Here is a 258445-nt window from a genome sequence, read left to right on the forward strand (position 1 = left end):
TAGCTACTCAGGAGGTTGAGATCTTAGAATCCTAGGACAAAGCCAGCCCAGGCAGAAAAGCCTGAAATTCTAATTTTTGATTAACTAGCAAAGAGCCAGAAGCAGAGCTGTGACTCAAGTGGTAGGATACTAGCCTTGGAATAAAAAGGGTAAAGGAGGGCCGGGAGTGCTTGCCCAGCATGGACAAAGACCCAGGTTCAATTTCTCGATACCACATACATAGAAAAAAGCCAGAAGTGGTGCTGAGCCTCAAGTGGTAGAGCTCTAGCATTGAGAAAGTCCAAGGACAGTGCTCAGGCCTTGAGTTCAAGCCCAGGACTGGCAAAAAAAGGGATGGGGGTAAAAGACAACATCAGGCTTTGAATTTAAGCTCCAATAATGGCACAAGAAAAGAAGAAAGAAATACATAACTGGTATGAAAACAATTTTTAGTAATAATTCTTTTTCAAGCATCATATTCATTGCTGAATGCTTCTCTTTGTTCAAGTGTAACCAAAGAAAGTGAAAATGAAGTATTTTGTCTGCTACAAATCCACACTCAGGATTTGAATTCAAATTCGTAAGATTTAAGCTATGTGGTTTCCTTCATAGACTAATCTGTCCTAGAGAAAAGCAATTTATGTTAGTATCTGCTTCAAAGTACATTCATGGGCCGAGATTTTGGCCTAGTGGTAGAGTGCTTGCCTAGCGTGCGCGAAGACCTGGGTTCAATTCCTTGGTACCACATACATAGAAAAAAGCTAGAAGTGGTGCTGAGGCTCAAGTGGTAGAGCTCTGGCCTTGAGAAAGTCCAAGGACAGTGCTCAGGCCCTGAGCTCAAGCCCATGACTGGCAAAAAAAAAAAAGTACATTCATAATCCATATTATTTAAACAAATGATGTGATGAATGAAACTTTTATTGAAGTAGCAGTCTATACAACTATTCTATTATAACTGTCATGTTTGCTCCTTTTAAGAACTTTTTCTTGCTAAGTAACAGATGAGAACAAGCAGAGGCTATCTATGTAGAACTTACAATAGTAAGTGAGAGAGCCTGTAAGGGAAAGCCTTACAGGGGAAAAATAGCCAGGTACTGTGGCTCATGTCTATAATTCTAGCTACTCCAGAGAATAGTACAGCAGGAAGATCACAGATATCAAGTGAAACCTCATTCTAATAAATAAACCAGCAAATGATGGTATATACTTCTAATTCCAGCTACATGGAAGCTATAGGAAGGAGGACTGAGGTTTAGGATAGCCTCAGGAAAAAAATGTGAGACTATCCAATAAATAAAGCAAAAAGGACTGGGCATAATGGCTCCAGTGGTAGAGTGCCTGCTTAGCAAACATTCATGTCCCAAGTTCAAAACTTAGTACTTACTACCAGAAAAGAAAAGAAAGAAAAAGAAAAAATTGGGAAGGGGAAGAGGGCAGGAAAGAATTAACAAAAGAAAAAGAAATCTGCAGGTATGCTCTGATTGGAGGTAAAATCACTAGAAACAAGGTACTTTATATGAATGATTTGGGTTGTATTCTGTCTTTCACTGGCTGGTCCCAAATTAGAACCTGACAGTCCCTTAGTGAGCAAGAGCTCCTTCTTATTTTCATTATTTTATTGTTTTATTTTATTATCATTAAGTAGTTGAATTGAAGCATATCGGTTCAATTCAACATATCAGTTTATGAGTACAGTACGTCTTGATAAATGTCATCTACCATTTTCCCTCATCTCTTCCATCAAGTCTTTGTTCCTTCTTTTCTTTAAATTGTTGGCATAATGTATAGAGGAGTTACAGTTACATTCGTCAGGTAGTAAGTGCATTACTTCTCACACATTGATACCCCCTCTCGTGTTTTTGTCCCCATTTCCCTCCACCCACCCCATTCCAATCATCTTGTTTTCACCCCTTCCCTTTCCTATGTCAAATAAACAAATAAATGTATACACAATATACCAGGTAACAAAGTCAGATACAGTAACATAAGGGCAAAAAAAGAGAAAAGAAATAACTTTGTTCCTTCTTATACAATTATTGCAGACACTGTGAATCAGTATCGGCTAGTCTTGCCTTGTCCAGCCATTGTCTGTATGTAGATTTAGTTTTTCAACATATATAGCAGCTAAGTTTTTGTTTTTGTTTTGCCAGTTTTGGGATTTGAACTCGGGGCCTGGGCACTGTCCTTGGGCTTTCTCAAGACTAGTACTCTACCACTTGAGCCACAGAACCACTGTTTTTTTCTGTGCATGTGGTACTCAGGGCTTCGTGCATGCTAGGTAAGCACTCTAGCATTAGGCCATGCTCCTAGCCCGCAGCTAGGTTTTTTTTCCATATATTTTTTTCATATATTTTTTATTGTAATTAATAGAAGGGTTACATTATATTCACCAGATAGAAGGTGCAGTACTTCACAAACATTGATACCCTTTCTCATGTCTTGGTCCCCATTTCCTTCTCCCCACTCTCGCCCCTCATCTTGTTTTCCCCCCTTCCCTCTCCTATTTCAAACAACCACATAAGCATATATACAATATATCAGATAACAAGGTAAAATATTGTAACAATATGAGATAACCAAGGGACAGCAGAAGAGATGAGAGATAACATAGTACATTAAGGACAACAATCACTCATTATATGACTTTTATTTCAATATCCTGGAGGTCTTTTCATTTAGCGTCATACTATATGGCCTTATGTATCTAGGTTTTGTTCTATTGTAAATCTCTGCTAGAAGAGCCCAAGGTTTCTACTGATTATGACAAATGAGGGAAACCATTGAGCCTATGTTCCTTTGAGTCTGGCTTACTTCACTTAATATGACTTTTTCTAAGTCTTTCCATTTCCTTACAGATGGGACAATGTCGTTCTTTCTGACGGCAGCACAGAATTCCACTGTGCATAAATACCACATCTTGTTGATCCACTCATCGACTGAGGGACATCTGGGTTAGTTCCATATCTTTGCTGTGGGAAATAGTGCTGCAATGCACATCGTTGTGCTAGTGGATTTAGTATGTCCTTGTTTGGGTAAATGCCAAGTAGTGGAATTGCTGGGTCATAGGGGAGCTCTGTTTAGTCTTTTGAGGAACTGCCATACTGCTTTCCATAGTGGTTGAACGAGTTTACACTCCCACCAACAGTGTAGTAGTGATCCCTCCTGGCCACATCCTCTCCAGCATCTGTTGTTATTAGATTTCTTGATCACAGCCATCCTAACTGGAGTAAGGTGGAATCTTAGAGTTGTTTTGATTTGCATTTCTTTTATGGCCAGAGATGTCAAGCATTTCTTCATGTATCTATAGGCCATTCCTATTTCTTCTTCAGAGAAGATTCTCTTTGGCCCATCTTTTAATGGGATGGTCATTTCTTTGGAGATTAGTTTTGGAGTGATTCAATTTTTTGAGCTGTTGATATATTTTAGATATGAAGCGTTTGTCTGTTATATGGTTAGTGAAGATCTTCTCCCACTCTGTAGCCTTTCTACTTAATTTGCTAGCTATGTCCTTTGCCATACTGAAGCTCTGCAGTCTAATGCAGTCCCACTTATTCAGACTCTCTGATTTGTTGTGTTTCTTGGTCCTTATTAAGAAGGTTTCGACCTGTGCCAAGGAGGCCTAGTGTATCTCCTATTCCTTCTTGTAAAGTTTTTCAGTGTATATACTTTTACCTCGAGGTCTTTGATCCATTTGGAGTTAATCCTGTTGCAGGGTGACAAGGAAGGATCCAACTTTAGTTTTCTGCAGGTGCTTAACCACTTCTGCCAGCACCACTTGTTGAAGAGGCTGTCTTTCTTCCATTCTATTTTTTTTGGCTCCCTTATCAAAGATTAGGTGGCCCTAGGTCTGTGGGTTAATATCTGGGTCCTCAGTTCTATTCCATTGGTCTTCAGGCCTGTTCTTGTGCCAGTACCAAGCTGTTTTGATCACTATAGCTCTGTAATAGAGTCTAAAGTTTGGTATTGAAATTCCTCCTGTGCTGTTCTTTCTTTAAAGAATTGTTTTTGCTATATGGGGTCTTTTATTATTCCATATTAAATTTTGGATTGCCTCTTCTATTTCTTTAAAGAATGGCATTGGGATATTAATGGGTATTGCGTTGAATTTGTAGATATCCCTTGGCAAGATTGCCATTTTCACGGTTAATTCTTCCAGGAGCATGGGAGGTTTTTCCATTTCCTCAGTTCTGCTTTAATTTCCTTTTTCAGGGTTTTAAAGTTTTCATCAAAAAGGTCCTTTACATTCTTAGTTAATTCCTAGATACTTTGTTTTCTTTGAGGCTATTGCAAAAGGAGTTGCTTTCCTGATTGTTGCCTCATTCCTCTCACTGTTGGCACAGAGGAAGGCAGTTGATTTTTGAGGGTTAATTTTATACCCTGCTACCTTGCCAAAGTTTTGAATCAGCTCAAGGAGCTTGGGAGTGGAGTCTATAGGATTCTTTAAATACAGAATCACATCATCTGCAAAGAGGGAAAGTTTCACTTCCTCTTTCCCTCTTTGGATCCCTATTATGCTTGCTTCTTGCCTTATTGCTCTGGGTAGGAATTCTAATACTATGTTAAAGAGGAATGGAGAGAGTGGGTATCCTTGTCTCATTCTTGATTTTAGAGGGAATGGCTTTAGCTTTTTGCCATTAAGTATGATGCTAGCTGTGGGTTTGTCATACACAGCCTTTATTACATTGAGGAATGTTCCATGGATTCCTAGTTTCTCCAGAGCTTTTAACCTAAAGGGGTGTTGGATCTTGTCAAATGCCTTTTTTGCATCTATTGAGACAATCATGTGATTCTTGTTCTTGCTCCTGTTGATGTGTTGAATTATATTAATTGACTTGCATATGTTGAACCAGCTTTACCTCCCTGTGATGAAACCTGTTTGATCATAGTGTATAATTTTTTTGATGAGCCCGCAGTTTTTTGAATGACTTTTTTTCCAAGCCCTTTGGCATTTCTGAGGGCGAAGTGATTTCTCAATTTATTAAACCTACTATTAGAGAATGTGATGACTGGCGAAGAACGGGAATAGGGAATAATTTTTTTTTTTGCCATTCCTGGGCCTTGAACTCAGGGCCTGGGCCTTGGGCTTTCTCAAGGCTAGAGCTCTACCACCACAGCACCATTTCTGGCTTTTTGATGTGTATGGGATAATGAGGAATGGAACCTAGGTCTTCATGCATGCTAGGTAAGCACTCTACCACCAGGTCAAACTTCCGGCCATAGGGAAATAAATTTTATTGGTAATTACACTTCTAAGCTTTGACAGTTGTATTTTTAAACAATAGATGGGTGTTAGTTCCCCTCCCTTTGGTTCTGGGAATGGAACCCAAGGCCTCATGCATGCTAGGCAAGTGCTTTATCACTGAACTATTCCTTCAGCCCAAATCACATGATTTTTAAATTAGTGAATTTGTTTTATGTATATACTCTGAGAAGCATCCGAGTACAAACTGAAGCATTAATGATGAATGCCAATAACAGTGATTTTTACTTGGAGTGCTTTTTTATTTCTTTTTGGAATTTGACATTTTTTTCTTTCAATCTTCTATTTGCTTCTAAGAATTTTAGGGACTCACTGATTTAGGAAGGTTCTAAAAATGCTTTAAAAAGTATTTAAAGGCTGAACCATATTCAGTCCTTTTGGAGAAAACATGACAGATTTCAAGAGAAAGTCAAAGGGAAGGGCGCTTTCTTCCAGCTGGTTCATTCTGCAGGAGAAATGACCTTAGCCACAACAGCATAAGCAGTGTGTAGCACCTCCTTCCTCCCTCCTTCTCCAACTCCCTCCTTCTTGCCCTCTCCTTCCTTCCTTACTATTCCTCTCTCATTCTGGAGAGAATCTTTAGGTTCTTTTAGCTGTTTCTTCTAGTATTTACTTCTATATTTCTAAATAGTGTGGATGACCAGTCTTTTTGTTCAGCAACTGATACAACCAAATAACTTTCTATTATATTATGTGAAGCTTTTGCTATAGTAACTGCCATTGTCCAATAATCAATGCACTCCTTTCTATTAGGAAATCAGTATTTGTTACTATATTATGTATCTATTGTCAATGAAACTGGAGTTTCAGACTCCAGGCCTAAATGTCTGGGCTTTTAAGTGTCTAATCTGGCCATTCACCCCTCTACTCGAATAGACATGGTAAGTAAGGGGCAGTCACAGGAAGACAACATTTTATCCCATCTTCAGCCAGTTTCAGGATCCGGACAGGGGTTATAGGTTTAAATAGACAAAGAACTGGGGATGTGGGGAGAGAGATATGCAGAGTTAGGCAGTCATAGTCCCAGATATGATCTAGGGGTCAGAGGTAGCAAGCAGGAGATCTGACAATCCTTAGTAAGGCCTAATTAATCACTGATGTTTGGAAGGTAGTCTAGTTCTTTCTGGATTCCAAGATGGAGTCAAAATGACCTCAGAGAGAATAACTCAGGACAAAGGACACAGATGCAATGTGGAAGCTGGAATGCCTGGTTATTATTTCAGTACATTTATGGGCCCAAGAAAGTAGTCAATGCTTTTCAGCAAAAGCAGCTTTTGAGAACCTGTTAAAGCTACATAAACCAAAACAAAAGCTTATATTTGGGGATAAATAGTATATGGTAACCATACTTTTTAATTTTTCTGGAGTTAACCCTACAACAACTCTGAAAATCTTCTCCATAAAATTATTCATATAATCAAACCTGTTAAAGTGGTTTACTTGGTCTCTCTCTCTCTCAGCTACATTGCCCCTGGAATCCTTCAACCATCTTATCCAAACTACTTTCTCTCAAAGTCCTGTTAGCCGACTAGAATCCTGAAATCGTCTGAATTCAATATCCTGGGAACTCCCTTCATCTATTCCATGTTTGATTTTCTGTTCCTTAGATTCTGTGTTCTCTTTCCTGGTTTATGCTTGATTTGCTAAAGCATTTTAATCCAGAAGCATCTTAAACATGAATTCACCTTTTCAGACACTGGTATTTCAAAAGAATTAATGTGCTTGTTACTCTAGTTCGATATATAGCCCTGGGGAAAATAATTTCTCTTTAGAATTTTCATGAATTTCTCTCCCTGTCCCCTTTTGTAAAGTTTATTGAAATATATCTTTCAACCTTCCAAATCCTCTATTGAGGGGTTTTTTGTGAGGTAGGGCAGTCCTAGGGCTTGAACTCAGGGCTTGGGCACTGTCCTTGGGCTTTCTCAAGACAGCACTCTACCACTTGGGCACCACTTCCAGCTTTTTCTGTGTATGTGCTACCAAGGAATCAAACCCAGGGCTTCATGAATGCTAGCCAAGCACTCTACCACTAGGCCTCACTGCCGGGCCCGCTATTGAGATTTTTTTGTTTTATTTTCCATTACAAAGGACTTATCCTTTCTTTTTGTTTATAGTCTCCTACTCTTCCTTCATGGATGCAATATCTTATCTCAGTATATTAATCTTTGCATAATTTGTATAATCAATATTAAAAAATGTCTACTTATAGTTTCACAATAGTGATTTCCCAGACATTTTGTGAATTTTTATTGGCATTTCCTGCTGAAAGTTGAGCTGATTAGAAACTCTGTATGCATAAAAGAAAGTCATCAACTGTTTGGCATTCTTGAAAGTAAGGTGAACATTTAAAATATATAATTTTATTATTATTATTAATGTGTTATACAAAGAGGTTATGATTTCATAAGTTAGGTAATGAACATATTTCTTTTTTGGACAATGTCACCCCTTCTTTTTCTTTCTCCCTTCCTGTCTCTGCCCAGAAGTTGCATTTAATACATAGTGTATATTGAATGCTATAACTATGTTTACCCTTCCTCCTTCCCTTTCTACAGCCCCTCCCCTTCCCTCCCAAAGGAAAAACACAAAGCAAAAATAAACAACACCACTCCCATCACCATGACCAACAACATCAACACAAAAATATATCTATTTCCTAGAATTTGTTTCTATACATAGTATTTGAAATAGTCAGAGGAGTTATACCTTTGGGTTCATCCTAGTATATGAATGCCTAGAGTCTTTTTATAGGTTATCATGTCCAGTTTAATTTTGGATCTAACTTCCATATGTGAGACAAAACATGCACCATTTGTTTCTCTGAGCTTGGCTTAGCTCACTTAACATGATTTGTTCTAGGTCCATCCATTTCCTTGCAAATAACATAATATTATTCTTTCTAATTGATATGTAAAATTCCATTGTGTGTATGTATCACATTTTTTAATTTATTCATCTATTATAGTGGGCTATTTCCTAATTTGGCTACTGTGAATAATGCAGCAATGAAATGTCTTTGCGGTATCCTGACTTACACTGTTCTGAGTAGAGGCCCAAGAGTAATATCACCTTGACACTTTTTTAAGCAACAGTCTTATTGAGATATAATCTACATGTCTTTCAATACATTAAAGTATGTCAATAACTTTTCAGCATATTCATAGATTGTGTGTCACAATTATTCATCAGAAAACCCCATTACTCCTAAGCCCTGCTCTCCACCTTCTTTAGGTCCCTCAGCTCTAGACAATGACTAATCTTATTTCTACTTCTAGATTTGTCTATATTGGGCACTTCATGTAAATGAGTTATACAATATTTGGTCTTTTGTAACTGACTTCTTTTTACATCAGATAATGTTTTCAAGGTTCATTGGTGTTGTCACATGTGTCAATATTTTAGTTCTTTGAATTGCTGAATAATATTAAATTGTATGGCCAGACCACATTCTATTATTTCTACTGACTGAAAAATACTACTATGAACATTTGTGTCCAGGTTTTCAATTCTCTTTGGTGTATCATATGATAACTGTGAGTTTAACTGAGAACTTCTTTGTTTTTCCAAAGTGAGTGCACACTTCACATCGCTACCAGCAGTGTACCAGAGTTTTGATTTCTTCACTCCTGGTTATAATAACCCATTTGTATGGTAATGACATGTATCTTCTTGCTTACAGCCATCCTAGTGGGTGTGAATTCATATCTCTTTTATGACAGACAGTTCAACTTAACTTTTGTTTGGAACTTCCCAATTACAGTATGCAGTATGTATTCACCCTTTTTTTTTTTAAGAGGATTGCATTTTTCTGTCTGAAGGATATCTGCCCAATTCCAGGTAGAGGCATTACTTCTGTTTAATGAGCAGACGTGTGTGTGTGTGTGTGTGTGTGTGTGTGTGTGTGTGTGTGTGTGTGTCTGTGTGTGTGTGTCTGTGTCTGTGTGTCTGTGTCTGTGTCTATGTCTGTGTCTGTGTCTGTGTGTCTGTGTGTGTGTACCAGCACTGGGGCTTAAACTCAGGGCCTGGAATCTGTTAGCTTTTTTACACTCAAGGATGGCACTCTACCACTTGAGCCACATCTCTATTTCTGGCTTTTTGCTACTTTGCTGCCCATTCTAAACCTTGATTCTCAAATCTCAGCCTTCTGAGTGGCTAGAGTATCATGTGTGAGTCTCCAATGTCCAGCTACTATGCTTTTTTTTTTTTTTGATGATGATGGTCTAGGGACTTGAACTTAGCTCTCTACCACATGAACCACTGCTCCACTTCCAGCTTGTGTGTGTGTGTGTGTGTGTGTGTGTGTGTGTGTGTGTGTGTGCTTAATTGGAGATAAGAGTCTCATGGACTTTGCTGCTCAGACTGGCTTTGAACTGTGATCCTCAGATCTCAGTCTTCTGAGTAGCTAGGATTGCCACTAGTGCCTGGATAATACATCATTTTTGAACATGTTTATAGTACTATAATTTACCACCACTTTTCACTGTGTTGGGTAGTTCTCAAATGTAAAGACTCTTTTGTCCTTCAGTAAATATCATTTTTGTCTTTTGGGGGAATAAGAAAAGATATCACCAGAATTTGGTGTGAACCTGAGCAACTAGCTTCTCCATACACAGGCATTTAACCATCTCCTTGTTTCAGCTTCCACTGAACCTTTCTTTGTCATACCCAATTTTCAATGGATCTAGAGCTTTATTTTGTTTAGCGTCAAGACAATCAAATGTATACTTTTAGGTTTGAACATTTAATTAAAAATATTTCAAATATAAAAGTACACAGAATAAACATAGCAGACTACTTTTTAAAACAGAGGCACCATTTCCTTTTTAGAATTTTGAGCCATAGTTGGCTGAATGCTTGATGGGGAACCTATAAATATGGAAGGTGGAATGTGCTTGCTTCAAGGAAAACAATCCTAATGTTTGTGGAATTTTCTGATGTTAGAAAACTAGGAAATGGGAGAATACATTTAGCATACTGGGTAGCCTATGTGTAGTTGTAATTGACATTCTAATTATTTAAATAGAGATTTTTAAAAAATCAGATTGGACATACTGTAAGTAGAAGATCTCTTTCCCTAAGATAGAAGGCAGAAAAACATCTCTGGAAGATATCACTAAACTGGTAGGTGAGTTTTCTCCAGATTTTGAGGATTTCTCTCATACATGCATAATTCCTCAAGGCTCCGGCCATTTTCTGATGTCATGGTCTTCCTGTTGTTTTTTTCTTTTTCTCTGTAGGTCAGCAAGTTTTTCTTTGCTCTTAGATATAAACTGAAAGATGCTTTTACTTTTTCATCAACCCACTAAATACAAGACAACATCTCAGGATTGTACAAGGAGTTGTGAAGGTATTCAAATAAGTCTCAGCTTCTTACTGCCTTTCCTCCCTATTGGCAGGAAAACAACAGATGGCACCAATTGGTTTTAAATATTTCCTTCAAAATGTAAGTCAGCAGTACTGTTTACGACAGTTTTCCAATCCCGGGAAAGCACCTCTGTAAGTGATATTGTAGGTAAACCAGAGTAGTTGGAGATCCCCAGTTGTGTGTCAATATGTCAAGCATTCTCAAATGCATGACCCAGCTTGTCTTGCTCAACACAAATCATGCTTCACTAATAAGTAGATGATCCTTAGGAATGAAAGTTAGTCCCTGACATACATGAGACCCTGAGTTTGCTCATCAACACTAACCACCATAGTTGAGTCCCTATTTGTGCCTTTCCCTGATAGACTTGTACTTCAACCTCCAGAGCAGACATATTTATATGCATCACATAATTAACATGTTGACTTGTATGTTACATATCCAACTTAAGATGGCTTGAGTCATGATTTTCCCATTTTATGATGATGTACCTTAAATGTTGAATTTTGACCTTTCCCTAGGCTAGTGATATACCCTACAAACACTTTCTTGAGATGCTGTAAAAGCTCTAAATCTACCATTCTGTCAAAAAGAATGAACTACATTACATTGTGTTGCTAACATTTCTTTGGATATAGGTATTCAGAAAAGTATGTAACATAGACTAGGCTAAGCTATGATGTTCAGTAGGTTAAATGTATAGGATGTACTTTGGGACAGTTTTGATACACAAAGGATTTACCATGATATAACCCTATCATAAGGCAAGAAAACTCCCTCCCCTCCCCTTCCGTTTGTGTGTGTGTGTGTGTGTGTAATTCTCCCCTACTTACAGTTTGTATTTCACCATTCTCCATCTGCTTTCTATCTTGTTGGGGTTTATTAAAGATTTTTTGCTAGTCCTGGGGCTAGAACTCAGGGCCTGAACATTATCCTTTGGCTTTCTCAAGGATAGTGCTCTACCACTTGAGCCACAGCACCACTTTCGGCTTTTACTGTGTATGTACCAAGGAATTGAACCTGGGGCTTTGTGCATGCTAGGCAAGCTCTCTACCACTAGGCCATACTCCCATTGCAAAATTCTTATTTTTATTGATGGAGGAATGCATTTGTTCTTCTAATATTTTGAAAGTGATTTTTCTGGGAGGAAAAAAAAAGAATAGCTACAGCTTTATTCTGCTTCGACTAAACTTGTTATATCAGTATTTCATATTAAATGTTTGCTTCTCTCATTTTCTAATTTCTGTATTCACCTGTATAAGCAATTGGCAACACCCTTTTTTAATTGTTGATTTGTAGTTATTTCTCCACTCTCTTCAGAGTTAACTTTATTCATGGAGTAATTTGCAATTTGAAGTAATACCCAACTTCTGGATATTTTCAGTTTTTGAAAGCACATTTGAATTGGGTGGAAAAAAAATTGTGGGCCATGGGCCTTGAATTCTGGGCCTGGTCTCTGTTCCTGAGCTCTTCAGCTCAAGGATAGCGCTCGACCACTTGAGTTCACAGCACCACTTCTGGTTTTCTGCTTGTTTACTTGGAGATAGGAGTATCACAGACTTCTGTGTATGAACTGGCTTTGCACAGCCATCCTCAGATCTCAGTCTCCAGAGTAGCTAGGCTTGCAGGTGTGAGCCACCAGCACCCTGCTTGAATTGGAGAGATTTTTTTAAAGTATTATTTTGAAAGTTATTTGGAAAAGTTTCTTCAGCTATAGTCAAACCTGTTGATAAAAGGTAAGATATTTTAAGTATGACTATTTAATCCCAGTTGATAAAATTATCTTGGGAAGAAATTAATTGAGTCCAAAGGAAATGTAAATAAAGAGTAAGATTTCAATGATTTTTTTGTCTTTCTTGTTTTTGCTGTGAATGTAAAATAAACAAGAAAAACAAGGTTACACACTACAAGGAACAGGAAAATTATAGCTCTAGTGTCACTTCCCCAAATGAAAAGACAAAGGTCTGTTTTTTGAAAGGCTATGGCAGATTCATATCCTGAAAGTAATTGGTCACTTGACTCAATCCACGTCCAATTACTATACATCTCTTAACTTCTTCTTTGCTTAGAAGAATTCTGTGAGGCCAAATCTCAGAAATGGAATACCGATTTCTTAAAATCCTAATAGCACCTTTTCAAATTCCAATTCAGTTATCCACTTAGAAAAGGAGCATCTTAATACCTGGGGCCTTCTTTGAACAGATGCTGGTAATCCTCCTGGCAGGAGGTGGTAGTGAGGAGCCTTTACTGTAATCCTCAAGACTTCAATATGAGACGCTGTGATTTGGTCAATACCATGAGTTCTTCAAAAGCAAAAAGACAATCTTGATTACATGTTCCTTTAGTAAAATTACTAATTCTCCCTCCCCTTACACTACTCTCTGTAAGAAAATGGATTATTGCCAAAGTATGAAATAATTTTCCACTGTCTGGGATAATGCTTTCAATTGTGTGCTGACACCATCTGGGAATTCTATCCATCAAATAAGGAGATGGCACTCTATGGTGTCTAGTCTGTATCTCATGCATCTTTAAAACTTCTCATTCATACTCAAGACTGATTGGTAGGGTAAAGAAAGGAGAGAAGGAAGTTTTGGGGTGCTTTTTATTTCATTCTATTCTTTTAGCTTACATTTAGTTACACAGAGATGAATTTCGTTGTAATATCTCCATACATGTTCATACTGCCTGCCAATCTCATCCCTACAGGATGTTTTAAATACACCCTGTGGTTGGAGGGAACTCAAAACAATAACAAAGAAAACCAGGTGACCTCGTTATAACATAAAACCAGGATATGGATATTTATTTGGGGGGCAGGGCAAATTCTGATTTCCATCATCGTCTCCACTGTCATAGGTATTCAAATAAATGATAAATACAGAAACTAGCCCTTTTCTTGTGCATTACTTTGTCTGAATCTCTCTTCTCTCAGTCTTTCTCTAGGTCTTGTACACCCCTGCCTTTATATACACACATACACACATTTTTATTTATTATTATTATTTTTTTTAGTTTTGGTGTCTTGCACTATTATTTCTTTCTTCCTTAGTGTCTACCTCTAAGAAGCTGAAAATTATCCTCAGTTTATTCATAGGTTCCTTACTACTAAAATGAATTAAATTTGTATTTAAACATTATGCAAAAGGCGATACAAGTAGAAGTAGGGTATACAAGTTTATATGGAAGGCAGTTATTCATCCAACATCAGCTTAGGAATTCACCATTATAGCATAGAAATGTGGTGATCCTCCACTAAAAAGCATGTGTTCAATACCTACTTGGTAATAATAGAGATGGGCAACTGCCCATATGAATTAGTTTCGACCTGTCATTTACTCTGATAAGAATTATGCATGAGAAAGAAGTCAGTGTTGGTATCACCTAAACTGGGTAAACTGGATTCTTGATGTAGAGAAATGATACTAACAGCAGGGACTATTTGGCATAATGTTCTTAGATCTACCATTCTTCAACAAGGAAGCCCTTAGGGCTTCAATCAACTTCTTCCTGATAAGAAACTCCCAGCACCTTTGGGAATTTTTGAGACTTCTGACAAATTATGTTAAGGAAGAACTTCCTGCATGTCTATAATTTTCATCCACTGGTGGTAATTCTGTTCCCTGAATAGACAAAGTGAGCCTTCTTTGAAGATTAAAGCCAAACTCCCAGGAGTTTTCTCTTCCCTGCAAAAATGGTCCTGGAGTCTAGGATGTTTCATATAGTTGACTGCTCCAATTATTCTCTTCTTTCCAGATCTTAGTGTGTCTAGATCACTTTTAAAATGTTCTGCCAGGAACATGATTTTCATCATTTTTGACTGTTTTCATCATTTTTGACTGTTTCTCTTCTTGCGGTCTAAACTGGCATAACCTTTCTCTTTATTATGTGTGCATACAGGTACTGGGGCTTGAACTCAGGACCTTGCATTCTTACTTGGCTTTTTCCACTCACAGCTGGCATCATTTATCACTTGAGCCATATTCCCACTTCCACTTTTTAGTTACAGATAAGAGTCTCATAGATTGGCATAGCTTTTTATTATTATTATTACATCCTTCCTTTTTAAGGATTCTGCTTGACTAAGAGTTCAAGATTCAGTACAGTCTGATAGGATCTGGACATCTTAACAGTTGACCAGCCAAGAGCCCAGGAGGACATACGGGAAAAGACAATGGCAGAAATGTGAAGCTACAGGGGCAGCTTGGATAACTTTGAAAGTTGGTTGGGAAGTCTGAAACTATGAGACAATATTGAGATCAGATCTTTGGCATCTCAATCAAAGAATGGGAGATTTGAGACTTTTCCCTGTGATTCTAAAGCCTGGATTTGCAAAGTTGTGTGAATAACTTTAACTACTAGTATCTTCTTGTAGAAGTAGCTTCTATTCGAATGTGTGTATGTATGTATGCAACGACACATTTATATATATATATGTGTATATATATATATATTTTTTTTTTTTTGTCAGTGGTGGGGCTTGAACCTGGGTGCTGGAGTCTGGGTGCTGTCCCTGAGCTCTTTAGTTTACAGCTAGTGCTCTACCACTTGAGCCACAGCGCTATTTCCAGTTTTCTGGTGTTTAATTAGAGATAAGAATCTCACAGACTTTTTGTGCCTGGGCTGGCTTTGAATCATGATCCTCAGATCTCAGCCTCATGAGTAGCCAAGATTATAGGCATGAGCCACCAGCACTTGGCTTGTTAGCCACTGATACTTTTTGCAGAGGTTGGTAAGGTAATCAGATCTTGTATTGGGTCCTATTACATTTGGCTACATAAAATTATAAGACTTTCAGAAAATAAAGTTATTTGAAAAAAATACAAATTTCATTGCTTGTATGTTATGAAATGGTAGTCATCCAAGATGGTCCTCAATGATTTTTACCTTCTCTTATTCACATCCTTGAATACTCTCCTATGGGAGATGTTTAGGTCAGGAGAGTAGAGCCCTTGTAAGCGCAATTGTTGCCCTTATAAAAGAGGCCTAAAGGGCTGGGAGTTTGGCCTAGTGATAGAGTGCTTGCCTAGCATGCACAAAGACCCAGGTTCAATTCCTTGGTACCACATACACAGAAAATGCCACAAGGGGTGCTGTGGTTCAAGTGGTAGAGCTCTAGTCTTGAGATAATCCAAGGACAGTGCTTAGGCCCTGAGCCCAGAACTAGGACTGCCAAAAAAAAAAAAAAAGGCCTAAAGTGGGAGAAAAATGAGGAAGGGCAAAACAATGTTCGACAAGAAATGTACTCATTACCTTACATATGTAACTATAATCCCTCTGTACAACACTTGGACAGTAAAATTTAAATGATAAAGAGGACAAAAGAAAATTCTTTTCCTGTATGAAGATGCAAGAAAATTACCATTTATAAGGACCAGGGCTCTTACTACATAGGAAATTTGCTGGTTTGACTTTCTAAACTTCTAAACTGTGAGCAATAAGCCTCTTCTTTAAAAAAAATTTTTTTTGCCAGTCCTGGCTTGAACTCAGGGCCTGAGCACTGTCCTTGGGCTTTCTCAAGGTTAGAGCTCTACCACTTTAGCCACAGAACCACATCCAGCTTTTTTTCTATATATGTGGTACTGAGGAATCAAACCAGGGTCTTCACGCATGCTAGGCAAGCACTTTACCACTAGGCTAAACTCAGACCTCCAATAAGTCTCTTCTTTTATAGTAACTGAAATGAACCAAGATATTGTATTACTTCTGAGACTAGGTCATGAAAGATATCATGTTCTCCTTGCCCTCTTGGATCACTTGCTCTGGGGGAAAGACACTCAGCCTTACAGAGGGTCTTCCTGGTGAGAAACTGAGATCACTCATCAATATCAAGCACTGGTTTACTATTCAGGGGATAAGCCATATTGAATGTGCCTCCCATCATCCTACATAAGCTTTCTGAAGACTGTAACCCTCATAGACAGCTTAGCCGTAACTTCATAAGATCCCGAGAGGCACACAACTACTCTACTTCTGATTTCATGGTCCATAGAAAAATGTTTTTTAAGTCACTCAGCCGCTATGTTTTAAGCTCCTAAGCTTTGAGGAATTTCTCATGCACCTACAAATAACTAATGCCGATGGACAGAAATGGAGAACAAATAGAAAATCCTTTCATACTATGCTTGGAACCAGTCCTGGCTATTGAAGGCAGAATACTGGGTTCAATCCTGTTTTGACATTACTGGCAACTAAATAGGGTTTTCACAGTGGCTAAAAGGGCACATATCTTCCTTTTTTCTCCTTTTGTTTTTTTCTTTAGGGGACAATTAAGACAACACTGGTAATTCCTGGGAAAAGCTCATTGGTTTTAATCTATAAGCTATGATACCTTGGGTACTGAGAGAGAGCAGAGCTTGGATCTTATTTATTTCTATCCCAGTTGCCTAACAAGTGACTTCAAGGGAAAGGCTTCCCCACTCCAGAGTTCTAAAGCTTTTTTGGCTGGGAGTAGGGCCTAGTGGCAGAGTGTCTTGCATGCAGGAGGCCCTGGGTTCAATTCCTCCGTATCACACACACACACAGAAAAAGCCGGAAGTGGCACTGTGGTTCAAGTGGTAGAGTACTACCCTTGAGAATGCCCAAGGACAGTGTGCGGCCTGAGTTCAAGCCCCAGGACTGGCAATTAAAGACTCATCTTTGGAACCATTCCATTGGCAGTTCACCCATTAAGTCCGGAAAATAATATAATGAATGAATACTATCAGACATTATCACTATTAATAATCCCCATCCCTTTATTAAAGACCTTTTAGGAGTATATCCCATTGGACTCTCCTGTCCATTTCCTCTATGAAATGTTGCTTTAACTGTTGCTCAAGATACTAGCACGTTTGACCTCGCAAAGTAAAAAAAAAAAAAAAAAAAATACCTGCTGCCAGTATCCCAGAACACCAGTATCAGGTTGTACAAAAACATCGTGGAAGGAGCCCGGGGCTGGAGCTTAAGGAGAGGCGTGGGCTACTCTGTCTAGCTTATATGGCCTTGGGGAAGTTCTTTTCCCTTAATGGACCTCAGTTTCTTCCAACTAAGTATGGGTCTACGTGAGCTCTTAAATTTGGGGATTTGTGAAATGTAATCCAAAAGTGAAACCCAGCAGTCAGCTTAACTTAAAAAAGTAATGTACAGAGGGGTTACAGTTGCATTACTTCTCGCACGTGGAAACCCCTTCTCGTGTTTTTGTTCAGCTTAACTCGTGAGTGGCTGTCCCGGTACCGCGCGGGGCTCCTCCTCCCCCTCTTCATTCCCCCCGGACCTGTGGGCACTGAAAGGCTGCCGGGTGTATCAGAAGGTCTGGACAAATGCTAACCCGGGTTTCCGGTTGGGTCACTACCTCGGGGTGACCTTTGGGCCAACTTTTCTCCAGGATCTCACAGCAGGGAAGGGAAGTCCTCGCCCGTGAGACGTGGGAAGAGCTGGGCAGTGATCTGGGTGGCTTTCCGAGAGTCCCCTCCGGCAGGCACAGTGCAGAACCAGTCACGGCCAACCGGTCAGGCTGAGCTGCCAGACTTTTCCGCCCGCCCGCCCGGCGCGGAGCGGGCCGAAAGCCGCTCGGTGTCCACGGGGCGGCCACAGGTGAGCTCTTCAAGGGGCCGGCAGACGGGGGTAAGCCCCGAGAAGATGGACAAATGAAACCACAGACCCTGTCTCCCCGCCCTTGACCGCACTCATATTTGGTATTAACCACTAAGACCTAAAAATAAAGTCCCCTGAAATCTTCACACTGTTATCCGATTCGTCTCCGTGTTTTACAGCCCCTCGCTTAAGGAAACCTTTCGCTGAGAGGTGAAGGGCAACGACGAAAAGTCAGAACAAAGTAGAAGGCAACGTAGATCCCCCCCCTCCCCGCCCCCCCAAAGTCCCGCCCTCCTCCGCCCCCGAACGTGGGTGGTGCAGTTAATGCTGCAAGTCCGCTTTTCCCCTTTGGGGGCCTGTCCCCGGGGACGCGGGACGGCCGTGCCTGCCTGGAAGTTGGAGCCGGCACGTGGTCAGCGGGGCAGAGAGTCGGAGCGCTGGTAGGTGAGACCGCGTCTCTCTTCCCACACTCCGCCCCGGCGGGGCCTCCCGGCCGCAGCCACTCCGGACCACCTGTAGAGTCCGTCAACTCCTTTGTTTGCAGAGCCACCGGGGAGGCCGCGCCTGTAAGACAGGCGCTTCCCCGAAGATCCCCGGCCAGTGCCCCGCGCAGCTCCCCGGCACTGCTCGCGTCCCCCACCCCGGTACAGCCCAAAGGTAGCTGTGCCGCGAGCCCCGGCCTCGGTGCGAGCCGCCTCCTCACTTCTGATTGGCTGGGAGCGCGGGGAAGGCGGTCACGTGGGAGCGCGGCAACCCAGCTCGGGGCCGCCATCTTGGCGGAAAGTTTGGGGGGGGGAGAGCGGCCGGGGGGCGCGGAAAGAGGCGAGGTTCCGGGGGTGGGGCGGCCCAGAGGCGAGTGGGCGAGCGGGCGAGCGCGTTTACGGGCCGCGCGTCCCGAGGTGCCGGGAGCGGCCGTGGGGGTGCGGCCGCCGAGGACAGCTCCTCCCCTCCCATCCCCTCACCCCCTCCGCCGAGCTCCTCCGGCCCGGGGCGGGGCGGGGTACGTGGAACTGGGCCGGGCGGGGGAGCTGCTCCGAGTCCGGCCGGAGAGCACCCCGGCGCCGGCCGCTCGCGGGAACTTGGTGGCGGCGCCGCAGGTGTGGGGGCCCGCGAAGGTGTGCATGTGGGGCGCGAGGGCGTCGCGGAGAGCGGCCGCTGTCCTGTCCGGTGCCCGCTGGCTGAGCCGAGCTCCGAGAAAGGCAAGCGAGGGGAGGGGGCCGGAGCGGAGCGGGGCGGGGCGGGGGCACCAGCCGGGCGATCCCCGCCGCGCGCCCCGCCGCCGCCTCGGGGACGGGGGTCCGAGTGCCCGCGCTCTCCCCGGAGTGGGCGGGGGTGTGGTGGCCCCGCTCCCCGGCTCGTGTGTGCCGTCCGGGGAAGGGGAAGCCTTCGACGGCGGGGACTGTGTGCTCCGGGAGGAGGGACCCCACCTCGGGGGAGCTGGGTGGGATTCGGGGTGGGCTGACATGGCCGAGGGGTGAAGGCTGTTCCTGTACTTAGGAAAACTTGGGAACGTGGGCATCTCTGTTCCACTCTTAGAAAATGAATCTTGATCTTTTGCTGTGTGTGTTTCTGTGTTTTGTTTGTTTGTTTGTTTTTTAAAGGTGTGTGCTCGCTTCCTGATTCTGGAGAAAAATGCCGGTCCGGAAGCAAGGTGAGAATTTATTTCGGAACTCTCTTGGGAATGTCACTTGCTTTCCCCATGACAGTTTTGTGATTGCTTCTTAAGAAAAAAAAAAGTGTCACTTTAAAGAAACAGCAGTGTTCTACCTTTATTGCTTTAGGGACTCAGCCTCACATTTGGGAAGATGGGAACACCAAAATGTTTGTTAAACTTACTTTATGTGGTCCCTTTCATGATTAGAAAAGGTGTGAAGCTACCCCACCATGTCTTTTTAAAAACAACGAATTGGTGTTTTAGTATTTCGTTTTTAAATTTTATTGTCAAGGTGGTATACAGAGGGGCTGTATTTACGTACATAAATAGTACATTTCTTGTCGAACACTGTTACCCCTCCCTCATTTTTCTCCCACTTTTTTAGTACTTCATTTTATCACTCTTACTAAACCCTACTGTGTGGGTGACTGTGAGATACTGAGAAGTAATGTTTTGAAACTCTGAAAATTTAGATTATATTGACAAATTGTAAATGATCCGCTTTTGTTGTCTATCAAGTAGTCTGAAACAAAGTTTCAAATTCTTTGATTAAGGACACTTTGACCATTGTACAGTGTTAGTGTACATTATTACAAACTGCTGACATTCTTGATTGTTGCTTTTCTGGTGGGATAAATGTTTAAAACTTTTCTTGGTCATTTTAGGGAATTTGTTTACATCAATTGTTCACTTAGAGGATTTGAGGAACTGTTTACATGTCTTGTTGGAAATATTTATGTGTATGTTTGTCTGTAATAACATTGAACTTTTCTTTTCAGATACCCAGAGAGCCTTGCACCTGTTGGAAGAATATCGCTCCAAACTAAGTCAAACTGAAGATAGACAGCTCAGAAGTTCCATTGAACGGGTTATTAACATATTTCAGAGCAACCTCTTTCAGGCTTTAATAGGTAGGAATCACAACTTTATGGCCACTGTATGTTAACTAGGCTTAGCTTCTCTGAATTCAGTGATGTATGAGTGAACATCTTCAGACAATGAGTTGTGGTTTTCATAGTACCTTTCTGAAAATAGCCAAAAAAAAAAAAGTAAGTAGGATTATTTCAGTGTTTTTTGGGGATGGGGTGGGGTGGGGAGTCAGTCGTGTGGCCAGAACTGTGAATCTGGGTGCTGACCCTGAACTCTTCAGCTCTAGGCTAGCATTCAACTACTTAAGCTACAGCACCACTTCCGCTTTTCTGTGGTTAATCGAAGATAAGAGTGTTATGGATTTTAGTGCCCAAGCTGGTTTTGAACCCTGTTCCTCAGAACTCAGCCTCCTGAGTAGCTAGGATTACAGGTGTGATTCACTGGTGCATGGCTTATTTCAGTGTTTTTTAAGGGCGGTGTTTCATATATTAGAATTAACTACTAAAACATGGGGAAGTTCCAGAAATATTTCAGGACCAGAAAGGTAATAACTAAATTATTGTTGTCTTATTTCTGTATTTGACTAGAGTCCTTGAAACTGTAGGGTTCTACTGTATTTAAGAACACTCATTCTTTATTATAGACCTCTGTTAAATTGGGTATTTGTGGAACTTGTGAACTTTAGACTTGAAAATTAAGTGTAGTATTGTTTATTAACATTATTTTGCAAAAAGTAAGCTTTAAACAGTGTTACTTGTAACTTACATTTGAGGAGGTGAGTTCATTTAAAAGGAGAGTTGGACAGTGAATGATCATCTTTCCTGAATTCAGTTTTTAACCATGTCAAATAATTTTAGGTCATTATGTTAACTATATAATGGGAGAGTGAAATGAAATAATAGGTTTTTAAGCCTTTTCCCCACCAGATAGTTAAAGTAGTAAAGTAAAATCTTGTCTGTTTTGTACATAATCCCCAATATATAATGCAAGGTGATTTATCTGTCTGTCTCACATACTTCTCAGAAGATTTCTTCTTTGTGTGTGTGTGTGTGTGTGTGTGTGTGTGTGTGTGTGTGTGTTTTTGTTTTTTTTTGTTTTTTTTTTTTGCCAGTCCTGGGCTTAAGCTCAGGGCCAGAGGACTGTCCTTGGATTTTTCTCAGGGCTAGAACTCTACCACTTGAGCCTCAGCACCACTTCTGGCTTTTTCTAAGTATGTGGTACCAAGGAATCGAATCTGGGTCTTTGTGCATGCTAGGCAAGCACTCTACCACCAGGCCAAACTCCAGGCCTTCTTCTTTGTGTTTTGAGATAGCCTCATTCTTCAGTATTTTGTCCATAATCCCCAATGTATAATGCAAGGTAACTTGTCTCTGGTCTCTCACATATCAAAGTTTTTTCTTTGTGTTTCAAAACAGCCTCATTTTATAGGGTAGGCTGCTCTCTTCCTGCTTTGACATCTCAAATGTTGGTATTACAGGTAGGTGCCACCACATGTGGCTAAGATCTTTCTCTCCTTTGCCTTGTTTCTGAAATAGCATTACAGTGTACTTTAAGCCCATAAATTAAGTTAGAAACCAGTCCATGTGTCTAATATATACTGAAAAGTGCTGGATTTGGGCCAGGAGTGTGGACTAGTGGTAGAGTGCTTGCCTAGCATTCATGAAACCTTGGGTTCGAGTCCTTGGTACCATATACACATAAAAAGCTGGAAGTGGTGCTATGGCTCAAGTGGTACAGTGCTAGCCTTGAGAAAGCCCAAAGACAATGCTCAGGCCCTGAATTCAAGCAAAAAAGTAAATTAAAAATAAATTAAAAAATCATGGATTTGGGGCCGGAGTTTGGCCTAGTAGAAGAGTGCTTGCCTAGCATGCATGAAAACCCAGTTCGTTTCCTCAGTACCACATACATAGAAAAAAGCTGGAAGTGGTGCTGTGGCTCAAGTGGTAGAGCGCCAGCCTTGAGGAAAAACCCAAGGACAGTGCTGAGGCCCTGAGTTCAATCCTCAGGACTGGCCCCCCCCAAAATCCAAAAAACATGAATTTGTCAAACCGATGAGACTTTACTGTGCTGGAACTTTTGACTACTAGATTAAAACATCTTAATTTCATTATTTGAAAGGTGATTAAGTTATTGACTTCTAAACTTTAGAAATCATTTGTTTAAGTTAAATTAATTTGTTACTTGTAACGTGTAGTATTTTTGTACCTGTGTCAGCATTGCTTATTTATTGATTTTTTTAAAAATTGAATTTGTATTGACTATTTTCATGTGTTTGGAAAAATAGTTTATGTGGGTTTGTTCATGTTTTTGTGTTATAGAAATACTGATTCTACCTCTGGGCTCTAGTTGATATGTTATATAGATTAGATTTCTGCTATCTTGGGTTTTATTCAGAGGGACAAACATGTAAATATATCTGTTCTAGTGTACGAATTTTTTATTGTAATTAATAGAAGGGTTACATTATATTCACCAGATAGAAGGTACATTTTTAAACAGTCATTGCTACCCCTTCTCATGTTTTTGTCCCCATTTCCCTCCTCCACGCCCTCCCCTCATCTTGTTTTTCCCCCCTTCCCTAGCCCATTTCAAATAAATAAACATATGTACAATATATCAGATAACAAGGTAAGATGAGAAATAACATAGTACATGAAGAACAACAGTTACACCTTATATGGCTCATGTATCTATATCTTGGAGGGCGTTTCCTTTAGCCTCATCCTATATGGCCTTATATATCTAGGTTTTGCCCTATTGTAAACCTCTGCTAGGAGAGTCCAAGATTTATACTAATTATGACAAATGAGGGAAACCATTGAGCCTGTGTTCCTTTGAGTCTGGCTTACTTCACTTAATATGACTTTTTCTAAGTCTTTCCATTTCCTTATAGATGGGACAATGTTGTTCTTTCTGACGGCAGCACAGAATTCCGTTGTGTATAAATACCACATCTTGTTGATCCAATCATCAACTGGGGGGCATCTGGGTTAGTTCCATATCTTTGCTATGGGAAATAGTGCTGCAATGAACATGATTGTGCTAGTGGATTTAGTATGTCCTTGTTTGGGTAAATGCCAAGTAGTGGAATTGCTGGGTCATAGGGGAGCTCTATGTTTAGTCTTTTGAGGAATTGTCATACAGCTTTCCATAGTGGTTGAACAAATTTACACTCCCACCAACAATGTAGTAGTGATCCCTCCTGGCCACATCCCCTCCAGCATCTGTTGTTATTAGATTTCTTGATCATGGCCATTCTAACTGGGGTGAGGTGGAATCTCAGAGTTGTTTTGCATTTTTTTTTTTATGGCCAGAGATGTTGAGCATTTCTTCATGTGTCTATAAGCCATTCTTATTTCCTCTTCAGAGAAGACTCTTTAAGTCCTGGGCTTGAACTCAGGGCCTGAGCACCGTCCTTGGACTTTCTCAAGGCTAGAGCTCTACCACTTGAGCCTCAGCACCACTTCCACCATTTTTCTATGTATGTGGTACTGAAGAATCGAACCCAGGTCTTTGTACATGCTAGGCAAGCATTCTACCACTAGGCCAAACTCCTGACCCCTGATATATAATTTTTAAACATTTTAATGTGTCTAAATTTGAGGGGCATCTTTTTTTTTTTTTACAGTTTTTTTCTTGCCAGTCATGGAGCTTGGACTCAGGGCCTGACCTCTGTCCTTGAGCTTTCTCAAAGCTAGAGCTCTACCACTTGAGCCACAGAACCACTTCTGGCTTTTTCTATGTATGTGGTACTGAGGAATCAAACCCAGGTTTTCGTGCATGCTAGCCAAGCACTCTACCAGTAGGCCAAACTCCTGGCCTTGAGAGGCATCTTGTAAGTGGAAGATACACTGTGTGTGTGTGTGTGTGTGTGTGTGTGTCTGTGTGTCTGTGTGTGTGTGGTGTGTGTGTGTGTGTGTGTGTGTGTGTGTGTGTGTGTGTTTCTCTGTGCCAGTACTGGCTTGAACTCAAGGCCACTTGCTCTAGCTCAGCTTTCTTCCTCACAACTGGTGCTTTACCATTTGAGCAACACCTCTAGTCTAGCATTTTGCTATTTAAGTGGAGATGGAGTCTTGAGGACTTTGTTGCCCAGGGTGGCCTTCATCCTCCATGTCTCAGTAGCTAAAATTTATAGATAAAAGCTAACACCACCCCTGACACTCTAGCACACCAGCATCTTTTGTAGCTAGGATTTATAGACATGAGCCACCAGCACCTCTGGCATATTTTTCTTTTTTTGGCTGAACATTTTTTTATTAGCTTATATTAGTTGTAAAAAAAGAGGCTATGTTGAGCATATTTATCTGTATTTTGATCAGACATACCCATCTCTCACCTTTCATTCCCCTGACCCTCCTGTGCCTTACTGTTCAATTTTTTAAATTTAATTTTATATTTTTTTAAGACAGTCTCACCATTTAGTCCATGCTGGCCACAAATCCAAGATTCTTCGGCTCCAGTTTTCCAAGTGCTAAGAATACAGCCAAGAGCTATCATGTCTGATGGATGTATCATTTTGAATTGCTTGTGCTTTTTTGAACACCAGGAAACATGAAATAATGATGCAATTTATAATTGGTAATCCTTTTTGGTTTAGGAAAATACAGAAATTATTCTAGTTCTGATACTTAGTAGTATCCTTGAATACTGTCTCAGATTTAAAATTTATTGAAAGTACTATAGCTTTTTTCTTCTTTTTGTTTTGAATTTCAGCCAAGGTGTTTCTTTAAAGCTGAATATATATAGTTATGTTTTAAAAATTTATGAGCTTCACATTTGTTTATTCCCAAAGTATATCTAGTAATTATTTTTTAAATGAAAGAGATAAATCTTTGTTTTTATTCTCTGAGTTTAATATGAGTAGTTTGGCAGCTTTTGATTTCATATTCCCAATTTCTGTACTTACGTTTGAACATTTGGTGAATAAGGTAGATTGCATATGATTTGATTCTAGCCAGAGCCCAGGTGTTCTGATCCACAATAGTTTTAAGTCATTTCCTGATTTTAAAGGTGTCTAGGATTCAGAGTGACCTTGAATCCTTAGAGATTTCATACAAATTTGTACCCCTGCAGTTATTTCTTGTAGAATCAGAAAACACACCTGTTTTTCTTGTGTACAGGATTCTGTGAAGGTATCTTTATTAGGTGATGATTTCATCTCTTAGATATACACATTTTTGCTTCTTGTTATTTGAAGTGCCTCAATCCTAGTTTTTCTATTTTAATTTATCAAGCATCCTGCTAACTTGTACCCAGCTTATACAACTGGAGAATCAAATATTCATGTTAGTAACTATTGTCGGATTAAGGACAAAATTATCAGAATAATACTCATTAAAATGGCTATCATCAAACAGAAAACTGAAAACAGCAAGTATTAACAAGGATCTAGAGAAGAAATTAGAGCCCTAATACACTACTGGTAAAAGTAATTTGAACAAGGAAAAGATACCAGAACGTGGATTAGACTTATAGCTAAAACTTTGCAATTGAAAAAAGTTTATTAACTTCCCACTTGTGGTTTTGATTTAATTAGATTGAATTATTAACTTACTAATAGTTTAGCTTACTATATCTCTGCAAGTGTTTGGATTATGCTGGCTCTGGCTGAATTCTCTAAGAACTGAGAATTCGCTGTAAAAATATTTCTTCTAAGTCATTTTATCTGTGCAGGGCAAAAGATTTCCTCAGCATATTCTTGCTTTGTCTTTTATGACATTAACTATTTTGAAATACAGTTCACAGTTGTGATTTAGTATGAAATCTTCTGTTTCAAGTTTGTCAGATATTTGCTTATGGTTAGTTTAGGTTTTGTAGCATGGTTTAAATTGAGTAGGTCACTTACCTAGCCAGTGCTAGGTCCTGGGTTCAAACCCTAGATCCACAAAACAGATTTTGTATTCTAGGTTTAGGCATTTATATATCCAGATGTACATAATGTTATCTTCCATGGTGATGTTAATTTTTTTTTTTTCTGGTCAGTTGTGGGGCTTAATCTTTAGGTCTGGGCATTTGTCCCTGAGCTCTTCAGCTCAAGGCTAACACTCTAACACTTGAGCCACAGCACTACTTCCAGTTTTTTGGTGGTTTAATTGGAGATAAGAGTCTCATGGGCTTTTATGCTCTAGTTGGCTTTGAACCACGATCCTCAGATATCAGTGTCCTGAGTAGCTAGAATTACAGGAGTGACCCACCAGTGCCTTGTGGTAATGCTAATTTTGATTTTGATTATCCAGTGTGTGTGTGTGTGTGTGTGTGTGTGTGTGTGTGTGTGTGTATTGCTTTTCACCTTTGAATCTTACAGACAAATCTGGGGGAGACATTTTAACACCATATATATTATATCTATATATACACACACACATACACACACACACATATATTTAACAAATTTTCACTTTACCCAGCATCTATTGATGATTCTTGCTTGAAGCAGTGAAGCAGGTTTTTATTAATTTATGTAATTGTTGGTCTTGAGGCTTGAACTCAGGTCCTGGCTACTATCCATGAGCTTTATTTGCTTAGATCTAGTTCTCTACCACCCAAGCCACAGTTTCCCTTCTGGCTTTTTGGTAGTTAATTGGAGATAAGAGTTTCATAGGCTTTCCTGCTTGAGCTGGCTTGAACTGAGATCCTCAGCTCTCAGCTTCCTGAGTAGCTAGAATTGAAGTGTGAGCTATTCATGCCTGGCTTAAAGCAATTCTTACTGGGATTGTTGAAGTCAGAGTTTGCTAACAACACCATTCTTGCCCATTTCTCATTTGGTATTTTACTGTGATTAAGCCTTCTGTCTGTCAGAAATTGAAAGATTTTTTAAAAAATGGTTTATCATTTTTTTTCTTAAACCATTCTAATGATTCTGGTACTTGGATTGTTTCAGATTTAGCCAGTGGAGATCCTCTGAACATTTCATTACATCTTGACTTAACAAGATGTTCCAGGTTTACTTTGTTCTTATTCTGCCCAAGCCCATTCTCAGACACATTCTGGTTCTTTCATGTACATACATTGTTTTAAAGAGTGTTAATGGGAGTACTATGTGACTAGTGAGTCAGAGTGTGTCTGGAGTGTTTAAATAACTTATTTTTGCACACAGTTTTGATATCTTCCCTGTTTATAGTTTATGAAATACAGATTGCAATACTTCAATTTTGTAGGCTATTCTTTTTAGGAATCAAAAATGGCTTTAAAATATATATTGGTTTAGAAGGAAGCTAAATACCTGTGCTTGAGTATATTTAAATGTTAGGATGTATTTTGGTGCATACAGTCATTGTATTTCCTTGTAATCCATGAAGTGATATAGTTGTTTTTCCCTCAGAAACAGCAGGGTTATGCTTGAGAACTGATGTTCAGAATCAGTGTGTAAGGTGAAAAATCATAGCTGATTAAAAGTTTTCCTGGAAAATCTGGATTGTGTATGTGCGTGCGTGTGTGTGTGTGTGTGTGCATACATGTGTGTGTGTGTGTGTGCATACATGTGCTTGTGTGTGCCACATAGATCTGGGACTTGAAATTAAGGCTTGGACACTATCCCTGAGCTTTTTTTTTTTTTTTGGTCAGTTGTGGGGACCTGGGTGCTATCCCTGAGCTCTTCAGCTTAAGGCTACCACCTTACCCCTTGAGCCATAGCATCACTTCCAGTTTTCTGGTGATTAATTGGAAATAAGAGTCTTGTGGACTTTTTAGTGCCCGGGCTGGCTTTGAACCTCAATCCTCAGATCTCAGCCTCCTGAGTAGTTAGGATTATAAGCATGAGCCACTGCGCCCGGCTGTCCCTGAGCTTTTTTGCTGAAGGCTAGTGCCACTTGACCCACAGTTCCACTTCCAGCGGTGTATGTGTGTGTTTAATTGGAGATGAGTGTCTCATGGACTTGCTGGCTGTGAACTGCAATCCTCAGATCTCACCTTCCTAAGTAGCTAGGACCTGAAGGTTTTTTTGTTTGTTTTTGTTTTCCCAATGGAAAGGAATAATAATTCCTTCGCTTTCTTCATTGAGCAGTAGAAAAAGTATAGTTACCTTGTGTTTAAGTGACCTCTTGTGCTAAAACATACAAGCAAAGAATCATATTTTGCATAGTGAGATACAGTAAGAAATTCACATGCTAAGAAGTACATGTAAACCAAGACTGCTCGAGGGAATAGTCTTTATCTCATTTATGACATTTATTAAGTAGACTTGCAGATACAGGTGCCCTTTTTATGAAGGGCAAGTATAGCAGGTGAAATTTTGTAAATGTGTACAGTGTGACTTTTCTGTTTCATATATGACATTTATTAGTAGATTTTTTCTATACAACAGATATTTAAATAACCTTATCTTAGGAGATGTTTCTGTTATTTTATTAATGACAGAATTATTAAGTTTGTGGTTTTTCTTAACTATAAACATTATACTTATATATTTATTCTTTAGTCTCATATTCTTCATTAAATCCCAAGGACGCATTTCCAGAATGAATTACTTCATCAAAGGAGTTAAAATACATTTTGAAGCTTTTGATATTATTGGTTAAATATACCTAGGAATGTCTTAGCAATCAGTTTTTTAAGAAGTAATTTGCTGTACTTTAAAAGAGTATTTGTAACATTTTTCCTTTGATAAATCTTCAGTTATTTTGTTGGTTGATTTCTCTGTTTGTTTTGATTGGTCATGAGGCTTGAACTCTGGCCCTGGGCGCGCTGTTCCTGAACTCTTTAGCTCAAGGTTAGCACTGCCTTTTGAGCCATGGCACCACTTTGGGTTTTCTGGTGCTTAATTGGAGGTAAGAGTCTCACGGACTTTGTTGCCTGGGCTGGCTTTGAACACAATCTTCAGCTATTAGGAATACCTAGGATTAGGGGGGAAAACCAAGGCGGGTGGGGAGTGTGGGGGGGAGGGTAATGGGTACCAAGACATTTGAAAGGGTATCAATGTGTGTGAATTAATGCACCTTCTATCTGACAAATATCATGTAACCCTTTTACTAATTACAATAAAAAAAAAAAAAGGAATACCTAGGATTGCAGGAGTGAACCACTGACCCCCAGCTAAAAAAGTTGTAAGTAATTTCTCTTGTTTGCCATTTTTTTTTCAACTTCGATTTTTTTTTATTGTAATCACATTTATATTTAAATTTACCAGGGTTTTTCCTTTGGTATCATGCTTGGCAAGGCCATACCCAGTATTACAGTCCACAAAGTTATTATACTCTAGCCCAAGACTATAGAAACATCACCTATTTAAAATCATTTCAAGACTTTCTTTTTTTTTTTGCCAGTCCTGGGCTTGAGCTTAGGGCCTGAGCACTGTCCTTGGACTTTCTCAAGGCTAGAGCTCTACCACTTGAGCCTCAGCACCACTTCCGGCTTTTTTCTATATGTGGTACCGAGGAATCGAATCCGGGTCTTCATGCATGCTAGGCAAGCACTTTAACCACTAGGCCAAACTCCCGGCCCTCAAGACTTCTTAAGCATTTTATTTTTAATGTTCGGGAGATATTTTGATAATGCATGAAATTCCTAGTTTTTGATGCATAAATTTGTTACTGTGGTACCCTTTTCTTGGGGTTCATTTCAATAAATATTACTTTGTATGATCAGATGCACATAGGGATTTTGCCTTTCTATTTCCACCTATTCATTTTTAAATATGAATTGACATTTTTCCAATCATTTGGGGTTTACAGAAAAATTGTAAAGTACATTTGCCATATTCTCATGCCTTATCTCTCCTGTTAATATATTAATGAGGTACATTTGTTAAAAAAATGACAAGTCATTAATTTCATTGTCAATGCCTTAAGATTCTGAGTTTACAGGTTCAGATTTGACATTGGATTTATTTTGTGGACATACACATTTGTTTCAATGCATGGATTTATTGTGATATACAGAATAGTTTCATTGCCTTATAAATCATCTGTATGTATTCTATCTGTTCACACTGATCTTTTTGCTGCCTTTACTAAAAGATCAGACTTTTTCTAAAACATCTTATAGTGGAAATCATAAATATGTTTCCTTTTAGATTGGCTTCTTTCACTTGGTGATGTACATTTAGGTTCTATGTATTTTCATGCCTTGATAGCTCATCTTTTTATTGCTGATTAGTATAAATGTATAAATGTGTTGTGGTTTTTTGTTTTTTTTTTGTCTGCCAGGCCTGGCCTTGAGCTCAGGGCCTGAGCACTGTTCTTGGGTTTTCTCAAGGCTAGAGTTCTACCACTTGAGCCACAGCACCACTTCCAACTTTTTCTATGTATGTGGTACTGAGGAATTGAATCCTGGTCTTTGTGCATGCTAGGCAAGCACTCTACCACTAGGCCAAATTCCCAGTCTTTGTTGTATTGATTTTTTTTAATCTGCTTTATCTATCATATAACAGCTTGATTAGATCCAAGCTTTATCCATCATATAAATCTGTAAACCTTTTTGTACAGGTTTGCTTGTAGCTGTAAGTTTTAGCTCATTTTGGTAAATACCAGGGAGCATAATTGTTGGACAATTGCTATACATTTATGTTTTTTTGTTTTTTGTTGTCAGTCTTGGGGTTTCAGCTCAGAGCCTGAGCACTGTCCCAGGCTCGTTTGCTCAAAGCTAGAACTTTCCCACTTGAGACACAACTCCAATTTTAGCCTTTTTGGTATTTAGAGATGAGTCTCATGCCCAAGCTGACTTCAGACCACCATCCTCAGATCTTAGCTTCCTGAGTAGCTAAGATTATAGACATGAATGCTTTGCCTTTTAAGAAACTTCCTAAATTCTTCCAAAGTCTTGATGTCCATCAGTGATGTTCCACATTTTCACCAGCATTTGGTGGCATCAGTGCTTTGGATATGAAATACCTTAACAGATGTTTGGTGCTATATACTTTGCTCTCCTCTCTTCTGTCTTCTCTACAGTTTTTGATGAATAGTATGAGAGATGTGAGATGTTAGGTATTGTTTTGCTATAGTAGTTAGTTTGTTTTTCACTGTATATATATATAGATATATAGATAGATAGATTTAGATAATCCTTGTAATTGAGACACATAAATTGTTTGTGCAAACCAATGTAGAGAAAAAAATTGTCTCTCAAAGAGATAGTTAATTTCCTTTTTTTCCCCTTGATGGCATAATTCTCTCCCATTCAGACACCTCCAGATGAACCCTGTCTTTTTCCACTGTAATATTTTTCAAATTTTTGTTCACATTTAAAGAGATCTAAAATGAATACATACTTAAGTTTTTGTAGCATCTTAACCTAAGGTATTAGATTGTTTTAAAAATTAACGGTTTTAGTTTTGTAGTATTGGGGGTCAAAGTCAAGGATTTTATATGCCCAGTAGGCATTTCACCACTGAGCTACCACTTAGCTTCTTTAGGTACCTGTCTAACCTGGCTATCTAATCTGTCTTATCTAATCTGTTTTCCATCTGTCCTTCTGGGGTTTAAACTCTGGGCCTTATAGCACAAGCTAGTTAGGTGTTTTACCCCTAAGCCACACCACCAGCCCTTTTTTGTTCTGGCTTTTATTCTGAAATAGGGTTTTTCTTTGTGCTTGGGCTTGTGCCACAACTGTGATCTGTCCATTCTGCACATCCCATCATAACTAAGATTACAGATACATGCTATCTTTCCCACTTACTAGGAATGGGTTTCATGAAGTTTTCTGCCTGGGTAAGTCTTGAGCTGTGATTCTGCTAATCTCAGCCACTCAGCTACGATTATAGGGGTGTGCCTTAGGCACCTAGCTTTGTGTTTGGGTGTTTTGTGTTTGTTATGTCTTTATATAATGAGGATCAAATATAAGGTGTTACACTTGATTATCAAGTTCTTTGCTCTACTGAGGTACATCCCACCCCATATTTTTTATTTTAATTTAATTTAATTTTTTGGTTCTAGTTCTGGAACTTGAACTCACAGCCTTGTAATCAAGTTTAGCTTCTTTACTCATTGGCCCTCTAGCACTTGAGCCATGCCTCCAATTCCAATATTTAGTTTTTGTGAGTAAAAAAAAAAAAACTTTAGGTGTTAGATATTTTTCCCTTTAATTTCCTCAATTTTCAAGAAATCACATTCTGTCACTTTACAATTCAGTTTTTTCTAAAACTTACTCACTTCATAACTTCAATATCCCTGACTTTGGCATTTTAGATTTTCAGGAAATAATGGGAGATTTGGTAGTATACTTGGATTTACCATTTACTGTTATATTCGACTTAACTTCTATTTGATTGATAAATTCAGTTTTACTTTAGAATGTCAGTAATTCTGAATTACTTTAGAGTTCAAAGTAATTCTCAATAAAGAAAATGATAAAAGTATTTAATTTCATAGTGTTATTTTGTAGAAGTGCTTTTTACAATGATACTCTTAAACTATTTATTTTATTGTAATGTATAGAGAGGGGTTACAGTTACATTCTCTAGATAGTAGGTATATTACTTCTCATTTAAACTTTTTTTGCTAAGTTTTTGTATTTATCATCATCACTGCAGTTTTTTGTTTGTTTTTTTTTCCTGACGAGTGAAATGTAGATTTAAAGTGCAAGGACTGTTGCTAGCTTGGAACAAATAAAAAGTACTTTGAGACTGGGAGTAGTAGCTCACACTTGTAAGCCTTCGATAATATAGAACCAAAGCTGGAGTTCATCCTGGGCAAAATGTTCATGAGATCCTATCTCAGCCAATGAAATATTGAGTATCATAGTAGAGCCAATGGTCCAAGCTACGTGGAGAGCATAAATAGGAGGATCTGACCCAAGCCAGTTAGCTCCCACAAAATGTGAGAGTCTACTAAAAAAATAAAAAGCATTGGCATGACTCAAGAGTATCTGCTTAGCATGTAGAAAGCCCTGAGGTCCTCCTCTTCCCCATGACAAGGATAAGAAATGTATGTGCATTCTTCTGGAGATTATCTTCTTTAGATTATATATTTCTTTGAAAAATAAAATCTTAGCTGACATAACTGAAGTAATTGTGATTGAAAATTTCTGAGGTGTTACTATATTGCTTATCACTTTATTCTTGAAGAGCCCTAAAAATGAAGAAATGCAGCCAGGCATGGTAGCTCACGCCTGTAATCCTAGCTACTCAGGAGGCTGAGATCTGAGAATCGAGGTTCAAGCAAGTCCAGGCACTAAAGAACATGAGATTCTTATCTCCAGTTAACCACTAGAAAATGGAAAGTGGGGTTGTGGCTCCAGGGGAGGGTGGTTGCCTTGAGCTAAAGAGGTCAGGGACAGTGCCCAGGCCCAGAGTTCAAGCCCCAAGACCACCACCAACAACAACAAAATGAAAAAATATAGTAGACAAATGAAATATAAAGTGCTTATTGTGGAATGTTTAGAATGTCAAGAGTGGATATAGATCAAGATTAGAGATTATGTATATATATAATTCTAAAGAAAATAATTATGACAGTTTGTCATAATCACTCCACATGTATTACAGAATTTTTTTTTCTTTTTTTTTTGAGACTTGAACTCTGGGCCTAGGCATTGTCCCTGAAAGTCTCATAGACCTTTTAATGCCTGGGTTGGCTTTGAACTACAGTCCTTAGATCTCAGCCTTCTGAGTTACTAGGACTACAGGCATGGACCACCACACCCAGCTTACAGAAATTTTTGGTATCTTTACATATCAACTTAATTAGCTAAATATGCTAATTAAGTTCGGAATTGTTTGGTGATACAGGTTAACTAACTGAAGTAAGATTACTGATCGCTGAATAGGTATTTAGAAACCTATGTATTAAATCCTATGTAATTCACTCATTTATGAGCTTACCTAGACTCATGGTCAGCTTATTTTTTATTATAGTAATACATAAATAACCCTACCCCTAACCTGAACAAGTATACATAACAAAATTTATTACTTTTTTTTAGTTGTATAACTTAGTGGCATTTTATACACTTACATTGTTAAGTAGCCATCACCATTATCCATCTTCAGAATTTTTCATCAACTTAAAATTAATGGATAACTTAATTAAAATCAGTGGGTACCTTAATTAATTTAGAATTAATGCCTTAAAATTAATTTCCATTAATACCTTAATGGAAATTTTCCATTTCCTTATTCTGCCACAGCTTCTGGTGACTACTGTTCTACTTTCTGTCTCATGAATTTGACTTTTTTAGTGCCTTATCTATGTAGAAGAATATAGTATTCTTTTAGGCTTATTTATTTCACATGCAATATTTTCAAGGTTTTACTCATTTATATCAGAATTTCTTTTTCAGGATAATATTTCATTGTATACATGTAACAAATTTTATTTTCATCTTTGAAGGACATTTGAGTTTTTTTTACCTTTTGGCTATTATGAATAATGCTACTGTAACCATTGGTAAACAAATCTGTATTTTAGTCTATGTTTAGTTTTTTGTTTTCTTTTTCTTCCTTTTGCTCTGGTCCTGGGCACAATCACTGGGCTCTTTTTTCTTTTTTTTCTTTTTTCCTCAGTGCCAGTGCTCTATCATTTGAACCACAGCTCCACTTCTGGCTTTTTGATAGTTAATTAGAGATGAGTACTTTCCTGCCTGGACTGACTTCAAATTGCAGTCCTCAGATCTCAGCCTTCTGAGTAGCAAGGATTGGATTATAGGCATAAACTATTAGCGCCTACTGGAAGCGCCTGTGGAAGTCCACAGGTTCCTAAGGAATCACTCTGTGACTAGTTGTTTTTTTTATTAAAAAATTTATTAACATTGATTTTTTACATCATATTTCAAATGACATGTTTAACAAACAAGTATTCAAGAAGGGAATCTATATACAATCACTGGCACTTAGTTTTTAGTATATAATCAAAATTAGGCTAAGGGTTTTTGTATATCATAGATACATATTAATCTGTGTAATAAAACGTTATGTCTATAGAGTGTGACTAATTGCTTTACATTTTTGCCAGTAATCAATGAGGACTTCAGTATCTCTTCTTACTTTCTGGATTTTTGTTTGTTTGTTTTTGTTTTTTGTTTTTTTTAAATATATTTTTTATTGTAATTAATAGAAGGGTTACATGACATTTGCCAGATAAATGGTGCCTTAATTCCCACACATTGATACCCTTTCACATGTCATGGTCCCCATTTCCCTTCCCCCCTCCCCCACCCCTCATCTTATTACTTTCTGGATTTTTAAAAAAATATTTTGTTTTGTGATAGACATTCTGATTGGTTTGTCTTAACTCTATTATAGTTGAAATAAGATAGATATTTGATTTTCTAGTTTAGGAGCTTAGAACAAATTGGAAAGGACTGATTGATGAATAGAGAAAGGAGCGGTAAGGTACTTCAGTTAGAAGCCAGGTGCTAATGGATTTAAAAAAAAAAATTCTCATGTGGAATACTTTATTCATTGTTTATGCTAAATAAGATGTTACCTGTTATGAGTCTAGCATTCTGTTGTCCTGCATAGTATTCATTCTGGGTATATGTAACTATTAAATCCATATAAATTTATAAATTGAGTTCCTCTTTTTTTATTTTTTTATTAGTTATGGAGCTTGTACTCAGGGCCTGGGCTCTGTCCTTGGACTTTCTTAAGGCTAGAACTTTTACCACTTGAGTCACAGGATCACTTCTGGTCTTTTCTGTGTATGTGTACTGAGGAATCTAACCCAGGGCTTTTTGTATGCTAGGCAGGCACTCTACCACTAGACCATACTCCTGGCCACTAGAAATTGAGTTCATCATGTGCACAACCCATTATATTTCACATGCCCAGTACTCATGAAGCTTGGATTGGATAGCTAGAGAACATTTAACCATTGTGGGAAGTTGTGTTTTTTTGTCAGCACTGGTCTAGATTTTAATTTGCAATGTTTAAGATAATATAACAATGCTTTTGCTAGTTAATAACAAACTAAAAACACAGAAATTTAGGGTTTGAAACTTGATTTGCAATACTTACAAATGTAAATCATTTTTTTCATGTGATGTCTGCTCGTTACATCTACATATATATGTGATTACTATTCACTCATTTCATGCTCTTGTGAGCATACTACCATAGGAAGTCATGTATGTATTATAGTTGTTTATATACATATATGTTTGGAGTAACTGATCTCTATAGATGATGAACCTATAAATGTATATCTACATGTATAATATGTGTTCTCTCTCTCTCTCTCTTTCTCTCTCTGCCCTGCGCGCCCCCCCGTGTATGTCTTTTTTTGAAAATATTTTTATTGTAATTAATAAAAGGGTTACATGATATTTGCCAGATAGAAGGTGCATTAACTCACATACATTGATACCCTTTCACATGTCTTGGTACCCATTACCCTCCCCCCACCCCACCCCCCCATCTTGGTTTTCCCCCCTCCCTATCCAAATTCAAATAACCAAATACAAATAAATCCAATATATCAGATAACAAATATATCAGATAACTGTAACAATATGAGATACCCAAGGGACAGCAAAAAGAGATGAGAGATAACATAGTACATTAAGGACAACAATCATTCGTTATATGGCTTTTATTTCAATATCTTGGAGGTCCTTTCAATTAGCTTCATACTATAGGCCTTATGTATCAAGATTTTGCTCTATTGCAGATCTCTGCTGGTAGAGCCCAAGGTTTCTACTGATTATGACAAATGAGGGAAACCATTGAGCCTAAGTTCCTTTGAGTCTGGCTTACTTCACTTAATATGATTTTTTTCTAAGTCTTTCCATTTCCTAACAAATGGGGCGATGTCATTTTTTCTGACAGCAGCATAGAATTCCATTGTGTACAAATACCACAACTTGTTGATCCACTCATCAACTGAGGGACATCTGGGTTGGTTCCATATCTTTGCTATGGTGAATAATGCTGCAATGAACATTGTTGTGCTAGTGGATTTAGTATGCCCTAGATTCTGGATGGTTGGGTAAATGCCAAGTAGTGGAATTGCTGGGTCATAGGGGAGCTCTATGTTTAGCCTTTTGAGGCACTGCCATACTGCTTTCCATAATGGTTGAACGAGTTTGCACTCCCATCTACAGTGTAGTAGTGATCCCTCCTGGCCACATCCCCTCCAGCATCTGTTATTATTCGTTTTCCTGATCCTGGCCATTCTAACTGCAGTGAGGTGGAATCTTAAGAGTTGTTTTGATTTGCATTTCTTTTATGGCCAGAGATGTTGAGCATTTCTTCATGTGTCTATAGGCCATTTTTGTTTCTTCTTCAGAGAAGACTCTCTTTAAGTCTTTGGCCCATTTTTTAATTGGATGGTTGTTGCTTTGGAGATTAGTTCTGGAGTGATTCAATTTTTTGAGCTGTTGATATATTTTAGATATGAGGCCTTTGTCTATTGTTTGGTTGGTGAAGATCTTCTCCCACTCTGTAGGCTTCCTAATTAATTTACTAGCTATGTCCCTTGCCATACAAAAGCTCTACATTTAATGCAGTCCCACTTATCCAGCCTTTCTCTGATTTGTTGTGATTCTTGGTCCTTATTAAGAAAGTTTCGACCTGTGCCAAGGAGGCCTAGTGTATCTCCTATTCCTTCTCTCTTTCTCTTTCTCTCTCTCTCTCTGCCCTGTGTGTCCCCCCCCCCCCACCCCGAGTGTATGTGTTTCTTTTCTTTCTTTGCCACTCCTGACTCCTGGCTTGGGCTCAGAGCCTAAGTACTGTCCTTGGGTTTTCTCAAGTCTAGAGCTCTACCACTTTAGCCACAGCACCACTTCTTTTTTTTTTGTACGTATGTGGTACTGAGGAATTGAACCCCAGTCTTCGTGCGTGCTAGGCAAGCACTCTACCACTAGGCCAAACTCCAGTGACTCCCTCTTTTTTTGCCAGTCCTGGGACTTGAACTTGGGACCTGGGCACTGTTCTTGAGCTTTTTCCAGGCCAGTGCTCTACTACTTGATCAAGGCACAACAACACTTCTGGCTTTTTCTGTGTATGTAGTATCACAGAATTAAACCCAGGGCTTTGTGCATGCTGGGCAAGCACTTTGACACTAGGCCACACTCCTGGTCCCTGAAAATATATGTTCTAATATATAAATACACCCATGCCCACATACTACTTATACAAAAAAATACAAATGTTCTCTAATGCTTTCTGGCAGATAGCCCATATTCAGATTCCCCGGATTATTATTACAGTATCTTTTATATTTTGCCTAGTTTTACTCAAATTGCCAAAGTCTCAGACATTTTTATTGGTTGCCATATATTTGCTTCTTTAATACAGGTTCATTCTTTGAAATAATTTCTTTTCCCTTTTATGGCATTGACTTCTTTTTTGTTTTGTTTTTTATGTACCAGGGCTTGAACTTAGCCTCTTATACTCTGACTTTCTGGCTCATTGGTGGCACTCTAGCACTTGGATCACATGCTTGTTTTGGATGGAGATGGAGTCTTGCATCAGACTTTTTTGGGGGGTGGGTGGAGGGTTATGGGGCTTGAACTCTGGGCCTGGGCTATGTTCCTGAGATCTTCAGATCAAGGTTACCATCCTACCCATGAGTTATCGCCCCATTTCCCATTTTCTAGTGATTAATTGGAGATAAGAGTCTCATGTTTTTTAGTGCCCAGGTTTGTTTTGAACTGCCATCCTCAGATCTCAGCTTCCTGCGTAGCTAGGATTACAGGCATTAGCCAATGCGCCTGGCTGCATCAGACTGTTTTACTTTAGTGCCTGAATTGGCTTTGAACCCCAGTCTTCAGATCCTAGCCTCCTGAGGATTACAGGCATGAGCCACAGGTTCGAGCCACTGACACCAGGCATTATAACAGTGACTCTAAAGAGATTGGGCCAATTGTCAGTAGGTTCTCTTCAGGACTTTTTATTTTATGGCTTGCTTTGGTGTCATTTAACTTATTCCTGTATTCTATTTTCTGTGAAGTAGAAGTTGATTTTAAAGACTTAATTTAGTTAACTTTTTTTTTCTCATCCTGGGACTTGAACTCAGGGCCTGAGCACTGTCCTTGGACTTTCTCAAGACTAGCGCTCTACCACTTGAGCCACAGTACCACCTCCAGCTTTTTCTGTGCATGTGGTTTGTTTTCAACATACTATCTACTAGCACTGTGTATGTATTCATTTTTTTGTCCTTCATCTCTTCTTCCCCTTATGCACCCCCTGAAAGACAAAAAAAGTACTTAAAATTTTTTTTTGTTATATAGATGAAATACAGTGCTGTTAGTTATGCAAGTCAGGTGTGAGTACATTTCTTTTTGGACAATGCCACTCTTTCCCTCATGCTCACTAATGTTTTCCCTCCTGTCTCCCCCCACAAATTCTATAGTTCATTTTCAACATAATATCTGGTGAGTACTGCTGCTGCATTTGTTTACCCTTTGTTTCTCCATTTCTTTGCTCACCCTTTACCTTCTCAAAGGCAGATAAATAAAAAAAAAGATGAAAAGTAGTCAAAAACAGCAGCAAAGAAAAAGAACTCTTTGTTGCCATTTTCTGGAGTTCATTTCAATAAATAGCATTTTATATAAGATGCACATATACATTTAATCTTTGTGTTCTTCTCCTAAGAGTATCTTCCTTTGATCACACTATATGTGAATGCTTTGAGTCCTGTATAACTTACCATGTCTCAGTGTATTTTAGATCTAGCTTTTCCATGTGAGAGAAAACATGTGCTGTTTGTCTCTGAGCTTGGCTTACTTCACTTAACATAATTTGTTCTAGGTCTATCTATTACGTCCTGCAAATGACGTAATATTCTTTCTAATGGCTCTGTAAAATTCCATTGTGTGTGAGCACCATGTTTTTTTGTTTTTGGACACTGGGATGCTGTCCCTGAGCTCTTCAGCTCAAGGCTACCACCCTACCCTTGAGCCAAGCCCCACTTCCTGTTTTCTAGAGGTTAATTAGAGTCTCAGGTCCTTTTGTGCCTGGGCTTTGAACCTTCCTCCTCGGATCTCAGTCTCTTGAGTAGCTAGGATTACAGATGTGAGTCACCACTCCCGGCTATGTTTAGTTTTATGAGGACCTTCCAGAGTACTTTCCAGATTGGTTTGTATTAGTTTTACATTTTCATCAACAGTGCAGTAAGGGTTCATTTTTACCCACATCTCACCAGCATTAGTTGTTCAAATTCTTTTTTTCCAATTATGGGGCTTGAATTTTGGGCCTGGGCACCGCCTCCGAGCTCTTCAGCTCAGAGCACTACCACTTGGGCCACAGTGCCACATCTGGTTTTCTGGTGCTTAATTGGAGATAAGAGTCTCACAGACGCCCAGGCTGGCTTTGAACCACAATCCTGAGATTTCAGCCTCCTGAGTAGCTTGAATTAAAGGTGTGAGCCACCAGTGCCTGGCTGTTGTTCAGATTCTTGATTTTGGTCAGTTTAACTGGGGTAAGATGGAATCTCAGAGTTGTTTTGAATTGCATTTCCTTTATGGCCAGGGATGTTGACCATTTCCTCCTGTGTTTGTTAGTCATTCTTACTTCTTCTGAGAAGTCTTTCCCATTTAGTGCTTGGTTTATTAACTTTGGGAAGGATTAATTTCTTGAACTGTTTTGATTATTAGGCTTTTGTTGGATATATTACTGGTAAAGATCTACTCTCAAGCTTTTGACTGTCTTTCTAATTTAGTAACTATATCCTTTGCTGTACAGAAACTTATTTTGAGATTATCCCATTTGTGAAGTCTATCCCTTCTGCTATGACCTTGGGACTCTTTTCAGAAAGTTTCTGCCTATGCCTCTAAGTGCTTGTGTTTCTCCTACTCCTTGTTGCAGAAATTTCAAAGTTTCAGGTCTGAGATTGAGTTCTTTGATTCCCTTTGATTTGATATTAATGCATGGTGACAGGAATTCACTATCTGTTCTAATGATCTTTGGGTCTGTTTTGTGCCAGTACCAAGCTGTATTTTGTTAAGCTCTTTAAACTCTATGGTAGAAACGGTAGAACTTGAGGTCTGAGATTGTGATATAACCAGCCCTGCTTTTTTTTTTTTTTTTTTTTTTTGCCTAGAATTACTTTTTGTCTGTTTGAGAACTTTTGTTATGTAAAGGTTTTTGTTTTGTTTTGTTTTTTTGCCAGTCCTGGGCTTGAATTCAGGGCCTGGGGACTGCGCTTGGGCTTTTCCAAGGCTATCGCTCTACCACTTGAGCCACAGCACTACTTCTGGCTCTTTCTGTGTATGCGGTACTGAGGAATCCAACCCTGGGCTTCATGCATGCTAGGCAAGTCCTCTACCTTGGATTGTTTTCTGTATCTAGAATGGCATTGGGATTTTGATGAGGAGAGTTGACTATGTCCATAAATTAATTCTACTTACCCATGAACATGGAAGGTCTTTTTATTTCCTGATGTTGTTTTTTATTTCTTTTTCCATTTTTGTAGTCTTCACCATAAAGGACTTTGGCATCCTTGGTTACATTTATTTCTGTCCCTTCCTCCCCCTGGTAAATGGAGGTTTTTTCCCCCCTGATTTTCTTCTCTTGTAAATTGTTGGTATAAAGGAAGGCTACTAATTTTTTTATGGGTTAATTTTGTATTCTGCTACTTTGTGTAGTAATATTCCAGATATTATGTTCAAACAGTTTCTAATTAGCGCTTTGAAAGATCTATAATTCTGTTTATTCAAACTGAAAAGGGAGGTACTTTATCCTACTTTCCTATGATTTTTTTTGTTTTTTTGTTTCTTTGTCGGTCATGGGGCTTGAACTCTGGGCCTGGATGTTGTCCCTGAACTCTTCATCTCAAGGCTTTCACCCTACCCCGTGAGCCACAGTGCCACTTACGGTCTTTTCTAGTGGTTAATTGGAGATAAGAGTCTCTTGGTCTTTAGTGCCTGGGCTGGCTTTGAACTTTAATCCTCAGATCTCAGCCTCCTGAATAGCTAGGATTACAGGCGTGAGCCATCACACCTGGCCTGGTGTTTTTTTTTTTTTTTTTATGATAATAGTGCTATTCAAATAAAGACTAGAAGCAAAAATTATTCTGTCTAAAAATTACTGTACATGATGTTAAATAATTTCCTCTCTCTTAAAAAAAAATCAATTCAAAAGATTTTTACCAGTAAGTGAATAAAGAGCTCACAGTATGAATCTAAACATTTTATGATTATCTCTCTGAGCTTTTGAGCAGTGTGAATAACTGTTGCCAATACATTTCATATTATTCCAGCTGATAGCAAAGTAAATTTGATTTTTAAATTATACTGTGAGTAAATTTGTGATTTCTTTTAGGGTTTTGTCATAACCTTTGGGTTTTGGCACTGATTAAATAGTGAAACATTGAACTTAATCAGATTAGAGAATAAAGTCAAGTCATCTAGTTCTTTAATTTTTTTTTTTTTTTTTTTTTTTTTTTTTTTTTTTTGCCAGTCCTGGGCTTGGGCTCAGGGCTTGAGCACTGTCCTTGGACTTTCTCAAGGCTAGCACTCTACCACTTGAGCCTCAGCACCACTTCCGGCTTTTCTGTTGTATGTATGTGGTACCAAGGAATTGAACCCCGGTCTTCGTGCATGCTAGGCAAGCACTTTAACCACTAGGCCAAACTCCCGGCCCCTTTAATTTTTTTAATTAATAAAATTTTTGTTTGAGTAGGACAGTTAAAACTCCAAAGAACTAATGGATCAATGATAAAAATACGAAATATTGATAATGACTAATTTGTAGAACTCATGATGATACTAATTAACTTGTATAAGTGCCTATTACATGCTTACATGCTGTTGTGCCCTAGCATTTTCTTATGATTATCAGTCCTTGCAATAATTCATTATAAAAGGCAAGTTACCAGAGAGTAAGTAATTTGCTTATGCATACAGGAACTTTTGCTTTCTAAGCAGGAACTTGAGCCACTCCATCAGACCTTTTATATTGCTTATTTTTGAGATAGGGTCTCAAAAATAATTTATTCTTCCTTTTGTTGTTGAATGACAGGTATTAACTACCAGAATAGAGCCATTTGGTTGAGGTGGAGTTCAAAGTTTATGATCCCCAGTCTTCACTTCCCAAATAGCTAGAATTGTAGATCTAAGCTATTAAGGCTCAGCACACACTTTTTTTTTTTCTTTTTTTATGGGTCATGGGGCTTGAACTCTGGGTCTGGACGCTGACCTTGAGCTCTTCAGCTCAAGGCTACCGCCCTACCCCTTGAGCCACAGTCCCACCTCCCATTTTCTAGTGATTAATTGGAGGTAAGTCTCATGTTCTTTAATGAGACACACTTTTTTTCCATATATTTTTTAATTGTAATTGTAATTAATAGGAGGGTTATATTATATTCACCAGATAGAAGATGCAGTACTTCACAAACATTGATACCCTTTCTCATGTCTTAGTCCCCATTTCCCTCCCCCAACCCCCACCCCTCATCTTGCTTTCCCCCCTTCCCTATCCGATTTCAAATAACCAAAAACGCATATATACAATAGATCAGATAACAAGGTGAAATACTGTAACAATGTGAGATAACCAAGGGACAGCAAAAGAGATGAGAGATAACATAGTACATTAAGGACAGCAATCACTCATTATATGGCTTTTGTTTCTATATCCTGGAGGTCCTTTCATTTAGTGTCATATTATATGGCGTTATGTATCTAGGTTTTGTTTTATTGTAAATCTCTAGGTTTTGTTTTACTGTAAATCTCTTCTAGGAGATTCTAAGTTTTCTACTGATTATGACAAATGAGGGAAACCATTGAGCCTATGTTCCTTTGAGTCTATGAGACACACTTTTGAAGTGTGAAATGTTCATGACTTTCACATTGTGCCCTGCAGGTTTTGATATGATAGTGACATGGTGACACAAGGAAATATTCTGTACTAAAGTGTAGGATTGGATGTGTTTTCCTAAAGAGTGAAAATTCTGCTGTGAGTTGCTTTATCATTGCATATGTTGAAGAATATCTAAAAGTGCTCTGGTTAGAAAATATGAATGCTTTTGAATTATGAATATGAAATAGGAATTTTGAAATATGAATGCTTATTTTTCTCTAGATATTCAAGAATTTTATGAAGTGACCTTACTGGATAATCCAAAATGTATAGATCATTCAAAACAGTCTGAACCAATCCAGCCTGTAAATACTTGGGACATTTCCAGTCTTCCAAGCACTACTGTGACTTCAGAAACACTGCCAGGCAGCCTTAGCCCTACTATAGAGGTAAGGTCATTTTTTCACTCTGAAGCTTTTTTAGTAATCATTTTATTTGGACTACTTTAACAAAATTTATTTATCATGGCATAAAGAGAACAGAATTAAAACATTTTGAAAAAGGTTTGCTTCTGTCTTAAAAGGTTTTAACTGGTGTTAGATCTGAAATACTTGTTTTTAATAATTAAAAAGTACTTTGCATGATAGACATCAGTGAGACTTCATCTGTGTAATAATTAACGTGGAAATTGGACTTCAAAAAGATGAGATTGCTCTGATATTTTCTTTGAAAGAATATTGAAGTAGTTTTATGGTTGCTTTATATACCAAAGTTTCCTTGTTTTTGACTTTGTAAGACTAACTAGAGATTGATCAATAATCAATTAAAGTCACTGTTGATTTCTACATTTTTCTGTATTTAAAACCACCTACATTGAGTTTTAATAACTATCTTAATAATGTTCTTTTCTTGTATTACATTCTTGCTAATAGAGTTGGATTATGGTACAGCAGATAATGAAGCATTTTTGTAATGATTCTTCCTGAGAAGCATTAGTCATTTAAAAGTGGTTGCCTTTCTAAATTTGATTCTAGTCATTTCTGCTTAGTACTAGACAAAGCCTTTAAAATTGAAAATGTTTCTGTTTGGTGAGTAATAAATCAGAGAAAAGTAATGGGAAGCAACTAGAGATAGCACTTTAGTAAAGAAGTAGAAATTGTCTCAATTTTCTTTTATATTAAGTAAAATAAAACTCTAGAATTTTATTGCAGGATGAATCAGAGTGTATCTGATCATGTTAAAAATGAGAAAATTAAGACAGAACAAAAGGTTTGGCCCAGCTTATCTGGCTTATTTGGACAAATCTGTCTTCTTGATTTCAAATCTCTTTAACCTCTACTTTATATTTCTCAGTAATTCTGTTATGGCCTAGTATGTTTCGCTTTGATTAGCGATTCTAATGGTAGATTTTCTTCATTCTTTTTCTTCCTCTACTTTCTTTTGTATAATTTTTGTTGTCATCCCTTTGTTTAGTTGATGTATCATTTGTGTTAATCATTTTTTTTTGCATTTTTTTAATTGTAATTAGTAAAAGGGTTACATGATATTAGCCAGATAGAAGGTGCATTAATTCACGTACATTGATACCCTTTCACATGTCTTGGTACCCATTACCCTCCCCCCCATACCCCCCACCCGTCTTGGTTTCCCCCCCTTCCCTATCAAATTTCAAATAACCAAATACAAATAAATTCAATATATCAGATAACAAAGTGAGATACTATAACAATATGAGATAACCAAGGGACAGCAAAGGAGATGAGAGACAACATAGTACATTAAAGACAACAATCATTCATTATAGGGCTTTTGTTTCAATATCCTGGAGGTCCTTTCAATTAGCTTCATACTATATGGCCTTATGTATCAAGATTTTGCTCTATTGCCGATCTCTGCTAGTAGAGATTTTGTTTTTTCATTTTGTTTTTTTCAAATGGAATTTAAAAATTATCGGCAGTTAGTTACTGCCATGATTTGAATGTGCTGCCTTCAAAATCTAGCTTTGCCAATGTGATGCTATTAAGAGTAGAACCTTAAAGAGGTGATTCCCAGTTGCTTATCATGTATGAGGCCCTGGTTTCAATCCCCAGCGTGGCCAAAAAAAAAGAAAAGAAAAAGAAAAAAGAAGATTAGTCATGAAGGCTGCTTATTCCTCCTGAATGTAATTAAGGCATTTATAAAAGAGGCTTTATAAAGACTTTAGCTCTGACATGCATCCCTAAAACAAGAAGTCCCTTTCCAGACCACCCTAGATCTTAGATTTCTCAGCTTATAGAATTGCAAGAAATGCATTTCTGTTCTTTAAAGATTGCTCAGTCTCAGGAGTTGTTTTAGTTGCATAAAATAGAATAAAGCATTATAGTTACTGTTTCACGTATGTTTAGGTTTATGTTTATATTTCTTAGGTTAAAAAATTTGATTATATAAAAATGTTGATCTTTAATTCTGTCTTAAAATTCTGTCTTATTTAATTGTTGTTTTTATTGTTTGATTTGCTACTCACTTATTATAAAGCATAGTTTTGTCCTAATTGTCTGTTTTTATGGATTATTTAGAAAATTATTAGATCAGTTGTCCAGTGAATGAAATTATTCATTAAGCTAGAATAAATGAATTTGTAAGATGACAGTTTATTATCACATAGATTTTAGTAAGAGATCAGCAGTATATTGAGTTCATCAAAAATTATATTAGAGTGTAAAGGGGTGTCACTAAATGGTTGGATATTTGCTTAATGTGGTTTAGGCACAGTTTGATTATGCACACCACAAGAAACAAGGTTTTAGAAACATTTCTGCTTTTATAAGTCTAGAGTAGTCACACCTTGAATGTTATGGGGAGGCTTTCTTTCTGCAAATCCTAAAGGATATATCCTAGATATGCTAAAGGCACAAGTAAATAGAAGAACAAAGCATTTTAGATCTTACTAGTTAGGAAAATGGATAGAACAAAATTTTGCCTAGGGCTTAGACAAAGTAAATGTTTTAGTAATGTTTGAATCTGTAGCCTTTGATGAGTGGACTTTAAGGGAAGTGTTGAGCTGTATATTCAAGTCCTAGAGTTTTAGAAAAATACATATGGGTCAACCTAGAGAGAGCTAAGGTTAGTTACTGGGAAATATAGTTTTCAAAGGTGACAGAATAAACTGACATCTGAAAGTCTAAGTAGCTTAAAACATTGATACATGGCAATTATAAGAACTAAAAACAATAGCCTGAAGTATTTGAAAATTTTAATTTCTAATATTTTGGGAATGCTGTAAGATGTGATGAATTTCTTCCCCTATTATCTAGCCATTCATGCTTCATTTGGGTGGGAAGCTTTACTAAGTGACCATTCACTTGATCTTTTGTTTTGATCATATTTCTGACTGAAAAAAGTCTGAGAAAATCCACTGACTCAAATGCAGAAACGTTTTTAATGGACTACAGATTGTAAAATCTAAAAATTTTCTGGGCCAGGAGTTTGGGCTGGTGGTAGAGTGCTTGCCTAGCATGCATGAAGACCTGGGTTCGATTCCTTGGTGCTACATACATAGGGAAAAAAAAGCTGGAACTGGTGCTGAGGCTCAAAGGTAGAGGTCTAGCCTTGAGAAAGTCCAAGGACAGTGCACAGGCCCTGAGCTCAAGCCCAGGACTGGCAAAAAAAGAAAAAGAAAAATCTAAAAATCTTAAAAAAAATTAGGCTTGCAGGAAATTTGTTATTATACTTGTGCACTAAACTATTGGATGATAAAAATACAATAACAAATAATTTTTTGACAATATGCAGCATAGTATTGCTTCTTCATGTTTGCTTTTGTAGGACTATCATAAAGAGGATTAATTTTGGGAAAATTAATCAAGTTCTACAAGAACTTGCTTGTGTTATTTTCTTAAAATGAAGTTTTTAGCATTTTAAATTATCCATCTAGTTTTTTGGAAGTTATTTTTAACAGTTGGTAACTGAACTTTTGCCAGATCCTCATTTATGACCTGCTGACATTATTTTCTTCCATTTCTTCTGATGTAGTAGAATCAAAACTAGTTCATTTATTAATTTCATTAGTTGGCTAGTTAGTTTCTGCTGGTCCTGGGGCCTACAACTCAAGGCCTACACTCTATCCTTAAACTTCTCTGTGCTGATTGTTAGGCCTACTTTTCTTTCCCTCCCTCCTTCCCTTCCTTCTTTCCTTCCTTCCTCTTTCTGTGTCTGCTTCTTTGAATATATATGTAGTAAGTTGTTTGGGATAATGTTTGTTTAATGTTTCAAGGGGATTGGGCATTTTTTTCTTTAGTACTTTTTCTGTTACTTATGAACAATGAGCATATCTTTGTTTTTTGTTTTTAATTTTATGTTGTTGTTTTTTGCCAGTCCTGAGCTTGAGCTCAGGGCATGAGCATGGTCCTTGGGTTTCCTCAAAGCCAGAACTCTACCACTTGAGCCACAGCACCACTTCTGGCTTTTTTCTGTGTATGTGATACCAAGGAATTGGACCCGCATCTTCGTGCATGCTAGGCAAGCACTTTACCACTAGGCCAGACCCCTGGCCCAAGCATATAATTTCTATGAAAACAATTCGATTTTCTTTTTCTTTTTGCTAGTCCTGGGATTTAACTCAGGAATCAAACCAGATCTTCATGCATGGTAGACAAGCACTCGATCACTAGGCCATACTTCCAGCCCCAACAATTCTATTTTAAAATAAGAGAGATTCCTAATCAAGAGATTGTATTGTAAGGAATAGTTTATATCTGGAAGAAAACAAAGATGAGGATGGGAGAGATTGCCAGATTTACTACCATATTCTGTTATAAAAGAATGTACAGTATATTCCTTAGATCACTTCAAGTGGAACAAAGATTTAGAGACTTAAAAATTGAAAACATAGGCTGGGTGTGGTGGCTTAAGCCTGTAATCCTAGGTACTCTGGAGGCTGAGATCTGAGGATTGAGTTTCAAAGCCAGCCCAGGTACTAAAGTCCATGAGACTCTTATCTCCAATTAACTACCAGAAAACTGGAAGTGGTGTTGTGGCTCAAGGGATAGAGCAGCAGCCTTGAGCTGAAGAGCTCAGGAACAATATCCAGGCCTACAGTTCAAGTCCCACAACCAACCCCCCGCCCCCAAATGAAGCTATGAATTGAAAAAAATAATTTGCAATAAGGAAACCTTTATTAAGCACAACAAAACTAAATGAAAACCTATGGTACGTAGATAGATAGAAAGATAGATAATAAACTTAATGAAGGAGATTAAAAACCATACAAGGAAATGATAAAACCTTCAAGAAAGAACTTGTAGGATGGAAAGATCTTTGTTCTTGGATCAGTAGAATTAATATCATGAAAATGGCCAATACTGAAAATACTACTGAAAGCAGTCTACAGATACAGTGCAATGCTCATCCAAGTTCCAACATCCTCCTTTGAAGAAATAGAAAAATAAATTCTTAAATTCATATGGAAGCATAAAAGGCCACAAGTAGTAAAAGCATTTCTAAGTAGTAAAGAGCAATGCTAGTGGTATCACAATATCAGACTTCAAATAATTCTACAGCCATAGTAACAAAACAGCTTGTTACTGGCACAAAAAAGACTAGGAAACCAATAGAACAGAATACAAGACCTATACATTAAACTACACTGCTACACCCATCTAATTTTCAACAAAGGAGCTGAAAACATATGCAATAGCAAAGATGGCTCTTGAACAAATGGTGCTGGCAAGATGGTTTATCCACTTGGAGAAGACTGAAACTTGACCCTTATATCTCATTCTGTGGAGAACAAAATTAACTTCAAATGGATTAAAGAACTCTTAAAACATACCTAAAACTTTACATCTAATACAGAAAAACTGCTAAGCACAGATAAAATTATTTTCTGAATTGGACTCCAGTTGCTCAGAAAACGAGAACAAGAATTGGCAAATGGGATTACATCAAATTAATAGTGTCTGCATGGCAAAAGAAAATACCAGAACCCAAAAGACAACCCATAAAATAAGAGAAAATCTTCATGATATGCAATAACTAAAGGATTAATACCTAGTATATACAAAGAATGGAAAACACTGAATAGCAAAAAAACAACGATCCTATTAATAAATAGACAAACGAATTGAAACAGCTGTCAGAAGGAGTATTAGGTGCACGAAAAATGTGTTCAACATCTTTAGCTAAAGGAAATGTAAATTTCTACTACACAAATATTACATCTTAACCCAGTCAAAAATGGCAATTATCAAGAAAACACACGAACAAATATAAGAATGGGGGATGGGGATTGGGAAGGAACTCTTCCCACACTGCTGATGGGAATGTAACTAGTATAGCCACAGTGGAAATGACTAAGTATGGAGAGTCCTCACAAGACTAAAAATAGATTTACCTTATGACCCTGCCATACCATTCTTGACTGTATATCTGAAGGAGTATAAATCAAGAAAGACACCTGCCATTACATTTCTATTCACAATATCAAAGCTGTACAATCCTTTGATGTGCCCAACAACAGATGAATGAGTAAAGGAAATTGTGTGCACATACTGCAGGGTATGGAAATCATTTGTTGAGTATAATACGCCAAGTTCAAGAAGCTAAATATGACACGTTTTTACTCATTTCTGGAATCTAGACCTAAGATGATGATGATAGGGATAGGTGAATGCAAAAGGGAGTCTTGTTTGGGGGAAGCCAAAATATCTAAAGTATTAACTATTTTACTTACACATGAAGACAGTAATGAAACTCACTGACCACTGGAAAACGGGAAAGGATATAGGTATATAAGGTAGAGAGTGAACTTAGGATATACTGACTGCATCTGTGGAATTATCACAAATCCTATCAGTATTTTGGTTTGAATTCAGGACCTCACACTTGCCAGAAATGTTCTGAGCCTTCTAGCTCTTTTTGCAAAAGTTATTTTTGAGATAGGATCTCACCTGTGCCTATTGTGTACCTACCATGTTAAGCGTAGGAATGGTATGTAAGAAGTAGAAAACAATTCAAATGCTTGTATTTGAGGTCAGTCATAATACCTATTCTATACAAACATTAAAAAACATTGCAGACAGAATTTACAGACAATATTTTTCTTTTATGTTTTGATTAAGGAGTATGGCTAGAAGTTTATGAGACCAAAATCCGCTTACCATCCCTGAACCTTGTCACCTGTTAGTTTGTCTAACTCTGTGCATGATGATCTGGAGGCTGTCATAGTCCACAAAGTTAGGTGACTTTTGGGTTAAAAAATGAAGACTTCTTGAAGAGTTTGGAATGGTGCAGTTATACCTGTTTCTGTAGTGCTTTTAAAACAATTATTTAAAGGGGAAAAATAGATGAAATGGATTTCATAATGCTCTAAAGTTAAAGTCTAGATTCACTGATATAAATGTTACTTGTTTATATTAGTGAAGAAAGAAAAGATTTAGAGACATTTTAAATGAGGTTTTTTTTGTTGTTGTTCTTCTTGCTCCCCTTCTCAAAAACACCACATGGAATATTCCATTCATTACTGCCTGAGAAAGTCATTACTTTGCAGGCTGCAGTTGCTGAAATGGTTTAGTAGAAGAAATGTTTGCTTGCAATTTTTTAGTGTTTTTTTTCCCTTTTTTTGCCAGTTTTTAAAATAACCAAACTGTAGCAAACAAGGAGAAGCAGATTTAAATTTTACATCGGGGAAACCTCCTTGTGGAGCATTTTATCAGATGATTCCCTGTCAACCTCATATCTTGAAAAGAGGGATTAATGAAATAGCATCTGAAACAGCAGTGGACTCCTCTGGAATAAACACTGACATCTTCCACAGCGCTTTGTGGAATAATTTCAAGTTCTTCAGATACAGATTACATAAAGAAGATTGTAGGGCACGTGACACATTCTGGCATCTTGCATTTCAGATAGTAGAAAAATTGCTACCTCTAAGAATGGATCCTGGAGAAATCTTGTCACAGTTATAAGTTTTCATCTATGATTTTATCTCACAACTTTAATTTTTATTTAAATTTTTTGTTTAGGCAACTTAACAATAGTTTTTCTTTGTGTATAAAATACTATTGTAATGGTAGAATAATGGATTGCCTGTGCATTGTAACCACAAAGGTAAGATAAAATACGCTTTTCTGTGTTTCATTATCAGTGATAGATGTGAGATCTTTTGTTCATTATGTATTTTGATAATAAGAAACATCCTGTTGTAGATTTTAAAAACCAATATTCAAATCTATGTGATCCTTAGTTCATATTCTTTAGCAAAGGCAATAGTTTGAAATGTACTTCAGATTGCTAAAAATAGTATGCCAAATACTTTTTTTTCTCTGAAATTTACAGGATGCTTTTCTTCTAACAGTAAATAATCTGTAAAACCTTTGATTGTATTGAAATATTGTAAAGATATTCTTAGAGTTCTTCTCTTTCACTTTATTTTTTGCCCCAATATGTCATGCTACTTGAAAAGTGTAACTCATTTTGAGAACATTTTCAGGATTCTTTTGAAAAAACACTGAAGTTCTGACTTATCTTTGGAAAGACCTTAATTTGAATATAAAATGTTTGTGTTTGTATATACCCTTAAAAGGTTTTGTGTCTGTTTTCTTCATTATATTTGAAATGGAGCATATTTAACGTAGTCTCTTAAGTTTGGCTTTTAATTTGTGACTACCACTTTTTGGACACTGATCATTTTATATTCTGGATGATTACATTTAAAATTTACACATTCATTTTTAAAACAGGCTATCATTTACCTTTTTCATTTCTGTACATTGATGTCACATAGTGATAGACACAATGATTTAAGAATTTGGTAATAAAAGAATAAAATATATGTGCAGTTTGTGAAATAGGCTATTACTATTTCTCTGTAGTGAATTATTTCTCACAAGAATTAAAGTGGGAAAATTCATGAAATTTAGTTTTGTTTTCTTGTGTACACAGAATTAAACACTTGTTTGTTGTAACATATAGACATACCCATATGTAGGGTCATCCCTGTTCTTAAGAGAATGTCTTCTGTATCTCAAGTAAACTGTCTTATTGAAATTTTCCTAAAAAATGTTTAAAGGGCACTTCAGTTAGAGAACTTCCTTTATTTTTCTCCCTCTACAAGTACTTTTTATGTATATCTGTGGCTGGAGTTCTCCTGTAATTTACTTTTTATTAATTCATTTAGTTTAGATTTTTATTTCTAGTATAACATTTGAAAATTTCTTTCCATTTCTCTAACTTGCTTAAGAATTTTTTTTTGCATTTGCCTTTTATTTTCATCAAAGAGACCTATAATTTTTTATTGCTTAAAAACATTGGGTGTAATCATTATCCTTAAAGTATTTATATATTTTTATTATGTAACTGTTAAATCAAAAATAGAAAAGGATGTAGGTTGGAAATTAGAAAGCCTGAAACATTATTTATAGTTACTTTTAGAAAAGGTAAATTAAAACGACTTTTTCAGTTGTTAGAAATAAACCCTTTAAGCATTTTTAACCAGTGGATATAGCAGAAAGACAAAAATTCTTGATTTTCTTTTCAGCTAAAAGCTATAGTATATCTTCTCCTTTGCCTGGAATCTTTTGTCTCTTCTGATCTTTACAGAGTTTTGTGGATTTTTTTTTCTTTCAAAAATCTTTTCTTAAAATCGAATACTGTAGTTGATGTACTTCGATCATGTTAATATTAAAAAACCTTTCCAAGTGATTTTTTTTTTTTCATATTCCACCCCCCTTTTCTCACACTGTGTAGGCACGGTGAGCTAGGTAGGCATGTTGCATCATTGCTGCCATGGATACCCTTAAGAACAGGCATGTGGGTTGAGCTAAAGCAATGATTAGTTTTCTAGTTTTTACCCCCTCATAACTGTATGTTCTTCACAATGAACTTATTTTAAAACGTTTGCAAATGACTAGGTTGTGAGATATGGTGACTAAATCTTCACTGCTATTGAACTCCCAAATCTTGGTCTCCATTTATAGTAGTATAAATGACATTTACTAATTTAAGATGATCATAAATAGCTCTCTGTGTTCTTTTGATTAATACATTTTAAGGAATGGTGGGTTTGTTTTTATTTTCTTTTATGAGAGAAAATGAACCCGGGACCTCTCATATACTAAGCAAATACTGTACTACTAAACTACATTCCCAGTCTTGATTAATACATATTAACAGAAATGATGAGTGTGTATGTGCACACACACTCTCATAGTATAATGAAGAATGTTCTTCCTCTTTAAATTAGAAAATATTGTTCTGGGTTTTTCAGTGGGAAAGATGCTAGTGAGTATTTCTCTTGTGTCAGTGTTTCTGATTATTGTTAGATAATGTTTTGTTATTCAGTCAGTTTGGATACAATATTTTGTTTTGTGATTTTCCACATAATACCTTTCTAGAAGGTATTTAGTTTTTACATTTTAAGTAATTTCTTAAGTTCTTAGTTGCTGTGTAAAATATGTTGGTTAGTGTGGAGTTATATAGTTTTGTTAGGCTTATTATCATTATAGGAAAATTAGCTGGGAACAAGCAAGATCTAACAAAAGTGATTTTGTAATATTGTTTTATATATGTACAGTATATTTTTTTACTTTAGCAGTATATCATGACATTTAATCAGCAGCTAAGGGTGATCATGTTCTTCCTTGTAGAGAGTTTTTATCTTTGGGATTTTTCTTGTTGTTTTCTGGTCCAGGGTCTTTAATTCTGGCCTGGGTGTTGTCTTTGAGCTTTTGTACTCAAGGCTAGTGCTCTTGCAGTTGAGCCATAGCTTTAATTCCACAGATTTTTTTTGTGGTTAATTGGATATGAGTCTCAGACTTCCTACTCAGGACAGCTTTGAACCTTGGTTCTCAGATCTCAGCCTCCTAAGTAGCTAGGATTACAGGTGTAAACCACTGGCACCCAGTTTGAGAGTTCTTTAAGAAGCTGTGTAGCAACTTCTGAGAGGGAGGAAAACATTGAGAAAGGCAGCAGCTAAGATACAACTTTAGTACCAGAAATTTTGTAGTAAGGTCCTTGCTTACTCTGTTTTACTACTTTTTAATCAAGTAAATTTTTAAAAAAAGGAATTATTCCTTTATTTTAGCACCATTTAGCAGAAGTTTAGAAGGCAGAGAAAAGGACTGATAAGAAAAAAAAAAATCTGTTTTGTGCTCTTAAGCCTAGGAAAGAGAAAATGAGCTTTTTTTTTTTTTAAACTCAGGAGATTCTCTTATACTCTGCCAAGTTGTTGGTATTTGTATTACTTTACTTGTCAAAATATGAAATCCATGTCAAGTGCTGTCAAGAAAATGTTTAAAGTTTATGCATCCTTGGATATGTTTTTCCCAATTAAGGAATGGGCAATGCATATGTTTTAGGAGGGGCAGATGTGTTGTTGTTATTATTATTGTTAACTTTTTTTCTCATTCTTGTGTGTTTTCTTGTTTGAGTCATCTTTAGGACCATCATGAGTAACAGTTTACAAGTCCATCTCCCCAAATCTTATTAATCTTTCTGTTCAGACTCCAGTTTATAGATTACTTTGTCAGAGATGAATTTTTTTACTTCTATATTTCTTTAAAAGTATATTTTTTCTGCATAAAACCCAATGTCTTATGAATTTAGGTGATTCTTTATTGCTGTTTTTCATTGGACTGTTAAAATTATTTAGTTTTTCCTGATATCACTATCTGATCAAGTATTTCACAGTCAGTACTCAGTAAATGTATACATAAATTAATATTTTTACTGGATAAATCCCAGTTTTATATGGTTATATATTAATATTATAGAAAATTGTCACACAATTGACCATCCATATAATGAAAGGATTTAGAAATTAACTTATCTTCCCATTTTCACCTGTTTCTTAGTTTATCATCTTTTTTTGTTTTCTTTAGTTTTTTTTATATTGAGATCTGACTTCTGTACTACAAGCCTACTTGGTTAACTAGTTCTCTACCACTTGAGCCAGCTCTGCTTTTTTGTTTTTTGTTGTGTGGTTTTTTTTGTTTGTTTATTTTGTTGTTGTTGTTGTTTTTTGTCGGTCATGAGGCTTGAACTCTGGGTCTGGGTACTGTTCCTCAGCTCAAGGCTACCACTCTACACCTGGGCCTGCATGTTGTCCCTGAGCTCTTCAGCTCAAGGCTACTGCCCTACCTCTTGAGCCACAGTGCCACCTCTGGTTTTATGGCAGTTAACAGGAGATAAGAAACTCATGGATTTTAGTGCCCAGGCTGGCTTTGAACTCTGATCCTCAGATCTCAGCCTCCTGAGTAGCCAGGATTACAGACATGAGTCACCACACCCATCAAACTGTGCTTTTTCTTGATTATTTTGGAGATGAAGTCTTGTGGACTTTTCTGCCTGGGCTATCTTCAAACTTTGATCCTCCAGATCTAAGTCTCTTAAGTAGCTGAGATTGTAGATGTGAGATCCAAGTGTTGAGCTAGCTCTTAGTTTATCATTTTTACACTTTAATTAGTTACCAGTTACTTAAACATATGACTCTTTTTGTTAACTGGATATATAAAGTATATACTTGTTTCAGCCTTATACTTGAGTTGGGAAAGTCATTTATTATAATAACAGTTTCACTGTTTAGTAGTATATTTACTTAATAAAATGGTGGAAATGTTCTAAATCTGCACTTTGACTAGTTTGATAGAGAAACTAAATTTTAAATTTTAATTAAGCAGCCTTAGATTACTGGTCTATAGTCACCATCCTTAGAAAGCAGCCAACTTTTTACTTTTTAAATGCCTGAATTTTGAAACATTGTTTTTAAGTAGGTAATAAGCATAATTAGGGGAAAAAAAACTAGCCAGATGTGATGGCACATACTTGTAATCCCAGCATTTGGGAAGTGAAGATAGAAGGCTTCTGCATTCAAGCCTGGGCTACAGAACAGCATGCTGTCTTGACAGAACAAAAAATAAAACTGTCATTTGTAAAATTTATATAGGTAAATCTCATTTCTATCCTGTCTTCCAGTGGTTCCCATAGGAAACTGTTTTTATTAGTTTCTATTAATCGTTTTTCAGTGCTTATGCAAATATAGGTGTTTTTATTATATGGTACTATGTTTTATATTATATTCCAGCCTTTGGTTTGCACTTACAATAAATATCCTGAAGGCTTCTATATTTTAGTACATAAAGCTTTTTCTTATTGCATTAAAAATGAATATTTGAAGCAGGTGTTGAAAACTAATGCTTGTAATCCTAGCTTCTTGGGAGGCTGAGATCTGAGAGTCATGCTTCAAATCTAGCATGAACCTCTTCACTCCATTTAACAATTAAAAAGCTGATAATGGAGCTGTAATTCAAATAGTAGAACACAAAAGTTCAGTATATATTCTTTGGGTATAGACCTTAAAATAAATAACATGCGACAACTGGTTTCATTGGAGAAATACACAGTTTAGATGTACACAAAATACTGGATATCAGAAACAAATTCCAAATCTTTAAAAGATAAACACTGTAGTTTGAATGCTATTCCCGCTAATATTTGCGGTTAAACTTAATCCCCAGTGATGGTGTTGAGAAGTGTGGCTTTAATTGGTGATGTCATGGTAGTTTTGAAGGAAACATTTTATTGCCCTTCTAAAACTTCCTACCATGTAAGGCTATAGTATTCCTCTTATGGAAGATGCTCAACAAGCTGCTGTTGTGGAGCAAGAAGCAGACTTCCCTGGCTAGTAGTCCTGTTAGTGCTTTATATTAGTCTTGTTAGTAAGCTTTATGTAGTATATGTTAACATGTAATAGTGTTATCCTCTCTCATTGAATCTAATTTTGAGCATTTCTTACTAAAAATATTTTTATTTATTTTTCCATGTAAAGTTGCAGCTCAAATGATCTGATGCAAGAAAAAAGCATTTTGGTATTGGGAACCTTCTCTAAATTTAAAGGATATGTTGTAAAGTTTCTTCCCTAGTAGGGAGAGGTAAGAAGCTATGTAACTTCTCTTCCATGTCTTCCCACCTATTACTACTCAAGAAAGCTACACAATAGTCTTTTGAGTACCTGTCCTGGGAGTTTTATATTAATCATATAGAAACTTTTCCAGTAAGAGAGGGAGGAATTAAAGACATACTCAACCTATTTCATAAGTTTGTTTATCCCTTTGTTCCATGATTTTACTAGTTAGCTAAATGAAAATCTACCTTTGGATTAAGTCAGATATTTCTGATGGTAATTCTCATTGACATAGGATACTCAGAAGAATATATTGAGAATTGTGATAACAAGTTGAAGGAAAGAGTTAAATGATCATTTAGTAAGTAGTCTTTGCCATGGCTGAGGAATTGAGAAAGGGAAGAAATGGGATCATTTGTATTTAATTTAATTTGGAAATCCTTAACCTCACTGAATCTTTCAGTATACTAGTTAAAATGACTTTGTGGTTTTGATATTGTAATTTATTGATTCAGCATTGGGATTATTTCTGTTTTCTCTTCTTAAAATGAAAAACTCAATTCCCAATCTGTGAATATAATTATAATTTTTGGATAAAGAATTTCCAATATAAAAGATAAGCATTTAAAATAATTTAATATTCAATTTCCCATCATCTTATTTCATTTATTTTTGTTTATCTGCTTGGGAACTACACAGTATTTGGTTCCTTGGGCAAAATATTCATATTTACATATCAGAGCACTTTAACTAATACTAGGTTGTATTATGAAAAGGGTATGAAAACTTTTATTTTTAGTTCAAATGAGTAGAAATGCTGCCCTCTACTGTTGATTAGTTTTACTGCCATGTAAATAGGATGATTTAAAAATACATGTGTGTGTGTGTGTGTGTGTGTATATACATACTATGTACATGCCACAGCACCATTTCTGGCATTTTTCTATGTATGTGGTACCAAGGAATTGAACCCGGGTCTTTGTGCATGCTAGGCAAGCACTCTACTACTAGGCCAAACTCCTGGCCCCAGTATTGGACACTTTTGAAACACTCTCTTTCCCTCCTTCCCCTCTCCCCCTCCTCTCTCTCTCCCTCTCTCCCTCCTTCTCTCTCTCTCCCTCTCTCCCTCCTTCTCTCTCTCTCTCTCTCTCTCTCTCTCTCTCTCTCTCTCTCTCTCTCTCTCTCTCTCTCTCTCTCCTCTCCTCTCCTCTTCTCTTCTCTCTCTCTCTCTCCTTCCTTCTTTCCCTCCCTCCCTCCCCCTCTGGCTGTCTGTCTTTCTTTTCTTTTCTTTTCTTTTGTGCCAGTACTGGGGCTTAAACTCAGGGCCTGGGCACTGTCCTTCAGCTTCTTTTGCTCAAGGTTAGCACTCTACCACTTGAGCCACAGTGCTACTCCTAGCCTTTTCTGTTTATGTGGTGCTGGGTAATCAAACACAGGATTTCATGCCTGCTAGGCAAGCACTCTACCACTAAGCCACCTTCCTAGCTCCTTGAAATTCTTACATTTCAAAATAATTCAACTTTTAAAGTTTGAAGCAACATTTTATAGGGATATAAAATCATCAGTAAAAGGAAACATTGCTTTAAAAATTGTTAAGTTGAGGGGCCGGGAGTTTGGCCTAGTGGTAGAGTGCTTGCCTACCATGCACAAAGACCTGGGTTCGAGTTCTTGATACCACATATACATAGAAAAAGCCAGAAATGGTGCTGTGGCTCAAGTGGTAGAGCACTAGCCTTAAGAAAGCTCAAGGACAGTGCTCAGGCCCTGAGTTCAAGGCCCAGGACTGACAAAAAGGGGGGGATTAAGTTGAATTAATTTTATCCCTTAATTTCATGTTTTTTAGTGTAAAGTGAAGGAATTAGAAGAGATTATTTTTAAGATTTCTCTTAGCTTTGTTTTATTATCTACATAATGTAAATTCCTATTCTATATATAAGATGAGCATGGCAAACAAAGAAAATAGTCAAATATGACCAATGAGTTTAATCTGGCCATACCTACTCATTTCTTGGGTGTGGCTGCTCTTTTTTTTTATTTTTTCAAAAATGGCAGAGACGAATGGTTACAAATACCATGTGATATATAAAATAATTACTGGGCCGGGAGTTTGGCCTAGTGGTTAAAGTGCTTGCCTAGCATGCATGAAGACCCGGGTTCGATTCCTCGGTACCACATACATAGATAAAAGCCAGAAATGGTGCTGAGGCTCAAGCGGTAGAGCTCTAGCCTTGAGAAAGTCCAAAGACAGTGCTCAGGCCCTAAGCTCAAGCCCAGGACTGGCAAAAAAAAAAAAATAAATAAATAAATAAAATAAAATAAAATAATTACTAACTAGGAGAGTAATACAAGAAGTGAGATTGATTAGAATATATTGTAAACATATATGGAAATATGAACTTCCTCTCATAAAACTAATGTAAAACTCATAAAAAATAGTATCTCAAAAACATTACTATCTACTCCTTTAACAAGAAAAGGTGTTGCCTGACCCCAGCCCCATATGCAATTCTGGTCTACAGAATTCTTTCAGAATTATCTGAAAAGATAATTTTAACTTACTGCTCAAAAGACAATGGACAGAACACTAGTAATAGTTTAATATAAAGACAGCATGTATATTAAGGGATGTGTGCTTGCTTTTATTGGCACCCTTCTTCGAGTTTAGTTGTATAGTACTATCTTCAGTAATTCCCAGTTTTCCGTTGACCATTAGCAAGTATCCTGCCTCCTATACTGTTTATCACTGTTGACTTCTTTATTATTGCCCTTTTCCCCCTTTTTGTAAAATATGCAAATCTAGATGTGTTCAAAGTCTTTGGTAATTGTGTAATCAGCACCTACATAAAGTTGAAAGCATGTCTGGTACCCTAAAAGGCTCTTTCCTTATGTGTTCTAAAACTGTTCTCACTCCAGAGAATATCTTTTCTGATCTATGTTACTGTAGATAAGATCTTCATATAAATAGGATCATACAGCATATATGATTATCAATGGTTTCTTTACTCAGCATGAATAGTACTGTGCATGCCAGTTTGTTCCTCCTTACTACTTTGTAATATTCTTTGTGAATATATTACAACTTACTTGTTTTGCTATTGAGGGAATTTAGATTTCCAATTTGAGACTTAAGATTGAAGCCTCTTTGAACAACTGTGGAATGTCTTTTACCAACAATTCATGGCTCTATACTTATAAAACACAAAAGAGAAATCTCATTACTATAACAATGGAGGAAAGTCTTTCATCTGGAAGGCACACCTCATTGTTTATCAGAGAAGAAAAGTAGCAAACAGAACAAATGTTCAATGTCTTTTAATCAAGAACATACAACACTGATTTCTCCACTACTCCGTTAACATCTCCTACTGTATGTATGGTCCATGCATTGGCGATAAGAGTCTCTTGGTCTTTAACGCCCAGGCTGTCTGTGAACTTCAATCCTCAGATCTCAGCCTCCTGAGTAGCTAGGATTACAGGCGTGGGCCACTGAGCCGGCTTGTCTTAACACCTTTTATCCCCTTGTTATTTACTGAAACATTCAGAGAACATGGAAGGACACACAGTTGGGGATATATTTTCTTTGTGTGTTGGTACAAGTCTTGGCAGCTTGAACTCCGACCCTAGGCACCGTTCTTAAACATTTTTGCTTAAGGTTAATGCTCTACCAATTGAACTCTAAGTCTGGTTCTTTGGTGGGTAAATAAGGATAAAAGTCTTAAGAATTTGGATGAGTAACCCCAAAATGACTTTAGTTTTTCCTTTGATTGAATTAATCATTGGTGATGCCTTGCTTGTGATTGTTTACTATTACCCGTTCTGGTTTTTTGTGAGTTATACTAAAACACCATTGTGGATGAAAAACAAAAAAAAGATTGAAGCCTCTTGGGACCTTCTTGAAGTTTTTGTGGCAATTAGTTTAATTTTTCTTGGGTGTATAAATAGAAGACATGGTTTGTTTCTTTGTTTTTGTGCTGGTCCTGGACCTTAGACTCAGGGCCTTGCACCCTTGTTCAGCTTTCTTTTTCAGGGCATGTGTCCTACCATTTGAGCTATACCTCCAGTCCAGGTCTTTGTTAATTGTTAGCAACTTTTTTGTTGTGAGGTGAAGTCCTGCACACTTTTCTGCCTGGGCTGGCTTTCCTCCTTGAGTAGCTAGGATTAATAGGTATGAGCCACAGATGCCTGGCAAGAGGAGTGCTTTTAATTCATCTTCTAGGGAAAATTTTGGAGGTGGCATGCATTGAATTATGCATCCTGTGTTTGGAACACCTTAGTTGCTGAAGCAGTTCTTTTCAAAACTTGCCATCGCAGAGAGCAGATTGCGCTCCAAACTGATTCAAACAAACCTAGAAAAGCAGTGATGAACGGCAAACTCTTTAATACTAGCTAATATCACATACGTCACCAAAGAGAAACAATTCTGGTCGTCACATTATATGTGAATTAATTCACAGTATGACCAAATATAGCAGGTTAATTTTTTCTTTTTTATTATTATCTTTTAAGTAATTGCACAAAGGAGTTGTCATTTAACAAAGCAGTTTATGAATACAGTCTGTCTTGAATAATGTCACCCCTTTCAACATTTTCACCCACCCCTTCCTTATCCACCGCTTACTCCTCATAATTTTGAAGGATATATGTAGATTTTTGACTGCATTCCCTGTTCTTCTCTTTGTTCACCCCTTCCACCTTGACTCCACCCACCTCTTCTGAGTACCCACTTCCTGGTGTCTTTTTCTCTTGCTGAAGTTTGACTTTGCCTTTCTAGGGAATTACACTATTGAGTTCTCTTTTACTCTCCCAAATTTCAGTTAATATATTTGTATACCACCCAGTGTATTCACTTACACATTTATAAGCTAAATCTAGCTTCCACATACAAGGGAAAACAAGCATCCTTTGTCTCTCTGGACCTGACTTCCTTCACCTAACATAATATTTTCCAGGTCTTTCCATTTCTGTACCAATGGTGCAATATCATTCTTTCTAGTGAATGTGTAAATTCCATGGTATATATGTGCCTCATTTCCTTGATCCATTCATCCATTGAGGTGCATCTGGTCTGATTCCACGTCTTGGCTATTGTGAATAGTGCTGCAGTAAGCACAGTTGTGCTGCTGGCTTTACTGTATTCTGGTTTATAGTTTTAAATGCTTAGTAGAATTGCTGGATCATAAGGCAGTTCTATGTTTTAATTTTTTGAGAAACCTCCACACTGTTTTCCAGAGTGGCTGAACAAGTTTACATTCCCATCAACAGCACAATAAGGTTCCCTTTGGCTGCATCCTTGCCAGCATCTATAATCATTGTTCTGATAATGTTAGCAGGCTAATTTTTAAGTTGGTGATTTTATATGAATCACAAATGATGCTCTAAATCTCCAGATGTCCCTTGACAGAAAAAAGTTGTTTTCTTTTTATGGTTTCTTCAAAATTAAATATTTTTTGTTGGGAGGTGGGCATAAATGTAGATTTGTATATGTTTTTTTTGTTTTGCTTTTATGGTGAGTCATGGAGCATGAACTAGGACTGGACGCTGTCCCTGTCTGAGCTCTTCAGCTCAAGGCTACCACCTTACCCTTGAGCCAACCCCACTTCCCATTTCCTAGGAGTTAATTGGAGATAAGAGTCTCAGGTCCAGGCTGGCTTTGAACCTTGATCCTCAGATCTCTTGAGTAACTAGAATTAGGTGTGAGCCACTGCATCCGGCAGATTTGTATATGTTTTAGGAAAAAAAATTCAAAGATCTATGTGCTTTTACTTTGTTTCCTTCAATGTAACTGTGGAATAGTATTACCAACCAGGATATTAACATTAATATAATCAGTATGGACATTTCTATCACCACTGCATGTTGAAAATTTTCTAGCTATATTTCCTTTTTACTTCAATCCCTTCTTAATTTTCAAAGCAACTACTGATCAATTCTCCACTTCTAGTACTTTATCATTTAGGGAATTTTCTATAAACAAGGATCATCTGTTTTTACTCAGCATAATTTTCTTCAGATGACCAGGAAACTATTGTGTATATTAATTGTATGTATGTTTCTGTTGTTTAATTCTTCTACAGTATAGTCAGTCATTTGTCAAACTGTCTAGGATTCAGGAATTTTCTAGTTTTTGACAGCTACAAATAAAGCTACTATTAAATGTTTGTGTACAATTTTTCTGTGAACATAGTTAATTTGCTTCTCTGTGACAAATGCCCAAGAAGTGATATTTGTCTCGGGCAAAGTGCCCAAGAAAAGAATTTTGGAGGGGAGTCAGTTGTGGGGCTTCAACTCTGGGCCTGGGCTCTGTTCCTGAGCTCTTCAGCTCAAGGCTACCACCTTATCCCTTGAGCCACAGCCCCACGTTTTCTTTGGAGATGAGTCTCTCTGACTTTAGTGCCTGGGCTGGCTTTGAACTGCTATCCTCAGACCTCAGCCTCCAGAGTAGCTAGAATTACAGGCCTGAGCCACTGTGCCTGGCTGTGGTTTTAATTTGCATTTCCCTAGCAGTTAATGATATTGGACATCTATTTAAACTTTTATTTGCCATCCACATAATCTTTTTTTAAAAAATAAAATATCTAGTCATGTTTTATTTGCCCTTATTTGTATAGCTGTTCTTTTCACTGCTGTGTGTTTGTGGGTTTTTGTGTTTTTTGTTTTTTGTTTTTTTGTCCTGGGGCTTGAAGTCTGGGCCTGGGTGCTGTCCCTGAGCTCTTCAGCTCAAGGCTAGTATTCTACCACTTGAGCCACAGCACCACTTCCATTTTTTTTGGTGGCTAATTGGAGATAAGAGTCTCACGGAGTTCCATGCCTGGGCTGGCTTTGAACTGTAATCCTCAGATCTCAGCCTCCTGAGTAGCTAGGATTATTGGCATGAGCCAGTGGCACCTGGCTCCTTACTGCTGTGCTTTGAGGGTTCTTTTATAATTTAATATGTCTCTTGTAAATGCTTTTCCCCCCAATATGTTCTCTTTTCATCCATTTATTTTTTTATTTTTTTCATAGATTTTATATTGTAATTAATAGAAGGGTTACAGATAGAAGGTGCATTACTTCACAAACATTGATACCCTTTCTTATGTCTTGGTCCCCATTCACCCCCTCCACTCCTCATCTTGTTTTCCCTCCTTCCTTATCTTTTCATCCATTTATTAGTGTCCCTGATGGAGCAAAAGTTTTTAATTTTGATGAAACCCAGATTATCCTTTTGATGACGAATCGGTGAATTAAGTTTATAGTCCATTTTGAGTTACTTTCCCCCAGTTTTATTGTGTTAAATAGACCTAACATAATTTGCCATCTTACCCATTTTAAGTGTATAATTCAGTGGTATTAAATATACAATCATAATGATGTATAACTGTTATCTCCATCTGTCTACAAGCTATTCATCTTGCAAAACTGAAACACTATATCCACAAAGTAAAAACTTCTCATTTCTTTCTCCCTCTGCCCTGGTAATCATCTTTGAACTTTTATGTCTCTGATTTCACTATTTTGATATACCCCATATAAATGGAATCCTGTACAGTATTTGTCTTTTTGTGTGTGTGGCTTATTGTACTTACTATTATGGTTCTCCAGTTTCATCAATATTGTAACATACCAAAATTTCCTACCTTTTTAAGATTGAATGATAGTACAGTATGTATGTTCATATAAATATGGAATATATGTATGTATTACAGTTTTTGTGTCCATCCATCCAGATGTTTATTTCTACATCTTAGCTATTATAAATAATTTTATCATAAACATAAAAATTTCTTTTAGTGCTTTTGGGTATCAGCCCAGAAGTAGAATTGTCTGAAGATACAGTAATTTTGTTTTAGTTTTTGAGAAACTTCTAGACTGTTTCTAATGGCTGCATCATTTTACATTTCTACTAATAGGCATAAGAAATTCCATTGTTAACACATCTTCACCAACACATCATTTTTTTTTATTTTTAAGCCCTCTTTATAGTAGCTATCCTAATGACTGTGAGGTAGTTATATCATTGTAATTTTGATTTTTATTTTCCTGATGACTGGTAATGTCAGCCATCTTTTCATTTACATATTTTTCAGAAATATCTAATTAAATCTTACTTTGCCAAATTTTAAATTAGGTTTTATTACTGTGCACATATTCTGAATATTAATATTTTTACATATGTGAATTCCTAGCATTTTTTCATTCTGTGAAATGGGTTTTTGTAATGTTGATATTATCTTTTGAAGAAAGTTTCATAAAGTCAACGTATTTTTTCTTTTGTTGACTATACCTTTTCTGTCTTATCCAAAAAATTATTATTTTTCTAATCATCTTATGTCTTTTATCTATTTTGAGTTAATATTTGTATGTGGTGTAGGTCCAGCTTCATTCTTATGCATGTGCATGTGTAGTGTTGCAGCACTGCTAAGGGAAAAAGACTGCTATTTTCTCATTGAATGATCTTGACCCTTGTCAAAAGTCATTTTACCATAAATTCAAGGGTTTATTCTAAACTATCTTATTTCATTTGTCTATATGTCTGTCCTTATGATACTATGTTTCCACTGTTTCTAGTACTTTATTAAGATTTGAAACCTGCAGTCCTCTTGTCCTCTTTTTCAAGATTGTGTTAGCTATTTGGCGTTAATTGAGATTTTATGTAGGAGTTTTACTTTTGCAGTAAACCTTATTGGGATTTGATTTTGATTGGAATTGCATTGAATCTATTGATGTGGGAAATTGTGTTGTCTTCCAGTCGAAGAGCATGAGAAATTTGTATTTTTTAAATTTATTTTTCATTTCTTTCAGAAAGATCCTATAGATTTCATTGTACAGTCATTCTGTAATGTCTGAGTTCTGCATTAGTTGGCTCACCCATTTATAAAAAATTTTTGGAGGAGCTAAGTGTGATGGTTCAATAACTGTTGGTAGACATAACTGGAGGTAGACATTGGTTACATCAAGGCCAGCCAAGGCATACACTTCAGACCCCTCGCATGCAATAGTTTAGCACTGTGGTACATGCTTGTCATCTCTATTGGGAACAATTACAGTATCATATTATGCAGATACCTTTCTTGTATTTTTGACTTAATATCTTTGAGATATATGCACAAGAAGGAGTTATAAGTACATCTATTTTTAGTTTTTTAAGGATCCTCCATACTGATTTCCTTAGTTGTATTAAGTTACATTACTGCAAATAGTGTATGAGGGCTTCTTCCCCTTCCACCATATCCACAATTTGTTGTTTCATGATTGTTGCCATTTTGACTGGGATGAGAGGGAATCTTTGTGTGTAGTTTTAGTTTGGATTTCCTTTGATTAGGATGTTAAACATTTCTTCATGTATCTACTAGCTACTCATTTTTGTGTGTGTGTGCCAGTCCTGGGGCTTGAACTTAGGGCCTAAGCACTGTCCTTGGGCTTTTTCCTTAAAGCTAGCACTCTACCACTTGCCACCGCACCACTTCTGGCTTTTTCTATGTATGTGGTACCTAGGAATCGAACTGCCATCTTTGTGCATGCTAGGCAGGCACTCTACCACTAGGCCAAATTCCCAGCCGCTACTCATATTTTTTGAGAACTTTGTCGATTTCTTTGTTCATGTATTAATTGTGCTATAATTTGTTTTACTGTTTACTTTTTGAGCTATCTTTATATTCTGGTTATTAATCCTTTGTCTATTAAATAACTGGCAAAAAATGGCCAGTTCTATGGGTTTGCCTCTTAGTTCTGGTAATTACTTCTTCTCTCTGCAGAAACTTTAATTTGCTCTTCTTTTTTTTTTTAGGGCAATTAGAATTCTATTCAGAAAGTAATTACCTGTGCCAATATCTTCCAGATTTTTCCCTGTATTTTCTTTTCTGCAGGAGTTTGCTCATATATATTACATTAAAATTTTGGGGGCCAGGAGTATGGACTAGTGGTAGAGTGCTTGCCTAGCATGCATGAACACCCAGATTTGATTCCTCAGTACCACATACATAGAAAAGCCAGGAATGGTGCTGTGGTTCAAGTGGTAGAGCACTAGCCTTGAGGAAAGCCCAAGGACAGTGCTTAGTCCCTGAGTTCAGTCCCTAGGTCTGGCAAAAACCACTTTTGTTTTTTTGGATCCACTTGGGACTTTTTTGTACAGCGTTAGAGATACTGAGTCGAGATTCAGTGTAAAGGATTAGTTTTGCCAGCACTATTTGTTGAAGAGGCTATTTTTTTTGACTCTTGTCAAAAGTAAGGTGGATGTTTGTTGTATGCATTATTTCTGCACTTTCTGTTCTGTTGGTCTTCATGTTTCTTTGTTCCAGGATTCGTGTTGCTTTTATTACGTGGCTCTGTAGTATAATTCATAGTCTTGTGATACTTCTTGGCTTTCTTTTGTGTGTGTGTGTGTGTGTGTGTGTGTGTGTGTGTGTGTGTGTGTGTGTGTGTGTGTTGTTTTGTTTTATTGTTTGTGGGGCCAAGGTGCTTTCACTGAGCTATTCTGATTTTTAGGTGGTTAATTGACTGTAAAACAGTCTCATGGATTTCCTGCCTGGTTTAGCATCAAATAGCAGTCCTTAGAATCTCAACCTCCTGAGAGCCACTGGTTGATTTTTTTTCTTTAATTCAGAATTACTTTTGCTATGTAAAATCTTTTATTCTTACATATGAACTTTAAGACTAATGTGTCTTTTTCTCTGAAAAATAACATTGGGATTTCTACAGACATTGTGCTATAAAGTTGTTTTCAATAAGAACAGCCATTTTCACAATATTTTGCCAGTGCAAGAATGTAAGAAGCCTTTTCATATTCTGATGTCTTCTGTTTCTTTAAGATGTTCCCTCCCCCCCCATCCTGAGCTTGAGCTCACAGTTTAAGCACTGTCCTTTTACTTTCTCAAGGCTAGAGCTCTACCATTTGAGCCTTAGCACTGCTTCTGGCTTTTTTCTATGTATGTGGTACCGAGAATCGAACCCAGGTCTTTGTGCATGTTAGGCAAGCACTCTACCACTAGGCCAAACTCCCGGCCCAGTTTTATAGTTCTTTTAGAGATTTGACTCCTTGATTAAGTTTATTCCTTATGATTTTTTTCTTCCATGAGGCTACTGTCAAAGGAATTGTCCTCTGATTTCTTGTTCACTGTTGATATGTAGTTATTGATTTTGTGTGTGTGTGTGTTGGTTTTACATCATCCTACCTTGCCAAAAGTGTTTATTAGATTTAAGAGTTTCTAGGTGGGGTTTTTAGGATCTCTCTAACTGTAGGAATAGTGCTACTATCTGTGAATGAGAATGATTTGACTTCTTCCCTGCTATTTGATTGAATGTCTGTTATTTCTTACTCTTGCATTATTGCTTTGGCTAGGGATTCTACTATGTTGAGTAAGGGTATTGTATTGAGACTAGACACCCTGTTTTATTCTTGATGTACCAAAATGATTTGGTTTTCCCCATTTGGGGAACATTCTTTTTTTAATTTTTTTATTTTTATTTTTTGGTGGGTCATGAGGCTTGAACTCTGGCCCTGGGCGCTGTCCTTGAGCTCTTTAGCTCAAAGCTACTGCCCTACCCCTTGAGCCAATGCCCCACTTCCCCTTTTCTAATGATTGATTAATTGGAGATAAGAGTCCCTAGTACTTTAGTGCCCTGACTGGCTTTGGACTGGCTTTGAATCTCAATCCTCAGATCTCAGTCTCCTGAATAGCTAGGATTACAGTCGTAAGCCACTGTGCCCCACCAAGTACATTCTTTTTAGTCCTAGTTTTTTGGAGGTGGTTTTTGTGAGGAAAGGATGTTGTGTTTTGTCAGTTTTTTTCTGCATTAATTTAGGTGATTTCTTAATCTTTGATAATGTGCTATTGTTTTTTGTCTTCCCTGTGGCTTAAACTCAAGGCCTGTTAAGGCTTTCTTAAGGATAGAGCTCTACCCCTTGAGCCCACGCACCACTTTCAGCTTTTTCTGTGTATGTGGTACCGAAGATTCAAACCCAGAGCTTTGTGCATGCTAGGGGAGCACTCTACTACTAGGCCATGCTCCTGGTCCTTGACTGTTTTTTGTGTGTGGGTGTGTGTGGGGGGGTCATGGGGCTTGATCGCAGCCTGGGTGCTGTCCCTGAGTTCTTCAGCTCTAGGCTACCTTGAGCCAAGCCCCACTTCCTGTTTTCTAGAGGTTAAATGGAGTCTCAGGTCCTTTTGTGCCGAGCTGGCTTTGAACCTTGATCTTCACATGTCAGCCTCCTGAATAGCTAGGATTACAGGTGTGAGCCCCCACGCCAGCTTGATTGGTTACAGTAGGTAAAATGAATCTAAAACTTTGTTCAGATCTTCTAGTTTTTCTTTTTTCTTTTTCAGTATATCAAAGCATTTTCTCATGATCTTTAGGATTTCTTAATTTGGCTACTTTGAACAGTAATCCTCAAATCTTAGGCTCTTGAGTAGCTAGTATTATAGTCATGACCTACCAGTGCCTGGCAGGTTTGTCTGTTTTAATTTCCTTTTCAAGAAAGTAGTTTTTTTAACTGATTACATAGTTGTTTTTTTAATCTCTGTTACATGAATTTTTATAAGATAATGTGGCTTATTCTTGTTTATGTTTTGCTATTTTGTTTTAATCTCATTTGATTATATGCTGAAAGGATATAAAGACTCATTTTGGTTCTCTTATACTTACATGACTTGCTTTTTACCTTAAAGTATTGTCTAATTTTTGACAGGTCCTGTGAGCTGTTGAGAGCAATGTGTATTATTGACCTTCTAGATAAAATGTTCTGCAGATGGCTTTTAATGTCTGTTTTGTTTTTTGTTGATTTTGTTGTTGATTTGTTTGCAAGATCTGTTAGTAAGAATAGAGTGTTGAAGACTTCTACTCTGGAAGTTGGGGTCTGTCAGTACTTGTTTGTTAAATAAGCTTGGGTGTGCCATTATTCAGTGGTTTAGTAAAGAAGGCACTAAAAGTAATAGTGTTATTCTTTATTAATGCAAAGTGTTCTTATCTTGTAATTTTATTTTATTTATTTATTTATTTATTTATTTATTTATTTATTTATGCATGCATGCATGCCAGTCCTGGGCTTGAGCTCAGGGCCTGAGCATTGTCCTTGGACTTTCTCAAGGCTAGAGCTCTACCACTTGAGCCTCAGCACCATTTCCGGCTTTTTTCTATGTATGTGGTGCCGAGGAATCGAACCCGGGTCTTCGTGCATGCTAGGCAGGCACTCTACCACTAGGCCAAACTCCTGGCCCTGTAATTTTATTTTAATATCTGTTTTATTAGATACGTGTATAGCTACTCTTACCTGCTTTGGGTGAAAATTTTCTTGGAAAATCTTTTCATATACTTTTTCCCTAACTGTATTTGTCACTGAGGTATGTTCATTGTAAGTAACAAGAGTTGATTAAATGGTCTTGCTATATAATCCAACTTACCCTACTTTTATCTTTTGATTGGAGACTTGAAACCATTAACACTCAAAGGCATATCTGTTGTTATTTGCTGTTTTCATGGTGTTTACTTCTTTTGTATTTCTCTTTTACCCCATGTACTCATCTAATGAGGTCTAGTCTTCCTTATGTATTCCTGTTTTTGTTTATCTTCGTCTACCCTTCTATATGTATAACACCTTTATATATATATATTGCTGGTTTCATAGTCATTACTTTAGCTTTAGTCTTTCATGGGAGGTTTTTCTTTTTCTCCCTCAAGAAGTATAGCTTTTCTGGATATACTAACTTTAAGTTGATAATTGTTATCTTTAATGATTTTATATTCTTGGCTTTATAGAGTTTGTATTGAGAAATCTGTTATTATAGTGATCTTGCCTTTGTATGTGACTCCTTACTTCCTTACAGATTGTAATTTCCTTTTTTTTTTTTGGTTCTATATATTCGTGTGTGTATATGTGCGTGTGTGCGTACATGCATCAGTCCTAGACTTGAACTCAGGACCTCAGTGGCTCTAGGCCACTGCTCTACCACTTGAGCTGTAGGTCTCCAGTTGTTTAGTGGTCATTTGGCATTAAAGAATCTCACAGACTTTCCTCCTCAGGCACTTTTGAACTGAAATCTTCAGTCCTGAGCTTCCTGACTAGGATTATAGGCATGAGCCACCAGTGCCCTTAATCTTTCCCCTTGCTTGTTTCACGTTCTATAAATGTCCTTTATCTTTCTCAAGGTTGGGCAAATTTTATTAAATACATGATTAATTCCTTTATCATGTTTGTACCTCTAATGTTTCCATATCTTGTAAGTTTGGTCTTTTGATTGTGTCCTAGAGGTGGTGTTGCATGTTTTCAATTTGTTTGATTCTGTTAATATGACTTGTTTGAGTTTTGTTTTTTTTTTTTAGTTATTGAGTTTGCTATTTGTAAACTATTGATTGGGTGGGGTTTTTTTGTTTTTTTGTTTTTTTTTTGCTGTTGTTGTTGGGGTTTTTTTTGTCATTTGTTTTCTTTAACCATCCTAGGGCTTGACCTCTGGTATGAGCACTTTCCCTAAGTTCCTTTTTTTTTTTTTTTTTTTTCTTGCCAGTCCTGGGCTTAGACTCAGGGCCTGAGCACTGTCCTTGTGTTTTTTTTTTTCTCAAGGCTAGTGCTCTACCACTTGAACCACAGCACCACTTCTGGCTTTTTTTTCTGTGTTTGTGTTACCAAGGAATCAAACCTGGGTCTTCGTGCATGCTAGGCAAGCACTCTTAACATTAGGCCAAACTTCCGGCCCCCCTAAGTTCCTTTTGCTCAAGGATAGTGCTCCACCACTTGAGCCACAGCTCTACTGTGGCTTTTTCTGTCATTAATTGGAGATAAGAGTTTCTTTCCTGTCTAGGCTGGCTTCAGACCAATATCTTCAGATCTCAGCCTCCTGAGTAGCAGACCTGAACTACTGGCACTAGACAAAATTTTGTCTTTATTGATCACTTTTTCATATCCCACATGTACTTCCTTATTTCATTCATCTGTTACTGTTCTCTTTTAAGTTCAGTCAGGTGTTTTAGTCAAGTGTTTATTCATTAATTTTATTGAAGATTCTTGTCATCAATTCTCTGAACTCCTTGTTTGAGATTTGACCTATTTCGTTTTCATTCCTTTGTTGTAGAATTATAGGTATTTGAAGGGAAGCATTTTTCCTTGAATTTCTATGCCCAAGTGCAAGTCTCTGGTTGGAAGTTGTAGTGTTCTCTGGTCTTTTATTAGAGATTTTCCCCAATGTTTAGATATGTCTGGTTAGTGATAGGATTGTGGTGAGTTTCCATGTTATTATTATGGAAGAGGATATGACTCAGTAATCAAAGATTTGGCCTTTGTGCTTACCATGCTGGGTCCAATCCACTTACTTCCACTAAGGGATAGGAAGCTTAGAATCTGTTATGCTGTCCTTTTCCTGAACTGTCTTATTTGTTGATGCTCTCCTGAGTTCCACTCTCTGCCATTACTCTTTTGGCTATGCTATCTATCGGGTGGTGCTGACTGGTTCTGTTCAAGTTTAATGTCATGTAAAATACTTGATAGAATTACTAACTGGGGGGCCAGGAGTTTGGCCTAGAGGTAGAGTGCTTGCCTAGCATGCATGAAGACCCGGGTTCCATTCCTTGGTACCACATACTTAGAAAAAGCCAAGAAGTGGTGCTGAGGCTCAAGTGGTAGAGTTCTAGCCTTGAGCAAAAGAAGCTCAAGGATAGTGCACAGGCCCTGAGCTTAAGCCCAGGACTGGCAAAATAAATAAATAAATAAATAAAATACTGACTGGTTCTGTTCAAGTTTAATGTTGTTTAAAATACTTGGAATACTTGGTAGAATTAAGCAGTGGTGAATCTGATCTAGAGCTTTCCTTATTAGGAGACTTTTAATACTGATAAACTCTTCTTAATAGTAATAGATCTGTCTCTTAAGAGTTTATTGTTATTTGTTCTGATGTACTAGGAATCTGAACTCAAGATCTCCTGCTTGCTAAGCAAATCTTGTATTAAGTCATACTTGCAGCTCCTTTTTGCACTTGTTAGATTGCGATAGTGTCCCACATTCTTTTAAAGCTGCAGTTAGACTGCAATCCTTCAATTTTATGCTCCTGGACCTAGCTGGGATTGCAGGTTATACCCAGTTTCTATTGAGATGGAATCTTTCTTGAACTCTTTTTGTCTAGACAGGCTTTGAAACTTGATTCTCCCCATCTCAACCTCTCATATAGCTGGGATGACAAGCACTTGCCACATCACTCAGCTGTTGCTTGAAAGGGGGGTCTTAGGAGGTCTTTGCCTAAGTAGGTCTTTGCCTAAGTTAACCCTGCACTGCCATCCTTCTAATCTCTGATTCTCAAGTAGCTAGAATTATTTGTGAGAGTCACCATGTGTGACCATGATTTTTATCTTCCTTTATGGTTTTGTGTTGACAGGATTCGTATTTCTCGAAAATTTCCATTTCATGTATGTAATCCAGTGTGTACTTGCCCGTTGTTCCCTCTTGCTTCCTAAAATTCGTAGTCATGTCTGGTAATACAAACTTGTGTATGTTTTCAGGTTTTGTTTTTTTTTTGGGGGGGGGGATTGTTGTTTTTCTTTTGCCAGATCTGGGGTTTGAACTCAGGTCCTACAGCACTGTCTAAGCTTCTTTTGCTCAAGGCTTAGCACTCTGCCATTTGAGCCAGAGTGTCAATTGCAGCCTTCTTTTGTTTATGTGGTACTGAGGAATCAAGCTCAGACTTTCCTGCATGCTAGGGCAAGCACTTTACCACTAAGCCACATTCCCAGTCCTGTTTCATAATGTTTAAAAATGTAAAGGATAAGCTGGGTGCTAGTGGCTCACAGCTGTAATCCTAGCTACTCGGGAGGCTGCTATCTAAGGATTGTAATTCAAAGCCAGCCCAGGGCAGTACAGTCTGTGAGACTCTTATCTCCAATCAACTGCCGGAAAACTGGAAGAGGAAATGTGGCTCAAAGTGGTAGAGTATTAGTCTTGCGTGAAAGCGCTCAGGCACAGCACCCAAGCTCTGAGTTCAAGCTCTGTGACTGACTGGAAAAAAAAAGTAAGCTATGAAGTTTGTTTTATATAATTTCTTTCATAAGTATAGCCACATCTCTTACTTTTTTTGTATTATTGGCATAGCATATCCTTTTCCAGTCTATCAATCTGTCTTTACATTTACGGTTAAATTCTTATAGATATAATTGAATTGTGGTTTTTTTAATCCATTGTTCAATCTCTGTGTATTTCATTTGCCCTTTTGTCATTTTGCAACTCATTTCTTGTATGTTTTACAGCCTTTTTGCTCCTTATTTTGTGTATTACCATCTTGGATTTTGTGTCGAGAAATTTTGTTTCTTAGTTCCTTTCATGTACATTCTAAGACTGTATTCTTTCTGGTTGCTATGGAGATTACATTTACCATCCTAAAGTGGTGACGTTCTATTTTGAACTTATATGACCTTATTTTGGATAAGATTCTCAACCGATACTAGCTTTTTACAACAGGTATTAGGCCAGGCCCCAGTGGCACACATCTTTAATCCTAACTACTTAGGAGGCTGAGATCTGATCATCACAGTTAAAAGCCAACCAGGGCAGAAAAGCTCTTAGAACTTTTATCTCCAATTAACTACTAAAAAGTTGGCAGTGGAAATGTGACTCAAGTGTTAGAGCCTTGAGAAAGCCCAAGGGTAGTGCTCAGGCCTTGAGTTCAAGCCTGGGACAGGCAAAAAAACAAAAACAAAAAAAACAAGATTGAGATACTAACTAGAAGAGGAGGGAGGGAATGAAGGAAAGAGAATATGTACTTAGATTGTGCTCAGGGCTTGGGTGCTGTCTCTTTAAGTGTAGCAGCATTGTTCATATTTCCTTGTTTGGGGTATCTTTAACATTTGATCTTTGATTTAAATTTATGATTTACCACCAGTTGCCTATAAACGAGATCGGAGAAACTATCATTTCCTATACAAGATTTGTAGAAATTTGATCTATTTTGTCTCTCCTTTCCTTTATAAAGTTACCTAAGTGGGAGTGGAACGGAATAGGAAATTAAAACTATAAAAGTGTTTTTGAACAAATTTGGAATTAGAGTTAGGGTTAGTGATGAGTGTTCTTGTCTTTTGGCTTACTATTTCTGGGTTATAGTAAAGTGTGATACACTTCCACAAAAGATTTTCTGATTAAATAGAGGGGTACAAATACATCAATCAGTGATTTTAAAGTTGACAGTCTTTATTAGCAATAACCTCAGTTGTTTATCTTATAGTATATCTGAGTAAAGAAAAAATGATTGCATATCTGAAACAGCAAATATGTTCATTGTTATCCAGCCATTGGCTGTCATTGGTTAATTCAGCTTTTAAACTTAACTATTTATTTTGACTATATTAAAGCTAAGGTAGAAGAAAACAGAACATTAATGTAGAAATTTAAAATACAAAATACTTTTAAGAGTGACATTGAGGGTATTGTTTGTTGCTTTGGATACAATTAAGTTACTTATTGATTTGTTTTTTGGTAGAACTATAGTTTGAACTCCTGCTTAGATGTAATTAGCTTGCTAATAGATTAATTTAAAAAAAACAGAAGCACACAAAATAATCTTTGGAAGAATGAGTAAATTATCAATGTATTAATGAACTAAATTACTCAGCTTTTGCTTACCTGAAGTCTATTTTCCCAGTGTGGTTATGTTAGTAGTAGTGGAGGATTGATGGGCAGTTGATTTATTACTTAAACCATGCTCCAAAACCCTGTGTTGCTTTTGGATACTGATCCTCTTATTTTAGGCTTTCTGGGATGGGTACCACCATGCCTAGTGATTGGCTGAGATAGGGGGTCTTGTGAACTCTTTTGCCTAGCTGGCCTTGAACCAAGCTCTTCTTAGTTATCTACCTCTTGAGTTGCTAGGAATTAAAGGCATGAGTTACTTGGAGATTACTTCCTTTCTTCCTTCTTTCTTCTTTTTTTTTGGGGGGGAGGGGAGTCATGGGGCTTGAACTCGGCCTGGAAGCTGTCCCTGAGCGCTTCAGCTCAAGGCTACCACTCTAACCTTGAGCCAAGCCCCACTTCCCGTTTTCTAGAGGTTAATTGGAGATAATAGTCGCAGGTCCTTTTGTGCCTGGGCTGGCTTTGAACCTTGATCCTCAGATCTCAGCCTCCTGAATATCTAGGATTACCTTGCCTGGTTGCTTATTACTTTTTGTCTTACTGAGTCCTCCCCTCCTCTCCCCCCCTCTTTCTCTCTCTTTTTCTCCCTCTTTTTCTCTCGTCTTTCTCTTGGTCTCTTGGTACTGGGACTTGAACTCAGGGCTGGGAACACTGTACTTTAGCTCTTTTTTTTTTTTATTTTTCTGCTTAAGGCTGGTGCTCTGCTACTTGCAGCTCCACTTCCAGCTTCTTGGTTGGTAAGTGGAAATAAGAGTCTCATGGGCTTCTTTCAAACCTCAGTCCTCAAATTTCAGCCTCTTAATAAGTAACTAGGGGGGCCAGGAGTTTGGCCTAGTGTTAAAGTGCTTGCCTAGCATGCATGAAGACCCGGGTTCGATTCCTTGGTACCACATATAGAAAAAAAGCTGGAAGTGGTGCCGAGGCTCAAGTGGTAGAGTTCTATCCTTGAGAAAGTCCAAGGACAGTGCTCAGGCCCTGAGCTCAAGCCCAGGACTGGCAAAAAAAAAAAAAAAAAAAAAAGTAACTAGGATTACAGGTTCAAGCCAATAGTACTCAGCTTCTCCTTAATTTTGCCAGATAAGTGATTTTGTTGCTATTGTTGTTAATGGTATAGAGAAAACAATCAGATCACAAATGTGGTTGAGATATCATTTTAAATCAAGTGAGAATGTTTAGAGGTATGGAAAGAAAGTACTATGTACTAAAATCCAGAGCCTATCTCTTATACAATCTTATAATGTGATCTTGCCCTCAAAGCAGCCAGTCAGAAGATTTTGGAGCATAGTATTTCTGCTGGAGTTGTTTCTTACTCTCATGGAGGAGATTAGTAGTGTTTATACTGTAGCAAGTGGATGTCTACGGTGGATCAATGCTGGATTAAATTTTAAGGATTAGCAAAGCATTGAGCCCTGACAAAGTGATGCTGAATGAGTCCTTCCATTCTGAGAATTTGATTATAATTTAACAGTTTTATTATTTAGGAAAAAGAAACAGCATCCTAATTCCAGTTATAACATGCTGACTTGATCTGTTCTGTGGGTCTGCTTTGGTGGTGGAAACAGCTGACAACTGCAGCATTTTAATATAAATCTTTAAGTGCTTTGAAACTAGATTAAATGTTAGGACTCTCAGCAAGCAGCCATTATGAACTCATTGTCTGGAATTTCAGTATGGGCTCAATTGTAGTGTTCTGAGTCTGAAAAAAATGTTTTTTAACATCAAAATCCTGAATTGTGTTTGTTTCTCCATTTTTATACCACTGTAAAGTTACCTTAAGTTATAAACAGATAATTTCTGGTTTCAGGACCTACAAAAGCACATCTGTGTATGTCTCCTCTCAGTATTAAAACTCATATAAAATGCACCTATAGACTGTTGAGAGAATTTAGAGGCTGCTCAAATTGACCTTCCCTCTCTCCCTCCCTCCTTCCCTTCCTCCATCCTCCTTTCCTTTTTTCTTTCACCTTTCTCTTTCTCCCTTTCTTCCCTTTTCTCCCCTCCCTTCCTTTAATGCTGGTGCTGGCTTTGAAACTCCATCCTCAGATCTCAGCCTCCTGTGTAACTAGGATTACAGGCGTGAACCACCACACGGGCTAGGATAGTGCTTTTTAAAAATCGTTCTTCCATCTTAACTAGATCTTGCTCTTGAGCTTTTGATTTTACTGTGATGAGAAAAGTCATTGTAATAGCTTTTATTAATAGAGCATTAAAGTATATTTGGTGACAGCAATGTATTTTTAAAAAAAAATCCCATACCAGGTGCAGTGGCTCACACCTGTAATCCTAGCTACTTAGGAAGCTGAGATCTGAGGATTGCAGTCTGTGAGACTCTTATCTCCAGTTAACCAGCAGAAAACTGGAAGTGGTGCTGTGGCTCAAGGGGTAGTGGGTGGTAGCCTTGAGCTGAAGAGCTCAGGGACAGCGCCCAGGCCTAGAGTTTAAGTCCCACAACTGACCCCCAAAAAAATTCCCAGAGAGAAGACAACACACTCAGTAAAAATATTAAGATATTATAATTTGTCTTTTGTCCACAGGGAAATAGTTTAAAATATAAAACCTAAGTGATTGTATTTTATTAGTACTGGTCTCTAACAGTGAATTCTTAGCCTGGGATATGCTTAAGGAACAAATTGTAGATGTAATTTCAATCTATCTAATCAGTGGGCACTTCATATCATTTCATGACAGAAAATTGTATAACACTAGCACAGTGAGGGTTGAGAGTGTGGTCTAGTGGTAGAGTGCTTGTCCTAGCATTGCTCGGTACTGCAAATGCAGAAAAAGCTGAAAGTGGTGCTGTGGCTCATGTGGTAGAGTGCTAGCCTTGAGAAAGCCCAAGGACAGTGCCTAAGCCCTGAATTCAAATCCCAGGACTGGGAAAGGAAAGAAAATAGGATAATGAAACTTGTTGAAATAGTTTTAGGATGTGTGAATGTTGTAGAGGAGAGTGATACAATGGGCAAGGGGATGCATTGTTTACGTGTGTGTGCCCATAATGCCATTCTTCCTTTTGTACACTTACTGTAAAATAATAGATCTTTTAAGAGGAACAAAAGATTTATGCATTCAAAGCCAATTCATTGGTTAGATGTTTTAATCACTTGTAACCTTGGAGTTGAACAATGCATTTCACAGTGCTCGGCCAGGACAAGTTGCAGTGTGGTTTCTCCCCAGTGAGTTACAGTTTATGCTATCCTCCTAGACTGGGGAATAACATTGTGGATAAATTGCTTTCTGATGGAAACCGCAGCTAGTCACACAGCAGTTTTAAATCTGTGAACCATCCAGTCTCCCAAAGATGGGCAGTGGAGGTAACAAATAATTTACTACGTTTTGTGCTATTGGTAGCGATCTGAAGGACTCAGTTGCTCTGCCTGCAGGTTTTAGTTTTTCAGCTTCAACTCAGAGGTTTGTCATCCTGTCTGAGGGCTGATACTAGAAAGTATTGTGTGAGCTCTGAGTTGCATAGTCATAGTTCTTAGCGTTACCTGATAGCAAGCCCCAAAGCTGCTGGATAGCTCCTAGATCAGGAGTGGCAAACCTTTTCTCTACCAAGAGGCATTTGAATGTTTATAGCATCATTCCTGAGTCATATAATAATAGTACAGGCATATAGACCAAGAGAAGCTGTTGAGAAAAATGGAAAGCATCTGTCTGTCTCATTGTATACCAAATGACTTTTCAGGCCTTATAAAGCCTGAAAGCAGGATGTTTCCCACCCTTTTCCTAGGTACAAGCCATTCACAGACATGGCGCTCTTTCTGTAGTGATCTGGTACTTTGGACTGCTTTGACTTGCAAGGTAGCACTACTTGCTGGAAGTCCAAGCTAACCAGAGTCCAAACCTCTCCCTATCTGTGTCAGCTCTAATAGCAGTCTCTCACCCAAATGTAATGGCTGAGACACTCAGAAATCCCTAAGGACTGTCCTAACCTCCCAGACAACTTCCTTCCTCTATAGTGCAGTCCCAAAGCCTGACTTCAGGCTGCTTAGAAGAACTTAATTTACTGTACGATAATCTGCCATTCTTGTTATCTTTCTACCAGTGAAGTAGGGCACAAAAGTCCAAGAGATGCTTACCTTCAATTAACCAGTAAAAAGCCAGATATGAGGCTGTGCTGGTGGCTTACACCTGTAATCCTGGCTACTCAGGATACTGAGATCTGTGGATCTTGGTTCAAAGCCAGCCCGGGCAGGAAAGTCTGTGACTATTTGGGGGGGGGTCAGTTTGGGGGCTTGAACTCAGGGTCTGGCCTCTGTCCCTTAGATCTTTTTACTTAAAGCTAGCTAGCGCTTTACCATTTTGAGATATAGTTCCATTTCTGGTTTTTGAGTAGTAAATTGGAGATGAGTCTTATGGGGACTTTTCTGCCCAGGCTGGCTTTGAACTGCAGTTCTTGGATCTCAACCTCCTAAGTAGCTAGGACTACAGGTATGAGCCAGTGGCACCCAGCAGTCTGTGACTCCCATCTCCAGTTAACCACCAAAAAGCCAGAAGTGGCATGTAGCACAAAAGCTTAGGGATAGCACCAGATGTGGAAATGTGGCTCAACTCATAAAGTGCCAGTCTTGAGCAGAAAAAGCTGTAAGACTGCAAAAACCTGAGTTCAGGCCCGGATGCTCACACAGACATACAAGTTGCTCTCACCGAGTGTCACTTCTGAGCCAGTCAAGACTCTTCTCTATGCCTGCCTCTAGTGCTAGGTGTTAGCCACCTGGGTTCTGGTTAAGTGTCATAGAACTCAGTCTCAGTCTTAACACCTGCTTTTCCTATAGGCTACTTGCACATAGCAAGTGTAATTTGCATTCCTAAGATCCTCAGTCTCAAGCAGAACACACTAATACAAAGTGACATCTCCCTGCAGCTCTCAAAAATAAGGAGAGTAAAAGGATTTTTCATCTAGCTCACTGGTACTGAAGATTATGTTTGCAAATAAATACTAAACTAGCAGTGACTGTGAACAAGTGGGCCTTTATTGTTTTCCTTATTACAGTCATTTCGGAAATAAGCCGCTGCTAGTAGCTATTGACACCTCAGGTGCCTTTCTCATCATTTACTTCATTGATAGTCTATTGTATTGATAGTCCATTACATCCCTAGCCATTAAAAGAGGAAGAAGACATAGGAAGGAAAGAGGGATATGGTTAATAAAGCTGTTGGGTATCTGTTTATATTACTGATTAGAATTGTGTCATTATGGGCTCTCACAGTAGCAAGGAACAAACAGAAGAATTACTTTCCAGTACATTTATAAAATAAGACCCTATATTGAAAATAACAATTATGAAAAGGCTGACAGTGTCTCAAGTGGTAGAGTGCCTTGCCTGGCAAGAGCTAGGCCCAGAGTTCAAGGCAGAAAATTGCCAAAAAAAAAAAAAAAAAAAAAAGCAGTGTAGTCTACTAGCTTATACCTGAACGCTACTATTACCAAAGATGAAGACAATCCTAAGTGAATGTTGGGCTAAACTGAATTTTAAGGTTAAACATTATATGGGTGTGTGTGTGTTATGTTTCTGTGTTTGATGACTAGCCTATGTTTGAACCAGTATGTGCCCAAGATACACTTGATTCAATGAGCTTGCCATGATTAAATTTGGGAATCTAATTTTATGTTGTTACTTGAAAGTGTTCAGTCAAAAACTACAAAAATTTGGAATACTATCTATCCATCAGTTGGGAACCATTAAGCAGCACCATAAGTTGTAGTTCCTAATTGCCTATTTGTATTGGTAAAGTAACAAGTAACTTTGACAGAATGATTTAATGTAATAAAACCAGTTTGTATTTTTGTAGCGTTTATGTCCAGGAATAAGTTTGTTCTGAAAATACAGCTAACTTACTTTCTTAGGTGGAAATTACACAAATTAACCATCGCCATTAACTTATAGAGCTATTTTATTCCTGTTTTGTTCATTTAGTGATTATACATTGTTGTCATTCATCCATTTTTTTCTTTTTGTTATTAGTGGTGTGAAGTAGAGTCAGTATATCCTGATATGTTGTTTTAAAGCTCCATGTAAGAGTTTTCAGCTCACCTTCTCTATGGGGTTGTGGGTAAATTTAATTCAATAATTTATATCTTCAGTCTAGTGTATTAGATTCTTATCAAGTTTTAACATCTACATAGTATTGCTATTGGTATATCCTAATTTATTTAAACCTCTCTTTTGTTGGGGAGGGGAGAAGGTATTCTTCATAGGTAATTTATTCCAACTTTTCTATAGTAAATGTCTTTGTACTTGTGTCTTCCCAAAACACACAAGTAAATGGTAGAGTGCCTGTAAAGTTTCAAAAGATGGTACCAAATTTTCTTTTCATTACTGTGTCTGTTTAAACTATTTAGATGCTATTTCTAATCACCTTAAGTATATAAATTGTGTTAGGTTCATAGGTCTATTTTTGTTATTTGTCCATTTGTTTATTTTGTCTGTATTGGGGTTTGAACTTGAGTGCCTTAGGCTTACTTGCTAGATGGGAGCTCTACCACTTGATCAAGCCCTTTTTGCTGTATTTTTGAGATAAGGTCTCAAGTTTATGCCCAGCAGACTTGGACTATGATTCCATGATTCCATTTATACTTACTGTGTAGCTGCCCACACTCAATTGTTGTTGGGTCCCCCCCACCCCATACTGGGGCTTGAACTTTGAGCCTACTAGCTGTCCCTGCGCTTATTTTTGGAGCAAGGCTAACACTTTACTACTTGAACCAGAGGGACACTTCTGCCTTTTTTGAGTAGTTTATTATAGATAAGCATCTAATGGACTTTCCTGCCTAGGCTGGCTTTGAACCATGATCGATCCTTAGATCTCAGCCTCCTGAGTAGCCAGACTACAGGCATGAGTCACTGTTGCCTGGATCACATTCATGTTTTTGGTTTGGGGTTTTTTTTTTGGGCGGGGGGGGGGTTGTTTTTTAACTGGGTGAGATGGCGGTCTCTTGAGCTTTTTCCTGGGCCAACCTAGAATTGGCTTCCAGGTAGCTGTATTAGGTTTTGTTTGGCAAGTTGGTTGTATTTTTGTTGTTGCTCTTGCTGTTGTTTGAGGGGGGGGGGATGTTGGGCTTTGAATTTGCAAGGCAGGACTCTAATTCTTGATCTATACCTCCATCTCATGCTGTACAAGTATGTTTATGTCAGCTTCAGATAGTATGTGAATTACTTCACAATCATTGATACCCACAAACATTGATACCACTTCTCATTTTTGTCCCCATTTCACTCCTCCTACCCCCTCTCATCTTGTTTTCCCCCCTTCCCTATCCTATTTCAAATAAATAAACATATATACAATATACCAAATAACATGGTAAGATATGAGATAACCAAGGGACAACAAAAGGGATGAGAAATAACATAGTTATTGTTGTTGTTAAGAGGTTTTTTGTTGTTGTTGTTTTGTTTTGTTTTTGCCAGTCCTGGGGCTTGAACTCAGGGCCTGGGCACTGTCCTTGAGCTTTCTCAAGGCTCGCGCTCTACCATTTGAGTCACAGCACCACTTACAGCTTTTTCTGTATATGTGGTACTGAGGAATTGAAACAAAGGCTTCACACGTTAGGTAAATAAACACTCTACCATTAGGCCTGGTCCCTGCTTCAGTCTTTTTTTATAGGTTAAAAATAGAGTTAGCCAAGAGCAAGTGGCTCAGGCCTGTAATCCAAGCCACTCAGAAGGCTGAGATCTAAGTATCATGGTTCAAAGCAGCTCAGGCACAGAAGTGGTGCTATGGCTCAAAGTGGTAGAGTGCTAGTCTTGAGCTGAGAAGCTCTAGGACAGTACCTCAACTCCCCGAAAAAAAATATAATAAAGACACCACCCCCCGCCCACAGAGAGAATCACTTTAATTGGGTTTGGAAACAGTTGAGATTTACATGTAGAGTCAGATTTCTTGTGCATGTTAAATAAGCTAGCTAATATCAATGTGAGGAAGATTATTTTCTCTGTATTTGTGCCATTTCACTGGATAGTCCTTCGAAAGTGTTGGCTATTGTATAGTAAGTACCCTTTAGTCATTTAAGTACTTATTTTTTTATTTGCATTGGACATGCAAAATGTAAAAATATATTTTTTCTCATTGATGCTGTTCCTTTGTCTTGCGTTTTTTTAACTGTATTTTATTGTCGGCGTAACATATTGAGGGGTTACAATTACATTTGTCAGGTAGTGGATGCATTACTTCTTGAATATTGATATTCCTTGTCATGTTTTTCATTGATGCCATTTTTTTTTTTTTTTTTTGCCAGTCCTGGGCTTGAGCTCAGGGCCTGAGCACTGTCCTTGGACTTTCTCAAGGCTAGAACTCTACCACTTGAGCCTCAGCACCACTCCCAGCTTTTTCTATGTATGTGGTACCAAGGAATCGAACCCGGGTCTTCGTGCATGGTAGGCAAGCACTTTAACCACTAGGCCAAGTTCCTGGCCCCTCATTGATGCCATTTCTAAGATTGATTCTTACTAGTGGAATTATTTGGACAAGGACTAGAAATATTTCAAGAGCTTTTGAAACTCCCTGTAGAAAAGCTACTCCTACTACAAGTGTTAGGATTTACATCTGTATCTCTGAATGTGGACACTATATTTTTCAATGAATAAGCAAGTTGAATATTTTTCCTATGTTTATTGGCCCATTTATATGATTTTTTTGTTATCCCTTTGTTCACAGTCCTTTTTTTCCCAAGTATTTTATATGAGCAGCTCGTAGTAACTTATAATATTTAAATTATTTTTAATTTTTTTTCTCTTGTTCCTCATTTGTTCTATTTTGCTTTGTTTGTGTGTATATTCAGGAGTTAGCCAAAGTAATGTATTCTATTTTATTTTGTTCTGACTTTGTAATTATGCATAGACTTGCTAGACTGTGATGAGAAACATGCACATTTTCTTGCCCTTTTTAATATTATGTTTTTTATACGTTAAAGTATATTTTATTCTTAGGTTAATCTTTTAAAAATAGTTTACATAGTGCCGGGAGTTTAGCCTAGAAGTAGAGTGCTTGCCTAGCATGCATGAAGACCCGGATTCGATTCCTCGGTACCACATACATAGAAAAGACAAAACAGAAATGGTGCTATGGCTCAAGTGGTAGAGCTCTAGCCTTCAGAAAGCCCAAGGACATTGCCCAGGCCCTGAGTTTAAGACCTAGGACTGGCAAAAAAAAAAAATAGTTTACATAGAAGTCTGTGTCAGAAGAGAGGGAGAAAGATTGTTTTGTAGATGAAAGAAAAAAATGCCTTCTTACGATATAATAATTTTCAGATGGAAATGAAAATGGTTGACTTGTTTTCATTTTGGATGAGTTATAACTGAATAAGGAAATGGACTAGATTTAGCTAAATAAGTTTGACTTCATGTTGACCTCATTTAAGCAACAGTATTTTAGAGATGAGTATTTCAGTTAATATGGGGAAAAAAAGAAAAAAACCAAAAACCAGTAATTAGGTTATTTTCATCTAACTTTGAATGATTTTTAATAGAGTAATTTTTGTTAAATTACTGGTATCACTTCTAAAATTTAAGTCCTATTTCTCTCAAATTTCATGAATTAAGCCATTAAATAGTCTCATATTTTTATATCAAGTATTTGAGTAGTTATGAAATCCATGATTTAAATTAAACTTGATCTGCATTTTAAGACTTTTTCATGCTTAGTACATTTCTTTCCTTTACAGAAATATCGGTATCAAGATGAAGACACGCCTCCTCAAGAACACATTTCCCCACAAATCACTAATGAGGTGATAGGTCCTGAATTGGTTCATGTCTCAGAGAAGAACCTATCAGAGATTGAGAATGTCCATGGATTTGTTTCTCATTCTCATATTTCACCAATAAAGGTAGGATAACAACTATTCTGTGCTTTTCCTGTGACTTGTGGTTATGTCAGAACTATTCCATCATGTAGATTTTTCTTATAGATTTGGTGGAGTCAAGTTTCCTAGTTAAGGGAATTCCATATATTTGTTAGTATTTCAAAACCGGGAAGCTGAGATCTGAAGGTCACAATCAAAGCCAGCTGTGAGCCTCCTATCTCTAGTTAACCACCTAACGACCAGAAGTAGAGCTGGAGCTCAAAGTGGTAGAGTGCTAGCGTTGGCCCAGGAAAAGTGCCCGAGCCCTGTGTTCAAGCCCCCACAACTGACAAAAATAAAAAGAAATAAGATAAAATTTCAAAAGGTATTCTATAAATGAATTTTATTCTTAGACACTATATTTAAAGATTTTCAGAAAGGAAGTAACTTACTAGATTTCAAATACTACACATGAGCTATTTTGAAACACTTGTTTTAAATATTAGCAAGTATATGCAAAAAACATTAACGTCTTTTTGAAGTCCAACAGCAACTTTTCTTGATTCTGTCATCTCTCGCTTCAGAAGTAACCACAATTCTGAACTTCATGTTTATTTTTCCTAAAGTTCTCCTATATATTCAGATTGCTCGTCTATATGCTACTTGTTTTGCACATTTTAAAGTCTATATAACACATTCATACTTTATATAAACTTCAAATTAAATTTTTGCTTAATTTTCTTGAGCTTCCAAATTTCACTTCTTTGATGTGTTTATTTTATAAATATATAGTAAAAGCTTTCTTTTGTGTGGTATGGTATTACGTCCAAGTTATTACTAGCTAAAACATAAATATGTATGCACGAACCCATATCACTAATTCATCTTTTTATGTTTTCCATATTTGTTTGTACATAAACATGTACATATGTGTACATGTGTACACACGTATGTGTGTATCCCTACAGAGGGATAAGGATGGTGGTACATATTTATGTTTTGGTTTTGAAAGGATGGCATTGTGATTTTAATTATGCATTTCCCTAATTACTAATTGGACAGATAAATGTATTGATCATTCATACTTCTGTTTTGTGGCATGCCCATATAGGATTTTTGCTTAAGTTTGAATTGGATTACTCCTTTTTACTGATTTGTAAGAGTTCTTTTCTGAATGCCAAGCCTCTGTTGGTTGTAAGAACTGTGTATAAGTATTGTTTCTTACTAGTAAGTCTTGCCTGAATTCTGTAATTCTGTAAGAGGTGTGATTTTATGGTAATTTTTTAGAACTTGTAGTGACTATAGTATCAATCATTCTATTAATTTTTCTAGACTACATTTTTCTAGAAATATATACATTCCAATTAATATTTGTAATACTCTTACTAACTTTTAAAATCTACTATATGTATAGGTATAGCCCCATTTCCATATCTAATGTTACTTAATTTGTATTTTTATTTTTCCTTCTTCATTCCTTACAAAGGATGGTCAGTTTCAAAGAACCATCTTTTAAAAAATTTTTGTTTAGTCCTCACCCTGTATACCACCATCCTTACCCTCTGTAGGGATGCACATATACATGTGTACATATGTACACATATGTACATATTTATGTACAAACATACATGTAAACTCATGTAAACATAACTATCATAGCCTGCTTTTCTGTTGAAGATTATATTTGCTGTACACAATCTGACCTTTTCTTGAGAAACTAATGATGTATTCAGAGTATAAATGTTAGTTTGCAAATAATGGCAAAGACAGTTCCCCTTTCATCCTTTTCCCTTTCCATTCTTAAATTATTTTTTGTCTTTTTCTGAGACATTTTTCTGTTTGTTTTTCGAGTTTCTCTAGTCAGTTGCTTATTACCATCCTCCTTTTCTTACAGTATTTGAGGTTGAAAATTTTCCTTTAAATAGTACTTTAGCAATTCCATAAATTTTTTTGTTTATGTGTGTGCATGCATGCATAAACATGTACACACACTCCAGTTGGGACTTGAACTCAGGACCTGGGGGCTGTCCTTGAGTTCTACTCAAGGTTAATGAACTACCACTTGAGCCACAGCTCCACTTCTGGCTTTTTTTGGTGGTTAATTGGAGGCAAGAGTCTCACAGACTTCTGCCCTGGCTGGCTTCAAAGCACAATCCTGAAATCCTCAGCTGCCTGAGTAGCTAGGATTACAGATGTGAGCCAGTGGAGCCAGCTGTATTTTTAAATTTTTAAGCACAGGAAATCTTAATCCTTTAGTTTCTTCTTTGCATTATATTTGTTAAAACTCATTTTTCTTCTTACTAGCTTGGAAGCTATTCTACTACTCGTTAGTAGTTATTCTAGAAAATTAAATGTATAGATTTAACCTATAAAAGCACCCTCATCAAAACCTGAAAGCCTTAAACCTTGGAGTCTTAGCATATCACCTGTTTTATATACTCTTCTTGACAGCATATGTCTGTTTTCCCTTGAATGAAATTGATTTTCTTACTTGAGTCCAAAAACACTCTCAGGGTATGTGAATTCTTTATTTCTGATGTTTTAAATACCTGGTCATTCTGAATGTTTACAAATTGTCCAAAGCCAATAGCGTATCACCAAATTTTGGTCTTTCAGTGTATAGGTAGTTACTTTGATTGTATCATAAGCAGGCAGTGATGCTCTGTGGTTATATACACAAAGTGGTCATCATGGCAGATAAAACAGTATTTCAGAGATAAGATATTGTCACTGAATCTGTAGGTGTTTTGGGTCTTAAATCTCAGTTGCCATACATAAAGGTGTGCCTTTTCAGTTTTTACTTTCCCCTTAAGTGTAGTAGAATGTGTCTCTAAATTTAGCCAACTGCTGTAACTGGAATCTGTTGATTTCATAAATGAAATACTACTTTGTTATGTAGTAAACTGTGCACTGATTTGTCATTAAAAACCAAGATAATTTTTTGTGTTCATCAAAAGTCTTACTATAAAATTTATCCCCAGGGCCTGGAATTTAGCCTAGTGGTAGAGTGCTTGCCTAGCACGCATGAAGACTGGGTTCAGTTCCTTGGTACCACATACACAGAAAAAACTGGAAGTGGCACTGTGGATCAAGAGGCAGAGCACTAGCCTTGAGCAAAAAGTGCCTAAGGACAGTGCCCAGGCCCTCAGTTCAAGCTCCAGGACTGGCCAAAAAAAAAAAGAAATTGGGGCTAGGAGGTTGGCCTAGTGGTAGAGTGCTTGCCTAACATGCATGGAGACCCAGTTTCCATTCCTCGGTACCACATACATAGAAAAAAGCCAGAAGTTGTGCTGAGGCTCCAGTGGTAGAGCTCTAGCCTTGAGAAAGACAGTGCTCATGCCACGAGCCTCAAGCCCAGGTCTGGCAAAAAAAAAAAAAAAACCTCCAAATAATGACTTTCCTGATTAAATGGTAACTTATTTATTTGGGGTATGAATTACTTGTTAAGAAAATTGACTGCCCTTAGTAATGGTTCTCAATGTTGAGTAGACATGAAATCAGAAGACTTTGATGTCTTGAGAAGAATTGATAAGGTGACATTGTCCAAAACAAAGCGTACTCTTTACTGATTGTGTAGTTGTAACCCTTAGTACATCACCTTTATAATAACAAAAGAAAATTTAAGTATTGATGAGGCCATGCTCCCGTGGCTCACTCCTGTAACACTAGCTGCTTAAAAGACTTAAAATCTGAGGATAGCTCAAAAGCCAGCCCTGGTAGGAAAGTCCTTGAGACTCTTTGTTTCCAGTTAATCACCCCCAAAAAACACTGTAAGTGGAGTTCGAGTGATAGAATGCTAGTTTTGAGCCAGATAGTGCCTACGCCCTGAGTTCAAGGCCCAGGACCAGCACCAATTTAAATATATATATATATATGTATATATATATACATATATATATATATATATATATATAGAGAGAGAGAGAGAGAGAGAGAGAGAGAGAGAGAGAGACTATCCAGTCTTTGAACTCAGAACCTGAGCACTGTCCTTGGGTTTTTCTCAAAGCTAGAGCTCTACCGCTTGAGCCACAGCACCGCTTCTAGCCTTTTCTGTGTATGTGGTACTGAGGAATCGAACCCAGGTCTTTGTGCATGCTAGGCAAGCACTCTGCCACTAGGCCAAATTGCAGTCCCAAGTTTTCTTTCAAAAGAAAATAACAGTATCAATTTCTGAAGCAGTTAGTAAGCCTTTGCTCTATTAAGTAGAGCAATTAATCTCTTTCTACTTTTGTTTGCTGTCTGGTTTATGTCTGGAAACTGAATAGATGAGAGTTTTCATTTCTATAAAATAAATTATCTAAACTGGACTAGAGTGAAGGAAGGGGTGACAGTGTCCCAAAAGAAATGCACTCCTTACCTGATGTATGAAAAAGTAGTCCATTTTATAATAACAATCAAAAGTTTAATAAAGAATTCATAAAATATACCACAAAATTAAGTAAAGAAAGGGGAAGGTGATCTCAGGGGAATGAAAACGTTGAAGGAGGTGATACTGATCAAGAGGCATTGTATTCCTAATCTGCTTTGTTCAATGGCACTTCCTTTGTATAAATCCCTAAAAGATCATTTAAAATTTTAAAATAAATTCTTTCTCATCTTTGACATGTCACATCTTCCTTTTAACAAGAAGTCTTTGTTCTATTAACTTGTTCCATATATTTATCATAGTTCTAAAAGAACAATGTAGTGCATAATCTTTGGGAATTAAAAGTGCTTAGGCTATTTCCTTAAGGTAGATTTTGAGAAGTCAGGTTACAGACCCCAAATCATAAGAACACTTTTGCAAATTATAGATACTTTTTGACAGACTGTATTCTGATACAATAGAAATTTAATAACAAGAGTTAATGCAAGCCTGTCATCCTAGATACTCAGGAGGCTGAGACCCAAGGATCCCAATTCAAAGTCAGCCAGGGCAATAAAGGTTCATGAGATTCTTCAAATCCAGTTAATCACCAAAAATGGGAAATGATGCTGTGGTTCAGCATTAGCCTTGAGCAGAAAAGCTCAGGGACATTCCTAATCCGTAGGTTCAAGCCACAGGACTGGGACAAAATAAAAGAATTAATAAGGTCTTAGTTGAGCCTTCCTTTATACCTTACACAGTTTATGCAGCAGCCACTTTATATTGAGGGGTAAAGTAAATTAAGAATAGGAAAAGATACGTTCAGTGTTAGGAATTCATTTAATTTCTACTAGGAAACCAAAAGTGGATGGAGAAGGGAAATTTACTTTGACACAAGGCAAGTTTTAATAATTTCAATTCAAAAAATTAAAACAAATGTAAGAAACTCAGTAATGGAATATATCTTATTAAAAATACAGGTCAGAAACCTCTTTAAAGGAAATAAAAGCTAATGTGGACACCTTATTCCACCTTTTTTTTTTTTTCCCCCAGTCCTGGGCTTGAGCTCAGGGTCTGAACAGTCTTTGAACTTTCTCAAGGCTAGAGCTCTACCACTTGAGCCTCAGCACCACTTCTGGCTTTTTTCTCTATGTATGTGGTACCGAGGAATCGAACCTGGGTCTTCGTGCATGCTAGGCAATCATTTTACCACTAGGCCAAACTCCCAGCCCCCTTGTTCCACTTTTAGAGTGTTATAGTTTGGAATGAAACAAAGCATCTATTCAGGTATTCATAGAACTCTGTCTGAATTATTACTCATAATTTGGCAAAGTATCTGAGAAGGAACAGTAGTAGTTTGTTAAGTAGAATACAAATTAGGCAGCACTTCAGTCACAGTTTTAGTAAGAGCTAATGTTTAAAAAGTAAAATTCACTTAACAGAATCACATTTTAAAACCTTATTGTTAGGGCCAGGAGTCCTGCCTAGTGGTAGAGTGCTTGCCTAGCGTGCACTACTACTACTTGCCTAGCATGGGTTTGATTCCTCGGTATTACATATACAGAAAAGGCCAGAAATGGTGCTGTTGCTCAAGTGATAGAACACTAACCTTGAGAAAGCCCAAGGACAGTGCCCAGGCCCTGAGTTCAAGCCCCAGGACTTGAACAAAGAAAAAACAAAACAAAAAACCTTATTGTTAGAATGTTAGCTTTGCTTATCAACAAATACATGTATTCAGTAATAATAGACATTCAGTGCTCATAATCTTTTTTGACTTCAGTAATTAGCATATTTTTCTGGAAACATAGTTTATAATAGTACATGTAACATGGGGAAATGCAAGGAAATACTAGATTATTAAAGAAATAAAACTGACATCTGAAGGTGCTAAAACATTCCAAGTCAGAATTGGAGGCATTTCCATTTTTGTAAGGTTAGAATCTGATGAAACTTATGCATTGTAGTAAAGTCGTTTTTACTTAGGCTGCTTGTTAGGACATTTGTTAGGATAAGATGTAAAGGACTTATTCTTTGAGCTTATGAGTGGTTCTGTGGAGTGTTTGCTAATATTAAATCTATGACATAATCTACAAGGTTCAGTAGTACTAATTACTGAAATAATGAGTGGAATAAGAAAGTCTTTGAAAGTTAACTTATTTGGCACTTAATATGAAGAGAATTACAGTTTTATAATTTATGACTTAAAGATATGAAAGAAAAGGACATAATGGATAAATTTGTGTCAGCTAAGGAAAGTATCAAAGCTCTAAAAAAGTGAGTTGAGGGGCCGGGAGTTTGGCCTAGTGGTTAAAGTGCTTGCCTGGTATGCACGAAGACCCGGGTTCAATTCCTCCATACCACATACATAGAAAAAGCCAGAAATGATGCTGAGGCTCAAGCGGTAGAGCTCTAGCCTTGAGAAAATCCAAGGACAGTGCTCAGGCCCTGAGCTCAAGCCCAGGACTGGCAAAAAAAAAAAAAAAAAAGGAAAAAAAAGTGAGTTGAGAATTAGGAAAAACGTGAGAGCAGTAAATGGAACAGCTAAGCATTTGCTTAGCCTTTGTAAAATAAGTTCAAGGGACGTGAGTATGGCCTAGTGTAAAGTGCTTGCCTAGCATGCATAAAGCGCTGATTTGATTCCTCGGTACCACATACTCAAAAAAGCCGAAGTAGTGCTGTGGCTCAAGTGGTAGAGTACTAACCTTGAGCAAAGGTACTCAAGGACAGAGCCTAGGCACTGAGTTCAAGCCCCAGGACTGGCAAATAAACAAACAATAAATAAATACATAAATTCAAATCTAACTGAAGTGAAAAGTGGTCAATAGGTACATTACTCAATATGTAGAAATTTTGCCTTGGTCACTGAGTTATTTACTGAGTTAAGGAATTTTTTGTTCAAAGCAGAATGTACAAAAAAGTACTGTTGGCAGGATTTGTGGCTCAAGTGATAAGGTGCCTGTCTAACCAAGCACAAGACTCTTGAGTTCAAACCCCAAAACCTCCAGTATCATGAAAAATAATAACTTAAGAGGGACTTTAAATAAAAATAAAACATGGTAAGTGAACAGGTAATTCGCCCAAATGCATATATGTCCTATCCTGGATATATCTCATCCAGCAGTTCCTGGTAGTTTTGCTTCGTTTTATTTTTATTTTTTTTTTAATATGAGAGAAGCTTTTCAAGCTGAATGTTATATGAATGTAATCTTTCCTATCTGAAGTAAATAGACTCAAGTAAAAAAAATAGCAGTTTTTAAAATTTTTGTTTCTGCATCTTTGAAACATACTAAAAGTATTAAACTTTCTTTTTTGGTTTTTGAGGTGGCCTTGGTATGCTGAGAGCATATAATTTGTGTATCATTTAGCCACTAGGTGGTGCCCATACTAAAGGGATTTATGTGTGCTTGATTAGAGGTTTTCCATCTAAGTAACTGTTATCAACATTTTCAATTCAGTCTTGTCCTATGTTAGCATAACTAAATGTTTAAAAGTTTTAACCTAGATGGTAATTGCATATGAATAAGACAATGTTTTATTATAGTTTATTACCATTGTTGTGGTTTTTTTCAGTATTTTCAATTTTCAGTACTATTTTTTCTTATTCTATATAACTTTTAAAAATAAATTTTCACCTAGATTATTCAGTACTTGCCTTGGTTCTTGTACCTAATGGCTCTGACTTAATGAGTTTAGAGGACCTATCCTGTATAAGTTTTGAAGTGTCTTTCATTTAATGTTATAAAATCTTCCTTATAGTTATAAATTTTTCATAATCATATTTAAAGTTAAATAATATATTCAATACATACACTTACTAAATTACTTGTCTCCCATTATTAAGGCTACTATGCATTATCATTTTATGACAAAACCTTAAATGTTACAGGAAAAGGATATTAATTTTTACATATTATAAAAATATGTAGAACTGGGTACAAGTGACTCATGCCTGTAATCCTAGCTACTCAGGAGGCTGAGATCTAAGAGATGTGGTTCAAAACCACCCTGGGCAGGAAAATCTATGAACCTCTTATTTCCAATTAACTACCAACAAGCCAGAAGTGGAGTTATGGCGCCAGTAGTAGAACACTAGCCTTGAGTCCAAGAGCTTGAAAAACAGTGACCAGGCCCCAAGCTCAAGCAGTGCGCATGTGTAGCACGCATGTGTGCACACAGAATTTTTTTAAGGTTGCATGCCAGTTTTAACTTTTTTTTTTTTTTTTTGCCAGTCCTGGGCTTAGGCTCAGAGCCTGATCACTGTCCTTGGACTTTCTCAAAGCTAGCACTCTACCACTTGAGCCTCAGCACCACTTCCGGCTTTTTTGTATGTATGTGGTACCAAGGAATCGAACCCGGGTCTTCGTGCATGCTAGGCAAGCACTCTACCACTAGGCCAAACTCCCGGCCCCTTAACTCATTATTTTAAATAGGCTTTCTAGACTTTTCTATCATGAACTTAAATTTTGTGTTACTACATTTTCATCTTTCAGCTCTATTACACAATGAGCAAGCCTATTCTGTAGCAAAGAACTGTTGGTTGTCTTCTGTCTCCAATCATTCATGTGAAACTAATTCTGATTTGGGTACATACATGATTTTGTATGCCTATCCTACATTTTCTGGCTCAGGTAACATGACATTTTCATAAAAGAAGCTTTTCTTGAAATTTCAAGTTGTTTTCTTGGTATGAGTGGCTTTGAATAGGAAATTCATACATTGGGAAGTATTTGTTAGGCTCTGGAGAAATATGGAATGGAAGGCTCTGTGAACTTTATACCTGAAGCTCTTTGGCTTTCTATGATAAATCTATGTACACTGAGGGCTTACTGTTCTGTCTGTAACTTGAGGTAGGAGGTTTGCATTCAGCATTTGTATCCAGTCTCTTCATCATACTCATCTACAATAACAAAGCCTATTTTAACTCTAGTATGTTTGTTTTGTTTTTCCTTTCTCTCGGTTTTCATTTTATTAACTGCTGACCAATAATAAGACTTCAGCTTTTTCAAGCAGTCTTAACTTTCTCACTCAAAGAGAATTGTTAGTCCTCTGTCTGCTTTTAGTGTTTTCTTTTATTCCTTTATCTCCAGTTAGATAAAATCAATTGGACTATTGCTATAGATTATCATCTACTGTGCTACAGTCCTTAATTAAAAAAACACAAAAACTTCTGCCCTAATCTATATCACAACATAGTGTACCCCAAGAATCCCACATGGTTGTTAGCTTTTGGGGGCATATCGTAAGAAAAGAATCATAGAATAACATCAGTTTTTTTCCTTGCTGAGCCAGATTTGCAGTGGACTTCTGGATTGTAGTCTAGTTTCCAGTATACTGCATCTAGTTTGTGCTGATAATCATATAGATCTATAAAATTTTGTGAGTCTATATCTAAAAAATATCCATGACTGACGTTAGGCTTTTAAATGTGTTCATGTCAGATTAAAAATTGAATTATTCATTTATGAATAAATTATAAAGTATCATTTTTGTTCATAACACTTCTCAAGTAACCACTTACTATATTCCAGTTAGAAGAGAGCAAGCTTAGGAATCTAGTTCTCAAACTTGAGGGTATTTGAATCATTTAGGGAACTTTTTATTTTATTTTATTTTATTTTTATTTAGGGAGACTTTAAACTAGCATCCTGGCAATTCTAAGGCTAACTACTATATTGAAAAAGAGATAGTTATTAGATACTGGAAAAAGTTCATTTATCAATCAAATAATAATTTTGTGATTAGTAGTTATACAGCAGTAGATAAAGTGCATCTCACTAATGACAAAACAAAAAAGCAGTATTGTTTTGCCTTTTTATAATGTATTACCTTGTAATCTTAACGATTATAATGTGTAAGAGGGATGAGGCTGAACATTTCTCAAAAATTTTATCATAAAAGTTTGAGAGACTACTGTCTCCAAACTCAATTGTTGAAACATTAGAAATCATCTCATTACATAAATTGATCATGCTATATTATAAATGAATCTATTCCTACATTAGATCATTAAATGCTACCATTAGAATTTAACATGGAAGAGAGTACCTTCAAAAACTTAATGCTAAATAGTGTAAGATCCTCCCTAGTGTCAGAATTTGTTTGTGAATGATAAACATTATTTAGTGAAATTATTTTAACAATCAGGACTGTTGGCAGAATCTGCTTGTATTTTAAAATTCAGTTTATAATTTATGTAAGCAGTTAAATGTCATTGGATTTTACTACAGACTATGATTGAAACTTAGTAGTCATGGATTTCTCCACCCAATGCATTAAATCAGGCAACCTCAAAGGGTCTTGGTAGGCAAGTGTTTATAACATCCTTCTTTACCTACCTGCTAATCGACCTCACTTCCTGGATTTCAGTCCGTCTAGTTATCAGCTAACAAAAGAACAGCTTTTGGTTCCTGCAGACGCTGGTGAAAAAATAATCACGAGAAAGAAATCCACCTTATGTCGTCTTTTTTTGTCTGCAAAAATAAACTCAGCCATCAGACAGCTAACAGGTACAGAGGGAAGATACAAGCTCTTTCATAGGAGGAAAACTACAGAGAAAATGAGCATCATTTCTCAAGGTTTTTATTTTCTCTGATCTACAAGTGATGCTGCTGTAATTCTAGCTGCAGCTTTTACCGATCATTCACCACTCAGCAGCTGGTAGAGAAGTAAGACTGCTTGGCAACCACCTGCAGGGCTGCAGAGATGAATTACATTTTCGGAAACAACACACTTCTGTACTCTCGCGCCAGTCGTGGAGGCAATACTAGTTCTAGCCATGGCTCAGTAGGCCCAAAGCAGAAACACTGGGCCAAAAAGGGCTCGTCAGATGAACTGCAAGCTGAGCCAGAACCTTCACGCTGGCAGCAGATAGTTGCATTTTTCACTCGAAGACACAGCTTTATTGACTGCATCTCGGTAGCCACCAGCTCCACCCAGGTAACATACCACTTGTTGAAATTATTTTCAATATATTTCTGTTAACATTTGCTTTGCAAAAATGACAGTACAGGTTTCTTATTTAAAATAGCCATTCATTGATACCTTATATGCACAGAAATTTATGTTTTCAGTCTATTTGTGCACATCTTATGCACAAACAGGGAAATGAAAAACATTTTGCCTTATCCTCTTATGTAATGCCAGACTAAGCAGTCACAGATTCTGTTGAATGACTTCTTTAAAAATATAAAGCCAATAATACATTGACATATAATAAATTAATGGTGCTTATCTCATTTTTAAAGTGTTAAAACTCTAAAATATGTCTGAGCAAAGCAATAAAGAAAGTATCTATTTGTTTAGTTCTCATTTGTTGTTAGATATCCTTGGGGAGATTGTTATAATAAAGAAACAAAAGATTTTCATTTTTGTGCTTAGAAAATAGGTTAAATTTAATGCATCTGGATAGTATTGCATATGTTTCTATCTTAACGTTACATTGAATAAAGAGATTTAATGATTTGATTTTTGTAAATATATGTTTCATATATGTAAATAGATGTTATCTAGCATTAATTTGGAACCAGTAAACCTGTACAATTGCATGGTCATGGGATAAGCGAATATGAGAAGTTCCAAATTAAAATATAGAGTACTATACATTAATTTTTAAGGTAATTAAATATAGGAGAAAACATAAAGATAGTGAAATGCCTGTTGTTTAGTATAAAAGGGAGATGGGGAATTGTTAATATTTTAAAATGCATTTTAACAAACAATCATTCAGCTCTTGTAAAAATAATGGATGAGAAATGGTCTAATTTAAAAACAAGTTGAGAATGCTTTTTATGTCCTTTGTCATCAATAATAATTAAAATAAATTGCATACACAAATATGCATACATTCTTTAGAGTATTTTAAGAATAAATTTCCTTAAAGCCATTATAAAAATAATTAGAAGTAGCACCATAAATATGAACTATAACTGTTATGGCTTTATTGTTTTTAGTTTCTAGAATTATCTTATAATATTTCTTATAAATAGTGTTACCTTTTAAAAGTCAGAAATTCTAATTTTGAGATAAATTATTTGGATATGAAGTATTATTTTGTACGTAGGCACTGAAGCTACTTTAAGACAGAACTTACTGGAGGGCAATGATTCATTTTCTCAAACTAAATGCAGTTCCAAGAATTTTTATCAGCTCAGTTTTGACTATAGTTACATATGTCATAAAGGTATGCCCAAACTAAAGTTTATTGTTATTGTTCATTATAGGTTAATATTAAAGGATACATTAAAATTTTATTATATATAGCTTATATAAATAAATATGTATACATGCATATTACCATTGATGTAACTGATATTTATCCTAAGGGCATATAAATTAAAAAGATAAGAGAAATAGTTCACATATAAAACTATTGAAACCACGGAATCAAATTATATTTACTTAGAAGTTAGAGGAAAATTGTTGTCTTGTTGAAGTAAAATAGAGTTTTGAAGTTATTTTAAATCTTTCTCCCCTCTCTGAAGTCAGCTCAAATGATTGTTCTATAGTAATAAATTAGGAGTTTTTTCATACCTCTTTCCTGATAATTGTCTTTTCATTACCTTTATATTTCCTCTTTAGAAGTGTAGACTTTAGGTCACAAGTTTTGATTTGTGTTTTCTCCTGCTCTGGAAAAACAAGGTTTTCATTTCACTCTCTATAGATTTCTAACTGATGGATTGCATAAGATCCAAGTATTTTGTTAAAACTCATTAGTTTCTATTTTATAGAGTAAAATATAATGAAACAAAGAACTTGAGAACATTTTTATATTTATTGGTACTGGAATACATTTTTCTGTTTCACTTAGTAAGTTATATCTGATTTATTTTGTAGAACAAGAGATATTTGTATATTATTAGAAACAAAGTATGTTAATGAAATTTTATAATTTAACATGCTGTATGTGTATATATATATATATGTCAGTATAATGATAGTGTTTTTGTACCTGGTTGATAAACAACAGGGGTCTCATTTTTTTCTTGTCAGAATTGCTCTTTTCTAAGATTTGATAGGAAGATGAATTTGTAATTGAATTCTTTTAGATTAGGATGCATAATATTTTCAGGAAATTGGTGACTTAGTAGTGTATAAATCATTATTCAAATGTCACCAGATAGTACTTTCTACATTCTATCCTTTTCTAGTCATCTGAGTCTCTCCCATTAAGTCATACTGAACTAATTATCTTACCACCTGGTTTACCTTCTTTCCTACCCACTGTGCATATAATTATTTTTATGGATTTTTAATATCTTTATATGATCCATCCAAAATCTTGGCTTCTTTATTCCTGATATCTTTATCCCTAAAGATCTGTTTGTTTGTTTTTTATCTTTCACTAAAACGATCTAAGTTATGTTTGGAACTTTTTAAATATCACCCACTGTACCTCTCAAATAATCTCAGTTGTCAGCATTTAAAGCAGATTAGCACTTTTTATTTTCAGCTCATATCTCCTAGTACACCTACTGTCATGTCTTATTTCACAGAATACTGATTTATGTGAAGAAAGAAGAAAATTTGAGAAGTCCTTAGATAATCAAAAGGACTAAGATGGAGAGTGAAGGATAAGTTTTAAGAACACAATAGTTCATTTAAAAGGTTGAAACACAGAGCAAATTATCAAATTGAAAGTGGGGAGCCAGGAAACAGGTATTGGAAGTTTAATGTGTTCAAGAGCTACTGTGGAGGAGGTAAAGCTGCAGTTATCCAAGATTGGCTCTTACCAATGAAGTGCCAGAGGCAAGAGTTGAGATTATGAAGGCACCTTTTTTAGTCATGAACCATGGACTATTATGAGCAAAGCAAAGAGGAATGTGAAAGGGACTACTCAAGGACTTCTCAAATTCTCCATTGAATAATTCCCAACAATATATCTAACTATTAAAATACTTTCCATTAAAACAGCTAACCAGGGGCCAAGAGTTTGGCCTAGTGGTAGAGTGATTGCCTAGCATGCACGAAGACCCGGGTTTGATTCCTCGGTACCACATACATAGAAAAAGTCAGAAATGATGCTGTGCCTCAAGTGGCAGAATGCTAGCCTTGAGGAAAAAGCCCAAGGACAGTGCTCAGGCCCTGAGTTCAAGCCCCAGAACTGGGAAGGGGAGGCAAGCTCAGGGACAGTGCCCAGACCTGGAGTTCAAGCCCAGGGCTGGTGGGGCGTAGGAGGGAAGAAATAGCTAACCAGTTATTTAAAAATTTTCCTCCATGTGTGAAGTGCTATCCTTAGATCTCAGCTTCTTGAGTAGCTAGGATTATACATGTGAAGTACCAGTGCACCCAGCCTGCATATTGGTATTTTAGTCTAGCTTCCACATATGAGAGAAATCCTGAATCATTTGTCTGAGCCTGACACACTTTACTTCAAAATTTTCAGTAGGTCTATTCATCTCCTTGCATGTGGCTACTCTTGTAAAATTACCTTAGATAGTTTTCAGGACAAAAATGTGAAAATAGTTACCTGCCATACTTGCTGTAAAATCTGATTCTTAACAGAGACTTTTATTTCTGAATTTGTCACTCGAGCTCTTTGTAAGTTAATATTGTAAATCAGATTTGGAAAACAGTTGTTCCTTATTTTCCCATGAACTATATTGTACAATATGTATTCTGCATTTTTCCAGGCACCTATGTATACTCAAAAATGTGCTTGAGAGATACTTAGGAACCTGTCCTTTATATAGTAGTACCCATTAGAAAAATATACAACAGAAAGTAATTGTTTATAATGATTAGTAAACTCTTAAAACAGAATTTACCATGCTGTCCAACATTGCATTCCTTGACATTTAATTGAATTAACTGAAATCTTAGGTCTACAGAAAAGCCTACACATAGATGTTTATAATTCTGCTTATAATTGTCAAAACACAAAAGAAAGCAAGCTGTCCTGCCAGTAAGTGGTTTGATAGAATGTTCTTCAGTAACTGAGTAACAACAACAACAAAACCAAGTAACAAACCACATGGAGTAATATTAAATACCTATTACTGAGTGAAAAAAGCAGTCTAAAAAGGTTACACATTACATGACTCCAGCTTTATAACATTTTGGAAGACAGAACTATGGAGATGTTTTTTTTCCCTTGGGTCAGTCATGGGGCTTGAACATGTTTTCTGGTAGTTAAGGAGATAAGGAGTCTCACTAAGTTTTGTGCCTGGGCTGGCTTTGAAACATGATCCTCAGATCTCAGCCTCCTGAGTAGCTAGGGTTACAAGCAGAAGCCATTGACACCTGGCTGTGGAGATAGTCTTTGGTAGAAATTTGAGAGGTGGAATGAATAATAGAACACAGTGAAATTACTCTTTTTGATTCAATAGTTGTAAATACTTATCATTATACATTTGTTAAAACTCCAGCAGAAAGAATGAACACAACATCATCTGTGGACTTTGAGTGATAATAATGTGACAATGGAGCTTCATTGATTAACAAATACACCACTCTGTGATGCAGAGATGTTGATGGTGGGTGTGGTTGTGTGCACTTGTGCCTGTTGCACAGAGTATATGGAGACTTGCTATACTCACTACTCAGTTTTGCTGTGAACCTAAATCTGCTCTAAAATGCAAAATTGATATTTCAATTCAGATTAGATTACCTTTAAGAATTGAGTTAACTAACATAAGCTAATAACATACATACCTAAAGAAAGAATTTTATTTAAATTCTTTATAGATAGGAAATGTGTTGTTTTGAATAAGACCTTCTATAGAATATTTCTTGTTTATTAGATGGCCCTTCTCTCAAGGACAACTAGGCAAAAAGAAATAAATTTTATAGCCTCTAGTTTGCATATTTTTAATATATGCAAGCAAGTGTTAAAATTAACTTTTGAAGTGTTAACAGTGCTGAAAAATGAGCCACACACTCATGGGATTCATTAGAGATTAAGCATACATTTTTGCCCTTGTTTACTTTCAAGAAGTGGGTTTTTGTTTTTTTGTTTTTTTGTTTTTTTTTTTGCCAGTCCTAGGCTTGAGCTCGGGGCCTGAGCAATGTCCTTGGACTTTCTCAAGGCTAGAGCTCTACCACTTGTGCCTCAGCACCACTTCCGGCTTTTTTTCTATGTGTGTGGTACCAAGGAGTCAAACCCGGGTCTTCATGCATGCTAGGCAAGCACTTTAACCACTAGGCCAAACTCCCGGCCCCAAGAAGTGTTTATTTTTATAAACACTTTTATAAAGAGTACTTTCATAGAGTACTTTTGAGTATTACTACAGCTATAGTCCAGTAGTAAATTGGTTAATGATTATGTTTAATATTAGTTACTAAACTTCACAAGAACTGATTCTACAAGATGTATATTTTTTTTTCTTTTGTATCCCCAGAGTCTGGTGGAGAATACGTTTGATAAATATTTGTTCTATAAACAAACTTTACATAAATTGGTCATTATTTTCGCTTAATTTTCTGATGGCTAAGAGGGAGTTTTGAGCTTCAGAATATGATCTAAGTTTTGCCATTTTTATATAGGACTGTGGCGTAAAGGGATCTTTTTTACTTTGTTATTGTTTTTTCCATAATATTTTTAGTTCTGTTTTTATTTCACAATTGATAATGTTGAAAATGGCAAAAATAGTTCAAACTATGTGGAAAACAGTAGGTCATACTGTACTGCCTCATTTAAGAAATTCTAATGCTGGACTCTGGTGGCTCATGTCTATAATCCTAGCTACTTCGGGGGCTGAGATCTGAGGATCGCAGTTCAAAGCCAGCCTGAGCAGGAAAGTTTGTGAGACTCTTAGTTCTAGTTAACTACTAGAAAACCAGAAGTGGCACTGTGAAAGTGGTAGAGCACTAGCCCTGAGCAAAAGAAATCAGGGACAGTGCCCAGGCCCAAGTTCAGGCGACACAACCACCACCACCGACAACAACAAAAAAATGTTTATGAACTTAACTTTGCAGACATATGCAAATCAATTAATTTGACCTATATTGTATAAGTGCAAACTAAGCTCACTATTAGTATGATTTTAAGAGGACAACTTATGCCTCTAAATAAATTTATTTAAAGCATTACCCATCACCATTAATAGGATCCCTGCCTTATCTCCCTTTCCTTGAGTAAGCCCAAGTTGGTCCCATTTCTGAATATTATTTGTTTTAATGAGACTAAACTTTTAACTTGCTTACTCAGACAACTAGGTCTGGAGTATGGTACAATAGGACCAATTCAATTTTGATATATAATTCTATATTTTGTAGACCTATATTTGAGTTAATATATAATTCTATTTTTTATAAAACTATATAATGTTTCAAAGGGATGTAAATTTAAAAACTGTTTCAGAGGATTCAGGAAAACAAAGTACATTTCAACTATAAGAATTAATGGTGGACTGGGAGTTTGGTCTAGGGGTAGAGTACTTGCCTGGCTAGCATGCACGAAGACCCCTAGTTCGATTTCTTGGTACCACATGTATAGAAAAAGCCAGAAGTAGCCAGGTGAGGTAGCTCACACCTGTAATCCTAGCTACTCAGGAGGCTCAGATCTGAGGATCAAGGTTCAAAGCCAGCCCGGGCATAAAAGGACTTGAGACTCCTATCTCCAATTAACCTCTAGAAAAAATGGGAAGTGGGGCTTGACCCAAGTGTAGGGCAGTAGGCTTGAGCTGAAGAGCTCAGGGACAGCGCCCAGGCTGAGTTCAAGCCCCATGACCCATAGTGGGGGGAAAAAAAGCCAGAAGTGGTGCTGTGGCTCAAGTGGTAGGTAGAGCTCTAGCCTCGAGAAAGTCCAAGCAACAGGCCCTGAGTTCAAGCCCCATGCAAGCCCCACGGCTGGCAAAAAAATAAAAAAATGATTTAGCTATGCTGTGTACCATAGCTGAACTTGAGAAGAATAATGAGCAGCTAGACACTTGCCAACTACTGAAGAGACTACAATCCCAGATCTTGGTTGGAAGCCAGCTTGGACCAAAAAGTCTGTGAGACTCCAAAATCACTAACAGGAAACAGGCTGGAGTCATGTCTCAAGTGGTAATGGGCCAGCTGAGCAAACAAGCAAACAAATTCAAAAGCCTTAGGTTTAAACCCCAGTGCCACAAAAAAAAAAAAAAGAAAAAAGGAAGGAAGAAGAAAGGAGAGAGAGAGAGGGAAGGAAAGAAGGGAAAGAGAAGGAAGAAAAAAAGTAAAAACCATTTTTCAGTCTCTTTTTTTCCATACTGAAATGCTGTATGCTATAAGTCTAAATTCTTTTTTCTTTTTCTTCTTTTCTTTTTTCTCTTTCTGCTAGTCCTGGGCCTTGAACTCAGGGCCTGGTCACTGTCCTTGGTTTCTCAAGGTTAGTACTCTTACTACTTTGTGCCACAGAACTGCTTTTGGCTTTGTCTGTTCATGGTAATGAGGAATTGAACCCAGGGCTTCATGCATTCTAGGCAAGCGCTCTTCCACTAGGCCACACTTGCAGCCAAAAATTAATTCTTTCAAAAATAATGGTACACCTTTGCTATAGGCAGTTTTTGTAAAAGTTCTTTGCTCTTCTTTTTGGGGATACAGAAAATTTAAATTTAGGTCCTCCTCATGCCACTTAAACCATACTCATAGTCCTTCCAATTTTAGTGTTTTGTTTGTTTGTTTGTTTTTGATCCATTGTGGGGCTTAGACTCTTGACCCTGGGCCTTGTCCCTGAGCCCTTCAGCTCTAGGCTATCGCCCTACCCCTTGAGCCACAGTGCCATTTCCGGTTTTCTAGTGGTTAATTGCAGATAAAGAGTCTCACAGTTGGTCTTTAGGGTCTTTAGTACCCAGGCTGGCTTTGAACTAGGATCCTCAAATCTCAGCCTCCTGATTAGCTAGGATTACAGGCATGAGCCACCACATCTGGCTAGTTTTTGTTGTTGTTGTTGTTGTTGTTGTTTTTAAAATAACATAATGCTAACTTTGTTCCTGTTGTCATCACAATTTTCCTGTCTCCTACCTACTAAATAGAGTAGCTGGAATGACAAGCATGTCAGCCTATTAAAAGTATTTTAAAGGACCTAAACGATATCTGAAATCTTGATTTATAATGTTGGTTTGTGTTTTAATTATGCCCATGTTTTGTGTTAGGTGTACTTATTTTTATTTAAGTTTTGGCTTCCAAAGAAGTAAATGGCTTTGTAGTAAAAATGAACATGAGGTTTGACATTATCATCTGTTTTTTTTACTACCTGGATTAGCTCCTAAGCCCCCACTCCCTCCTTTAAAAAAAAATTAAAAAAAAAAAACAAAAAACAAAAAACCCTCCTTGGCAGTCCATCATTGGTCGGTCGTGGTGATTCACACCTGTAATCCTAGCTACTCAGGAGACTGAGATCTGAGAATCAAGGTTGAAGCCATCCTGGGCACAAAAGGACCTTGAGACACTCTTATCTCCAGTTAACCACTAGAAAAATGGGAAGTGGGGATTGGCTGAAGGGTAGGGCAGTAGCCTTGTGTGTAAGAACTCGGGGACAGCACCCAGACTAAGTTCAAACCCCATGACCCACAAAAAAGAAAAAAACAATCCTTAAAGCAGATATTGGAAAATAGGTGTCTACGGGCCAAATGTAGCCTATGTTTTTGTAAACATTGTATTTTAGAACATAGTCCTATCTGTTTGTGTATTCATGGCTTTGGTTTTGTTTTGTTTTTGCAAAGATGGAAATTGGGTTGTTTGCTTTGTTTGTTTTGGTGGTAGGAGGGCTTGAACTCAAAGCCATGTGTTTGGTAGACAGGTGCTGTACCAATTGAGCTATGCCCAGACTTTTTGCATTTGTTATTTTTTAAATAATGTCTCCCCGTGGAGCCTAGAACTCAGTTCTCCTATTTATTTTTTCCTTGTTGCTGAGATGCAGACATATACCACCACACCCATCTTTTTATTGGTTGAGATGGAGATGTATCTGGCTTTTTGCCTGCACAGTCCTCCCAGTCTCCACATAGCTCAATCATAGTTACAATTACAGGCATGAGCCACCATCTGGATTATGGCTGATTTTGAGGTACCACAACAAAATTAGATAATTAAAACAAAAGCTCCATGGCCCACAAATGTTTTTCCTTAGAAAATGTTTGCCAACCCCTAAGAATTAGTGGAGTTTTTTTCTATTGTCTTTGCAGTTAACTATACTAACAGTAAAGACAAAATAAAACTGTTTTTTTTCTGGTCGGTTGTGGGGCTTGAACTCTTGGCCTGGGTGTTATCTCTGAGCTCTTCAGCTCAAGGCTACCAGCCTGCCCCTTGAGCCACAGTGCCACTTCTGGTTTTCTGGTGGTTAATTGAAGATAAGAACCTCATAGACTTTAGTGCCCAGGCTGGATCTGAACCATGATCCTCAGATCTCAGCATCCTGAGTAGCTAGGATTACAGGCATGAGCCACCAGTCCCTGGCTTAAAATTTTTCTTAAATTTTATCAAAGTGACAGTATAGTATACTAGTAAAATGTACAGTCTTTAGAAGATGATAACCTGAGTTTAAATATATATTCTCCTGGATTAGAAAAGTTACTTAATTTTAAGTCTGTTTCCTCATCCATAAAAAGCAGGTGTAAAATAATACCTGCATCAAGATTTAATGAGAATTAGACAAGTGTCTCTGACTTACCTGTATAGTCCTGGGTACTTGGGATATGGAGATGAAGAGGATTGAAGTGCCAGGCAAAAAAATCCATAAGACCCAGTCTCAAAAAACAACAAAAAGGGCTGTCAGAGTGGCCTAGTAGTAGGGTGCTTGCCTAGCATGCACAAAGCCCTGAGTTCTATTTCTTGGTACCACATACACAGAAAAGGCTGGAAGTGGTGCTGTGGTTCAACTTGTAGAACACTACTAGGCTTGATAAAGCTCAAAAACAGTGCTCAGACCCTGATTTCAAGCTCCAAGATTAGTATGCGCGCACACACACACATGCAAGCGTGGTTGATTGGGGAGGTGAGGAAGAGGGAGAAAAACAGCAAAAAAGTTGGATATGGTGCTGCGCAGATCTCCTCTCAACTACACAAAAAACATTGGTAGAAAACATATGATACAGGACTGTTCCAGAAGGAAGCATTAAACCTTGGTTTTAAATAAATAAGATATAAAAGGATTTGGAGGCATGACTCACATTTAGAATTGCCTGTCTAGCAAGCACAAGATCCAGAGTTCAAGCACCAGTACTGCTTAAATAAAACAAGACTAAATACAAACCACTGTAATTCCTGGCATCCATAACAGCATCATCATTTTCATCAACGGTACCATGACAACAACCATTAGCAGTTCCACAAAATATTCTTGCCTTATAATTGAAGGATCCAGAGACGTAGAGGACCAACTTAATTATAGAATGGGAGCTGTGTTTCTGCTAGAGGATTCCTAGCTAACAGAGGTCCAACCAAGAAAACAAACCATACTTTTTTTACCACATTATTTTAATGTAATGCAAGGGACTGGCTACACCAGTCTTTGGAGAACTAAAGAGGCAAAATAATGTCAGATAATAGCAATGTTAAATAGTCACAGCAAGATACTTAGGTGAAAGCATGTATGGGATATTTGAAAAGCAACGTGAGGCAGTATGGTTGAAGTAGTAAGTGAAGGGAGAATAGAGGCCATGAAGAAAGATAAAACAGGGGTTTGATTGATTAAGGATTTGCAGAAGAGTAAATTGAAAAAAATGTATATGGTTTAGGAAGCATTAAGAGTCCATTTTAGATTAGTAGTCAGGAAGGTCCTTAGTTATAATGTGTTTCTCTAGCCACATTCTGAAGAAAAACAGGTTAAATAGCATATTACAGTTGGTGATTGCATTCCTGTTTATTATGTAACCATATCTTTAAATTAAGTTTTGGTGTTTGTTTCCTTGGAATTTTTAGTGGTTAATGCAACTTTTACCAGTACTATAAGAGCATCAGCTGAATGCCAAAGAAATGCCATCTTTATATAATGAAAGGATGAGAAATCTTAACTAGATATCAGTAACTTAGTTCACAAACTAAATGATCTGTTTTGTGAACTAACAAATTTGTGTTCCTATTTCTATAATAGGATTTAAAGCTAGATCTGTTTTTTTCTGTTTCCCATTAGGTATTTTAAGATATTAAATTTGTTTGTTGATACCTTTAGTAATTTATTTTGAAATAATGTTTTAGTTTTTTTACTGTACCAGTTTATATTAAAGATACTTCTGCAATGACAGCAGCAAAAAAAATTTTTTTTGAATCATAAGAAACTGAAAAATGGCTCTTTCTGTAAGTGCTTGACCTCTGTTGGATATAGAGGTTCCTAAGTAGAGTCTGTTTTCCAAATGTACTGTGAGGTATTTTATCATTAATAGACATAAGTAAGGGCAGGGAGTTTGGCCTAATCGTAGAGTGCTTGCCTACAATGCACAAAAACCCTGGTTCTATTCCTAGGTACCACATATATAGAAAAAGCTGGAAGTGGTGATGTGGCTCAAGTGGTAGGGCTGTAGCCTTGAGAAAGCTCAAGGACAGTGCTCAGGCCCTGAGTTCAGGCCCCAGAACTAGCAAAACAAAAAAAAAATAAGATCCTTATTGACCAACAGTGGCACAAGACCATTGTTTTTTCTTGCCATCTAAGATAATACCAAAACATTTGCTAATTCATTTTTTTATTTCATTTTCCCTAAAATTAAGGTAAAATTTTTTATACCTTATAAAATTTTTGCATGCTTTCTAGACTGAGTTAATAGTATTTCATGTAATATGTTGATGTAATTTCCTGATGGTATGGCTTTAGTTTATCTTTGAAATTTCATCTTATGCTATGAAAATCGTGGGGGGTTTTTTTGTTTTTTTTGTTTGTTTGTTTGGGGGGTTATTTTTACTGTTGTTGTTGTTTACCTGTCTTGTTTTTCTGTTGCTGGGACCTTAGGGCCTTGTGAATGACTGGTAAGTATTTACTGCTAAACTATATTTCTTCATCCCCTAAAAATAACTTTTACAAATTATTTAATAAGAAAATAGTAAAGGGGCTGGGAGTTTGGCCTAGTGGCCCAGAATGCATAGGGGCCTGGGTTCAATTCCTTGGTACCACATACATAGAAAAAAGCCGGAAGTGGTGCTAAAGCTCAAGTGATAGAGCTCTATCCTTGAGAAAGTCCAAGGACAGTGCTCAGGCCCTGAGACCAAGCCCAGAACTGCAAAAACAAACAAACAAACAAAAAGTAAATATATTTAGATACCTTGTAGTTCATTTATGCATGTGTCTAAATGCAAGAAACACTTTTAGAAGCTGGGTACCAAGGCCTCATACTTGTAATCTTAACTACTCAGGAGGCTGAGAACTGAAGATTAAAGTTTGAAGACAGTCCAGACAGAAAAATCTTACTCTTGGTATACAATAAACTACCAAAAAGCCCAAACTAGAGCTGTACCCAGGCTGAATTCAAGCCCCAGGACCATCATACACCCACACAAAATAATTAGCTGCTATTGTGGATATTATTATTAATGGTGCTGACTTCCTATAAGTCACTAACATACACCAGTTCTTCATTCAAAACTTGTCCTGATTGGATAACTCAGGTCTGTTTTTCACAATTGCTATCATGCAGCATAAGCCACCAGTTTTCAGCTGATTAGCAGTCTCCTAAATGATGCTTCTATTCCTTCCTGCCAGGATTCAGAAACACACAAGAAAAAGCACTTTTAAATATTTTAAGTAGAAAGGGATTTAAAAGTAGTAGCCTACCTCAGTATATATTTGTATGTAGTCCATGGTTATAGGTATGGATATAAAGTACAAGCAGTTCAAGTGACTTGTAATACAGACCATTTTTATGAAAACATTCTGTTGTAAATATTACCTTCCTAGTTTTTAAGTTAATATAAAGATAAAGCTATAAAGAAAATTGATCTTAATATTAGATCAATTTAAATATTTGTCATATAGCTGTCAGATAATGATGATTTTTAAATGGCACATTTAAAATACGTTCAATCTAACCCATTCTCTCACAGAAATTTACAATTTTCTGCAGTGCTTCTTGAGTCAGTGTTAATATTATAGCCTTGTTGTCATGGCAACATGTCTCTGAAGTCAGCCTCAGAAGCTAATGATTCCATGGTGTTGCTATGGATAGAAACGACTGAGACTGTTACTAGTCACATGGTCAATATTTAAAACACACACACACACACACACACACACACACACACACACCTCTTTGGAGCTAATCTTGTTGAGTAATACAAATAGAACATAATCACCACTTTCTGCCTAATGAAATAATTGTATAAGCTTTTTCAAGTTTAAAATGCTATTCTGAACTCCTTTTCTGAAATAACACATACAGTATTTACTTCCTTATTATGCCCTCATTATTTGTGTCTATATGTGTGTTACTGTATTTGACACTTTCCAATTTAGAATCTTTTTATAAGGCTTTTCAGCATTTTCCCATGCCCTCAATTCTGTTGTCAAGTGATCCTTTTATATCTTAACTTCATTGTAAGGTCTAATACTATGTTGTTCCACAGCAGCCTTCATTTAACTATTTGTTTAAAGCTTTGTTTTTGTTACAAATGTTATTGTTTTATAGTTCTCCATTATCAAAATGGGTTATTATTTGGAGCTTGGATGTTGCATGTTTTGATAAGTTATTTGTTTTTGAAGTATTTGTCCATGGTAGGTTATTTTGCAAATCAATTGCTCTATAGGGAATGAGATTTTAAGATGATATAGATTTTTTTAGGATTTAAAAACAAAAACAGTATTGAATCTTTATCTTAAGTTGATCAGTTCCATACTGAAGGTTAAATGGGATTTAAATGTAACAGTAAAGGATTTTTAGCTTATCATAAGGAGTTTTGGAAAGCAACTGCTCAGTAGAAATTTTTTGTGTGTGTTCTTGGCTTTGAAACTTTGTATAAGCATATAGCTTTGCTTTATTTTTTTTTACCAAATTATCAATTTAACATTTTACCCTATGATTATAGTAATGCAATTATTATTGGTTGGTAAATAAGTCAATTACTATTGGCATTTTTGAAGATTTAAATTATTTATTTTAGTTTCTAACAATACAACTAAATAAAGTAAAAGGGACAAAGAGGCACAAGGAAACATGGTAAATATGCTGGTGACTTTCACCATGGGCAATATATGTATCAACTCATCAAATTATAAGCACTAATATCCACCCACTTTTCCTCAAAGATCTTTACAAAAATAGGGTAAATTTGAAGTATAAAGGGTTTTTTGGGGGGAGGGGGACTTTTTTTTTTCTTTGCCAGTCCTGGAGCTTGAACTCCAGACCTAGCCATTGTCCTTGAGTTTTCTCAAGGCTAGAGCTGTACTACTTGAGTCATAGCACCACTTCCCATCTTTTCTATGTATGTGGTACCAGGGAATTGGACCCAGAGCTTTGTGTATGCTAGGAAAGCACCCCACCACTGGACCACACTCCCAGCCCCAGATTTTTTTTTTTTTTTGCCAATTCTGGGCCTAGAACTCAGGGCCTGGGCACTGTCCTTGGGCTGTCTCAAGGCTAGAGCTCTACCACTTGAGCCACAGCACCATTTCTGGCTTTTTTCTATGAATGTGGTACGGAGGAATCGAACCTGGGTCTTCGTGCATACTAGACAAGCACTCTACCACTAGACTAAACTCCCAGCCCCAGATTATTTTTGTTTTTTGTTTTTATTTTGATGACTATAGTGAGTTATTTGGTTAGAGTATCCGTTTGGGTTGTCTTAACATTTAATGATTAGACTGAAGTTACACATCTTTGCTAGACATGCCACAGAAGTAATTTCCTCTTATATATGCTTCCAGATAACATATAATTTCAATTCCCCCCTTATTGGTGATGTTAATTTTTCTCATCACTGAGTAAAGATAGAATGGACAAGGCTCCTTAAGGGATTGTGGATATGGGTATGGGTAGCTTGTGTCTGTGTTCTATCCAAACATTCATCACTAGAATTAAAGAGGTCCAAGGACAAATATCCATGCTGATTATCAAAATAAGGATTTTTTTTGGTGGGGAGGAGGATACTAAGGCTTGAACTCAAGGCATGGGTACTGTCCTTAAGTTTTCTCAAGGCTTATACTCTACCACTTGAACCACCACAGCACCAATTCTGGCTTCTCTGGGTATGTGGTACCAAGGAATTGAACCCAGGGCTTTGTGTGTGCCAGGCAAGCATTCTACCACTAGGATACACTCCAGGCCCCAAATAAAGATTTGGTAATTCCACCGTTCTACATTTTTTACTGATACTCTATTGTGAAGAAATTTTTTATTTTTTTTCATGTTTGTATTTGTATAGGGACTCTGAGGTTCTAGATGTATTTATAGTTGATATATACTTATAGTAGTATATAATAACTTTTAAAAAGAAAGGTGTATGTTACAGCATAGATGAACCATGAAGATACGTTAAGTGAAGTGAGCCAGCCATAAAAAAAAAACGAATATTATATGATTCAACTTAAATACTAAATTTGGGGGGCAGGTAAAGAGGATTGTATTAGAATTTGAACTCAGGGATTTACACTTGCCAGGCAAACATACTACCATTTGAGTGTGAGGAGCTACTCTACTGCAGGAGCCGTGCCTCATGGTAATTTTTTATTATATACATAAATTAACATACAATATATAATCTTAAGTATTCTAAAATATTTTACAATTTTAAATGTATGAAAACAGATTCTCTTACAGTGAAGGATATATAAACCGACAAAAACTCTAGAAAATGTGACTTATCAGTAAATGTTAGTAAATATCTAGAACCTTTAAAAAAAAAAAAAAACTGGTCTTGGGACCTCACCTGGCTGAGATGGTGCCTACCGCCCAGTCGGAAGGCGTGGCTATGGTTTGTGACGTAAAGTAAGGCCACCGCTGGGATAGGCCCCAAACCCTTCTGCCCTCTTGGACAGCACATGATTCCCCTTCTTTATCTATAGAGAGAGTAAACATGTGGACCTCCCCCGCCCTGCCCACCTTTGTGCTGATAGGCTCCTGCACCCTATATTATCTAAATGTACTTCCTCAATAAACGAGTGTCTGCCTTGGTGGGAAAAAAAACCCTGCCTATAATCCTAGCTACTCAGGAGGCTGAGATCTGAGGATCGTGGTTCAAAGCCAGCCTGGACAGGAAAGTCAGTGAAGGTCTTCACTGCAACTAACTACCAGAAAACCAAAAGTATCACTGTGGCTCAAAATTTTAAATTTTTTCTCTTTTTTTGGTGGGTCATGGGGCCTGAATTCTGGAGCCTGGGCACTCTGTCTCTGAGCTCTTCAGCTCTAAGCTACCACCCTACCCCTGGAGCCACAGCCCCACTTCCGGTTTTCTAGTTGTTAATTGTAGGTAAGAGTCTCAAGGACTTTAGGGTCTTTAGTACCTGGGCTGGCTTTTGAACCTCGATCCTTAGATCTCAGCCTGAGTAGCTAGGATTATAGGCATGAGCCACCATGCCCACCTCAAAGTTTTGAATTTTTATTCTTGGGATAATGTATAGAGGGGTTACAGTTATATTACTCAGGTAGTAGGTGCATTACTTCTCCCACATTGATACCCCTTCCTTCTCATGCTTTTGTCCCTGTTTCCCTCCCCCCCCCTCCCAATCATCTTGTTTTTCCCCCTTTTGCTTCTCTTTTTCAAATAAACAAATGTAAGTGAAATATGCCAGGTAAAAAAATTAGATACAGGGGCCGGGAGTTTGGCCTAGTGGTTGAGTGCTTGCCTAGCATGCACAAAGACCCAAGTTCAATTCCTCGGTACCACATACATAGAAAAAAGCCAGAAGTGGTGCTGAGGCTCAAGTGGTAGAGCTCTAGCTTTGAGAAAGTCCAAGGACAGTGCTCAGGCCCTGAGCTCAAGCCCAGGACTAGCAAAAAAAAAAAAAAAAAAAAATTAGATACAGTAACAAGAAGAGATTTACCCTAAGGGCATAAAAAGAGAAGAGAAATGACATAGTATATTAAGAACAACAATCACACAAGATAAACGTCTTGTTTCCCTCCATATCCTAGAGTTCCTTTCATTTAGTCTCATCCTATATGACCTTATGTACAAAGGTTTTCAGCTATTGTAATCCTTTGCTAGGAGAGTCCTAGGTATATACTAATAATTACAAATGAGGAAAACCAGTAAGCCTATGTTCCTTTGGGTCTGGCTTACTTCTCTTAATAGGATATTTTCCCTTTCCTTATGAATGGAGTGATGTCATTCTTTCTGATGACAGCATGGAATTCCATTGTGTATAAGTACCACATCTCATCCATTCATCTACTGAGGGGCTTCTGGATTGGTTCCATATCTTAGCTGTGGTAAATAATGCTGCAATGAACATCATTGTGCTAGTGGCTTTAGTATGCCCTTGTTTTTGTACATTTGGGTAAATGCCATGGAGTGGAATAGAGGAGCTCCATGTTTAGTCTTTTGCGGAACTGCCATACTGCTTTCCATAGTGGTTGAACGAGTTTACACTCCCACCAACAGAGTAGTAGTGATCCCTCCTGCCACATCCCTGACAGCATCTGTTGTTAGTAGATTTCTTGATAATGGCCATTCTAACTAGGGAGTAAGGTAGAACCTCAAAAGTTGTTTTGATTTTATTTTATGGCAGAGATGTTGAACATTTCTGTTTTGTTTGTTGTTGTTGTTGGGGGGTTTTTTTTGGTTTGTTGTTGTTGTTGTTGTTGTTCCTTTTTTTTTTTTTTGCCAGTCCTGGGCTTAAGCTCAGGGCCTGAAGACTGTCCTTGGATTTTTCTCAAGGCTAGAACTCTACCACTTGAGCCTCAACACCACTTCTGGCTTTTTCTAAGTATGTGGTAGCAAGGAATCGAACCCAGGTCTTTGTGCATGCTAGGCAAGCACTCTACCACTAGGCCAAACTCCCAGCCAATGTTGAGCATTTCTTCATGTGTCTATAAGACATTCTTATTTCCTCTTAGGGAAGTCTCTCTTTAAGTCTTTAGCCTACCTTTTAATGGGATGGTTGTTTCTTTGAGGATTTGTTTTTGAAAGATTCTTTTTTTTTTTTTTTGCTGTAGGTATATTTTAGATATGAGGCCCTTATCTGTTGTATGGTTAGTGAAGATCTTCTCCCACTCTGGCTTTTTTATTTAACTTGTTGGCTATTTCCTTTGCCATACAGAAGCTCTGTAGTTTAAATGGTTTGGGTTTTATGTGATGTGGCTTAGATTTTTTTTTTTGTCATATATTGTATAAAGATGCTTCATTGTAACATTTCCATGCACACATATAATGTACTTGGCTCTTATCTATTCCTTGCTCTCTGTTAACCTCATTCCTCTTCCCATGTTTTTAAAGTTTTAATGGGCTTCATCATGTTTTTACACATAAATACAAAATTTTGAGATAAGGTCTATATAGTACAGGCTGTCCCTGAGCTATCTATCTGTCTACCCAGCTTTCTGGCTGCTGGGATTGCTTGGATTATAGGCATGTGCTATCACATCGGCACCCTTAATTTTGATTGAAATGATAGGCCATTACTATACTTATTATTTATTAGTGAGGATCAATGTAATTTCAACTGTAGCCATTCTTGTTCCTATTTTAAGTCTGCTAAGATACTATCCTTTTATCTATTTGATTTTAGTATTCTTGCATATATTTTTAATAAAATGTTATTAAGGTGTACAAAGGAGTTACTATTTCATAAGTCAGGTAATGAATATATTAATTTTTAGACAATGCCACTCTTTCTTTCACGTCATACATATCTTTTATATAGCAAGTATTTATGAGTTAATTTAGCTATGAGTTTAATTCTAAAATATTGTTTCTGTTCTCTAGTTACATCTTTTTAAAAAATAACTGAATCAGCCAGATGCTGGTAGCCCACACCTCTAATCCTAGCTACTCAGGTGGCTAAGATCAAGGGTTGTGGTTCAAAGATGACAGCCCAGGCAGGAAAGGAAAATCCAGAAGACTCTTACTTGAGCCAGGAGTGTAGCCTAGTGGTACAGTGCCTGCCCAGCATGCACGAAGCCCTGGGTTTGATTCCTGGGTACTACATACACAGAAAAAGCCAGAAGTGGTTCTGTGGTTCAAGTGGTAGAGCTTTAGCCTTCAGAAAACCCAAGGACATTGCCCAAGTCTTGAGTTCAGTCCCCAGGACTGGCCCCCAAAAAATACTCTTGGCCAGCGGCTCAAGGTTTAAAGCCAGCCCAGGCACAAAAGGACTTGGGACTCTCATCTCCAATTCACCTCTAGAAAATGGGAAAGTGGGCTTGGTTCAAGAGTAGGGCTGTAGCCTTGAGCTGAAGAGCTCAGGGACAGCACCCATGCCGAGTTCAAGCGCCATGTCCCCTCCTTCTGCCCCCCCCCCCCACACACAAAAGACTCTTACTCCAGTAAACTACTCAGAAAAAGCTGGAAGTGGTACTGTGGCTCAAGTGGTAGGACATTAGCCTTGAATAGAGGCTCAGGGATAGTGCCTAGGCCCTGAGTTCAAGCCCCAGGGCCAGAGAAAAATACTGAATCAATTCACATGAAGTTTTATTTTAAAATAAAGCTCCAAACATTAAATATCACTGGAGTTTTCTCTTCCCTTAATTTGTTTTTTGCCTTAATATGTCTGGCACCTAGTAGACAATTATTGAATGTTAGTTGACATAATTTTAGTCGAGTTATTCTTTGTAGTAGAGGTTATTAAGAACAGATTATTTTAATTGGTAAAAATTTAGTTTTTATTTTATTTGAATGTTTAGTCTTTGAATTTATAAATGCTCATTGTTTGCATGATGTGCTAGTAAAATGTCTCTTGGGGTTGGGAATTTTGCTCAGTGGAAGAACTCTTGCCTAGCAAGTACAGGGCCCCAGGTTCAGTCTTCTGCAAAAATAGAAGAAATAGCCGGGCTCGGTGGCTCATGCCTGTAACCCTAGTTACTCAGGACACTGAGATCTGAGAATTGCAGTTCAAAGCCAGCCCAGGCACTAAAGTCCATCAGACTCTTTTCTCCAATTAACCAGAAAACTGGAAGTGTTGCTATGGCTCAACGGGTAGGTTGGTAGCCTTGAGCTGAAGAGCTCAGGGACAACACCCAGGCCCAGAGTTCAAGTCCCACACTGACCAAAAAAGAAAAACAGTAAGTAAATAAATAAAATAATGCTTGGTTCTTTTAATTCAAAAGCACTTTAAAACATCCTGAATGAACTACACAACTATCTTATCCATCTTACTATGAAACTCTTGTTTTTCATTCTTGGTTTTGTTACTTCAACATTGAAGGAATAGTCATTTTTGAGGAAAAACATTTTGGGAAATGAAAAATCTTGTAAGTTAGATTATTGATATTGTTTTAAAAAATAATGGTGGGGCCGGGAGTTTAGCCTGGTGGTAGAGTGCTTATCTAGCATGCATGAAGACCGGGGTTTGATTCCTCGGTACCACATACATAGAAAAAAGCCAGAAATGGTGCTGTGGCTCAAGTGGAATAGCTCTAGTCTTGAGAAAGCCCAAGGATAGCGCCGAGGCCCTGAGTTCAAGGCCCAGGATTGGCAATAATAATAATAATAGTAATAGTAATAATGACATACCCTTATTTTTCCTATATAAGTAAAATTTGTTTCAATTAGAAACAGAATAGTCACTCTTTTTAATTATAGAAACTTTATAATTGGTAGTATAGTTCTTTCTAAAATTTTTATAGAAACTTTTAAAGTATTAATATTTAACCAGTTTCTGAATTATTTCTGAAAAGTAGATTCTTATGGTGCAACATTCTGTTAAGTGTTTCCTTTTTACCTTGTTGTTGTTCTGATTTTTTGTCATTGATGATTTTTAGCCAACAGAAGCTGTTCCTCCCTCTCCTCCCACTGTCCCTGTGATCCCTGTCCTGCCAGTCCCTGCTGAGAATACTGTCATCCTACCCATCATATCACAGGTTTTTATTAGTTTACTTTTTCTTTATAAACACTTCATTTGCTTTTTATTGTTTTATGTTTTTTTCTTAAGTTTTAGTGTTTTTTGTTACTTTGGGCATCAGTTGATACTTTTAAGAAATTCAGTATTTTGGATTTATGTAAAGTGGGTTTAACATTTGCTATTTCATTAGGTAGATTGTGAAATAACATTCACTATTTATCTTTAATTTTTAAAATGCTAAAAAAATTAAATAATTTTACTGTAGAAAATTTTATTTAATATTTAAGGTTATAAAAATCATAGTCTTGCCTGATGCAGTGGCTCACGCTTATAATCCTAGCTACTCCAGAGGCTGAGATCTGAGGATCAAGGTTCAAAGCCAGCCAGGCACAAAAGGACCAGAGACTCTTATCTCCAATTAACCCCTAGAAAATGGAATTTGGGGCTTGGCTCTAGGGTAGAGGGGTAGCCTAGAGCTGAAGAGCTCAGGGGCAACGCCCTGGCCCAGGGATAGGGAGACCTTGAGCTGAAAAGCTCAGGGACAGTGCTCAGGCTGCATTCAAGCCCCATAACCCACCAAAAAAAAAAAAGTCATACTGTTGGGCCAGAGGTTGGTCTAGTTGTAGAGAGCTTGCCTACCATGCATAGAAACCAGGATTCCATTCCTTGGTACCACATACGTAGAAAAGGCTGAAAGTGGTGTTATGGCTCAAGTGATAGAGCTCTAACCTTGAGAAAACCCAAGCACAGTGCTTAGGCCCTGAGTTCAAGCCCCAAGACTGGCAAAAAAAAAATCATACTCTTGATCCTATGTTGGATATATCCTTTTATGTAGCACTTTGTTTCCCAGTATACACCATCTTAGAAATATTTTATGTCTCAGATAGCATATTTTGCTTGTCAGATGCCCAAGAATATGATTAGTTTTCTCTTTTAGAGCCATACTGTTCCAAAGAATGGCATACTGACATTAATTGCTTTCCAAACAGAATTATCTAAAGTCAAATTAATAGAAGCATTATATATATATTAATAATCTTGATGTAAAAATCTCTCTCATTTAAAATTTTATGTATTCAGATATCATTTGCAGAGATTGTTTTAGCCAGAAGTCTAAGTGGACATGGTATGTTTGCTATGTAAGTACAGGTGCAACACACCCCTTTTGGAGAAAAAGATGAGATACCAATTGTGATCGCTCATATCTCAGTGCTCATATGCTTTGCTCAAATCTCAAAGTCTATAGGAATATCCACAAAATATAAGATTTTATGAGAAATTGACAGTATTACCATGAGACTTCAATATTGTAATGACTAAATTAGGCTAATGTTACTACTTATAAATAAGCTTTATCTTTGTTGGACATCATCTAAAAATTAAGTTATAAAAAACCTTCGAGAATTGAATAGATGAGTCCACATATTCTTGCCATGTTTTTATAAGAAATTGAACTTACAAATAAGATATAATACTGCAGAAAAGCGTATAGTTTATTATAATGTAATATCACATCTTTCTAAGTATCCAGGACTTACTAATACAAAATTTCTTGAAGTAGGAGGTTTGAAAGTTTATTTTACTAGTGTTTCTTGCACTTATTTTAATGTTTAAATTGTTTTATAAAGCCTCCACTGGCAGCTCATGCCTATAATCCTAGCTACCTAGAAGGCTGAGATCTGAGGATCAAGGTTCAATGCCAGCCCGGGCAAAAAAGTCTATGAGACTCTTATCTCCAATTAACATCAGGAAACTGGAAATGAGGCTGTGATTCAAGTGGTAGAGTGCTAGCCTTGAGCCCAAAAACTCAGGGACAGTGCTCTAAATTCCATCATCATGGATGACAGTTACTCTTGGAAATTTATAAGTGATAGAATTAAAGAAATATAGGTCTTAATAAAAGTCCAATTGCCTTGGTTTGTCATTCAGTCACACTACTTGTTCTGTAACTCGAACACAATTTAATGATAGTTTCTTTATGATTTTTTTTTTTTGCCAGTCCTGGTCCTTGAACTCAGTGCCTGAGTACTATCCTTGAGCTTTCTCAAGGCTAGTGCTCTACCACTTGAGCCACAGCACCTCTTTCAGCTTTTTCTATGTATGTGATACTGAGGAATTGAAACCTGGTCTTTGTGCATGCTAGGCAAGCACTCTACCACTAGGCCAAACTCCCAGCCAGTCGGTTGGGGTTTTTATTTGAGCAATTGAATTCTTTATTTTCATTATTTTTTTCATGGTTACCATCCCTTTTTTAATTCTTCTATCATATCTTGCATTTCCTTCTTTAGTTTACCTGTATTATTTATTCTAATATTCTTGGACTTTATCCAGCTTTTTAAACATCCATTTCCTTATTAGTCATTCTTATTTCTGTTTTATTGAGCTCATTGTTTGGACCTTCTTCCTCTTCATTCTCACTTAAATTCTTTTGTGGGAGATATTTCTCATTTATTTATTAATGTCATGTTTTTTCACTGGGAATTATGCATCTGGGCCCAGGATTTCTTGAGATTTCAATCTCTTACATAGTTTCAGTTGATAGTTTTTTGCAGCTTCATTAAGATGGGGTGGTGGTTGGTAATAGTTTATGTGGTAGGATGATAGTTATGAATTCATGTATATTTTTTGTTTAATTATATTTTTATTGTCTTTCAGTAGTTGTGCAAAGTTCATGTGTACTCTTGTTTTATAAACAGCTCTTATTCCCCCTTGTTTAATTTTAAAGAAATATAAGATCTTTTTTTGCATATGCCTTGGTGTTAAGATTTTAAATTATTAGAATCAAAAGAAAATTTCTCTATAAGGTGATAAATTGGTAATGATCCAGCAATTAACATTGTTATGGTTAATAATTTATACTAGATTTTGATTTAAAAAAAACTTTCTATGTTTAATGTAAATAGAGGGGATTAAATTTCTTTCTGTAATCTCAAAAGTATATTTCCTTTCTCTCATTTAAATAGCCTTTTTTGTTGTTTTCTGCTGTAATAGCTTGAGCAGAATACAATTCTCAACAATATGAATTAGAAAGCAAGTAATTTCAAATGTTCAAAAAATGTTTATATGTCATAAATAGTCTTACATGTAGGATCTTTATTAGGTCTTATTTTCACTGAAGTTTTCCAAGGAGAAGATGTTACATATTTAATCCTTGAGTTCACATACAGTTAATATTATGCCTATATACAACAAAAATGTTTTTTATTCATTTTAACCTACTACGTAACATTTGTAACACAGTGTCATTTTTTAAACTCATGAAACAGTACGCCTGCCTGCCTAGCTTCCCTCCCTCTCTTCCCTCTCTCCCTCCCTCCCTGCCTGCCTTCTTTTTTCTCTTTCTTTCCTTCCTTCCTTCCTTTCTTCCTTCCTTCCTTCCTTCCTTCCTTCCTTCTTTTCTTTTCTTTCTTTCCTTCCTTCCTTCCTTCCTTCCTTCCTTCCTTCCTTCCTTCCTTCCTTTCTTCCTTCCTTCCTTCCTTCCTTCTTTCTTTTCTTTTCTTTTCTTTCTTCTTTTCCTTGCTTTTTGTCATGGAGCTTGAATTCTGGGTCTGGGCCCTATCCATGAGCTCTTCAGCTCAAGGCTAGTGCTCTATCAATTGAGCAACAGTGCCACTTCCAGTTTTCTGGTGGTTAATTGGAGATAAGAGTCTCAGGGACTTCTGTGCCCTGGCTGGCTTTGAACCTCAATCCTCAGATCTCAGCCTTCTGAGTAGCTAGGATTACAGGCATTAGTAATTGGTGCCTGGCAAAACTACTTTTTTTACTCACATCATTCAGATCGATATTATGCTGAAAATAGTGTATCATTTGAATTCCAAATATGCATTATGGTTTCTGAGGGGGCATCTTTTGGTTTGGTTTGGTTTGGTTTGGGGTTTTTTTTGTTGTTGTTGTTTTAAGTGATAGACTCACTATGCAGCCCAGGCTGATTGAGAAATCTGGCTTAGTCCCAAGTGCTAGAATTATAGATATTCTACCACCGCACCTGGCTCAGATAATTCTTTTTTTTTTTAATTGATGTTACATTTGGTGCCAGAATATGCAATTTTGCTATTTCATGTTATATAGCTCAGGACCTTCATGACATTAATGTTTTAATTATTTAATTAATTATTTTAAACTGTCATCTAACTTTCCCATATCATGTTGCTCCCACACCTACCATCTATCTTTGCCAAAATACCTTAGTGGAAAATACATCAGTCAATTTGTCAAGACCTGTATTAGTAGATACTTGCTTTCAACACCCAATATAATCTTAGGAAATCAGGGTAGTCATGATCAGAATACTTAAACTATTTTGAGATTCAATAATTCCTATTTTTTAAAACCCTACGCATTTGAAAAAAAATATTTTGTGTTAATAATGTTCTTTCATACAACTTTTTTGGGTAATTCTTTAGTTGGAGTAAAAGATAATGCGTGTTTAATGGCATATTAAGCATAGCTCCTAAAATTTGTTTAAATATTACCTTATTCTATGAAAATGTGCCTAAATTTAGTGCTTTCATAAATAAAATACTCAACAAATAATTTTGACAGGAATATATCCATTTTTGGTAACCTATTTTCACTTGGTACTATCTTTATTATATCATCCACATGAAAATTACTTCTCATAGCCAGTAAGCCACATTGTTTTTATTTGAAACTGACTAGTTAAATAGTACAGATTGATAATGTAAAACAGTAATTTCAGTCAGAAATTATTAAGGACTTTTACAATTAAAATGTTCCTGATTTTGGCCAGGAGTTTGGCCTAGTGGTAGAGTGCTTGCCTAGCATGCTCAAAGCCTCGGATTTGATTCCTACATAACACATATTTAGGAAAAGCCAGAAATGGTGCTGTGGCTTAAGTTGTAGAGCTCTAGACTTGAGAAAAGCCCAAGGACAATGCTCAAACTGTGTTTGATCTTCAAACACAGTTGAGTGGAGAAGGGCTTTTTTTTTTCTGGGTAATAAGCATCATTGAAATCCATGGAATCCTTGAGAATAGAAGCCTTAGTTTTCTGTTGGAGTTGTTGCGTTGTACTAAAGAATATCAATTTTGTGAAATGGCTATGCTATTTTAACAGAAATCTTATCTCTCAAAAGGAAACATTGCTGCTTGTTTTTGTTTTGTTTTACTACTTGATACTAGAAATTGTGTAAAATATTTAGCATATAAAAAGCTCATATAAGTGGGGTATGGTTGGCTCATGCCTGTAATCCTAGCTACTCAGGAGGCTGAGATCTAAGGAGTCAATTTAAAGCCATCCCAGGCACTAAAGACCATGAGGCTCTAATCTCCACTTAATCAATATAAAACCAGAGGTGGAGATGTGGCTGGAGGGGTAGCTCGGTAGCTATGAGCTGAAGAGCTCAGGGACAGCTCCCAAACCCAGAGTTCAAGCCCCATGACAGACAAAAGATAAAGTAAAATAAAAAGCTCATATAAACTTATAACGTAAGAAATAGCAAATAGAACCATGGAATGATGCATACATAGCTTGTTTCAGTTTTCTGGATTTACTCTGCACTGTTGTTACTTTGGGGAGTTTTAGTGAAGGGAATATGTAATCTCTATGCAACTTGTGCAAATTTTTATAAAACTATTCAGAATAAGAAGTTTTGCAAAGATAAAACCAAGTCACTGTATGATCCTAACATTTGTGAACACTAATATGCACGATGTTTTGATTATAGTATTAGGCTAACACATTTACAATTCTTTCTGTGAAGGCAAATCCTCCTCCAGTATTGGTCAACACAGACAGCTTGGAAACACCAACTTATGTAAGTTTTGTTTCCTTCTCATATTCAAAAAAATTCTACCATTTATAAAGTTCAATTTTGATATAGCTGCAAAGGTATCAACATTATTTTCTCTTACTGGGTAGTCACAGTCATTTTAGAATTTTTTGGAAATATTTAGTAAACAGGTTTGTGTATGTGATCAAGCATTAAAATAGTACAACTTTCTAATTTTTTCATGATTTTAATGTTTCTCTAAAGTTCCTTTAAAAGTTTCTTTCCTTAGCTGGGCACTGATGGCTCACGCCTATAATCCTAGCTCAGGAGGCTGAGATCTGAGGATTTCAGTTCAAACCCAGCCCAGGCACGAAAGTCCATGAGACACTTATCTCCAGTTAGCCACCAGAAAACTGGAAGTGGCACTGTGGTTCAAGTGGTAGAACACTAGCCTTGAGCCGAAAAACTCAGGGACCAGTGCCCATGCCCAGAGTTCAAGCCCCACAACTGATTTAAAAAAAAAGTTTCTTTCCTTTCAATATTAAAAGCCAAGATAGTAGAATCTGATAAAAGCATCTTTTACCTCAAAGGCATATTTGAGAGGTAAGGAAGTATGTACTTATGCTTTGTTTTGTTTTTTTGCTTTTTTTTTTTTTGCTGCGCTTGGGGTCAGGGCCTGATTACTGTTTTTGGGTTTTCCTCAAGGCTTGAGTTCTACCACTTGAGCCACAGCACCCCTTTGGCTTTTTTTTTTCTACATATGTGGTACCTTAGAATTGAACCTGGGTCTTTGTGCATGCTAGACAAGCACTCTATCACTAGGCCAAACTCCCAGCCTGCTTTGTTGTTGTTGTTTTTTAATCCACTAGTATTTCATTTCATACACTTTATTTTAAAATTCTTTTTGTCCCCATTTTTGAACTGTAATATTTTTCAGTCCACAAACTCTTTTTATGTTTTCTCTGTTGAAATATATTTTGTATATGGGCAGAATCAGTGGTTCTGTGCTTTATTTTTAGAACTCGGCTAAAAGGTTAAGAACTAACAGAATTGCTGTGTACGGTAGCTCACACCTGTAATCCTAGCTACTCTGGAGGCTGAGATCTGAGGATCAAGATTCAAAGCCAGCTGGAGCACAAAAGGACCTAAGACTCTTATCTCTAGTTAACCTCTAGAAAATGGGAAGTGGGTCTTGGCTCAGGGACAGCTCCCAGGCGATGTTCAAGCCCCATGACCCACCAAAAAAAAAAAAAAAGAACTAACAGTTATATAATAAAGGAAATAAATTGCACATATGTTTAAGGTAAATATACATATGTATTTTAGGAAAAATACCATCAAGTTGAAAGAAAGATTATTAAATATAAAGGTCCAAAATAATTTTGTCTGTCCATCGATGCCAGCTACTGGATGGAAGTCCTATGCTAATAATAGAGATATTTCTAAGATGTGAGCTAATGGTGAATCTAACTTGGCATGAACTATGAAGTGAAATTTGTGATAGAGGAAGCGTAAACATCCAACTGTAGAGGTGGGAAATAGCAGAATATTTGGAAATGGGGCGTCATTCAAATTGAACAGTATATTAGAATTTGATGAAATACAAGTTGTATTTTTGGAATGAAGATAAGTGGCAATCAGGCATTCATTTATTCAGAGCCTTAACTTCCAAACCATAGACTTGAAGTTTAGAAAGAAGGAATTTCTGAAGATTTTAGAGAGTTTGTGTTATTATCCTATGTTTTTTTCTTTATAATTCCAAATGATTAAAACACAAGGCAATGGGTACTACCAATCTAAATGGTTAGGTATTGCAATATTTCAGAGGAACTTAACACAAGCCTGAAGAAATTAATATAATGAGAATGAAGACATAATGATTTTCAGGAAAGTTGGAGTATTTAAGAAGAATTAGCATCCAGTTAGATATGTGGATCATGATACAGAAAGAGTCAAATAATACTTTCCTCTGGTGAAGACTACAATAGTATGAATGTCAACACAGTTACATTTGCAGTCTTCCGTTTCTTGTAAATCTTCCCGAAAATTATTGAAATGAGGTATATTATTTTATCACTGTCACATATAACAGGTTTTCATTAATAAATTATGGAACCATTATCTTGCTGTTCCTGATTTTTTTTCACTCTGAATTTCTGAGTTACATTTATTTTCCCCTTTAGGTTAATGGCACTGATGCAGATTATGAATATGAAGAAATCACACTTGAAAGGGTAAAAACTATTAATGATCTTAATCTGTTATTTTAAAGAACTTTTAAATATAATACTTGGTCATAGAAGATTCAAGAGAGAACATATATTTTAACAGTAATGTTTTCAGACATAAAAATTTATGGCTCTGTAGACATAATGTTTTATTACATAGATTAATATGTATCTATGACATACAAACCTTCAGCCTAATTTTAATTATGTTCTAAAATTAAGTGCCAGGGGGTGTGGGGGGGGAGGGAAACGGGTACCAAGACATGTGAAAGGGTATCAATGTATGTGAATTAATGCACCTTCTATCTGGCAAATATCATGTAACCCTTTTACTAATTACAATAAAAATAAATAAATTATAAAAAAATAAAAATAAAATAAAATAAAATTAAGTGCCAGTGATTGTATATAGAGATTCCCTTCATTGAATACTTGTTTGTTAAACATATCATTTGAAATATGATATAAAAATCAATGATAATAAATTCTTTAATAAAAAAAATGCCAGAAGTGGTACTGTGACTCAAGTGGTAGAATTCTAGTCTTGAGAAAGCGCAGGACAGTGCTCGGGCCCTGAGTTTAAGCCCCAGGACTGGCAAAAAAAAAAAAAGTAATGTTTTCTTTTATAAATTTATGGATCACAAAATTAGCTATGATATTTTCAAAATTTTTTCTTTAATATTCCTTTGGAGCATATTTTTCTAATTTTAAAATTGTTTTACATTTACAAACAAGTTACAAAAGTAAAACAGAAAAGTTCTCATTTTCCCTAGTCTGAAATGTCCCCTGCTTTTAACATTTTTATAGTATATTTATTTCAATGAAACAGTATTTATCAATTATTGTTTACATCATACTTCCTTAGTTGTTAAAATGCTTCTTGCTTTTTCAGGGTACATTCTAGGAAATTATATTACATATAATTGTCTCTCAGATTCTAGACTGACAATTTCTTGAAGGCTTAATTGTTTTTATTATTTATAGGTCTATAATAAAATACTATTTTTTAAGAAAGTTGCTTTCTAGTAATCAGTATTGTGTCAATTTTCTTTACTCTCAAAATAATAGCCATAGCTGTACTAAAAACAGGTTCTTTTCCATTTTGAAAATAACTTAGGGTGCAATTCAGATATGTAATATTTCTTGAGATAGATTTTTCCATCTGTATTCAGCCAATACTGAGTAGTACCTTGTTAGCTCAGAAGTTCTGAGAAATGAAGTGTTACATGGGAGAAAATCTTAATAACAGCACATGTGGAGGCTGGGAATGTGATTTAGTGCTAAAGTGCTTGCCTAGCATGCATGAAGTGCTGGGTTTGATTCCTCAGTACCACATAAACACAAAAGTCCAGAAGTGGTATTGTGGCTCAAGTGATAGAGTGCTAGCCTTGAACAAAAGAAGGTCAGGGACAGTGCCCTGACCCTCAGTTCAAGTCCAGGACTGGCAAAAATAAAATAACAGCATGTGTACATATTTAAAACTAAAATCTTTGACAATTTTAGTATATCATATTTGAAATCATGCTAGACTATAAGGAAAAAAATAGACCTGAAAGTATCTTACTTAATTTAGGCCACCTGCTCAAAGTAGTTTCTGGAACTTACAGTGTCAACAGTTTATCAGTAAAAATGATAGTTATTGTCTTAAATTTTTTCCTTCTATTCCTAGGGAAATTCAGGGCTTGGTTTCAGCATTGCAGGTGGTACAGACAACCCACATATTGGAGATGACTCAAGTATTTTCATTACCAAAATTATCACAGGAGGTGCAGCTGCCCAAGATGGAAGATTGCGGTATGTCTTACACTTCATGTTGTGATGATGAATCGGTTTTATAGATAATTTTCTTAAGCATATTAGAAAAACAAACATAAATAAGAAGCACTTAGATGTACAAATATTATTTATTCAAAGGAATAAATAATATATTTATGCTTTTAACGTTTCCATCTTTTTATTAAGAATCTAATTTCATCTTAGATGTTTTTAATAAAAAATTTGATAGTTTAAATTTTTATGGGCATATTTATAGAAATTATGAGTTCCCTGTGTTTTCTAATAAAGCCACAGAAATCTTTTTCATTTCTTTATGTTTGGGGAATATGAATAAACCTAAATTGAAGATACAGAGGAAGGCTGGCATTGTTGCTCATACCAGTAAAAATAGTAATGAAGGCAAAAGCAAGATAGGACAAATTTGAGACCACCTTAGGCCACATAGCAAACTTCGCCCACTCTGAGCACTATAATGAGATTTTATCTCAACACACCCAGACGTACAGTACTTGGCCAAGCATGCAGAAGGCACTAGGTTCCATCCATGGGTCCTGGCCACTAAAACAATACAGAGGAGAATATATATCTGATGATTTTGTACCATGCCACAAAAAAAAAGTGAGCTATAAATAAGATTTCCTTGGCTAAAAATAATATTGATCTTGGTTAAATAGCATTTTTTAGTCCATATAAGTTATGGAACATTTCTCATATTGGTCGTAAGGGTGTGTGCAGATATGTCATTTTAGAATGAAATTTTAAAGCTAAAGATTTTATATAATTGGGTTAAAAAATAGAATCTTGTGGGGCCAGGAGTTTGGACTAATGATAGAGTGCTTGCCTAGCTGGACTAGTGGTAGATTACTTGCCTAGCATGCACAAAGACCCAGTTTCTATTCCTCTGTACCACATACATAGAAAAAGCCAGAAGTGGTGCTGTGGCTCCAGTGGTAGAGTCTCTAGACTTGAGAAAGCCTAAGTATAGTGCCCAGGCCCTGAGTTCAAGCCCCAGGACTGGCCAAAAAAAAAAAAGGCATCTTGTTTTAAGACTTGGCATCTTGGGGAAATCTTCGGTTTCTTTCTTTCCTTCCTTCCTTCCTTCCTTCCTTTCTTTCTTCTTTCTTTCTACCACCCCTGGGGCTTGAACTCAGGGCTTGAGCACTGACCTTGGGCACTTTTTGCTCAAGGCTAGTGCCCTGCCACTTCATCCACAACACCACTTCTGGCTTTTTCTGAGTTTGTGGTACCATGGAATCGAACCCAGGGCTTCATGCATGCTAGGCTAGCACTCTACCACTAGACTATGCACCCAGCCTGAAGAACTTTGGTTTCTAAACTAGACTTTTTACTAGATATGACAGTTGGTATACTAGGGAAATTAGACTTAAAAATTAAAAATTTGGCCATATAAGTGTAAATATTGACTTCCTAGTTACGTTACATATTTTATTCATACTGTTTATGTGAAAAATAATATTTTTCCTTTGTTATAACAAAGAACGTGCCAATGACCTTAACTCTAAGGTTGTTTTTGGTATTAACTTTCTTTCCTTGAATTAGAGATGCTTGTCAATTGCAGCTTTAATATTTGTGTTGTATTTTGTTTCCCATTCTATTATCTTTTTTTTTTTCTCCAGTGGAGTTTTATGCAGTTAAGAGTGAAACCAGAACAAGGGGGAAAGGCTAGGAAAAAAAAAAGTCAAATGCTTAAAGAATGTATTACTCCAACAAATTGCATTACTTTTTTTAAAAACTTTGAATTACTCTTTTGCTTCATAAAAATATCATGTAGTAGTGAAGGTGAAAAAGACAGTAAATTATTATGGCAAAAACAGTGAATTAATCTGTTCTGATAACCTTAAACTCTCTGTAACCTTAAACTACTAGGTATCAGGTTTTTTGATCCTCATTTTTCTAATCTTTAATAGATTTGTTGCTGGGCGTGGTGGGTCATGCCTGTAATCCTAGCTACTCAGGAGGCTGAGATCTGAGGATCAAGATTCAAAGCCAGTCCAGGCACAAAAAGGATCTGAGACTCTTATCTCCAATTAACCCCTGGAAAATGGAAAGTGGGACTTGGCTCAGGGGTAAGGCAGAAGCCTTTAGCTGAAGAGCTCAGAGACCGCAAGCGCCCAGGCCCAGAGGTAGGGTGGCAGCCTTGAGCTTAAGAGCTCAAGGACAACACCCAGGCTGAGTTCAAGCCCTGTGACCCACAAAAATAAATAAATAAATAATGATAATAATAATAGATGTGTCACTTTTTATTTCATTTGGGAAAATTACTTAAACTTACCTCAGTTTTTCCATAAAAATAGTTATAAAAATATATAAATGGGCCGGGAGTTTGGCCTAGCGGTAGAGTGCTTGCCTAGCATGCACAAAGACCCACGTTCGATTCCTCGGTCCCACATACAGAGGAAAAAAAAAGCCAGAAGTGGTGCTGTGGCTCAAGTGGTAGAACTCTGACTTTGAGAAAGTCCAAGGACAGTGCTCAGGCCCTGAGCTGAAGCCCAGGACTGGCCAAAAAATATATATATATATATAAATCTACTTCATGGGTGTTGAAGATTAATAATTAGCATTAAGAAGTAATTAGCATTTGGTTAGTGCCAAAGAAAGGTTTAGTATTTACCTGTAAATAATAAGCCTACAGTTATTTAATGTTTATGTGGCATGTTATTTGTACCAATTGTATTAATTGCTTTGCTAGATCTTTAGGAAATGTTGTATTCATACATTAGAATTCATCATTCCATTTCTTTATTTGCAGTTTTTTAATAAATTTTCTTTATCTTCAGAATGAAAATAACCAAGACACGGAGATAGTAGAACAATGGTATTTAAATTTTTTAATGTTTAACTTTTTTCTCAGGGTCAATGACTGTATATTGCGAGTGAATGAAGCAGATGTTCGTGATGTAACACATAGCAAAGCAGTTGAAGCATTGAAAGAAGCAGGATCTATTGTACGATTATATGTAAAAAGACGAAAACCAGTGTCTGAAAAAATAATGGAAATAAAACTAATTAAAGGTCCTAAAGGTATGTAGTAAATCAAACTAAGACAAATTATTAAGAAATCTCCAAGCTAAATTCAGAGTTCACAATTATGAACTTATTTCTACATATATTATAAGATTAAAAATACTTATAGTTCACTGTTATTTTTTCTGGTTTTGTCTCAAGTAGCATTTTAGATTATGTACCTACCCTTCAAGACTACATCATTTGAAAAGTTCATTTGAAAGGTTCTCATTAATAATATATATATATAGTATGTTGCATTTTGATACTGTGTGTATATATTTAAAACCAATCTTTAAAGAAAGTCTGTGACAGACTCTCTTACATCCAGCTAACCACCAAAATGGAACTATAGCTCAAGTAGTAGAGCAGTGTCCTTGATCAAAAAAGCTGAAGGGGACGGGCAAGGTGGGTCACACCTGTAATCCTAGCTACTCTGGAGGCTGAGATCTGAGGATCAAGGTTCAAAGCCAGCCCAGGCACAAAAGGACCTGAGACTCTTATCTTCAGTTAACCTCTAGAAAAGGGAAGTGGGGCTTGGCTCGAGGGTAGGATGGTAGCCTTGAGCTGAAGAGCTCAGGGACAACGCCCAGGCCCAGGAGTAGAGCTTTTCAGCTCAAGGACAGCGCAGTGCCCAGGCTGAACTCAAGCCTCATTGACTCACCAAAAAACAAAAACACTGAAGTACAGTGCCCAGGCTCTGAGTTCAAGCCCCAGGACCTGCACATACCAAAAAGTAAAAATAAGTTCAGGCTGTACTATGGCATAGTGGTAGAGTGCTTGCTTGCCTAGGATGCATGAAGCCCTGAGTTCAATTCCTCAGTACCACATAAACAGAAAAAGCCAAAAGTGGCACTGTGGCTCAAGTGGTGGCTCAAGAAGCTTAGGGACAGGCCCTAAGTTCAAGCTCCAGGACTGGCAAAATTAGTTCATGTGTTTGTTGTATTTAAAGTTTCCATGTCCTTTTTAAAAGGGAACAAAAATCTTGAGCTATTTTTTAAGTAGATGAGTTCCTATTTGCTCTTAGGACAAACCTTTTGTGAATAACTCAGCATTCTGGCTCATGCCTGTAATCCTAGCTACTAAGGAAGGTGAGATCTGAGGATCACAGTTCAAAGCCAGCCCAGCACTAAAGAACAGCACTAAAGAATGTGAGACTCATCTTCAGTTAACCATAGAAAAGGAAAGTGTGGCTATGACCCAAGGAGTAGGGCGGTAGTCTTGAGCTGAAGAGCTCAGGAACAGCACCCAGGCCCGGAGTTCAGGCCTCATGACCTACCAAAAAGAAAAGAAGAAATACTCTTGAAATCATGTATAATGGATAGTGGGTTTTTTGTTGTTTTTTTGCTGTTGTTGTTGTTTTGTTTTGTTTTTGCCAGTCCTGGGCTTGAGCTCAGGGCCTGAGCACTGTCCTTAGACTTTCTCAAGGCTAGAGCTCTACCACTTGAGCCTCAGCACCACTTCCGGCTTTTTTCTATGTATGTGGTACCAAGGAATCGAACCAGGGTCTTGGTGAATGCTAGGCAAGCACTCTACCACTAGGCCAGACTCCCGGCCCCTATAGTGTTTATTTTAACTTGAAATACAAATTAGTGTAAATATAGATTAAGCTGAAAGATTAAATGTAGGCTTACTTTAAATATTTGTAGTATTTGTCATAGCAGTTGCATATATATTAAAATTGGTAAGATGTGATGTGACTTTCAAGAATACTGAAAGATTTCACATTTCTAAAGCCTATTAGTCTTCCCTCCACAAAAAAAAATTATTCTCAATTATTTTTATTTTATAAAAAGATAACTGTTAATAAGTGTAATTGTGATGGAAACAAATTTGAAGCATAATTTTACAGTTTGTATCTCTTGTTTTATTTTGTTGGTCGTGGGGGTTAAATTCAAGGCCTGGGTACTCTGCCACTTTCAGCCATAGCACAACTTCTGAGTTTCTGGTGGTTCATTGGAGGTGAGAGTCCCCTGGACTTTTGTGTCCGGGCTAGCTTTGAACAGCATTTCTCAGATCTCAGCCTCCTGAGTTGCTAGGCTTACATGCATGAACTTCCCGGGAGTTTGGCCTAGTGGTAGAGTGTTTGCCTAGCATGCACGAAGACCGTGATTTGATTCCTCAGTATCACATGTATAGAAAAAAGCCAGAAGTGATATTCTGGCTCAGGTGGTAGAGCGCTAGCCTTGAGAAAGCCCAAGGACAGTGCTCAGGCCTTGAGTTTAAGCCCAAGGACTGGCAAAAAAAAAAAAAAAATCATCTTTAAAGAGTTGTACAAAAGGGTGTCAGTGTTTCAGTTCATTACTTCATCTTGATCAAGTAGATTTTTGTAGATTTTGAAGATTTTTGTGCAACATACATACATTCTTTTCTATCTTGTTTAGACAGTGTGGTGAACTGTGACTTCTAACTTTAGTTATCATGATCAGTTTCTTCCCCCTACCCTTTTAAGTTCACTTTTATTTATTATGGTCTGAAATTATTGTGTCCCACATAGGTCTTGGGTTCAGCATTGCTGGAGGTGTTGGAAATCAGCATATTCCTGGAGATAATAGCATTTATGTAACTAAAATAATTGAAGGAGGTGCAGCACACAAAGATGGGAAGCTTCAGATTGGAGATAAACTTCTAGCAGTAAGTATAACAAATCTGTTGGTTTGTTTTATTTTTCAATCATTTTAATAGCTTCTTTTTCCTAAAAGATATTCAAAAATGAGTGAATTCTAGCCATCTTTTATTAAAAAGGAAAAGTGGCCAGGCTCGGTGGCTCATGCCTATAGTCCTAGCTACTCAGGAGGCTGAGATCTGCGGATCAAGGTTCAAAGCCATCGGGCCGGGAGTTTGGCCTAGTGGTTAAAGTGCTTGCCTAGCATGCATGAAGACCCGGGTTCAATTCCTTGGTACCACATACATACAAGAAAGCCGGAAGTAGTGCTGAGGCTCAAGTGGTAGAGCTCTAGCCTTGAGAAAGTCCAAGGACAGTGCTCAGGCCCTGAGCTCAAGCCTAGGACTGGCAAAAAAAAAAAAAAAGGTTCAAAGCCAGCCTGGGCACAAAAGGACTAGAGACTCTTACCTCCAATTGACCTCTAGAAAAGGGAAAGTGGGACTTGGCTCAAGGGTAGGGCAGTAGCCTTGAGCTGAAGAGCTCAGGGACAACACCCAGACCCAGGGGTAAGATCAGGGACAGCGCCCAGGCTGAGTTCTGAGTTCAAACCCCATAAACCCCCCCCCAAAAAAAGAAAAGTGATTCTTAGTATTAACTTTATCATTTCTTCTACTAGCCCCTCTTTTTCTTTTATTATTATTCTCACTCCTCCTTTGTCCTCCTGTCTACTCCCTTGTTCTATTCTCTCTGTTCCTCTCCACATTGAAAGTTGATTTGGAAAGAGCTTAGCAATACATGAAATTATTTAATCACAATCCTTAAGTTTATGGCATAATATCTTCATTTATGAAGGACTGCCTTTTTTTACTTTAATTAGTTTATAATATAATGAAGAGTAGTAATCACTCCTCAGCTCAAAACTGTAACACCAATAATTTTACAGTAATTTTTATTCCTTAAAATTTATTTAATCAAGTCAAATGCTAGTGGCTCATGCCTGAAATCAGGAGGCTAAGATTGGTGGGTTGGAGTTTGAAGCCAGATAGGAAAGTCCATGAGATTCTCATGTCCAGTGAAACACCCAAAATTGAAGTCAAAAGAAGCACAGGAATAGCACCCAGGCCCTGAATTCAAGTCCCAGGGACCAGGGGAAAAAATGTATCATGGTGGATGCAATGGATTATGCCTATAATCCTAACTACTTGAGAGGCTGAGATTTGGAGGATCTCAGTTGAAAACAAATTTGGGAAGAAAAGCCCAGGAGACTCCTTATTTCCAAACTAACCAGCCAAAAGCAAGGTTGGAGGTCAGGATGGAGTTGGTAGAGCATCAGCCAAGCAAACAGAAGACCCTGAGTTCAAACCCTAGTAATGCAAAAAAAAAAAAAATACACATATGCCTAAATATTTTGCCTAGTGGAGTTTTTAAGTATACCGTACTATATATAGTCTTTTAATACTTTAATCACTCAGTATTGTTAGTTGATACATAACCTATTGCCTATGGCTAAGATTCAAGCATTTTACTTTTTTTTGGGGGGGAGGGGTGGATCATGGGGTTTGAACTCTGCCTGGGTGCTGTCCCTGAGCTCTTCAGCTCAAGGCTACCACCCTACCCCTGGGCCTAGGCACTGTTCCTGAGCTCTTGAGCTCAAGGTTACCATCCTACCCTTGAGCCAAGCCGCACTTCCCTTTTCTAGAGGTTAATTGGAGATAAGAGTCTGGGTTTTTGTGCTCAGGCTAGCTTTGAACCTTGATCCTAAGATCTCAGCCTCCTGAGTAACTAGGATTATAGGTGTGAGCCACCTCAAGCATTTTACTTTTATGTAATATTGCACTTTGACCCTTTACCCAAATTTCATCAGTAATTGCCTTAGTTCATGTTCCCTAGAAAACCAACTTGAAAAAAGTCTAATATGTTATGGTGTTATTGGTAGGTGTGATCTGGAAGCTAGAGTCAGTGAAAATGAAAAAGTGAGGCAAAGAATGAAGGAAAGCCAATATAAGGTAAAATGTTTCTGCAGTGGCTATAATTTCATAAGAAAATGTAGAATATTGCTTGTTATATAGAATAGTTTTCTAGGTATCTAGGGGGAAAAGACATCCTGACTCCTTTTTGTTTCTTGTGTCTTGTTTGTTGTGGTCACTTCCTTGTTACAGGTTAACTATCCCAAAGTTTTTGGATTGTGTTACCCAGTTTCTCTGAGTAACTGACAGGGTGACCAGCTCTCATGTACTGTATCACAGCACTTCATCTGAGCCATAAATAAATAAATAAAAATATAGAGGAGAAAGCTGGAATTTGAATAGTCTAAACTGGGTTGGTGGCAAAGTTATTTCCAGTCTTTTGGTGTTATGAATAATTGTACTAGGAAGAATTGCTATATGTTTTGATAAACAGTTTATTGGATCATTGGGTGTTCAATTAGTAGCATTACTAAAATAAATAAAAACTATTCTATCATTTTCTAAGCCACTTGTAAAACTGTATGTTCTTGTTAACAATATAGATTCTGTTTTTCTGCATCCTCTTTAATACCTCCCATCATTGTAGCAAAGAGACTGAAAAAGAATGAGCAGAACTTGATCTCCTTTTCTTTTTTTTTTTATATCATTTTATTGTTGGGGTGATGTACAGAAGGGTTGCAGTTAGATTCATCAGGACGGGTACATTACTTCTTGAACATTGTTACCCCTTCCCATGTTTTTCTTCCACTTTCCCTCTTCCCACCCCCTCCCATCTTGTTTTTCCCTTACCTTCCCTTTTTCAAATAAACAAGCATATACAATATACCAAGTACCAAAGTCAGATACAGTAGCAACAGGAGATAAACCTTAAGTGGAAAAGAAGAAAGAAGAAATAGCTTTACATAGTACATTGAGAGTAACAATCACAAAGATAAACCTCTTGTTTCCATTGGAGTTCATTTAGCTTAGCATCATCCTATATGAACATATATACACAGCTTTTGAGCTATTGTGATCCTCTGTTAGGAGAATCCTAAACAGATATTAATTGTTACAAATGAGGGAAAGCATGGAGCCTATGTTTCTTTGGGCTTGGCTTACTTCACTTAATATGATTTTTTTCAAGTCTTTCTATTTCCTTACAAATGGGGCAATGGCATTCTTTCTGATGGCAACACAGAATTCCACATCTCCATGATCCATTCATCTACTAAGGAGCATCAGGGTTGGTTCCATAACCCAGTAGTGCTGTGATGAACATAGTTGTGCTGGTAGGTTTAGTATAGCTTTGTTTCTGGCTATTTGAGTAGACGCCCAGAAGTGGGATTTCTGGGTCGTAGGAGAGGTCTATATTTAGCCTTTCTTAATAAAGGCCCAGAAACTCAGCAAATCAAAGAAAGTTTGGAAAAATGGGACTGCATTAAATTGCAGAGCTTATGTATGGCAAAGGATATAGCCAGCAAGATAAATAGGAAGCACTCAGAGTGGGAAAAGATCTTCACTGGCCATACAACAGACAAGGGTCTAAATTATATCTACAGTTCAAGAAATTAAATATTTTAAAAAAACCCTTAAAGAAACAATCATCCCATTAAAAGGGAAGCTAAAGACTTAAAGAGTGATTCTTTGAAGAGTAAATAAAAATGGCCAATAGACACATGAAGAAATGTTTGACATCTCTGTCCTTAAAAGGAATGCAAATTAAAACAATTTTGAGAGTCTACCTCACCCCAATTAGAATGGCCATGATCAAGAAATCTAATAACAACATATGCTGGCAGGAATGTGGCCAGAATGGATCGCTACTACACTATTGGTAGGAGTGTAAACTTGTCCAACCACTCTAGAAAGCAATATGGAGGTTCCTCAAAAGATCTCTTTCTCTAACTTATTCTCTCACAGCTATAATTGCTACTCTTTTTCCCAAGCTACAAATACCTTTTCACCATCACCACTTACACACATGCACTCATACACATAGTCTAAATGGTTTTTTGTATCTACTAGATTTCTCATATTTTAATTTTTTTTATCCCCAGTCCTGGGCTTGAGCTCAAAGCCTAAGCACTGTCATTGGACTTTCTCCAGGGTAGAGCTCTACCACTTGAGCCTCAGCACCACTTCTGGCTTTTTTCTATGTATGTGATACCTAGGAATCGAACCCAGATCCTCGTGCATGCTAGGCAAACACTCTACCACTAGGCCAAACGTCTACCACTAGGCCAAACTTCTGGCCCCTAGATTTCTCATTTTTATTTTTTAATTTTATGGTTACCATGCTTTCCTTTGTACTTTCTTCAAGCCAGGCTTGTTGATTGAGGTCCAGCAATTCATATTTTTTTACCATACCAGCAAAATTCTAATTTTGTCTTGAATGTACTTTTAGTGTAGCTCTTGATTTTATTATTGAACTGGAATTAGGCAATTTTCAAATCTCTTCATTATCCTTCCTGAAAGGTGATATACCTTCTTTTTTTTCTAAACACTTTCTTCACTTTGCCTAACACCCTCTATCTAACTTGGTATTTTTATTACCTCACTAGCTACTCCTTATTTTCCTTTCCTGGTGCTTCCTCAACTCCCTAGCATATTTAACATTGAAGTGATCAAGAACACATGCTTGTACATATTCTCTGCTTTCTCAATGCTCATTCCCAAGGTAGTGTTTTTTAAACTATGGTTGAGCCAGGAGTGTGGCCTAGTGGCATAGTCTTGCCTAGCACACACAAAGCTCTGGGTTTGATTCCTGGGTACCACATACACAGAAAAAAAACAAAAGTAATGCTGTGGCTCAAGTGGTAGAGCACTAGCCTTGAGAAAGCCCATGGACAGTGCCTAGGCCCTGAGTTCAAGCCCCAGGACTGGCAAAAAACAAAAACAAAAAACTATGAGTCAGTACTTTGATCAGTAGTCAAATAACTTTGCTTAAGTCTAAAACGTGGGTGAGCATCCTCTCTTAGTCATACCACTACACATTAATTTTTTTTCTAAGTCTTATTTGTCCTTATCTAATAGTTTATTTTTTAAAAAAATTAATGCCAAAAATACAACATCTATGTGTTTGCTTATGGTTCTGCTAATTGGGTAAGGCTTACCTAAGACAAGTCATCTGTATGTCATGTATTGTCAGTTTGGAGTGGCTTAACTAGTACAAAACAATCTACTTCCAAGTTAGCCTATACAGATATATGGTGAGCAAATTGGTGCCCCCTGTCAGTGGAGAGCTCAACTAGAGCCTGATAGCTAGATGTTTTAATTCTTTAGTGACTTCCCATAATTAAGTATGGCTTCTCATCAATAGTGGCAGAGTCTAGGAATTTCCTTTCCAAGTTGATAAGCTCCAATGTATGACACTTATCAGCCCTCTCTTTTGCATCTCAGTTACTGTATCTAATCTTCTAGAGCTCACTTTATCTCATGTCCGAATCCTAGCCACCCAAGATTTACAACCAGATTTGATGGATACATACCTAAAATCCCAGCACTCAAGAAGCTGAGACATGAGGACTGTAAATTCAAGGCCAACCTATTCTACCAGCCTTGTCTCAAATTAAAAAGAAAAAATCTACATAGGAAGTAATTCTTACAGGTTATGAATACCAAGATGGATGGTTTATATCAGGCCACCAAAGGAACAATATGCAGATGCAGACAGTCTTCATTTGCAAAGTATAGAACCATAAAACACAGTGTCAACATGTGTGGAAATGTAGCAAAGAAATCTTTCCCCAATATAACTGAAATAAGCTAATAGAAGTCTAAAAATAAAGATAATAAAAACTACTATTTTAGTACACTGTAATTTAAAACAAGAATACTTTCTTTATTAAAAAATTATCAAAGAACATTCTAAACCCAAAGCAAGCAGAGGAAGAAAGTAGCTAAGACTAAAGCAGAAATAAATGAAACAGGGAAGAGGAAGGAAGGGAGGGAGGGGATTCTCAGAAAACATCAGCAAAATAAAGAAGCCTTTAGCTGCACCAGCCAAGAAAAGAAAATTAAAGCATCTAAAAGCAGAAATGAAAAAGGAAATACAAGCGAACACTATGGGATCCGGAGCATGGCCTAGTGGTAGAGTGCTTGCCTAGCATGCACAAAGCCCTGGGTTTGATTCCGGTGTACCACATACACAAAAAAAGCCAGAAGTGGTGCTGTGGCTCAAGTGGCAGAGCCTTGAGAATGCCCCAGGACAGGAAGAGGAGGAGGAGGAGGAGACAAATGGTTCTGTACCAACATATTAGATTATCGAGATGAAATTAAATTTCTTTAAGGACAAACAATACTACTACATTCAGTGGTATACTGTAAATTCTAGCTAGGTGAGTAAGAATCAAAACAGGAAAAACATTCCAGGTAAAAGGAAAATGAATGGGGTGTGAGTCGGTGATTAAGCTCTTGTATATAATGTAAACAATCTTGAGTTCTGTCCTCAGCAACAGGCAATGTAAAAAAGAAAATATTCTCAGATGATGCTACATTTATATAGAAAAATCTTAAAGAAGCTACTATTAGAACTAATATAAATGTTCAACAAAGATGTTGAATACAATGTCACTACCTAAAAGTCAATAATACTTCCATATAGATCAGAAAAATGGTCAATGTGTACAAAAACAACTCCTGATATCACAGACAAAAAAAATGAATATTTTTGTCCCACAAATCTTTCCTTTATTTCCACAACCATTATTTCCCCTATCTTTTGGTGTAATCATTTATAACCATGTTTGGTTTTGGTTTTGTTTATTTGCCTGTCCTGGGGCTTGAACTCAGGGCATGAATATTGTCCTTGGGCTCTTTCCTGAAGGCTAGCTCTCTACCACTTGAGCTGTAGCAGCACCATTTCAGGCTTTTTTCTATGTATGTGGTACCTAGAACCTGGGTCTTCATGCATGCAAAGCAAGCACTCTACCAGTACGCCAAACTCCCAGCCTGAATCTCTTTTTTTTTTTTTTTTTTTCCCCCAGTTCTGGGCCTTGAACACAGGGCCTGGGCACTGTACTTAGGCTTTCTCAAGGCTACTACTCTACCACTTGAGCCACAGCACCACTTCCAGCTCCTTTTCTATGTATGTGGTACCAAGGAATCAAACCCGGGTCTTCATGCATGCTAGGCAAGCACTCTTCCACTAGGCCAAACTCCCGGCCAAATGAAAGGCTTTAAAACTCATGTTTCTGGGTTTTTTTTCCTTCCAGGTGAATAGTGTGTGCTTAGAGGATGTGACTCATGAAGAAGCAGTAACCGCCTTAAAGAATACATCTGACTGTGTTTTTTTGAAAGTAGCAAAACCCACAAGTGTGTATATGAATGATAGCTATGCATCGCCTGATATCACCAACTGTAAGTCTGTTTAAATTTATCTTATTTCTTTGGTTGACATACTTTAATTTTCCCAATATAATAGAAAAAGTTTAACAACATAAAAATACTTTAAAAGAACTATCAAATGTCTCTATCTAATCATTTCTAAAAGTCTTAAGTCAGAATTTCATTTTGAAAAGGTAAGATTATTTTCCACCTTTAAAGCATAGATTCTCAAGCTTTTATGTAACAGTTACCAAAGAGTATTTGCAAGGCGTGCACAAGGTTTTGTTGTTGCTGTTGTTGTTGTTTTGTTTTGTTTTGTTTTTGTCAGTCCTGAGCCTTGGATTCTGGGCTTGGAGCTATCCCTGGGCTCTTCAGCTCAAGGCTACCACCCTACCCCTTGAGTCACAGCCCACTTCCCATTTTCTAGTGGCTAATTGGAGAGAAGAGTCTCACGTTGTTCGTACCTGGGCTGGCTTTGAACCTGTCCTAGGATCTAAGGAATGGAACCTCCCCAATATAATAATAATTTTTTTTAATAAAAGGAATGGAATCCAGGGCTTCATGCATGCAAGGCAAGCACTCTACCACTAAGCGACATTCCCAGCCCCTTAGATAGGCTGAATAATATTTAGAAAATGATTCATTTACATGGTTAAATAAATCAATGAGCTGACAATAAAGATGTATGATAACAATACATAGATCCCCAAATGCAATTTATATTCAATTTATAATAAATAGTGGTAGCAACAAATTTTATTAAGTTTTAAAATTAGAAACAGTGCCAAGTTTAAAAAAATCATAAATTTTTTTTGGCTGGGAGTTTGGCCTAGTGGTAGAGTGTTTGCCTATCATGTACCCTACCACATAAACAGGAAAAAGCTGGAAGTGGTGCTGTGGCTCAAGTGGTAAAGTGCAAGCCTTGAGCAAAAGAAGCTCAGGGACAGTGCTCAGACCCTATGTTCAATCCCCAGTACTGGTAAAAAATTAACCAATTAATTAATTAAGCTAACAAAGGATTATTTGGATCAAAGAGAATAACCTGCTTAGTTAAAATTATGTTTTCAATTCAAATAGTTGTACAAGTTTCCATTTAACATCCATTTATGTGTAGGGTACGTACTTACTTACTTATTTATTTATTTATTTGCCAGTCCTGGTTTTGAGATCAGGGCATGAGCACTATCCTTGGGTTTTCTCAAGGCTAGATAGAGCTCTACCACTTGAGCTACAACACCACTTTCAGCTTTTTCTATGTATTTGGTACTGAGGATTGAATCTGAGTCTTTGTGCACGCTAGACAAACACTCTACCACTAGGCCAAACTCCTGAACCTTAGAGTATATTTTTTCTTTTCTTTTTTCTTTTTTGGTTGATCATAGGGCTTGTAGTCTGGGCCTAGATGCTGTCCCTGAACTTTTCAGCTTAAGGCTGAAAAGGGGCCTGGACATTGTCCCTGAGCTCTTCAGCTAAAGGCTACTGCCCTACCTCTTGAACCAGATTGCCACTTTGGTTTTCTAATGGTTAATTATCGGTAAGAGTCTCACAGTCTTTCGTGCCCAGGCTGACTTTGAACCACAATCCTCAGATCTCAGCCTCCTGAATAGTAGGATTATAGGTATGAGCCACCATACCCAGCCCTAGAGTACATCTTGATCAGAGTCACCACTCCATCATTCTCTCCTGTCTCTTTTATACCTATTTCATACTTGCCCATCTAAAGTTCCTGAGTTCCATCTTTATATTTAAACATTGAGCATTGTGATTGTATTTGCTCTCCCAGTCCTCTGTATTCATCTGCTGCCCTTTTCTTAGCCCTTTCCCTTTCAGTGAAGACATGTTTTAGCTTCCTGATGTTTAGTTAAAGTATTTTCACTGTTCAAAAGGAACATGAAACCTACCTCTATAAATACCATACAGTTAGTTTAATCATGTATATATGCATATGATTCTATGTGTTTTCATATGTTATATTTTAGATCTAACTTACACCTGCAAGGGGGAAAAACACACCATTTGTTGCTCTAACTTACTTTCCACAATATGATTTTTTTTCTAGATCTATCTATGTTTCTGAAAATGCCATGTTCTTTTACCTGGTGGATAAAATTCGTGTGTGTGTGTGTGTGTGTGTGTGTGATATCACAATTTTATTTTATTGGTTCTGAGGCTTGAACTCAGTCTGGCACTGTCCCCTTAGCTTCTTTGCTCAAGGCTAGCACTCTACCACTTGAATTTTAACTCCACTTCCTGCTTTTTAGTATTTGTTAGAAATAGAAGTCTCACAGACCTTCCTGTCTAGATTGGCTTGAACCATGATCATCAGTTCTCAGCTTCTTCAGTTGCTAAGATTACAGCCATGATCCACCAGCACTCAGCTCATCACTATTTCTTCATCTATTCATCCATTGTGGGACATCTGAGATGTTTCCATAAGTTGAATATTGTGAATAGTGCTGCAGTGAACATGGGTATACTGATACCTCTGTTGAATCTTAACTTACTATCTTTTAGATAAATGCCTAAGAATTGTATCCTTGAAACACAGTGTAATTCTATTTTCAGTTTTGGAAAGAATTTTCATAACTGCTTACCTTCCCACCAGCTTTATGTTAGGCTTCCTTTTCTTCCATGCAAACTCATTAGCATTTGTTATTGCTCTTATTCATATATATATATATTTTTTATTTTTTTTTTTATTTTTTTTTTTTGGTGGGACATGGGCTTGAACTCTGGGCCTGGGTGCTGTCCCTGAGCCCTTCAGCTAAAGGCTACTGCTCTACCCCTGGAGCCACAGCCCTACTTCCCATTTTCTAGAGGTTAATTAGAGGTAAGTGTCTCACGATCTTTTGTGCCCATTGAACCTTGATCCTCAGCTCTCAGCCTCCTAAATAGCTAGGATTATAGGTGTGAGCCACCACGCCTGGCTATTCTTACAGTCTTTTTTTTTTTTTTGCCAGTCCTGGGCTTGAGCTCAGGGCCTGAGCACTGTCCTTGGACTTTCTCAAGGCTAGAGCTCTACCACTTGAGCCTCAGCACCACTTCCGGCTTTTTTCTATGTATGTGGTACCGAGGAATCGAACCCTGGTCTTCATGCATGCTAGGCAAGCACTTTAACCACTAGGCCAAACTCCCGGCCCTATTCTTACATTCTTGATGAAATAAAATCACAGTGTTGCTTTTTGTTTGATTTGGCTTTTGTTCTAATACTGTCACCCAAGTCAGAACATCTAGCTCTCGATTGGCTTTTTTATTCAAGGTTGGCACTGAACTGCATGAGCTACATACACCTCCACTTTTGAGTTTTTACTGGTTAATTAAAGATAAGAGTCTCATGGACTTCTTCCCAGGCTGGGTTTGAAATGCAATCCTTAGATTTTTTTAATTTATTTTTTATTATCATGGTGATGTATAGAGGGATTACAGTTACACTCATAAGGTAGCAGGTACTTTACTTCTTGAACATTGTTACTTACCCCTTTCCATGTTTTTCTCCCATTTTCCCTCCCTCCACCCCCTCCTAAGTTGTAGAGTTCATTTCCAACATGAATCTCCAGATTTCAGCCTCCTGAGTAGCTAGGACTGTAGGCACGAGCCAACGATGTCTGATTTTAGTGTTGTCCTAATTCTCATTTTTTTATGACCAAGGATGTTGAGCATTCTTTATGAATCTATTGGCCAGTGTATTTCTGAGAAATATCTGTTTAGCTTCTTTGACTGTTAATTGGATTATAGAATCTTTGGGGGTTTTTAAGTTCCTTGTATATTCTGGTAATTAGACACTTGTCAGAGATATAGCTAGCAAAAGATCTATTCTGCAGGCTATATAGTCACTAAAAAGAGCACTGAGTTCAAGCCCTGGTACTAGTGGGGGGAATAAATAAGTAAATGTATATGTTTATATAGAGATATAGATAGATTATATATATGTGTGTGATATCAGAGCCACAGGAAATAAATAGGTACAGGCGTCTTTTAGATTTAACTGGCACCTGTACGGGGGGGGGAAATGCACTCACTGTTTGTTGTTCTAACCAAAGCAAGGTGATGAAAATATAGATAAACTTGAAGATATTGTACCCATAAACTAAAAACAGGTTTGTTATTCATGAAGAAATTTTATTGGATCTAAGAACATAATTTGTCCAACATAAAAAATAGTTTTGTATTGCATGCCTTCTCACTTAATTTGTGTTGTTTTCAGCAAGAAAGCCTTATTAAACTTAGGATTTGCTCCCTAAGTTTTTCCCTCTGACTTAAAGCTCATACTTACTTTCCTCAAACTTTGCAAGACTTGGGTCATTTGTTACTCTAGGAAAATGAGTTGGTCTTTGTTCTTCTAATTATCACAGAGACCTTTTTGGATATAAAAATAGCATTGTTTTAATCTGATCTTTCTTTGAGCTATGATTTGTTTCCTAGGAACATTAATATTTAGTTCCTGTTGACCCAAATAAAGCCTTGCATGTGAGTTAACCTGTTCCCAAAAGTTACTGAATAAAGAAGCAATTCAGATAAGACAGGAAAAATATAGCATTATCTGTTTTGAGCATTTGGTAAAATTTCTTGATTAATTGTCCAGCAACTTTATCACAAAGCATCAAAAAAGTTAAATATTGCCTTCTCTGTATTTTAATGCCTTTATAAGCTGCAGCTGAAATGTTTTTTAGGTCTTTAGAAAGCATATTCAGAAGTAGCATTGTGGGCTGGGAGTTTGGCCTAGTGGTAGAGTGCTTACCTAGCATTCAGGAAGACCCTGGTTTGATTCCTTAGTACCAGACTGATGCTGTGGCTCAAGTAGTAGAACACTACTCTTAAGAAAGCCCAAGGACAATGCTCAGGCCCTTAGTTCAAGGCCCATGACTGGCCAAAAAGAAAAACCAAGGGGGAAAGGGAAGGGAAAAATTGTGTCTGTTTCTAGCTTTGGCTGTAATGATGATTATTATTGGTTTTATTTGTTTTCTTTTTTTTTTCTTTTCCTAGCCTTTCCACTCTTTTATGGTACGTTAAAAAGAACAAATAATTCTAACCTTTGGGATGACAATTCTGAGCTGATTTGTGGATATGGGGGGGGGGGGTTGTTTGTTTTTTGCACCTATTTTAAGCTTCGGGTTTTCACAGTTATTTGTTCTCTTTCCAGCATGGGCTTCCAGGCAGGAGTTTTGGGGGACTATGCATATACTCTTTTTCTAAAAGCCTACAAAGATTAATTTTCAGAACAGTTATTGAATTTCAGATTTACTTTTCTTAGTCTTTTCTATAATAATCTGTAAAATAAAAGTTTTCTTGGATTTCAATATACAGAAAATGTAAAATTTCTTTCTAAGTTGTATTCTCAAAAGAAAGCAAATGGAATAAATTTGTTTTATTAATCAAAATATTTCAACTGGATAATATCTAAACTAGTTTGTATGTGGAAAGTAAGCTTATTATAGTTTTATAGCTGATAAACCTTCTTCTAACCACAACCTGATACTAATATTTATGAATGTGAATTTTACTTTTAACTTTTAAGTTTCTATGAGAACTAATGGGTGGATTACATAATACATATATATTTTCCCTATTTTCTTCTTTTTTTTGAAGCTTCTTCTCAACTTGTTGATAACCATGTTAGCCCATCTTCCTACCTGGGCCAGGCACCAGCATCACCAGCCAGATACTCACCTGTTTCTAAAGCAGTGCTTGGCGATGATGAAATTACTAGGTAAGGAATTTAACCTTGATCTTCTTAAAAGAAGCAAGTCAAATAATTAAATGGAATTTTTACTAGCCACAAGTTAGCCACAATTTTTAGGGTTAAATTTTTTTTGTTGTTGTTGGATGAATTTTTATAACCTTTTTCATTGTAGAGATTTTCATTGTAGTCTGATATAGAAAACTGTTTATATTGCAAATACATTTCAACTATTTTTTTAAACCAGTCCTGGGGCTTGAGTTCAGGGCCCAGGCACTGTCCTTGGGCACTCTGCCATTTGAGTCAATGAACCAGTTCTAACTTTTTCAGTGTATGTGGTACCAAGGAATCAAGCCCAGGGCTTCGTGCATGCTTGGCAAGCACTATCACTAGGCCTCGATTCTAGCCCGTAGGTAGTAATTCTTTTTTATTTTATTTATTTATTTATTGTGTGTGTGTGTGTGTGTGTGTGTGTGTGTGTGTGTGTGTGTGTGTGTGTGTGTGTGTGTGTGTGTTTTGGGACTTGAACTTGGCCTGGGTGCTGTCCCAGAGCTCTTCTACACAAGGCTACTGCCCTATCATTAAACCAAGCCCCACTTCCCATTTTCTAGAGTTTAATTGGAGGTAAAAGCCTCAGGTCCTTTTGTGGCCAGGCTGGCTTTGAACCTTAATCCTCAGATCTCAGCCTCCTGAGTAGCTAGGATTACAGGCATGAGCCACCAGCCTGGTCTAGGTAGTAATTCTTTAAATACAGGATTATTTGACTTGTTAGCAATGTTGAATACAAAGCAAGTGATAAGAAATTGGGTTTGGAATGAGAATTAGTAAAAAGAATAGTTTTCTTGAGCCACATGCTAGTGGCTCATACCTACTTCTGTCTGTACACAAGAGGCTGAGATCTGAGGGTTACAGTGTGAAGCCAGCCCAAGCAAACAAATTTTAGACATTTTTTTTGTCCAATTAACCAGCAAAAATCTGTAAGTAAAAGTATGACTCAGTTGGTAGAGCAGTAGTATCCTTGAGCCAAAAGTGAGAGTTCAAGGCCCAAAGTTGAAACTGTAGTACTAGCACCAAAGAGGGGGAGGGGAGAGAGAGAGGGCGGTAACCATTCTAAGCTGTTCTTGACAAACTTTTGTTAAGTAGTACTTCTAGACAGATCTTCCATGGGCATTTATTGTTATTTGCTAGCAGTTCCTATTTCAAGAAATAAAGAGAAAAAGTTAATGATATGTCTGGTCTTTAATCTCTGCATATTAAAAAGTAAGTTGTTTCTATTTCCATCTGTATCCTTTTTACTACATATTTTTTGTCTAGAATATTGTATTAGACTTTAACTGTCACAAACCACATCTGTTTCCACACTATTGTGTGAATATTAAGTGGGTTGACTAGTGGTTATATCCTTTTAAAATAAAGTGCATTTTACCACACCCCTGTGGTGAGATAATTAATACAGAAATCTTTTTCCGGGCATTGTTGAGTTCCACAACTTGACCCTAAGCAATCTATCAAAAGTCTTCTCACATTAACCAATCCCAAGAAAACAGTATAGGCCAAGAATTTGGCCTAGTGGTAGAGTGCTTGCCTAGCATGCACAAAGACCTGGGTTTGATTCCTTGGTACCAAATACATAGAACAAGCCAGAAGTGGTACTGTGGCTCAAATGGTATCCTTGAGAAAGCCCAAGGACAGTGTTCAGGCCTCAAGTTCAAGCTCCAGGACTGGCAGGAAAAAAAAGGCAAATAACACACACTTCATTAATAGTTTTATTAGGATAGTGTTCATATGCCGTAAATATTATGCATTTAGTGTGTATATCTCAATTTCATGTGCAGTAAAATATATGTGTTAAAATGGATATTTTAACCATTTCCTAGTGTAAAACTTAGTTCTTAAATATATTCCAAGTATTGTGCCACAGTTACCACTGGCTCTTTCCAGAATCTTTTCATTATCTCTGACAAACTCTATAACCATTAAGCAATCCTGTCCAGCTTTCTTCCAGTCCCTGATTGGGATTGATATATGGTTAGATTCCAAATAAAATTGCCAAAGTATTTAATATCTTTTTAATTTTTAGGGAACCTAGGAAAGTTGTTCTTCATCGTGGCTCCACAGGCCTTGGTTTCAACATTGTAGGAGGTGAAGATGGAGAAGGAATATTTATTTCCTTTATCTTGGCTGGAGGACCTGCTGATCTAAGTGGGGAGCTCAGAAAAGGAGATCGGATTATATCGGTAAGATATAATCTAATTACAATTAAACGCGAAGTTTTTATATCCCAAAGCAGTGTATACCTAGTTATGGTACCACTTTACTACAGTTACAGTGTTGTCAAAGATCATTGTTGTATAGGGTGGTTATTTTTCGACTACTTGACTTTTTTACAAGAGGTCAGTTTTTATAAACTTAAGTTTATAAAATATATATATGTATAGTTTATGTATACATGGTGTGTGTGTGTATGTTTAGAAATGTCAGTGCAATCCTCCTTGTACAACTCATAAATGCTGATTTAGAAAAGGAATTTGAGCTATAGAAACTTTTGTCTTGGGGAAGTGGCTGTGGCTCAAGTGGTAGAGTGCTAGCTTGAGCTGAAGAGCTCAGGGGCAGCTCACAGGCCCAGAGTTCAAGCCCCATGACCGACCAAAAACAGAGAAAAGGAAAAAAAAAAGAAACTGTATCTTGAGTGTTTTTCAGTATTGACTTTTCAGCAGTAACATAAAAATCAGAGAATACTTCTCAAACTAAAGATAAATGTGGCAGGAATGTGATAAGAAAAGCATTCAGGAAGCATAAATTGCATTGTAGGTGGTTTTCAAGATCCTCCAATAAAGTCCTAAAAAGGTCTTAAGTTCTTATCTCTCCAGTTGACTTCATGAGGCTGGCTTTTTGCAAGAATGAAGTGTAGATTAAGACAACATTTCTACTACTCACAGTGTAATATGCCTAGCAAGTGCAAGTCCTCCCATACTCCCCCCCCCCCCCCCGCAAAATGTCCTAAATACAACTATATTCTGTTCATCTGGAATGGGATTGGTCACCTCCGTAATGATTTTACCTACGGAAGATTCTTTTATTCAAAAAAAATGTCTCCTGTACATATAAATACTTTACTTTATTCTGTTTAAATTAGTACCTTACGTATTTTTAGTGAATAATATTGCTTTGACTAGTCATACTCTTTTGCTTCAATATACAATATATTTTAGTAGAAAAGTTACCGTAACTTATCTGTGCCTACAAGTGAGAAACCATCGCCATCGTAATTTCTTTTCTTTTCTTTTCTTTTCTTTTTTTTTTTTTTTTTGTGGGTTTTGGGACTTAAACTTGGCCTGGGCGTTGTCCCTGAGCTCTTCAGCTCAAGGCTACTGCCCTACCCTTGAGCCAAGTCCCACTTCCTATTTTCTAGAGGTTAATTGGAGATAAGAGTCTCTGGTCCTATTGTGCCCAGGCTAGCTTTGAACCCTGATCCTCAGATCTTAGCCTCTTGTATAGCTAGGATTGAAGGCATGAGCCATGGCAGCCTTGATGACCATTGTAATTTTCTAATCAAAGTGATTATTGCCTCTCAGATTAAGGTTGGGTTTTGTTTACAGGTGAACAGTGTTGACCTCAGAGCTGCCAGTCATGAGCAGGCAGCAGCTGCATTGAAAAATGCTGGCCAAGCTGTCACAATTGTTGCACAGTACCGACCTGAAGGTAATAAAGTTCTTGCTTATTCCTGTTGTTTTCCCTATTTGTGCGTGCGTGCGTGTGTGTGTGCGCGCGTGTGTGTGTGTGTGTGTGTGTGTGTGTGTGTGTGTGTGTGTGTGTGTGTGTGTGTGTGTGTTGATTGCAGGGCTTGAACTCTGGGCCTGGGCACTGTCCTGAGTCCTTCAGCTCAAGGCTACCCTTGAGCTACAGCACCACTTCCAATTTTCTAGTGGTTAATTGAAGGTAAGAGTCTCACAGACTTTAGTGCCCAGGCTGGCTTTGAACTGCAATCCTCAGATCCCAGCCTCCTGACTAGCTGGGATTACAGCATGAGCCACCATACCCAACAAGGGTTTTTTGTTTTGTTTTGTTTTGTTTTTCAATTCTTTCTGTTAATAATGTTTAATTTGTACCCTTTAATAAGATGTAGGAATTTTTTATCGAAACGGTATCTACCTAGTGGTAGAGTGCTCCCCTAGCATGCAGGAAGATCTAGGTTCAGTTTCTTGCTACTACATATACAGAAAAAGCTGGAAGTGGCACTGTGGCTCAAGTAGCAGAGCACTGTCCTTGAGTAACAAGTGTCCAAGGACAGTGCCCAGGTCCTGATTCAAGCCCCAGGACTGGCAAAAAATATTTAAAAAAAAAAAAAAAAAAAAAGTTTGTATAATTTCTGAAGGTTTTTTTTTTGTTTTTGTTTTGTTTTGTTTTTGCCAGTCCTGGGTTTGAGCTCAGGGTCTGAGCACTGTCCTTGCACTTTCTCAAGGCTAGAGCTCTACCACTTGAGCCTCAGCACCACTTCTGGCTTTTTTTTTTCTATATATGTGGTACCTAGGAATTGAACCCGGGTCTTCGTGCAAGCACTCTACCACTAGGCCAAATTCCCGGTGAAGGTCTTTTTTAATCTGACCTCTGAATACATATCTTCTAACAGCCCTTTTATAGATTGTTGAGCTGAAATATTAATAAAAATCGTAAATAATAAAGCCAAATAAAATTAAGTCATCTTAAGTTTTTTCTGGCCTCTAAAATTAGATTATTAATACCAAGTTTAAAATGTTTCTAATAGCCATTGTTGCTGTTTGAAGAGCATAAGTTTGAAATCTGAACAATGGGATATAATGTGTTTCCATGATAAAATGCCATGAGCATGACAGTACCAGAGTCCTACAGGAATAAAATGGTAATGGAAAATATGAAGTGCTGCCATTGGAAGCATATAAAACTCCAGTGTGCTTCAGCATTACTACTTTACCAATAAAACATTGGTGGAATTTACAAAGTTTAAATACCCAAAAGAATACCTAGTATACTTATTGATGTTTGTAAACAACTTGATAAAAAAAATGATGAGATCAAAGGTGCTAAATTAAGTATCCTTATTTTCAAGATATAGAACTTATTTTTATAACAAAACCTAATGTTTTTTTTTAAGTAATCAGAATAGCATGTTAGGTATTGCTTGACATTTTATAATGTGGTCTGTCGTTCTACTAAACATTCATCTTTCAGGCTCCATTGCTGAACAAATTAGTTTTAACCAGACAGCAATTAACATTGGAAATTGAGTGCCAGTTCATTACTTTGTGTGTGTTTGTATCAGAGAGAGACACCGAGACAGAGACAGAGAGAAATAGGCCAGTTTGGACGCACTCTTTTACCTCTGGCAACATAGTCCCCCCCTGTCGGTACATTATATGGTCATCAAATTATAATCACCATTTGTTTTTAGACTTTTAGATACAGGTAGGGGTTGTGAATTTCTACTCTTGACTTCCCCAGAAAATACACAAAAGGAATAGGGAAAACAAAATGCACACTTCTACTCATACCTTATGATAAATAAAGCTAAAAACAGGGATAAATTTTTTGGACCAAGTTCAGGCAAAGTTCCCTAACCAACTGAGGTCTGGTAGAAAGAGGGGAAAAATAAACATAGCTTGTCAAGAAAAAAATAAAGTAAAAATAAATAAAATCTTAAAAAGTTTAGAAGAAAATATTAGCAATGTCAAATAGTTATATCTATATAAAATGTAAATAATTAAAGAATACTTTTAAAGGGAGAGCATAAAATAGATTTTCAGAATCATCAGCATTTAAATCTATTCTGTCTATTCAATAATTCCTTGAAACCAAAGCAAAAAATCAAAGCAGAGTGCAGTGGCTCATGCCTATAATCCTAGCTACTCAGGAGGCTGAGAGCTGAGGATCAAGGTTCAAAGCCAGCCCAGGCACTAAAAAGTCCATGAGACTCTTATCTCCTGTTATTCACTAGAAATGGCGCTGTGGCTCAAGAGGTAGAGAGGTAGCCTTGAACTGAAGAGCTCAGGGACAACACCCAGGCCCAGAGTTCAAGTCCCATGACCAACCAAAAAAAAAAATGAAGTTCTTTATCAAAGGGTTAAATTTGATTAATGTTAGTGGCTTTGGGGATTGGTGCTGGTGGTGAGGTTTTGTTCATTTGTTTGCTTTGTAGTTGAGCATGCTCAACTTGCTTGCTCAGCTCGCTCCGTACCCCTTGAACCATGCCTCCTGTCTCAGCCTCCTGAGTAGTTAAGCTTATAGATGCAAAACACCAGTATCCAGCTTAGTGGCTTTTAACTAGGTCTAAAAGTACTTTTGTACTTGGTATACTTATCACTGGTAGTTACTGATAATGGCATGCTTCTGTTATCCCAGCTAGTTGAGATGAATTTGGAGGAGTTTTGCCTAGATAAGCATCAACAAAAGCAAGAAGCCTGTTCCTAAATTCAATCCCTAATACAGATCGATATCTCTCTCTCTCTTTCCCTCTCTCTCTCTCTCTCTCTCTCTCTCACACACACACACACACACACACGTTAGCTCTTGGTTACTGGTAAAAGGTAGTCGAGAAAGCAAGGGATGGGGCCAGGAGTTTGACTTAGTACTAAAGTGCTTGCCTAACATGCACAAAGACCCAGGTTTGATGCCACATATATAGAAAAAAGCCAGAAATGGTCTGTGGTTCAAGTGATAAAGCCCAGCCTTAAGAAAACCCAAGGACAATGCTCAGGCTCTGAGCATAAGACCAGGACTAGCAAATAATAATAACAACAACAACATGGGCTGGGAATTTGGCCTAGTGGTAGAGTGCTTGCTTAGCATGTACGAAGACCCGGGTTCAATTCCTCGGTACCACATACATAGAAAAAAGCCAGAAGTGGTGCTGAGGCTCAAGTGGTAGAGCTCTAGCCTTGAGAAAATCCAAGGACAGTGCTCAGGCCCTGAGCTCAAGCCCAGGACTGGCAAAAACAACAACAACAATAAAAGAAAACAAGGGACCGTTTTAAAAAGAAACAAATAAGCCAGGCGCTGGTAGCTCATACCTATAATCCTGGATTTCTCAGTGTAAGGGTTAAGAGGCGAAAGTTTATTGAGAGAGAGAAAGAGAGAAAAACCTACAGCCACACAAGATGGAGTCAGGTGGAAGAAAGAGCGCTTATGGCTGGAAGTGCATTGTCCCTGAGCTCTTCAGCTCAAGGCTACCGTCCTACCCTTGAACCAAGTCCCACTTCCCATTTTCTAGAGGTTAATTGGAAATAAGAGTCTCAGGTCCTGGGGCTGGGAGTTTGGCCTAGTGGTTAAAGTGCTTGCCTAGCATGTATGAAGACCCGGGTTCGATTCCTCGGTACCACATACATAGAAAAAAGCCGGAAGTGGTGCTGAGGCTCAAGTGGTAGAGCTCTAGCCTTGAGAAAGTCCAAGGACAGTGCTCAGGCCCTGAGCTCAAGCCCAGGACTGGCAAAAAAAAAAAAAAAAAGAGTCTCAGGTCCTTTTGTGCCCAGGCTGGCTTTGAACCTTGGTCCTCAGATCTCAGCCTCCTGAGTAGCTAGGATTACAAGCGTGAGCCACCACGTGCCATCTAGTGAGACTCTTTATCTCCAATTAACTACCAGAAAACTGGAATTGGTGCTATGGCTCAAGTGGTAGAGCTGTAGCCTTAAGCTGAAGAGCTCAGGGAGAGTGTGCCCAGGCCCAGAGTTCAAACCTCACGACCAACCCAAAAAAGTTGGCGGAAGGGGGGGGGGGCAAATAAATTTTCTGTTTCTGCATACTCATAAATTTAGTCCTGAAGCCATTAGGTGGAACAGAGAACTTTCCTGCATTTCAGAGAACTTAAGTAGTGGACCGATTCCTGTCAGGAAAATGTAAACATTGTTACAATAGATCATTTATATATGCAAATTTCTCAATGAATGTATATTTTACATCAGTGTTGTCCATGATTTTCACTGATAGAGATGAGTTACAAATATAAAAATGAAGAATACTAAATATAAATCCTGTAATTTGGGGCCAGGAGTTTGGCCTAGTGGTAGAGTGCTAGCCTAGCATGCACAAAGACGGAAGTGGTGCTGAGGCTCAAGTGGTAGAGCTCTGTTCTAGCCTTGAGAAAGTCAAGGACAGTGCTCAGACCCTGAGCTCAAGCCCAGAACAGGCAAAGAATAAATAATAAATCCTGTAATTTGGATTCAGATAGGAAAAAGAGTTGAAAAGTTATAGTTTTCAATTTATATCGATATAAATATATAGATCAATATCTGTATGTGTGCATACAGAGGGGACTCAGAGGAGGCTCATTTCATTCACCTCAGTGGTATTCAATACACCTAGTACACATGGCTGGCTTCCTTTTTTTTTTGGTTTGCTTTTTAGTTGTGGGACTTGAACTCAGGACCTGAGTGCTGTCCCTGAGCTCTTTTTGTTCAAGGATAGTGCTCTACCACTTAGAACCACCACTCCACTTCTGTTTTTCCAATGGTTAATTCAGAGCCAGCCCAGGCTGGCTTTGAGCTTCAATCCTTAGATCTCAGCCTCCTGAGTAGCTAGGATTACAAGTGTGAGCTACCAGCACCTGGACCATGTCTTGCCCTCTACATACTGTTTATCCACTAAAATTTCTAAATGTGTTCTGGACAAATGATTAGGCTTAGGCAGGTAAAATACTAAGCTGTTTTGTATCCTGTTCCAGAAAGCAAGGAAATCGTCAAAGAATAATGGAAACATTTCAAAAGAACATATATTCCAACATGGAAGGACACCCACTTGCCAAATCAGGAACATTTTCAGCCTCAAATGATGATCATAATACCTTACTGATGTTTGGTTTCAGAGATCCATTTTGTAAACTCTGAAGTATGTGCCTCCCCCACAAAACTAACATCTTAAAAGAACCAAACAAAAGCATCATGGCTTCTTAATTTAACCCTGAAGTTCACATAGGATGAGGTCTGCCACATTTCCTTCTTTACAGAGGAATCAGAAGATTAGCCTGGATTCAAATGGAATTAAACTAAATTCTACCTTGATTGGCAAGATCTCATGGTTAAAATAATTTTCACATACATATTTGACACAAAATACAGAGAACAGAAATGAAATCAAACAACTTCACTCATATAAAGTTAAGTCACTTTATCCCCTCCCCAAAAAAAGCATTTCCTAACTGTATATAGTATGTGAAATGTACCAAGAGATTTTTTTGTTAGAAAACAAGTGTTACAGGGCTGGGAGTTTGGCCTAACGGTAGAGTGCTTGCCTAGCATACATGCAGACCTGAGTTCGATTCCTCAGTACCACATACCCTTGAGCTGAAGAGCTCAGGGACAGCGGCCAGGCTGAGTTCAAGCCCCATGACCCATAGTAGGGGGAAAAAAGCCAGAAGTAGTGCTGTGGCTCAAGTGGTAGAGCTCTAGCTTTGAGAAAACCCAAGGAGAGTGCTCAAGCCCTGAGCCCAAGCCAAAGACTAGCCAAAAAAAGAAGAAGAAGAAAGAAAGAAAAGTGTTACATAGGTTTGCCATAGAAAAAAAATGAGACCTATCCATATGTTTTACTATACTGAGCATTTTAATACCATTAAGTTAAAAAAAAAAGAGAAATGTGTATGTTACTGTTTATAAAATGAGAAATACAGACAGGTATCTGAGGCTCCAACCTGTAATACTAGCGCACCAGGAGACTTGAGATCTGAGAATCACAGTTCAAAGCTAGCTTGGGCACACACATCCACAACTCTTCATTCCAGTGTAGTAACAAAAAGCTGGAACTGGACTCAGTGGTATATTCACGTGCAAAAAAAAAAGTCAAGCAAGAACACAAGGCCCTAAATTCAAAATCTAGTATTGCTCCCCCCCACACACACAAGCACCCAAAAGAGAAGAGGAGAGTCAGGAGTTTGGCCCAGTAGTAGAGTGCTTGCCTAGCATCATGAAGACTCAGGTTTGATTCCTTGCTACCGCCTGTATAGAAAAAGCTGGAAGTGGTGCTGTTGCTCAAGTGGTAGATCTCTAGCCTTGAAGAGAATATATGTGTTTGTGTGTATAGGTACACATAATTACATAGCATATAAATGTATATATTAAAAATAAATGTATTTACATGTTTGTATCTACTCACATTGCTAAAAATGACAGGCATTTCTTAAAATATTTAAAAACAATCAAGAGCAAATAGGGTGAGAAAGGATAGAAGTTTATGTTCTCTCTTTCTTCCCTTTCTCTTTTTTTGTAGGTTTAGTCTTCTCTTTTTATGAACTATTTTATAAAAACTGAAAAAAATCTAAATGTATATTCACTTAGCAGCATTAACACTCAAAGAAAATATTTTGAGTGACTGTAAAACGGTAATCCAACTGTGTAGTAGTCCCTTGTAGACTATCCACTAAGGGTAAAACACTGAAGGAAATAATTAACAATTTTCAGTGATTTGAGGATGGTAGCCTCACTGTTATTGTTGTGAATGAATTCATGGATAAAACAAATTATTGTGCAGTACTACAATTCTGTTTTGCTCATAACAGGATTCTTCATAATCAGGAAAGCAGATGCAAATTTAAGATTAGAAGAAATTAAAAGCCTAGGAGTCCTGGTTTTTAATTCAGAGAACCAGTTTAAACTCATAAAACACTTTATCTTACATAATGTTACAGGCTTATATCTATGTATAGGCACAACTATATCTTATTTGTGCCTATACTTGGTGAGGGTGTTTTTTCATTGGTTGATTATAATTGAATCATAATCTACTACCCAGTCTAGTAATTAGTTAATCTGCTGTTTTTATTTAAAGGACAATGACAACTATTTTTATTAGATATTAGTGTGAGTTTTTAAGTGCTTCTGAGTATTAACAAATCGTTGCTTCAGTTATAAGTACCTACAAACCAAACTTACTGAGAATGCCAGAAGAAAACTCACACTTTGGTTACCATCTTAAATTATACAGACTTCTGATTGTTATGTACTGAAATACAAGGTTTATTTTTTAAAAAGCAGATTTGATATCACTTAACTGTATGAATGAATTTGTTATGGAGAAAAAATGGACATATAAATGTATCATTTGAAAATTTGGGGGAAAATGCTTCAGGTTTTGATGTACTATAATTAAAATAATCTCTGTTTGAAATCATACTTAGCCTTCTCTTAAGGTATTTTTTTTAAGTTTTCATATTGGACAAAAAAAGTCTGATACAAATTACTACTTTGAGATTCTAACCACACTTAATTTTTAAAATTTTTACAGTTTTATCTACAAGTAACTTAATTTTAGGACTATAATAATTGAACTTATTCATAACTCTTTCTCTTCCATCAGAATACAGTCGTTTTGAAGCTAAAATACATGACTTGCGGGAACAGATGATGAACAGTAGCATTAGTTCAGGTTCAGGTTCTCTTCGAACCAGCCAGAAGAGATCACTATATGTCAGGTAAATTTTTTTACTTCTAATTATGACCAACTTTTATTTATTTGTGCATGTAAATTCTGCCTGAATTTTCACAATGGCTTACTTTTGCTATAGAAAAACATACTATAAATCAGTGATACTTTTTTTAAATGGTAAATTTCCTGACAGTATATCTTTTAAAAGTTAAAATACTATGGTTTATTAATGGAAATTTTATAGCCGCTTAATAATGATATAATAAAGATAAAATAATAGTAGGTTGCTGCTTTAGTAGTAACTCCAAATTCATACATAATAGCATATGTGATAGCATCAACTTTTCAGTTTATCCTTTTACAAGAGGATACTCCATTTGAGTAACATTAATTACCATTACAAGTTTCTATTATAGCCAACAGAGCCTGAATATACCTTCAATGTGAATAATTTCAGTAAAAAATACATAGTCTTCTGTGCATCTTTCAAACACTTTGAGAACACATTTCTTTAAAACATATATAATGTAGCAGCATAGATACAGTATTAAATATATGCTAGTATCTAAACATTTTTCACTGCATTGACTAATAAGACTTCAACAGAAATCCCATTTACATTCTATATGCTGTTTTTTAGTATTTTTTTTTACTGAGAACATTATTATGCTATTCTAATGTTTGTTAAGCACTATGCATCATCCAGCACATTTTCTTCATTAGAAGTTTCTCATTTATTCAGCCCTTCCTAGTTTTATTCATATTTGGCAAAGAGGACATGTGTTACATAAATAAGCATTTATTCTTTATACATGTTTGTATGTTCATATATCTGTACATGCAAGTGTGTACACTATACTAGAGTGCATGCTAAACAGCTTTGGTCTCAAATGATTTTGTTCTGATATATAATAAAAGGGTTAGCTGGGCTCCAATAACTTATGCCTATAATCCTAGCTACTCAGAAGGCTGAGATCTGAGGATTACAGTTCAAAGCCAGCCAAGCAGAAAAGTCCCTGTGAGACTCTTATCTCCAGTTAACCACTTTAAAAAAAAAAAACAGAGTGGAACTGTGGCTTGAAGTAGTAGAACACTAGCCTTGAGCAAAAGAGCTCAGTCCCCACTGCCCAGACCCTGAGTTTAAGCCAAAAATAAAATGAAAAAATAGAAAAGTTTGTTTGGGGTTTGTTTGGTTTTTTTTTAACTGCCTTTTGTCTTGTTCCTACTCACTTTATTCCTTCTATATCCTAAAGATAAAAGTCTTAAATATCAGATGTTTCTCTCTCTCAAGTTCTTAAACTATTTACTTTAAAAACACTACTGTTTGAAGTTGTCAGTGTATCTTTTTCTACTTTAAACATTATGGATTTATAACTGGACAGATGAGAATTTTTCTGTACTCTACCAAACCCTTTATTCTGCTTTGCACTCAAATATAGCCCAATTACTAGTAATAACATTAATAGTCTTTTTTTTTTTTTTCTAGCACTGGGCCTTGAACGTAAGGCCTGAGCACTGTCCTTGGACTTTCGCAGGGTAGAGCTCTACCACTTAAGCCACAGCACCACTTCTGGCTTTTTCTGTGTATGTGGTACTGAGGAATCAAACCCAGGTCTTCATGCATGCTAGGCAAGCACTCAACCAGTAGGTCAAACTGCTGACCCCATTAATAGGCTTTTAGATTCATTTAACAGTCATATCTGTCAAATGGTATATGACTATGCTACTTTTCTTTTGCAAGCCTATATTCTTCCTGGACTTGATACAGTTGTCTCCTATTTTCATTTGCTAAACTTTCCCAGTGTTTCCAGTACCTTCTCTAATGTATTTCATATGGTAAAACATGTGATCATACACACATACAGTCTTACAATATGAGAAGTAATGTACCTACTACCTGACAAATGTAACTGTAACCCCTGTATACATTTTCCCAACACTTAAAAAAAAAAAAAAGTATGAGAGCTGGGAGTTTGATCTAGTGGTAGAATGCACAAAGACCCGGGTTCAATTCTTCAGTACCACATACATAAAAAAGCTGGAAGTGGTGCTGTGGCTCAAGTGGCAGAGCACTAGCCTCGAGGAAAAAGCCCAAGGACAGTACCTAGGCCCTGAGTTCAAGCCCCAGGATTGGCACAAAAAAAAAAAATTGTGAGTTCTAGGAATTCAGGTAGTATGAGCACCAGAATAGCAAGTACAGGCTCCTACCAAGTTAAAAACCCTAGTACTGGCTGGGAATGCAGCCTGGTGGAGTGCTTGCCTACCATGCACGAAACCCTGGGTTCAACTCCTCAGTACCACATATATGGCACAGGGAAAGCTGGCAGTGGCACTGTAGCTCAAGTGGTAGAGTCCCAGCCTTAAGCAAAAAGTGTCCAAGGATAGTTCCCTGGCCCTCAGTTCAAGCCCCAGGACTGGCAAAACCAAACAAAAAAAAAAAAATGCCCTAGGACTGCTTTAAAAAAAATAACAAAGAATATGTTTGAAAACAACCCCCAGTTTATTTTTCAGCCAGATAATTCCATCTCTCTTGAGTTTTACTTCAGGAGAAAAGTTGGATATCACAAAAAAAAGTTTAGGTATGATTCAGTGATGGAGTACTCACCTAGCAAGCACATAGCCTTGCTTCAGTGTCTAGCACCATATGGAGAAGGAAAGAAAATAAGATAGTTGAGAGATGAAAAAGAACATCTATAAATTACATTTAAAATGTAATTGCTAGGGCCCTTTCCTGTTCTGGTTGCTTTGTTTATTTGTTTGCAGTTTTAGGGGGTCAAACTTAGGGCCTTAAATATACTAGACAAATGGTCTGCCACTGAGCTGTACCTTCATCCAGATGATTGCAAAAATAAGAATAATTTCAGCTCATCTCACTGTACTAACATACATTTTTTTTTTCCTGGTGCTGAGTATCAAACGTATCATCTTGTACATGCTAGTCAAGCATTCTACAGCCATAGCTCTTTCTTGAACTCTTAAGAGTTTATTTGGGGGGCCAGGAGTTTGGCCTAGTGGTTAAAGTGCTTGCCTAGCATGCATGAAGACCCGGGTTCGATTCCTCGGTACCACATACATAGAAAAAAGCCGGAAGTGGTGCTGAGGCTCAAGTGGTAGAGCTCTAGCCTTGAGAAAGTCCAAGGACAGTGCTCAGGCCCTGAGCTCAAGCCCAGGACTGGCAAAAAAAAAAAAAAAGAGTTTATTTGGATTTCAGAGTTTGATTTACATGTATAATTAGTTAATTATGAAATAACGAGACAATATTTTCATCAAAATTTTAAATATTAAAATGTTTCAACTGTCAGTGTATCTTTTCCAAAATATTTAGGAGCTAATAGAAATCATCTGTAGTTTGTATTTACATATTCTTTCAATTCTGGTTTTACAAACAAGTAGGAAGAGTCATGAATTGACCAAATAATCACTATATTAATTTAGTCAGGGCTAGGAGTTTGGCCTAGCAGTAGAGTGTTTGCCTAGCATGCGTGAAGACACTCGGGTTCGATTCCTCAGCACCACATACATAGAAAAAAAGTCCAGAGTAGTTCTGAGGTTGAAGTGGTAGAACTCGAGCCTTGAGAAAGTCCAAGGACAGTGCTCAGGCCCTGAGCTCAAGCCCAGGACTGGCAAAAAAAAAAAAGAAGAGGAAAGAAATTTTTTTTTTTTTTAGTCCACAAGTAATGAATCCAGGTAACTTTTTTCCAAGAGTCTAGTAAAAGTAGACAATATCTTTTCATTTCATTTTTTTGAAGCAACTCTTTTGATTTGTCTTCAGTTTAAGAATTCAGATTGAGTGACAGTAGTTCACACTTTTAATCTCAGCCACTTAGGAAATGGATGGTCTGAATTGTGGGTAGAGGTCAGCTGCATCCAAAAGTTAATGAGTTCCATCTGGTATATTTGTTGTCCTAGTTGTACAGGAAGTATACATAGTAGAATAACAATTGTAGAGCAAAACTAGGATGCACTGTCTGAAAAATAGCTAAAGCATAAAAGAGCTGAAAACATGTCCAGTAAGCCAGTGGCCTTGAGTTCAAATACCAGTATTTGAAGGGAAGGAGAAAGTGAAGGAGGAGCAGGGGCACAAGAGAAATGATTCAGTATAAATCGTTGTTGAATTATACTTGCAATTTCGTTGTTATTTTGCTGCTGATGTTTTTTTGAGAGATGGAGTCTTGTTTTTTTCAAAGACTGACCCAGAACTCCTAGACCAAAGCAAATCTTAACCTCCCAGAAAACTAGAACTGCAGGCATGTCTCCTCACACCTAGAAGCAACTTCTCCTTTGCACTTTACCAAATCTGACTCAGTCATTAGAACCGTTCTTCAGAGTATTATTATTAGCCCCATTTGATAGATAAGATTTAAGACTAAGGAGAACCATATAAACTGCCCAAAATAAAGCAATCAAATATAGAAACAAATGTTCCAGTAAGTAATGGATCTAAAACCCACAGCAATCATGTGTTCTAGCACTGTCCAATAGAGGACCGAGTCACATACATAATTTTTAACTTTCTTGATGTTGCATTTAAAAAGTAAAAGGAACAAAAACGTATAAGAAGAGTATCAATATGTATGAAGTATTGTACCTTCTATCTGGAAAATATAACTGTAACCCCTCTAAACATTAAAATTAAATTAAATTTTAAAAAAAAGTAAAAGGAGGGGCCAGGAGTTTGGCCTAGTGGTTAAAGTGCTTGCCTAGCATGCATGAAGACCCAGGTTCGATTCCTCGGTACCACATACATAGAAAAAAAGCCGGAAGTGGTGCTGAGGCTCAAGTTGTAGAGCTCTAGCCTTGAGAAAGTCCAAGGACAGTGCTCAGGCCCTGGGCTCAAGCCCAGGACTGGCAAAAAAAAAAAGTAAAAGGAAGCTGGGCATTGTAGCTAATGCCTGCAATACTAGCTACTTGGGAGATAAGGTTTGTGATACGAGGACAACTCACACAAAAAGTTCACGAGAGCCCCTTTCCCCCCCCCCCAACTCACACACATCATCCTGGCCAATAAAAGCTAGCTATGGTGGGGCATGTCTGTCATCTCTGTTGCATAGGAAGTGTAAATAAGAGGATCACAATCCAGGCCAGCCTGGACATAAATGCAAATGCTTTATTTGAAAAATAATGAAAAAAAAAGTCTGGGGATGTGGATCAAGTGGGAGACAAGCTGCCTTACAAATACAAATTCCAGTACCACCTGTAATTTTCAGGAATCGAGACAGAAATATTGAGTTTGAGGGGCTATATAGCAAGAAACTAACTGAAAGGAAAAACTAAAAAAGGAAAAGAAGAGCAGTTTCTTCTAAGGAGAAATGGATCAAAGGGTATCATTTTTGTCTATCCAAAATATATATGTTTTCAGAGTCCTATGTTTATTTGAAATGATTACTACCACTATAATAATTACTGACTTCTTTTTCTTCTGTGTCTAGAGCCCTTTTTGATTATGACAAGACTAAAGACAGTGGCCTTCCTAGTCAAGGATTGAATTTCAAATTTGGAGATATTCTCCATGTGATTAACGCTTCTGATGATGAATGGTGGCAAGCCAGACAAGTTACGCCAGATGGTGAAAGTGATGAAGTTGGAGTGATTCCTAGTAAACGCAGGTAAATTGTATTTTTTTTTGTTTTTTTTTAACCACCTAAGAATAGAGTTTGAATAACATAAATTACTATCTCTTTTACTGTGCAGCATAAATGTACAGTGAAACTAGCTAATCGCAAAAGTCAGATATTGTATGATCCCACTTTCATGTGAACTCTAAAATAGTCAAACCAAATCATAGTATACAAAGGTAGTTATCAAAGGTCTAGGAAGAAGAAAGTACTAGATGATACCAGATAACTTTCAGTTTTGCAAAATAAATGAACTTTAAAATTTAATATATAGCATAAGTCATAAGTAAAACATTGTAATTGAAATTTGCTGACAGAGCAGATACTTGTCATCAGAAAAAAAGAAGCATAAAATAGTGGTGTGAATGTTAGTTTGATCGTAGTAATTATTTATATATGTATAGCAAATCAAATTATGTACTTTAGGAAACCTACTCTGGATAGAATCATGGCTATACTTGGGAGATGGAAGCAGAAGGATCATGAATTTAAGGACAGCTGGAACAAGGTTAACAAGACTTAGCTAAAAAAAAAAAGTTGTAAAGTGTGGCAATGTTTGGGAAGTAATGCACCTTCTATCTGACTAATATAATGTAACCCTTCTATTAATTATAATAAAAAAATTTTAATTGTTTGAAACAGTCTCACTATGTAGCCCAGGCCTGTTTAGAACTTGCAGTTCTCTCTTTACCTTCTTATTGCTGTGGTATGTACTACCTAAAGGTTTTGAATGTAATACATACACACACACACACACACACACACACACACACACACACTACACTTCCTCTCACTTAAAATCAAATAGAAATAGATGTCTTTTATGGCCAGTCACAATGACTCACTTTTCTGATCTTAGTTATCTTGGAGGCATAGGTAGGAAATACAGATGCAGTCCCAGGCCAACACAAAACCCTAAAGTATATCAAGCACTAGTGGCTCATTTCTGTAACCATAGACTTCTCAGGAGGCAGAGATTGAGAAAAATCCCAATTTGAGGACAGCCTGAGCATACACACATGACCCCTTCTCATCCAGTAGCTAGTACATTGCCTGTTGTCTATTTTGTAAGAGAGGTTGAGATTGAGAGAATCATACTTCCAAGCCAATTCAGTGTTTGAGAGACTCCTCAACAGAAAAAAGGTGGATGTAGTACATTCCTGTCATTTTAGCTATATGGGAACATGGGACCACAAGCCAGAAAAAAAGCAGAAATCTATCTCAAAAATTACACTTTTAAGTGTAACTCAAGTGGCAAATCATCTATTTAGTAAGCACAAGCCTTGAGTTCAGACCCCTGGTCTACCAAGAAAATAATAATAACCTGAAGTGAACATAGTTGGAGATGTGGTTTGCTTAGGTGGCAAGCACTACTTACGTACTTAAGCAAGTATGTCATACCTCTATGATGCAAGCTGGGAAAGGGGGACGGAAAAGACATGGGGAAAGAGACTGGGAGAAAAAAATCCTTTAGTATATCTCACATCTCTTTTTTTCTCATATTTCTTTCAGACCACATAAGGTCTCATCCACAGAACCAGTTCCTGTGCTGATAATTTTGAATGAACTTTTTTTTTCCCTTGTGGGTCTTGAACTAAGCCTGGGTACTATCCCTGAGCTCTTCACCTCAAGGCTACCATCCTACCCTTGATCCAAGCCCCACTTCCTGTTTTTTTCTAAAGGTTAAGTAGAGATAAGAGTCTCAGGTCCTTTTGTGCCAGGGCTGACTTTGAACCTTGATCCTCAGATCTCAGCCTGCTGAGTAGCTAGGATTACAGGCGCGAGCCACCCTCCGCCTGGCTGTATGAGCTTTGAATGCTGCCAGGTGACCTTGGCTGGAGAAAAGTTCCCCACCCCTAAATGCAGTGTTTCCATTGTTGATTTTTGTTGGTTTTTGTTTTTGTTTTTTGCAATACTGGATTCAACTAAAGGACTGAAACATTTCAGTGATTCATCACTGTATATTTAACCATCTAATAGTAAAAGTACTTAGGTATAGACCATCTTTGAAAGGGATCATCCCAGTCTCTGAAATGTTGTCTAATTTTATAAAATGAAAAACAGTTCCTAAGCCTAAAGACAGCTTACTAAACCAGATTAAATCCATCCAAATTACTGCTTAAATGTCTTTTTGTAAGGGCTTTTCCAAGTTTTAATATAGCTAGAGAAAATGGTTAATGAAATCAAAAAGTTTATTTTAGGAATTCATTTATTTGAGGTCAAATTTGATGGAGTAAACATGTTCTGAATGAGTTAAATTTATCTTTATTTTGTTGATAATTATACCAAGTCATGAATCTATTTATGAAGAGATATATTTATGCAAAATAGAAATATTATTTTGTTTTGTTCTGTTTTGTTTGCTTTGCATTACTGGAGATCAAACTCAGAGCCTAACATGTTAAAATGTTTCCAAGATTTTTGATTTTGGTCTGGAGGTTTATAACTATTGTTGCTAGATAGATCCACATACATATTGTGCAATCACATATTGGTTGGAAAATCCTCTTAGCAGTGCAGCCCTTCTCATAACCTGTTTCCTAGAATAGACAACTGCTTAAAATTCAAGAATTCATCTTGAATCAGTAAACTTCATATCTTAAATATCAAGGTCGGAGTTCCTAAAAATTGTTATATCCCACAGAGCTTCATATCTGGTAGAGGTTTTACATGTCCTTTCAACCAGTGAGAAATGTTGCTAACCTAAGTGGCAAAAAAAGAAGTTACCTTGAGAGATTATCTTGAGACCTCTATCATTCCCCTAATTTGTGAGAAACATTACAGAATATCATTTTTATCATAAAATAGAAATACATAACAAATTATGCCACTTTGTTCTTAAATGTTTTGGGAGATTTTGTTTTGTTTTGTTGTGCCAGGGGAGTGGAGAGGTCTAGGGGAAAGTATTTGTTTTGGAGCTAGTCTTAGGGTGTAAATTCAGGGCTTAGGTACTCACTGTCTCTCACTGTTTTTGCTCAAGGCTAGCCCTCTACCTCTTGAACCACAGTTCTAGTTTCATCTTTTTGCTTATTAATTGGTGATAAAGAAACTCACAGACTTTCCTCAGCATTGTCATGATTCTCAAATCTCAGCTTCCTGAGTAATTAGGATTATAGGAATGAGACACTCATGCCCAGTTTTTAAGTGTATTTGAAACTTAGGTTACCTTGAATAAAACAGTCTCCTCCTTAAACTTCTGTTTATAATAAAAACATGAAGAACTGTAAGTTCTATAGTTCTGTATTTTCTTTCAGGGGTAATACTTACAGGTGAATACCATATAACAGTTAACTATTTTCTGAATAAGATGATTAAAAAACAAAGACATTTTTCAAACAAAAAACAATTGAAAGCCATTCAGAAAATGCCATACTCACTGAGTGCTAGTTTTATGATTACCTTCAATAAGTACATAAACAAGATTATTATAAATTTTGATAAATTTTGTTTTGCCAGTCCTGGGGCTTGAACTCAGGGCCTGAGCGCTGTCCTTGCACTTTCTTTCTTTTTTTTTTTATATTTTTTATTGTAATTAGTAAAAGGGTTACATGATATTTGCCAGATAGAAGGTGCATTAATTCACATACATTGATACCCTTTCACATGTCTTGGTACCCATTACCCTCCCCCCCACACCCCCCACCCGTCTTGGTTTTCCCCCCTTCCCTATCAAATTTCAAATAACCAAATACAAATAAATTCAATATATCAGATAACAAAGTGAGATACTATAACAGTATGAGATACCCAAGGGACAGCAAAGGAGATGAGAGACAACATAGTACATTAAGAACAACAATCATTCGTTATATGGCTTTTGTTTCAATATCCTGGAGGTCCTTTCAGTTAGCTTCATATTATATGGCCTTATGTATCAAGATTTTGCTCTATTGCAGGTAGAGCCCAAGGTTTCTACTAATTGTGACGAATAAGGGAAACCATTGAGCCTAAGTTCCTTTGAGTCTGGCTTTACTTCACTTAATATGATTTTTCTAAGTCTTTCCCCTAACAAATGGGACGATGTCATTCTTTCTGATTGTCCTTGCACTTTCTCAAGGCTAGTGCTCTACCACTTGAGTCATAGCACCGTTTCCAGCTTTTTTCTATGTATGTGGTACCAAGGAATCGAGCCCGGGTCTTTATGCATGCTAGGCAAGCACTCTACCACTAGGCCAAACTCCCAGCTATAAATTTTTATGTAGCACTTAAAAAAAGTTTTGGTTTGGGGAAAAATTTGGTTTTCTTTGTTTTTAGGGAGTAGTTTTGGGGGTATTGTTTGTTTTGTTTTGAGTACTCACCTCAGGGCCAAACTCTCAGCCCTAAAAAGCTCGTTTTACATGAGACTTTTCAGTATTCATATTGATGTCATACTTTATATAAAATTTAATTTTCTTGCCAGGTTTTGTAGTTTTGTCTGTTTGTATGCTTGAATAGGCAATACATTGTAAACAGGGCTCAAATTTCTTTTACATACAAGTTCCTCCTAACCTCTTCCTGAGACACTCATTTCACGTTCAAAAGGAAGGCTTATGAGAGAGAGAAAGTGCGAGAGAATGTGTATCCTTCTAAAACTACCTGGATACTTACTCTATTTACTATATCATATGTTGCACATTTACACATTTGTCATTGCAGTTAAGCTTAACTTTTTTTATTTCCTACCTTTTTTTTTTCACCTTACAGAGCTATAAAAACACAAAGGGATTCAGGAATAATTAATGTTCATACATTCTCTACCTACATTCACTGGTTGTTAAAATTTGCTATATATGCTGTATCTCCTCAAGCTTAATTTTTATGGTATATTATGCCTAAGTGACTAAACAAATAAAAAAGAAAGCCTTGGGTATAAGAAAATTGGAAAACTAATGAACTTGGAAATAATGCCTTATAGTACTTTCAGCGTAATTATGAAATTGGGTGCATATGTAAGTATTTAGATATGTGCTGTAGTTTGGTGCCTTTTATAAAGTTTGTGTTTTATATTAAAAATGAACCCTATAATCTATTTTTCAACAAGTTTAATTTTAGAATGCAAACCTAGATGGCTCCTAAATGTCTTTGAACGTCACAAGTCCCCTTTTTAACTCAGCTGGACACTGTGGTTTATGTCTGACATCTCAAGTGACATTAGAGGTTGAGATTGGAAGGAATGCCCGTTCAAGCCAGCCGGGCAGAAAGATGAGTCTCCTTCCTGGAGTGTTCCTGTGCTAGACACAATGGAAAGCATAAAGTAGATAGATCCAAGCTCATGCACAAGCCCAGACTGGAAACAAGACCTTATCTCAAAAATAACAAAACACAGTGATAAAGGAATGGTTCAAGTGGTAGAAGCCCAGCCTAGCAAGCATGAGGCCCTGAGCTAAAACTTGAGTACCACAAATTAAAAAACAAACAAAAACATTTTTAACCAGGCAGGGTGGTAGTGCTTATCTCAGATAACTTAGGAGAATTCAAGAACAATCTAGGCAACATAGCAGCACTCCAGCTTAAAAATGGAAACAGTAAATTCTGATTGGCAAGGGTATAGCTCAATGATAGATATTCCCTGGCCTCAGTTCAGTGTCTGGCACCAAAGTAAGTAAGTATTCTTCTGTTATTTTGACAGAGTTGAGAAGAAAGAACGAGCCCGGTTGAAAACAGTAAAATTCAATTCTAAAACAAGAGGAGATAAAGGGGTGAGTATATGGTATCTCTTATTTCTGGAAATCAGTACCTAAGGTTAATAGACTTTCAAACTCTTCATTTGAACCATATTGAAGATTTTGCCATGACTAATTATAAATAGCTCTTGTCAAGTGCTTATTATAATAAGCATTTATTAAAATCCAATACCTATTTTTCAGCCCTTTCTAAATTATCAAGGTTGTCATTTGATATGCTCTTAGCAGCATACTTTTGATCAAGATTATTTTTAGGGCCGGGAGTTTGGCCTAGTGGTAGAGTGCTTGCCTGGCATGCACGAAGACCCAGGTTCGATTCCTCGGTTACCACATACATAGAAAAAAGCCAGAAGTGGTGCTGAGGCTCAAGTGGTAGAACTCTAGGCTTGAGAAAGTCCAAGGCCAGTGCTCAGGCCCTGAGCTCAAGCCCAGGACTGGCAAAAACAACAACAACAAAAAAGAAAGATTATTTTTAGAAATGAATAGGACTCCGTCTTCATTCAAATGTTCAATTAGAGGACTTGTAGCCAGAGGTGGCAATATACTACATGCCTTTAGTCTTAGCATTCAAGAGGCATTGATAGGAGGATAAAGAGTTCAGGCCACCCTGGTCTACAACCCAGACTGTCTCAAATAAAAAGTGACTGGGGAGGGGAGAATGTCAAGTTGCGAAAGCTAGTATAATAGTGATTATGCTAGTGAAGTATATTGGCTTACATTTATAATCCTAGCTGCTCAGGAGTCAGAGATCAAGAAGATCATGAACAGTTCAAAATCATTGGGACGAAAAGTTACAGGTGGCCCACACCTGTAATCCTAGCTACTCAGCAAGCTGACATCTGAGGATCAAGGTTCAAAGCCAGCCCAGGCACAGAAGGGCCTGAGACTCTTATCATCAATTAACCTCTATAATACAGGAAGTGTGGCTTGGCTCAGAAAGAGTGGTAGCCTTGAGCGAAGGAGCCTCAGGGACAGCACCCAGGCCAAGTTCAAACCCCATGACCCACAAAGAGAGAGCGGGGGAGGCTATTCAAAAAATAACTAAAGGAAAGATAGTGATTCTAATGTGATGGGTTTCATCAAAATATTAACTACTTCAGCTGAGCACCAATGGCTCATACCTGTCATTCCTAGCTACTTGGAAGGCCAATAATGTTAGGATTGTAGTTTTTAGGCCAGTTTGGACAGAAGAAAGTTCATGAGACTCTTCTCAATTACACACACACACACACACATACACATGCAGTCACAATATGAAGCCTACAGGTAATTGCAGATTAACTCATGAAGATTTCCTTATTCTGTGCAATCTTCATTTCAGAAATGATTTCTTATAGAATCAGTGTTAAATGATGAAATGAACAGAAAGCTTTATTTAGAAGGAATAAGGAAACTGATAATACTCAAAGAAATTTTGTAGATGGTCAAAAATTATCTCATGTTTCATATATTTTCATTGTTTTTATTTACTCAGTTTAATGTAAAACTTTGGATTGTCAATAGACAGATAGCACGGACTTCAGTTGAACTATGTATATAATTGCTAATTATTCTGAACTCACTGCAGTAGAATATTCTCTAAAAGCCTGAAAAAAAGAATTGAGGGCCGGGAGTTTGGCCTAGTGGTTAAAGTGCTTGCCTAGCATGCATGAAGACCCAGGTTCGATTCCTCGGTACCACATACATAGAAAAAAAGCCGGAAGTGGTGCTGAGGCTCAAGTGGTAGAGCTCTAGCCTTGAGAAAGTCCAAGGACAGTGCCCAGGCCCTGAGCTCAAGCCCAGGACTGGCAAAAAAAAAAAAGAATTGAGCACATATTGTATTGAAATAATTTTTCTAGCAATGTTTATGTCTTGTCTTTTTCTAATATAAACAAAAATTTTGTAAATGTTTTGGTTATAGATGTGAAATAATAATCATAAGTTTTGAGGGGCCAGGAGCGTGGCCTAGTAGTAGAGTGCTCACCTAACATGCATGAAGCCCTGGGTTCGATTCCCTGGTACCAGATACACAGAAAAGGCCAAAGTAGTGCTGTGGCTCAAATGGTAGAGTGCTCGCTTTGAGGCTTTGAGAAAACTCAAGGACATTGCCCGGGACCTGAGTTCAAGCCCTAGGACTGGCAAAAAAAAAAAAAAAAAAGTTTTTTAAATAAATGTGAATATTAACTCAGCAAAATAACAGTTCTCTGAACTCTGGTGCCACTAAGAATGAAAACCTAAAGCTTTAAGTTTTAAAAGAAAGTACTACCTTTAATCCGGAAATTGTATAGTAATATCGAAATATTTTGGTAGTGATAAAATCCTTTAAAATGCGAAAGTAAACTAAGCATAATGGCTCATATACTCCTAGCTACTCAGGAAGCTGAGATTGGAGAATCTCAGTTTAAAGCCAGCCCAAACAGAAGTTCATGAGCCTTTCCATCTCCAGTTAACCACCAGGAAATGGAACTGTGGCTCAAGTGTTAGAATACCAGCCTTGAGTAAAAAAGCTGAGTTCAAACCCTAATATCAACACACACAAACACACACACACACACTACATAATATGATCTGAAGCAATATTTAACATAGAAATTTGCATTGGAAGGAAGATTCCTAGTAAGTGCTCAGGTTTTGAAATAACTACAGTAAAGTCATACTGTGCTTTTGAAGTTCTTTTATGTATATCTTTAAAAATAATTTAGTGTACAATAAGCCAACAGGTTGTTGCATGTTGTAACTTATCTTTCATACTGTATGAAGTTAACTGAATTAACGATATGTTTAAATCTTAGTCTTGTTTGTTGATTGTAACCAACTTTATTATACAATCACTGTGTTCTAACACAGCACCAAAAGTATGCATGGTACTGAGTGGGGTAAAAATACGCTTGCCATTGATACAGAACTGCAATTCTTTCTATAACACCATTTCCTGTTCCTCCTTTCCCTTTGTTTACATGGTGATTTGTATACTTTTTTCACTACAGACTTAAAACATTTCCATTTCTCAACCTCTTAACATTGATCTGTTTTGAAAGACCACATAAAAACTCATATTTAGATATTACATGTGGTATAAATTAGATATTTTATCTCATTGCACTCTCACAAAATGACATTAATGAGAAGTAATTGATCATAGTATTTTTATTGAATATATAGAAAAACTGGAGGAAGCATGTGTCTCCAGTTTTCTGTTTCCCCTACATATTTTTTCCTGCTTATGCTACTTTTATTTACAATTTTAATAGATCTTCACCTAGAGAATGTTAAATGTAGTATAATTAATTTCATAACTAACAAGCTTTTCTTACTGTTCTCTGCTGTGATATCTTTATGATATCTCATTTTGGCTAACTGCAAAAATATCAAGAACCAGAATATTTTAAACTTTGTTTCTCTTGGTTATATGCTGTGAAACTGACTCTGACCACTCAATTTGCAGTAAGAAGAGTAAATAAACTTCCATTTTAAATGCTCATTTTATCAGATATAAAAATTACTACTAAACTTTAAACCAAAATGAACAAAAATTATTTAGAACATTCCTAAATTGTTTTCATAATTTTTCTTTACTCAATCTTAAATTTCCTTTGTTCTAAAATTCAGATTCAGCCAAATAATGCTACTTGACATTTAAAATAGTTATAAACAATACTTCTTTTGCTCAGCATAGAAACTTTAACTTCTGGGGCCGGGAGTTTGGCCTAATGGTAGAGTGCTTGCCTAGCATACACAAAGACCCAGGTTCATACCACATACATAGAAAAAGCCAGAGATGGTGCTGTGAGTCAAGTGGTAGAACCCTAGCCTCCCTTGCCTTGAGAAAGCCCAAGGACAACACTCAGGCCCTGAGTTCAAGCCCCAGAACTGGCAAAAGAAAAAAGAAAGGCTGGGAATTTGGCCTATTGGTAGAGTGCTTGCCTAGCATGCAAGCACCCAAGTTCGATTCCTTGGTACCACATATATAGAAAAAGCCGGAAGTGGGGCTGTGGCTCAAGTGGTAGAGCACTAGTCTTGAGAAAGCCCAACGACAGTGTTCAGGCCCTGAGCTCAAAAAAAAAAAAAAAAAAAAAAGGAAAAAGAAATTTTAACTTCTGGTCAAAGCTTTCTTTTATCTAGTTTCTTAAAGCCTTCCAGATTTAGTACTGAAATCAAGACAGTCTGTTTGGCTAATGTATGAAGAGCATATACTCTTAAATTGTTGATATGAAAATGTAAAAAATGAAAATTTAACCTTGTATAATTAACCCTTTCGAAATAGATCCTCAAGTCACAAATGGAAGTTAAAAGTCACTTTAATCTACCTAAGCAATTTAATTACCAGTACCAAATGCTTAAAAAACAAGAACATACCAAAAATATGATGCCTAATATGTATAACAAAATATGCACAGTATTGTTCCGCTTATCTGTGGAAAAAGAATTTTAGAACTTCCACTGGATCCCTAAAGCCATGGATATTACCAAACCCTACATTCACTTTTTCCCATAGATACTTACATGTAATAAAGTGCAGTTTATGATAGGAACAACTATAGATTAATAGTAACATGGTAAGTGCATATATGTATTACAGTATATGGCAACATACTGGAATAATACTGCCAACACAGGTACTTTCCTGCTTTAGGGGCACTAACCAATAGTGCTCTCTTCAGCAGCACATATACTAAAATTGGAACAACTCAGAATTTTAGCATGGCCCCTTCACAAGGATGACACACAGATTTTTGAGGCATTCCATATTTTTAATTTTTGTTCAGATAACTACAGAACCCGAACTATTATTACATAACATACTACTATTGTTTGTCTTTTATATGAATATATATACATGTATAATTTGAATTTTTGAAACTTTAACTGTGCTGTCAACTTTGGAAAAAAGTATCTCAGTTTACTGTTTTGAGTTGGCAATATACAGAAATTAATAGCCATATTCTAGAAACGTTAAATTTAATATTTTCCATTTGTACAGGGGTAAGCACATTGTTCGTGTTCAGTATGTAGTAAGGTCTTATCTATGTGGATTTGATTGTAAAAACTGATCAAAGTATTCTCTAAATAATGAAAAATAAAATAAAGGCTACTTGAACACAGTCACATTGATACCAAAACATTCTGGCTAGTAACCAAGATAACTATTAAATCACTAAGAAGTGGATAGGGTGTACTGGGTGAGTACAGTGGATAGAAAGGGTATTCCACATCCAGAGCCAACTGAACAACGGGAGATTTTAGTATACTACAGATTTACTCATATTTACCTATGTACAACTTAGAAATTGTTTATTTCTGGAATTTTTAGTTGTACAAAGGGGTTTTAGTTAAATATGTCAATTTATGAGCACAATACATAGTGATCAAGGTCATCCTGGAATGTTTTATTTAATGTTTTCAGACCACAGGTAACTCACTGTATAACTGAAACCCCAGAAAGCGATAGTACACATAAAGGGTAGCCTAATGTAGCATTTTAAGACATCAATAAATTCAAAAAGTCAGGACAAGATTTCTATTATTGCCTAACGTGCAAGGTTTGGATTTGAGCCCAGTATTACACGTGCGCACACACATGCCCACACCCACACACTTCATATTGTGTTGTTTCCCTCCCCACTCTACCCAAAAAAAAAAAAAAAAGTTAATTATTTCTAGTGTCTTGGTAGACAGACCATTTCCTAAATAGGAAAGCCTGTAACAGAAATTACAGAAACTGTTCCTCTCAAGTAGCTTCATCCTCCTTGTGCTTCATGGTCCTAAATCTGTGATTGCACACTTCAAAGGGGAAAAAACGTGAATAGCATCTATGCAGTGAGGGATACCAAATCAGCTGCTCAGTTCCCTCATGGTAACTTCAGTTTAAACAAGTACATAAATACAGTGCAGCTTCAAAATAAGTAAATTAATTGTAGTAGTATTCAAGTTGGCCAAAGACTTCTGACTCCTCTTTAACTAAGATAGCATTGATCTTTTGCTGGAGTTTGTTTGCCTGATGAAACTATTATTTCGCCTTCCATTTTTTTTATTCATGTCAAAAACACATCTTTTTCCTTATTATAAGAAATATTTTAAGTAATAGCAACTTCATCATAATTATTTTGGTGTTTTTTAATAATGCTTTTCTGCTAGTTCTTTGTAGTGATAAATAAAGGAATATGGGAAAACTAGTTATACTAAAATAAAATGAAAAAAATGAGCAGCAAAGTACCATTAAAAGTAAATTTTGCATACCTAGTACTTGGAAATTTTTCTAGAAAAATACATATCCATATAAACAAACACTTAGTTTATATGATAGTGGTAGCCTGATTTACTCTTTTTGTCAAGTAGCATTTATTTCTTATTCTAAGATATATGTGATTGTACTTTTAAAAAATTTTGTAAATATTCTCATTTGCAAAATGTTAAGAGGATATCACATAATTAGAAATTCGCTTTTGTGTGATTAAAGTGAAATTCTATAAACTGCACACTGTGGTCACAGGAGTCAGCTTCCACAGAGCTGCTAGCCTGGGCCTTTGTACACACAGACAGTAGACATCCCTTTGTTTTGCCCCTCCTTCTCTTCTTCAGCAGTCATTCAATGACAAGCGTAAAAAGAACCTCTTTTCCCGAAAATTCCCCTTCTACAAGAACAAGGACCAGAGTGAGCAGGAAACAAGTGATGCTGACCGTAAGTATGTGGATCCAGTGGTCAACTGAAAAATATAGAGGCACCTACTGCCCTGCAGTTGGTTGTTACCATGGAGACAGTTTCAAGAGCTGCAACAGGTTACTGTTTGAAGCAGAGAAAACTTAAACAGACATAAAATGAATATGTATGTTAGTCTTAGCTTTTTCTTGTACCTAATAATAACTTAAACATATTTTCAAAAAAGTAAATACAATATTTGAATTAAGGATTCTTTTTTTAAAAAAAAATTAATATTCACGGGAAAAACTAGATACCTAATTTGTAGGTGTAGCATTTTAAATCTTCGATAGATTATCTGGAATCATTCCATTTTTAGCCTATTTCTTATATATGTAGATAATATAAATTTTACTTATGAAATATCAGGAAATGACCCAAAATTTTACCTTTATCCTAATCAATAGCTAAGCTAGAATTTTTGTTCTTTTTATAGGTTACATTTAGCTGGTAGCTCATTCCAAATTTTCAGAAATCTACTAAAATGCTTTATAGGATACGTGTACCTGTAATGGTCTTGGAACTGTCTCTTACTGTAGCACCAATTTTATGCATTACTGACAACTATTTTCTTTGATTATCTTTTTATTGCTTGCTCTCTGGGGACTACTCTCTACAGGAGATCCCTGACGACATGGGATCAAAAGGCCTGAGTAAGTGATCAAAATACTCCCAAGTTATTTTTTTAACCTCCACCTACATACCTACCTTATTCACATACATTTTGCAATTCATGGTAATGCCATTCCGGCATAAGGAGGTATGTGATACAGATGTTTATAACAAGCTTGGGATTTTTATTTCTATAATACTTTTAGAAGGGTACTCTAGATTTTACATGTTACTTGATAATTCATTTTACAATTTTTAGGTCAAGTTACTTTTGCTAGAAATTTTTTTTAATTAAGAGGTATTTTAAAGGGTTTTGTTTGTTTGTTTGTTTTAAGAAATTATATAAGGGTAGGATTTTAGCCTAGTGGTAGAGTGCTTGCCTAGCGTGCACGAACCCCTGAGTTCAATTCCCCAGTACTACATACACAGAAAAAGCCAGAAGTGGTGCTGTGGCTCAAGTGGTAGAGCACTAGCCTTTACAAAGCCCAAAGGACAGTGCCCAGGCCCTGAGTTCAAGCCCCAGGACTGGCAAAAAAAATAGATAAATAAGTTTTATTTATAGTAAAGAGAAAATAAAATCATTTCACCCACCCAGAATAATGAGCAGTGGGACCTGCCCTGGAGACCTGGTTGACCCACTCAGATTTTTCTATGTATGTTTTTTGTTTTGTTTTTAACGGTGCTACCAGTCTTCATTATTAGAATTTAGACATATGCTTCCTAGAATTTTTGTCCCAATTTTGTTATTGTTGTCGAAATAAGTTCAAATCACTTTGAACTGTGTGTTTAAAAACATTGCTGTGGGGGCCGGGAGTTTGGCTTAGTGGTAGAGTGCTTGCCTAGCATGCACAAAGACCCAGGTTCGATTCCTTGGTACCACATACATAGAAAAAAGCTGGAAGTGGTGCTGAGGCTCAAGTGGTAGAGTGCTATCCTTGAGAAAGTCCAAGGACAGTGCTCAGGCCCTGAGCCCAAGCCCAGGACTGGCAAAAAAAAAAAAAAAAAACAACAACATTGCTGTGATATAAAAGTATAAAACAGACATTGAAATTCAGGCGGCTACTCGCAGCCGTGAGCCGGCTCTTTTCTCCTCGACCTGTCAGAGCTGCGAGGGGGCCCGCAAGCAGCTTCTGGCCCCGTGACAGCTGCGCCCTGACTGGTTCGAGCAGACCTGGGGGCTCGAGACCTTCTAGCGATGAGCAGTCAGAAATCCCCTGGGCTGGCCGGGAGTTTGGCCTAGTGGTTAAAGTGCTTGCCTAGCATGCATGAAGACCTGGGTTCGATTCCTCGGTACCACATACATAGCAAAAAGCCGGAAGTGGTGCTGAGGCTCAAGTGGTAGAGCTCTAGCCTTGAGAACGTCCAAGGACAGTGCTCAGGCCCTGAGCTCAAGCCCAGGACTGGCAAAAAAAAAAAAAAGAAAGAAATTCCCTGGGCTTTGGCCCACGCCTGCTCCCAAGTGACAGCCATGCGCCCTATCCGCGCCTGCCTTACTCGCGCCAGCCACAGGGGTTTGTGCAGGGCCCTCAGGTGCCACCCCACGCGGAAAATAGGGGAACCGTATGGGATTGGACGAGGGTTGAAGGATCCAGGACGGATTGAGAAGCCCAGATTTATAAGTACAGAAGGTGAGGGGCGAAAGGGGAAGGGCTGCATAGCCAGATTTTAAAACCTCACGGATAGGAAGAAATATACTTAGAAATGCATCCAAACACACACTTTTTAGAAGAAAAAGTTAAATGCTATGTTAGGGAAGAATTTATGTATGTTTGCCCACAATAGGTAAGAAGACTTCTTTAAAATAGGGAAATTGGAGGCTAATTGAGAGGATTTCAAGCTCTCTTGCAGAGCTCATTAACCGCAAACACTACTGTCAGATTAAAAACTAACTTTAAACTTTTTTTTTTTGCTTAAACCATGGAGCTTGGTCTATAAGGTGATATTTACGTTTCTTTTTGAAAGATCCTTTTGTTTTTCAATTCAGCTTCTCAGATATACTGGCACAGTGCTTAAAACACAGCCTAGTTTTGAAGGCTGGACCTATTTTTCCATTAAAACTTTAAAAAAAAAAATTCAAGCAGCGGTTTAGGGGGAATTAGAGTATCTCTTTTTGTTGTTTTGTTTTGTTGTTTTTTGCCAGTCTTGGGACTTGAACTCTGGGCCTGGGAACTGTCCCTGAGCTCCTTTTGCCCAAGGCTAGCACTCTACCCACTTGAGCCACTGTGCCATTTCCAGAAATAAGAGTCTCACAGACTTTCAAAGCCAGCCCTGGCTGGCTTTGAACTGCAATCTTCAGATCTCAGCCTCTTGAGTAGCTATGATTACAGGCATGAGTGACTGGCACCCAGCTGAATATCTCTTATTTATTATATATTTTTATTGTAATTAATAGAAGGATTACATTATATTCACCAGATAGAAGGTGCATTACTTCTCATACATTGATATCCTTTCTTATTTCTTGGTCCCCATTTTATTTTTTTTTAGAAAGTTATTTAAACTTTTGCAAATATACATATAATTTGGGTTTTCTTTAGCCAAAATATTGTATGTTTTCAGTCTGATCTTAATTTTCTATTAGTATATAATCTTTATATTAAGATTGGACAGATCCTGACTGTAGAAAGACTAATAATATAAGAATGAATGACTTAAGAATCCTTTTTTTGTTTGTTCCAGTCCTGGGGCTTGAACTCAAAGTCTGAAAGCTTGCACTATCTTTGAGCTTCTTTAGAATTTGAATATTTCCCAGTTGCTGAACTGAATAATTACCAAATATTACCAAGTACTTTCAGGCGATAGTGACTCATAGAAATCATTTTTTGAGGGGCCCAGAGTATGGCCCACACTGTGGTACTCCTGGGTACCACATAAAACAGAAAAAGCTGTTAGTGGTGCTGTGGCTCAAGTGGTAGAGCACTGGTCTTGAGAAAGCCCAAGGACAGTGCCCAGGCCCTGAGTTCAAGCCCCAGGACCGGCCAAAAAAAGGAAATCATCTTCATGTAGTTTTTTTGTTTCTTATTTACATTTTTTAACAAATTGAAAACATAATTTGTTGATCATTAAATTCATAGCTTTTTAGTATCTATAGTAGTAAGTATTAAGGCTCACAAAATAATGTTTTATTTATGGTAACTGATAAAAATGATTATGGTTTATATTGAAATGGGGGCAGTGTAAATAAAATAATTACTTCTGTTAACAGACTATTTTTACATGTGCCTTTTAAAATTTCCTATCATTGGTGACATCTTTTTTTTCCCAGTCCTGGACCTTGAACTCAGGGCCTGAGCACTGTCCTTGGGCTCAACGCTAGAGCTCTACCATTTGAGCCACAGCACCACTTCCGGCTTTTTTCTATATATGATACTGAGGAGTCGAACCTGGGTCTCCATGCATGCTAGGCAAGCACTCTACCACTATGCCAAACTCACGGCCCTCATTAGTGGCATTTTTTTTTATTGCCAATCCTGGGCCTTGAACTCAGGACCTGGGCACTGTCCTTGGGCTTTCTCAAGGCTAGAGCTCTACCACTTGAGCCACAGCACCATTTCTGGCTTTTTGCTATGTATGTGGTACCAAGGAATCAAACCCAGGTCTTCCTGCATGCTAGGCAAGCACTCTGTCACTAGGCTAAGTTCCCGGCCCTAGTGGCATCTTTTATTTTAATGTTTTGTATTTTGGAAAAATTACCAATGAAAACCTTCAGAACCAGAAAATATTTCCAAAGATTTTTGATGCTATGGAATTTAATTTGAGATTGACATTTTAGAGATCAGTAAATGGACCTTTTAATCATCATTTAGGCAGCAGAGAGACCTATGGAAAACTTACAGAAAAGTAGCTAAAATGAGGTGTGAGACATTTGGTTCCCATGTTGATACTGTTGTATTGATTCCTTGTAATAATAATAATAATAATATGGCCAGGCATGTTGGCTCATGCCTGTAATCATAGCTCCTGAGTAGCTGAAATCTGAGAATCACAGTTCAATGCCAGGTGGGGCACTAAAGACCATCATCTCCAATTAACCACTAGAAAATGGGAAGTAGGGCTGTGGCTCAAGGGATAGGGTAGTAGCCTTGAGCTGAAGAGCTCCAGAACAGCACCCAGGCACATGACACACACACATACACACACACACACACACAAACACACACAAGAAAATAACAAGGACAATGCTTGGGCCCTGAGTTCAAGCCCCAGGACTGGCAAAAAGAAAAGAGAAGAATGAAGAAAAAGAAAGAAAGATTCTCACAGACTATCCTGCTAGGACTGGTTGGTAAGCTCTCAGCCTCTGAGTAGCTAGGGTTACAGATGTGTGCCACCAGCACTTGGTATTCATTCGTAAGCACTTACTGCAGAAGTGCTAAGTGAAAGGATATGTGGGAAAAAGTTGAAAATTTAATTGTTGTATGACACTTGGCAACTGGAAGGTAAAACAAAAGAAAAAAGATAATGGTAACTTAACTCTGAAATTTTGTCAGGTATATTTAATAGTAGAGTAGTTAAAAAAAATGAATGCCTCAAGTACTCACCCCCTTCCCCCTGCTTCTATAATTATCAGCTCAATATTAACCAATTTTGTTCCTTACATACTCCCACTTACTCTCTCTTCATCCCATTACAATAACTATTTTTTTCTTTCTTTCACAAATTAGAGGGTGCGGAGCTTAATATCAATCCTAATATAAACTTTAACAGGTGGCCAGGAGTTTGCCCTAATAGTAGAGTGCTTGCCTAGCATGCATGAAGACCCTGGTTCGATTCCCTGGTACCACATGCATAGAAAAAAGCTGGAAGTGGTACTGAGGCTCAGGTGGTAGAGCTCTAGCCTTGAGAAAGTCCAAGGACAGTACTCAGGCCCTGAGCTCAAGCCCAGGACTGGCAAAAATAAATAAATAAATAAATATAAATAAACTTAAGAGGTATTCTTGTGTGTGTGTGTGACACATTTCTTCTACTGAAATAAAGTTTAAGGAAATAGAACAGATAAATGCTATTAAAAAGCTGGGTATTTTGATATGTACTCCTCTAATCTGAGCACTTGGGAGGCTAAGTGTTAACTACATAGATTCTGTCGAAAAAAGGAAAGGGAGGTGGTGTTATATAAACAAAGGTATACATTTTTTTTGGTTCGGAACAATAATTTAAAACAAACTAAAATGTCTAGTAAATATATAAATCATAACTTGCCAATTCAGTAGATTATTACTATATAATATGTGTAACTTTATGTACTTGTCATACTTTAATTTTACTTACATTTTTAAGTCTGTTTTATTTAAAATGTATATAACTATGGTTGAAGAAAATTATATCTTTGCAGGTTAGAATAACTAACTTATTTTCACTGTGGTCATAGTTCATGAACAGTTTTGTTTTGTTTTTTTATGTGTTTTCACTTGTGCTAGTTAATTGTAAATATCTGCAGATATTTAACTTGAAACTTTCCGTTGTCTGTAAAATACTTTTTCTTTCCCTAACATATTCGAAATTTTAATTTTTCTTCTCCAATATGCTTTGGTGTTAGGTTTTATAAAGTTTATTAATCTTTCTATGCAAGGAAGGTATTTATTAAGAGACAGATTACATGATTATTTACTTAACAGTCGAGTTACAAAGTGGAGTCACATGAAGAGAGGCCAAACAATTTTTTTTTTTTTTTTGGCCAGTCCTGGGTTTGAGCTCAGGACCTGAGCACTGTCCTTGAACTTTCTCAAGGCCTCAGCACCACTTCCACTTTTTTTCTATGTATGGGGTATGGAGGAATCAAACCTGAGTCTTCATGCATGCTAGGCAAGCACTCTACCACTAAGCCAAATTCCCAGCGCCAAGGCCAGGCAATTTTTAAGTGTATTGCTTTGGTTAATTTTTTGTGATTACAAAACAGTCACTCAGTTTTATCAAAGTAGAGTACCTAAGAAATAGAAATGCAGTCCCAATTTCTTGAATTCCCTTTCATTTGAATCTTATTCAGTAACTGAATGATAATAACTACAGTGCTTTATATGGTATCAGAAACAGGGATTTTCCTCTCTTTTCAGGAACATTTGGGAAGCTAATCTAAAAATAAGATACATTTTTAAATAATAAAGGCATCCCTTTATTAAAATGAGCATTATTTGTTAAATTATAACTCATCTTTCTAGCAGTTGTTATTTCCTAAGTTAAATTAAATAGTATAAATGTTATTTTATCTTTGGGATAATTTAGAATTATTCTTCCATCAGTCTACTGGATATTTATACCACTAATTTTGTACATGAATTGTATAGAAATAAGACATTATTGGGCCGAGAATGTGGCCTCATGGTAGTATGGTTAGCATGCACGAAACCGTGGGGTTTGATTCCTCAGTACTGAATACACCAGAACTGGAAAAAAAGAAAAAAAAAAGAAAGTACTATTGAGGTATTTTCCCTTGCATGTGGAAAACTAAACTTACATAGAAAATTTAAAATACTTAAAAAAAAATCTTTAGTTATATGTGGTGTATATCATCATTTGTAATGGCACCTTGTTTTAGTTTGGTAATTTATATTTATCAGCCTTTTAAACTCACAACACTGTGTTTTCTTTATTTCATTGTCCTGCAATTACAGAGCATGTAACTTCTAATGCCAGCGATAGTGAAAGCAGTTACCGTAAGTGTTTTAAGTTAATTTTTTGTAATATGATGTAACACATGTCCCTTGGATGGTTTTTTTCTTTAGTAATATGCTCTAAAAAATGAAAACCAATTACTACTTTAAGTCATAGATAGCCAAGTAAAATTCTCTATTAAAAATACAGAATCTTGGGGCTGGGAGTTTGGCCTAGGAGTAAGAGTGCTTGCCTAACATGCACGAAGACCCGGGTTCGATTCCTCAGCACCCCACATACATAGAAAAAGCCAGAAGTGATGCTGTGGCTCAAGTGGTAGAGTGTTAGCCTTGAGAAAGTCCAAGGACAATGCTCAGGCCCTGAGCTCAAGCCACAGGACTGGCAAAAAAAAAAAAAAAAAAAAAATACGAAATCTTAATACAGATTTAGTATCTTTAATCCAAAACATTAACATTGTCAAAAATTTTAGGTTTGAGGATGTTACAAATTTTTAAATTTCATGTTTGAGGGTACTCAGTAAAGTATAAGCAAGTATTTGAATTGCAAAAAACTGATAAACTACTGAAACTCATTTCACAAACTGGTATTTGTTACACCGTACATATGTATATGTGTATTTTTTTTTCAAAATAGAAGAAAAACAAGAGAGAGGTAACAATGTTAGACAAGAAGTGTGCTGATTGCCTTATTCATGTAACTGTAACCCCTCTGTGCAACACCTTTACAATCAAATTTTTTAAATATGTAAAAAAGTAAATATCTCATAAAATGAGTACATTCATATTTTTAAATTTTGTTTAATTTTAACGTAGATGTTAAAATAATGCTCTTAAGTAATGCTAAATTAACTTTATTTCTTTTAGTCTCTGTTATCAGTTCTGGTCTATATCATTTATAACTATTTGATAGTAAATGTAAGAAATGAGAAAGGGAATAACCATTGTTCAAAAAATAACACTGTCATCTCTGGTGTGTTTGTATTGTAGTCTTGGTATTGAACTATGCAAGCATGAGAAGTTTTTAAACAGATTGGGATGTGGGAGGAGGGGAGAGTAAATAATCATTATTGATTGTAGCACTATAAAAATTAAAATTGCTTTTCTAACTTTTTTTTACTGCTGTCTAATATGAAAGTAATCTTGATTACAGATGAGTATGGCTGTTCAAAAGGTCAATCCTGTTAATATCAATCCCTAGTATTTTTTCATGTTGACAATATATACTTTTAATCCTCAATCACTTGGTTGGCTATCGTATCTACTTAAGGATTATTTGGGAAAGTGATTGATGTATAATTAACTTACCTTAGTATAGCTGAATGGCTTTCTAGACTAAATGAGGTGATGAAAGTATATACTGTCTTTCTTACCATTTGCATGAATGTTATGATGTGGAATATTCAAACTGCATGTTTTTGTTAGTATATAAACTATATTTGACATCCATTATGTTTAAAAAAAAGCAGCTTGTAAAGTATCATAGACACTATGATAATGAACTTGAAAACAAAGGGATCTATTTTTTTCTAAAGAAGGAAATGATACTTATGCCACCATATGATTTTTTTTTTTTTTTTTGCCAGTCCTGGGCTTTTAGCTCAGGGCCTGAGCACTGTCCTTGGACTTTCTCAAGGCTAGAGCTCTACCACTTGAGCCACAGCACCACTTCTGGCTTTTTCTATGTATGTAATACCAAGGAATCAAACCTGGGTCTTCGTGCATGCTAAGCAAGCACTCTTACCATTAGGCCAAACTCCGGGCCCCAGCATATGAATTTTAAAGCTCTGAAGCTGCATACATGTAGTATATATTACCAATGACAAAAGATTGTTATTTAATCCTGATAATAAAAGAAAATCTTGCATATTAATTCTAGTTTGTTTCCTATATAAATATGTTAAGAGTTCTTTGATTTTTAATGATTAATTCATTTCCATATATTCAGATATAATTTGTGTGCTTTTTTTATATATTTTTAATTTGTGTACTTTTTAAAAAATATTTTCTTAGCTGTAATCCTTTTAACTACAGAAGCTTTAACCTCTAAATTGCCTTTAAGATCAAATCAAACCTATTTTTGCTATCACTGTGATTTTACTTCATTGGAAAGAAATCATTTAATTTTATATAAAGCTATTTTTTAACTTCCTTTACAGACATTAGTTAGAATAATCAGTTAATTTTTTTCATCCATGAAATAACTGACCATAGTTTTGCATTTGTATTTAAAGATAATTATTTTTAAATAACACATAACTTAATAATTAGTGGGACTAAAAACATGGTACTTTGGGTTTGGTTTAGCCTGGTCTTTTTTTTTTTAATTGTAATTAATAAAAGGGTTACATGATATTTGCAAGATAGAAGGTGCATTAATTCACATACATTGATACCCTTTCACATGTCTTGGTTAGCCTGGTCTTATTATATAGTCTAGGGTGACTTTATACTTATGATGCTCCTTCCAGATCCCAGTATTACAAATATTTTCTATCATATCTAGCTGTAGCATGTTTTTAATAGCAAAATGCTTAATATACATACATGTACAACTGTACTTAAAGTATTCTTTAAAAGGTTCAATACTTATTAGATTCTAAATTAAAATAATAAAATTTGAAGTTATAAATGCACTATTTACAGTATTATAGATTTTTTTACCCATACTTCAATTTTCTAATAGGTGGTCAAGAAGAGTATGTCTTATCTTATGAACCAGTGAATCAACAAGAAGGTTTGTGAAGCCTTTTGATCTTTTAACATCTTGCAATAAGAAATATACTTTCCACCAGGTACCAGTGGTTCATATCTGTAATCCTAGCTACTAGGAAGGCTAAGATCTAAGGATCACAGTTCGATGCCAGTCTAGGCAGGAAAGTGCATGAGATTTTTTTTTTTTTTTTTTGCCAGTCCTGGGCTTGAGCTCAGGGCCTGAGCACTATCCTTGGACTTTCTCAAGGCTAGAGCTCTACCACTTGAGCCACAGCACCACTTCCGGCTTCTTTCTATGTCTATGGTACCGAGGAATTGAACCCGGGTCTTCGTGCATGCTAGGCAAGCACTCTACCACTAGGCCAAACTCCCAGCCCCAAGTGCATGAGATTTTTATCTCCAATTAACCACCAGAAAAACAGAAGTGGCACTGTGGCTCAACGTGGTAGAGTACTAACCTTGAGCAGAAAAACTCAGGGACAGTGCCCAGCCCCTAAGTTCAATTCCATGACTGACAAAAAAGAAGAAGAAGAAAAAAAGATTGCTAAGAAATTTTTTCCAGTGTTTATAGTAGCATTACTGCCTTTCCAATAACCCTTACAAGTCTTAGAAGCATCTTTGACCTTTCTAACTCATCCAAGAAGGTTCTAGTTAATCTATTTCTATCCTTCATTATCAAGTATTAGTTCTGATTCTCACTAGTAATTGCTCTTCTTCCAGAAAGACCCTTTACAGCCCAATTTTAAATCATCTTTCTTGATTGTTACTTTGATTGTTACAATTACTGCTTCAGAAACCATCATTAAAGCATCATACCTTATTTTTTCATTTGTAATTAGATTATATGAGGAATGAATACAAACATTAGTTACTAAGATGCTAAATATAACTTGGTTAACTTCTAACAAGAGATTGAGTCAAATTGAGGATCTTACTATAAAGATTTATAAACTACCAGGTTACTACTTAGCTTTTGTTGATAGACATCTTTAGTTAATGGCAAAGTAGTATAAAAAAAAAAAGAAGAAAAAAAATTCTTTGTAATTGTTCAGGGTAATTTTTGTTCTCTGGTGAAATAAAACACATTAATGTTTGTTGAATATTCCTTGTAACACATACTTTGTCTTTATAGTTAATTATACTCGACCAGTTATCATATTGGGACCTATGAAAGACAGAATAAATGATGATCTGATTTCAGAATTTCCTGACAAATTTGGATCCTGTGTTCCTCGTGAGTAACCCAAATAAAATGTCTTAGTATTTCCTGTCACTATATGTAATGAAAGCAAATATAATCACTTTTAATGGTTCATGTAGTTATTTTATCAGTTATTTCTTGACAACATTTTCTTTTTCTCAGATTTAAATGAATGTCAGTTGTTGTGAACTTTACAAAACAGTGATTTAACAGATTCAATTTATTGTATTTTTTTAAATATTAAAAACTTCCCCAATTGTTTTCTGTTAAAGATACAACTAGACCAAAACGAGACTATGAGGTAGATGGAAGAGATTATCATTTTGTAACTTCAAGAGAACAGATGGAAAAAGATATCCAGGAACATAAATTCATTGAAGCTGGCCAATATAACAACCATCTATATGGAACAAGTGTTCAGTCTGTGCGAGAAGTAGCAGAAAAGGTAAGCATCAGGGTAATCCCAGAACATGATTTCTAATTAGTATGCCCTTAGCAGTATGAAAGAATAAGTCAGAAGACACCTCCTAGTATTGCTACTCTGGTCTTATATGTGTACCTTTGGGAGACATTCATCCAACCCAACCTATTGCATGGATGAATCAAGCTGTTAATGCAAGTGCATTAAGATTCATGATTTAGGGGCTTGGAGTTTGGCCTAGTGGTAGAGTGCTTACCTAGCATCCACAAAGACCCTGGTTTGTTTCCTTGGTACACAGAAAAATCTTGAAGTGGTGCTATGCCTCGAGTGGTAGGGTGCTAACCTTGAGAAACTCCAAGGACAGTGCTCAGGCCCTGAGTTCAAGCACTAGGATTGGCAAAAAAAAAAAAAAAAAGATTATGTAAGCTTTTTGTTGTTTTTATACTGGGGCTTTTTTACTCAAGACTGGAGCCTTGAGCCATAGCTCTATTTCCAACTTTTTTGTAGTTAATTGGAGATACAAGTCTCACTGACTTCACTAGCTTTGACAAAGATGTTAGCTTCCTGAGTTAGAATTACAAGTGTAAGCCACAAGGGTCTGGCATTATATGGCTTTTTTTTTTTTTTAAATACTAGTCCTGAGCTTGAACTCAGGGCACGGGCACTGTCCTTGGGTTTTCTCAAGACTAGTACTCTACCACTTGAGCCACAACATAGCTTCCAGCTTTTTCTGTGTAAGTGATGCCAAGAATTCAAACCCAGGGCTTTGTGCATGCTAGGCAAGCACCCTTACCACTAGGCCAAACTTCCAGCCATATAAGCTTTTAAAAATAGAAAACAGCCTGTGTGATTTAGACTAGAACTAGTGATTTAGCACTAGTGACTCAAACCTGTAATTGTAACTATAGAATCTGTGATCTAAAGATCAAGCCAGTCTGCACAGATAAATATGAGACACTCTTCTCTCTAAATAGCCAGACAAAATCCAGAACTACGGGTATGGCTCAAGTGGTAGAGCACTAGCTGAGCAAGTACAAGACCATGAGTTTAAGCTCTAGGATCGGCACCAAAAATTTTTGAGAAATAATGGAAAGGAAATAATATACATATACTTACTCATATAGTACAAAAATTTACATCACTGTCAAATAGTTCTCCTTTAAAAGAGACAAATTGGAAAGCTTTAACTTTTTTGGAATATTTCCTTTAATTTTTAAGATTTACAAACCAGTCTAGGAATTTGACTTACTGATAGAGTGCTTGCCTAGTATGCATGAGGCCCTGGGTTCAATTCCTTGGTACCACATAAACAAAAAATAAATTTTAAAAAAAATTTGGGGGGGAGGTTGTTACGCTTTTTTATTTTTTTTAATATTTTTATTGTAATTAATAAAAGGGTTACATGATATTTACCAGATAGAAGGTGCATTAATTCACATACATTGATACCCTTTCACATGTCTTGGTCTCCATTACCTTCCCCCCTACCCCCCCATCTTAGTTTTCCACCTTCCCTATCCAATTTCAAATAACCAAATACAAATATATCCAATATATCAGATAACAAAGTGAGATACTGTAACAATATGATATAACCAAGGGACAGCAAAAGAGATGAGAGATAACATAGTACATTAAGGACAACATTCATTATATGGCTTTTGTTTCAATATCCTGGAGGTCCTTTCAATTAGCTTCATACTATATGGCCTTATGTATCAAGGTTTTGCTCTATTGCAAATCTCTGCTAGTAGAGCCCAAGGTTTCTACTGATTATGACAAATGAGGGAAACCATTGAGCCTAAGTTCCTTTGAGTCTGGCTTACTTCACTTAATATGATTTTTTCTAAGTCTTTCCATTTCGTAACAAATGGGGCGATGTCGTTTTTTCTGACAGCAGCATAGAATTCCATTGTGTACAAATACCACATCTTGTTGATCCACTCATCAACTAAGGGACATCTAGGTTGGTTCCATATCTTTGCTATGGTGAATAATGCTGCAATGAACATTGTTGTGCTAGTGGATTTAGTATGCCCTAGTTTCTGGATGGTTGGTTAAATGCCAAGTAGTGGAATTGCTGGGTCATAGGGGAGCTCTATGTTTAGCCTTTTGTTGCCTAATGGTAGAGTGCTTGCCTAGTGTGCACAAAGCCCTGGGTTCAGTTCGTTGGTACCATGTACACAGAAAAAGCCAGAGTGGTGCTATGGCTCAAGTAGTAGAGCTCTAGTCTTGAAAATGCTCAAGTGCTCAGTGCACGCTCAAGTGCATGGACAGTGCTCAGGCTCTGAGTTCAAGCCCCAGAACTGGTTTAAAAAAAAAAAAAAGATTTACAAACCACGCCTCTACAGCTTAACTACAAAGATAATGTCCAACTTCAAATTACTGCTAATAGAAAAGTAAACATCAGATCCTAATAAGGCATTTCTTAGCCAGCACAGTGGCTCACACCTATAATCCTAGCTACTTAGGAGGCTGAGATCTGAAGATCATAGGTCAAAGCCAGGCTGGGCACTAAAGACCGTGAGACTCTTATCTACAATTAACCACCAGAAAACCAAAGTGGGTGACTCTGTGGCTCTAGGGGTAGGGTAGGCTGGTGGTAGCCTTGAGCTGAAGAGCTCAGGGACAATGCCCAGGCCAAGTTCAAGTCCCATGGCCAACAAAAAAGAAAAAGAAAAAACCTCATTGATCTTTGTCAGTGAATTTAAGCATGTCAACAAAATTGGCATTTAATGTGTACAATTTGCTATATTTAGAGTCTTTTACTTTTTCTGGATCACTTTTAAGTAAAATGATGGTTATGGAAAGATGGTAGTTTTATCATTTTCCTGACAAAATTTACAATTTTAGGAAATTGCCAGTGTTAAAGCTAGACATATGGGAACTGTACTTTGATTTCCGTTAGAATGTAGTATTTGTTTGAGAATGACAGGTTAATTATTCATAATTATTATCATCATCTTCATTTGCCTTTCCCTTCTAAAATTTTTTGCTAACAGATATAACAAGTTTGTTTACAATGAACAAGGAACCAAATACAGTCTAGACTGCATAGCCTAGTGGTAAAGTTTACCTACCATGCACAAAGCCCTGGGTTCGATTCCTCCATACCACATACACAGAAAAAGAAGTGGCACTGTGGCTCAAGTCGCACAGAGCTAGCCTTGAGCAAACAGTGTCCAATGACAGTGCGCAGTTTCTGAGCTCAAGCCCCAGGACTGGCCAACAAAAGAAAAGAAAAGAAAGAGAAACATACGTAATACACTGGAAATGATTTGGCTCACTTGTTATTGGTCTTTATTCTATTTCAGGGCAAGCACTGTATCCTCGATGTGTCTGGAAATGCCATAAAGAGATTACAGATTGCACAACTTTACCCAATATCCATTTTTATTAAGCCCAAATCCATGGAAAATATTATGTAAGTGGCAATGCCTACATCTCAGTTCCTCTGTAGAGATAATTATAGTATGTATGCCCATCTTATAGAGTGTTGTGAAAGTTAAGCACTATCATTGAAGTCATCATCATCCTTAGTATAATTGAAGTATAAGGTAGCATGTATTAAAGCCACAAGTGCTTGTTTCCTCATTGGACCTTTAAAAGCAAGATGGGGCCAGGTGCTGTATCTGACACCTGTAATCCTAGCTACTCAGGAGGATGAGATCTGAGGATCAAGGTTCAAAGCCAGCCGAGGCACTAAAGAACTTGAGACTCTTATCTCCAATTAACTTCTAGAAAATGGCAAGTGGAGCTGTGGCTCAAGGTAGGGCAGTAGCCTTGAGCTAAAAATCTGAGGGATAATGCCCAGGTCCAGAGGTAGGGTGGTAGCTTTGAGCTGAAGAGTTCAGGGACAGTGCCCAGGCCCAGAGTTCAAGCCCCATGACCCACAAATAAATAAATATATAAAAAAGCAAGATGGATCACAGTAGCTCTATGGAATCATCCACAAAAAGAGTCACCCAAGATTCTCAGTCTTGCTGCTCAAACTAGTATGATCTAATCTGAATCTTAACTCAAAGTGTACCAACATTTTAGTGTCAGTGTGTGAAGGACTTCCGCTTCATTAAATTGGACTATGTATTCTTTATGAGGATTAGCTAAAATAGTCACCCAATAAAACATATTATTCATAAAATATTTTTTGCCTAGTCATCTATTTCTGCCTAGCAAGCACAAGGTCCTAAGTTCGAGTTCCAGTACCACCAAAAAAATAAATGAAGAAGAAAAGGCTATTGTTCAGTAATTGTTGTAAAGTATAAAATAGGTAGTCCAATAAAGAATTATTGGGCTTAGACATAATCATTAAAAGATTCCAAATAATCGATATTTGAGACTGTACTGAATTTAAAACTATGTCCAAAAAAAAAGTTTGCTCATCTTTATTGGCAAAGATATGGAGCAACTGAAACTCATATCAATGTTGAGTAAAAAATGGAGTGTGCATATTGGTAATTGCATATAGTAAATCTGAATATATGCTAATGAATGCTTACCCTTGAAATCTTCCTAGGAATAAACTACTTGTGCTAACCAAAGATACGTGTTTGCTTGCTGGCAAAATACTATTCAAAATAGCCAGAAACCAAATAGTATTGTATATACCATTATCCCATCTCAGAAAGTCAAAGGAAAGATGATCAGCCAGCAGAGGCTTTACAGAAATCTTTTTTTTCTTTAAAAAAAAAAAGAAAAAAAAATTAGTCCAAAACTAGAAACCATCCAAAGGCCTACTAATCATAGAACACATAAGTTATAACATATTCACAATGAAATAGAGAATGGATGATACAAATATCTCAGAGCAGCCAGGTGCAGTGGCTCACACCTGTAATCCTAGCTATTTAGGAGGCTAAGATATGAGAATCTAGGTTCAAAGCCAGCATGGGCACTAAAGAATGTGAGACTCTTATCTCTAATTAACCACTAGAAAACAGGAAGTAGGGCTGTGGCTCCAGGGGTAGGGAGGTAGCTTTGATCTGAAGAGCTCCAGGACAGCACTCAGGTCCAGAGTTCAAGCCCCATGACCCACAAAAAAAAAAAAAAAAAAAAAAACCTCAGAGCTAATAAGTATATGTTACACTGTTGTTCCAGATTCAGAGAGAGTGAGTGTGTGTGTGTGTGTGTGTGTGTGTGTGTGTGTGTGTGTGTGTGCGCGTGTGTGCGCGCATGTCCTGGGGCTAAAACTTGGGGCCTGGGTGCTATCCTTGAGCTATCTTGCTCAACCATTTGAGCCACAGTTCCAGTTCTAGCTTTTTGGAGGTTAATTGGAGGTTGGAGTCTCACAGTTCCTTGCCCAGGCTGTCTTTGAACTGTCTCCTGAGTTGGTAAGACCACAGGCATGAGCCACCAGCACCTGTCACATATTCAGTTACTTTTCATAGAAGTCAAATAGTGGTTACTGGTAATTTAATAGTAGTCAAACAGTAGTTAATAATGGTTCAATGGTGGGCTGATGACTGGAGTGAATGAGATACTAATCACACTATATTTTTATTTATGTACTTAGATACACAGATATTTGAACATCTATTAAAATATACCAGTCTATATACACCCATCATACTGCTATGTTTAAAAATTAATTTCAAAAAAAGTATTAAATAAGAGAGCCCAGAACTACAGCCATTCCTGTAATACTAGCTTCTAAGGAAGCTGAGATCCAGAGGATAAAATTCAAAGCTAGTCTGAAAAATCCACTAGACTCCATCTCCAAATAAAACCAGCAAAAAGCCAGCTAGAGGCATGGTTCAAGTGGTAGAGTGCCACCCCTGAACAAGTGAGCATGAGGTCTTTTGAGTTCAAATCTCCATACCATCAAGAAATAAGATCTCCAGATAGTAGCAGCAGGAATCCATCTTCCCACTCTAAACAGTTGTGCTCTCAGCATCTGCCTGATGGAACTGTTTTGGAACTTTGACGAGTATTGGAGGCTTGGAAACTCCTGAAGATTTTAAAAGCTTTAATTTCAGCTTCTCAGCATAATGATAGCTATTGACCCTGTCCCACTCCACCCCCATAGCAACTTGAGCAGCTTGCTTTACAATTTATGGGAGCCAAACCTTCCCTCCGTCTTTTTTCTGTTTGTCTTCTTATGATAGTGTTTAATATTTTCATGTGCTCGTTCATTTCCTATAAATGCTGTATAGATCTGTAATCATTTTTTAATTTGAAACTTTCATCCAACTCAAAACTTAAAAAGTAATACTTAAGTTTTGGCTACTTGAAACTGATGCAGGGTGAGTTGAAAACTTTTTTGTTTTTTGTTTTTTGGTTTTTTTTTGTCGTGGGGCTTGAACTCTGGATCTAGGTGCTCTCCATGAGCTCTTCAGCCCAAGGCTAGTGCTCTACCACTTTGAGCCACAGCACCACTCCAGCTTTTTCTATGTATGTGGTATGGAGCCCTGGAATCAATCCCAGGGCTTTGTGCATGCTAGGCAAGCACTTTACCATTAGGCCAAACTCCTAGCCCCTGAAATCCTTTTATTACAAATATAAAGAGAAATTCAGTGACTAAATCTGTTCTTAATTACATACATATTTTCAGGAAAGTATCTTTTCATGATTTTATGAGTTATGTGTCATTCTTTTCACATTATTTTCAAAAAGTATTAAAGTATAGTAATTACCAATTTCTAAATTTATTTTCATAGGGAAATGAATAAGCGTCTAACAGAAGAACAAGCCAGAAAAACATTTGAGAGAGCTATGAAACTGGAACAGGAATTTACTGAACATTTCACAGGTTAGAACCATATGGGACAATACCCTTTCTCCTTTTGTTTTTGTTTTTATTGTTTTATGCTAATACTAGGGTTTGAATTTGTACTCATCTTTTTTTCCCCTCAAGGCTGACACTTGTGACACTGCTCCACTTCCAGTCTTTGCTTCTTAATTAACAATAAAAATCTAAAGGATTTATCTCTCCAGAGTGGCTTTAAACCACAATATTCAAATCTAGTCAGCAATTACTGACACAAACCACCAGTGCCCAGCTTAATAACCTTTCTGATAGAATTTTGTTATATCCTCGTCAACTGAAAGTAGCTAGTGCTGTCATTTCAGAGTGAATCCTTAAGGTCTGTGATTTTATCCTGTAGGAAATTCATCCAGCCTGGGCAATGGTAATATGGACTCTTAAATTTTAATATTTCTAGGCTGGGAATGTGGCTTAGTGGTAGAGTGCTTTCCTATCATGCATGCATAATACAGTAATAATTCATGCTTGACCAAAACAAAAAAAAGTTTCAGTTTCATTTATTCTATGAAACTATGACTTTTCTCCTACCTTTATAATCCTTAATCAATTTTTCTGACTTATTGAGATAAGTGACAAATTTAGTATACATTTCAAATTTACAAAGAGATTCGACATATATATAGCTTGTGAATTAACACATCTATCACCAAACATAATGCTTTGTCTGTATGTACTGAAGTTAAGATCTACTCTCCTGGCCAGGAGTTTGGCCTAGTGGTAGAGTGCTTGCCTAGCATGCACGAAGACCCAGGTTCAATTCCTCGGAACCACATACATAGAAAAAAGGTGGAAGTGGTGCTGAGGCTCAAGTGGTAGAGCTCTAGCCTTGAGAAAGTCCAAGGACAGTGCTCAGGACCTGAGCTCAAGCCCAGGACTGGCAAAAAAAAGGGGGGGGGGGATCCACTCTCCAGTGCAACTCCAGTAGCCACTATGCTGCTATGCTGTGCATTAGTTCCTCCAGAAAATTGTGCGCACATGTGCATGCGTGCTTGCTTGTGAGCACATGAACACGTGCAAGGAATTGAACCCAGGGCCTTGTCAGACAAGTGCTCTACTACTAAATTACATTCCCAGCCCCATTTACCTTTTTACAATTGAAAGTTTGTACCCTATTCTTTGACTAAATTCTCATTTTTCCTACCCCCAAACCTCTCGCAACCACCATTACTATTAAACTTACTTTGATGCTGTGTATAAGTGAGATCATACTGTACTATTTTTCGGGCTGGATTATTTCAATTAGCCTAATGTCCTTCACATCTATTCATACAGTCACAAATGTCAGAATTCCTTTTTTTTTTTTCCTTTCTTGTGTTGGTACTGGGACTTGAATTCAGGATTCTTAGGTTTTTTTTCTCAAGCTAGTGCTCAACTACTTGGGCAACAGTTTCACCTCTGGCTTTTTGCTGGTTAATTAAAGTCTTACAGACTTTTCCTGCTCAAGCTAGCTTCAAACAACAATCCTTAGATCTGAACCACAATGCCACTTCTGGTTTTCTGGTGGTTAATTAGAGATAAGAATCTCTGCTTTAGTGCCTGGTCTGGCTTTGAACCACAATCCTCAGATCTCAGCCTCCTAAGTAGCTAGTATTATAGGCGTGAGCCACAGCACTTCTGGCTTTTTCTGTGTATATGGTACCGAGGAATCAAACCCAGAGCTTTGTGCATGCTAGACAAGCACTCTACCACTAGACCAAACTTCTGGCCCAAGGATTCCTTTCTTATGGCCAAATAATATTCCTTTGGTGGATATTTATGCTTATTTCTTGTATCCTTACCCATTCATCCATCACCAGGCACTTCAATGTAGAAGTGTGTAGAAAATGCTTCCACAAACAAAAATGCAGATCTCTGACATACTCATTTCATTTCCTTTGGATATATACCCAGCAGTAAGATTATTAAATCATATATGTTTATAGCCTGCTAAAATAGGGTACCACAGGGTAAATAACTAATAGTATAAGTTTATGTCCCTCACTATGTGTGTGTGTTTGTGTGTGTGTGTGTCCTGATGTTATCCCTTTATCAGATACATAGATTGCAAATATTTTCTTTCCTACCACGTGGCTGATTGTTTTACTGTACAGAAAGAGGATTTTTCATTTGATAAAGTTGCACTTGATTTTTTTTTTTTAATGTTGTTGCCTGGGTCTTTGATGTCATATTAAAAATCCATTGCCAGGACAGGTGTCAGGGAGCCCTTTTCCCAATTTTTTTCAGTTTTTTTTTTGTTTAAATCATACATTCCTGTATTTAATCCATTTCAAATTAAGCTTTACAAACGATGTAAGAAAAGATCTACTTCTTTTCTTTTGCATCTACATATCCACTTTCCCAAAACTATTTGTTGAAGACACTAGCCTTTTCCCAGTGTATTTTTATTTTTTTATTTTTTGCCAGTCCTGGACTTGAGCTCAAGGCCTGAGCACTACTGTCCATGGGCTTTCTCAAGGCTAGAGATCTACCACTTGAGCCTTAGCACCACTTCCAGTGTATTTTTAGAGCCTTTCCCCACCAAGAACTTTTTTCTAAAGCATTTGCGAGTAAGTTACAAATGCCACTCCTAAATTTGTGTTTCCCAGAAAACAAAAACATGCCCATATAGTACTTAATGCTTAACCACAAATTTTATTCTTATTTTGCAAATGACTGCACAAATGTCTTTCCAGTGTCAAGGTGATCTGGTTATGACATCTGTCACCATGGTGATCACCAGGGTTGGTTCAGCTGGTCTGGCTGACCAGTCAGATGTCCCCTTTCTCCCTTACTGCTCCATTATCTGTCTCTCCCCAAGTGTGTGCTCAGAGGACTGTTCTTTAGTCAGGGATGTACAGTTAGTTACTACTGCCTGGAGAGCAGAATGGAAACAAATGTTTTCTGTTTCCAAGATTTAAAATTATATGTTGCATTAAGTTCTCCTGTCTTTAATGTATTTTAATATGGAACCATTTGCCAAGCTTGTTTTGTTTTTTATTTGATTTTGTCAGGGTGATGTACATAGGGGTTACAGTTATATACAAAAGGTAGTGAGTACATTTCTTGTTGAACACTGCTACCCCATCCCATGTTTTTCTCCCATTTTCCCTTCCCCCACCTCCCTTGCTAATCTTGTTATTCATACCTTTCGTGCTTTTTTGTTGTTGTTAATACCAGAGTTTGAACTCAGGACTATGCACTCACTTGGCTTACTTGCTTAACTGGAAGTGTACCACTTGAGCAGTGCTTTTAGCCTGGCTTTTTGCTGGTTATTTTAGAGAAGAAGTCTCTCAGATTTTCCTGTCATATCTGTCTTTGAGCCACAGTTCTCTGGATCTCAGCCTCATACGTATTGGGATTATAGGTGTGAGCCACTGGCACGCAACCATAACCTTGACATTTTGTTTTAAAGCAAAGGTCAGAGCCATAGGCCAAGTGTTCGGTTCATGCCTGTAATCCTAGATACTTGGGAGGCTGTGAGCAGGATTACACTGTGAAATCTGCATAAGCAAAATATACAAATATACAAGTTTACCCAAAATCTTCATTTGGTGTTTTATATTAGGATTAGGACAGCATGGAATATCATAGATGTCTGTGGTGCTATTCTAAAATTTCTGACCATAAGACTTATTTCATTTACAACTTTGAATTCTTTCATTTATATGTAAACATGTCCTATTTTCTTTAAAAACTACTTATGCTTCATGCTTTTTGAATTTTTTAACTAATTCTTATTCCTTGACCTCACAGACTCCAAACATCTCCCAAAGAATTAGCTTTTAGTAATTGTTACCATTCACATTTTTTTCAGACAGCAAATAAACTACCCAAAGAATTTACTATTGTGTAGTTTACTACTACCTAGAAAATTTAATATTTTCTAACCACTAATAAACCAAATTATGTATTTCAGTTTGCCTTTACTCCCAATACCTGACATACCAGCATACTTGGACAAAGTTACATGTAATAATCATAATTCTTTTTCCTCTAAGCTCTTATCCCCAAAATAAAAGCAGCTTTGCTTCTCATTTTTTCTTTTTTTTTTTTTTGCCAGTCCTGGAACTTGAACTCAGGGCTTGAGCACTATTCTTGGGCTTTCTGAAGGCTAACGTTCTACCATTTCAGCCACAGTACCACTTCCAGCTTTTTTTTCTATGTATGTGGTACCGAGGAATTGAACCCAGGTCTTTGTGCATGCTAGGCAAGCACTCTACCACTAGGCCAAACTCTCAGCCCTCTATTTTTTTTCTAAGTACATTTGTGAAAAAAATCAGGAAAGTTTAGGAAATACAAAATTTGTTTTAAAAGAATACAGCTAAGAGCTAGGAATTTAACATGTACAAGGCCCTAGGTTCAATCCCTATCACCAGTGAATGAATGAACAAAACAAGCTAACTAGTCTAGTACATGCTCAAATGATAAGCAAACCAAACAAGAAACAGAAAAATGAAGACCAAATCTCAATTTTTGTCAGTTGTTTCAATAAAATTTTTGTATATTGTACAAATAGTAAAATTAATGACATGAATGCTTCTTGCTAAGTGAACAATACATAAATGTATGTAAGTAACAATTTTCTATGATTCAGCCTCCATTTTACCAATAATTGTAATGACAGAGACAATTAATGGACTTTTCTGATTTTCTTTCTGTTGTTACAGCTATTGTACAGGGAGATACACTAGAAGACATTTACAACCAAGTGAAACAGATTATAGAAGAACAATCTGGTCCTTACATCTGGGTTCCAGCAAAAGAAAAATTATGAAAAGTGATGTTTCTGTATTTCTCTTTCAACAACCTCATTTTCTTTGAGACTTCCTTGCCCTTTCCTTCTAGAGCCTGTCTTAAATACCCTTCATGTTGAATCACACCCCACTCATCATGGTCTGCAGTTATGCTTAGTTTTGACATCCAGTGTCTCCTTCATGCTGCATCATGTACATTGTTGTATGTCATTATTGGTTTGTGGCCATTTTTCAGAACTCAAGATAGATGGCCTGACCAGTTATTAAGGGTTTGGGAGACGCAGAAATTGTGGTAAAATTCCTTAATGTTTAAGGGACAGTAACTTTAAAAGATTTTCAGAAAAGCTTTATATACATTATTTTAGAATTTCAATACAAATGAAAGAAAATGGTTTTAATCAGTGATTAGTAGACTTTGAGCAACTATGCACGCTTAACTTCTAATAGCATGGTTTTGGCCAATGTATTAGCTCTCAAGTCCTTTTCTCAATTGACTCCCTGTTATTAAATAATTATTTTATTAGAGACAAATAAGAAAAATGTTTTTCATTTCAAAATTCATCTCAAGTTAACTTATAATTTTACAAAGCTTATTCATTCTTCATAAGAGTACTTAAAGCCTTTTATTGAGGGTCCCCCCTGTACATTTGGTAGAAATAGCAATGTTCAAGTATTTTTAATCTACTTGTACAACATTACTTACAGTGTCTTGCGGAACTTGTTCATGCATAATGAACACATTTTCTGAATTAAGGCCATGTTCAGGTGCTAGGGAAGCTCGCCCTTTACACAGAAGGTTGAGGAATTTCATAGACACAAATAGAGGAGGCAAGGCAAATGTTTCAGTGAAGATGTAGTTAATAACCTTTGTGATCATGGAAATAGAGTCCAATTCATAGCCTAAAACTAAAATATGCTTATGTGTCAGATTTTAATGACTATTTTACCCATAATAACTGCCTATTTTGTTATAATAAAGTATATATATAAATATATATATAACTTTCTTTAAACTGTAACTATGGGAATTATTTTCTTTACATAGTTGCACACACACACACACATATATATATATATATATTTAAAATATATTTTTTGTTTTGCCACCTACTCAGTTTTTGTTTGGGTATTAAGTTAAATGTTAACTGAACATACTTCTTTTCCTTAATCATGTCAACTGAAAACAGTACAGTGGTGATGGAGGAGAAACTCCAAGGGAAATTAGACTAAATGAAAATACGTGCATGTTCTCCTCTTTCCTACAGAAGTTTTCCAAATGTCCCTGGTTTTTGTCATTATTCTTGTCACTGGGTTTGATTTGATCTTCTCCTCATTTTGTAAATAGAAAAACCAAGGGGGAACAAAGCATTTGTTGTAAGTTTCCCTCAGGTACATTCATCCACAGGAAGCTGTTCTGTTCTAGGGTTGCACAGATCTTTATGGTGAGCAATTGTAAGGACTTTTTAGTAAGAACTAGAAATCACTTCAGAAATCAGTTTCTCTAGTCTTTTAGGATATTATTTAGCTCCCCAGTTGTCTTTGGAGTTATTCAGTGTGTGGTTTCTGACAGCCTCCTCATTACAGTTTCCTAAACAAGTGAGTGCTGATTTGTGAACAGTTACCAACGCTGTCCATTCCAGTTATGAGAAAGAGGAGAACAGCAAATAAACTTTACTGTAAAATCTATTATGTGTGTCTTGAATTTTGAAAGGAAAAAAATTATTTTCAAGCTAATATTTTTGGAACAATTTGGGTAATTATACAGCAATCTGAATTCAAGAGCCACTAGCCAATGTATTAATAGCTTTTAACATGATGTAGTAAATTATTACAAACATAAATAAACATCAAGAATGGGAAAAATCTCAAGAGCTCCAGATACCGTCTTTCAGCAAGATACCAGTGTAAGTTGTGTATTATAAATACCAAAAAATTATAAAATTAATTTATGTGTTAGAAAAAGCCAAAACTGGCCGGGAGTTTGGCCTAGTGGTTAAAGTGCTTGCCTAGCATGCATGAAGACCCGGGTTCGATTCCTCGGTACCACATACATAGAAAAAAAAAAAAAAAAAGCCAGAAGTGGTGCTGAGGCTCAAGTGGTAGAGCTCTTGCCTTGAGAAAGTCCAAGGACAGTGCTCAGGCCCTGAGCTCAAGCCCAGGACTGGCAAAAAAAAAAGAAAAAGCCAAAAGTGGTGCTGTAGCTCAAGTGGTAGAGCTCTAGCCTTAAGAAAGCCTAAGGACAGTGCTCAGGTCTTGAATTCAAACCTCAGGACTGGCAAAAAACTAAAATAAAATAATTTGTGTTAAAGTCTGTAATACAGCTAGTATCAGTGGTTCACATCTATAATTCTCGCTACTCAGGAGGCTGAGATCTGAGGACCACAGTTCAAAGCCAGCCCAGGCAGACTCCTATCTTCAGTTGGTAGAGTGTTAGCCTTGAGCAAAAGAAACCTCAGGGAAAGCACCCAGGCCTGACTTCAAGATCCAGGACTAACACACACAAAAAAAATCTGGGCCAGAAATTTGGTCTAGTGGTAGAGTGCTTGCCTAGCATACACAAAGACCCAGGTTCGATTCCTCGGTGCCACATACATAGAAAAAAGCCAGAAGTGGTGCTGAGGCTCAAGTGGTAGAGCTCTAGCTTTGGGAGAGTCCAAGGACAGTGCTCAGGCCCTGAGTCCAAGCATTGGGACTGACCCAAAAAAAAAAAAAACTATAATGCATTTCTTTCTGAAGTCATTTATTAATAAGAAAATATTTTAATACAGGTTTCCTGGTTGATGAAATTACTCACTGTAATAGCCATGTTACTATAGACTTTTTTTTTTTCTTTGTGCCAGCCCTTGCCCTTGAGCTTAGGGCCTGTATACTGGTCCTGAGCTTATTTTGCTCATGGCTAGTTAGTATTCTACCACCTTAGCCACAGCTCCAATCCAGCTTTTTGGGGGGGGGGCGGATGGGGGGCCATACTTTATTGGAGTTTTAAGAACTTTCCTGCCTTGGCTGCCTTTAAATCATGATCCTCAGATCTCAGCCTCCTGAGTAACTAGGATTACAGGCATGAGGCACCAGCACCCAGCTGTTTTTTTTTTTAAGTTGTTCCTAACCCTAATTTAAGTGATATTATTTGCCCTAAGTGACTTAATTAGTATTAGTGCTTGGTATTGAGATCTGAATCCTTTTAAGTCTTTTTTGTCCAAAGTATGCCGCCTCATTTTTTAGTCAGTGTTCATAGACACTGTGACCTTGTTATTTTAGCACCCCGTTACAAATAAGGAAAAGAGACTTAAAGATGTAAATCATCACCCAAAGTCACACAGCAGAGAGGACAGGCCTACAGGTAAGTTAACTTCCATCATAGCTGAAAGACTGGAAAATGGGCCCAGAACATAGCCTAGTGGTAGGGTGCTTGCCTAGCATGCACGAAGCCCTGGATTCGATTCCTTGATACTACATGCATAGAAAAAGCCAGAAGTGATGTTGTGGCTCAAGTGGTAGAGTGGTAGCCTTGAGCAAAAGAATCTCACTAAAACAGTGATCATTAAAAGTCTACTCTAATACACAGGGAGTAACATACAGTTTCATGTGCCTTTGACATATTTTATATGCGCCTCTTAATGGCAGCTGGGGGAAGGGAAAAGTACTTCTTAGAATGTAGTTGGCTACACATTCCTGGGTTTCTTCCTCTTAACTGCTTAAAGCTCCTGCATAAGTAATGGAGACAAGCCTCCAAAGTCCATTCCCACAAAATGCACTGATTCACAAATACCTGCTGAGCGCTGTGTTTTATATCTCAAAGATGGGAAATTGGGATTGTATGTTCTGTGCAAGATTTGTTTTCTAAACTATTGAAATGGTTACCTTCCAGGATTCTCTGCCTTGCATACTCTATGTATTGTGAAATAGATTCCCAGAGCTTCCCATATCATAACCCAGTGCTGTGCAAATCAGGAGAGCCAATATGAATGAGAACCTTTAGCTACTGACTTTGGGAAAATAATTATTCTATCCTCCAGTTCTCTTTCCTTCCATGCTTTGAGCTGAGCTTAGTTCAGTCTCCAGAGATTTAGGGTACAGAGGGGAAAGAGTAAATATATTTCATCTACATTTGAAAAGACTCCAGAGAAAAACAGATGTCACTTTTCTGGTCAGAGTTTAAACATCTGGTGTTTCTGTTTGTGTTAATTCCGTTCATCTACCCCAGAGTTGCACAGTGCAACTCTCACTGGCTTGGGCAGCAGTAGATTCTAATGTGAAAAATGTGGGTAGTGGAAGCAGCTGGGTATGAATGCCAACTCTGCCACTTAGAAATTATGTAACCTTGAGCAAGTCACACCATCCCTTACTGTGTTCTTATCTAAAATGGGAGATATTTTAAGGATCTGTAAGATTATAAATAAAAAGGGCTAGCACAGAAATGTGGAATTGTTCTGCTTCCCTTTGTACTCTTAGTTTTGCCATAGTTAAGGTGGAATTTGAATGTCTTTCAGGATTCAATAGTGTATACTGACAGCCATATCACATGATTCTTGACCTTCACTACCTAGTCCTTTCCTCTGGAATATGTATACACTGATAGCCAAGCTGAAAACGTGGTTCACAATTCCTTTACAACCATTGGTTTCTTGCCAGTCCTGGTCTTGAGCTCAGAGCCTGACCACTGTCCTTGGACTTTCTCAAAGCTAGACTTGAGTCAGCACCATTTCTGAACCTGGCTCTTTGTGCATGCTAGGCAAGCACTCTACCACTAGGCCAAACTCCCAGCCAAATAAATGTCAGACTTTTTTTTTTTTTGTCAGTTGTGGGACTTGAACTCTGGGCCTGGGCATTGTCTCTGAGCTCTTCGGGTCAAGGCTACCGCCCTACCCCTGGAGCCACAGCCCCACCCTATAATCTAAGGGCACCAATTTTTTTTTTAAATTTTTTTTTGTAAAGAGATGCTGTGCATTGGCACCCGTCTCTGCTAACTCCAAACATGGAATTGACACACACATCTGGGCTTCATAAGCCATTTTCATGTCAACGATCACAGATCCACGAGTCTTGAACATCTGCACAGCATTAGTTGAGAGTCTAGCAACAAATACAAGACAATAGAATGCAAAATGTAAATCATCCTACTACTGTTTTGCTCAATTTGACTAAAACCAAAATAGCCACTACTTAGTCTAGCACTCCTTTCTCATCAACTCTCCATTTCATGCTGTGATTTTCAACTTAGCATCCTTCTCTATAACCAACAGTAGTAAACGGGGAAAGAAGTGGAAGATACCAAAGAAAGATGAAGCTGGGATTCTTTTCATGTCTTTGTGTTATATGTAATGTGTTTAGTGTACATACACTTCAGTGAACTTTTACGAGGCTCAAAAAATAGGGCCCATACCTCAAGTGCCCCTATTGCCTCCCTCTCCATCACTGCTATGTAAGATGATGCCTCTTTTAATATACATCCACAGTTAAGAGTTTGATGTGCATATATAATCCTGCGAGTCCTGCAACACAAGTACTAGTACCCTAAGCCTTCCTTCATGCTTCCCCCTAACTCATCAGTCCCTCCTCCCACCCCAAGCCAATGGTTTTCATTTGCATATGCAAATGACAAGGTCTAACTTCTTCCTCTCGGCAAAAGGTTTTGGAGGTTCATGTGTCAGTAGTTCACTGCTGATAGTCCACCTTACGTATGTGCCCACAGCTACTTTATCCACTTACTGGCTGAGGAGCTTTTTGAGTTGTTTCCAGTTTTCCCCATCAGAGTTTTTCTTTGCCATCCAAGTCTTGAAAGGAGCAGCAAATAGATTTCTGTGGCTGGAAGTTTTAGCAGGCACACCACTCCCAACATCATCACTGAATCTTCACAGCTTGGAGGTTTGCACAAGAGCCTGGTTACAGAAATTTGCCAAAGCAAGAGAGTAGCAATGAGCACCTGAGCATCCTAAGCCCTCAGGAAGAACAGTGGCCAGCTGCTGAGTGCGTGCGTCCACTACTGCCAGATTCATAGAAGTAAATGGTATTTGTTAACACTAGAAAATTTTAAATCATGGTAGGCTGAAATCATATTTGCATTTGCCTTTAAGAGTCACTATGAAATGTTGGAATAAAGTGAAACATAGCTCTGCACTCTTTTTTTTTTTTTTGCCAGACCTGGGCTTGAGCTCAGGGCCTGAGCACTGTCCTTGGACTTTCTCAAGGCTAGAGCTCTACCACTTGAGCCTCAGCACCACTTCCAGCTTTTTTCTCAGTATGTGGTACCAAGGAATCGAACCCAGGTCTTTATGCATGCTAGGCAAGCACTTTAACCACTAGGCCAAACTCCCGGCCCCCATAAGCCCTGCACTCTTATTAAGTTATTCCATCTGTATTCATACAGTCGTTCTTTGGTGTCTGAGAGGACCCCTATACAAATCTTAAATCTCAAGTCTCTTATGTAAAAATGGCATGACATTTTAATACAATCTAAGCACATCCTCCCAGATACTTAAAATTCTCTCCAGGTATGTGTGTGTGCACATGAGCACTAGTACTGTGGCTTGAAGTCAGGGCCTGGACAGTCAAGTTTTTTGTTAGCACTACCACTTGAGCCATGGCTCTACTTCTGGCTCTTTGGTGATTTATGGGAGATTAAAGTCTCACATTTTTAACTGGCTGGGCATGAGCCACCAGTGCCTGGCCAAAACAGCTCCACCTAACTCAGTAAGTATAGTGCTTGAGCACTCTCAGAACCTGGAGGCTCTCGAGCCAGTCCCTTATGGATGTCAACCATAGGAAAGCAACCAACTGAAAATAAGTTGAAGCTGAAAACAATTCAATTTAGGACACAAACAATGGAAACAAAACCCTGACCTTTTCAGAAGATCAAACAACAAAAATTAACTGCAAGGGACAGTAGTTTTGGGGGGGTTTTTTTGGGGGGGTCTGTCATGGGGCTTGATCCCTGGGCCTGGGCATTGTTTCTGAGCTCTTCAGCTCCTACCCCTTGAGCTACAGTGCCACTTCCAGTTTTCTAGTGGTTAACTGGAGATAAGAGTCTCACAGACTTCAGTTCCCTGGGCTGGCTTTGAACAGCGATCCTCAGATCTCAGCCTCCTGAGTAGCTAGGATTATGGGCATGAGCCACTGCATCCAGTTAGTAGTTTATTTTTCAAAAGTTAATTACCTCATATTTTGGTGTAATCTCTGTGAGTTTAAAATATTACATGATGTGATTTGTAGAAATCTAAGTCAAGTGCCACATAAAGAACCTTGTCAGAGCTGGCTGTGGATAATAGGACATGACAACAGGGCCCACCAGTCTCATTCTCCTTACAGTATGACTGCTGTGTGTGTGTGTGTGTGTGTGTGTGTAAAAAGCCAGGCACTGTCTCTCACTCCTGTAATCCTAGTTACTCAGGAGGCCAAGATCTGAGGATCACAATTCAAAGTCAGCCTGTGCATGAAAGTCTGTGAGACTCAGTTAAACACCAGAAAACCAGAAGTGGCTCTGTGGCTCAAGTGGTAGAGCACTAGCCTTGAGCTGAAGTGCTCAGGACAGTACCCAGGCCCAGGGTTCACGCCCCACTACTGACCAAAAAAAAAAAAAAAGAAAAAGTTATTCCTTTATATTTGCTCCTGTACCAAACTTGAGGAAATCCTGGTTTTTATCCAAAGTTAAGACCATTAAGCATATATTGACCCCAAATTCTGCTGGTGAATTATTAGTGACCTATTTCATTTGAACAATGTTTAGAGTGATTCTTCAATAACCCATGTGGAATACATATGAAAATGTCACCATGAACCTTGTTTCACACAATATGCACCAATTTTTAAAATGCACAGAGACAAGTAGCTCATGCCTATAATCCTAGCTACTCAGCAAGCTGAGATGTGAGGTTCTTAGTTCAAAGCCAGCCAGGGTTAAGAGATTTGTTATTCCCAATTAACAAGCAAAAAAATCCAAAGTGGAGGTATGGCTCCAGTGATAGAGGCCAACTTTGAGCAGAAAAAGATAAGAGTACAAAAACTTGAATTCAAACCTGAATACCAACACACACACTCAAAAAATCAAGAAATTATGAAGGTCCACAAAACAATTAGTATGTGAAACTTGCTAATGAGTTTCATCAGTGATATAATAAACTTTCTTATAGAAGAAAAGATTAGAGGGAAAGATGTAATTTTTCTTCTTTAGAATGTCTATAATTAGGCTCGTTTACCTCACAGATGGGCTAGTGTGTGAAAGCCGCATGTGTTCACATTATGAGTTCCACAAAAAGATTTTCTAAATCTTGTGAGAGCTGTCTCATCCAAAATATCTACTTCCCTAGTGGTATTTAAGACTGGAAAAGAAGATAGATGTCTTCTGTGAAACTTCGTTGCTTAGTTCTGACACTATTAGCTCTACTAATCTTTTTTAGCTATTTTTCTGCCTGTGGCTAATAACAATTGTACTTGAGAGAACTTGTCTCCATCACCAAAGCTTTCATCTAGTGCTTTGGGCATTTTTACTTCCCAAATTCTAATACAGTCACTAAATACTACTATTTCTTCACAGACCAACTTTCCCACTGTCATTTCCCCTCACTCCAATCCAGGTTCCCAGCCACCCCCAACCCCGAATCCTAAGCTCTTCCCAGTCTCAAATCTGTTCCCTGGCAGATCTGACCATCACCAGCTGCTTCCAGCTTCTTCCATTGTGCTTCCCTTCTCCTCAGTGGATGCCGTGAGGCCTAAATGTAAACTAATCCACATGCCTTCGCAGTTCTTTATCTGCTACCTATCATCTCCCTAGCTGTCCCTTTATACAGACACCCTCTGCAAATTCCCACCACCACCCAACTGTACCCTCTCCAACTTTCCTCCAAGGCAGAAGAGTTCCCACTCCATAGCCTTTGACCTCTTCATTCCCATAATACCTGTCCCACACCCCATAAACACAACTTCCTGTGCCTGCACCTCATTTTGTGCCTCAGAGGGCATTTTCCTTGTCTTCCTCTGCCTCAGGAAATCACCCAGAACCTTTTCTGGGGCAGGCAGGGCCTCACTTACTGTGGCTTCCTCACAGGCTGAAACTGTTTTATGGAAGTGTTGGCAGTAATTTCATTTGCAGATGGGAAAGAGAGGAGGGGAAGGGGGTAGATGAAAAATTCTGGCTATAAATCTCTAAATCAGCCAAATTTTTGTTTAAATATAGTCCTTTCCTTTCTGGTGGCTGGTATAATAATCTTCCCTCCCTGAGTATGCTTTATGGGTTTTTTCCCTCTTGTATCAATTTTCTCTTCCTTATGCATATATGTTTTCATTCTAAGTCAGCTGAATCCCTCATTGGAAGTAGCAGGGTATGAATAATTTCTCTGAAAATCCTTAGTGACAGAGCCAAATATAGACATCTTGATTTTTACTTTTTAGCCTGTACCTCCTTTTATACTGGTTTTTAACTCAGATTAAACCTGGTTTTCAATAAAAATTGGTACTGATATATTAATGGCTTTAAAACTATCTCCAAAATGGATCTTTCAGCCTTTCTAATCCTCTTCAATATTTAAAATCTGGACTGCAAATGAAATGTTTGAGAATCAGAGCTCATGCTGCGTGGACTTACTCTTGGCTGTAGACCTGACCTGCAGGAACCATCTTGTAGTGAACTTTCCGTGATTATTACAAATACTCAAGGTAACTAGGAAGGAAAAGGGGTTTATTTTGGCTTACAGTTTCGGAGTTTCCAGTCCACGCTCAGGTGGACCTCTGGAGGGAAGTGAGGGCCTCTTCAAGAGAGGAGCTTATGTCTTAGCAAAAACCATTCACCTCCTGGCCAGATAAAGGAGACTACAGGTTCTATAGCTTCTCTCCACACCCACCTCCCACGTCACAAGCTGAGGACAAGATCTAAAATACAGTACCATTCTTTCCTATCATCTCTTCTCCTTTTGAGGGTACCCTCAGCCTGTCTTGCTGAGCTTATCTCACATCTCCTGTCACCCCTTTTTCTGGATCTTCAGTCTTTCTTCACTTCCACAGGCTACTTATGCCCTGACAATATGATCAAATGCCTCCTATAGTCAGGTGCCTGTAATCCTAGCTGCTCAGGAGGCTATCTAAGGATTGCAATTTGAAGCCATCTTGGGCAGGAAAGTTTTGTGGACTCTTAAATTAACCAACAAAGCCATTAGTGGAACCGTGGCTTAAACAGCATGCCATCCATGAGCAGAAAACGTTGAGTAAGAGCTCCAGGCCCAGAGTTCAAACCTTGGTATAGGAACAAAAATAAAATTGTTATCAATTTTTTTTCCATCCTTGAGCTTTCTCAAGGCTAGAGCTCTACCACTTGAACCACAGCACCACTTCCAGTTTTTTCTATGTATGTGGTTTCCAGGTATTGAACCAAGGACTTCATGCATGCTAGGCAAGTACTCTACAACTAGGCCACACTCCTGGCCCGCCCATTATCAAACATTTAAAAGTCTTTCCGAAAATTCTGGACAGAGGAGTTGCTCAACCATACTTTGATGTTTCATTCCCACCCCGACCATCCAATGCAGGCTTCCAGAGTCTCCCCTCCCTAAGGCTGCCTTGAGTGCATTCCCTCCCACAGGGCCCCACAGCTGCCCCGTTCCCCGAAGAGTGAGCTCCATGCTGGTGGACACTGAATACTTCGTATTGTAATTCGTGGGGAAGTCATATACACTGCACAGACACTCCGATTTTGGTGGTCTCCAAAGGGTTTGTTGTTGTTGTTGTTTAATTCAGTGGCCAGAGGTGGAGCCTGAGAAATGTTTCCAGTAAGTTTTTGGGCGACGCTTCAAGAACCTCTGGCTAGGAGAAATGGACAGCCTACCTCTCCTCCCTCCCTCCTTTGCCCTCCTCCAACGCTGCCCCTCTCCGTCTCCTGCGATGGCCCTACGGCCTTGTGTGGCGTGCATGCCTGTGCTATGCCTGTGTCCCCTTTCCGGCTGGGAGGGGAGGGAAGACCGTGAATGAACCCCAGCTCTGGACTTGGCATTGTCCCCTCTGCGGCAGGAGGTGACAGTTGTGGTCTTGGTAGGAAGGTGTGGAGGGGAAAGCCTGGGAACTGCTAGACCTAAGCGTGGCCTGCTGCCCGGCCGGCCGGGCGCCGGCAGGGGGCGCGAAGTCCACCGCCCGCCGCGTGCGCTCAGGTGTCAGGTCCGGGCCTGGGGCCGGCAGGGGCGGGGCGCCCGGGGCGTGGGCACCGGGACGGGTGGGGGCCACGCCGCGCCCGAGCTTAAGTAGCTGCAGCCCGGACGGGAGGCAAGTGCAGACCTGGCCTGTGGCAGACCCGACCGGACCCCAGCCAGCCTCGGACGGCGCCATGCGGGGACCGATCGTGGCTCTGTGGCTTTTCCTGTCCCTGCGCACTGGTGAGGCCCTGCCGTAAAGTCCGAGGCCGGGCGGGGGTCCTGGAGCTCTCCAACACCCCAACACCCAGGCTGGGAAGTGCGGCCCTGGCGTCTTCCAGGGAGGGAAGGGGAGTCGTCGGATGAGGGCAGCACAGACACATCTGTCCTGAGGGCTTCTTGGAGGAGGCGGCCTTGAGCTGGGTTTTGAAAAGGATTCTTGGCGAGGAGGGGGCGGTTAGGAGGCTTGGGGAGAGTTCTGGGGTGCTGGGAGTAGGTTCAGGTCCTGGGAGGGGGTCTCTCCTGTTAGGCATGGAAGGTTTAGAGGGGCAGAGCAGCTTTATTCTTCCCCACCTCGAGCCGGCAGGCAGGGAGGAGGCATGGGGCAAGGCTGGGTCTCCCCGCGCCACCACTCCGGGGAGTTAAGGCCGGGCTGGTGGAACTTGAGACCCCGGGAACCGCTGGCTGGTTCAAGGGGACCTCTTCTCCTGGGCCCCCCAGCGGGAGCTGCCTGGGACTCTGACCTGATCAGATTGTGGGGCCCAAGGGAAAGTCCAGCTGTGTTGGAGCTGGGTGCATAGCACAGAGGTAGGGTTTTTCTCCCTCTGCTTTGCAGGGGACAGGGGGCGGGAGGGGGGGGGGGACAGGCCTAGAGAGGTGACTGTGAGTTACTCAAAGTCACCAGCCAGAGGGGCATCATGAACTCGGACCCTACCTGCTGCCTCCAATTTGCTGCACCTGCTTTGGAAAGGGTTTGGCCCTGTCCCCACTGCCAGAGGGCCGCCACCTCCTCCCAGCTGCATGTCACAGCTTGACAAGGGTTCCAGGACCAGGCTGAGGGAGGGAGGGATTACAAACGGCAGAGCCTGCGGGATATTCTCTCTCTGTGTGTCTGTCTGTCTGTCTGTCTGTCTGTCTCTCTCTCTCTCTCTCACACACACACACACACACACACACACACACACACACACACACACACACAGCCCTCCTCCTTCTGGCTCTGCCCCAGGCAGGTGGACAGGTGGGGATGGGAGCCGTCCATCCTCTGTGATGAGCCAGGTTCTGGGCCCCACTCCTGCCAATCAGCCCTGACCCTGGTCAGAGAGGCGGTGAGGAGGAGCGCTGTGTCCTGCCTGGGGCCCCGGGTGTGTCCTGTCCTGCGGCCCGGCCTCACTGTGCCTCCCCCAGCGCTCGGCCGGATGGAGGTGCGGTGGTGCACCACCTCAGACCCGGAGCAGCAGAAGTGTGGCGACATGAGCAAGGCCTTCCAGGAAGCGGGCGTCCAGCCCCCCCTCCTCTGCATCCAGGGCACCTCCGTGGACCACTGCGTCCAGCTCATCGCGGTGAGGCCCCTCCCTTCCGCCCAGCCAACCGGGCTCTGACTCAGGAAGCCACACAACGGGCCTCATTCACTGCAAGGGGACGACTATCCCTCTGCCAGGCTGGGCGATGGGATCTCCTGACTTGCCCAGCAACATAAGGGCTGGTTTGTTTCCTGCCAGGCCTGGGCCTGGCGGCAGGAGCAGAAGGGTGGCTATCCAGGGGGGTGCCGGTGGGGAAAGGACATCAAGAGTCAGTTTCCCTACTGCCACCCCCCCAGCCCTGGAGGCAGGGAACAGATAGCAGTGACCTCTCAGTGGCCCAGTGGTGTCTACTGACTCTGCCCTGGAGTTTTCCAGAATGGGGTTTACATGGTTTCTGGGGAAGGAGTAGGTCGTAGGTTTTGAGTGACAAGAGGACCCACCAAACCAACAATGACATCCTCAGAGGCAGGCAGGGCAGACCAGGGTGTGCCCAGAGCCTTATCCAACCACGCCGTGAGGGTGAAAAGCAATGCTCTTGAGCAAGAGCCCACACATGGCCCTCAAAACATGCAGGTAGTGCAAGCTATTTGTGTTTAAAGAGTAAGAGAAGCCGGACACCAGTGGTTCACACCTGTAATCCCAGGTACTCAGGAGGCTGAGATTTGGGGATTGAAGTGTGAAGCCAGAAAATGTATTTGTTCCTTTTTTCTTTTTTTTGGTCGGTCATGGGGCCTAGACGCTGTCGTTGAACTCTGCAGCTCAACGATAGTGCTCTACCACGTGAGCCACAGCTCCACTTCCAGCTTCTAGTGGTTATTTGAAGAGTCTCACGATACTACTAAATTTTTACTTTATACACCTATAATGATAATGTAAAATTAGTCATTTATATTTTGAGGGGAGTTTTGTATGTGTGCCCATCCTGGGACTTGAACCTTGGGGCCCGGGCACTGTCCCTCAGCTTTTTTGCTCAAGGCTAGCACTGTACTCCAGGAGCCCCAGCTCCGTTTCCATCTCTTTGGTGGTTAATCGGAGATAAGAGCCTCAGATTTCCTTCCTTGGACTGGCTTGAAACCTTGATGCTCAGATTTCAGCATCCAGAATAGCTAGGATTGCATGCATTTTTTTCTTTTTTATTTGATTTTTATTGTTATTATAAAGATGATGTCCAACGGGGTTATAGTTAAATTAGTCAGGTAAAGAATACATTTCTTTTGGGACAATGTCACCCTTCCCTCACTCTCTCCCAGATTTTTCCCTCCCTACCCACAAACCCACATATTTTTAAATAGCAAGTAAAGCAAGATGACTCCCTGGCCTGGATGGAACCTAGGTAGGGTCAGGATGGGGCTCGTGGGTGACATGAAGAGGACAGTGTTAGACCCTACGGCCCTGGGCCATCTGTAACTGTCCCAAATTTCTCACTAGGAGAACTAAAGCCAACTGACCTGACTGGCATTCTTTTTTTAAACAGGCTCAGGAAGCCGATGCCATTACTGTAGATGGAGGAGCCATCTATGAGGCTGGAAAGCAGCATGGCCTGAAGCCCGTGGTGGGTGAAGTGTATGATCAAGGTACTATGGAGCAGAGGAGAGGAGGGCAAGGCCCCACCCAGAAGTGTCCTCACCAGCATAGCCTGGGTGACCTATGATGCTACAGCCTCCAGGCCAACCATTAGTTCTGTCTACAGAGCACTCTGGAGTCCCAGGCAGACAAACCCTGGCCTCTTTCCAAACCAGGAATACAAAGATCTGGCCCAAGTGTGTTCAACATGAGCTCCATGGAGGGAGTATAGTTTACCTGGTACAGGGCTGGGCATGGAGAAGATGTGTCATGACCTGGGACCAACACATCAGGGGCATAGGGCCAGCAGACCTGGACACACATCCCAGGGGAGTGAACTCCTCTACCCAGACCCACCATGTCACACCAGACCTGCTCTAGTTTGGTCTCCGCCCATCTGTGCCAGCCTCCACCTTCACATGGGTCACAATGTGACTTGTTATCTGCTACCCAGAGCCCCTCCCATCCTTGCAAAGCACCTCTCCAGCCTTGGGGCCTGTCTCGCCCCCATCTACCTCTACCAAAGCTCTGCCCTGCCCATCTGTCTCCTCTGGAGAAGGTACTGTTCTCTTAGTGATGTCCTGTGATGCAGAACACAGTGCAGCCCTACAGGCCTGACAGGGCTCAAATGCCGCAACAGCCTGACCCCTAATTCAACTAATTCAACACTGCCACTGGGTGCCATCTGCAGCCAGGTCAGGAACGCTGAACTACGCCAAGAAATAGTTACCCATGGGTCCTATGCTCTGAAGACCAGGCCAGGCCTTGAGGAAGAGAGATGTGGGGAAAGCCTACAAAACTGGGCAGATAGAAGGGGTGCTTGAAGAAGTGAGACCCATTTAAACTGAGCCCCAATAGTCATCCCAGGTTGTTCTTGATGGCTCCAGAAACTAGAAAGGAAGAGAAGGAGACTGGTAGAGGAGGTAGGGAACTAGACTCAGGTGTAAAATAGAGGATTGGCTTTATCTTCTAGAATTCAACCTTGTTCTGAACACAGAACCATGGGGGAGGGTGGGGGACAAAGGCCAATGGGTCATCTACTCCGCAGATGAGTCATCTGTATCTTGTCTGAATGTCCCCTCTTGGGCCATTCTTGCCCTGGAGACATCTTTTTGTGAGACAATAGGGCTGTACCCCCATCTCTGCTCCTGCAATCCAAAGCCATTCAGGGTCTTGAGAGATCTGGGACCCCATCACAAGTCCTATCTTATCTCTTCTCCCTCTCTCTCTCTCTCTCTCTCTCTCTCTCTCTCTCTCTCTCTCTCTCTCTCTCTCTCTCTCTCTCTCTCTCCCAGTCCTGACCTGCTCCCCCCTGTTCCCCTTCTTACAACTATGGTCCCTCCATAGCTAGGGTGCCTGTCCCACAAACTCTCTGGGCTCTCCTAGGTTCCTAAAAGGCTAGGCTTTTGGAAATAAAAGAATTCCAGACAAGGCACAGCCCCATCCAAGGGCTAGCTGGTCAGGGAAGGGAAGGGGAACCATGCCAGGAGAGGGGAAGGAGGCCACACCACACATGAGTTGCTATCTTGGCTGTGTCTGCCTCCAGGGTTTGCAGGAGGGCGGAGACTCCTAATGAGATGTGATTTGTACCTCTTGTACTCCCAGATATAGGATACCTTGGGCCAGGCCTGTGGCCTAGTTGCAGTGTTTGTCTAACATACTTGAAGCCCTGGGTTCGATTCCTTGGTACCACAGAAGTGGTACTGTGGCTCAAGTGGTAGAGTGCTAGCCTTGAAAAAGCACAAGGACAGTGTCTAGGCCCTGAGTGCAAGTGCCAGGGCTAAAACAAAAATAAATAGGACACCTTGCATATGTCCATGTACATGTGTGCAAGCTTGTACACACACCCTTCTCCCATAGCTCCCTTCCAGGCCTCTCCCTGGCCACCCTAATTGCTGGCCTCTCCTCTCCTAGAGGTTGGGACCTCTTATTATGCAGTGGCTGTGGTGAGAAGGAACTCCAGCGTGACCATGAACACCCTGAAAGGCGTGAAGTCTTGCCACACGGGCATTAACAGGACGGTGGGCTGGAACGTGCCCGTGGGCTACCTGGTGGAGAGCGGCCGCCTCTCTGTGATGGGCTGCGATGTGCTCAAAGGTGAGGACTTCTGGCCCCAGCACAGAACTCTGCTTTCCTCTGTCCTCTCTTCCTCTCATACTTCCCCTTCACCTGGTGGGGAGAGGGAACCCCTCAGTCCCAGTTTTTCTCAGAGGTTTCTAGACAGGTCCCTGTGGAGCCGGGCCCAGCCTGACGCCACTCGGGCCCTGTCGGAAGAAAGTGATACTGAGAGAACTCCGGCTTCTTCCCACAGCTGTCAGCAACTATTTCGGGGGCAGCTGTGTTCCTGGGGCAGGAGAGACCAGTTACTCCCAGTCCCTTTGTCGCCTCTGCCGGGGTGACAACTCTGGGGAGGGCATTTGTGACAAGAGCCCTCTGGAGAGATATTACGACTACAGTGGGGCCTTCAGGTGAGGGGGGCCAGAGGAATGGGGTAGGCAGGGCTAAATGGCTGAGGGAGGGATAGGGGTGGGTGTGGGTAAGGGGGGAGGTGTTTCTGGTCCCATGGGCAGAGCTAAGTGGCTGGGAGGCAGGGAAGAACCCCGTGGCTGCTCCCCATCAAAGCACTCTTTATGCAGAGCTGTACCTAAATGTGCCAGACTGGCTCACTAAGTCAACATGTCTGGTGTGTGGAGAGGAAGGGGCCTCCAAGTAAAGGAAAGGGAAAAAGCAATGCTCTGGCCACTCCCAAGTCCCCATCCTGGACCTGACCATCAAGAGGGCTAATGCTTGGTGGGATACTGGAACTAATGTGTCTCTGTTACTGGCTCAGGCTTGAACTTCCAGTCAGCCTGCCATTGGCCCACAGAGGCTAACTTCGTGGTCCAATTCCATCAGTCTGCCAGAAGGAAACTTGGCAAGGCCCCCTCTTCCAGACCTATCCCTCCCCACCCCCACTCCACACTGTGTCCACTTGGGGAAGAAAGCCAGCTTTGCCTGTCCTCAAGGCGACCTGGGTGAGGGCAGCTAGGGGAACAGAGGAAAGAGCAGGCCCAGCCTCCTTCCCCTACCCTTGGCCCTCTGCGCATTCTCCTGCCTCCCTAGGAGTCTTCAGCACTCTCCCCAGTGTCACTGCCCCACCCCGTCCAGTCCCTGCTGTTTCCTGTCTATGGAGCCCCCAGCAGCCCCTCTGTCCTGACTTTGCCTCAAAGCAGGCAGCAATATATAAAGAATACATGAAAGACAGTTCCTTCCACCCAAGATGTGTTGGTATGCCAGGAAAAGATGTTCCAGTTTTAGTCCTCTGCCTGGTAGCAGCCACCTGCAAGACGCCCTGTGCACCCTGGCTGCTCTATCAGTCCCTACTAGTGCAGGCTGTAAGTGGGTACATTGTAAGAAGAAGTGCTCAGGCTGGGAGTGTGGCCTAGTGGTAGAGTGCTTGCCTGGCATGCACAAAGACCCGGGTTCAATTCCTTGGTACCACATACATAGAAAAAGCCAGAAGTAGTGCTGTGGCTCAAGTGGTAGAGCTCTAGCCTTGAGAAAGTCCAAGGACAATACAAAGAAATAAGTGCCCAGTCAGGCACCAAGGACTCATGCCTGCAACCCCAGACAGTCGGGAGTCAGAGATCTGAAGCCAGCTCAGGCAGAAAAGTCTGAGAGAGTCTATCTTTATATTAATCGACACAAAGGCAGACTAAAAGTGTGGCTTAAGTGGTAAAGCACCAGCTGAGAGAGAGCAAGCCTAGCAATTGGGGAGCTCTGAGTTCAAAACCCTTTACCAGGAGAGATAGGAGAGAGAGGGGGGAGGGAGGGAGGGAGAGAGAGAGACAGAGAGAGAGACAGAGAGAGAGAGAGAGAGACAGAGACAGAGAGAGACAGAGACAGAGAGAGACACAGAGAGAGAGAGAGAGAGAGAGAGAGAGAGAGAGAGACAGAGACAGAGACAGAGACAGAGAGAGAGGAGAGAGAGAGAGATGCCCCCATAGCTATGCCCTGCAATCTAGGCTGGACTTCAGCCCAGCCCACTGAGGGCACGGCTTCTCCTTCACAGGTGCCTGGCAGAAGGCGCAGGTGATGTAGCCTTTGTGAAGCACAGCACAGTCCTGGAGAACACGGATGGTGAGTGGAAGAGGCACCCTGGCTGGCTCCATTGAGTCTGTAGGTGACCTCACTCTTGGGAGTTTCTCCAGTGGGGGTCCAACAGCTCTGCAGGCTGCAAGGTGCTACTCTGGAGGTCTGGGGTGTGTGTGTGTGTGTGTGTGTGTGTGTGTGTGTGTGTGTGTGTGTGTGTGTGATTTCTGCCTCTTGTCATTTGAAGACTGGCTGTATTTGAAAGCTTTTCACTAGATTCCATCTCTGGCCCTTCCCTTGCACCTTTCTCTTATCTGAATAAGCCTCTTCCCCCATGGCAAGGGAGATTGGTCTGTAATATAGTTGCCTCTTTTTTTTTGCTTCAGTTTGAACAAATTGAGCATTAGAGAAGTTACAAGAGTAATTCAGAGAACTCCTGTCTATTTATTTATTCTTCATCCAGACGAAACTTACTTCTAGCACTAGGTTACACTCATCATTCTTTTTTGTTTTTTGTGGGTGGGGGCTTGAACTCTGGGCCTGGGTGCTGTCCCTGAACTATTCAGCCCGAGGCTACTGCCCTACCCCTTGACCCACAGGTTAATTGAAGGTAAGAGTGTCACAGACTTTAGTGTCTGGGCTAGCTTTGAACTGCAGTCTTCAGATCTCAGCCTCCTGAGTAGCTAGGATTATAGCCATGAGCCACCGCGCTGGCTTAGATATTAGCTTTTAAAATTTTATTTTATCCTGTAATAGTTTCTCAGTCTATTTTTTATGACATTAGTTTGTTTTTGTTTTTGTTTTTTTGCCAGTCCTGGGCTTGAGCTCAGAGCCTGAGCACTGTCCTTGGACTTTCTCAAGGCTAGAGCTCTACCACTTGAGCCTCAGCACCACTTCCGGCTTTTTTCTATGTATGTGGTACCGAGGAATCGAACCCGGGTCTTCATGCATGCTAGGCAAGCACTTTAACCACTAGGCCAAACTCCCGGCCAACATTAGTTTTTTTTTTTAGCACAAATCTACTTGATAGAATGACCTTTTGTTTGTTTGGATTTGCCTGGAGTTCATTTGTTTGAAGAAATTAACTTGTACACTGAGCGTAGTAGCTTCTGCCTGTAATCCTGGCTATGTGTGATGTGTAATTTAAGAGGATTGTAATCCAGGCGAGCCCAAAGAAAATGGCTTTTTTTTGTCTTTTCTTTCTTTTGAGTCATAAGTTCATGATGTAGTCTGAACAGGAGAGTGCAGAGGAGGCAAAGATGTGACTGCAGCCCTGAAAAACAAGAAATAACAGTAGTCAGTAGCAGCGCTAGGTGTCCCATTTGTCTCCTAGGGTGGCAAATGATATCTCCAGCACAGAGCCTTGCAAAAGGTTTTGCTGCAGTTTTAAAAGTAGAGAAGAAAAGGTAGAGCTATGGCTCAAGTGGCAGAGCACCTGCCTAGCAAATGCATAGGCCCTGAGTTCAGTCCTCAGTACTGCTAATAAAATAAAATAAATAGAGAAACAAGGAATGAGAGAGAGAATTGAGGTGAGCACTTGAGGCTTTTTTAAGCAGCTGGTTAGAATTACAATGACCTCAGTGGAGTTTTCCTGTTTGCTGATACATTTTGAAAAAGTTTTGGAGTGAAAGTTTTATATTTTCCTCCCCATTTTCTAGCTGAGGGTTCCCCCCATTTTAATTAGAAGTTATAAAAATATTCCAAGCTAGGCACCAGTGACTCATAGCTCCTAAAGAGGCTTATATCTGAAGGACTGAGATCCAAAACCAGCTAGGCATAAGAGTCCTTGAGACTCCATCCTCAATTAATCAGCAAAATGCCAGGCTGGAGGTATGGCTCAAGTAGTAGAGCACAAGCTGAGTGAGAGTTTGAGGCTCTGAATTTCACTGCCAAATATTGTATATATTGCTATATAGTTTATTTAGTCTTTTAATATCCCCATTTGTCCCTGATAGACACTTTCAAATAAATCTTGCTTTAGGAAATATGAATTTGGAGCTGGGCACATTAGCTCACGGCTATTAATCCTAGTTACTCAGGAGGCTGAGATCTGAGGATCACAGTTCAAGGCCAGCCCGGACACTAAAGTCCTTGAGACTCTCATCTCCAATTAACCACCAGAAAACTGGAAGTAGTACTGTGGTTCGAGGGGTAGGGCGGTAGCCTTGAGCTGAAGAGCTCAGGGACAGCGTCCAGGCCCAGAATTCAAACCCTACAACTGACAAAAACAGAAAAAGGAATATGAATTTGGGTGTAGAAGTGAAGGGAGGAAGCATTAGGAAATGCGGGCATGGTATTCAGTAGACATGATGCAGAAAATGAACCATGCCACTTTTGGGCAAGGATGGAAGAGGGAAATGGAGAAGCAAAGGAAGGGGGTGACATCAACCAAAAAGAAATATACTCATTACTTGATTATGAAACAGTAGCTCCCTCACACACACTCTAATTATGACAATAAAATTATATTTTGAAAAGGAAATATGAGGACCAGGAGTTTGGCCTAGTGGTGGAGTGCTTGCCTAGCATGCACAAAGATTCCTCAGTACCACATATATAGAAAAAGCCAGAAGTGGTGCTGTGGCTCAAGTGGTAGAGCTCTAGCCTTGAGAAAGCCCAAGGACAATGCTCAGGCCCTGAGTTCAAGCCCCAGGACAGGCAAAAAAAAGAAAAGAGAGAGAAAATATGAGCCAAATTCTGGTGGCTCATGCTTGTAATCCCAGCTACTCAGAAGGCTGAGATCTGAGGATCATGGTTCAAAGCCAGCCCAGGCAGAAAAGTCCATGAAATTCTTATCTCCAATAAACTATTCAGACACAGCCAGAAGTAGCACTGTGGCTCAAGTGGTAGAACACCAGCCTTGAAGGCAAAGAGGCTCAGGGACAGCACCCAGGCCCTGAGTTAAACCGCAGGACTAGCAAAATAATAATAGTAATAATAACTAACAATAAATGAAATATGTGTTCTATGGAAATTTCCCAGTAGTGTAGGAAAATACTTTATTGAAATAAATGGGGGAAAAGTAGGGTGCAAAATTACCTAGCAAATATGTATTCTACCATGTTAAAAATGGTTAATAAAGAGAAATAGAGAATAAAAAACATACAATAAAAAAAGGACTTAAATATACCAGTTTTGTTTATACTGTGGTGTTTTGAAACTGGAGTGGAAACCGCAGTGCTGGGTTCTGCTCATCTTAAGCTTCCTTCATCTTCTCACTCTGTCACACGGTCCTCTCTGTATGTGTTGTTATTGCCAAAGATCTCACATCCACTAGCAGGATTTGCTGAGAACACATAGCCCCTGTTCTCGACCACCGTGCAGTCATAATAAATGGGGAATTCCCAGCCTTGCCGCCATACTCATCCTCCCCCAGTCTGCTCTCCTGCCCCCCCTCCAGCGCCCTCCCCACCCCACCCCGGCTTCATGGGCCTCCCTGTCTGCAGGAAAAACCCTGCCCTCCTGGGGCCAGGCACTTCAGTCACAGGACTTCCAGCTGCTGTGCAGGGATGGCAGCCGGGCTGATGTCACTGAGTGGAGACAATGCCACCTGGCCCGAGTGCCTGCACATGCCGTGGTGGTTCGGGCCGACACGGACGGGGGCCTCATCTTCCGACTGCTCAACGAAGGCCAGGTGAGATTGGCCATTAGGCGTCCCAGGTGGTGCTGGGCCTTTATGTGACTTAAGGAATGGGAGCCAAGAGAATTAAGACTGGGAGGGAAGGAGGCCCAGAGAACTGTTCTGGACAAACCCCACTGGGGCAACAGCCAGGTCAGTTGAGTGAGAGACACTGTACAAGCGGGCAGAGAGAGACACTGGTCAGAGCAGCGGGTTGAGGGTCACCTAGGAGCCCTTCCAAGAAAAGCTCCTCTAACTTGTGCCTCCAAAGACAACATAGAACCTTCGAGCAAGTCACCAAAATGGCAAATGGAATACATCAGGCATCATGCACCCACTATAGCCAGTGGACAATGTCTTATTGAATCAAAGCTTCTAGTAGCCACGTGCTTGTGCCTTCCGGGTGTGACATACGTCAGTTGGCTCTGCCCCATCCATGTGGCTACTACCTGTGCTTCCTGCTATCCCAGCTTAGACCTGGGTCCACACAGCCTTGTCACATGGCAGACAAACTGGATGTTGACCCAAAGCTGTAAGGCAGGGAGGCAGACAGGCCTGGTCTGGCCTCACAGTGGGCACCTCGCCTGAGGTCAGAGGCAGGAGGAGGTGGCAGTGGCGGAGCTGGGTTGGCAAGGATCTGGCCCGGGGGCCCCCTCACCACCCATGCCCACTCTTGACATGCAGCGGCTGTTCAGCCATGAAAGCAGCAGCTTCCAGATGTTCAGCTCTGAGGCCTACGGCCAAAAGAACTTGCTGTTCAAGGACGCCACCTCAGAGCTGGTGCCCATCGCCACACAGACCTATGAGGCCTGGCTGGGACCTGAGTACCTGCACGCCATGAAGGGTCTGCTCTGTGACCCCAACCGTGAGTCCTCCTGTCCCAGCACCCCACCCCCAGCTCCAGCCCTGCCTGACTGCAGTGTGGCAGACGTGGCCTCAGGCTAACACTCACCTAGGGGACCCACCATGTGCCTTGAGGCCTCTGTGGACATCTGTCACTTGCGCTTCTTGGCCCCTGGGGAGGAAGAGCTTTGTGGTTGTGTGGTCTGTTGTACCCTGCCTTCTCCTGGGCCTGTGTTAGAACCCCCAAATCCTAGCAACTCTCCCTCCTCGCCCTCTCACTCCCGTGGGTATCTCCTCCCCATGGCCTCAGGCATTGTCTCTTGCCTGGACTATAGCAGTAGTCTACCTGCCACTCCCCCCATTCTTCTCCGTGGCAGGGAAACAGCAGGCTAGATGCAGAGTTAGATACCCCGCAGCCCAGTCTGCCTCAGGCCTCACACAGCCCCTGTGGGAAGAAGATCCTTTCCTGGGAGGAGAAGTGGGGCACTGAGGGTTCAGGGACAAACCTCTTCCACTAGGCTACCAAGAGAAAGAGCCAGCATCCCCCCGGGTTCTGATTCCAAGCCAAGTACCAGCCTCTATGTGCACCCACACAGGGCTTCCCCACTACCTGCGCTGGTGTGTGCTGTCCACACCCGAGATCCAGAAGTGTGGAGACATGGCCGTGGCCTTCAGCCGGCAGAGGCTCAAGCCAGAGATCCAGTGTGTGTCAGCAGAGTCGCCTGTGCACTGCATGAGGCAGATCCAGGTGTGCTGGAGTGGGTGGGGCTGGCAGCATCTGCATGGGGAAGAGGGTGTCTCCTGTGCCAGCCCACAGAGAAGGGGGGACAGGCCACATCCCCCTGCACTTGGGGGTGGTGAGCTCAGTATCATGATTTCTAGACATTTTCTACCACTCTGGGTGCTCAGATTCGTTTCACATCATTTATGATCTCCTGTGGGTGGAGAACTGCACATGCTTTATATAGAGATGTGCAATATTGCTATTTTCTAGTGTCTTCTGTGCTTATCCTGACCCTTTTAGTTGCCTTGGCACCCACTAACACACTCACCACCTCCAGCTAGAGACACAGATGTCCCTTTCTGGAGCCCTGCCCAGCTCCTTCCTTCAGCCTTCTTGGATGAGACATCAGAGGCTGGTGACACTGAGGACAATTGTAACAGGCCAGGGGCTCTCAGTGCTCACAGGTGGGCAGGTGAGGGCTGCCAGTTCTATTTTAAGAAGAGGTGGGAGGAGGAGGAAACAGCCAGAGAACCGCATCAGCTAAACAGCTGAGGAGCCTGGACAGGAATAAGATGGGTGACTGGCTCATGACCGTAATGGTGTCAGGAACCAACATTTCCTGCATGCCAGCTCTGTGAGACCATTGTGTAGGCACCACACCAACCCCAGGAGCTAGAACTCCCTACTGATCCCCTCTTGCCAAGTTTACCCACTCAGGTGGGAAGAAGCAGCTTGCCCAGGGGCTGACAGAGGGAGTAGAAGGCAACTGCTGTGTGCCAAGGAGAGGAGTCCTGTTTTCCCAGTGCTTGGCACACTGGCCTGCTGCTGCCAGGGTGCCCAGAGCTGGGAGACGTCAGCAGCCTCCAGCGTGGAGCCTCCTCTCAGTCAAGGTGCTCTCAGTCTCTGGAGGCTGTCCAGAGCCTGTGGGAAAAGGAGCCAACCCCAGGGTTCCTCAGAATCCCGCTGGAGGTTCAAAGATCCTCAGTTGTAGTTTGCAGGGCTCTCCAGATGGTGTCCAGTGTGGCTTTAATATCACCCTCTGGGCCCCACAGTGACCCAGGGAAGGGCTATAGGTCTAGGCTGTGTCAGATGCCCGGGGTGTCATGATGTCACACCTCTGGGTACCATGCTAGGTGCCTATCCCTCCCTCCTCAGCCTCACCCCCTTTCCCTTGGATTTCTCACACTACAATGATTTGACTCACCTCCACCCCTTTGCAAGGTCCTGAGGCCAAGACTTCAGAAGGATGGGGTAGGGTGGGGTACAGGTGGGGTGGGTTGTAGGTGGCCTGGAGGCTTTCAGGAGGGTCCCAGGAAGCCTCGTTAGGTGGGGCTATATCCAGCAGGTGCTGGAAATGTCACCTTTTTAATTCTGGATCATCTCCCACTGGAACCCTCTCTCTAAGTAGACAATGATATTTGCAGGCACTGTGTGGACAAAGCTTGGTGAGACCCAAGAGACCATGCCCAGCGGGAGTGCGAGCCAGTGCGTTGCTTCCCTCTGAACAGTTGGCTCTCAGGAGTAGGAGCAGCCATGGTAGCTGAGGCCACAGTGCTCTGAGGGGAAGGCCCTGCCATCTTCCAGGATCCCACCATCCTGCCCAGCTACTCTCTCTGTTCCTGCAGGCTGGACACATTGATGCTGTGACCCTAAGTGGTGAGGACATTTACACAGCAGGGAAGGTATACGGTCTGGTCCCAGCAGCCGGAGAGCTCTATGCTGGTGAGTGTGGTGCCCTGGCTTTGCCAAGTGGGCCGATATCTACATGAGCACTTGCCCCTTGGCCTAGTCCAGAAGCTTCGGCTGCCGCTCAGTGCCTCCTCTGGGCCTTCTGTTAGCATTCTGTCACCACACAAACCCTTCCTGCTTCAGACGTCAGTTTTACCATCTGTTCAATGAGCACCAATAAGGAGTCCAAAACCTTCCTATACAGAATAAGAGTGTCTGCGTTGGGCTTGCAGACCATACATGGTCTCTGTTGCATATTCATTCAAAATCTTCCCTAAAGGCCAGGGGTCAGTGGTTCACACCTATAATCTTAGCTACTTTGGAGGCTGAGACCTGAGAATCAAGGTTTCAAGCCTGCCCAGACAGACAAATCCCTGAGACTCTCATCTTGAGTTAGTCAGCAAAAAGCTAAAAGGTTAAGTGCCAGCTTTGAGTGAAAAAGCCAAGCAGGAATGTGAGGCCCTGAGTTCAAGCCCCAGTACTGGCACCAAAATAAAACAGAAAGTAAAATATGATATGATCTATTTCCTCATGAACATCAAGACTATTCTTAGCTGGCCTTCCAGGCCACACACAATCTTTTTGATGTCCTTGGCTTTGTGGAACCCTTCCCCTGTGGGGCTCATGCACCTCTCCCCAGTAGCCTAGGCTTGGTTTTGGCTTTTGTCCTCTAAGTGCTGACCACAGGCCTTGGGGCCCTTCCACCTGGCCCTGAGGAATCTCTGGGATCAGGGCAACATTTTTCAAGAAGTGACAAATATATCCCATTGGTGTGAGGAGACACAGAGCCCTTTAGCTAAAGGCTATGGGGCTATAGCCAAATCACAGTTGTTGAACAGAGCCACACAGTATGCTTCTCAGCAAGGGGTGCCGCTGGACTCGCTCCCTAAGGGCCCTTGCCTTGGCCTAGCTAGCTCTAGGCTGCCATAAGCCTTGGAAGGATCATGGCTCTCAAGAAGTGAAACCCAGGGGAAGGGCAGGTTGTCCTGGAGATTGGTCCAGGCTGTGACAAAGACCCTTCATATAATACTCCTCTCCTCTCCCTTCTCTTCCCCTTCTCCCCTCCAGAGGATGACAGAAGCAACTCCTACTTCGTGGTTGCGGTGGTGAGACGGGACAGCACCTACTCCTTCACATTGGATGAGCTGCGTGGCAAGCGCTCTTGCCACTCTGGTTTTGGCAACCCTTCAGGGTGGGACATACCAGTGGGTGCCCTCATCCAGAGGGGCTTCATCCGGCCCAAGGACTGTGACATCCTCACAGGTACTACCCCCTGGGGGAGCTCCTCTTCAGGAGTGCATGGGAGGGGCCTCATCCCCCAGGTCCCCTCTTCCTGGCATGGCTCAGCTCTGGGAAGGCTGGGAATTACACTTGCCATATGCTCAGCAGGCAGCTGTCTCTCTGGTGGCTCCCTGGAGGGAGCCAGGGCCCTCTGTACCAGCATTGTGTATGGGAGGACCTGAGGCTGGCTCTGTCACCATTTGGCTGTGGGGCCTTCCTTATCCCCTTATCCTCTGTGTGCAAGCAGCACACATATGCTAGGATGGGAACAGAACGAAAAACAAAAACAAAAACACATTGGCCCAGAAACTCATGAATCTCCTCTTGTTATGGTAAAGTGTACATGATGAGGGATCCTGGGCTGACAACTGGCCATAAAATTCTGCCTTGGCTGGTAACTTAGAGAAAAAAAAAAAAAACATTTTCTAGCCACCCATGGAGGCACACAGAGGGCACTAGAGTTGGCAGCTCCCTCCCCAAACAGCTGGGGAATTGCTCTGACAGAGACAGAATTGCATGTGAGGTAGTAAGGTCCCTGTCCCCAAAGCAGTGCAAGCACTGGTGGGTGAGCCGTGGCGTGTAGAGTGGCCTGGACATTCCCCCGGCCACTTCTCCACTGGGGCCACTCAGACAGCTTTTCCCCTCGGGTTCAGCGGTGAGCGAGTTCTTCAATGCCAGCTGTGTGCCTGTGAACAACCCCACGTATTACCCTCCCTCGCTGTGTGCGCTCTGCGTGGGGGATGAGCAGGGCCGCAACCCGTGCGTGGGCAACAGCCAGGAGCGGTACTTCGGCTACAGCGGGGCCTTCAGGTACTGGACCTGCCGTGGGCGGTCAGCAGGGCTGCAGGAGGTCACCACCCCTTCTCACGCCCGCCCTGCTCTGCCCTCTCCTCTCATGGCAGGTGCCTGGTGGAGAATGCGGGGGACGTCGCCTTTGTGAAGCACACCACTGTCTTTGAGAACACAGATGGTACATGGGAGAGGTTTGGGGCCAGAGCAGAGACAAGATGGGAGAGGGTTTTCTGTCCCCAGCATATCCAGGCACAGGGTGTTTTTGGGTTTGGGTGATGAGCGTCAGCTGCAAAATACTTGGTCTAGAAGGTTCTGCCCCCTGGACCCAGAGGTTCCAAAAACCACAAGGTAAGCACAGACACCAGGTCACATGTGCAGGTGTGCAAAATGGGCCATGGTTGTACTGGTCTGGAACTCAAGTCCATTGTTCACTGAAATGAAGAGACCCCACCCTGCTCCACACAAACAGCCCTCCAGAGGTGTGGAGGGGGAAGGGTGACAAAGCCTGTCCTTTGGTCTTGTTATTTACGATGAGGATCCTTAAGCCAGCCCAGCCCAGACTCACTACACAGGCCATTTTGTTCCCCGAGTTCCTTGCTGGACTCCACCTGGAAAAAAAGAGCCCAAAGGCTCTGCCCAGGAGCCTCTGAAGTCACACTTGAGGTTCTCTTAGGGTGCAGAGCCTCTTAGATCTCTTCAGCCCCTGCCAGCCTAGAGACTAGTTCACTAACTCCTAGGACTGAACTGCTTACCCTGCTTTGGCTTTGAACCTTCCAACATTGGAGAGGCTCAGCAATTTCTATCCTGTCCTAACCTAAAATTTCTCTGCCCAGAAAAGCATAGCTGGGCTCTGAGTGGCTGCCAGGAGTGGTCAAGGAAAGTAAGACATGCAGGAGGAAACTCAAATCCCATTTGCAGAACTATAGAGGTCACTGATGTGAGAAGACTGTGCCCCAACCAGAGTGCTCCCTCTGGTTCTCAGCCTTGTTTTCCTGTCTCATCCTCCCAGAACTCTTAGAGGGGCTGTGCATCCCCACAAAAACCCCACTGCTGCCTGACTGCAGACCAGGCCTGGCAGTGTCTGTTGTCCTGACATTAGATTTACAAGAGGTTGGGGCTTCGGGTTCTGCTGGAAGATTCACCTGCAGTGAGACACGTGCCTCCCCGGACACCCCTTCCCTATCGTCTTTAGCTCGGCTTGGACCCAACCTGGTGTTTCTTCTGGAACAGGGAGGGGGGTGGACACTGGGGAAATGCTTGAAGACACAGAAACAGTGGGATTCCTGGGGGCAGAGGTTGCTCTAGCACCATCTTGCTTCAGCATCACTGGGGGTTACTGGCCTAAATCACAGACTTCTGGCCCCATCGGAGACTAATCCAATGGCTTTTTTTCTGCTGTTGTCATCCTGCAGAAGTAGCATCTTTTTCTGGGCCCAGTAGCTCACACCTATAATTCTAACTATTCTGGAGGCTGAGGTCTGAGGATCAAGGTTCAAAACCAGCCAGGGCACAAAAGGACCTGAGACTCTTATCTCCAATTAACCTCTAGAAAATGAGAAATGGGGCTTGGCTCAAGGGTAGCACGGTAGAGTTCAGAGACAGTGCCCAGGCCGAGTTCAAGCCCCATGACCCACAAAAGGAAGGAAGGAAGGAAGGAAGGAAGGAAGGAAGGAAGGAAGGAAGGAAGGAAGGAAGGAAGGAAGGAAGGAAGAAAGAAAGAAAGAAAGAAAAGAAAGAGAAAAAAGAGAAAGAATTAATTTCCAGTGGGACTTTTTTCCCCAAACTGGAACCCATGCTTGTGACGAGAATGTCAGTTTGAGATTTTCAGCCAATAGGGTCACTTGTCACTCAGACCCAAGAATGTGACCACCAGATGGGATCCCATCCCTAGGAATGAATAAGAGGAGCCTTTTTTATTTTTCAAAAATGGGGTGCTGATACCCACTGTTATCTCCATGTTGAAGGTCAGGCTGGAGGTACAAAGCATCTGTCATACAACAGGTGCTTCCACTTTCCAATGGGGGAATTGCTTTAGTCCAACTGGGTTCTGGCACCCTAGGAACGGGGGTGGGTGCAGGCCAGGCACTGCCACCTTCTCCCAGCAAAGGTCTGAAATCTCCCTCCCACTTCTCACCCCCCTGTTCTCCCCTCAGGCCACAATCCCGAGGTTTGGGCTACGGGACTCAGGGGGCAGGACTTCGAGCTGCTTTGCCCCAATGGGGCCCGTGCTGAGGTGAACCAATTCGAAGCTTGCAACCTGGCACAGATACCTTCCCACGCTGTCATGGTGCGACCAGACACCAACATCTTCACTGTGTTTGGACTGCTGGACAAGGCCCAGGTGAGCAGTGCAGGGCCTGCCTCACTGACTAGGGTAGCAAAGATGAGCCAAGCCCCCCCCACACACACACATAGACCTCTGCCTAACTGGGGCAGCCCTTGGGGGAAACCTGCAGAACTGGGGGAAATTGGCTTTTTGCTGGCTTTTTGATTAACCAAGGACATTCCTTTGGCAATGGCCCCTCTGTCTCCGACATCATTAATTCTTCTTCTCCACTGGGGAGAATTTTTCTCAGTGCTCCTACATTGCTATTACCTCACCATCTGTAAGGCGTGAACCAAACTAACCTTACTGTCACATCCGCTTGTGGCCTTAACCTCTCCCTTCCCGCCTCTCTCTCCCTCTCACCACCACCCCACCTCTCTGGTCATGGGGATTGAAGTCAGGGCCTGGGTGCTGTCCCGAGCTCTTTTGCTCAAGGCTAGCACTCTACCACTTTGAGCCACAGTGCCACTTCCAGTTTCTGGTGGTTCATTGGAGATAAAAGTCCTGCAGACTTTCTTACTTTGAACCTCCATCCTCCGATCTCCGCCTCCTGAATACACAGGATTACAGGTGTGAGTCTGCATGCTGACTCCCACTCCCTTCTTGTTGCTGTTGTTTGCTGATGCTAGGAATCAAACCAGGGCTTTGTCCATGTCAGGCGAGTATTCAGAGCAGAATGCCCCCAAAGGCCTTTCTACTATGGAGCCCCCCCCACCCCGTTCTTTCTGAGTCTTCTCAAGGAAGAGAGTGTGGGTTCCTAACTGGCATCTGTGACTAAGTAGGTCCAAGCCTACGCCCACTCCCACGCCTTGGCTCCTCGGTCCTCTAATAGCAGTTGTAACCTTCCATTTCCTTAGGACTCTGTCTCCTATTCATGCTGTCCATCCAATCCATCCCCTAGGCTATGCTTCTGAACTACCACGAAAACGCCAGCCCAGGCTGTCTGAGGAGTCCCTGGTTTCTAACCCCTGCCAGCCTGCTCCATATATGCATGCTGATTTAGGCTAAAATTGCCAAACCCTAGCCCCCACCCAGGGTCCCCCACTAGCACCACAGAATCCAGAGCTACTGGCTCTCTAGGACTGCACCTAAACTTTGAAATTACATGTCTTCTGCTAGCTTTCCCGTGGAGCCCCCATGCCTAGATCAAGGCCTGAGAGCTTCCCAAGGGTCCTCAAGACCTCAGAAATAATATGGAGAGCCGGGAGTTTGGCCTAGTGGTAGAGTGCTTGCCTAGCATGCATAAAGGCCTGGGTTCAATTCCTTGGTACCACATACATAGAAAAAAAGCCGGAGTGGTGCTGAGGCTCAAGTGGTAGAGCTCTAGCCTTGAGAAAATCCAAGGACAGTGCTCAGGCCCTGAGCTCAAGCCCAGGACTGGCAAAAAAAAAAAAAGAAAAAAAGAAATAAATAATATGGAGAAAATTCCTGAAAGGATATGCTTTTGTCTGGGGAAATGGCTGATAGCTCCTTTCAGATCTTCAAGAGGATCTTAGAAACCTCCCTGGTTGTTTGTTTGTTTTGCTAGTCCTGGGCCTTGAACTCAGGACCTGAACGCTGTCCTTGGGCTTTTTTTCTGAAGGCTAGTGGTCTGCCACTTGAGTCACAGCACCACTTCCAGCATTTTTCTATGTATGTGGTACCGAGGAATCAAACCTGGGTCTTTGTGCATGCTAGGCAAGCACTCTACCACTAGACCAAACTCCCAGCCATGTGGCCATGTTTGTTTGTTTTTTGGTGCCTATCCTGGGGCTTGAACTCAGCATTTTGGCACTATCTCTGAGCTCCTTTTTGCTCAAGGCGAATGTTCTACCAACTGAGCTAAAGCTCCACTTTCGGCTTTTTCTGTGCTATAATTGGAGATCAGTTTTGGGATCATAGTTCCAAGCCAGTCTAGACAGGAAAGTTTGTGTGATGCTCTCTTCTTTTGGATCTTTCTTTCTTTCTTTTTCCTTTTTTTTTTTTTTTTTTGTACTGGGGATTAAACTCAGGGCATTGCACTTGCTAGGTAAGCGCTTTGACACTGAGCTACATCCCAACCCTATGAGATTCTGACTGTGAGCCTTTAACTACCAAGACTACCACTCTAACACTTTGAGCCACAGCTCCACTCTGGTTTTCTGATGGCTAATTAGAGATAAGAGTCTCATGGACTTTCCTGCCTAGCTGGCTTCAAACCACAGTCCACAGATCTCAGCCTCCTGAGTAGCTAGGATTACAGACATGAATCACCAATGCCAAGAAACCCCTATTAAAAGACTGATAGTAGAGACAGTTGTGGTGGCTCACGCCTGTAACCCTAACTACTCAGGATGCTGAGATCTGAGGATCAAGGTTCAAAGCCAGCCAGGGCACTAAAGAATGTGAAACTGTTATCTCCAGTTAATCGCTAGGAAACTGGAAGTGGGGCTGTGGCTCAAGGGTAGGGTGATAGCCTTGTGCTAAATTGTACCTAGACCCAGAGTTCAAGCCCCAAGACCTAAAATAATAATAATAATAATAATAATAATAATAATAATAATAATACTGATATCAGGTTTTGGTGTCCTGGAGTTACCTGGCTCTCTGGGTCTCCCTCATAACCATCAGGAAAGCCAAATGAAAAGCAGTCCTTGTGGCATTTTCAGGACCTGTTTGGAGATGATCACAATCAGAATGGGTTCAAAATGTTCGACTCCTCCAAATACCACAGCCAAGACCTGCTCTTCAAGGATGCTACAGTCCGGGCAGTGCCTGTCAGAGAGAAAACCACATACCTGGATTGGCTGGGGCCTGACTATGTGGCGGCTCTGGAGGGCATGCTGTCTCAGCAGTGTTCAGGAGCAGGTATGACCTCAGCTGCTGGGTGGGCCATGGGGATAATGCTGGTGCCAGAGCCTGTCACATACTGCTGGCATCGTTTAGACCCTTTTACCTGAAACCCCAAGGGAGCTGGGGGGGGGCAGAGAGCAGGGGACCCCACCTCCCAAACCAATTCAGAGAAATGTCCCAGGAGGGTCCAAACGAGCAAAGCTGTGGACAGCTGGGGCAGAGACACTTGACTGTGTCACCAAAATAGACCTGGATAATAAACATAAATGCTGAAAATGACAGTCCATAGAGGATTTGAGGTAATGCCATAAATATTCATGTGGCATCATTTAGAGAGAGAGGAATATGTAAAGTAGCCAGGGAAAGGAACATTATGGTGAGGGAGAAAGAGGAGGCAAGCTGAAAGCACAGAAATAGCACTACTGAGTCCTGGGCTGGGTCCCAGCCTGCACCCATGGGTAGCCCAGCGCCTTCCAGCCCTAACTGCCTGTTTCTCTCCCCCCACCCCAGCTTCTGGTACCCTTCTGCTGCCACTGCTCCTGCTGCCCCTGGCTGCTGGCCTTGTCCCGTATGCCCTGTGAAAGCAGCAGGACCCCAACATGGAAATCTACTCAGAACTTCACAAACTGGCTGCAAAACCAGTTAGCACTGCTAGAGAAACTCATGATGGAAGAGCAAGGGTGAGAAAGCACCCACACAGTTCCTCCATGTGTGATTCGGACCCAACGAAAGGTTTCTGGAGCCAAGATGAATGTAAAGGCAAAGTCCCCCCACCTGAGCCAGGCTGGCTACCTGAGGCGGCTGGCGCCTGGCCCAGTCATACCACCCAGGCTGGCTTCCCACAAACCTGCAGCCTCCCACCTGGAGCCTCCCCACATGGGCTGGGGAAGAGGCCTGTTGCCAAGGAAACAGCTGCGGCCCTGCTTCCCACGTGGGGCCTGTGTGCACTGCAGGCCTGGGGGAGGCAGGGTCTGGGGGAGAGGACCCTGTGTCTCTCTGTCCCCATACCCTTCCTGGAGCCCCTGGGGAGGCAGGGATTTTTCCAGGCTCTCAAAGAGAGGAAAGCAGACCTGGTGGCTAAGGATAAAATCCTCAATGGACTCCAGGGGAAGGAAAAGCTCCTCTGTAGGCAGTTCAGTGTTTTTAGGGGGGTTGCTGCAGGGCTGGGAACTATGTCCTGCTTGAACCACAGCTACTAGAAGGAAGTGCCTGGTCCTGCAGGGATGTTAGCCCACCAGCTCATAGGGGGGTTGCTGGTCCCCTGGCTCCCCATCCCAAATTTCCTCCCCCAGGCTCAGTCTCATGTTATCTTTTTCCTTTGCCTGCTGTGGCTCCCCCTCCCCTGTCACCCCCACACACACTGTCTACTCTGAGATTGCCTCAGCCTGGAGGAACAGGAAATGGCCCATGCCACTTCTACAAGTAGCAAAACACCCCTGAAGCCCTGGCCCACCTCCTTCTCTAGCCTTGGCCTACTAGGTCTAGGGACTCCTCACAGGGGGAAGTGGCAGGACCACCGAGCTGGCAGGACAGCCAGAGAAGGCCCTGTCACCACTCTACTTCTCTACCCATCTCTGAAGGCCAGAAAAAGTTTTTCCAAATTGCTAGCTCTTACTCCAAATTTTGCTTCCTTAAAAAAATAAATAAAAAGGAAGAAAGAAAAGGAAGAAACAGGAGCATGCAGCCCTCATCAGCTGCGTGGGCCTGGAGCTATTTGTGTCCTGGTGTGGGGGGGCCTCCAGGATGCTGATGACAGGCCAGGCTCCCGGTGGCTCGCCCCCACCTGTGGGCGTTGGGCCGGATCTCTTCCATGTCTCAGCATCATCCAAGGAGGCCTTGGCAAACTCCCAGCCCTAGCCACGCCGCCCCCGGAAGCCCTCTTTGCCATGCCTTGTGCCTATTTCCCCTGACACAGCCAGTGATTCTTCTCTGACCTAATGATTGTTGGATTTTTTAGAAAGGGGTGTGTGTGTGTGTGTGTGTGTGTGTGTGTGTGTGTGTGCACGCGCGCGCGTGCACACGCACAGAGGGAAGTGAAATTCTGTGAGACTGTCCTGGCCTAGTGGGGCGCTAAGGATGTGAGCTGTGCTATGTGCGGCCGAAGGTGTGCTGGCTGATTCTCTCTTGACAGCAAAGGGACCACTGCTGTATTAGTTGCTAATGATGGCCGTTGGCTTGCTGTTATTGTTGATGTTATTTTTTAATAAATCCAAACAACCCTTCACATGCAAAGGTCTAGATTCCAACAGAAGCTTCCACCTCATTCTCCTCCTTACTCAGATGGCCAACTGCATAAACAACAACTGCTCCTATCTCACCCACGGACGGCAGATTGTGCTCGGAGCTCGGATGTCTTCAAGTCAGGACCACTCTGGGGCTGTGGCCAGCGAGCCCCCCTCCCATCTGGACTGGGTCTCTGGCCTCCCCACCCCCCACAGGGCCTCTGCAAGTCCCGGGAAGTCCCAGCTGCCTCCACCCTCTGAGCCTGCCTAGGAGGACGCCAGCATCTCCGCTGCCCCCCGCCCCGCATCTCCAATCTAAACCTCCCACACCTTTCCTTTGGCAAGCTGGTTGCTAGCCCTCTGGTGGGGGCAGAAGGAGGGTAGATCAGTAGGGTCCAGGAGCGCTCCGCTCTGTACTGAGTGGCCCAGCTGTTCTGGAGGATGCTCTGCTCCCCTCACAGAAGGAGGGTATCTGTGTCTCTCTCCTGGGCTTCTGCCCTGCACTCTCCCTGGACTGCCCTTCCTCCATCACTACCACCACCTCACATAGCTTGGTCTTGCCAGCCAGTCCACCCAGAGCATCATCATGGAGGGGGACTGGAGTGGCAAGCATTAAGGGACCTTGTCTCTGTGTCCTATGACTCATTCCCAGGTACCCAATCTCTCCAGCACCCCGCCCGCTGCCACTTCCCCACCCCACCCTGAAACTTGGAGAAGAGAAAGGCAAACCTTGGAAGCCTGCTGTCTAAGAGCCAGAGTCAGGGACCACTCTGGACTTACAGAAGTGCTTGTCAGACCTTGGGTGCATGGAGAATCACGTGAGAACCTTGTCAATCTGCAGATTATGGTTCAGAGCCAGGGATAGTGGCTAACATCTATAATTCCGAGGCTGAGCTCTGGAGCATCGATGTTCAAAGCCAGCCCAGACCAAAAGTTTGTGATACCCCATCTCTTCCAGTTAAAAGCAGACAAGATCCCTATGCCTATCACCCCAAATAGATAGGAACAGAAACAGGCCAGATGAAGCTAAAAGGAAGCACCCATTCAAAAGATAATGGAATTAAAAAGGGATGGACTCAGGTTTTCAAATGTCTCCCTAGTAAGGTCAAGGTCCTGAGTCAAAACCCCAGTACCAACCAAAAGAAAAGACAAAGTATGACTCAAAAATAAAATGCAAGGCTGGGGGTGGGTGATTCAAATGAGAGTATCTTTCTATCCCATGACAGATGCACTCTCTCTCCCCGTCTCCTCCCCCCCACCTCTTTCTCTGACAAGTAAAGTATAGTGTCTTTTGTACATATGTGAAGCCCACTGGGTGTGGAATGCAGCCCAGATGTGGAGAGATGGGGTGGGCTCCAGGGTAAGAACCTCCTCTCTGGGCTTCCTGGCCTGTCTGCCAAACAGAAGGGTGGGGCACGTGAATGCTTGCTTGACTTGTAAGCACATGGGCTCTGTCGGTACTTTTCTCCTGTACCCCTCAAATGATGGGAGTGGCCGACCCACTGACCTCAGACCTGTGCTCAAAGCGCTAAAAAGACAAGGAAGTGTCAGGCCCGCACGCCCTGCCCTGGAATGGTCTTGAGAGGCCATTGAGCTGAGACAGTGAAGAACCAGAGCCTCACAACTACTAGGCTGGTGCTCTACCACTTGAGCTATGCCTCTAGCCCTGATTTATGTTAGGTTTTATTATTTTTTTGGTTAGTTACAGGGCTTAAACTCTGGGCCTGGGCGCTGTCCCTGAACTCTTTCTTCAGCTCAAGGCTAGCATTCTACCATTTGGGCCACAACACTTCTGGTTTTCTGGTGGTTAATTGGAGATAAGAATCCCATGGACTTTAATGCTTGGGCTGGTTTTGAACCTTGATCCTCAGATCTCAACCTCCTGAGTAGCTAGGATGGCAGGTGTGAGCCACTGGCGCCTGGCTATGCTTGTTCATTTGCAGAGGGAATCTAACAAACTTCTTTCAAGCTGGCCTTCTGAATCGCTAAGATTGCAAGTATGCCCTTCAGCACCTGTCCTGAACATGGGCTGGCTTTGAACTCTTGATCTTTCTGCCTCTTCTGAGTAGCTGAGATCACAGACATGAGCCACTACCTCTAGATTGCATGTTTTCTTTAGATGTTTACAATGAGAACACATTCATTAGGACTGATCTGGAGCAGAAAACACAATGGGTATAAGTGCTACCATTTTTTGTTTCAATTTGGAAACATAGACCATAGTTTCTGAAAAGTTAGACTCTTATTCTACCCCTGCTATTTATTTTGGGCACGCACTTGTTCCTCTCTCAAGCTATTCAAGTAACAAGGGTATGAAATGGGAAGTGTGGATCATGCTTGAAGAGTTTCAGCTTTAACAGTTTCTTCCATCAAGAAAATCCTATCTTATCTACTCTGAAGGCTGGGATCTAAGTATCGTGGATTGAAGCAGCCTGGGCAGCAGAGTCTTAAGACTTTTTTTTTTTTTGCCAATCCTAGTAGGCAACAGAACAATATTGGAATGATGGTTGTATGAAGAAATAGTATCATCATGTTAGAAGCCTTGGAATGAGTTTAATAATGACAGCTCACCAGAAATCTGCATCCCCTCTCCAAAGGGACTACTTACTGTATAAAATTTGATCATATACATTTTTTTTGGCCAGTCCTGGGCTTAAGCTCAGGGCCTGCGGACTGTCCTTGGATTTTTCTCAAGGCTAGAACTCTACCACTTGAGCCTCAGCACCACTTCTGGCTTTTTCTAAGTATGTGGTACCAAGGAATCGAACCCCGGTCTTCGTGCATGCTAGGCAAGCACTCTACCACTAGGCCAAACTCCCGGCCCTGATCATATACATTTTTATAGTTAACTTTTTAAAATAAGCATTTGCAAAATCAAAAGATATATTTTTTAATAAAAATAGGAATTACAGGGTAATGGCTGACCTGTACTAAACTGCAGAGATACTTTATTTCCTCTCTTCTGTCACCTTTGCAAAGCTGTTGCTCAGCTGTGAATCCTTAAATTTCAGGCGCTCTCACCTCCTGCATGCGCCAGATCACCTGGAGAGACAGAGCTCCTGTTCCTCAGTTCTGGGGCAGAGCCTGAGAATTTGTATTTCTGGAAATTCTCCAGGAGGTGTTGACATTGTGGGTTGGGCGAGCTTATTCACAATGGCCTCCATGGCACCTGTGAGACCATTTGGGGTCCAGGTGGGAGGGTGAGTGATTAAGGGCCCTCATGGGGAAGCTGGACTCTGCTTGGAGAAAGAGTTGTGGCCTTGGGAGAGGCAGGACATGAAGGAAGAAGTTGATCCACAGCTCTGGGTGTCAGCCAGCTGCAGGATAGAAAGCAGGTTTCGAATTCAAGAGAGGTCACTTTATCAATCTCAAATACATCGGATGGCTACTGATAGACCAATCATAATCAATACATAAGATAGTTTTAAGTCTCCTTCCCTTGGAAAAAAGGTGTGTGTGGAAGCACGCCAGTGCTATGCTTCTTAAAATTACAGATCTTTTTTTATTAAAGAATTTATTAGCATTGATTTTTACATCATATTTCAAATGACGTGTTTAACAAACAAGTATTCAAGAAGGGAATGTCTATAAAAACTACAGATCTTTTAGAGATGGAGGTGTGGCATGGTTCAAGCAGGAGAGCGCCTGCCTGGCAAGTATGAGGCCCTGAATGCAAAACCTCATATTCCAAAAACAATCAAGAAAATAAATCGTTCAGGGAAACTATTCTGTGCGATGCCATAACGGTAGATACATGCATGTCATGATGCATTTGCCCAAACCCACGGGAAGCCACACCAAGAACAAATACAGAGATGAGCTGTGGACTTGGGATGAAGATGACAGATCAACATAGAGACAATTGGAACAAATGAGCCACCCTGGTGGAGGCACTGATCGGGGAGAGGCTGTGCGTGATGAAGGGCAGAAGATCGAGAACTGTCCTCACTTTCCACTCGTGACTGCAACAAACCTATTTGTATTTCCCAAACTATTTACACAGGTAATTAAGCCAGGGGTTGATAGACTCACTCTTTAATCCTAGCTACACAAAAAGGTGAGAGCTAGAGGAACAAAAGCCAGCCAGGGCAGAAAAGTCTATGAGCTTCTTCCCTCCAACTAGCTAGCAAAAATCTAAAAGCAGTAGGGGGGCCAGCATTGAGTGGAAAGCCAAGGAAAAGTGTGAGTCTCTGAGTTCAATCCCCATTACTGACAAAAAGAAAAAAGAAAGAAGTGTTATGGGGTCAAGGAGGGGACTCCACATCCCTCCGGGTGGGGATTCCACGTCCCACCAGAGTCCACCACACAGAGACAGTCTCACATAAAAAGGGGAATTTATTGGGGAAGTAGATGGAGAACTGACTGGCCAGGGACACAGGGCAGCCTCGGGAGCTGACACTGTGATCCCGAGCAGCTCTCACGCTGGGTTTTTAAGGGCAAAACCCATGCGGTGGAACCTGGCCACACGGGTGGCCAATGGGATAGTCACATACACAGAGGGACCATAGCCAGCTCCGGCCACACGCAGGTAGCCAATAGGGTCACAGCCCAGTGTTGGAATTTACCTATCACCTTAGTTGGAGTTGGCGCGCAAATTGGGAAGGTCTCCACACAAAGCAGGCCCACCCCCATCCAAGCAGATATCCCTCCTCATGGGGGGGTGGGGAGGTCAAGGTGGCTGGGCTGTACCATTGTTGACCTTCCACAATGGGGCAGGGGAACTCTTAGGCATTCCAGATGGCGCCAGTCCCTGCTCCCTTAACACTCCTTGCTTCCCTTAACAGAAAGGTCTATTTTAAAATATGAAGACCTTGCTGGCTCAAGGTATAGAGAATTTGGTGAATCTGGTGATGGAGTGCCCAGTGCCCCTCCTCAGTCCCCTCCCCTGCCCTACAGGCGTCCATTCACCACCTCTGTGATTATCTGTCTTTGCGTCTTTCCAGCAGCAGTGACTGTCTTCATCATTTCATCTACAGAGCCTACCGCATTGAGACTCCATATTAGAAGAGGATTGAGGCTCACGTTGTGACTCAAGAGAAGAAAAAGCTGCTGGGCATGGTTACTCACGCCTGTGATCCTAGTTATACGGGAGGCTGAGATCTGAGGATCACGTTTCAAAGCCAGCTGGGCACTGCAGCTCCTAAGACTCTTACCTCCAATTAACCACTAGAAAACCAAAAGTGGCACTGTGGCTCAAGGGATAGCGCGGTAGCCTTGAACCGAAGAGCTCAGGGACAACGCCCAGGCCGAGTTCAAGCCCCAGGACCTATTAAAAAGAGAGAGAGAGAGAATAAATCAAGGAATGGCTGGGTGGAGGCAGCACAATCCACAGTTCCCAGGCTGGCTGTGTCCTCTCAGCTACACTGGCCGTGTTCTTTTATTTCCCCTCCATATCCTGGAGTTGGTTTCAATATTATTTTCTAGGGCCAGAGGTGCATAGGCATTGCGCCTCCGTGTTCCGCCCTTAAGAGGGTCTTCCTTTGCTCTCACTGCATGTGAAGCCTAGAGTCCTGTACCATTTCTCATGTCTCAATGTATTCTAGACCTAAGTTCTGCATACGAGAGAAAGCCTTGTCTCTCTGCGCTTGGCTTACCTCAGGTAACATGATTTGTTCTCGGTCCAGGCCCATCCATTTCCCCATATGTGATACATTATTCATTGTAAGGGCTGTGTAAAAATCCATTGTGTTTAGGTACCACATTTTTGGATCCACTCATCAACTGTGGGACATCTGGGCTGTTTCCACAACTCGGCTGTTGTGAATAGTGCAGCAGTGATGTCCTGGGTAGATGCCCAGGAGTGGTATGGATAGATCGTAGGGAAGAGCTTTGCTTAGTTTGTTGAGGGTCCTCCAGGCTGCTGTCCAGAGGACTTTCTAGTTTACATTCCCACCAACAGTGCAGTAGAGCTCCTTTCCCCCACATCCCCACTGGCATTTATTGTACAAATTCAAAGTGTCGCTATCCATGCTCTTCAACCCCTGGGAGTTTCCTGGGAAGAAATCCCTGCCCTCTGCAGAGCAGGAGGCCATCAGCAACACTCCCCAAAATCCCAAGATGGCCGAGCAGATGGACCCATCTGGACAACCCTTCATGGCCACTTCTTTGCAGATGGATGTGTCCTAGCTTGGAAGTAAGAACTCGTCTCTGCCCTGGTCCACAGGAAGGCAGCCCGGTAAGGGCCTGGCCAGCTGTCCTTCCAGAAGAGCACTAGATGAAGGCCACTGGACCCCAGGGGAGGAGCCCAAAGTCTAGGCTTCCTGAAAAACAAGGATCAGCAACTTGGATGAGGTGGCAGAATGACTTCTTTAGCTGCAGGGAATTCTTTCCTTTAATACCAGCTTCTAAAATGCTCCTAAAGCAGCAGGACACTTAGGCCAAGGTTTAGACTAGAGTGTTTGGAATAGCAAAATACTGGAAGTATCTAATATGGCACCTCGGTATTGGGCTGGATGATGAAAGATGGATGTGTAATGGATAAGTGGGAGGTAGAGCAATATTTACTAAGGCGGGAAGAGCCCCATGACATACCATGAGTAAAAAGAGCAGATTAGAAACAGTATGTGACTCCATTACCATAAATTTCACACATGAAGTGGGGAGAAAGGGAGAGAAAGAGAGGGAGGAGAAGCGGGGTGTCGGGGGAAGGTCTGGAAATCTGTTCACCAAACTGTTCACAGTAACTCCAGTTGGTGGGATTTAAGTGGAAATTTTACTTTCTTGAAGTTCTTTTTGGAATTGTAAAGCATTTCAAATAATCATTTCCTTCTGGAATGGACAAACAAGCAAACAAAAAGTAAATCCTCCTACTGTCCCAGTTCCCTATCTCCTTCTCTCCTCTCTGACCTGGCAATTCAGAGCTCCCTTTGATGTGGAAGGGGTCCACCACTGGTGGCTCATGTCTGTAATCCTAACTCCACAGGAGACTGAGATCTGAGGATCCAAGTTCAAAGCCAGCCCTGGCAGGAAAGTCTATGAGACTCTTATTTCCAGTTAACCAGCAAAAAAGCCAGAAGTGGAACTGTGGTTCAAGTGGCACAGTGCCAGCCTTGAGTGGATAAGGCCGAGTGAGACTGAAAGGCCTTGAGTTCAAGTCCAGTATTAGCTTGCATGTGTGCACATATGTGCACACTCACACACACACACACACACACACACACACACAGAGATATGGCAGCTCTGGCGAGGAGCTATTTGGCTCTGGATGTATCTCTGCCACAAGCCATGTGACTTTGAGAGCTCACTCTTCAGAGCCACTGCCTCTTCATGAGACACTTCCCCGTGTGCCCTGTCTCCATCATCTGCAATTTCCCATGGTCCTGTGCTCTCAACGTCTGCCCCTGCTGCGGAGGTGCAGGATAGGGAAGGATAGCAGAGACTCATCCAGGGCTGAGTCCTTGATGCAACTGGACTACAGGTAACCCAACTGAGCTACAGTCAGCCAGCCTCAAGCTGACTGACGCCAAGCATCAACACTCAATCGGCCTAGTGAGAACTGGGCTCCCAAAGCCAAGAGGTCTGGACTCAGGATCAGATTGCTCAGACACAGAAGGCCTCCTCCAAGACTGCCCCCTCCCCTGCTCATTCCCCTCCAGAAGCAGGGCACTTCTGTCCAGCCCCACCCCACTCTAGGTCATTGGCTATGTACTGAGTAGGGGCTCAAAGAGACCTCAGGGAGCCAGCACACCCTGCTGGCTCACCTTGCTTCTCACCTTGACACAGAGCCCAGGACTTTCCACAGAACCCAGAGTCTGCTTGCGATCTTCTCCTGCCCCAGCAGAAGCTGATCTTGCACACATCCCGCACACCAATCAAAAGTAGCCTTTGTGTGTTTTTTTGTTTGTTTGTTTTTTGATTTTTTTTTTCCGGACCTGGGCTTGAGCTCAGGGCCTGAGCACTGTCCTTGGACTTTCTCAAGGCTAGAGCTCTACCACTTGAGCCTCAGCACCAATTCCAGCTTTTTTTTATGTATGTGGTACCAAGGAATCGAATCTAGGTCTTCATGCATGCTAGGCAAGCAGTCTACCACTAGGCCAAACTCCCGGCCAATCAGAAGCAGTCTTTACCTCCCTGACATGATTTTTCTGTACCTGCAACACGGGAAACAGGAACCAGCACACACCAGCATATTCCTTTTGCCAATCTTGCTATCCAGTTTACTCCCTGGGAAAGGTTGAATTTTGTTTTGTTTACTACCTTTAAAAAAAAAAAAAACTTTTTCTGTGTTACTGGGTTTTGAAATAAGGGTTTCAAACTTGCAAGTGAGTGGTGTGTTGCACTTGAACTATACCCCAGCCCTTCTTACTGTGTTTGTTTTCAAATAGGGGTCTCTTAGTCATTTTCTTAATCTCCTCCCCTCCCACCCCGCTCCCCCGCCCCGCACCATACCACTAGCCTCAGGCCATTCTGTCTCCATCACCCAAGTAACTAAGATTATAGGTGTGAGACCTGGAGCCCAGCCCTAAGAGATGTTTTGTTTTCTTTCTTTCTTTCTTTCTTTCTTTCTTTCTTTCTTTCTTTCTTTCTTTCTTTCTTTCCTTCCTTCCTTCTTTCTTTCTCTTTCTTTCTTTCTTGCCAGAACTACAGTTTGCATTCAAGGTTTAAGCACTGTCCTTGGGCTTTCTCATGGCTAGAGCTCTACCACTTGCACCACAGCACCACTTCTGGCTTTTTCTATGTATGTGGTACCAAGGAATCGAAACTGGGTCTTTGTGCAACCTAGGCAAGCACTCTACCACTAGGCCAAACTCCCAGCCCATTTTGTTTCACTTCTGAGACAAGATTTCATTAGACTAGGCTGGCCTCAAATGTACAGTCCTCCTGCCTCAGCCTCTCAAGTGCCAGGACTGAAGCACGCCCTATCTTGGGGATGCTTTTAACAATTTTGTGCCACAGCTGTGTGTCGTCATAGTCTCCATTGCCAGCTGGCCAGCAGGCAGTCTAGCACCAAAAAAAATCCCACATTACAGTCTTCTCCCAGGATCTTTCTTGGCACTGTCTTAGGTTCGTCTGCCCGGGGGGAAAAAAGCCCTGTGAGACAGAAATTTGTGTGAGAGAGGAGTGAAGTGTGGTAAGTGTGGTGCTGCTGGGGTGCCTGCCCTTGTCCTGCTCCAGGCAGGACCTGGCCATCATGCCCTCCCACCAACTCTTTCCTGGGTAAAGGTTTAGAAGTGGCATGGCTTTGAGCCATGAGGGTAGCTCTCTTCAGCCCAGTGACAAGACACATAGAGAAACAAATGGCCTCTGGTCAGGAGTATGACTTCGTGGTAGAGTGCTTCTCTAGCATGCACAAAGCCCTGGGTTTGATTCCTTGGTACCATATACACAGAAAAACCCAGAAGTGAAGCTCTGGCTTAAGTGGTAGAGCTCTATAGCCTTGAGGAAGCTTGAGGACTCAGAGCATTGAGTCCAAGCTCCAGGACTGGAAAAAAAATAAAATCCAGCACAGTGGCTCTTGCCTGTAATCCTAGCTATTCAGGAGGCTGAGGTCTGAGGATCAAAGTTCAAAGCCAGCCTGGACACAAAAGGACCTGAGACTCTTATGTCCAATTAACCTCTAGAAAATGGGAAGTGGGGCTTGGCCCAAAGGTAGGGTGGTAGCCTTGAGTTGAAGAGCTCAGGGACAACACCCAGGCCCAGAGTTCAAGCCCCACAACTGACAAAAACAAAACAAAACAAAAACAAACCAAATTGCTCAAGATCAAGCAGCTTCTCAGTAATCCCTGCTTTCACCCAGAGCTGGTCCATGGGAAGACCAACTGCACTTCACCATTGGCTTGGAAGTAACACACCTTTGGGGAATATTTTTGGAGTAAGGAAAGAGTGAAGACCTTGACCTTGGCCAACTTCTGTACTGGAAAAATCAGTGGCCCTCCCCGTGTCAGTGGTCATTGTGGCCATCACTTCCCAGGGCTTGAGACAAGTGTTGGTGAAAAGTGACAGCCACACACCCTGTCAAGGACACGGGCGCCTCAGTGTCACCGGCTCCATGTTCCTCCTGGGGTGACTTCTCCACCTGCCCCCGGCTGCTCTGGCCATCCCAATCCTTGTTTCTGAAAGGCCATGGAACAGACCAGCTTCTCTCAGGACCAAGCCTTCTCCAACTCACAGCCCTGCTCCCACTGCTGAGATGAGCATCTTCAATGGCAGGGACCCAACAGCCACCCTTCCCTGTATCACCCCCACTCACCACAGTCCCCGCCCTCTTTTTTCTTCTCTTCTCTCTCCCCACATGCCTCCATCTATTGTGGGCACGCAGTCTGCTCTCCCCACAATAAACTCTTTTCTATTTGAACCAAACCTTACACTTCTAGAAGAAGTTCCAGAAGTGTTGATCAGCTTGGTTCTCCTTCAGGGACTCAGATCACAAAGCTGAGAAAGAAATGATTGTGCTGGGGGCCAGGAATGTGGCCTAGTGGTAGAGTGCTTGCCTAGCATGAAGGAAGGAAGGAAGAAAGGAAGGGAGGGAGGGGGGGGAGGGAGGGAGGGAGGAAGGAAGGAAGGAAGGAAGGAAGGAAGGAAGGAAGGAAGGAAGGAAGGAAGGAAGGAAAGGGATTGTACTGACATCAGGAGAGTCAGACATCATCCCTGCCCCTGAGGCTGGCATGTCTCCCAGGACACATGTTTTGCTTCACTAGGGCTTTCTGTGACCAGGCCTTGCAGCGGGGCAGTACCTGTGCCATTTTCCCAGAAACTCAATGTCTCATGTCCCAGAGCTGGAAGTCCAAGCTCACATCAACAGGCCTCCTTGGCTTGTGGCAGCAATTTCTGCCATTGGTGCACTATATTCGCATGGCTTTTGTTTTCCAATACTGGGGTTTGAACTCAGGACTGGCACTTATTTAAGCAGGTGCTATACCAGTTGGGTCATGCTACGTTTGTTGTTTTATTGTTCACATAAAATCCAAGACTAGCCTTTGATGGTGATCCTCCTCTCCATGGTTCTCAGGTAGCTGGGACAAGTGCCAGCCACCATGCTCTTTAATTGTTGAGAAGGGATGTCATTACTTTCTCCTGTGGTCTGGCCTCCCGCTGTGATTTGATTCTCCCGAGTTGCCAATACCTGTGTCCACATGTCTCCTGCTCACAATATACCTGTGTCCACAAGTCTCCTGCTCACAATATACCTGTGTCCACATGTCTCCTGTCTCACAAGTCATGCTGGATCTGAGTCCACTCTAATGGCCTCATCCCAACCAATCGCGTCAACAACAACCCTATTTCCAAATTGAGTCACAGTCTGAGGCAGAGGGGTTCGAACTCCTGTGAGGGGCACACCGTGCTCTGCTATTGTTCTGCTGGTCAGGGCTGGCACAGAAAACAAGAGTCTCTCTCCCCTACCCTGTATGCGCTCCGACTTTCCACTAACCTTCCCTTGGCCAAGAGGAAAAGAAGTATCAGAAGGAAAGAGTTTTGGATGGACTGGCTCAGGTTCTGTCTGTGCCAACTATGGCATACCTAAGAAGTCACGTTCTCTAATGCCAGGCTCTGGTAGCTTTGGGGTGCACTCAGCCCATTCCTGAACCCTCATCCTCTTTCTTTCCTGGCCCTCCCACCTCTACCAGCTCAGGCAGCCTCCAGCATCAGCTGCTGGGTCCTAGTGCATGGTGGCCTAAGCGAGTCCCTGGCAGCCACACTGGGAATCCAGCAGCCAGCTCAGTCCTGGCTGGACGGCCTGCCTGCAGCCTTCAGGGCACCCCAGCCGAAGTCCAGCTGCAATTGCCCTTATCAATCTGTTCCCCATCTCTACAGTCATCTGGGGGCCACTGGTCAGGTGGCCCCATAGCAGAGGCCTGGTCAGCACTTGTGGGAGCAGGGGCTCTTTCTTGATAACAGAAGTGCTGGCCTGCCAGTTACACACAGGTTGGGCACCAAGCTTATCTATGGAGAATTTCCAGCACAGCTTTTCAGCCTGCATTGCCTGAGTGAGGTGGGGCTCCCACTCCCCTCCTCACCCTAACTTTCCAGGGCCAGGAGTCTAGTGAGCTTGTGTCTGCCCAACCTCCAGTCTCACAGCCTCAGGTGTCTAGCCCCGCAGTGCAGTAGGCATAGTAGGGAAGACTCATTTACAAGACTGCCTCAACTAGTAGGGCCCAGAGAATAGCTGGGTTTAGTTTAGTTATTACATACACTGTTCCTTTCCTCCCTCTCTACCTCCCTCTCTCCTGCTGTCTGTCTCTCTCTGTCTCTCTGTCTCTCTCTCCTCCCCCCCCCCCTCTCCCTGTCTGTCTCTCTCTCTCTCGTCCCCTTTTATGTAGCTCAGGCTGGCTTTGAACTCACAATTCTCTTGCCCAGCCTCCTGAGTGCTAAGGTTCTACCACCACACTAGCTATTGTTTTTTAGTGTTTGTTTTCATGAAAGACTTCAGCCCTGCTGGGTGTAGGCGGCTAACACATATACTCCCAGCTATTCAGGAGGCTGAGATCAGATGACAGTGTTAGAAGTTAGTCAAGCAGGAAAGTCCATAAGAATCATATCTCCAATTAAGTACCCTCACCCCACCTCCAAAGAAAGGAAGAAAGAAAGAAAGGAAAGAGGGCAGACCAAGTGGCGCCAAATGGTAGAGCATTCGCTTTGAGCAAATAAAGCTCAGGGACAGCACCCAGGCCCTGAGTTCAAGCCCCTGGACCTGCACAAAAGTAACTAAATAGGTAAGTCCTAAGCCCCAGCTTGCAATTCTAGCTATTCAAGAAGCTGACACCTGAGTATTATGGTTCGAAGATAACTGAGGCAGACAAATCCTGGATCTCACACATGTGAGCTTCTCACACATGCTGTGCAAATCCTCTACCTCTGAGCTATGTGCGCAGCTCTTTGCTTTGAGATAGAGTGCCACCAAGTTGCCCAGCTGCCTCAAACTTGACATCCTTCTGCATCAGCCTCCCTAGTCACTGCCTTACAGGTGGGTCCCCCCACACTCTTCTCCCTTCCTCCCTCCCTGCCTCCCTCCCTCCTTCCTTCTTTCCTTCCTCCTTTTCTTTGGCTGTGCTGGCATAGGAAGGTTTTATTTAATGTTTGGAGGAAATGCTCTGCTACCTTCCACAGCCTCTGTATCACTTTACATCCCACCAATGGTGCACTGTGTTCCAGTTTCTCCACCGTCTATTTCCTGAGAAAGCCCAATCCCAAAGCTGAGTTGACCAATCTGCGCATGGCTTTGATGCAGTGTCTTGTAGCTTCCCCAAGACAGAGTTCTGTATTGGACAGACCCTTGCCTAGACTGGGGGAAGCTGACATGTGCTGGAGGGACCTGAGGAAGTGCCAGTCTCCCAAACTGTCCCTGGGCCCCCTGCTGCTGCTGATTTTCTAGGGAAACTTTGCTGTCTGCTGGCCATGTGACAGCTCAGGCCCCATGTGCAAACATTTCTGCTGAGACAACAGATGGTAATCATGACTGAAAGCAGAAAATAGGTGGCTAGGGAGAGTTCTTATCTTCCCCCGAGTTCAGAATTATCAGCAATGTCCTAGAGCTTGTACTATCTCTTAGCAGGTGTCCCACTTGCTAAAGGTTTAGTTGTTGTTGTTATTGTTTTATTTTGGTTTTGTTTGAGGTTTGTAGTTCTTTGGTTTTCCTCTATGTGAGCTAGTCCTAGGGCTTGATCAGGGCTCAGGTGCTGTCTCTGAGCTTTTTTTGTTCAAGACTAGCACTCTGCCACTTAAGCCGCAGCTCTACTTCTGTTTTCTTGTGCTGTTGTTATTGTTTGGGAAGTTTTTTGATGGTTAATTTAAGATAAGAGTCTCACAAGGGGCTAGAAGTATGGCCTAGTGGTAGAGTTTACCTAGCATATATGAAGCCCTAGGTTCAATACCTCAGTTCCACATACATAGGAAAAAGCTGGAAGTGGTGCTGTGGCTCAAATGGTAGAACGCTAGCCTTGAGAAAGCTCAAGGACAGTGCCCAGGCTCTGAGTTCAAGCCCCATGACTAGAGAAGAAAAAGGAGGAGGAGGAGGAGGAGGAGGAGGAGGAGGAGGAGGAGGAGGAGGAGGAGGAGGAGGAGGAGGAAAATCACCATCAGCATATAATACTAATCATTTTATCTGGTAATATTATCTGTGAACATAAGCTAAAACTTGCGTGTAAAACTCCAAGAAGAGTCCAGGTAGTTGCATAGATTCGAAGTATTTCTTGAGACATTATCAATTACTCTATGGGCTTTCACATATGTTCACAAATTCTTTGGTACTCTTCTTTCTAAGAGGAGGAGCTCTCTTGAGTAAGAGCTGTATTTAGTGCCCAGCTTTGTCAGAATCCAATCTGGAAAGGTAACTTTGCCATGCGAATGCCCAACAGACATTACCTTAGCCCAAGGCGCATGATTACTGTGAGTCATGAGGCGTCTGTCAGGTTGCTGCCAGGTACTTCCTGAGGGGTCTGGTCGAGGATGAGCGGGCACTTCACCTCCACGGGGTCAAACCCAACATAACCCCACTCTCAGGACCTGCAGACTTCAAGCAATCCCAAATGCAGGCATAGTCTACGAAACACTTGAGCAATGTCCTTAAAAGTCAAGGTCGTGAAGGAAGAAAGGACAATTGGGATCCCACCAACCACAGACTGCAGAGTGATGATGCCTAAGAACGCCATGGAGTTTTGGGTGGGGCCCTGGGACCAAGTGAGCATGAAAGGAAAAATGGGAGAAAATTCCGTCAAGTCTCTGGCTCAGTGCTTACTGTCTCTCAAGGTGAAGTTCTTCCTTTGGGTAAATATGGCTAGGCTATGTAAGATGTCAACCTGTGTTACATTTGCTCCTCTCAAGAACCTTCACTGGCACATGATCATCACTGAAGTCCTGGGCTCGCTTTGGCTCTTGGGGTTGTGCGTGGAAGCACATGTGTGATCGCGTGTGAGCACCGTTGTGAGGACACACGAATGGAGTCACTGCCCTTGAAGTCCTTCCCGCCCCACCCTTCTTCCTTCCAGGAGTGGTCGTTAATCTTTTTACTGTTTTCACAGTTTTGCTCCTTCTAAAACTATCCTATACTTGAAAGGGATATAGCTGGGCATGGTGGCTCATGTCTGTAATCCTACCGACTCAGGAGGCTGAGATCTGAGGATCACAGTTCAAAGCCAGCCTGAGAACTAAAGTCCTTGAGACACTTATCTCCCATTAACCACCAGAAATGTGGAAGTGGCACTGTAGTTCAAGGGGTAGGGTGGTAGCCTTAAGCTGAAGAGTTCAGGGACAGCGTCCAGGCCCAAAGTTCAAGCCCCACGAGTGACCAAAAGAAAAAAAAAGAAGAAGAAGAAAGAAAGAAAGAGGATATAGATGGGCCTTTTCCAGGCTTTGCTCCCTGGGTAACATGCATTTTAAGATTTCTCCATGTCTAGGGGCCGGGAGTTTGGCCTAGTGGTAGAGTGCTTGCCTAGCATGCATGAAGACCCAGGCTTGACTCCTCAGTACCATATACATAGAAAAAAAGCCAGAAGTGGTGCTGTGGCTCAAGTGGAAGAGCTCTAGCCCTAAGAAAATCCAAGGACAGTGCTCAGGCCCTGAGTTCAAGGCCCAGGACTGGCAAAAAAAAAAAAAAAAGATTTCTCCATGTCTTTTCTTGACTTGAAAGCTCATCTTTTTTTTTTCTTGCCTGAAGCTTGAACTCAGGACCTGGGCATTGTCCTTAGACACTTTTTTGCTCAAGGCTAGTACTCTGCCCCTTGAGCCACAGCACCATTTCTGGTGGTTAGTTAGAAGTAAGAGTCTCATGGATTTTGGTGCCCAGATTGGCTTTGAACTGGGATCCTCAGATCTCAGCCTCCTGTTTAGCTAGGATTATAGGCCTGAGCCACTAGCTTCTGGCAGATTTTCTTCCTGATTTCTCTCTGTGTTCTATTTCTGACCAAACTCAGGCAAATATAAAAGAAAAAAATAGCTATGAAATGATGACAAACCTTGCTTGTTCTTGACTTAGGGAGAACTTTATTGTATTCCCAATGAGCTCCATGCTAAGCTAAATTTACCTTATCACACTGAAGAAATATATACCTACTCCTGTTTGATTCAGAGTGTTTGTTAAATATATATGTATATATATAGTGGGTCATGGAGCTTGACCTCTGGGTCTGGGTGCTGTCCCTGAGCTCTTCAGTTCAAGGCTACCATCCTACCCCTTGAGCCACAGCACCACTTCTGGTTTCCTGGTGGTTAATTGGTCTTTTGTGCCTGGGCTGTCTGTGAACTGCAATCCTCAGATCTCAGCCTCATGAGTAGCTAGGACTACAGGTATGAGCCACGCACCTGGCTAAGAATAAATATTTTAATTTTTCTGAATCTATACAAATGATCAGAGGGTTTTTATTTTTCAACTTTTGAGTTTTGATGCCTTGGTATAGTAAATTATATTGATTTCTTAGTATGCCTTGGTATGGTAAATTATATTGATTTCTTAGTATGGGACCAGTTTTCTATTTGTGGAGGATAACCTCTAAAACAACACTTCCTTGAGGAGAGGTAGTCAGGGGTAGGACAGGCACCTAGCATAGATAATGTCCTAGATTCTGCCTCTGGCACAGGAAAAAGAAATCTCCTTGGCCGGGAGTTTGGCCTAGTGGTAGAATGCTTGCCTAGCATGCACGAAGACCCGGGTTCCATTCCTCGGTACCACATACATAGAAAAAGCCAGAAGTGGTGCTGAGGCTCACGTGGTAGAGCTCTAGCCTTGAGAAAGTCCAAGGACAGTGCTCAGGCCCTGAGCTCAAGCCCAGGACTGGCAAAAAAAAAAAAAAAAAAAAAAAAAAAGAAATCTCCTTAAGGATCTGGGTGCCCTCCTGCATGCCTATAACCCTAGAACATGGGGAGCTAAGGCTGGAAGAGCCTGAGTTTGAGGTTGGCTTGGGCTACAAAGAAAGAAAGGGAGGGGGGAAAAAAGGAAACGGAGAGAGAGAAGGAAGGGAGTGAGTAAAGAAGTGAAGAAAAGAAGACTAGAAAGAGAAGGAAAGCAAGCTGGTAGAAGCCCAGCTCTGCTGAGCTTCAGGCCCACCCAGGGGGTCCCCTGGCCAGGGCCGCCTGCGCCCCGCCCCGCCCTCCCGTGGCCTGTCAATCCTGTTAATGATCTGAGATCTTTCCCATGTTTCCCAACTTCTTTCACAACGCTGGGGGCCTCAAGGGGACCATGAAGCAAGGCCCTGCAGGTGGGGTCACGGGCTCGCCACGTCCTGGGAGCCTCTTGGGAAATGTCTGGGGGCTCAGCACGGGCTCCACTGAGGCTTGGGTCTGCTCCTCACACCAGATCTGGGCCAGGGAGAGGGGGCGAGGCACCTCATCTGGGGTACAGCACAGCCCCCCCCCCCCCAGTGCTGCTGGGCGCTGGGTGGGCAGCAGGCTTGGCCCCCCCTCCCTCCACCCCCCTCCTCCGCGCCATGGTCAGGCCGCCTCCTGAGCTGCAGAAAACCCCAAAGGCTGGCAGGGAGCCCCTGCGGTGAATCCACTGAATGGGTCAGTGTTTAGCAGACATTAGACGGAAACGGCCCAGGAGACACGCCAAGCGTTAGGAAAACCCCAGGAAACTGCCAATCACTCGCAGGGTCTGACCCGCCGGGAGGAGGGAGGCGGGCGGCGCTGTTGGAGACTCCAGCGAGCCCGGCCGCCGGCGGGCGGATCCGTGCTGCCACCTGCTGGCCGCGGCGCGGCGGCGCGGCCCCGGCCGAGGGCCTGGCTGCCCGGGTCCACCCGAGTTCCCAGGACCCGCGACACGAGCGTCTTTCTGATTACGGGAATCATATTCTCTGCAATTGTATTTTACAAACGTCTCTGCGGAGGGAAGCACCAGGCGCTTCCCCATTTCAAACAGGAGGGAAAGGAAGGGTCTGTGATGGAAATGGTCAGAGCAGGGAGGCGGAGACAGGCTGGAGCTCAGCTCTCCTGCAGGGCGGGAGCTTTTCATCTGAAGTGTGGGTGGGGGGCACTTTTCCTTCCTTCTACTGGGAAAGGAGGGGGATCCCAGCCCGGAGACACAAACAGAATTTGGCGCCATGTCTTGGCCCCTCATTAGTGCAAGAACAAGTTAAGGTGTACATTAAATGATTTCTAATAACTGTCTTAGAGAAATTTCACTACAGAAAATGTAGTTTCCTGGTAGGGAACCTAAACCCCAATAAAGGTCTCTTGGTTCCTTGCTGCTGTCTGAGTTCCACTGTCCCCAAGAGCTACCCAAGCATCCTCATCCCCACCATCCTGTCCCATACATCCACACAGGCCCTCTGCTCTTCTATGTGTCTTCTTGCTATTTTACTGGAGATAAGCGTGGACTTTTCTGCTTTGGCTGGCTTTGAACGATGATCCTCAGATCTCATCGTCCTAAGTAGTAGAACTATGTGTGTGAGCCACCAGACCTGATCGGAGTCTTTTCTTGTCAGTGCTCTGCTGGAAAAGGCTGCCATGCTAAGAAAAGTTGGACCCTGGGTGGACAAGAGGCATAAAAGCACCTCCCATTTGAGCCAGCTTCCTGTGACAGGAACCCCTAGTGATGAGATCACAATTTTGCCCCCCTAAACTTAGGTCAATTTATAAATAATTAGAGCATGGAGAAAAGAAAGAAGTTTGTAAATTCTGCCAGGCAAAATGAAGCCAATACACACTGCTGTCTCAAGAAAAAAGTAGTGCCCTCCGGTGGGAGGAGGAAGAACAGGCTTCTAAGTGGAAGCTAAAGCTCTGGCTTCCAGATGCCCATGCTGAAGCACATGGTGGATGGAGGCCTTGGTCAGCTCACATTTTCATGTGGAGGCTTCAGTCACTGCCATGGCAGTGACCTGAGGAGAGGAGTGAGGTGTACACACATTCCTGAGTGCCCTCACATGGGCGGACAGTAGGAGAGAGGCAGGACACAGAGAAATAAAAGGAAAAGGAAATGTTCTTACAGAACGTTATTTGTGGGGGGAGGGGCAGCCCTGGGGCTTGAACTCAGGGCCTGAGCACTGTCCTCAGGCCTTCTCAAGGTTAGAGCTCTACCACTTGAGCCATAGCACCACTTCCAGATTTTTCTGTGTATGTGGCACCAAGGAACCGAACCTAGAACTTTGTACATACTAGGCGAGCAGCTACAACTAGGCCACATTCCCAATCCCAGAATTTTTATTTTTTAAAGCTGAGCACTGGTGGTTCGCATCTGTAATCTAGATATTTTGTTTGGGTTCTTGGTTTTTTGTTTTGTTTTGTTTTTTTGTTGGTCATGGGACTTGAACTCTGGGCCTGGGCACTGTACCTGAACTCTTCAGCTCAAGGCTACCACCCAACCCCTTGGGCCATAGCACCACTTCCGGTTTTCTGGTGGTTCATTGGAGATAAGGGTCTCACTGACTTTAGTACCTGGGCCGGCTTTGAACCACGATCCTCAGATCTCAGCTTTCTGAGTAGCTAGGGTTATGGGCATGAACCACCAGTTCCCCGCAGATTCTCATTTTTACATGTTATGTTTTTCATGGAAGACACCAGGTTTATTCCATCTAAGAGAACTTTGGGATGAATCTTCATAAGCCCAGTACAAAAAAAGAAAAATCTTTATTGACATTACAGCTTGGCGCGCGCGCGCGTGTGTGTGTGTGTGTAGCCTATGACTTCCACTCCAAATAGTGCCATAAAACCATGTCCCCTGGGAGGCTGGAACGTCCACAGGAAGATGGTCCCCACATGGGTGGAGTCCGGGGGTCTCACATGTGGCGCTCACATGTCCGGGTACCGAGCTTCCTTGAGCTCTGCATTGAGCACCAAATTTGGAGATAATAAATGTGGCCCCTCACCCTCACCCCTAGTTTGACGTGAACTTAACAATAATGAAAGCAGGGTTTGGGACAAAAGAAGATGAAGGTTTACCGAGGCACATACTCACCATCTCAAGGAAGCAAAGCGCGCCTCCCGGTGGTGAGGGAGGGTGGAGCGCCCACAGCCCGGGCCCACGGGCCCCGAGGCGGGACGCGGTGGGAGACAGCGAGGAGCAAGGTGTCCCTGACGCTCCGTGACGACGGCCCCACCCCCGCCCCGCGTGGGGCGCTGGAGGCTGGACGGGGATGCGGTAAAGGCGAACCCCGCAGGGCAGCTCGTGTCCTGCAGATGTGAGTGGGGCCTGCAGAGCGCGAGCACGGAATTCTGCTCCAGATCTTCAACAACAACAACAATCAAAACAAAACCCAGCCCCCAGATGCGCAGGGGAAGGCGGGCTCCGCCAGGGGGCGGCGCGGGCGGGGTCCCGCAGCGGGAGAGGCGGGGTGGCGGTGCCGCAGCCCGGCGCGGCGGGGACCGCGATGCGGGGCACGGGGCGGGAAGGGGGGGCTCTCCGCGCTGCCCTCCAGGAAGGCCGGGCACCCGGACTCCCCGGAACCCAGGGCCCTCCCTCCGGTCCCTGCGGCCGGCGCGCTGCGGGCAGGGGCAGCGGGACCCCCGCCCCCAGGCTGCGGCCGCACGCGGTGACGCAAACCGAGAGCTCGGGAATGAAAGGGTGGGGGTGCCGGCTGGGCCAGCGCTCGACCCCGAACCACAGGCTTAGCCCGGGAAGGATTCTTGTGGAGAGCCGGGTGTCGGGGGCAAGCTGGAATCCCAGCACGACTGGCTGAGCAGGCGCATCGGGAGTTTACCGCCGAGCTGGGCTAGGTCTCCAAATAAAATAAGAAAGAAATTAGTATGGCCGAGAAGTGCTTCGGTGCCGTCGTCCTGTGCATCGGGCGCCGCTTGCCCAGGAGGGACTGCAAGCAAAAGGAGCCCGAACCCGGGCCGAATCCGATCGGGGGCTCAGGGCGTGGCTGGGGGAAAGAACCCCGGCTCGCCACCGCGGGGAAGGGGCGCGCGCGGGGAGGGGCACAGGCGTGGAGGGCGTGTGCGGGAAGGGGCACAGGCGTGGAGGGCGCGCGGGGAGGGGCACAGGCGTGGGGGGGGCGCGCGGGGAGGGGCACAGGCGTGGAGGGCGCGCGTGGGGAGGGGCAGAGGCGTGGAGGGCGCGCGCGGGGAGGGACACAGGCGTGGGGTGGCCCGCGAGGGGAGGGGCCGCGTCTCCCCGCGCACGCCTGGTGCCCAGCCAGATCAGGGTAATTTCAAGTCGCTGCACTGAGGCCGCAGGCCTCCGTAGGGCCCAGCGGGCCCCCCCCCCCCCCCCGCCCAATGTCCCACCTCGTCCGGCCCTCGGTCCCCGCCTTGGGACCTCCGGACTTTGGGTGCAGGCTCTAGCCTGGCTGGACAGTGGCCGCCAGCGCCCAGCAGGTGTAACCCAGAGGCAGCGAGTGCTCGGGTGAATTGGCCACAGCATCTCTGCAAGTGCTGTTGGGCCTAAGGGTGGGGCCACTAGGGAAGACCTTGAGCGAAGGCCTTGAGGCCACTCTCTGGCCTGCAAGTGCCAGAAAGCTGGGGAGGAGGAAGGCAGGAGGCCTGTTGGCACCTACCTCCTGGCAGGCACTAGCCCCAGGCAAGGGGTCTGCAGGCTGTGAGCACTGACCTTGAGGGGGTGTGGTGAAGGTGTCATCTCACTAGGGAGCAAGGTCTAGCAATACTATACTTTCAAGCACTGGCTTTGGGCCCAGATGGAGCCCTGGGCTTGAGTCCTCTCCAGATACTCATCTCACCTGGGAATCTGGTGTCCCTTGGTGACTCCATAACCATAAATGACAGCTCAGTGACCCCATTTATAACAGGAACATAATGCTGTCTCATAAGCTTCTGGCCTCCAAGGCTGCTCATGGGCCAGGACTGCCCTCTCAGGTGAGGCAGGGCCCCAGGAGTCACCTTAGAACAAGAATAATGCAAACCCAGCAGCCAGAGTCAGTCAGCAGCGAACCGGAATTCATGATTTAGGTGGTGAAGACTTGGAAAAGAAATAGACAAGAGACAAACGGATGGGGTTTGGGAAGACTACAGCCCAAGTCAGCAGCCCAAGAAGGCTGTGAGCTTAAGACTGTAGCACTGTTGGGCCAGGAATTTAGCCTAGTGGTAGAGTGCTTGCCTAGCATGCACAAAGACCCTGGTTCGATTCCTCGGTACCACATACATAGAAAAAAGCCAGAAATGGTGCTGTGGCTCAAGTGGTACAGCTCTAGCCTTGAGAAAGCCCAAGGACAGTGCCCAGGCCCTGAGTTCAAAGCCCAGGATTGGCAAAAAAACAAAAACAAAAAACAAAAAACAAAAAAAACTGTAGCACTGTTTATTTCTAAATCCAGTCTTATATACTTTCTTGAAACCAGGGAATTGCAAGGGGTTACATTCATACAGAGTGGTAAATTTCAGATCAGTTAAGCAAGGCAAGGCAATAAATCAATAAATCAATAAGGTCAGGGAGCTCACAATACAGACAATGTAGCTCAAAAGTTCCTAGGCATGGTGCCATACATGACAGCTCATGTCTTGGTGTGGTTATCTTACTGAGTTATGCAGATTCATGGGTCAGTTTGCCTCCATGCTCGAGCTCCCAACACCCAGCCCTAGGAGCCAGCCCTGAGCTCCCAAGGCTTTCTGCATGGGGCACAGTGTGGCAAGGACAATTGCTCTCCCTAAAGAGGTTATCCCTCGGTTGCTTCTCATTTATTGGTTTATTTTGTAAGGATACAGGAGTTTAGTTTGCACTCCGAGCTCCTTGCACTTTCTCCTAGCTTAATTCAAGGCTGGCACTCTGCCACTTGCACCATTCCTTTGCTTCCAGCTATTTGCTAGTTAATTAGGGACAGGAATGCCAGACTGCCCAAGCTGGCTCAAAACCGTGATCCTCAAATCTCAGGCTCTAGAGTAGCTAGGATTGCATGAGCCACAATTGCAAATGCCTTCCCAAATGTTAGATTCCCCCCATCCACAGGCACCTTTATTTCAGAAAACTAGGGGCAAAATCCTTAATGCCTGGAATTTTCCTGCGATGGAGGAAATGGCATTTTGTAGTCTTGAATTGGAACTTGGAGATCACGATGGTTTAAAAATCCCCCCCCCTCAATTAATTGAGATAGCTGGCTATCTTCCAGTCTCCTTTCTGTGTGTTTAACACGTGCTGCATCTTCCGAAAACCAAAGGATAAGCAAAGCTAGCCCCACGCCTTCCGCAGCGTTCGGGATTAGACCCCGCCCCCACTACAGCCTCGGGGCAGGTGAAGACTCAATACCACACTCAACAAGATGGACTTAGAAGGACAGGGTGCTTGTGTGCATGGAGCGAGAGAGGCACCTTTGCTTGTGGGTCAGGGCTCCTGTGAAGTCTTAAAACCTCTTTCAAAAGCCCGATTCGTCTAGGGGCCCAACTTTCCTTAAGCCCAGCAGCTGTCTGGAAGAAAACGAGAGGATAGGGACGTGCGGTGCCCGCTGCGCACCTGAGAAACATCACCCCCACCCTCGCCCCGAGCGTCTCTCCCTTCCTCCCTTCTGCCCCAGCAGTGCCACCTCTTCCCCGGCCTCCCCCGTAGCCGGCACAATGGTTCCCCCTCGGCTGCATCCCTGTTACCGAGATGGTCTCTCCCTGCAGCCTACCGCACACATTCCCCGCACGCGCGCGCGCAGGGCACCCCTGTACCCCGCTATCCTCACGTCTGCCCCCCAGCACCACACCTCCGCGGCCCGAGGAGCTGTAGCCTTTGCTCCAAAATCTTTCACTCCCCACCCACCCCCACCCCACCCCTGCGAGCTTCGGACCCCAGCCAGGGGCGGGCTGTGCCAGAGCAGGATCCGACCCGCGGGCGCACCGCGCATCTCGGTGTGTTCTGCGTAAAAGCGCAGACTGGCGTCCTGACTGGGTTTCGGTGAGTATTAGTAGCGCCCCTCGGCGTTGGCTCCGCCTCTAGGACACCAGGCCAGGACCCCCACTCCTCCAGCCCGGGTCTGTCTCTTGGAGAGCAGCTGAGAGGTCAGTCATCTGGCCTGGAGACCTCTCCCATTTATAGTCAAGGCTGCCTATATGGCCCCCGCCTCCTGGGACTTCCTGTTCTCCAGGATCCAGGGTCTGAGAGAGATCCGAGTGGATCCCAAACCTGGGGCTTCAGCGAGGCAAGGAAGAGAAACGATCAGAGTATGGTCAGCACAGGCTGAACCCGGTTATTTGAAAGAGGCGTTAGGGAGAGCTTGGAGTGCAGAGGAGTGGGGAGGCCTGGCAGCTGAAGCAAAATGGATAATGAAATAAACTCATGGGCTGGGAAAGTGGTTTAGTAGTAGAGTGCTTGCCTACCATGCATGAGGCCCTGAGTCGGATTCCTCATTACCACATAAACAGAAAAAGCTGGAAGTAGTGCTATGGCTCAAGTAGTAGTGTTACCTTGAGCAAAAGAAGCTCAGGGAGTGCCTAGACCCTGAGTTCAGGCTCCAGGACTGGCAAAAGGCAAGCAAGCAAGCAAGCAAGGAAAGGAAGAAAGAAAAAAAAAGGAAAAAAGAAACTCATGTCTGTTTATTTTTTCACGTTTGTATGCAAACGTTCATTGTACAGAGGAGATATACATTGAGTTTTACAGAGGAAACGCTCTTTCACCATGCATAAGACTCAGGACAAG

General features: G+C 39.9%; 2 protein-coding genes, 2 long non-coding RNA genes and 1 other non-coding gene across 24 annotated transcripts; 3 read left to right on the forward strand and 2 right to left on the reverse strand.

Annotated features, from left to right (window-relative positions):
- The first annotated feature begins 19298 nt into the window (after nucleotides 1-19298).
- Dlg1 (discs large MAGUK scaffold protein 1) lies at nucleotides 19299-200729 on the forward strand. 20 transcript variants are annotated; one of them, XM_090344160.1, is made up of 27 exons: nucleotides 19299-19378; nucleotides 19781-19830; nucleotides 20613-20744; nucleotides 44597-44763; nucleotides 86429-86593; nucleotides 118631-118729; nucleotides 124432-124485; nucleotides 126624-126674; nucleotides 128338-128462; nucleotides 131317-131486; nucleotides 133966-134102; nucleotides 141236-141380; nucleotides 146934-147054; nucleotides 149105-149261; nucleotides 150624-150726; nucleotides 158338-158452; nucleotides 163836-164012; nucleotides 169630-169699; nucleotides 176243-176342; nucleotides 183578-183619; nucleotides 184713-184748; nucleotides 186261-186311; nucleotides 187422-187523; nucleotides 187763-187935; nucleotides 191226-191335; nucleotides 194568-194659; nucleotides 199321-200729. In XM_090344160.1, the coding sequence occupies exons 2-27, from the start codon at nucleotides 19812-19814 to the stop codon at nucleotides 199425-199427; spliced, it is 2820 nt and encodes a 939-aa protein (XP_090200286.1). In that variant the 5' UTR covers nucleotides 19299-19378; nucleotides 19781-19811; the 3' UTR covers nucleotides 199428-200729. The 20 variants fall into 20 exon arrangements, with proteins under 20 accessions (XP_090200286.1, XP_090200288.1, XP_090200287.1 ...); XM_090344162.1 differs by having other exon boundaries at nucleotides 184728-184748; XM_090344161.1 differs by having other exon boundaries at nucleotides 176246-176342.
- Nucleotides 174312-174416, forward strand: LOC150069168 (U6 spliceosomal RNA). The gene has a single exon (XR_016538442.1). It is a non-coding gene; the product is annotated as a U6 spliceosomal RNA (small nuclear RNA).
- A 3551-nt stretch (nucleotides 200730-204280) lies between the features above and the next one.
- LOC150069169 (uncharacterized) lies at nucleotides 204281-213935 on the reverse strand. The gene is made up of 3 exons (XR_016535284.1): nucleotides 213839-213935; nucleotides 205117-205286; nucleotides 204281-204480 (listed from the first exon to the last, which is right to left on the reverse strand). It is a non-coding gene; the product is annotated as an uncharacterized LOC150069169 (long non-coding RNA).
- Meltf (melanotransferrin) lies at nucleotides 210710-233792 on the forward strand. The gene is made up of 16 exons (XM_090332088.1): nucleotides 210710-210758; nucleotides 211923-212077; nucleotides 213513-213612; nucleotides 215516-215698; nucleotides 215913-216069; nucleotides 217653-217720; nucleotides 221119-221306; nucleotides 221976-222156; nucleotides 222731-222882; nucleotides 224484-224580; nucleotides 225655-225849; nucleotides 226521-226677; nucleotides 226770-226837; nucleotides 228813-229000; nucleotides 231613-231811; nucleotides 232307-233792. Exons 1-16 carry the CDS (start codon nucleotides 210710-210712, stop codon nucleotides 232375-232377), a joined length of 2208 nt encoding a protein of 735 aa, XP_090188214.1. The 3' UTR covers nucleotides 232378-233792.
- Nucleotides 227183-231871, reverse strand: LOC150069171 (uncharacterized). Its single transcript, XR_016535285.1, has 3 exons — nucleotides 231742-231871; nucleotides 231543-231615; nucleotides 227183-227267 (listed from the first exon to the last, which is right to left on the reverse strand). It is a non-coding gene; the product is annotated as an uncharacterized LOC150069171 (long non-coding RNA).
- Nucleotides 233793-258445: the final 24653 nt, after the last annotated feature.

The sequence above is a fragment of the Megascapheus bottae genome, chromosome 1 (genome assembly GCF_031878675.1).
Source record: "Megascapheus bottae isolate mThoBot1 chromosome 1, mThoBot2.hap1, whole genome shotgun sequence".
NCBI classification, from domain to species: Eukaryota; Metazoa; Chordata; class Mammalia; order Rodentia; family Geomyidae; genus Megascapheus; species Megascapheus bottae.

What these genes read in the sequence shown, in the direction of transcription:
- Dlg1 (XM_090344160.1), top strand. An exon ending in TGCACAGTACCGACCTGAAG is followed by an intron (nt 150,727 to 158,337) that starts GTAATAAAGTTC and finishes CTCTTCCATCAG; the next exon opens with AATACAGTCGTTTTGAAGCT. An exon ending in CGATAGTGAAAGCAGTTACC is followed by an intron (nt 183,620 to 184,712) that starts GTAAGTGTTTTA and finishes CTAATATGAAAG; the next exon opens with TAATCTTGATTACAGATGAG.
- Meltf (XM_090332088.1), top strand. Translation starts at nt 210,710, where the DNA reads ATGCGGGGACCGATCGTGGCTCTGTGGCTTTTCCTGTCCCTGCGCACT. An exon ending in GACTGCTCAACGAAGGCCAG is followed by an intron (nt 221,307 to 221,975) that starts GTGAGATTGGCC and finishes CTTGACATGCAG; the next exon opens with CGGCTGTTCAGCCATGAAAG. An exon ending in AGCCGGAGAGCTCTATGCTG is followed by an intron (nt 224,581 to 225,654) that starts GTGAGTGTGGTG and finishes TCTCCCCTCCAG; the next exon opens with AGGATGACAGAAGCAACTCC.